This window comes from Gobio gobio, assembly GCF_949357685.1.
Source record: "Gobio gobio genome assembly, chromosome: 13".
Classification (NCBI taxonomy): Eukaryota; Metazoa; Chordata; class Actinopteri; order Cypriniformes; family Gobionidae; genus Gobio; species Gobio gobio.
Window position 1 is genome coordinate 43546442 of NC_137106.1, and position 288358 is coordinate 43834799.

Consider the following 288358-nt stretch of genomic DNA (forward strand, 5'->3'; position numbering starts at 1 on the left):
CACAAAGAGCCAGCTGTTTAGCGCTGGAGTTTTGTTTTGTTATTTCGCCTCCTTCCCCTATCCTGACTCCCTAAACGCACAAATGTAATTTTTTTTATTAAAATATCCAAAACCCACTAGAACAATGTTATATATTTTGTTGACTTTTGTACTTACATTATCCCAAATGTTTCCAAGAATGTTTAAATCCAGAGAAATAAGCTATTTTAACCAGGACACGGGCAGTGTCCGTGGGTCGCCTATCAATGACATCACACACGCGTTACCCTCGATTTCCGGTGTTATTTTGTAGAAACAATGGAAACACCAAAGACCCTTTATTATGTGTTTTATTAGACAGGTGAGCATCTGTTTGGATACATTCATCGACAGAATCCCGGACCTCCCATAAGCATTAAGGGACCCCCCATAAGACCCCAAAAATGACCATGGAGGCAACATGAAATACATTATACATTAAAACTAGAATACTAGAAACTTAATATATAAGAATAAAAGTTTTTTTAAACAAATTCTTCCACAGGTCCGGATATCTGTATTTTTCCGGTGTACATAATAAAACTTGTGAAAGTCCATGCTGCACTTTATCTTCTCATCAGATTTTCTGTTCAATCAAATACTCTCTAGAATCACTATATAGGGGATAGGGGACAATTCAGACATGTGTAAATATGCTTTCCTTTAGGGTGAATGAAGTCTGGTTTCACGACAGTGTCAAGCGAACCGCTGCAATGTGCACACAGGCCCTGTCCCAAATGGCACACTTCATATGCACTTACGGCCTTGTGGACTTACAATGGCTGCCGCGACGCGCGTGTGTCCGTATTTTAGGTGTCAGAAGGGTGCTCGCCCCCTTTGCGGTCAGTATGCACACTTTTGCAGAGCCCGCACTGAAGTGAGCGCTGCAGCAGACTTCTTCCTGACAGCCGGGTTACATCACGAAAGCGCAGACTAGATAGACCACGAGTGTTTATGGTGCCATTTAGGACAGGGCCAGGTCTGTTCCGATCCAGAAACATGATAGCACAGAGTGGATCATATGCGTGAGTCAGCGCAGACCAGAAAACATATCGGACCCAACGGCTTCTGCACATAATGATATATTTTAAAGCGATATGTTATGGAGGAGATCAGGAGGAAACTGCTGCTTTACCGAGCTCAACGGTTCTGGCTGAGCTGCTATATTAACAAAACGCTATTGGCTGGTTTAAAATAGGGGAGGAGCTGTTCGATACGCCCCACCCTTTCTTCCTGTTTCAGTGGAAATTACATCAACACATATGTGTTTCAAGGCACTTCAGTGAGCCTTGAAACAATTGATATAATGTTTTCTTTGTACTAATGGGTTCCATTAATATTCAAAATAAAAATAAAGAATTACAAAGATAAGGCTATAAACTGGTTCAATATCTGGATTAAAGTGCCAAATAATTCAAACGTAATTTTTTTTTTTTTAGTGAATGGTATATTATTTTATAAGCAATACTATTTACAAAACTCTATCACACAGTTTGAGACATCTTTTGAGTGATCTTGTGACATGGCTGCCCATTTGGCAGGCGATTTTCACCCATAATCGCTGTAACACTAACTGTACAGTTCGCCTGAAGCAAAACATAGCGATAAAAGGGCAATTGTTATTTCAAAGCATGCAGCTTTACAGAAAATCATGAGGTTAATGTTTATAATATTTTAAAGGGGACCTATGTTTTGATTTTATTAAGCAACAATAACAAATAGGCTACAAAAACAATATAAGCCAATAATGAACAATAATAGATACTAATGAGGGTTACAAAAATAAAACCACAACAAATATTAAACTAGCTTAAATATTCTACACCATAACAGTATTGTATGCAGTGGAGTTTTTAGAAGTTTCTTAAACTTTCTTAAAAATAAAACAAAATATATTTTTTGAAGATTTACATTAGTGAATATAAAGTTTAGCAAGAAAATGTATAGCCTAAGTTAAGAACAAATTTACTATGAGAAGGATCTAATTTCAGAGTCACCAAAAAAAAATATATCTTTTTGTTTGTAGATAGATACCTTTTAACAAAGTTTGAAAATTCAACCCAGAATACTTTGCAATACACACAGTCCCAAAACAAATGATTAATTGTCTCTTCAAACAGATTTTTTTTTATTTTTAGCCAGAGAAACTTAGTAGTAGCTATACAGTATATACAACAAAAAGATATATTCATACACACAAAAACCCCAAAACAAACCAAATGAACAAAAAGCAATACAAATATTAATCAAAACAATTTATCAAAAAAAATTATATGACAAGTCTTTCTTGCTTTTTTATTGACAATGTTCTCCAAACTGGTGCAATACTCCTTAGTCTCCTGAAGAAAATGAAGAAAATTTGGCTTGTATCCTGACCATTTCTTCTTGTGTATATGAAATTTCCCCCAAATACTTCAAACTGAAATGCATTGGAGAGCGTCATGGATTTGTTGTAATCACGTAGTACGTGCGCGCAACACGTGGTCGCACACGCGTGGAAACCCGGAAGTCCTGTGCAGTGTCAGTGTGATTATTTCTTGTTCTGTTTGTGGTAGCCTTTAGACCTTATACTCATAATTGCTCGTTATAATTACTGCTTCATAATAATAATAATTTTATATCAAGGTGATTGTTCGTGATGGATGATACAATTTTAAGTTTGAAGACACAGCTCTTGGAAAGAGAGAGAGAGATTGCAGATTTAAAGAAGAAACTTCATCAAAAGGAAAAGGTGCAATCGTTATTCTGTTCGTATTCAGATTTATAAATATTCCGATAACAAAGCCTTTGTGTGATTCTTAACCGTTATGTTTATCTAAGGATTTTTACAACGAATATTTGATGCCAACTTACAACTTCCAGTACCGGCCAAAAGTTTGGAAAGAGGTCTCTTATGGTCTTCAATCCTGCATTTATTTGATCAAAAATACAGAAATACTGTGAAATATTATTACAATTTAAAAATAATGGTTGTCTATTTTAATACACCATCAAATATTATTAATTTCTGTGATCAAAACTGAATTTTCAGCCTCATTGCTCCAGTCTTCAGTGTCACATGATCCTTCAGAAATCATCCTAATATGCTGATTTATTGTCAATGTTGGAAACCGTTATGTTGCCTGATTTTTTTTTTTTAACATGTGATACGTTTTCAGGATTCATTGATGAATAAAAAGTTAATGCAAATGTCAGACACCTATTACCGTTATCTTGCTGAAGGCATACCATTGGTACATTACCAACACATAGTAACATTTAAGGGAACAGCTCAAATTATTTATTATTTTTCAGACAGAAACATCTTATTTTAAAATGGAAAGTTACCCGTGTCATAGAATGACATGGATAATTATGGTCAAGTATATACCCTTCTCAGAGCATTTTCTTGTCTTGAAAACCGAAAAAGTGCCCTGCTTCTCTTTTCAGGGAAACTCAATATTAACAGAGTTACAGGAGAAAGTTACCAATCTTTCACCACTAAAATCAAATGCAACGCTGAGCAATGATGACATCATGAGATACAGCAGACAGCTTCTCCTACCAGAACTGGGCGTTAAAGGTTAAACAATATTTTGGCTTTAACCTTTATTACGTTTCTTTTCTTTTTTTTCCCTCTTTGCATTATACAAACAATCTTCTTTTCTCCACAGGCCAGGTTGCCATAAGTAATGTATCTGTTCTGGTTGTGGGATGTGGAGGTTTAGGCTGTCCTCTTGCACAGTATCTGGCTGCAGCTGGAATAGGTAAATTGGCCATGTGTGTTTAATAAGTAGTGCTGTTAAGTATAGGAGTTTATGTGCAAGTGAGACCCTGTTTACACCTGGTATTAAAGGAACACTCCACTTTCCACACTCCACGCTCATTTTACAAGTCCCCTAGAGTTAAATAGTTGAGTTTTGCCGTTTTTGAATCCATTCAGCCGATCTTTGTATCTGGTGGTAGCACTTTTAGCATAGCTTAGCATACATCAGTTCCTAGCCATATAGGTGTAGAAAATCACAACTTTTAAACTACTCCATTACAGTAAATGTAATTCATTCATTTCCACCTCTGGAATCTACCACCAAAAAATAAGCAACACATCTGTTTTTGACAAATTACCTTTTTCACTGTATTTTGATGAAATAAATGCATCCTTAGTGAGGTGAGTCCGCTATTCATAATGGATACCATGAAAACCTTTATATTTCTTTTTAGTGTATGTCCCTAAGCCACCACTTGCATGAAGACACATGCCACAGCTGTTATTGTTGTACTATGGCACTAGTTGGTAGTTGTTAATGTAGTTTGTGTTTTCAGGACGTTTGGGCCTATTGGACTATGATGTGGTGGAACTGAGTAACCTGCACCGACAGGTGCTTCATTCAGAACTGACTCAAGGTCAGCCGAAAGCCCTGTCTGCCGCCCAGGCCATCAGCAGGTACCATCTTACCTCACAAAAAAAGGAGAGGTGAACGACTGAGAGTTGACTACATGTGATGTCTTCCAGGTTGAACTCCACAGTTCAGTGTGTTCCATATCACCTCCAGCTCTCCAGAGAGAATGCTATACAACTCATTCAACAGTATCCACTCATGATTTACTATTGAGAAGTTAATCTTGACTTTTTACACAGTTCTGTACAGTGCAAAAACCCATTTATTTGGCTCCTTGACTTTGTATCTTCATGTATGACATTGTGGCAGACTGTTCAGACAACGTCCCTACACGGTACCTGGTGAATGATGCCTGTGTTCTGACCGGCAAGCCTTTAGTGTCAGCGAGTGCTTTACGAATGGAAGGACAGGTGAGCTCTCTTTTAAATATCTGAATCAAACCTACAGCCAGTGAGCTGTACATAGATATTTGAAGTGTAACAGTTGTCCCAAGTATTTGGATATTCTTACACATTCTTTTAAAGGGACAGTCCAGCCAAAAATTAAAATTATGTAATAACTTATTCACCCTCGTGTTGTTCAAAAAAGACTTGTAGAACATTATATTTTGAGAAAACATAAGTTAATGGTTAATGGGCTGCAATGTTTATTTGTGTTGCTCAGAAGAAAGTCAAGAAAGAAAGAAAGTACAAGAACAAAGAATGTACATAATGATGTTTAGTGTATGTTTAAAATCATTAAGGACTACTTTTTATGTCCAATACAGAAACCGATACTGCAGCCTTGATTATCTCCCAATACGATAAATAAAAATAAAATTTGTAATATATAAATTAATTTGTAATGTAAATAACAAGATACAGGCTCAAGTTACCATTTTTACTCTGAGATGGAAACCGGTTTCTATACTATTGTGGTTTTTAACACCGTTGAAATAAACCCTAAAGCTGTATCGGATTTGCTTATATTAAATTATTTCACTTTCATGTCAGAAAGTTAGTAACTTTAGTAAATTATGGATCAGCGCTGACTGGAGACGCGAACCGTTTAGAACGATTCAGTCCGATTTGGTGAACTGATTCGGTTCACTAAAAAGAACTGGTTCAAAAGAAAGATCGTTCGCGAACCGGACATCACTAATGTACCAGAGACGGAGCTCAGCGATTGCTAACAAAGTTATTTATAGTAACTACTGAGTTATGAGAGCGCTGTCAGTCAGCGCAAGTTTATTGTGTTTGTATCTGAGAGTTGAATAAACACGAGTCCCAGTCACACAGAGTCCGTCTTCATCATTATTACCAACTTTGTAACATATGCAAAGTACCATTACAGTTGTCGAGATGAACGAGTTAAAAGTAAGTGTTGATAATAGCATTATTTTTAAAATAAAATAAAAGCGTCAGTGACACGCGTTGAGTACACAGCGCAAACAAAGACACAACAGCAGTAATCGAATGTAATCCAGTTTATTGTGGGGATAGCTGGCTAGCCCGGATATGCTCACGATTACCCCCCTTCTGCTTAATCTCACGCCGCGTTTGGTGCCTCCGCTGTGGGCCAGATGCAGTACTGGGGGTCGGTGATGTTGAAGACCACCGGCCAGTGCAGCCCAAGCTTCGGCGTGTGTGAGGTTTATCTCTAAAGATGTTACTCTGCCGATGTTGAGCAGAAACTCATGACTGTATGCACATTCTAGAACCGATAGACGCGACGAGGACGTACAAAAACACTGACTCACAAGATAGAAAACATGAAAACACCGTTCTGTCTGGAGAGAGAGAAGCCGCTGAGTGTGCACGAATAATAAATAATTAGCTACACATCAGAAATCACGGATCACAGATCAGAAGGAACCGAAAAAAGACTTCTGTTTTCATTTGTACATCCAAACACTGAGAAACTGCCAGCGTTCACTCGTTCACAAGCAATGATCTCTCGAGCGCTTGCATGGGCGCGCCAGATGCTCTGGGTGGAGGAAAGGGAGGTAACCGTTCCTGCTTGGACGTCAAACCAGGAGACTTCAGGATTGGCTCGTCTGGCCTGTCATTTTCTCAAAGGCAGAGAAAGACAGCCAGAACTCGGGTTTACACCGATCAACATTTCTATCCACTTGGGGACAATATTCAGGCTAGGGGAACTCATATTAATGTTGAAAAACCTCATGAAATGAAAATTTCATGCCATGGGACCTTTAAAGCAACCTCACCTTTTTGAGTCATTCATGCGTAAGTTTCATTCATTCTCCAGTGGCTCATCTAATAGACACCAAATAGCGAGACAATGGTCTGGTGATTGGGTGTCTAACAGTTTAACAGTAACAACCATATTGCACAATATAGAATTTGGATTGGTCCTGTTTGACCGATACCAGATTCAATAAAAAAAGATCCGTATCGGACAATGCCAAGTATCGGATTGGTGCATCCCTTTCCTCCAAGTTTACGGGTATTTTTGTAGAGTAGAAGACTTTTTTGTGTGCAAAATTTTGTAATCTAATTTTATTGTGAATTATTTTGAATACACTTTGTGCTTGTGCCATCTTTTTTAAACAATAAATGCCAGTTCTTTTGATATTTTATTATATTATGCAATTACATTGATTTTAATTGTGGCTTAAGTATTTGGGGACATGCATGCATGCATACATACATACATACATACATACATACATACATACATACACTGCTGTTCAAAGGTTGGGGTCTGTAAGATTTTTTAATGTTGCATAAATAAGTCTTTTCTGCTTACCAAGGCTGCATATAATTGATGAAAAATGTAGTAAAATCAGTAATATTGTTAATTATTTAAAAATTTGAAATCTCTTTTCTTTTTTAAATATATTTTAAAATGTAATTTACTCCTGTGATCAAAGCTGAATTTTCAACATCACTACTCCAGTCTTCAGTGTCACATGATCCTTCAGAAATCATTCTAAGCTGATTTTCTGAAGAAAAAAAAAGAACAATTTCTGATTATTATCATCATCAATGTTGAAAACAGTTGTGCTGCTTAATATGCTTAATATTTTTCTGGAAAACTATACATTTTTCAGTATTCTTTGATGAACAGAAAGTTTAAAAAAAACTGGATTTATTTTGTAGGAATGCAAATGTCTTTACTGTCACTTTTGATTAGTTTAAAAAAGGAAAAACATCTTACGGACCCCAAACTTTTGAACGATAAGCAGTTTGATGTAATATGTCTTTTGAGTTAATGGGGAGATTCTGATGATTTAAATGTTTTCTCTTGTAGCTCACAGTGTACAACTATAGAGGAGGGCCATGTTACAGGTGTCTGTATCCCTCACCGCCGCCTCCTGAGACTGTCACCAACTGCTCTGATGGAGGGGTTCTGGGAGTGGGTGAGTCTGCCTCTACTTGACAAGATTATACTCAGAGATTCAGAGATTGCTGCTTCTTCCTCTTCATGATCTTCTTCTTCACAATGTTATTTCAGCCAGTACTACTTGCTCATTGTACAGAGTCCATTCAAACTTTTTGTAGATAGTTTCAGTCTTCTGTAGTGTGCCATCTGCTGTTGGATTTCATAATTGTTTAATTTAAAGAGGACCTTTTATGCCCTTTTACAAAGTTTAGATTTTTGCTTTTGGGCTGTACTAGAATAGGTTTTCATGTGTGAATGTTAAAAAATCCCTTATTTTTCCACATATTTCACATTATTACATTACCTCTCGTCCCAGTCTGTCAGTAATGCTTTTAGTTCCTGCATGTCTGAAGCCTCTCCTTCTGAAAAGTGCACTGTGCTCTGTTTGGTTGGCTGTATCAATGTGTTCTGATTGTTCAATCGCTTCGAGCGTGTTTGGGAAATGTCCCGCCCTATTACTATTACCGTGACTTTCAACACACTACTAATGCAACTCAACTAGGCCACATCCCAGGTATTTCTTGGACGGGAATGATTTAAATGAGGAATATTGTGATGTGTTCGTTGGATGGAAGTCAATGGGCTGCAGTGGGGTTTTTTTCCTTTATACCAACGTTCTTCAAAATATCATCTTTTGAGTTGCACATAAGAAAGTTAAGAAAGAAGAAAGTACAGATTCTTTTTAGTGTATGTATAAAATCATTAAAGGGTTAGTTCACCCAAAAATGAAAAATTAGCCCATGATTTACTCATCCTAGGTGCATATGACTTTCTTCTTTCAGGAGAAATACCATCTGAGTTGTATTAAAAATGTCCTGGCTCTTTCAAGCTTTATAATGGCAGTGACTTGTTGCTCTGTTTTTGAAGTCCGTAAAAGTGCATCTGTCCGTCATATAACTGCTCCACACAGCTCCGGGGGGTTAATGAAGACCTTCTGAAGCGATGCGTTTGTGTAAGAAACATATTTAAAACTTTATAAAGTAAATTATCCAGCTTCCACCAGATCGCCTTCCGTTTTCAACTTACGGAAAAAGTGTAACTCCTCTCACAGTTCAAAATGCTTACGCTACATCTGACGACATTGCACACCGGTTAAGTTTTTTTCCGATCTGGCAGAAGCTAGATATTTTACTTTATAAAGTTTTTAATATGGATAGTTTTCTTGCATAAACGCATTGCATCGCTTCAGAAGGCCTTTATTAACCCCCCGGAGCCGTGTGGAGCAGTTATATGATGGATAGATGCATTTTCATGAACTTCAAAAACAAAGCAACAATTCACTGCCATTATGAAACTTGGAAGAGCCAGGACATTTTTAATATAACTCTGATTTTATTTGTCTGAAAGAAGAATGTCATATACACCTAGGATGACTTGAGGGTGATCATGGGCTAGTTTTTATTTTTGGGTGATCCCTTTAAGGGCCGGTTTTTCATGTCCAATACAGATATGGAGGCATTTCAAGTAGTACAGAATCCGTGAGGACTGATATAGAGAACAACTCCTGCTGGAGGGAATTTGTGCTTTGGAACTTTGCAGGAAAAAGCATAATAGGTCATCTTTAAGGTAATTTAAGAATGAAGTTTGAAATTGACCAACTTAGTTCGCTAGACAATGGAAAGTAATGATACAAAACTACAAAATTGCAGTTGGTCTTTCTTGGATTTAATTCCATACTTAATTTTGAGTGTACTGACAAAGGTGAAGCGTCTCTTTCATTCAAGAAGCCTAAATTCTTTGCTTGCCTAAAACTACTGTTCATATTTACTGTTTATATTTTGCAAACACTGGTATGTCAGATCATACCTTAAAGCTACACTGTGTGATATTTTCTCCCATCTAGCGGTGAAAAGGTATATGACCATCCAGTGAATATTAGTTTCTGTTCCTCTCAATTCCGATTTAATTTTAACTCCTACGGTGGCCGATTTAGTCCAAGATTAACATGGCTTCCAGTTCAACCTCGTCCACATTCGACACGGTGCCATTGAGTGTTAAAACGCGAAAGGCGAAGCTTGAATTTACAGGTATGTCCCTCTTTGGCTAATGTACTTTCAAGATGGAGGGGCAACATGGCGACCGGCATTCGAACCCCTCACCCGTATGTATTTTCAATGGCATATTATAAACTTACAAGAATACTTTATTACTTGAAAGAAGTAAATATACATTAATGAGCACATATATTTTTGAAAGAACTAAGTGTTTTTAGCTAAGAATAAACTAAAAAAGTTACACAGTGTAGCTTTAAGGAACTGTTTTTAAGTTATTTCTGACTGAAAAAGGATGATGAATTCTTCTGTAACGATCCTATAATCCCATAATTATAAGTTCACGTTGTAGTGTTCCGTATTGAGGATATGACTTTGAAGTGACTTGTTTTGATACTTTGCAGTGCCTGGTATAATGGGCTGCCTTCAAGCATTGGAAGTTCTGAAAATTGCGTCCGGTCAAGGATGTATCCTTTCTACCCTTAATGACATCCTAAACTGAAACAATTATGGCTTTAAGGACACTTGTTACCATACTGTAGGCATAATATAATGAACTAACTCCTTAACTGGTCGGTTCAGCCTCATTTGAGCAGCAGCTGTTGATGTTTGATGGCCAGGAGGGGCGTTTCCGGTCTATACGACTGCGGCCCAGGCAGGCTGAGTGTGCGGTGTGTGGAGAGACGCCCACGGTGACAGAGCTCCAGGACTATGAGCAGTTCTGTGGCTCCGCTGCTACGGATAAGGTCTGAGGATGAGGAAATCTCCCACTTTCCTTCCTACAATCATCCATGTGTGTGTCAATGAACCGCAAAATGATCAGCTGTGGTTAAACGTCCACAAGGAAAACCAGTGCTGATTTATTCTCTGTTATTTCATTTACAGTGTCAGAGACTGAATCTTCTAACCAAAGAACAGAGAGTCTCTGTGCAGGTACAGTTATTTGTCATAATTCTGGGCATTCAGAGGAATGTAATAAGGAGTGTTTAAATTTCCATTTGCTAGTTTAGATTATATCTTTAGCAGAACCGCTCTATGTTAGCCAGTTCATTACTGACCTTTGTGGAAGTGTTCAGCTGGTCATTATATAAAGCAGATCTGGTCTGTCACCTTGCATTTCTGTGTAGCTTCCCTCCTCAAATATTGCATGTATATTTGCCTTTCATTACAGGAGTATAGAGCAATTTTGGACAGCTCAACCCCTCATCTCCTCCTTGACGTTCGACCCAAAGTAGAGGTGGACATTTGCCATCTGTCAACCTCAATCAGTATCCTTTCCCCATGATCTCCTTTAACAGTTTAGGATTAGACATTTGCTTCATTAAAATATACATAACATAAACCCCTGGTGACAAGTGGGTGTTCATTTTTCGTACTTGTCTCACTGCTGCTGACGTTACTTTATTCTTCATATTTAGTTGGGTGGTGTTAGAATGTGAGACTGAGTCACATTGACTTCGGAAAATGTAAAAATCAACTTAATTCCTTCAGTTTAATTTTCTTATCTTGCATGACAGACATTCCACTTGCTAGTTTAGAGGATAAAAAGGCTGAGCACATCACACTTTTAAAAGATACAATTAGTAACCTCAAACAACAGATGAACATCGAATCTCAAATCCCAGGTAAGTACCAACATCATTTTTGTGATTGTTTAACACTCCCTTCTCCCCATCTCAGTTCTTTCTGCTCGAACATATGTGGTGCAGAAAAATAAGTGCATACTAAACGTCACTATGCGCAGGCATGACGGTGTTGAGCTGTACATAGTGGTCCTATCTTTATCCACAAGAAGCGCTCGTCTGTATGCCAAATGCCACCCCTCATTAGACGTGTTGAGTATTCTGAGCACCGAGGAGGCGTAATCTGGGTTTTCTCAAGCTAATTAAGCGTTTGGAGCAGAGTATTGACAGATAACTCACTTGAAGGTGGTAAGGATGAGTTTGCTAAGTGATTATTTTCCAACACAGAAATGGTTTCAGGGAGTCAGCCCCATTGACTTATGTCCTGATCAGTGCCCTGACTACTGAACTAGGGAGCTGATTGAGACGCACGCCTTGTCATCAGAAACACCTGGCCTTGTGTTGATTAATCAAGTAGTCTTTTCATTTTGTCTTATATATTTAGATTGTTTTTTTTTATGAGATGTGAATCTATTTAAACTAATTGGATAAGCATTGATTTCACTTGAGATGGATGCTGAGTAACTGCCACTACATTACTGGAATATTCCACAACAGCATCTCAAGGAAAAGGTATAAAGCGAAATAGAAGAATAGAATAGAAGAAATAACACTTATCCAGCAAGTACACATTAAAGTGATCATAAGTGATAGTAAAGACACCTTTATAATGTTACTAAAGTAAAAATTCTGTTAATAAATTCTGTTTTTTATCAAAGAATACTGACAAAATTATCATGTGACATTTTTCAGAAAAATATGTACAGTATATGTACAGTGTGTGTGTGTGTGTGTGTGTGTGTGTGTGTGTGTGTGTGTGTGTGTGTGTGTGTGTGTGTGTGTGTGTGTGTGTGTGTGTGTATATAAGCTTACTTTGTAAAGAATTTAATTTTATAAAAAAATAAAAAAAGATACTTTTAGTCAGAAAGAATGCATTCAATTGATAAAAATGGCAATAAAGCCATTTAAAAAGTAATTATTTTATTTTAAATTGTAATAATATTTCACAATAATTATATTTTGACGTTATTTTTGATCAAATAAATGCAGACTTGTCGAACATAACTCAACTCAACTCAACTCAGCTTTATTTATATAGCACCATTAAAAACAACAATTGTTGACCAAGGTGCTGTACATTATATCAAATATTAGTAAAATATAGCACCATGTAGGCTAAAACATACATTAGGACACAAAACAGACCAGACACAGCACAAATCATCTACAATTAAAAGCCAGAGAACAAAAATAAGTTTTGAGTTTTGCTTTAAAAGCTTCTTTCACAACTGAACTGGTGCTATATACAGTGCTGCTTGAAAGTTTGTGAACCCCTTGCAGAATCTGTGAAAATATGAATAATTCTAACAAAATGCATGTTATTTTTTTTATTTAGTACTGTCCTAAATAAGATATTTTACATAACATATGTTTACATATAGTCCACAAGAAAGAAAAAAAAAGAATTTATTCAAATGATCCGTTCAAAAGGTTATGAACCCTTTCTTCTTAATACTGTGTGTTGTTAAATTTGGTAAAAGAAGCTTCTTTGTATGCCGTATGATTGAATACGCTTGAATGCAGTGAATAAGCTAACATTGTCTGTATGTTTACCTTTATTGTCTTATAGTGTTTGTGCTGTGCAAACTTGGCAATGACTCCCAGAAGGCAGTTCAGCTCCTGGAGAAAATGTCTGGCCTAGAAATTGAGCAGATCACTGTGAAGGACATCAGTGGAGGATTGATGGCCTGGGCTAAGAACATAGATCACTCTTTCCCACAATACTGACTGTCATTATTCGTCTGTATGGATTTAATGAATGAAAGCAATAAAGTTCAAATGATTTTCACTTTGTCTATTTACATTTTATTTCATTTATGCTATCACACCCCGCCTTTGTTTTTCAGTGCATCTTTTAATGTGTGTAATATAATCAGACCGATTTCTCCATTTATAATGGTTCTAGTAATAGTTATTTTTACTCAACACCTTTAATTTCATACTCTGTTCTCAAATAAATATTATTATAGTTATCATTATCCCATGGTAAATTTTATACAGTACATCTGTAGTGATATTTTATAATATAATTGTGATGATCAGGAGCTTACATACACCTTTTAACATACAAACTGTTATATATTAACTAACAAACTGTTATACATTGGGGAGAACAAGTATTTGATACATTGCCGATTTTGCAGGTTTTCCTACTTACAAAGCATGTAGAGGTCTGTAATGTTTATCATAGGTACACTTCAACTGTGAGAGACGGAATCTAAAACAACAATCCAGAAAATCACATTGTAAGATTTTTAAATAATTCATTTGCATTTTATTGCATGACATAAGTATTTGATCACCTACCAACCGGTAAGAATTCCGGCTCTCACAGACCTGTTAGTTTTTATTTAAGAAGCCCTGTTCTCCACTCATTACCTGTTTTAACTGCACTTGTTGGAACTCGTTACCTGTATAAAGACACCTGTCCACACACTCAATCCAACACTCCAACCTCTCCACAATGGCCAAGACCAGAGAGCTGTGTAAGGACATCAGGGATAAAATTGTAGACCTGCACAAGGCTGGGATGGGCTACAGGACAATAGGCAAGCAGTTTGGTGAGAAGGCAACAACTGTTGGAGCAATTATTAGAAAATGGCAGAAGTTCAAGATCACGGTCAATCTCCCTCGTTCTGGGGCCCCATGCAAGATCTCACCTCGTGGGGCATCAATGATCATGAGGAAGGTGAGGGATCAGCCCAGAACTACACGGCAGGACCTGGTCAATGACCTGAAGAGAGCTGGGACCACAGTCTCAAAGAAAACCATTAGTAACACACTACGCCGTCATGGATTCAAATCCTGCAGCGCACGCAAGGTCCCCCTGCTCAAGCCAGCGCATGTCCAGGCCCGTCTGAAGTTTGCCAATGACCATCTGGATGATCCAGAGGAGGAATGGGAGAAGGTCATGTGGTCTGATGAGACAAAATTAGAGCTTTTTGGTCTAAACTCACATTTGCCATATTTGGAGGAAGAAGAAGGATGAGTACAACCCCAAGAACACCATCCCAAATGTGAAGCATGGAGGTGAAAACATCATTCTTTGGGGATGCTTTTCTGCAAAGGGGACAGTACGACTGCACCGTATTGAGGGGAGGATGGATGGGGCCATGTATCGCCAGATCTTGGCCAACAACCTCCTTCCCTCAGTAAGAGCATTAAAGATGGGTCGTGGCTGGGTCTTCCAGCATGACAACGACCCGAAACACACAGCCAGGGCAACTAAGGAGTGACTCCGTAAGAAGCATCTCAAGGTCCTGGAGTGGCCTAGCCAGTCTCCAGACCTGAACCCAATAGAAAATCTTTGGAGGGAGCTGAAAGTCCGTATTGCCCAGCGACAGCCCCGAAACCTGAAGGATCTGGAGAAGGTCTGTATGGAGGAGTGGGCCAAAATCCCAGCTGCAGTGTGTGCAAACCTGGTCAAGAACTACAAGAAACATGATCTCTGTAATTGCAAACAAAGGTTTCTGTACCAAATGTTAAGTTCTGCTTTACTGATGTATCAAATACTTATGTCATGCAATAAAATGCTAATTAATTACTTGAAAATCATACAATGTGATTTTCTGGATTTTAGATTCCGTTAGATACAAATTACAGACTTCTACATGCTTTGTAAGTGGGCAAACCTGCACAATCGGCAGTGTATCAAATACTTGTTCTCCCCACTGCTGAAGCCCTCCTAAAATGGGCCTAGTGACGCCCATGGTTAGAAGCAGGAAAAATGGGCAAGCGTAAGGATTTGAGTGAGTTTCACAAGGGACAAATTGTGATGGCTAGACAACTGGGTCAGAGCATCTCCAAAACTGCTGCTATTGTGGGGTGTTCCTGGTCTGCAGTGGTCAGTATCTATCAAAAGTGCTCCAGGGAAGGAACAGTGGTGAACCGGCGACAGGGTCATGGGCGGCCAAGGCTCATTGATGCACGCGGGGAGCGAAGGCTGGCCCGAGTGGTCCAATCAAACAGACGAACTACTGTGGCTCAAATTGCTCAAGAAGTTTATGCTGGTTCTGATAGAAAGGTGAATACACAGTGCATCGCAGTTTGTTGTGCGTAGTTATCTATGCATAGTTATTTATTATATATTAATATTAAGTCTATGTGAATTTACATAATTTTACAACTTAATTGTAGCTATAATTAGTTCATTAACAAACATTTTACAGTGCAGTCATAAAGGTATATGACAGTATACAGGTCATTAGTTAATGTGTATTGGAATATGTTGCATTTTTTCATTTTTATATTTCAATGAACTACTGAACCGTACCATTTACATAATAGTAATACATTTGTAATCAATGCTATAATTATGATGAGCATGAACAGTTTGAGCTTTGTGGACAATCACAGATCGCTGCAATGTAACATTCAGGACGATATCAAGCGTCATTGCGTCATAGTGGCCGTGGAATGACGCCGCTAGAGGGCGCGAACACTCGCCCCGCGCTCACATAACGGAAACTGCGCGTGAGAGACATGCGCGTACAGCAGTGAGAGAAAGAGAAAAACATTTCTGCACTTATGAAGCTCAACTTCACTTCTTCAGCTCGACAGACCTGCCATTTCCTCCAGGCTCGACAGACCTGCCATTTCATCCAGGCTTTACCTTCTCTGTCTATGCGGCGTTCGTTATTTGCCCGCGGAGATGGAGAGCACATATTGAGACGCGTGTAATGTGACATGAAAAGAGGTTAGAAAGTTTTCAAATCGAGCTCATGTAACGGAGTTTATAACCGAGCGATGATTAACTGCCTAAATTAAACCCCAGAAGCTTTCAAAAAGAATCCCCGAAGCTTTCAAGTCCTCGTTTTCCATTGATAGTAAGCTTTTCTCATCTCTTCACTTGTTAGGGAAACGCCTTTGCAGCATTAAAGGTATGTGTTGCTCTCTTTTCCTCTTCTGTTCTGTGTATCTGTTAGACTTATTTCGCCTTGAGACTCATTTGTTCATGATGGACTGTGATAAAGCTCGAACAAAGACATTGTATAACTTGTTTTGCTGGTATTTGTGGTCTTGTGCCAGTTATGTGATCTAGAGTGGGAGGGTCTCCAGATGTGCTTCCAGATGTGAGCTGGAGTTATTCATGGCAAAAGACAAAAATGTCCAAAACTCTTCCAGAATGCAAGGAGTTTGAATTAACGCTCTGATTTGGATATTCAACAGCTCGCTTAATGAATGAGTACTGTAGCTCCCAGTCAGGGAATTGTGGAATAAAGTCTTGAATCTGGTTTTTTTTTGTTTCAAACAGATATGAGGAGCTGGATTACAATGGAAACCACTTTGTCAAGCATCACGCTGGCATCCTGATTGCTCAGCCGTGCAGTGACACTCTATCAATTCAACATGTGCTGCACATGCTGGATAATGCACAGACACAGCCATGCATATGCTGTCCAGAATGCATGTTTTTAGAGGGTAGCAGAAAGAAGGCGCCTTATTCCTTGCTCCTCATACACCACGGATTGCACATGACTGTGGCAATTCTGTTCACCTGCCTTAGGACAGAATAATATTGTGTTTAATTAAAAACACAACCTGGATATCGGCCACGGTTTCCAAGCTTGTCCGTTTTACACAGCTTACTTTCAACCCGTGGAGGTAACTAATGTCTGCCAGTAGTAGCACCTCTCCTCTGACCTTACCTAAACCCTTCGTCCACTCTCAGCATCAGACTGCTCCCCCAACCCCCTCTCCATCACCCAGCCCTCCGGTGCCACTCTATGTCCGCCTCTCCAATGGGAATCACAGTGTCCCGAGCCCCACGAGCTCCCTTCACGGAGTGTCCTTCCTCCTTCAGATCGGACTTACCAGGGAGATGGTCACCCTGGAGCCACACGATCTGTCAATCAATTCTGTGAAGGATTTGGTCTGCTCCATAGTCGATCAAAAGGTAACACGGTTTTATCTGCATGATCTGCTCACTTTCATCAAGAGTCTTATTGAATCTAGGTGCTTGGTCACACATCATTTGAAAGAGTGTACCTATCAAATCCCTACACATACTGGCCCTCATTTATCAAAAGTGCGTACACCAAATTTCCAGCGTACACCTGGCGTACACCCAAAACCACGGTGACTTTGAGATTTATCAATATGGACGTTGGCGTACGGCACGCTCAAATCCTACGCCAGCTCAGGAGGGGGTGTACGCACGTTTTGAGTTAGTGCGAAAATGCGCAGAAAAACAATTCCTAACACCACAAAACGCACTGACAAAGATATGCTATATTATGACCCACTGTAAAAAAACAACAACAACAACAACTAAAGCCCTATTAGCACGGGATAAGTAGCCTACGCTATTATCTGGTGACCTCGTGTGATTTAGAAATTACTCCCCACATCTGAGTTTTGCGTGTCGCATTCGCACGGGATAAGCTGTGATTTTACTCGAATTTACTGACTTATCTCCCGGATATGATGTAGCCTAAAGACTTGAACGTGTTTTTTCGTTAGGCTATAGATATAGCTGTATGAAATTATAAACAGTCGTATCGATATCATTTTAATTGTTTTATAGTAATAAAAATAATTTCGTTCAGTTAGAGAACAGACGCAATTAAAAACGTAACTGAGCAATATAACAATACGACGGAAGATTCAGTTTCGAAGCTAAATGTAAAAGTGCCCATTTAAGCGAGTTGTCATTGTACTGTTCTGTTTTTGTGTTTTTCACTAAGAATAATATCAAACGCACCATTCAAGCAATTACTCCCAAATTGGTGATCATTCTAAAGTGAAAATAGGCTATAATCCGCGCGGCCGCACGGGAATTCATAACGGTGCGCATTATATGCAGCCTAGCTCCATTCTTCATGAAAGATAAAGAAATGCGCACACAGGACACAAAAACCTTGCAAAAATTATATACGATTCGCCTAATCCCGGCCAAATCACAGAGATGCCGATTCGCACGGGACTAATGTTATCACAGGACCTGTGTTTGGCGAAATATGGTAGGTAATTTGCGGGGGAATATTTACATTACATATTACTAGGCATGTGCCGGTATCAAATTTTCATGTTGCGATTAATTGCTGAAGCTTTTATCACGGTATACGGTATTATCACGATATTGAAATAAGTTGCAAAAAAAGTGTTGTCATACTATAACAGGTTAAATCACTTTCTTATAACAAAAGAACCAAACATTTAAATACAATAAAGCAATACACAAAAATGTATAAAGTAAACAAATATTTAAAACAGATTAAAGTGCAAAAGAATTATAAAGAACAATAGGTATGCTGAAATGTACATTTAACTAAGATTAATACATGCTTTAGAAGTATTTTTCATTGTCAGTTTGTTAATGAATGAACTAATGTTAAATACTGGAGCCTTGTAAAGTGTATGATTGAACAACAGTCAGAACATATTCAAACAATATCTAGGGCATGTAATTTAGTCCAGATTAAAATATAAAATGCAAGTTTGAAAATGAATAGCCTTAAGTCTTTAAGTATAATGTATTAGGTTATGTGATTACTGGAGAAACGGCTGCATTTCTGCTGTTCCGTCAGCGCCCTCTGCTGTCAAAGAATGAATGTGCACTTAAGCGCGTCTCCTCATTCCGCCATGTGCTCGGCTCATGCACGGTCTATTTACCACGTTCCTCTTTGACGTGTTTTTCATTTTAAACGGTTGATGGGTAAAGTATTCTTAAAATTCATTCTAAAAATAATTCGTAATAAATAATTATTCACGGTATTTTGAAGTGCCCACGATAACAATATTGTGCATGTTCATTATTGCGGTATATCGTATTACCGTTTACCGGCACATGTCTACATATTACAGACATGGTCGATTCGCACGGGATTAAGATCACAGACATTCTCTGCGATTATTACAAATCACCAGAGGTCCCCAGATAATAGGCTACTAATCCCATGCGAATAGGGATATAGGCTAGTAATTATAAACTTCAGTGTTTATTTTTGTGCAACATGGACTTCAATGTTTAATTTGTGTGACTTTACCAAAGCATTTGATTTGTAGGCATATGTATTCCTCCAGTTGTGAGCCTGACTGTGCGCTTTACCTGATGTTGGTTAGGCCCGGCAGCTGCGCACGGACTGGGACTGAAAATAATTCAGACTGACAAAATAATAAAAATGACATTCTTCTTCTTTTAAATAATAATAAAATAAATAATAATAATAACGGAATTCTTCTTCTAAATAACAATAAGCGTCATTAATAATACAAATCATAATAATAATAATAAGAATCTTACAAATTGTCATGCAATTATTAATGTGAATGAATGGTACTCCACATCACATCATCATCACTATTGTACACCCCAATACATGTGATGTGATACGAAATTAAATGCTAATTATTTCAAAACACCTGCTGTAAAATAATGAATTGTGATAGGTAATTTCTCATCCAAAAAGCTATTTAAACTGGATTTCCACCATACACCTTTTTGTGGGCGCCTTTAATCCCACTCTTTAAACTCCCAAATAAAACAATTTTGTTTGTTTTTCCACTTCCCTGTTGATGGTCTCGATCTCCACGTCAGAGAAGTTTCGCTTCTTTGCTGTCTTCCGTATGTCCATGGCGTAAAATGAGGGCGTGGGGGAGGCGGAGACTTGAATATATTGGGGCGTGTTATTCTAATGACGATCGTTTTCAGTCGCGGCATTTATCAAGGGCAGGTTTTGCGTACGCCTGGATTTCAGAGGTGCGCACAGCTTCATAAATCAGGCGGTGAGAGGAGTGTAAGCATAATCTTACGCCAACATATACGCCCGTTTCTGCGCAAGATTGATAAATGAGGGCCACTGTGTTCTTGCTTAATATTCAGAGCACATGATTATTTTTGAAATTGAATTCTGTTAATTTTTCTAAAAGGGTGAGACTAATTGTCTGATGCGAGTTCATTCCTGTAATCTTCAGGAAGTTGATTTAGGTGGATGAGCATTAGTGAATGATTAAAGAACACATTTTCATTCAATCTCATCTAAATCTGCTTTGATCCACTTGCATTTCCACGAAAGCGGCAGATGAGGTGGGATGCATGTTGCTAGCAGCACATTTCCGCTGGTCAGATGGTGAAGGCAATGGCTGTGAATTTTTGACCTCAGTCGTAATTTAGTATTACAGTAAATCTCAATGAGATGAAATTGATAGTTTAGTAGTAGTTTGAAGAGAGACTGGAATGTTGAAGACTGTGGTTGCTAGGGTGTTGCTAGGCCATTTCCATGGTGTTTTAGTGGTTTCTAGAACAAGTTTAGGTCATTTAGACACAGTAGTGAGACAGATACTGATGTGACGTGTTGATAGTTTAAATGATAGATACCCAGAGAGGAAGTTGGAGTTAGAAATCACAAAGATTTTGAGATCTCAGGTTCACTAAGTGAAAATCTTTACTTTATTTATTTTTTTGATTGTTCACTACAGGAAGTCCAATTAGTTAAAAAAATACTAAATCAGAATAGCCTGAAGCACTTTGCTGAAATAAATTCTTGGTTGACATCCTGAGATTTATTTTGGCCACATTGGGCTTTTTTTTAATTTAGCCTTGGTTTAGAATAACTAATTCGATTTTTCTAAAGATCATAAAAAATTTAAAAAAAAAAAAACTTTTAACCCTAACCCTCAAGAAATATATTTAAAATCTTTTTGGAAAATGATTAAGATGCATACTCTCAAAATGTATTCAAGGTGTTAAGAAAACATAGGCTATTACTTTTGACTTTATGGTTACGCTGCATGGCTTAAAAAAATCTAGGGCTGCATATTGCATAGAAAAACATACATTGCGATATTTAGTTTTTCTGCTCTATAGTGAATCTGCATAGAAAATAATAAACAAATTAGAAGCATAGATAAACACAATAGAAGAAAGCTTGAAATAAGCAGTGCTTTATGTTAATTTGAAAGTATTCAGGTGCAATCACATGCATTGTGAACCGGCGAGCAGCTGGTCCGTACGGATTACGGATCAACTACGATCCCTAAACTTGACATCGTACATCCTGTGATTATCGTGGATGCGCACATCGCGATATCGATGGTAAAACGATATATCGTGCAGCCCTATTAAATTAACTTTACAAGAAAAAAGTAAAGCCGTAATACCATTTTGAATACAAAAAATAAATAAATAAATTTCTTAACTTGGCATGTGTGAGTTAAATTAGATTTTTAAAGGTCTTATTCGTCATTGACCCATAATATGTTTTAGTGTTGTTTGCATTAAATTTCTTCAATTGGTTTGACTTTATAGTTACATATAGGCATGTTATTTGAGGTGGTTTTTCTGGCAATTCGAAAAAGAAATATTTCGCCAAACTGCAATGGAAACAGTTTTTCCGCATTTACAGGTCACCTGGCGAGAGAGTCAGAGTTCTTTATTAAACTCATAAAAGACAAAAGAATTATGGGAAGACTGGATTCTAAACAACAAAGAAATGCCACAATATTATCAAGACCTCAGATAGGCAGATAGGAGGGAGAAAGACCCAGAAACACCTCATTCATGGCCGCTCCCAAGAATAAGCAGCTTTCCTTGCCATTAATGCTTGGATAGTCTCAGCCTCAGACGTCATGTCCACGACCCATTGGCTGAACGTCTGATGCATATGGTACACTTTTCTGGAAGCACTTCAGGAGTTTCAAAGTCCTCATCTGATTGGTTGGATTGTACAGAATGTCTGCAAGACGTGTGTTGTGTTTAACAGTCCGCCTGGAAACAAATGCCGTGACCCCAAACTCCCTCGTGGAAGAAGTCCCTCTCGGAACTTGCATGATGCGGTAAACAAAATGAACTGTGATTGGTTGTATTACATGTCAGTCAAACGTCCTCTTGGGCGGTCCTCGACCAATGAAAGGTGAACCTACCAACATCCATCGGCATTATTTTTGGAATTACTTATCTCGAGAGGAAAAAATTCTGTTTTAGTCGCATAACATCAATTAATGGAAACGCCGTCATTTTGCAATAGTTTTTGATCGACATTTAGAAAATATCGCAAAAGTTTAGCGCAAATCTGTAATGGAAACCATTAGAGCTGCACGATTCTGGATAAATTGAGAATCAGGATTTTTAGTTTCCTATAACAAAATAATTTTAAAAAAGTAAATAAAAAAAATATTTGAATGTCCCATCATTCATAAAGACTTGTTTCATTATTGGATGAACCAGCGTTTGTGACTGAATCTCTTGAATGAATGATTCAATGACCAACACTTTCTCTTGTCACTAGTGGTTGAACGTTTTTTCCACTTTTATGTGATGAAATTCGAGTGGACGTTGACTAGTCGCTGATGACGTCATTAATGAACAAATAACCCTGGACCCTGAGAATGAACGCAGGTTTTCTGGCATATGAACACGCTGCCCACAAGGCTATTGCTCATACATAACATCTTATATTTATCAGTTCTTTTGTCTTTGAGTCGTTATATTTCTCACAGATTTCTGCTTGTTCTAAATCAGATACAGATGAAGTATCACAGAAAAGATTACATTTATATGAATGCATTAGTGAGAGAGCGATTGCGTGTGAATTAATTCTACCTGGCAGTCTTTCTACTAATAGTGAAGCTGTGGGTTTTGGTTACTAAGAAATATATGCTAGAACTTTTCAGTTTCTAAGATGTTCTGTGATTAATCGATAAAAGTATTGAGCTGTTGACGATACATTTCTGTGCGTGTGATCCGTGTGTGATGTACACGCTACTATCCTTGTGTGTTTGTTACAATTCAGCACCGCATTAGTTTAGAATGGCGATTAACTTACGTGGACAATAAGCTGTTTAAATTGTGCATTCACCCAATCAATTTTGAGCATCCAGATGATATAATCAAACATATCTTGTGAAGCGCTCTCAGAGTATGCATCTATTTGTCATGTAAAAGTGGACTTCAAAGATTTATTATCCTGTTGCGCCCTTTATAGTCCATGACCAGCGACTAGTCGACTACAAAAGTTTATCCCAGTACACATTTGTCCCGTTATTTAAATGTTTGTAATATAAGTAATGATAATGTGTGGTTGAAAACTGTTTGTGAAGCTGCTTCATACTGTACATTTACATGGCATTTGCTCTATCCGGATCAGCGGCAGCGCAAACGTAGATTTTAATGCTGCAGTGCAATAATCTTACTTTAAAAAGTTCCTAAAGTCTTTGGTTTAAAGCCTGTTTTACTGCTGGTTTTCGCGGCCATATCAATAAACGAGAGCGTTCACATCGGAATGGAAGCGGGACGACCGACCCTCTCATTCATTAACATGGGCAGCGACAAAATACGACATGAAACAGAGATGGTAATAGAAAGAGCGGACTTATTGTCACTTTAGAAATAAGATTGCGTGAGTGTTTGAATTGCGATCTTTTAACGATTATTCGTGCAGCTCTAGAAACCAGGCTAATGTTGATCAATGTAATATTGATATTTCAAACAGAGGTCTGGTGTTTTGGGCACATTATTATGATGTGGACAAATAGAACACAGTGACTCTCAAAGCACATCTACCGACAATGTATTTCATGAGATTGTGTGTCTCTCACTGTCTGTGTGATGCATGAGGCAGGTAAGTGCATGCGTTTCTGTTAGAGAACGGAAACACTCTTTTTTTCAAACAGACACTAACCAAGAGGTGTATTTGTAAGCTTTTCTATTATGTCACACTTTGTGTATACTGTAAACACGTTCTCTTTCTATCTAGCCTTCTTCAATCTGCTACTTCTCTTATTTCAAAGTTTCAGTTATCTGTTAAAAGCCCTATTCACACCGGATTAGTTTTACCTGGTGACCTCTAGTCGTTTGTAATTTTGCGGAGGTTGTCTGTGATCTTAATCCCATGCGAATCGGCCCTGTCTGTAATTTGTAAAGTAAAAATCCCCACGCAAATGACCTACCATATTTCGCTGAACACAGAGGTCCTGTGAAAATATTTGTCCCGTGCGAATCGGCATCTCTGTGATTTGGCAGGGTCGTTCATAATTTTTTTTCAAGGTCTTTGTTTCCTGTTCACCTTTTTATCCATCTTTCGCGACGAATGGAGTGGATTTGGAGTGTTTTGAGTGTATTTTGGGTGCTGAGTCATACACCATACAACTATACAATTTGCAGAAAGAGAAAGCTGAAAACCACCAAAAGAGCAAAAACGACATCCGTGAAATGAGTCAGGAAATTTGAGTAAAATCACAGGCTTCGCTTATCCTGTGCGAATGTGCAACATGAAATTCAGATGTGGGGGGTATTTTCGAAATCACACAAGGTCCCCAGATAATACTAATCCTGTGCAAATAGGGCTAAAGTTAAGGTTATATTAGGGCTTGATGATATGACCTAAAATCAAAATCTTGATTAATTGAACATTTTACCTCGATTACGATTAATGAATGATTATTTTGTTTTTTTTGCCCCCATAGTTTACTGACTATACTTACTGATATTAAAGTTGGGATATTTTTTCCTAATGAAAGAGTGCATTTCTTATCTTTTGTAATTTTAAAATAATTGAAGCTTTAAAGCCCAACCCTTGAACCAGGACTCAAACGCAGGCCACCTTGTGCAGAGCTTTGGCAAATGTTATATTGCTCTGACATAACAGATCACATTTTTTCTATGGGTCAAAACACTTCTTACAGATTTCTGCTTGTTGTAAATTAGATACCGATAAATTAGCAAGTAAGGCAATTTTTTTATGCAATAATGAGAGTGCAATTGCGTCTGGGATTAGTTGTGAAGCTGTGTGTTGTAGTTACTTCAAAAGTAGAAAAATCTATGCTATAACTGAGTTTCAAAGCCATTTTAGTGATAAATCATAGAACAGCATTGACAATTAGTTTCTGCGCTCCTGAATGTTTCTCAGTGCGCGCAATCTTCACATGATGTGCGAGCTACTGTCTGTATGAGTGTTTGTGGCATTAGTTCAATATAATAATTCCCATCCGATGGTCTAAAATCGCTTGCATGTCCAAACTGACAAGCCTTAAAACGCATACAATTGACAAAGTTTGTGAAGTGATCTGGCATCAGGGCTTACACATTGTCAGAGACATGACAGGGCTCGACATTAACGCTTGTCCACTTGTCTGGGACAAGTGGATTTTTTGAAGGGGCAAGTGAAAGAGAATTTTACTTGCCTGACGGACAAGTATCCTGATAAAACGTCATTAACAAAAATAACTAGGGAATCACCCAAATGCAAGAATGATTCTGCATTCATTACTGTAAGTGGCGATTGACAGTGAATGATGATAATTTAAAATGAACTGACGGGAACTAATGTTGCACTGTTGACGCTCGCGCAGCCCTTCGAGAAATCGAAACAAATGTGCACCGCTCACACAGAGAAACTCAGTTAACACACTGCCGTAGAAATGTAGAGTTATTTATATTTATAACATGATACAGTTGCAACGTCACATTACCAAGAGTGCTGTTTTCCTGAATAACATCACGACTGAAAATGACACTGATTTCATATGACAGTTCCATAAACAATTATTAACATTAAGTCACTTACATTTTAGATGCAATATTAAGTGTTTTTGTTCCATTTCAGCAGCGAAAATAGTTCTAAAAGATCACAGCAGAACGAGTGTCACAGCAACAGCGTGTTAGTGAATGATTCAGCGTTTTGAATGAATCGATAGAATCAAAGATTCAATGAACTATTCGTAAACGACTGCCTCATTCTTGAATGAATCAGCGTTTGAACGAATCGACTCAATGACTTCAGACGGTCACCTGCTGCCATCTACTGGTGGTTTAGTTTCATCTTTCCAACATTTCTTATTTGTATATTCAAAAAATATTTAAAACAATCTCATAACATTATTTAATGCAGTTGTAATTTTTCAGTGTAAATTATTTAATTTGACTGGTAACAGCCAGTGTCGTCTTCTAATTTAATTTATTGATCCAATTTAAGAATATAAAAGGAAATCTGAATCATAGCCTATATTTAATAAAATTAGGGGAAAAATGCCCTTTATAAAAGGTAAAAATATCACAAATATGCACATGTCAAAGCTGTTTGAACACTGGTGTGAATATTGCTTCAGAATTAATTTTATTTACAACACACACAAAAAAATAATATATTTTTTCCGGACAAGCACATTTTTTACTTGGACAAGTGGATGACAGATTTACTTGTCCGAAGGACAAGCACATGAACATGCTTAATGTCGAGCCCTGCATGACTCGTTTCGGCTCACTGTCACAGAAAAGCTGCGAGCACAAGTGCAATGTTTTCCATGTTCTTGTTCTTGAATGGTGTAAAATCGCTTGAATGTTCAAACTGGCAAGCCTTTAAACACGTACAACTGACTCACTTTCATGAGGACACAAGTGAAAGCAAGACTATTTAGGGGCTCGCATGCTATCTGTATGTGTATTGACTAGGGTTGGGTATCGTTTGGGTTTTTTACGATACCGGTGCCTGAACCGATACTTTAAAAAAAGAGCCACAAAACGAGGTGGATGACATTAAATAATGGCTTTTTATTTAAAAAAAAATTTTTATTGAACAATTTATTAAAAGTTTAAAGTATAATTAAATATATAAATATAAATAAATACAAAACACAATTTACTTAACAAATTCACAGTAAAACCTAAACCACTTAACCCAACTACAATAGGCCTAATTTAACACTAAATAACAGTTACACTACAGTACTAATAACAGCAGTAGTTGGTATTCTTGGTATGCTACAAACCAGCTTCAATGTTCAGTTTATTTTGCAGAAATATGACCATATTCTCTGGCTAAATATTTTAGAACGCATAACCTTATTGTTTCCATGGTCGACGCGTCATGCTTCTCACATGACACACAGCAGCTGCAATAGTGCTTGCTGTATGACAGCTCAGCTGTATTGGATTTATTTAATATTTTATTTTTTATTCAAAATATTCACGAACTTGTTAACTATGTCACGAACTATCTGATATTCTGATTTTCAAATATGTGGAAGTGAATGTGTGTTAGTTGATCTATAATGCGGCAGTGGCTCAGTGGTTCATGTAGGTTGTCTACAAACCGGAAGGTTGGTGGTTCAATCCCCGGTTCCACCTGACCAAGTGTTGAGGTGTCCATGAGCAAGACACCTAACCCCAGCTGCTCCCGACGAGCTGGATGGCGCCTTGCATGGCTGACACCGCCGTCGGTGTATGCATGGGTGAATGTGAGGCAATATGTAAAGCACTTTGGATGGCCATGGGTCTGTTGAAAATGCTATATAAATCCAGTCCATTTACCATTTAATGCGCAATAGGTGCCGCCATGTTAGTTTGCACCTCAGAGAATCGGATCTGTCGGATTTACAAAACATATCCATACTATATAATGTGTATCTGATATGAATAAAACACGTAGTCAAATTATAACTGTCTGAAAGGATTGTAGGATTGACCGCTATAGACATCAGTTTGTGTTTTTGCTAGTACTTATGAGCATTTAAATGTCTGAAACCTAAAATAAGCAGTAAAATAGTTGTGATATGTGACGAGCGCTGAGCATCTGTCTCTGGCTCGGCGCCAGCCAAAATGAAATGAAAATCTGCGTTCTGATTCGGTCCGGTTACATACTGGTTATATAGGCACCGGGTTTCGGTACCCAACCCTAGTGTTGACTGGCGTTTGAGGTCGCCTATATGTTGCATGTTGCATGCCGAAATATCCAACACGGGAAAATGTTTTCTTTCTTTCTTTCTTTTTTCTTTATTTTTTTAGTGATATGTAGCATCCTCCCCAGTAGGGCTGCAAAAATGGATGGCTGAACATTATAAATCGATGATGGAAATAAACAACAATTTGACAATTTGCATAGAGATTATTGCATAGAGAACCGTCATTGACACCTCTTTAAAGCGTTTTTTTTAAGCGATAAAATACATGCAAGTGACAAAACGCTTTCAAAAAGGTGAATTGAAAACCTTGACACCTCTTTAAAGTGTTTTTTCTATTCTCCTGCTTTCAACCTATAAATGTATTTTATTTATATATTTTGCTGTTAACCTTCACATTTCACATTTAAAATGTAAAATTAATGTAACATTTTAATTTTCAAAAATGCACACTAGTATATCACACGCATTCAGAAGATGTCTATTTTTGGGGTAATTTTAATTTAGTCAGATATGGAAAAAATAAACCATTAGATTGATCAATACGTTGTGTTGAAGGACTGTGTTGAAGAACAGGCTGAAGGACTGTGCCAAATTGAAAGATGTAGGTTAAAGCTGGCATGAAACAGAAGTTGCAATAGTCTTTTCTTCTCTATTGTGACATATATCATAGCAAAACGGCTACTCGAACAAGAAAAAATGTAGGGCGGGACTTGATTTTGTGCATGGGGAATTGATTGGTTGGTTGTGGTTTTACTATTTGTCGATCTCTTGTGAGTGGTTGAGGTTGTCCTGCCCTCGCACAAGTAAACACGTCATCTGCAAGATGTCACTGCAAGAGTTAATTTGATTAAAGATTATGAGTGCACAAGAATATAAAAAAAGGGTGAATGGATAAATCATATATAAAGACTGCAATATTCCATTACAAAATATAAGAATTGGGCAATTTTGATTTTGGTGACTTTAAACTCTTTACAGTCTAAAGGATTTTTTTTTTATGCTTTTAGTCGCACTGGCTTGTTTGGACGGGTTTAAACCTAAATCTCAGGCTTTGGCTTTTCTACCGATGCATAGAAACTGTGTAAATAAAAGGTAGCCTTTTGAATCCTGAAAGCAGTGGCATTAAATCATGCCTTGTTCTGAGAGCAGATTTGCGGTCAGTTGACCTGTGAATGACAGTAGCTGTGCCATTACACTCTGGTAAAAGCGAGTGAATATCAGGTCAATATGCCACATAAGAGCAGCACAGTGTGTTAATGACCTGATTCATCTGGCTCTGTACAGTCTGTCCAGTGAAGTACAGGTCAAGTTCACATTCCTTCAGGCCAGGGTGCTGCTGCTGCTGCTGCCGCTGCTGTTGTTGTTGTTGTTGTTTATGAAGTTCATGGGTGCTGCAAAGTAATTATTCAAAGCGGAAAATACTCCATTGATATTTTATGGATTCTTATAAGATGTTGGCGTAAAGGCAAGAATGTTGGACAAAGTCCTAGTACAGGCATTCTGAGCAAACATCTGACCGGAAAACAGCCTCGGTCACTTGTGGAGGTGCGGTTGTGCTGCCTTCAAGTCCATGAAGGAGTTGTAAGTTGTAATTTATGAAGGGATGTGTAAAATAAACAACAATTTTATATTTATTTCACTACTTCTAAACAAAGGCACACTGTAAACCCGAATAAGTTGGCAAAACTAAAAAAGATTAAGGCAATCAGTTGCCTCATTTTTTTAAAGTTACGAAATGTAAAGTTTAAGTAAGCAGAACTTGCTGATTTTTATTTTGTAATCATACATTTTAATTGCTCTGAACTAGGGATGGGACGGTATGACATTTTTTTAATACGATTATAGTGAACAAAATTATCTCAATATTATCACGGTTTTGTTAAAAATTTATAATTTTGTTTTGAATTATTTTCAACAAAAAATTGAAAACGATTTTGGTTTTGGTGAAAAGTGTTCAAAAAGAACAGATGCACATGCTGAAAACATTTCAACGAATTTTATACTTGAAAATCAACAAACAAAATAAAACAAGCAGCTCTATGCACTTTTTTTAAGCAAGATTCTTTTCTGTGGGATTTCCTTCCTTATAATGACCATCGTCAACAGCAACGCATTATAACAGCGCACATCCACGCATAACAACGTACATGCCATTTTGTTTCATTCAAATGTAACTTGCCATCTTGCGTCTCTATTTTTGATTGTATTGAAAATTAAATCAGAGGACTTTACTATTAATACTACTATATAAAATTAGTTGTGATCATCTTGTCTGGATGATTGTTTTGTACACTGTACAAAATGGATTTATAAGACTTAAAACATTAATCTTAATTCAATATGTGTCCGTAAATATTTGTGGCAAAAAAAATCTGTGTAATAAGTATACAATGAATATTAGGGATGCTCCGATCAGGATTTTTGCTGCCGATACCGAGTACCGATTTATTGTCATGGTGATCGGCCGATACCGATCCCGATTCCAGTGCTTCACTGATTTGTAAGCTCTCTGATCACTGTTAGCCTTTTTTTCAGATAAAAAAAACTACAGATGTTGCCTTTATTATTTTTGTTACATTTTTATGGTAATTATGTAATGTAACTATTGTTTTAACTGGGTACTAAATAAATCACAAAAATTATTCATTATACAGTGAACATTTTAATATGCCTTTTAAATGGGTTTTCTGCATAACACTATGCATATCAGGATACTTAATAGGGCCGTATTTTCCGTATTTATTTGAATAATAATTTTATTTCACATCCTTCCCAATGATGTCCTAAAAACAATGTTGATATTGAAGGCTATAAACAAATACAGTGAATGTAATGTAGGCATGTATTAATAATTTAGTTTTTTAATTCACTGAACTAAAAATGAAAATAAAAACAAAAGCATTTTAGCCTATATTTGATTACCCAATTATAATGGTCACTTTCATAAATATATATATAGGATACTTGTAGGTTTAAAATTCTACATATGGCACATTTATTGTCCAACAACATATATTTTAGAAATATGTATATTTAGTCAGAATTATTGCGTTCTATTGCGCTCCATTGGTTTGGCGTGGATGCGCGCGGCGGCGCTCACGGAAGTCTGAATTTTAGCATAGAATCACATGCAGAAGGCTCGTCGTCTCCTGACAGCAAAATGGACATATTTGCATGACTTTCTAATAGGGGTGCACCGATCCGACTTTTTCAGTCCCGATACCGATGCCGATGCCTGGGCTTTGTGTATCTGTCGATACCCGATACCGATCCGATATATTGTTGAATTAATAATAAACTGTATATCTTCCACCTTATACCTTCCTTGAAGAGACTAAAGGCACCAGACTTTACTAACTAAACATAACTAAGACAAAATAACAGATGTATGTAAGGTGTTGAATTCTTATTTATTTAAAAAACAATTGTGCATTCAAATCTAAAATAGAATGTAATCTAACTTCTTTAAATAAATAAAATGTAGCAGTGGAAACAAAAAACAGTGTATTGGTCAAACATACAATAGTAATCTGACAGTTACCAAACATTTTTTACACTACAGATAATTGTTTTGGTATATAATCATATCAATATTAAAAAGTAGCATTACAAATTAACAAATAGTCTAATTTTCTGCCATATGCAATTTAATAAAAATTTTCAGCTAGCTAATAACAACTTTGTTCTGGTTTCACCTCACTCCAGATTAAATGATTGTAGGCTAGGCCTTTTTATTTTACTACACATTGTCAACAGAAATAAGATGAAATACTGTTGATAATTAAAAATAATTCTTACTACCCACTCTTGCTAAATTGGGTAAGCACACTTGTGTTCTCATTTCAGTTGCGTTCTGAGTAAATTAATAAACTGAGTTCATGAGTTCAGTGTTGGACAGATCAGTTGTTCTGGCCAGTCGTTAAAATGATTCGGTTCAAAGGAGTCATTAGGTCACAAATCGGACATTAGCAGACGCGTTGTGTGCGAATCCCGTCTGTTAGAACATCGCGAAAGATGTCAACACACAGAAAACACTTCATAACTGGATATAATTTGTCTCCCGCTTATTGAAAGTATGCTTTATGTCAGCTGGTCAGAGAAGATTCAATGTTTTTTGAGCGCAATTCACACCCAGTGATAATTCAAGGACAAAATTGTCCGAATGTGTCACGTGCAACATGGTTTCGGTCTTCCGAGCTTTTGATTTGGATTAATATGTGAAATATGAGAGAGCTAACGCTGATTATTTTGAAGACCCAGAGAGCGCGCGCGGGGGAGGAGCTCTCAGATCGGTCTCTCTGTCACTCAGTCACAAGCGCAGCATCTGTTCTACATCACTCGTAAATCACAATAACTCATCAAATTAGGCTTTGGCCGTCAAAAAAATGTCAATGCAGGAAAGACCCTGACTTTGCAGTAATACCCTCGAAACAGCGACGAACTAGTTGGCGTGGCAAGCGTGAAATATCTCCTCCACACAGCCGACTCTCTGGCTCCCTCCCTTCTAGCATGCGACACACGTGAAGCTGACGAATGACGTAGGTTCTGCTGCGACGGAAAAAAACACCTGGATCGGCTTGTGGATCTGTTCATTTTTCCGATCCCCGATCCAGCTATTTTGTCAGTATCGCGGCCGATATCCGATCCTAATATCGGATCGGTGCACCCCTACTTTCTAACATTTGCAGATGGAGAATATCCCTGTGAAATGTAAGTTAATGCACTGAGGAAAGCACTGCATTTCAAACGCATTAAACAGCGCAGGTATTGATCTGTCTGTCAGCACAAGTATCTCTCAGAGCATCTGACAGGGCAAGCTGCTTTAAACTATAGGCTACGTGTTAACAATATCTTAGCAGTTATTTTAAAGCCCTCAATATAAAGCATGTGTCATGTTTAGGACAAATTGTATCATGCACTTTTCCTGCGTCAGCTCACTCTGCGTAACGTACTCCACTATTTTTCAGATGCGTTCGTATCAATCTACTGTATATTGATACTTCCGAACGGCGTTCGCCCATCCCTTAGGACCGACTCACCCGTGTTCAACTGCTGTTCACATGGAACCCTTCTCCACTTCTGCCTTCAAAGCTCTAGTTTGAATATTTGCTACTACCCCACGCGTCATGTATGTATTCACGCGATGACGTCATCAAATTGCGATCGGTTCGTGAGATCACCCTAGTCGCACCCTTACAAATTTTGGGTGCAATGTACGACCAAATTGGTCACACTTTAGAGCCCTGGTGAGTGATTTTTTTTTTTTTTATCTGATATTTTTCAGCTTTCCGTGTCACTGTTATACGGTAAGGGGTGCTATTACACATCTTCTGAAAGAGTGTTGAATCTCCTGATCAAAACACAGGCGAAGAGCAGAAACGACCAATATCATATGTAAGGAGATGTATATGTAAAATAACGCGGTCATCAACATTAAACAACATATAAATCAAAACTGCCTAATGTTCCTGAATGAAATGTTGACCCAGGACGAGCTATAGTATAGACTCCATCTACTTCATCTGTGTTTCATCATTGTTCAGAATCCCATCCTGACGTAACGTTAGTCTTTTACAAAAACTCGATTTTCTCAGTTTTATGCTCAATTTTGCTTTTTCATAAAACTTGGAACATTCAAGTGTTGATTAAAAAAAATAATTCATGAAGCTAGAATAAAACAGTGGGTCTGTTCTTTCTTTTGATATATTGCAGGTTCAGATATTCATACAAGATATTCTGTGGGCCATGTTTTTGCGGGGTGGCCAGCTCATCCCCCCAAAACAATAGTAGGGGAAACACTGCTCATGTGGTCGAAAGCATTCGAATAGCCACAAAAGACCGCATACTCTCCACTTACTGACATAACGCGTAAAAACACGTGCTTTCCAGACGGGATTTAAACTTGCCATTTAAACTGGCTGGTGACCCAAGTTTGGTTTGAAGACGAAAAACGTACAAAGCACAATGTTTTCTCACTATTCCTGATTTCTAACACACACTCAATGCGTTCGGAGTGGTCTTGCGGCTGTCTGAGCTGAAACGAAAGCTGATGTTCTCTGCATGTTTTTCCATTGTCTCCGGTCGCGTTCATATGTAAATTGTGTGAGCTTTTGTCCATTAGATCAAAGTTAGGGTTGTCAAGCGATTACATTTTTATCTAATTAATTACACGATGTGAAGATTAATTAATCTAATTAATCGCACATCAAATTTGGCTGAGGAATTACTCCCAAAAGATAATTTAAAGTCACTATTGTGTAAAAAATCAAATAGACAAGACATAAAGTAGCTACAGAGAGAAATATTTTGGGGTGAACTATACCTTTAATGTTTGTTTTTATTAATATGGAAATATTAAATTATTGTTTGATGAATTCTACTCTAAATAAGAAACTAAAACTGCCAGTAAATGTTTAATGGAGTAAGTAGGCCTAATTGAGTCATTCATTAATTTGATTGGTTAAAATGGCTGGTTCATTCAGGAGTGAAGTAAATGGTTCTCTTTATGAAAATAATACATGTAAATGGTACTCTTTATGAATTGAATCATTGGTTCACCCTATTCGTCCAAAACACGGATTCAGAAAGGAAACGCCACTGTGTATTGCATTGCACCCTACCGAAAGCCCGAAACGTTAGTTCGTCTGTCCATGTAGTTTTCAACCGATTTATGAATAAGAACAGAAAATTACCGCTCCACTTCACATGCCCAATGGAATTTGAACTTGCTTTGCCTGATTGGTTGGTGTATATACATGAAAAACGGGCATTGGTGAATTGTGTAATACTTTAAAATATATAATATATAGATTTGTAATTAAATCAACACATTAGCTCTGATTATGGATGAAAAAAAATATTGGTTTACATTTTTCCCGTAAGGCCACATACTCTCTGAAAGGACCATATTTGGCTCGAGAGCCGCTTCCGAACAGAGGAAAATCAGCAATCAATCAAAACGCACGCAACCCATAGCAACGCGTTATGGCAACGCCTCAACAGAAATTGTCCGACTTTGGAGCCGTTCGTTACTATTGTATACATTGTCATCAATGTCATGTTATAATAATCACATTTATTTAGTTTTATTGACCACGATATTATCATTGATATTTGTCTGAGAGGGGCACTTTTGATTCATTTTGAAAAAGGGCAGGGGCTCGAGCACCCAAAGCCCCCCCCTCTGCACGTGCCTGTTGTCTTTATATTTTAGTTGGCAAAACTGAGCAAAATAGACAATATTGTGTCTAAAACAACACAATATTAACTAACTGATCTATTTTATCAATAGTATAAGATCACATTTGAACTCGTCTCATGCTATTCTGGAAAAAAAAAAACTTGTGATATTGATTATACTGTATATTAGAGCTGCAACTAACGATTATTTTTTCTGTCGACTAATCTAACGATTATTTTTTCGATTAGTCGACTAATCTAACGATTATTTTTCCGGATTTATCTTATGATTCTTTTTTACTGATTATTGTATTTCAAAGAGGGTAGTGAATTTGTACATTATTTTAAAATGAAATCAATGAATGATGACAATATTAATTGTATTTCAGGTAGTGTACATAGTATGCCATTTTATAATGAAATATATGAACACAAGAAGCTTTTTAAACATAATATATAATGATACTATTCATCATAAAATGTATACAGAGTAGGCCTAATTAGGAAAAGTTGTTTACTATAGTAGTTGAGTATGAGCTAGAGGCATATCTTAACTTTAATGTTACTTTAATCATGCAAACTACCTATATACAACATGTTTTTATGCATATGTGTTTGGGACAGAGGGGAACCGGGTCGCATTAACAGGAGATATATGCAGCCCATAATAAATAAAAGCACTAGACGTACTGGGGTCGGAGAAGAACCCCGGAAAATGTGACCGTCTGTTGCAATACACGCGCCACGGTTCAGCTGCGCGAGAGAACACTGGCAGCAGGGTTGCCAGGTTTACACAACAAAACCCACCCATTCGTTACTCAAAACAAGCCCAAAACAAGCCCAATCGCGTTTCGGGGAGGTTCTCTGGTAAACATCGCGTTCGGGGGGTTAAATATGTGTGTTTTTTTGCTTCAACCCACGGACATGAGACACAGCCTGCGGCAACAGTGTAGAAGTAGCCCAATTCCGCGGAAAAAAAGCAGACTTGGCAACACTGACTGGCAGTGTGAAAGCTCCCGCTCTCCACGCGCACAGCTTCTGCTCTGCCACCGCGCGCAGTGTGAAACCGGCGTTACAGAGCGAACAAAGCACAGTTTTATTCGGCTTCGTCGACGCGTCGTTGCAGCCCTACTGTATATCATGATGTAAATGTGAGGGCATTTTCACACTGGCAGTATAGTTTGAAACAGGGCACGGTTCACATAAGAAATTGGTAATGTGAAAGCTGTCAGGCGGACCTGGGTGAGCTGAGCTCAGGGGTACTGAAACATTTTTGCCTCATATCTTGAATTTTAGGGACATTCTAACTTTATATTATAGGCTTCATCACACTGAGTTGTTGCCCTGCATCATATTCTTCATCAATCAACTGTATGAAATGGGGCGGGGCAAGTGCGTTAAATGCGTTAATAATTTAACGTGTTATTTTTTTACCGTAGCTAATTCATCTAATTAACGCCTTAAATCAACAGCCCTAATCAAAAGATCTGTAAAAACTCATACATTTACCCTCCCTTATGGTGCGTTCACACCGGACGCGATTCGCGCGAGTGATTTACATGTTAAGTCAATGCAGAGACGCGAAATGGCATTCTGCGGCGCGATTCGCGCGATTGAGGCGGCGCGAAGGGCGCGAATTGAGCATTTTGAACGCGCGATTTGCTCAAGTTGAAAAATCTGAACTTTGGCGGATATTTCGCGCCGCGTAAACCAATCAGGAGCTTGCTCAGGAACTGTCCCTAGGTGTATGGAGACTGAATAGTGATGGATATTGTGTCTTAGGTCTATGCGTATCTGTTTTAGTAATTATGGGAGTATAAAGCACTTTGGTCAACTTGTGTTGTTTTTAAATGTGCTATAGAAATAAATGTGGATTGATTGATTGAATATAGCTATTGTGCATGTAAAGATTTGCAGAATTACAAAGCACAAAGTCATTCCAAAAGCCAGAAGTTAATGTCTCCAACAGAAAAGACCTGCCTTAACGCCTTGTTTGTAGTTCTGCCATTAAGCCCGAAGTATTCTTAATTTGACATGTCAACCACAATCTTTTTAAACATCCCCCCTCCCCCATCACTGCTCCTTCCCATTAGCGTCTTTGTAGCCTTGACATATCTGACGCAAAGATATTTCCAACATTGTCGACAGAATGTTTCGTCCTTGCCCAGTGTCTGAGCAATCTCTCACTACGAGTTATAACCCACATCTTTATAATCTTTTTAGGCTTGACAGGACTCCAGACTAACATTTGAGAGCCAGTGCCGCTAAGTTCTACAGATGGTGGCACCAGCACCTGATTTGGTGGTGCTGGAGGAAAATGTATCATTAAGTTAATTTAATAATAAAATGACTATTGTTTTGCATTGTTTTGTTAATAAGTGCAGTTACTAATAATATTACATGTTTGTTTATTGAAAATTGAACAGTGAAGCACTGAGCTTGAATTGAATGCAAATAAAATGAACTTTTAGTAACAACAGTAATGTGCAAAAATCTAATATTTATAATGAAAATGTAAATATCTAATCTACTCTTATTAAAAATACTGTTGCTCTTCTATAGTATCATACTAAAAGGAGCACTTCGTACTTGTTTTTCTGTGTAATTCAGTCACAATTTGAACAAACATTTTTCATGAGACGATGTGACTTCCTATTTTTTTCCATATATTAAGGAGAGGATGTCTAAGAAGTCAAATAAGTGCTCCTCTGCCGCTAATATTTAGAGCTTTTAAGTGGTGAAAAATGTGTGAAGCACTTGAATTTCACTCTCAAAAGGATGTTCAAACCCTGAATAATGAAAAAGAAAAAAAAACAACAACATTTTGACTATTTCTTCCACAATACCATGGGGTGTTACTACATCCATGGTGAATGTGTATGATTTGTGAACTGAAACCCCTGAATGTTTCAATGTTTCTCCTGGTTTCCACGTCAACGCTGTTTGATCTGATATCCATGGTTTATAACCGAGAGTTCTGCGCCGAACGCTTCCACTAGATTTCGCAGTAGCGATGTTATTAATTCTGTGGTGAATTCACTTTCTCACTGGATCTCTCAGCAGTGTGTAGTAACAGTGACACGAGATCGGGCTGTGTATGAGCTTGCACTGTCTATTATTGCTCCGAGCTGATAAACGGTCGGCACCGCTCCGATAAAATGAGCAGCGCGGTACCGTTCTGCTTTTGAAACATTTGCTGTTTTATGTTTATCTTATGTGAGAGAAACGGCAGTTGGGCACAGTTGTGGTCGCACCAGTACAACCTCTAACAAAAGCTAGTCGCACCGGCAGGAAAAAAGGTCACAAAATGTGATCATTTGGTCGCAGTCTGGGGCTCTGCTTGAGTTGTACAAATGTGGGTACTTTATAACCTCCTTGCATCTCTCATCCAGGTAGCATCCATTGATATTGTGGCTTGTACACGTTTGTGTCACTTCATTTATTCATTTTTTTTCTTTGACTTCCTTTTGAATGAATGGCCTTGGACGCTGTTGGCACCTTGTAGACAAACAAAAAAAAAAGTTCAATGCGCAGTTAGAAAAATCAGGCTTCCCCAAATATGTTTCCCAAATATCCATACGATTGCAAATGTGACACTGATTTTATACAACAGCTCAAAAAAAAAAGGGTTATATTAAGTGATGTACATTTTTAAATACAGTATCGTTTGCTCTTTTGTTGCAACAAAATAATAGGTCCAACAAAAGCCACAGCAGAACTGCAACACACAGTGGTGTTTCGTGAATGAATCTGTGGCTTTGAATGAATCGTGAGAGTCAATGATTCAGTGACCCATTCATAAATACCACCACCTGCATCGTTACTGGATGATTGGAGTGGAGTTGCGTTTTAGACCAAACATAATAATGGTTGACCGAGTGCAACCTGGACGCATCAGTGAATGGTGAGATATTTTGCTAAATAAAATGATCCTGCCAGAAGAATTGTGTAATAACTTTGTGATGTCTGTATCATCTCAGTGAGCTTTTATGAGCTTTTACGCAGGCGCAAGTTGTGTACTGACGTTTCGGTGTGGATGAGAAACTTATGGAAAACGCTTGTGTGGACAGAGAGTGTTTTGAAACGAAAACTCTGTTTTCAAATCTATCGGATTAAAGATTCGATGGCTCACTCATTGAGACTTACCGCTACCTACTGACGGTTTTAGTTCAATATTTAAAAATATCATTTAGTTTTTATCATCATTATGTATGTATTTCTCTATTGATTTTTTTTTAAATTTAAAACATTTTATAAAGGTGTTTTTATAGGTAAAAATACAGCTTAAAATCACGACTAAGGGGGCTAATATTGTCCCTTAATGGTAAAGGTGTGACTGCAGTCTAATGCTGCGTTCACACCAAAGGTGAATAGAGTGTCTGGAGCGAGTGATTTCAATGTTAAGTCAATGTAAAGACGCGTTGACGCGCGTCTGGAGGTCCTACGGCGTGATAGACGTGTTTCGCACAGCGCGATGGATGCGATTCTGCCTCATTCACGTGAATGACTCGAATCAACCGTCTTGCGCGATACGCGCAAGTGATTTTATTTGGTGCTTTTTGTGCATTCGCACGCTTGTAGCTAATTCACGTCTGAATTAGTTGAAAAATCTGAACTTTGGCGTCTATTCGCGCTGTGTTAACCAATCAGGAGCATGCTGCTGTCACGTGGTGAAGTGACGTGAAGAGAAACCCTGCATAATTTAAAAATACTTCTAATCCTTTAAATGAATGGCCTGGAATCAGAAAAATACATTTAGAGCATGTGACAGGCCATTGTTTTTAGACCAAAACATGTCATGTCAACTCTTAAAAAAACTGTGCTGGTATTAGGGCTGTCAAATAAAAATTCAAATTTCGAATACTCGTTGAATTTACAAAAAAAATGCACATTCGAATGCAAAAACCGTGCATTTTATTTAATAACAATTGTTTGAAAAGTTAATGCACTGTAAAAAGTGAATGTCATTTCATGTCAATAAAACATGCTTGATTTGGTTTACATTTGCTTGTTGTGCTCGCTTGCGCCCTTTTGTGGGCATAGGAGATAATACAGTACTTTTCCCCTCTAAAATTAAGTATTGCCTTTAGAATTCGAATTTTGATAATATTTAAGAAAGAATTTCGAATTTAGCTTTTGAGCCATTTTAACAGCCCTACTGGGTATTCATTTTTAGATCTGTAGTTTTAAATGAGAAGGGCACTTGAGACCACATGAGATTCTTCTCCTGAATGCAAAAACCACACCACTTGGCTCTCTATGGAGAGGGATGAGCAATAGGATCACTTATAAATTATGTAGGAATACGGTGATCTGCGCTCTGCTTCACTGTCACCCTATACTCTCATTACCAATCAGTGGACTCATTTTGACTTTGACTTATTCACAAAAGTCACTGTTCATGTTTCTGCACTGCTGTGGCACTTTTGTTCCTGGGGTCTGACGGACGTGTTGCTCAGAATGACTTGTGCAATAAACATCTGATAGCAAGGCACTTCCTGTTTTGGTGTCACCCAGGTTCTTGTCTGCAGCCACGGAGGGAGGCATCGTAAAACAAGAGTTCATCGCACTAACACCGGCATGCAATCAGCGTTCTTCACATTCCTGAGTGCTGATGTCAAATCAAACATCTCAAACTGACCTAATGTGAATTAGATCATTTCTTTCAACTGCTTTCTTGTTTCAAGGACAGTCTATTGATTTGAACTGTATTTCAAATGTTGGTCTGCTGGACAGCTGATGGGTTGCAGTTCTCTGCTCTGCTTCACAGTGTTAAATAGTGAGTTTACAGTGTTCTTTGGCACAGAACTTAACAGCCCCTCTTCTCCTATCAGAGAATGATAAAGCAAGTTCAGTGGAAAAAAATGTGCAGGCTTTTTGGCAAATTCTTTGGAAAAATTTGGAAAGTTCTCTCAATATCTCTCAAAAGACAATGAAACCTGTCCTTGATGGCATGATCTTGTTTGATGTTGATCAGTAATATTCATGAACTTGTTCACTAGTAAATGAGTAAAACCATACAGTTGATTAGGGGTGAGTAATATGACCAAAATCTTATATAATCAGGGCTTGAATTTTGGCGAGGGTATTGCGCATAATTTTAATAATTCCCACAACTCTCTTGCTCTCTCTCAATGCGCTTCACATCACCACATTGCATCTACACAAGGCAAGCGTCAATCGCGCTGCAGGCGGTGATACTTACTAATTTAAACATTCAATTTAAAACTACTGTGCTAGCGTGCCCTCTGAGAGAGTTTTGTCTGCGCGCATACACATAGGCCTACAGTAAAGCCTCACAGTCTGCTTTTTTTTTCTTTTCTTTTTTTGTAAACACCTGGCATCCCCCTTGAAACGGTTCTCATTCGCGCTTGCATACATTTACACTATAAAATCTGGCGAAATACAATACTCTTTTTTTGTTGTTGTTGCAATTATTTTATAGCCTAGCCGTTTTTAATGGGATGAACAGTTTTATTATAAGGGACTTTTATTATGACACGGTCGCCGGCGCCACTTCCTCTTTTCCAGTCATGAGTATGAGGTAATGCAACTCTGTTTAATATATTAGATATATCTGAGTGTGTTAAAAAGGAAGTTATGACGCTCGCTCGGCGGCTGCTATGACACTTGTTCACACTGTATTAAGAGTACAGTGTTTCTGCCAGGGCTCTGAACCGGTTCAAGGAACGAAAACCGGAAACAAACGAAATTTTAAGAGGAACAAAAACGGAAACAAAATCAAAATCAATTTGAATCGTTCTGAACAGAAACGTTAATTTGAAATGACCATTAACCGGTTAATAACGTTATTTTATCGTTCTCTTTAATATTTTAATTTGGCAGTGACCAATCATGAACAGCATGTGACGTTGACGGATCAAGCGTGAGTGAAATGCCCGCGCACCATCATCTATGAATCTACCGCAAGTCAGTGTAGAGCGCGCGCATTTTCATGCCTCAAGCACATTTCTTTCCCCGCTGAGGTCTACAATGAATGTGCAGGTATTGGAGGACATTCTTTTCGAACGTTTAAATAAGCAGTTAAACTCAAATAGTCTGATTTAGGCTGATTTAGTTTATGGATTTTGTTTAAGCCTGTCCAAGTAGGTTACTAGCATCTATCAAACATTTTTCCTATAGTCTTTCAGATTGCCAATACAGGACAGGTCAATGTTTTCTATATAGACGGTTGATGCTTCGTATTAAATGGTATGTTATATTGCATTAAATGATCAAGCTTTATTAGCTGACTGAATTTGATTATGTGATGCAAGGACGTGTTGCGCAGTGTTTGCTTTGAAATTACCAGTTGACGGTGCATTAAAAGAGCAATGGTTATCCAGTTTATTTATTCTTTATTCATGCATTTTTTTTAAACAAGTCGTGTTGAAAAAAAGTTATGTACAAAGAATGTTATCACTCTTCTGAAAATAATTCGGCATTTGAGGCCACTTTAGATTGTCTAACGCTCCATTAAAACAGGTCCGCTGTTTATGCTTTGTAATTAATGCATGGATTTCTGGTTTTAAAAATGTTATTAAATAAATATTCAAGTTTAATTACCATGTGTTATATTATTATTGAGTGAAAAATAAGTATATTTATACATATTTGTTTAAAGTATAGGCTTAATTAAAATAACGTTATTAACCGGTATTTTTTCAAATCAAACCGTTTTCGGAACAGTAATGTTTATTGAGGAACGCAAAAACGGAAACGCTATAATATCGATTCTGCTCGGAGTGAACCGATTTATATTTTTTTCCGTTTTTAAGCCCTGGTTTCTGCTAAATAAAACTGGAAACTACTTTCAATGGAGGGACAGAAAACTGTCAGGTTTCATTAAAAAAATATCTTCATTTGTGTTTCGAAGATTAACTAAATCCTAACCAATCCTTTGGGGTTGGAACGACATAAGGGTGAACTATCCCTATAGCCCAGTCAATGATAACCCAATCATTCAAATAATGATAGCTTATGAAGACACTTATTTTAAACACATCTGGTCATTTTAATTTCCATGGAAAATTCTTGCAGATATATCGCATCAGCTGACAGAAAAAGGTGGAAATCTGTCTTGTGTTTTTTGAGTAACTTAATCATTACTCTCACAAGTTCATTGGAGGTTAGTTAACAATATCATGGCATTACCATGGTGACCGAGACCTGGACATGGACTGCAAAATAACTCGAATAGGGAGTCAGAGAAAAGGAGAAAAATTGTTAAATAGAGGGTGCACTTGGAAATTGGAGTGTGCAGTGTTCCCACTGGCCAAAACTAACTGCAAAATGGGCAGGAAATAAATTTCCCCCAGCCCAACCTCAGTGGCCCATATAGCAAGCACACATCTGCTCCCTCCTATGGAAGAAATCATATTTAATCTACTGGCCAGACTGTTATACAGTTCCTGGAAATATCCACATTTAAAATGGTTAATGAATTTCAGTATTTCTTTGTATTCGGTAAGTCCCCTTTTTGCTTTGATGTCAGCATGCAGTCAAGCTGGCATGGACTCCACAAGTTACAAAAGCTGATGATTCATGTTATGCCAGCGTGATGTGATAATGTTCCAAAGGGCGTCTTGTGCACTTCAGAAGAATTAAGGAAATGTGATCTTTTGACTTTCCTTTGTAATCATGGAGTTAAAAATGTCTCCTTCTACTTGCACACACCCGTAGTCTGATTATTCATAGTTTTCACGTGATGTCACATGCTTATAGGATCGCAGTCCGTGTACGGTTTGATGGTTTGTTTTCCAATTTGAAATGAAATGAGCAGAAACGAGAAAATGGCGCCTTTTTATACATTTTTTGTTTAAAAACAAAAAACGAGATTTTGCTTAATTGTTTCATGGGTAAAAACCCCACGGATAAATTACTTCAAAATTTGTTTTCCATATGTGGGTGGTCAGAAGACGCCCCTTTCTGCCGATTGGTCAAGTAAATCTGAGCATGTGAAGTCATCAGCCCTTCCCCAGGTCTGTTCAACAAAATAATAGTCTTCTTAAACTGTACAGAGCAGGTCCTAGATTGGGCATTTTATCAGAAATATTAAATAGTAATCTGCACCCAGTCTGATTTATTTAGCTGTGCGGAGTTAGCCTAAATATGTGTGGTGAAGCTGCGCTAGACAGCGAAGAGCGGGTGTGAAGCACAGACCAAAACACGACCTGGAGAACACACGTGTAAATCAAAGCTATCTGATTTATCAAAACAATTTAATTTGCACTTGGGCACATAAATGTGTCTCCGCAAAACGGATATAAATCCGATCTTCATTTCCTGCAGTATATGCAGATTTAATGGAGTTCACGTCACCTGGCTATAACATGTCATATAGCCCATAACGCTCACTCGTTTATTCTTTAGCATTGTTGGGAGGTGTAAAATTTACATATGTGGTTTCAACAACCAGATTTTGTGTATTTGTTCTAAATGCTCCTTTTGTCTTCTGTGCCCAGACTTGAGTTTTGTTTGTTGTTTGATACATTCAAGAAGCGTGTCTTCTTTGAGCAGGTAAAATGAAAGGTTCAGTTCATATAACTGACTGACAAAATTGTAGACATGAGGATGCAGTGCATCGTCAATGCATTGTGATGCATCGTGATATCGGATTGAGCTGAATCGATGGCATGATAATCGTAATCGAACCGAACCGAACCGAACCGTGAGACCAGTGTAGGTTCACGCCCTTATTAAACAGTGCTCTTTATTTTCTGGAAAAGTCTGTGTGAAAGCGCCTATTGAAGGAATCTTCTCTGAATCAGAGAATTCTCTGGAGAATAATCACTCATCTGTCCTTGAACTGAAGCACAGGTGGGTCATGCATAGACATGTGCCGGTAAACGGTAATACGATATACCGCAATAATGAACATGCACAATATTGTTATCGTGGGCACTTCAAAATACCGTGAATAATTATTTATTACGAATTATTCAGATTTTTAGAATGTATTTTAAGAATACTTTACCCGTCAACCGTTTAATATGAACAACGCGTCAAAGAGGAACGCGCTCTGATGTAAACAGACCGTTCATGAGCCGAGCACATGGCGGAAGGCGTGAAGACGCACTGAAGTGCACATTCACTTTCAGACAGCAGAGGGCGCTGATGGAACAGCAGAAATACAGCCGTTTCCCCAGTAATCACAATCCGGTGCTCGTCATCACATAACCTAATACTTAAAGACTTAAAGTCATTTTCAAACTTATTTTTTTTTTTTAAGTTTTAAATTACATGCCCTAAGATATTGTTTGAATATGTTCTGACTGTTGTTCAATCACATACTTTACAATATGGCTCCATTATTTAACATTAGTTCATTCATTAACAAACTGACAATGAAAAATACTTCTAAAGCATGTATTAATCTTAGTTAAATGTACATTTCAGCATTTAATAACACATTATTAAAATCAATAGTTGTAACTATTATTTAATGGACCTGAGCTTACACTAACAGTTGCTTTTTTAAACTAACATTATCAAAGAAGAGTAACTTCTGTAAAAATGTAGCTATTCATTCTTTGTTAATGTTAATGCATTAACTGGCGAGACATTATTGTAAAGTGTTACCTATTGTTCTTTATAATTCTTTAGCACTTTAATATGTTTCAAATATTTGTTTACTTTATACATTTTTGTGTATTGCTTTATTGTATTTAAATGTTTGGTTCTTTTGTTATAATAAAGTTTTTAAACCTGTTATAGTATGACAACACTTTTTTTGCAACTTTTTTTAAATATCGTGATAATACCGTATACCGTGATAAAAGCTTCAGCAATTAATCGCAACATGAAAATTTGATACCGGCACATGCCTAGTCATGCAGCAAAATAATGATCCAAAACATGCAAGCAAATCTCAGAATGGTAGAACAACAGCAAAAAGTAACATTTTAGAAAGGCCATGCTTGACCTGAAACATGGAGTTCATGCTTGAAAGCCTACAGATGTCACATGAGCTGAAGCAGTTCTGCAAGGAGGAGGGAGCCAACATTACAGGAAGTGTTTGGTTGCAGTTTTTGCTTCTGAAAGTGGTGCAGCCAGTTATTGACTTCACGTGTGGGTGTTTTATAGCTTTTTTAACAAATGTATGAAAGATGAAGGGTTACTTGTGCATTCAGTGGTTCTGGTTGAATATCTGGCATTTAGCATAAAAATGCAAAAAATACAGAAAATCTGGGTTGTGTTTGTAATTTGTATTTGCTACCACTCAATCTCCTCTCTCTGTACTTTCACTTTCAGTTGTTCTCCCCTATGTTGAGGTAGAAGAGTTAGAGGTGATGGATCATCCCAGTGTGTGTGTGTGTATATGAGCAGGTTGCAGCGGGACATTGGAGTCACATTGAGTCATTGGAATCAACTTTATATGCTTGTGTTTCTTACTAGCCAGTAAATCCTAGGCATAACTAGATTTCATGAGGGATTTTTTTTAAATGGATCGTTCACCAAAAATGAAAATTCTGTCATTATTTGCAACACGCATGCAGTATGTATTTTAAGAATAATTTTTTTAGTAAGCAGTGGTCGACCGCTATTCATTTTTGATATATATGATATCACACAATTTAACATAGTTATTTATGAAAAGATATTAAGCCTAATGAATTATAATGTACATTATGAATACCTTTTATAATACTATATATATATATATATATATATATATATATATATACTGCTCCAACACTTAAACTCTTAAATCACACATGGATCTCAATGAATGAAATATTTAATTTGAAAATCTTTGTTTATATACATTCTATAATTTGTTAAGAACCAAAAATTATGTGACCACAGTCAATGGAAACTAAAATCATCAGCACACTGAGGGCAGGATTCAAAATCATACCAAAAATCTCAATGTAAAAAACTTAAAGGTCCCATGGCATGGCATTTTTCTATTATTTTATAATGTTTTCTGAGGTGTACTTATATTGTTAGTATGATTTTTACATCATAAAATTTAGAAATAAAAGGCATTTTTTCAATACTGATGTTTGCCCTGTGGCTGAATGCCCTGTTTCAAGAGGCGTGTCTACTGTGAGACTTCAGTAAAAACGCCCACTGTTGTGATTGGCTGACATCTTTGCATTTGAAATGAGCGGAGGGGGCGTGGCTTAACGAGGTCTACGAGGCACGAGCTGCTGCCAGAGAGACGGATGGACCTGAGTTCACTTCACATCAGTTCTGTCAGTCTCCGTTCAGTGAACTGTTATAGTTACAGCATATACTTCAGGTTATTAGTCTATTTCTAGTCAGAGTGACTGTCACTCATGTCAGAAAGTTAGTAACTTTAGTAAATGATGGATCAGCGCTGACTGGAGACGCAAACCGTTTAGAACGATTCAGTCCGATTTGGTGAACTGATTCGGTTCACTAAAAAGAACCGGTTCAAAAGAAAGATCGTTCGCGAACCGGACATCACTAATGTACCAGAGACGGAGCCTAGCGATCGCTAACAAAGTTATTTATAGTAACTACTGAGTTATGAGAGCGCTGTCAGTCAGCGCAAGTTTATTGTGTTTGTATCTGAGAGTTCTGAATAAACACGAGTCCCAGTCACACCGAGTCCGTCTTCATCATTATTACCAACTTTGTAACACATGCAAAGTACCATTACAGCTGTCGAGATGAACGAGTTCCGAGTATGTGTTGATAATAGCATTATTTTTAGATATGTTCCTATCATATGAAAGGCGTCAGTGACGCGCATTGAGTACACAGCGCAAACAAAGACACAACAGCAGTAATCGAATGTAATCCAGTTTATTGTGGGGAAAGCTGGCTTGCCCGGATATGCTCACGCTTACCCCCCTTCTGCTTAATCTCACGCCGCGTAAGGCGCCTCCGCTGTGGGCCAGATGCAGTACTGGGGGTCGGTGATGTTGAAGGCCAACCGGTCAGTGCAGCCCGAGCCTCGGCGTGCGTGAGGTTTATCTCTAAAGATGTGAGTCTGCTGATGTTGAGCAGAAACGACTGTATGCACATTGTAGAACAGATAGACGCGACGAGGACGTACAAAAACACTGACTCACAAGATAGAAAACATGAAAACACCGTTCTGTCTGGAGAAAGAGAAGCCGCTGAGTGTGCACGAATAATAAATAATTAGCTACACATCAGAAATCACTGATCACAGATCAGAAGGAACTGAAAAAAGACTTCTGTTTTCATTTGTACATCCAAACACTGAGAAACTGCCAGCATTCACTCGTTCACAAGCAATGATCTCTCGAGCGTTTGCATGGGCGTGCCAGATTCTCTGGGTGGAGGAAAGGGAGGTAACCGTTCCTGCTTGGACGTCAAACCAGGAGACTTCAGGATTGGCTCGTCTGGCCTGTCATTTTCTCAAAGGCAGAGAAAGACAGCCAGAACTCGGGTTTACACTGATCAACATTTCTATCCACTTGGGGACAATATTCAGGCTATGGGAACTCATATTAATGTTGAACAACCTCATAAAATGAAAATTTCATGCCATGGGACCTTTAAGTTACAGGCTGATCCAACTTGCATGAATTTCATCACAGCAAATCATAATTTAAGTCAGTAGTGTGTTACAAATGAAAAGTGTGTGTATAGAACATTTTGTTTATATATGAATATGACTAATAATAATAATAATTATGATTATTATTATTGCTAAATAAAAATATTTAACAAAATAAGAGATATTAGTATTACAATAACATTAATATTACCATTACAATAACAAAATAGAGTATTTAAGAATAAATATAACAATATAATAATAATAATAATAATAATAATAATAATAATAATAATAATAATAATATTTATATTTTACAGAAAACTTTTTACAAAAAAAATGCTGGGTTACCTGTTAATATGCAGACAGCCTATGACTAAAAATCATTAGAAAGGTCTAAGGATTTATTGTAAAAAAAAAAAAAAAAAAAAAGTATTATTATTATTATAAAAATCTGTGCTTTTTATACGTGATATCAATGTCTTAAAGTCTATGTCTTTAATATGAAATATGAGCCTCTTATGCATCCACTGTGGGGATAAAATCTCCTGTACATTGAAGAAAAACATGGATTGTCATTAGAGGGAAGATCGGGCCTAAAAAATCCAGCCCGACCCCACCCGGGCCCGCGGGCATTAAAGCCCGACCCAGCCCGAGTCCGACCAATTAACTTGATTTGCAGGCCCGAGCCCGAAGCAAACACGAAATTTCAATTTATCCCATAGTATTTTTGGCAGAAAAAAAATGCAAGATTTCTTAAGGTTAAAATAATCTACATATTTTTATGATCATGATAAATGCATTTTGCACAACGAAATAACGCTGGAACACGCACTCGCTTAATTATGCGGAGAAATACTGCAACCCACTAGGCTTTAAATAGAATAATGCAAATCTAATAAATGGGAAAAGATATATTAAATTGTTATTTCTATAGTTTTGTTTAAACGAAATTTAAAATAAAAGCTTTAATTTTCTCTATCTTTAATTTGGTCTGAAAATGGAAAAGCTAACGAAATGATCTAAGAGCAAGAACACAGAAATACAATAAATCTACATAAATAAACTAGATAAATTAATAAAGAATAACATTCTTTATTTTAATGATTTGCATTGGAACACACAAAAAACAACCTGCTTTAAGAAGCATTGAAACAAAATAAATAGGAACATTTTCAGGAACACGCTTTTAGAATAAAAAAATCACACTATAGGTCCCTAATGTAAGAACAGACCTGCTGTAAAGAGTAATTTAACATAATATATAAATAGGCAAGCTAGATAAAATACAACATTACTAATTTTAATAAATAAGAACAAAAATAATGTGTTAAGACCATTATTAAAAAAAATAAAGAACCAATCAAAGTGCGTAAATGCGTAAAAATAAGCCTTCTAATAATTACAAATAACTCAAACAAGAAAGAAAACAAGAAAAACTATCATGTTTGAATAAAAAGCAAAAGCTTAGTGAATGTATAATACAAAAAATGTCAAACAGCGTCGAGGTGCCAGTCTTTTTGCTCTCAAATGAAAGCAAAGCGCCACACTGACTACATTCAGCGAAGCCAAAACAAGTTTCTGTATCATTTTCCACTATCAATTTGAAGCTTTTCCACACTTCACTCTTACCGGCGGTGCGTGTTTGCCTTTTCAATTCCCCTGTCTTAAGTTTATCCTTGACTTCTTGCTGCTCCATATCGGGGATACCTGGTCAAAATAGAATAGATGCGGAGGGACATGCGGAGGGTAGATTACATTCACGACACGTGTCGTGCACAAAGCGTGCTCTGGCTCTGCTCTTCCTGTTTAGTAGTAGTTATATAGCAATTACCATCGCCTTCTCTGTTTTATCCAAATTATTTATTTATAACAAGTATTCCTTAGTTTAGTATACATTTTTATAAAAATATATTTATTAAAAAAGTCAGCGAGAAAGAAGCCCGGCCCGACCCGACCCGAACGTAATGATTGACATTTTAGTCCCGACCCGACCCTAATTTCGGGCCGGGTCAGGCTCTGACTCGGGCTCGGGCTTAAGGTCTTACCTCTAATTGTCATATAAATTTATTTAGAGAGAAGTATTATTTTCATAATGCCAGAGGGCGCCCTCGAGCAGAAACTCCACATTTCCCTCTGAGAAGTAATAGCTTTCAGGAAATGTGAAGCTAGCGCTGTGTAAGTTAGCAGAGCTGAATAAAAAGAAGATAGAAACACTTTGATTAAATATGACGACAATAAACACGACTGCATCAAGATATGGTGTATTTGAGTTCTTCAAGTCTTTTCGGGTATTTTCATAATAATAAAGTATGCAGTGCTGATTGACATAGACTTTATTACTGTATAGACATCAGCCTCATTCTGTGAAGAGAAGCCACATCAGCTCACAAACACTCGACTGACTATATGAAGTAGGGCTGAAACAACTAATCGATTTAATCGATTAAAATCGATTATTAAAATAGTTGTCAACTAATTTAGTCATCGATTAGTTGGTAAATAACTTTCATTTGCCGTAAGCGGCTCATTTCATGCATATTTTTAATCTGCGGTGACCAAAGTGTGGCAGTAATGAGCCACCGGAGGTTTTACTCAGCCAGTACAACAGAAGTAGCGAATAGCTGGCCTCGTTTTATGTCACGTGCTTCTTGCACAGCGTCTCTGCAGCATTCAGCGAGATGGCGGAGGCAGGCGGCAGTGGAGTAGTGAATAACACATTTTTATGGAAAAAATGTGCATCTAGAAATAGTGGAGTGGAAACAGAGTGAGCTGATGCAGGAAAGAGACGTGATCCAAGTGCCCAAAACCTCAAAATTGTTTATTTTAAGCTTCAAGCGAATGCATTAGCGTTTAACATACCCTGTCATAAAAGATGTGCATCTGCAGCCTCAGCGCAAAACATTCATTTTACAGGTTAGATCCACTGATCTATATAGAGAACTGCAGTTATATCCTCATCTGTAAATATTACTAATTCACACAAGTATTTCCATTTTGCATGAAAGAGCGTCCTGGTCCTGACTGTAACTTCACTGAACGAGCGCCGGCGCGGTGGGCGCTGCACATGCGCGCCAAACAGACAGAACGCTTTAGAGAGGGAGACAATTAATATTCAGTGTAAAAACGTTCAAACGTATTGCTGCAATATCTGCTTTACCAGGGTTTTTCCTACATTGAAAATTTTTTGGCGGCCGCCAAAACAAATTTTTGTCCCGCCAAAGCTTTATTTGATGAGTTATTGTTATTTATGAAGGATGTAGAATAGATGCTGCGCTTGTAACTGAGTGACAGAGAGACGATCAGAGCTCCTCCCCCGCTCGCACTCTCTCTGTCTTCAAAATAAGCATTCTTAGCTTTCTAATATTTCACATATTACGTTAATCAAAATCAAAAGGTCGGAAGACCGAATCCAAGTTGCACGTGGCGCTATCAAACAATGTTTTCCTTTAATTACCGCTGGGTGTGAAATGCGCTCAAAAACATTGACGGATTCTCTGACCAGCTGACATAAACCATACTTTCAATAAACGGGAAACAAATCCTATCCGGTTATGAAGTGTTTTCTGTGTGTTGACAAATCTTTTGCGATGTTCTAACAGACGGGATTCGCACACAAAGCGTCTGCTAATGTCCGATTCGCCACCTAATGACTCCTTTGAACCGAATCATTTTAACGTCTGGTTAGAACAACTGAACTGTCCAACACTGAACTCACGAATCAGTTGAATCGTTTACTCAGAACACATCTGAAGAGAACAAGTGTGCTTACCCAATTTAGCAAGAGTGGGTGTAAGAGTTAATTGTAATTATTCACAGTCTTTCAGCTTATTTATGTTCATAATGTGTAGTAAAATAAATAGCCTATAAATCACTTAGTTTAGACTGGAGTGAGGTGAACCCAGAACAAAGTTGTTGTTAGCTAGCTGATAATTTTATGAAATTGTATATGGCAGAAAATTAGGCTATTTGTTCATTTTTTTATTACTACTTTTTAATATTGATATGATTATATACCAAAACAATTATCAGTAAATAGTGTAAAAATGAGGAACAAAAACAAACATCAAGTTATCCCACATGAAAAAATACTATAGTTTATTATAGTATTTACTACACTTTGTTAATTTACTGTAGTATATTTACTATAGTACGGTTCAAAAACACTATAGTATTTACTAGAGTAATTTTACTATAATATACTACAGTATTTTTTCATGTGGGATCAAAATAAGATAAGCAAAAGTTACAAACTTTCTTTGAATTTATTTAAAATGTTTTGTCAGTATTGCGCTTGCAGATCACGTGGGTAGGGTACTTTTTTACCGTGCGTGCGTGTGTGTGTATGGATGACCATGTCTGTCAGCCACCACCGAAGACCATTTTTGACCCAGGAAAAACCCTGTTTACTCTCTAAATTTAGTTTTAAAAGTCAACATGTAATTCAAGTATTTTATGAGAGTAGTAACTGTAAAGGGATAACGGCGTGTAATTGAATATAAATGTAAGAAGTTTCTACAGGGTAAAGAAATGACAGTAACACAGGTACTGTGTCCATAGAGAGTGTGTGTGTGTGTGTGTGTTCCTGCAGAACATTCATCTTATGCGGTAACACTGAGTTTGTATTTTTTTTCTTTCTTTAATATCATTTTAATGTAGGGATTTGCTTAGTAACTTTTTTTGTACATAATGTATTGCAGAAACATACCATTACTAAAATTATGCAGTATTGATAACCATTTGTATAACCACACAAATACTATGGATTTGAAGCAAAACAATGGTTCATTTGTGGTTACCATTGAATAACTAGAATAACCCTGTTATTTATTTATTTATTTATTATTATTATTATTGTTTGTTGTGTTCATTGTAAAACCAAGGGTAATTTATGTAAAAGTAGATATATTCACTGTGTGTGTTTTCAAAGCACATTTGTTTGAAGTACAGCATTGGACAGTATGTGGAACAGTGTGTTTTACCAATAAAATAAAATAAAAACAGGCTTTTAATCCGATTAATCGATCAATCGGAAAATAATCTATCAACTAATCGATTATCAAAATAATCGTTAGTTGCAGCCCTGATATGAAGTGAGTTAAAACGTGTTATTAAACGTTGTATTTTGTTGGACAACATGTTACTAGTTTGTGAAGATGTTTGACACTTTCAAGCGCACATTATAAGCGACTCAAACTTGCAGTCTTTCAGACGGAGCAGCATTTACAACTGATCACAGAGCCGCTCTTCACTAACACGCTGGGCATTTATTTATTTAATTAAAATCGCAACCTTTGCGCTTTCATAATCGCACATAAGCCAAATTGTGATTCCGGTTCGATTTCGATTAATCGTGCAGCCCTAGTATCAGTGCCTTCGGCATCTAAAAACTGCCTACACACTCTAGCCACTCGAGGCCGGGCATTATCATGCACCCGGAGGAACCCAGGGCCCACTGCATCAGCATAAGATCTGACAATGGCTCTGAGGATTTGATTCCGGTACCTAACACCAGTAAGGGAACCATTGGCTAGCACGTAGAGGTCTGTGCGTCCCTCCAAGGATATTCCTCCCCAGACCATTACTGACCCACTGCCAAACCGGTCATGCTGGGTGATAACGTTCCCCCCGGCATCTCCAGACTCTTTCACATGTGTGTCTGTCACATGTGCTTATTGTGAACCTGCTCTCATCTGTGAAGAGAACAGAGCGCCAATGGCGGACTTTAATTCTGGTGTTCTCTGGCAAATGCCAGTCGAGCTGCACAGTGCTGATATGTGAGCACCGATCTCACAACAGTGGACAACAGCCCTCATGCCACCCTCATTAAGTCTATTTCTGAAAGTTTGGTAAAAAACATGCCCACCAGTAGCCTGCTGGAGGTCATTTTGTAGGGCTCTGGCAGTGCTCCTCCTGTTCCTCCTTGCACAAAGGAGCAGATACCGGTCCTGCTGCTGGGTTGTTACCCTTCTACGTCCCTGTCCAGCTCTCCTCATGTAACGACCTGTCTTCCGGTATCTCCTTTATGCTCTTAAAGGGGTCATGAACTGGCTTTTTTTTTTTTTTATTATACTGTTATCTGAGGCCAACTTATGATATTTGTGTGGTTTTTACATTCAAAAACATAATGATGAATAAGTAATAGGCTATTTTCTACCCTGGGTTTGAGCCTAGATCCTGGAACACTCACTGAAAACAGGAAACACCCACTGCTATGATTGGATAAGAGTTTTGCATATAATAATGAGCTTCTGCTCCCCCATCAGTACAGGTGGGGAATTGTTTTAAAAAACGTGTGGAAAAACGACAGCCAAAATGATTCGCCCACAGGGCTCGCAAAATGTCTTTATCAAACAAACACAATGATTTATCTCTTCCACCTGCAATTTATTGCAATGTAATTTTTTTTATTACTTGGCCTGCCCGATCAGTGAATATAACCGTGGACCGTGCATCACTAACACACACGCATACACACGCGCACACACACACACAAGCCAAGTACGTGCATCAGCAAAACTTCACTGCAGACAAATTAGCACGTTCAAAACTTATGCGATTGTATTTTTCCTTCAAATAACAAGTCAAGAGAGAGAACAACGCACATAAAGAAAGGAATGTTATTTGACCATTTAAGAATGCCCGTTGTGCAGGCCGGTGATACATTTTGGTGTTCCGACTACAAAACACATTAGCCCTGGGACGTCGGGCTTTGCCAGCCCTGGCCCATACATGTTTGAGTCTGATCCCGAATCACAGGACAATGAAAAAAAACCCACCCCACCTCAAATACAAAGGATATTTCAACCTGTGACAGCGCGGTAAGTTATCGTTAATTATGTTTAGTTAGACACATGCACATAATCAGACAAGCACACCCCTAATATATATATTAGGGGTGTAACGGTACACGTATTCGTATTGAACCGTTTCGGTACAGGGCCTTCAGTACAGTGCGCACGTGTACCGAACGGTTATGAATGCAATCTTTAACAGTTAACAGTCGGCTTGTTTAAAGCGTGGAACACACTTCAATCTGAGTTCCCACACGAACATATTGAGTATTCAGTCTATTTTATCACGAAATTCAAACGATTAATGCCGTTTTAACGCTCTATAATGTGACGTGACTGATAGACGCGTATCAGTTCAACTTCAAGCGGCAGTGCGCGAGTGAACGCGATCATCTCTTCCTAAATAATAAACAGAAATTAATATCTTAAGGTATGTTGAGGATACATTACAACTTACACTGAAACGTATCATATGTTGTGTAATCGCTCCATCGGTGTTTCAACCGCCGAAAGACAATAAAACATCTTGTAAACAATGTCATGTAGAATCATGTTTACCTCAGAAGTCATTCAGTGTCCACAGCTGTGAGTTCACTAGAGAGATTAACTCTTTCACTGAATACATGCACTATATTAGCCTATATATTCGTTATATTAGCCTATATATATATATTCATTATATACTACTTAGCCTGTTAGTGATGTCTTGTTTATTTAATGTATGTTTAATAAAACCTGTCATGAAAATTACAGCCACTAAATGATTATATTTCAACAACGAATTGGAGAAAAAATAATAATAATTAGATTTAGATGTTAATGCAAAAACTGCCTTATGTGAAGCTTATGAGTGTTGATTATTATATCTAAAAATAAATAGCAAATGAATTTAGGCTAATAGTTTGGGCTCTGTTAATCTTTAATAGCAATATGTAAGTAAGGGCTCCCTATATAGTTTACAGCATTATCTTTAAGAAACTTTAGTTATAACTGAATTCATTTAAGGACAGACACAATTTTTTTTCATTAAACCACTGTTGAATAAAAATTAATAAAAAGCAATTTTGTAAAACTACTGTACCGAATCCGTACCGAACCGTGACTTCAAAACCGAGGTAAGTACCGAACCGTCAGTTTTGTGCACCGTTACACCCCTAATATATATACATTACTTTTACAAAACAACATCGATTCTTAAATCCCAAGAATCGATTAGTCATCCTGTTTTCAGTTGATGAATGAAATAAACATTGTAGCGCACCTCCCATCCAATAAATCGCAATAATATTTGTGCTTTATTACTACTGATATGAAACTAAGTCTCAGATTTCAGATTACGTCTATTTTTTACGAAATTCAAAAGCATAAATACCGCTTTGGCACTGTGGCGTGAGATCGCTCTGCCGCAGCTCAGCTCAAGAGAACCGGCAGCGCAGAGTGCACATGAACGGATCTTCTCTTCCGCCTTAATACCAGTTACAGCGCAAAATAAACATGAATAAGCATCTGAAAGTTTGTTAAAAGATACAGGACAACTTACTGAAATCCGTATCATGTCACATGGAATAGCTCAAGTTTTAACCGTAGAAAGACGTAAGTAAAATGGCTAGTAAACAATGGCATGTAACATAATTAACCTCAGAAAAACCATATCCAGTGTCCATAAACTCGTTAGTCAGCTTTAGTCAGCTAGAAAAAAACTCTAGAGAGGAGCATTTTGCTAAATATATGCACCACATTACATAGGCTATTGATTGTCATTTTTAATGTTCTTCAATATTTAATGCATGTAGCCTATGAATAAATCTGGCAAGTTTTTATGACAGCCAAATGTTTAGAGTAGAAATGAGTAGAAATTATTTAATTTGTAATTTAATTGTAAAGTTAATATTATAACTTTATTATTATAAAAAACAAAAATGTAGTGTAATTTAAGTGTTTGTTTACAAATCAGTAAATTTTTATGTTCAATATTAGTAGGCTAACGTAGTACCACCAACTGACTCCCATAGTTTACAACATTAGTTCAGAGATTTGTTTTCCTTGAGAAAATTGGCCATGTATTATACCTGATATATATCTAAAATAATCGATATGAATCGAAAGCTTGTGAATCGAAATCGAATTGAATTGTGAAATTTGTGTCAATACCCAGCCCAAATAAATATATATATATATATATATATATATATATATATATATATATATATATATATATATATATATATATATATAGAGGAAAAATAAGTATTTGAACAACCTGCTATTTTGCAAGTTCTCCCACTTAGAAATCATGGAGGGGTCTGAAATTGTCATCGTAGGTGCATGTCCACTGTGAGAGACATAATCTAAAAAAAAAATTCCACAAATCACAATGTATGATTTTCTTTAACTATTTATTTGTATGATACAGCTACAAATAAGTATTTGAACACCTGTCTATCAGCTAGAATTCTGACCCTCAAAGACCTGTTAGTCTGCCTTTAAAATGTCCACCTCCACTCCATTTATTATCCTAAATTAGATGCACCTGTTTGAGGTTGTTAGCTGCATAAAGACACCTGTCCACCCCATACAATCAGTAAGAATCCAACTACTAACATGGCCAAGACCAAAGAGCTATCCAAAGAGATAAGACTAAAAGACTAGAGACAAAACTGTACACCTCCACAAGGCTGGAAAGGGCTACGGGGAAATTGCCAAGCAGCTTGGTGAAAAAAGGTCCACTGTTGGAGCAATCATTAGAAAATGGAAGAAGCACACGATATTCTTATATTACGATGACCTTTTATATATAAAAATTCATGAACCCTTGCAGCCTGATTGGGTTGCAGGTACTGCCTTATGCTACAGACAGTGATAAGGACCCTAACAAAGCACAAAACTAAAGACATATCAGTCAGGAAGAATAAGGAGGGGACAATTGTCTATGGCCACTAGGGATGGGTCGCGATTTTCGAATATTCGATTAGTTATTTAATTATAGAATATCGAATAGTATGTGCGATTATCGTCCAAAAAAAAATCCCCATGTTGTCGGTGCTGATGTGGTGCTGACGCGTTCATGTAACCAGAGGCGCTGCCAATAAAGCTCCTAAAAGCTGCCAGTCAGCTCTCAGGGTGTTTTATACTGGACACGTTTGCTGCGGTCCGAGTCTGATTGTTCCCTCCGCCTCCACAGTGTTGGTCTGGTTTCACACTCAACTTGAACCCTGGTGCGTTTGCGTTCATCTTACGTCATCACAAATGTGCACGGGCGTGATAGAAAACAGAACGCGGGTCAATATATTGGGCTTTTTTCAGTTAATTTGGTGCTATTATGTGCAGCTGAGTAAACGACACTTGGGTTTACCGAATGTGTGTCGCTTGAAGGCGGCTTTGCTGCTTGCAAACAGACTCTTTTGAGGAGACGGTGAATTGCCATTAATTTGCTGCCCTGATTGCACTCTATGCGCGAATACACTGCAGGCTCGCTCTCGCGATCGTATCTCAGGTAAATCATCAACACTATCATCTCTTACGTGTATGTTATTGAACTAATGACATTGTAATCAGCTAAAACGCATGCGCTGGTTACTTTCTTCCACAACAAGTGCGCACCCGAGTGCTGTTTGCACATTCACGTGAATCACGGCTCAGCTCCGAGAGCAACCGAACTCCGGTTGTGTGTTCTCGGGTTCGGTACCTCAGTGCACACCAAGCTCTGTAGGTAAGCTTTCACATTAGCAATTTTTAATGCTAACCGTGCCCCATTCCGAACTAAAATGCCAGAGTAAAAACGCCCTGAGACAACAGAAGAATAACGTCTCACGCGCACGCTGTAGACTTGTGGCATTTATCAGGTAACTTGGGGCGATGTCACATTACAGTCATATGTTTCAGCATGTTACAATAATATGGCTTGAGTTGATATAGCCAGAGTGTGAATGGTCTCTCTCTCTCTCTCTCTCTCTCTCTCTCTCTCTCTGTTTGTGTGTAGCCTATACATGCGTGCATGCGGGGGAGGAGTTGCGATTTTCGAATAAAAATCGAATAATTCCCAGCGATCTTCGAATATCATTTTTGCTTGAAATGCCCATCCCTAATGGCCACCACCTGCAAAATCATTGCCTTTTTGGGGGTTGTCTTGCTGTTGTCACTTTCATTTGCACCAAAGCCAGTGAAACTGATTCACAATAGTATAGGCTTCCTAATTGGACAAATTTATATCCCTGAAGTTTAATTGACTTGGTGTTATACTGTGATGATTAAGTGTTCCCTAATGTGCGGTACACATTGAAGCTTTATTTTAAAGTTTTTTTTATTTTTTCCAACCAATTCGGAACCCTGTGCGGGCAATACGGCCCTCAAAAATGTATCAAATTAAGACATCTAAGTAGACAGGATGTTACATGAGCATTAGATACCTACCTCCAGATACCAACAAAGCAGCACACTTTAAAATTGTTGCCATGGTTTGCATATGCAGTAATCTTTTCTGTGGGCTGTCTTTGGTAGATAAATGTTTTGTACATGTCAAATTTACACCATGCTATAGTTTGAAATCACACACAGATGGTGTGGCACTATCAAGTTTGAACTCTTACTGCCCAAAAAGAAAGACAGCGGTCAAGATTTTTGTTCCATTATGTTTTCTTTGCAGCTCAGAACCAAAGACAACAACAACTCCTAACAGAAAAATCCCCACATATCACAGAGACACAACAATGGAGCCACTGTTAGTGCACAAAAATGAAGGTTTCCTCCTATTATGTTAATAGTGGCAGGTTCATACAATAAAAACCATATGGAGGCCTCACTTTTCTCACAGTCCTGAAACACGCTGCTAACTTTATCAATGAGAATAGTTTGTACAGATTGACAAAACTCTGTTATGAGGTGTTTGCATTTCCTGTCTGTTAGGCATTGTTAGAGTGATTTGCACAGCTGATAATCACACCACAAGGAAGTTTAAAAGGCCTTCAGAAGCTCAGACATAATCTGGTCCTCTCTGAAAGAGCGTTCACAATGACAGTGCTTTGCAGCAACTGGAAGACAACATGCTTGTCAACGAGATGAGGGCATGTTCAGTGACGCAACAAAATGCATAACTTTATGCCAGTGATGGACGAAGTACACAAGTCAAGTACTTGAGCAAAAGTACACATATCCTATTAAAATAGATACTCACTTTCAGGTTTACTTAAAGGGTTAGTTCATCCCAAAATGAAAATTTTGTCAATAATTACTTCCCTCATGTCGTTCAACACCCGTAAGACTAGGGATGAAACGGTATGGAAATTTAACATCACGATTATAGTGACCCAAATTATCACGGTTATCAATATTATCACGGTTTTGTTCAAACGAGATGAAAGTGTTCAAAAAGAACAGATGCTCACACTTAAAACATTTCAACAAGTGTTATATTTAAAATTCAACAAACAACAAATAACTAAAGCAGCTCTAAGCACTTTTTTAAGCTAGATTCTGTGGGATTTCCTTCCTTAATGGCCGTCATCAATAGCAACGCATAACACATAAATAATAATAATTTGTCGTAAATATAATCTCTAATATTATCACTGTAAATATATTCCCAAGCAATATTCTCATCAGTGTTCTATCAGACACATTTAAATCTAGCATATTTTGTGTTAGAGACCAAACAGTATCCTAGTGAAATAATGCATATCCATATTTCCATATGATTTGACAGTTTATTTTATTAAATATCAAAATGTGTGCATCATACCTGACACCTAGATGAACACTTTACAGTCTTTTTATGACTGTCATTCTCTTCAAATGCTACTGAAGTTTGAAACGTGTATAACGTTACCAATGTTGTATGTAACTTTACAGACGGTCCCTAAATTCGCCTGCGTTATGCCAGTCATATCAGATGCTCTGTGGTTCTGCTGTGTTTTTTTAAACCATTGTCGCTGCTGAAATAGAACAAAAACAGTCATCCACTGTATGATGAATGAATCTCCTGCATACATCGCTCGTTTATCTCTGATCTGAGTGCAGATTTCAGCGAGTAAGCGCGCGGCGCGCGCGCTCTGAACAAAACTCCGCTAATCTGAACGCCTCTGATTTTGAGACATTGCATTCATAAACTCAATAGAAACACGTGTAAGTGCTTATAATGCGCAACGCGATTATAACAGATGGCTTTTGAGAAGACTATTATTAGTTCAACAGCCAGAGTGACTAGTGTGCAGCCGAAATAACGTTACACTCGCAAATGGTGGTTGTTAATGTCAAGCCCTGATTATTATCCCTTAAATGTCACCCTAGTCTTGTCTGAATTTGTTCGTTCGCTACACGTTATTATTTGCCAGACGTAGGTTTGGTATTGAGGTCAAAGTCCACTTGCCTTGCGTTCGTAGTTTTGAAGTGTTTTCCCCATTACAGTGACTTTCTTCTGGCATGTTCTGCAGACAAGGTGACCATCTTAGATTAAGTTTCCCTCAGGACTTTTGTAAAAGCCAAAATATGACCACGCCTCAGATTTGGTCCTTTTAGAGGGCTGAACAATCCCCCAAGTGCTGTCACTGCTTTCTGCCATTTATTCTCATTCAGAAACAGCGGTGCGCCAGACTGACGCTGACTGGACAAGATTTACCGCGAGTTTTCACAACCGTGATAATCACACGCGGTTTTAATGATAATAAAATGTTATACGATATTACTAACCGTCACTAAATTTTATTGTGGTTTATCGTGAAACCGGTAATTGTTTCATCCCTACGTAAGACCTTTGTTCATCTTCGGAAATTAAGAGATTTTTGTCGAAATCTGATGGCTTAGAAAGGCCTCCATTGGCAGCAATGACATTTCCTCTCTCAAGACCCATAAAAGTTACTAAAGACGTCGTAAAAAAGTTCATCTCACTACAGTGGTTCTACAATGATTTTATGAAGCGACGAGAATAGTTTTTGTGCGAATAAGACTTTATTCATCAAGTTCTTGTCTTCCGTCTGGGCCTCTGACGTGAACTCACAAAGTACCAAGACGCATGATTACAGCAGATTCTCACGATTAAAAAGAGACCAAGGTCGCCATAATCCGTCACTTGGAGCAGAAGTTATTACTCATGGAATTATAACACATTATAACCTGACAGGAGAATATAAGCTAATAAACAATAGCTTTAAAGTCGCGTTTACGCTTGTAACTTCATGAAAAATGCTCAAATCGTTGAAAATGGCACATCAATACTTACAGTTGATGCTCCCGATTGAAATGAGTCCAAAATCAACATCATCCATTGCGTCGATCACGAGATATTTCTCACGATGTTGTGTTGATAAATGCAGTTTTGAAAAATATGGCAAATTCATTTCATAGCAGCTAGGTGGTGCCCGTGAGCGGTACATTCCGGTTTAGATTAATAACTCTGCGCTCGTTATGAGTCTATCAAAATGGATAGATGCATTGGAAAGCTGAAATTCTAATCTTTAAAATGTTTTAATATATATATATATATATATATATATATATATAATATAATATAATATATATAATATAATATAAAATAATATTGTAATAATATAATATCTTTTATCAGCAGTTTCTCAGCATTAGATTGTCCAAATGTAATAATTTATATTTTCTAAAAAATATTAAGTATTTTAACAAATGATACATACTTTTTGACTCTCCTTGCAATAGTTTGAGTTATGAGTCTTTAAATTTGTGTATGTCACTCAGAAAACAACAGTTTTGTAAATGTCAGGGACTGAGCAAATAGGCTACCTTTGTTCTAAATACTTTTGAGTACTTAGATATCGCCACAATGCATTGGAAAGCTGAGATTCTAAGCTTTAAAATGATTTAATATATATAAATAATGTTGTAATAATATAATGTCTTTTATCAGCAGTTTCTCAGCATTAGATTGTCCAAATATAATAAAATTGATATTTTCTAAAACAAATGATACCTACTATTTGACTCTCCTTGCTGTAGTTTTGGAGTTATGAGTCTTTAAAAAATTGTAAAAATACTTTCAGGGCTTAAGGGGTTAAGTAAAAGTACAAAAGTGCTTGTTTTTTAAATTTACTTAAGTATTAAAAGAAAAAAGTACTCTTTGAAGAACCATATATTTATTCTAGCCAGCACTAGTCAGACTTGTCTTGTAAGACTTGTAATTATAAAATACTATAATATAAATGTACTGATACTTCAAGTGTGCAAACAAGTGAAATAATAAACCAACAAAGTGCCGCGAGAGTGTTTCGAGAGCAGCCGGTTGGTGCATTTTGCGCAGCTTCTACAGCGCTACTGCACGAGCGCTGATGACTCTAGCAATTGGGCGGGGTTTTTTTTTGTGAAAACCTGGCAACCCTGAACGTAATGTTAGAGGGATAAATTACTGCATTTGCGCTGGGATCCTGATAACGTAGTTGAAATGCTTAAAAATAAATTATCTAATTTACCATAATCTGTGTCTAGAGAACTTTAATGAGCTATTTTTCTGACCAGTGACAAACTTTAAAACTACACAAGGCAACACAGCATTTTTTTTGTTCATTTAGCCTACACAAAACATTTCTGTTGATGGCAAAGGTGCTTCAATTATATGAATTTTAATGTATACGTATAATTACGCCAACATGAGTATCTGCGGTTTAACAATTAGCATTTTTAACCTCACACAACAAGTATTATGTCTAATAACACACTGTCAGCTTGGGAGTATAAAATTCATTGCACGCATAAAAGTAAAAGTAATATTATTACTTACCTACAGGCGTATGGCAATATTAGATCCTCAAAGGATGAGCAAACTTCCACATGGCACAGAGAAAATGAGGCGCAACCGCAAAAAAATGGAGAAGGAAACCCTGTGCATCGGTGCAATTTTCTGCCTCATCACGCATGCGCAAAATATAGATCTTGTGGTTGCTGCTCAACATAAAATGTTTGTCCAGAAAATTTTGTTTAACATGTAGTAGTGACATTTTGGCGAATTTTGTTGGACCAACATGTATTTTTATGTAGATTCACAGTTATTCACAATTCCTAATATATGTGACTCAAAAACCACAGTATGCTGGTAATTTAATTTTTTACAGTGTATGCTTAAACTTTTATGTAGCCACGCAACAATAATTTCAGCATGCGTTCACTGTATACACTGGGACGTGATGTTGTGACGCGATTTCTCGAACGGATGCTTCACCTAAAATGCACCGCAATGCAAGTGATGCAAGCCAAATGCAGCGTTCTATTGAAAATTAATGTATGTATTTCTGCTGTACCAAACTGCAATGAAGCAACTGGTCTGACTGGGGCGTCACTCTTCCTCACGCACACACACACACACACATGTCTGGTTCACGATCTTTGTGGGGATTTTCCATAGACTTAATGGTTTTTATATCGTACATAGGCCTACTGTACATTCTATCCCCCTACACTGCCCCTGCCCCTAAACCTACCCATCACAGGAGACATTCTGCATTTTTACATTTTCAAAAAAATATAATTTAGGATGTTTATGAATCCATTTACATTGTGTAGGTGATCTCAGGTTTGGTCCCCACAATGTAATACAAACAAACAAACACACACACACACACACACAAACACACAAACACACAAACACACACACACACACACACACACACACACACACACACACACACACACACACACACACACACACACACACACACACACACACACACACACACACACACACACACACACACACACACACACACACACACACACACACACGTAGTGTTTTCATCTTTTATGGGGACTTTCCATAGGCGTAATGGTTTTTATACCGTACATACCGTATATTCTATCCCCCTACACTGCCCCTGCCCCTAAACCTAACCCTCACAGGAGACATTCTGCAATTTTACATTTTCAAAAAACATCACTTAGTCTGATTTATAAGATGTTTTCCTCATGGGGACCTAAAAATGTCCCCACAAGGATGAGGATTTCGGATATTGCTATCTTTGTGGGGACATTTTGTCCCCATAACGTGATGATTACCAGTCCACACACACACACACACACACACACACACACACACACACACACACACACACACACACACACACACACACACACACACACACACACACACACACACACACACACACACACACACACACACACACACACACACACACACACACAAGGTTACCATAGCAAATAGGCTCACCCCAGAAATGATATATTATTTGTTAGTAGCCTAATGGTAAATGCTGCAGGTGTAGAAATCTACATAAAACAGATATGTACTTTGATGTACAGCATGAAACCTGTTGTGCATATTAATAAATTAAATAGCTTTTCCTCTTCATCTTCTGTTGTTGAAATTAGGCAAAAAAAGGATGGGAGGGAAACTGTCTTCCATCATGAAGTATAAATCTCACCCCCTACATGGTACAGTGTGTGCTATGAGTAGTTCATTTAGTAACAGACTTATTTACCCACATTGCTCAAAAGAGCGATACAGAAGGTCCTTTTTTCCAACTGCCATGAGATTGTTCAATCAAATGTGATCATGTCTTCTGTTATTTTGTGTCTGATATGTTGTGTTTTTTGGGTGCTTTTGGGGTAGGTTTTTTAAAACTTTATTTAATGTATTTAATTTATTGTATTTTATTGAAAGTTATCAATTAAATTCATTAAAAAAATATGGTGTAGTCTGAACTTTCATTTATTTTGTATTGCAATAGTATCATATCGTGAATCATACTGAATGGTGACATGGGTGTATCATTACACCCCTAGCGACAAAGTTACTATTATTTTGAAAAGCAGTCATGATTAGCTAGGGAAAAGCTAGTTAATTTCTCCAACGATGTATCGTACTATGCTAGTTAGATTATTTTGCTTGTTTTTAAGCTTTTGTACTCATGATGGCGATTGCATAGAAAACAGCACAGAAAAAAAGTAAAGTGGAAGAAAATGTTTTATTTGGGTTTGGAACAACATAAGGGTCAATCAATTATTGTATTTAATTTTTTTGCATGAACTGTTTCTTTAGCCACATTTTTTGGAAGTTGAAAGCGAGTCATACAGTCAGGCTAGATTCTGTGTACTAGTAACACTGTTTTCACCAACTTGTTTTCGTCAACTAGCAAAACCGGAGTACAGAACTGTAGTAACCAACTAAATAAATGACTTGTTTTTTGTTCTATGGCATGTATGTGCATTATCTGGCCCAGCCTGAAAAATACAGTCAGCATCCTGATTTGAGTTAGAGAAGCAAAATTATACCATGTTTGTCAGATGTTATTGCTGATCAGGTACTGTATGCCTTCCAGGAGACATTGCCAAGATAGCCAAGAGTAGGGCTGGACTGGGGCTAAAATTTGTCCCTGGCAAACCCAGCCCATCCGGCCCATGAGTTCCCCATGAAGGTTTTTTCTGGGGTTAGGGCCTTAAATTGGAGTAAATAAATAAAACTAGGATAGGGACAAATAATGATGGATATTATTGAATACTTAATATTGCACTTTTGTCACACAGTAAAGCACTGATTTTGAGCTAGGATGCAGTAAAGTAAATTTACTGCTTTTAAATTCTGTCATTATTTTCTCACTCTCATGTCATTCCAAACCTGTATGAGTTACTCTCTTCCGTGAAACACAAAAGAATATGACTAATGACTAATGAATGTTGGCAACCAAACCATAGGCTACCATTGAATAGAGCCCGACCGATATTATCGGCCGATATTATGCTTTTTCCAAACTATCGGTATCAGCATTTATGATGGCCGATAAATTAATATTTAAAAAAAAAAAAAAAAACGGACGAAACACCGCTCAAACACATTGAGTGTTGGCGTTTCATAGTTTGTCCACCAGAGGGCACTCAACAACATGCCGTACAGCAACATCAGCTGATCCAGCTGAGCGCTGCATTCACAACACAACGGTGATCATCCGTAAAGTGCATGTAAGTTGGCAACGAGACATACATTGCTTGAATAACAATTAAATAAACATCCCCATCAGTTCTCGTAACTCAGATAACATGACAAAATTTGTAACTGCTAAAATTTGTAACTGCCAAGTCCAGTTTTGCTGTTACATGTAAGCCAAGAGAGCTGGTAATTACGCTAGGTTGTTACAGTTGACTGAAGTTTAACTTGGACAATGTGACTGAATAAGATGTATTTCTTTAATAGTCTGACAGTTTGACAGCATGAGACGTATCATCTCTCCCCTGCCTGTTATTTTGAAAAAGTATACATATTTCTAAATTATGACTTATCATAGACGCTAACCACAAAGCTAGCTAATGCCACGGCTATCAGTGGGAGACCGCTAACATTAATGCGCCTTGAAAAACACAACAAACTTATTCTGCCTAAATAAAGTAATGATTACTGTATTTATAACTAGTATATTTGAAGTTCCAGTCCCTGCATTGTAAATCGTAAGTTAAGCATGTGAGGAGTGAACGAAAGTGCGTGACTTCGTTCAGACGCTGCATTAACAAATAATGGATTTACTGCATCATCAGTAGTAGATTTTAGAAGGCAGGCAGCAAATGATGATTGAAAATGGTTTGTTGTAGCTTGATGGATAGAATTAAAAGAGTGCAGGTAAAGGGATAAGCAAGTTGACATTGCAATTATAAGGTAGCTCATATTTATACTGTATATATTTTATATTTTGCTGTTGTTGTTATTTATCAGAACTTCTAGAACTTAACTGAATATTTTTTTTTCCAGTCTTGCTCAAAGTTATATTTATAAAGCTTACCACATCTATTAATACTGGTAACTTTGATTTTTAGGGCCCAAGCCCTGAAAGGGCGCAGAGCCCTATTGTTCTTCCTCTGTTTCTTATTATTATTATTATTAGGGCCCAAGCCCTGAAAGGGCGCAGAGCCCTATTGTTCTTCCTCAGATTATTCTTTTTTTTTTTTTTTTTTTTTTTTTTTTTTTTTTTCGACTTCTCGGGTACTTTTGGGGCACTTAACATGCTCGAAAACTCTTGAAACTTCGCACAGGCGTCGGAATGCGCGGCCATCAGAGCCGGGCTGAAGCTGGTACCCGGGCGTGGCAGGGGGGCTCGACAGCGCCCCCTAAAGTGGGGTCTGAAAACTTGGTCCATATATCAAACACACTTGCACGTACATGTATGAAACTCGGTACACATATAGACCTCATCGGGCCGAACAACTTTCGTGCTCATAGTTATGTGTCAGCCCAACAGGAAGTGAGCTATTATGGGTTGTTCGGAAAACGCATGCTCTGGAATTTAATATACTCCTCCGAGGCCATTGTTTCGATCATTGCCAAACTCGGTCAGCATGAAGAGAACATATCCAGGATGCTAAATTGCGAGCGGATTTTTGATATCTCGAAAAGTCTGGCCGTGGCGATGCAACGAATTTATGGCGAGAAAAGGGAAACAGGAAGTGTGTTATAACTTGTGCAAACATTGACTGGTTTGGATGAAACTTCAGCTGTGTGTTTGTTATAAGAAGCCGATCACATGGATATGACTTTTGTGAGTCAAAGTTATAGCGCCACCAACTGGCAGCAGGAAGTGTGTCACTTTCAAAAATGCTTTGAATCACCATCTTATTTTCACCAGATTTATTTCAAACTTCATCAGTATAATGTGAAAACATGACAGATAGAGACGTATGAAATGGATTCCTGAAATTTCAAATACTGTTGCCATGGCAACGTGTCAAAGTTTAATAATCTTTTGGCTGTTCTGAGGCTCTTAGCATGCTTGAAATTGCTTGAAACTGCTTGAAACTCAACACACACATCAGAGATGTCAGTCAGTACACATTGGCAAAGCCTCAGAAACGGGCGGGGATGAGGGGCTCTCTAGCGCCACCTTTTGACAAAAGTGAAGGGCTTCGTTTCATCTACAATCACCAAACTCAGTATATATATTGACCTCATCGAGCCGGACAACTTTCTAATTTACAGTCATTAGCTCCGACCAACAGGAAGTCAGATATTTTGGTTTGAAGGTAAATTTTTGGTTAAATCGGGGTCTGAGTTTTTACGTTCTCCTCGTAGGCGTTTTATTCAATCTCCACCAAACTCGGTCAACATGAAACAAAGATACTGAAGATGCTAAAATGTGAACGGATATTGGATATCTCAAACGGTGTTTCCATGGCAAGGGATTAAATAAGGACAAAAAAGGGGAACAGAAATTCTCTGTGTCTGCTGCTCTCCCCTCAATGAACACAAGATGGCAGCATTGTATTAGTTTTGAAGCAGGATAAAAAAAAAACTTGTTTCTCTCTCTCTCTCTCTCTCTCTCTCTCTCTCTCTCTTGTTTGTGATTTATGAGGACACAAATTTGTATAATGACATGGGTATTACACTGGTATTACAACGTGTATGTGTGTGTGTTTAAAAACATACTAAAACAATGTTTTATTAAAATGTAACCAAATAGCTTTAAAATAATCATACTATTTTTCAGATCAATATATTTATTTTATTTAATATATTTCTTCTGAATATTTCTTCTCTGTCTGCCCTCCCCTCACTAAAAGGTAGCAGTGTTGTTCTGAGGCTCTTAGCATGCTTGAAATTGCTTGAAACTGCTTGAAACTCAACACACACATCAGAGATGTCAGTCAGTACACATGGACAAAGCCTCAGAAACGGGCGGGGATGAGGGGCTCTCTAGCGCCACCTTTTGACAAAAGTGGGGGGGTTAGTTTTATCTTGAGTCACCAAACTCGGTACATATATTGTTCTCTTCGAGCCGGACAACTTTCTAATTTACAGTCATTAGCTCCGACCAACAGGAAGTCAGATATTTTGGTTTTAAGGTGAATTTTTGGTTAAATCGGGGTCTGAGTTTTTACGTTCTCCTCGTAGGCGATTTATTCAATCTCCACCAAACTCGGTCAACATGAAACAAAGATACGGAAGATGCTAAAATGTGAACGGATTTTGGATATCTCAAACGGTGTTGCCATGGCGAGGGATTAAATAAGGACAAAAAAGAGGAACAGAAATTGTCTCATATCTTGTAAAATCATATTTTGATTTCAATTAAATTAAGATTGTATGTTTGGCAATTGAACTTAGATTAATTTAAAATGACTATACTATTTTTCAGATGAATATATTTATTTATTTAAAATATTTCTGTGAATAATATTTTCTGTGTCTGCTGCTCTCCCCTCAATGAACACAAGATGGCAGCATTGTATTAGTTTTGAAGCAGGACAAAAAAAAACTTGTTTCTCTCTCTCTCTCTTGTTTGTGATTTATGAGGACACAAATTTGTATAATGACATGGGTATTACACTGGTATTACAACGTGTATGTGTGTGTGTTTAAAAACATACTAAAACAATGTTTTATTAAAATGTAACCAAATAGCTTTAAAATAATCATACTATTTTTCAGATCAATATATTTATTTTATTTAATATATTTCTTCTGAATATTTATTCTCTGTCTGCCCTCCCCTCACTAAAAGGTAGCAGTGTTGTGTTATTTTTTAAACTCTCTTTGTGTGTGTGTGTGTGTGTGTGTGTGTGTGTGTGTGTGTGTGTGTGTGTGTGTGTGTGTGTGTGTGTGTGTGTGTGTGTGTGTGTGTGTGTGTGTGTGTGTGTGTGTGTGTGTGTGTGTGTGTGTGTGTGTGTGTGTGTGTGTGTGCAGGCCCGTCGCGACAAGGCAGGCAAACCAAGCAATTGCTTGGGGCCTCGAGCTGGCCTGGGGCCCCAAGACAGCGACAGGTTAAGAATAAAATGAAACGACAAACTGTGTGAGCGCCCCATTGATAGTCAATGCAGTAAAGTGCAATGACACTGTTATCGGGATCCCCCTTAAGGGCCCCCTCTCAGAAGTCGCTGACAGCAGCCAGCCACAACCACGCGATCTCTGCTGTCGGCAAAATACAAAATCTTCGGATTTTAAGCGGAATTTTATGCTTCAGGAAGCCAGAAAAGAAAATAGAGAAAGGAAGAGGAGGATAAGAAAAAACAAGATAGTGGTATGTGATAAATTACACTGGATAAAATAGCTCTACTTGTCTTGTACAAAAAAAGTGTAAGTTTGCAGCAGGTAGGCTAGCAAAAATATGTTTATGTTAGCTATCGTTACCTGCCTGACGGCAAATGCTGCTTGTAACGAACAGTTAGTGCAACTTTTTTTTCGAAAAGACGGAATGACATGAGATTGCTATAGCTTTGTAATAGGTTTTGATGAAAGTGGCATAGCATGCTATACTAACTATTATTTATGCTATGCATAAATAACCTGGAATAGTTAATATAGCATGCTATATTAACAATTATTATAAACATTATTTAACCAGAAAGAGGCAGAGGAACATGATTTTTTTCATAGCTTATCTTAATGTGCTAGTGTCGGGATATACGGTAGTGACAGTTTATGCAAATATGACATTATTTTTATGAGTTACCAATAGATCTTGAACAATTACTTTATTCTGTGGCAATTTTTACACTGTTACATTTTGAAGTACAGTATCAGGACAACCCACATGTTTGACTGGTACTGTTTACATGTTTTACTGGTACTGCCCACGTTTTACTGGTACTGTTTATTAAACTATTTAACAAGGTATTATAGTCATCGGTTGCAACTTTATAATAACCATCCAGATAATGTTTATAGACAGTTTACAAAACAACTAGTAACCCTTAAGTATTCCCAAAGTGTTAGGAATATCTGGTCCGTCTATCTATGTAAAAGTAATGTTTATAGATGTTTAAAAAATGGTTACTTAAAGGTTTAAAAAAAATTTAATGATACAGTGGTGTTTTTTGCAAATGTTTTCAAATTTTATGCACAGTATATGCAACAACAGTATTTGCACTGTAAACCTTTTTATTAATATAAAGTGTAGGTGAACTTAAACTGTATGGCTATGCTGCGGTATGCTGTCTGTGTGTGTGTGTGTGTGTGTGTGTGTGTGTGTGTGTGTGTGTGTGTGTGTGTGTGTGTGTGTGTGTGTGTCAGTGTCCTATCTGTGTGGATGCGTCTCATGTCAGCTAATCAAGGGACACTGACACACACACACACACACACACACACACTCGACGCATAGATAGACTCGCGTCAGTTTCCTGCTCACATCGAGTTCTCTTTTGCTCTTGAACAAACAATAACACAGAGGATTGTGAGTATTTTCATATTCGAGTCTTAAATTAGTTAAATAACGTCTTAAATGAACTTAAAGAGTTGTGAGGAAATGAGATGCGCGGGACAGCGCGTGAGACCCGCGGCTGTTCTTAAAGTGACAGGAGCACTGATGATGCCTGTCATTAATGTTCACCAAAGAACAACGGGAACAGAGAAAATTGTAGCTTTAATGATGATTCATCTATATTTGATTTATTATTTATGCAGTTAAGGAAGGTTTGATAACTATTACATTTCTGTATAACAGGGAAGGCCATGGGTAAATATAACATTTATTATTTTGGTGATTTAGGTAAAATGGTTTAAAAAAACACAGCAGAACCACAGCGCATCTGATATGACTGGCATAACGCTGGCGAAGTTAGGGACCGTCTGCAAAGTTACATACAACATTGAAACGTGTATAACGTTACCAAACTTCACTAGCATTTAAAGAGAATGACAGTCATAAAACTGACTGTAAAGTGTTCATCTAGGTGTCAGGTATGATGCACACATTTTGATATTTAATAAAATAAACTGTCAAATCATATGGAAATATGGATATGCATTATTTCACTTGGATACTGTTTGGGCTCTAACACAAAATATGCTTGATTTAAATGCATCATAGCTGAACACTGATGAGAATATTTATTGAGAATATATTTACAGAGATAATATTAGAGATTATATTTACGACAAATTATTATTATTTATGCGTTATGCGTTGCTATTGACGACGGCCATTAAGTAAAGAAATCCCACAGAATCTAGCTTAAAAAAGTGCTTAGAGCTGCTTTAGTTATTTGTTGTTTGTTTAATTTCAAATATAAAACTTGTTGAAATGTTTTAAGTGTGTGCATCTGTTCTTTTTGAACACTTTCATCTTGTTTGAACAAAACCGTGATAATATTGATAACCGTGATAATTTGGGTCACTATAATCGTGATGTTAAATTTCCATACCGTTTCATCCCTACTTTAGTGTGAATAAGTAAAAAAGAACTACAAACACCTTGAATTAAATACTGGCCTTCTGGACTTACAAAATTTTGAGCAGGAAAATATAACTTTTATATATTTTATCCTATGATATTAAAATTAATCTAGATTTAAATTACATCATGGGTGTGGCTTGTGGTGATAGTGGCACCAGTTGCTGCGGTAAATGTGGCATATTCGAGCGATTCTAAAATATTCTCCTGTTTAAATGCATATTGCCTGCCGTGCACAGTTAAGCTGATGCCACCGGCGTGGCGGTGCCACCGGCTTGGGCCCGTCATCGCTGCTCGCAGCTTTAATTAGGGCCCAAGCCCAAAGGGCGCAGAGCCCTATTGTTCCCCTAAGGATTATTCTTTGTTTTTTTTTTTTTTTTTTTTTTTCGACTTCTCGGGTACTTTTGGGGCACTTAACATGCTCGAAAACTCTTGAAACTTTGCACACACGTCGGAATCCGCGGCCATCAGAGCCGGGCTGAAGCTGGTACCCGGGCGTGGCAGGGGGGCTCGACAGCGCCACCTAAAGTGGGGTCTGAAAACTTGGTCTATATATCAAACACACTTGCACGTACATGTATGAAACTCGGTACACATATAGACCTCATCGGGCCAAACAACTTTCGTGCTCATAGTTATGCGTCAGCCCAACAGGAAGTGAGCTATTATGGGTTGTTCGGAAAACGCATGCTCTGGAATTTAATATACTCCTCCGAGGCCATTGTTTCAATCATTGCCAAACTCGGTCAGCATGAAGAGAACATATCCAGGGTGCTAAATTGCGAACGGATTTTTGATATCTCAAATGGTTTGGCCGTGGCGAAGCAACGAATTTATGGCGAGAAAAGGGAAACAGGAAGTGTGTAATAACTTGTGCAAACATTGACTGATTTGGATGAAACTTCAGCTGTGTGTTCGTTGTAAGAAGCCGATCGCATGGATATGACTTTTGTGAGTCAAAGTTATAGCGCCACCAACTGGCAGCAGGAAGTGTGTCACTTTCAAAAATGCTTTGAATCACCATCTTATTTTCACACAATTGACTTCAAACTTCATCAGTATAATGTGAAAACATGACAGATAGAGACATATGAATGAATTCCTGATATTTCAAATAATGTTGCCATGGCCACATGTCAAAGTTTAATAATGTTTTTGGCTGTGTGTGTGCCCTCCCCTCTATCACCAAAAGGGGGCAGTGTTGTATTATTTTTGAAACTCCCTTTCTCTGTATGTGTGCTTGTTAATGTGATTCATGAGGACACAAATGTGTATGATGACATGGGTATTACACTGGTATTACAACGTAGTGGTTAATGTGGACATGAACTATGACACTATATCACTACTCATACAGGACTAATTTTCTAAATGACATTTGAGTTACAATTCTTTTCACCTGACAGCCGTGATTTCATATACACATTCAGACAGAACTCTTTTTTTAAAACAGAGGAGAGAGAGTGTGTTTTCTATACATGTGCTTTACAGAAGGTCATGTGCTGTGTTTGCAAAGATCACTTTTGACACATTTGTCTTTAAATTCATTATTTACTGACATAGTTCAAATTTATATAAAAAAAAAATTCACATTATTTTCTACAAGTGTCTGTTTATAAGTGTCTTTTTTCACAGAAAGTTTGTTTGAACGTGAATATTTGTATAATTCAGGGTCTGAGTTTTTACGTTCTCCTCGTAGGCGATTTATTCAATCTCCACCAAACTCGGTCAACGTGAAACGGAAGCTTAACGCATTAAAAATATTTAACGCAAATAACGCAGCGTCCGTTTTTATATCCATTTTTGCTTAGCGTTACATGATCACGCTCCTATTCATGTAAATGCTTCCAAGCGCGACAAGACACAAGAGAACACGCTGTATGCCAATGTCCTATGTGTGTGTGTGTGTGTGTGTGTGTGTGTGTGTGTCAGTGTCCTGTCTGTGTGTGTGTGTGTGTGTGTGTGTGTGTGTGTGTGTGTGTGTGTGTGTGTGTGTGTGTGTGTGTGTGTGTGTGTGTGTGTGTGTGTGTGTGTGTGTGTGTGTGTGTGTGTGTGTGTGTGTGTGCGGGCCCGTCGCGACAAGGCAGGCAAACCAAGCAATTGCTTGGGGCCTCGAGCTGGCCTGGGGCCCCAAGACAGCGACAGGTTAAGAATAAAATGAAACGACAAACTGTGTGAGCGCCCCATTGATAGTCAATGCAGTAAAGTGCAATGACACTGTTATCGGGATCCCCCTTAAGGGGCCCCTCTCAGAAGTCGCTGACAGCAGCCAGCCAACCACGCGATCTCTGCTGTCGGCAAAATACAAAATCTTCGGATTTGAAGCGGAATTTTATGCTTCAGGAAGCCAGAAAAGAAAAAAGAGAAAGGAAGAGGAGGATAAGAAAAAACAAGATAGTGGTATGTGATAAATTACACTGGATAAAATAGGTCTACTTGTCTTGTACGAAAAAAGTGTAAGTTTGCAGCAGGTAGGCTAGCAAAAATATGTTTATGTTAGCTATCGTTACCTGCCTGACGGCAAATGCTGCTTGTAACGAACAGTTAGTGCAACTTTTTTTCCGAACAGACGGAATGACATGAGATTGCTATAGCTTTGTAATATGTTTTGATGAAAGTGGCATAGCATGCTATACTAACTATTATTTATGCTATGCATAAATAACCTGGAATAGTTAATATAGCATGCTATATTAACAATTATTATAAACATTATTTAACCAGAAAGAGGCAGAGGAACATTATTTTTTTCATAGCTTATCTTAATGTGCTAGTGTCGGGATATATACGGTAGTGACAGTTTATGCAAATATGACATTATTTTTATGAGTTACCAATAGATCTTGAACAATTACTTTATTCTGTGGCAATTTTTACACTATTACATTTTGAAGTACAGTATCAGGACAACCCACATGTTTGACTGGTACTGTTTACATGTTTTACTGGTACTGCCCACGTTTTACTGGTACTGTTTATTAAACTATTTAACAAGGTATTATAGTCATCGGTTGCAACTTTACAATAACCATCCAGATAATGTTTATAGACAGTTTACAAAACAACTAGTAACCCTTAAGTATTCCCAAAGTGTTAGGAATATCTGGTCCGTCTATCTATGTAAATGTAATGTTTATAGATGTTTAAAAAATGGTTACTTAAAGGTTTAAAAAAAAAAATTATGATACAGTGGTGTTTTTTGCAAATGTTTTCAAATTTTATGCACAGTATATGCAACAACAGTATTTGCACTGTAAACCTTTTTATTAATATAAAGTGTGGGTGAACTTAAACTGTATGGCTATGCTGCGGTATGCTGTGTGTGTGTGTGTGTGTGTGTGTGTGTGTGTGTGTGTGTGTGTGTGTGTGTGTGTGTGTGTGTGTGTGTGTGTGTGTGTGTGTGTGTGTGTGTGTGTGTGTGTGTGGGCATGTTTTCGTGAAATATCAGGACACAAATGTGTATAATGACATGGGTATGACACAGGTATTACAAAAAGAGGGTGAAATATGAGGACGTTCCCCATGTCCTCACTTTTCAAAATGCTTATAAATCACACAGAATGAGTTTTTTTTCACAGAAAGTGAACTGCACAGTCTCCTGTGAGGGCTAGGTTTAGGGGCAGGGGCAGTGTAAGGGGATAGAAAATACGGTTTGTACGGTATAAAAACCATTACGCCTATGGAATGTCCTCACATTTCACAAAAACAAACATGTGTGTGTGTGTGTGTGTGTCTGTCAGTGTCCTATCTGTGTGGATGCGTCTCATGTCAGCTAATCAAGGGACACTGACACACACACACACACACACACACACACACACACACACACACTCGACGCATAGATAGACTCGCGTCAGTTTCCTGCTCACATCGAGTTCTCTTTTGCTCTTGAACAAACAATAACACAGAGGATTTTGAGTATTCTCATATTAGAGTCTTAAATTAGTTAAATAACGTCTTAAATGAACTTTAAAGAGTTGTGAGGAAATGAGATGCGCGGGACCGCGCGTGAGATCCGCGGTTGTTCTTAAAGTGACAGGAGCACTGATGATGCCTGTCATTAATGTTCATCAAAGAACAACGGGAACAGAGAAAATTGTAGCTTTAATGATGATTCATCTATATTTCATTTATTATTTATGCAGTTAAGGAAGGTTTGATAACTATTACATTTCTGTATAACAGGGAAGGCCATGGGTAAATATAACATTTATTATTTTGGGTTTATGTAAAGATTTTTTTAAAGCTACACTGTGTAACTTTTTTAGTCTATTCTTAGCTAAAAACACTTAGTTCTTTCAAAAATATATGTGCTCATTAATGTATATTTACTTCTTTCAAGTAATAAAGTATTCTCGTAAGTTTATAATATGCCATTGAAAATACATAAGGTAATGGGATCTAACAATGGTCGCCATGTTGCCCCTCCATCTCGAAAGTACATTAGCCAAAGAGGGACATACCCGTAAATTCAAGCTTCGCCTTTCGCGTTTTAACCGGTTTTAACACTGTGCGCGTCAACTTGTTCAGACTTGTCTGGTGCATGCGCAGAGAGTTTTCATCTCAGCAGCTCCAGTAACAGAGTTATACGGAGTTTTCCTGGCTTGTTTATTCCTCAAAAGTCTGTTTTTCCTTGTGTGGTATTTCTGTGCGTTAATAACTCCGTAAGTAATAATAGTTATTGTCATTGTGGATGTGTTTCAGAGTGTCATCGCGTAATTCAGTTGATGTCACCTCAGAAGTATTTTTGTGTCAACATACAATAGCGTAATGCTCACCTATTTGAATAATCATTCAGTTATTAACAATGTTTATTCGTTTATAGAAAATATTTGCTTGTAATGTATGTTGATGGAAAAATGTATCATGTCTGATCGGCATATTAACAATTGTTATATAGAGCTAAACCTGGGCACACACTTTTGTAACCGGACACCGCTTGTTAGCAGCGGCAGCTCCGCTCCTTTTAATGCAGCTGCATTTAGCGCCTATATATGGTACAATAAGCTCTGGTTTACGGTTACATTATACAAATGTAACTTATAAGTATAGTTATACAGTTCTTAACTGTGTATATTCCGTCATGTCATTATCATGTATATTTAGTGTAGTGTAGGGGGATAGCATGTACAGTTTGTACAGTATAAAAACCATTAAGTCTATGCAATGTCCTCTGCCTTCCCCCCCCCCCCCCCCCCCCCCCTCACTCTCACTTTCTCACTGTGTGTGTGTGTGTGTGTGTGTGTGTGTGTGTGTGTGGCCACCAACTGGCAGCAGGAAGTGTGTAACTTTCAAAAATGTTAAATCACTGTCTTGTTTTCCCCCGATTTACTTCAAACTTCATCAGTATAATGACAAAACATGGCAGATATAGACATACGAATGGATTCCTGATATTTTAAATACTTTCTACTTTACAGTCATTAGCTCTGACCAACAGGAAGTCAGATATTTTGGTTTGAACGTGAATATTTGTATAATTCCTCTTAGCATGCTTGAAATTGCTTGAAACTCAACACACACATCAGAGATGTCCGTCAGTGGAAATGGGCAAAGCCTCAGAAATGGGTGTGTTGGAGGGGTGTTTATTACAACATAATCATGGTTTATGAAGACATTTCATGTGTCCCCGTAAATCAAAATAGCTTTAACAGCATACTAAACAATTTTTTAATAAAAATGTAAAAATGCAGAATGTTTTCTGTGATGGTAGGTTTAGGGGTAGTGTGTGTGTGTGTGCGATATGTAGGCTTAGGGGTAGTGTAGGGGGATAGAATGTACAGTTTGTACAGTATACAAACCATTAAGTCTATGGAATGCCATCTGCCTGTCTTTCCCCTTCCCCCTCTCTATCTGTGTGTGTGTGTGGGGGGGTCTCTCTCTCACCCTGTGAGTTTGTGTGTGTGTGTCTTTATCTCAGTCCTTCCCCTCCCCCTCACTCTCACTCTATCATTGTGTGTGTGTGTGTGTGTGTGTGTGTGTGTGTGTGTGTGTGTGTGTGTGTGTGTGTGTGTGTGTGTGTGTGTGACTTTCTCTCTTGATGATCATAATTTAACCCTTTCATATAGGCTATCACAAATAACTATCACTTGAAATAAAAACGTCATGTGATGTGTTTGCCAAGATCACGTATGATGCACATGTCTTTAAATTAATTATTTACTGATATAATATAAATGTATTAAAACATAAATTTCACATGATTTTATAAAAGTGGCTATTTATAATAAACTTCCATAAAATGTAGACACGCATCTTACTCTTACCTGACACTGATATTAAAATCATCTTTGCAGTTTCTGTGATTTGGCTCCATTTATACATTTTTTATTAAAAAAAAATTTATTGGACCACCCATATTGAAATGAAAGCATGTTTTATGGTGCATAAGATTGGTGCACAAACAGTAGCTAAGGTAGCTCAAAAACACATGAAGAGAAGTGTTAGAATAAAACAACATCAGCATTCGAATGGTATTCTGAACTCATTCCAATTTGACCTTTGACATAATCTGACATGAAATTCATATAAATTTAATTGATCTCATAGATGTGGCTGTTGTGGTTTGTGGTCATAGCAGCACCAACAGCTGCAGTTAATGTGGTGAATTCAGATGACTTTGACATAGACCTTTAATGTTTTCCCATTTTAAATGCCTATTGCCTGCCGTGCACAGTTAAACTGATGCCACCGGCGTGGCGGTGCCACCGGCTTGGGCCCGTCATCGCTGCTCGCAGCTTTAATTATTATTATTATTATTATTTTATCGACTTCTCGGGCACTTTTGGGGCCCTTACCATGCTCAAAAACTCTTGAAACTTTGCACACACATCGGAATGCGCGGCCATCAGAGCCGGGCTGAAGCTGGTACCCGGGCGTGGCAGGGGGGCTCGACAGCGCCCCCTAAAGTGGGGTCTGAAAACTTGGTCTATATATCAAACACACTTGCACGTACATGTATGAAACTCGGTACACATATAGACCTCATCGGGCCAAACAACTTTCGTGCTCTAAGTTACGTGTCAGCCCAACAGGAAGTGAGCTAATATGGGTTGTTCTGAAAACACATGCTCTGGAATTTAATATACTCCTCCGAGGCCATTGTTTCAATCAGTGCCAAACTCGGTCAGCATGAAGTCAAGACACAGAGGATGCTAAATTGCGAACGGATTTTTGATATCTTAAACGGTTTGGCCGTGGCGAAGCAACGAATTTATGGCGAGAAAAGGTAAACAGGAAGTGTGTAATAACTTGTGCAAACATTGACTGATTTGGATGAAACTTCAGCTGTGTGTTCGTTGTAAGAGGCCGATCACATGGATATGACTTTTGTGAGTCAAAGTTATAGCGCCACCAACTGGCAGCAGGAAGTGTGTCACTTTCAAAAATGCTTTGAATCACCATCTTATTTTCACACGATTGACTTCAAACTTCATCAGTATAATGTGAAAACATGACAGATAGAGACATATGAATGAATTCCTGATATTTCAAATAATGCTGCCATGGCAACATGTCAAAGTTTAATAATGTTTTTGACTGTTTGTGTGCCCTCCCCTCTATCACCAAAAGGGGGCAGTGTTGTATTATTTTTGAAACTCCCTTTCTCTCTCTCTCTCTCTCTGTGCTTGCTTATGTGATTTATGAGGACACAAATGTGTATGATGACATGGCTATTGGTATTACAACGTAGTGGTTAATGTGGACATGAACTATGACACTATATCACTACAGAACTCATTTTCTAAATCACATTTGAGTTACAATTCTTATCATCTGACAGCCGTGATTTCATGTACTCATTCAGACAGAACTCTTTTTTTAAAACAGAGGAGTGTGAGTGTGTTTTCTATACATGTGCTTTACAGAAGGTCATGTGCTGTGTTTGCAAAGATCACTTTTGACACATTTGTCTTTAAATTCATTATTTACTGACATAGTTCAAATTTATTTTTAAAAAAAATTCACATTATTTTCTACAAGTGTCTATTTATAAGTGTCTTTTTTTCACAGAAAGTTTTTGTTTGAACGTGAATATTTGTATAATTCAGGGTCTGAGTTTTTACGTTCTCCTCGTAGGTGATTTATTCAATCTCCACCAAACTCGGTCAACGTGAAACGGAAGCTTAACGCATTAAAAATATTTAACGCAAATAACACAGCGTCCGTTTTTATATCCATTTTTGCTTAGCGTTACATGATCACGCTCCTATTCATGTACATGCTTCCAAGCGCGACAAGACACAAGAGAGCGCGCTGTATGCCAGTGTCCTGTCTGTGTGTGTGTTAGTGTCCTGTCTGTGTGTGTGTGTGTGTGTGTGTGTGTGTGTCCTGTCTGTGTGTGTGTGTGTGTGTATGTGTATGTGTGTGTGTCAGTGTCCTGTCTGTGTGGATGCGTCTCATGTCAGCTATTCAAGGGACACTGACACACACACACACACACACACACACACACACACACACACACACACACACACACACACACACACACTCGATGCATAGATAGACTCGCGTCAGTTTCCTGCTCACATCGAGTTCTCTTTTGCCTAGGGTTGCCAACTCTCACGCATTTGGCGTGACACTCACGCTTTCAGGCTCTGTCTCACGCTCTCACGCTGCCCAACTTAATCTCACGCCAAATTGCCAAACCTGCTTTTGATATTAAACAATGTCTAAGCTTTTACATTTTTTAAAGTTTTAATGCGAAATTCAAACAATAAATAGCGTTTTGGCGCTAATATGGCATAACAGTTAAAGCCAGAGTGTTGAAAAACCATACGGAGTTGCGACATGCTCTATCATCTCCCGGCGGCGCGCGCAGTCGTGCTTCACAGAAATCTCAATACTTCTAGCGCTGTGTCAATACATTTGAATGGCTTGATACACAACAGCTCCACTTTACAGGGGTTTGCAGCAAGTTTTGGTAAACAGTACAGCATAGTGTGCATTGATTATTACATCAACCATACAGGATCGTTTTATAATGGAGAGTAATGCAACAATGTTAACATTAATGTTAATGTTTTTTATTGTACTTAGCCTTCAGGTATTCCATACTAATTGGTCATACTCATACTAATTGATGGTCAAATGTGACCATACACCTTAACTATTTTTCAATTAAATAAATGTTCTATATTTTAGTTCAATAATATTTATTGAATATTTTGAGGAGATCTTTTGGTACTAAATACTAGTTGTGCAATATTTATTGTCAATAATGACCACTTAAAATATTTTTCTTCTAATATTTGTATTATTTATATTACAATTAGTATAGTAATAAGGTTAAATTAGAGAATTATTTTTCAAAGAGGCAAATTAGAGTCATTTTGTGGAGTCAGCCTGTCATTAATGTTCATCAAAGATCAACGGGAACAGAGAAAATTGTAGCTTTAATGATGATTCATCTATATTTCATTTATTATTTATACAGTTAAGGAAGGTTTGATAACTATTACATTTCTGTATAACAGGGAAGGCCATGGGTAAATATAACATTTATTATTTTCATTTATTATTTATTTATTCCATTTATTATCATTTATTATTACTATACTCTCCTTGAAGTTTACTTCCCGCTACTTTTTCCCTCTTCCTCCCAACCGCGGCTGCAACTGTCTTCTTCTTCTTCGATAGTAGCCTAAGCCAGTGTTTCCCAACCTTTTTTCAGTCATTTTATCATACGTTACGCTAGGGGTGTAACGGTACAGATTGCTCACGGTTCGGTTTGTATCACGGTTTAAGGTTCACCGTTTCGGTACGGTTCAGTATTTGCTATGTTCAGGGAAAAAAGGACTACTGTCAAATAAAACAAAAGAAAATAATAAGAACAAATCATTTAAATACAAGCAGCAGCACAAATAAATACTATTGAGCAAAGATACTAATAAAATAAACTATGCTTTTCAGGTTTTTCAGGTACGTCTAACATTAGTTTTCAGGTACAGAAATTGATCAAATGTAAAATAACATTGCATATATGACTGTATAAATTAAAGATTAATCCTATTAAACTTACAAACGTTATTCAATCAAGAGCAGTGAGTGATGCCCTTGTCTTTTGTTTGACATTAAACAGACAGCAGTAAAGGCTACTGCCCCTTTAAGACCTCGGATATGCGTCGTCTTTTCTGGACTGTATAAAGCTTACTTAAGCCATATACAGACTATGTCTGCTAGAATACTCATCAATATGTTGACATACTTTTTGCGTGAGTTTGTCCATTCAAGAGCAAGACTTGAAAGAGAACTCAATATTTGCGCGCTGAGAGACGTGTGCGCGCTCTCGGATGAGTGCACGGAAAATTTTCTCACAGTGCGCGCGACTTCTCATTCGCGTCTTCTGGCACTAAACCAGATAGTTGCGTGTTCTGAGTTAACACAATCAGAACGTAAAAATACGGGATATTTTACGGGAAAATACTAAAACGGGAAGACAGCGGGAAAAGAGCTAAAATACGTGAGAAACCCGGAAAAAACGGGAGGGTTGACAGCTATGGTGTGTGTGTGTGTGTGTGTGTGTGTGTGTGCGATATGTAGGCTTAGGGGTAGTGTAGGGGGATAGAATGTACAGTTTGTACAGTATACAAACCATTAAGTCTATGGAATGCCATCTGCCTGTCTTTCCCCTTCCCCCTCTCTATCTGTGTGTGTGTGTGTGTGTGTGTGTGTGTGTGTGTGTGTGTGGGGGGGGTCTCTCTCTCACCCTGTGAGTTTGTGTGTGTGCCTTTCTCTCAGTCCTTCCCCTCCCCCTCACTCTCACTCTATCATTGTGTGTGTGTGTGTGTGTGTGTGACTTTCTCTCTTGATCATAATTTAACCCTTTCATATAGGCTATCACAAATAACTATCACTTGAAATAAAAACGTCATGTGATGTGTTTGCCAAGATCACGTATGATGCACATGTCTTTAAATTAATTATTTACTGATATAATATAAATGTATTAAAACATAAATTTCACATGATTTTATAAAAGTGGCTATTTATAATAAACTTCCATAAAATGTAGACACGCATCTTACTCTTACCTGACACTGATATTAAAATCATCTTTGCAGTTTCTGTGATTTGGCTCCATTTATACATTTTTTATTAAAAAAAATTTATTGGACCACCCATATTGAAATTAAAGCATGTTTTATGGTGCATAAGATTGGTGCACAAATGGTAGCTAAGGTAGCTCAAAAACACATGAAGAGAAGTGTTAGAATAAAACAACATCAGCATTCGAATGGTATTCTGAACTCATTCCAATTTGACCTTTGACATAATCTGACATGAAATTCATATAAATTTAATTGATCTCATAGATGTGGCTGTTGTGGTTTGTGGTCATAGCAGCACCAACTGCTGCAGTTAATGTGGTGAATTCAGATGACTTTGACATAGTCCTTTTATGTTTTCCCATTTTAAATGCCTATTGCCTGCCGTGCACAGTTAAACTGATGCCACCGGGGTGGCGGTGCCACCGGCTTGGGCCCGTCATCGCTGCTCGCAGCTTTAATTTGTTTTGTTTTTGTTATTGTGTTTTCGTCCAAACGACTTTAAGTTTCATATCTTAAGTTTGTATTTTTATACATTTTATTAATCAGAACTTTAATATATTTTTATGTTCCTCTGTTCTGTTGTGACAATAAAACAAACAAGTTTATTTTTAAACTGCATTTTCATATTATTTTAGAGAGGCTGAGTTATCATGAATAACTACAAATAACTAATGTAAGGGAAATCTGTTTAAGTGTTTTTTACGCGTTTCTGTTATTTTATTTATTTATTTATTTATTAATATATATCGGCTGATATATCGGAATATCGAATTTTTAAATGACCAAATATTTGTATCGGTATCGGCCTTAAAAATCCTTTATCGGTCGGGCTCTACCATTGAATATTGTATGGTATTTTCTTATGTTATACAGAAAAAAAATCACATTTTTGGTTTGAACTACCCCTTTAAAAACAAAAATTCAAGAGTTAACACCTAATTTATGCATGACACTGATACCTAGCCTATCTTTCATGAGGATCTCATTGAAATAACATTTAATTCAATTTCATTAGATCTATTAAGAAAGTTCATAACACATTTAAAGAGAAAAAGCTTTGTCCTTAATTCATGGGATCCAGGCTTTAAAGCTGTTTTGTTGAATTATCCTTTTTATTACCCTAATGACGTTTTAACTGAGTTTAACTGTAGGCCAGTTTCATTTAACAGTAAGATCATGGTAGTCACAGGTAAAACCATGCTCCTCATTAGCATGGGTATATGGTTTCTAAAACAAATAAATAATAATAAACTATTGAATTTGTAATTAAAAAAAATTGTAAACCTGTAAAAAATAGCCTCTATAAAAGTGATTTATATTCCGCAATATTTTATGTAAGAAATAATAGCAACATTTTTAATAAATACATTTCTTCCAAAACACCATATTTCTTTACTGTTAGTAGCTGCAAGATAAATTGTGGTTGTGCTAAAGTGGCACGTTTGTAGTTGTGTGTATTGCCGTTTTCCAATTTACCTCGTCATGTATGTAGGCAACATGCTCGCGGCTGTTTTCAGCTGATTCACCACAGAACCTGTAATGTTCCCATATCACACGATTGTATAAAACAAAATTTGGAGTCAAAGTGTCGTTCATCACTTCATAGAGCAGCAGAAACACAGCGTAGGTTCGTCAGCGGCAGCGCTGTGCCTTTTGCAGTTTCCCATGCGCTCAAATAATATATATTTTTTAAAATAGCGCCTAATATGGACACAGTCTATGAATATGGAAGAGCTCGGGAGGTCTCTCTTGCTTTGGCCTGTCAATTCAGAAAACAAACCAGGGCCACTGGCATGATGGGCCAGTCCGTGGCAAAAAATAAATAAATAACCTTATATCGGCCCCAAAGTGTGTCGGCCCACCGGGAAAATTACAGATTACCAGTCCAGCCCTGGACAAGAGTGAATGGATTTGCCTTAAAGGGACTTTAGTCCTGCCCCAAACTCCTGCTATTGGTCAAATGTCCAGAAGTTGACATGTCAGGCTGCTCAAACATATTGTTTTGAAAGCACTACAGTGTTTACAGTGGCTGGGACAATAAACCAACAAATGGATTGAGACTTAAATGATTAAATCCCATGATTTGCACAGTGCTTATGAGTGGGTCTGCATCTATAAATCAGCTTTATAAACAACACAGACGATTTTTTTCCCCTTCATGCTAGTCAATAAACGGAGTATATTTATTCAGTTGTTACGTGTTTTTGGTCTTATGTGGGCAATATTTACAGCTGCTTTGTATCTCCCTGGCAGTGGGCAGGCTCGCTGCGCTCTCTCCCAACCATTAGCCTTGCCACCAGCTGCTGATGAGAGGGAATTGGAAATGCTGGGTGGAAAGTGTGCGGGCCTTGCCAGCAGGAGGAAGTTGAAGGGTCCAGGTCCAGACTTGGGCACAGAGCAGAGAGGAAAGCTCTCAATGACCCACTCAGGAAGGATGCATGTCAGGAGCAGCCTGTAAAACTTCAGGGGTATGACATAAGTTAAAAGCAGCATATGGAAGCAGGTCCATGACATGGATTTTTTTATTGTTTAGTGTTCTATATATGCATCTGGCCGACACCTTCAAGATATACATTTTGTCAGTTCATGCATTCCCTGGGAATTGAACCCATGACTGCCGTTGCTAGCATCCAGCGGAGAGTTAACAACTGATCTTCTGTTGGTGTCCGTATGCATCTTCAGCGTCTTCGACACAACTCAAACTTGAAAAGGGTCATTCAGATAGCCGAAGGATGCCCATATATCTACTGTGGATGAAATGGGATGCAGATTAGGTCCAGTGTCCAGCTGTGTCAAATGAGCTTATATAACTTAACAGAAAGACTAAGGCTTTCATGTTTCTTGTACATTAAGGGATAAAGCAAGCCTAGCTGCATGGAATTATGCTGGTTTCAACATGACCAAGCCATTTTATGGATTTTAGCTGCATTTTGCAGATTATTTTAATGTCATTTAAGGAGTGAAAAGACGTTATGAAACTAATGGCTATGTTCGGAATATCGCCATTGATTTGACTCTTTTACTATTTCTGCTGGATCTAGTATCTATTATGCAATGCAATGCACTCAGTGTTCTGCCTTTATGGGTTTTTCAGTGGTTAATGCGTTAGTTCAGGCAGGCCATGTAATCAGCTGATTGGAAAAAATCCAACCCCACCCATATTAGCTGATCCAATTCCTATGCACTGAATTGGCAACTCTCAAACATGGCGCCTTACTTAAAGGTCCCATGGCATGGCATTTTTCTATTATTTTATAATGTTTCCTGAGGTGTACTTCTATTGTTAGCATGACTTTTACATCATAAAATGTCATAATTTAGAAATAAAAGGCATTTTTTCTATACTGATGTTTGCCCTGTGGCTGAATGCCCTGCTTCAAGAGGCGTGTCTGCTGTGAGACTTCAGTAAAAACGCCCACTGTTGTGATTGGCTGACATCTTTGCATTTTAAATGAGCGGAGGGGGCGTGGTTTAACGAGGTCTACGAGGCACGAGCAGGCACGAGCTGCTGCCAGAGAGACGGATGGACCTGAGTTCACTTCACATCAGTTCTCAGCATGTCTGAACTGTTGTAGTTACAGCATATACTTCAGGTTATTAGTCTATTTCTAGTCGGAGGGACTGTCACTCATGTCAGAAAGTTAGTAACTTTAGTAAATTATGGATCAGCGCTGACTGGAGACGCGAACCGTTTAGAACGATTCAGTCCGATTTGGTGAACTGATTCGGTTCACTAAAAAGAACTGGTTCAAAAGAAAGATCGTTCGCGAACTGGACATCACTAATGTACCAGAGACGGAGCCTAGCGATCGCTAACAAAGTTATTTATAGTAACTACTGAGTTATGAGAGCGCTGTCAGTCAGCGCGAGTTTATTGTGTTTGTATCTGAGAGTTCTGAATAAACACGAGTCCCAGTCACACCGAGTCCGTCTTCATCATTATTACCAACTTTGTAACATATGCAAAGTACCATTACAGCTGTCGAGATGAACGAGTTAAAAGTAAGTGTTGATAATAGCATTATTTTTAAAATAAAATAAAAGCGTCAGTGACGCGCATTGAGTACACAGCGCAAACAAAGACACAACAGCAGTAATCGAATGTAATCCAGTTTATTGTGGGGAAAGCTGGCTAGCCCAGATATGCTCACGCTTACCCCCCTTCTGCTTAATCTCACGCCGCGTTTGGTGCCTCCGCTGTGGGCCAGATGCAGTACTGGGGGTCGGGGATGTTGAAGGCCACCGGCCAGTGCAGCCCGAGCTTCGGCGTGTGTGAGGTTTATCTCTAAAGATGTTGAGCGGAAACTCATGACTGTATGCACATTTTAGAACCGATAGACGCGACGAGGACGTACAAAAACACTGACTCACAAGATAGAAAACACCGTTCTGTCGGGAGAGAGAGAAGCCGCTGAGTGTGCACGAATAATAAATAATTAGCTACACATCAGAAATCACTGATCACAGATCAGAAGGAACTGAAAAAAGACTTCTGTTTTCATTTGTACATCCAAACACTGAGAAACTGCCAGCGTTCACTCGTTCACAAGCAATGATCTCTCGAGCGTTTGCATGGACGTGCCAGATTCTCTGGGCGGAGGAAAGGGAGGTAACCGTTCCTGCTTGGACGTCAAACCAGGAGACTTCAGGATTGGCTCGTCTGGCCTGTCATTTTCTCAAAGGCAGAGAAAGACAGCCAGAACTCGGGTTTACACCGATCAACATTTCTATCCACTTGGGGACAATATTCAGGCTAGGGGAACTCATATTAATGTTGAAAAACCTCATAAAATGAAAATTTCATGCCATGGGACCTTTAAGTGTAGCTTCTAGGGATGCTCCGATTGATCGGCCGGAGATGGGTATCGGCTGATAATCATATTTTATGACTCGATCCGTACTTACTAAACTTGGCGGATCTCACGAACTGATCGCAATTTGATACTTGATGCTCTGAGAGAGAGATAAGCTACTTGTGCTGACTGACAGATAAATACTCGCGCTGTTTAATGCTTTGGAAATGTGGTGATCCTCAGTGCATTACTTACATTTCACAGGGATATTCTCCATCTGTAAATGTTAGAAAGTCATGCAAAAATGTCCATTTTGCTGTCAGGAGACGACGAGCCTTCTGCAAGGCTTCCGTGAGTGAGCAACGCCGCATGAACGCGCGCCAAATAGACGGAGCGCAATATAATAGAACGCAATAATTCTGACTATTATTTCTAAAATATTTGTTGTTGGACAATATATGTGCCATATATGTGGAATTTTAAACCTACAAGTAGGCCTAAGTATATTTTTATGAAAGTGATCATTATATTGGGGTAATCAAATATAATATGCTTTTGTTTTTATTTTCATTTTTAGTTTAGTGAATTAAAAAACAAAATGATAAATGCATGCTTACATTACATTCACTGTATTTGTTTATAGCCTTCAATATCAACATTGTTTTTAGGACATCATTGGGCAGGATGTGAAATAAAATTATTATTAAAATAAATACTGATTTTTTTTTTTTATCCAAATAGAAAAACGTAGAAAATTCCGGGATATATATACCGTGTATGATTTGGCCATATCGCCCAGCCCTATTAAGTATCCTGATATGCATAGTGTTATGTAGAAACCCCATTTAAAGGTAGCCTGGATGCCAGCTGAACTTAGCCCCGTCTACAGCATTTGAGGTCGGGCAGTTCGGTCTGGACTCGATCCGTTGGGGAGCAACTATGCCTGAACTGAAGCTGTTCGGACCAGTCAAATTGTCAGGGCGGGCTTTAGACGATGATGGACAGATGATAAACAGTAACGTAAGCATCCACGTCACCAAAGAGCACTTGGGTTTAATTTGTTCTAATCCTAAACGGAAAACTTGTTCGTATATGCATTCACCTTCACTATTTCTCTCAGAAATGATGATTGTGTTGGTAAGTAAGTACTCTGTGTATCCATAAATTCTTTTTTACACCACTGGCAAACATTGTTTACACTTATTTCTTCCAGCGTTTTCACAACAAAACCCGCCCAATTGCTACTCAAAACTAGCCCAAAACAAGGCCAATAGCGCACTGGGGGGTCCTCCGGAAAAAAAGGCATTTGGGGGGTAAAATATGTGTGTTTTTTTGGCTGGGTTGCCTGGGTTCCTGGGTCTAAATATCACATAATTAAGGTCGCTTCAACATGTGGACATGGAAAAACAGCCCGCGGCAAAACCGCGGACTTGGCAACACTGTGTGTGCAGTTGAGTACTGTTGACATTTGACAACTAAAGTAATGCATCACTCCGTTGCTCTGATTGGTTGTAGGTCTATCCAATTGAGGTATTTCCTGGTTCGGTTGAGACACGCCCCATAATCACAGCCCAACAGAGCAGTATCAGACTCATTTTCTGACTAGAATTGAGTATGACAACGTCAGGCTAATTTAAAGGCATATTAAAATGTTCACTGTATAATGAATAATTTTTTTGATTATTTAATACCCTGTTAAAACAATAGTTACATTACATAATTAATTACCATAAAAATGTAACAAAAATATAATAAAGGCTTTAATGCTTGGGAGTTTGTTCGAATAATGAGTCAGAAAATGATATATACATGTTACATTTGAATATTATTTATCACATTGGAAATATGGAAGGACAGGTCGAGCACATTGTATTATGGCCAAGGTGTACTTTTTTTCCCTCAGTCCGCTCAATTTTTACAGACAGTGGCTTTGTGTTGAGTTTGAACCCTGACCGCTAGATGGCGGTGTTGTTATCTCTGAATGTAAACTGTGACACTGAAGTGCAAGGGTGTGCTGTTATCATTAGCATTAGCAAACCCGGCTCACTAGTTACCACCCATGGAAGACTATAGAATTATACCAGCTCGACTATTTTAACAATGTCTTTCCTACCTTTCTGGGCCTTTTAAAAGTGGTAATTACATTGCTGTCTATGGAGGGGTCAGAGAGCTCTCGGATTTCATGAAAAAAAAATCTTCATTTGTGTTCCGAAGACGAACGAAGGTCTTGCGGGTTTGGAACGACTTGAGGGTGAATATATTTTTTCCTAATTTGTTTTCATTTTTGGGTGAACTAACCCTTTAAGGGATAACCCCGATATGCTTTCTTTTTCGTTTGGGGTAAAAGAGAAATTGGAAATACCTTTGCAATGATATACTGTTAGCGATATCCTGGCGCATTCATCCAAAAGCCTCTCATATCTGTGTTTGCTATGTAAATATGTGCTGCACGCTTTCCTCTCGATAATGAAATAAACACACAACAAAAATGACAGTGGTGGGAAACAGCAGTTAAGAAAGCATCTGATCATAGCGATGTGGATTTGCTTGCACAAGCTCTGTGCATGGTATAAACAGTATTGACACAATACAGAACATGTTGTATGATGTATTGTACAGAGAAGTTGTATGATGTATTGCTAATTAGAACATAGATTGGCTCACAATGTGGCTGGTTTACCAGAACATTGATGACTGTTCGCAATTCCATTTTATGTGTACATTACCCTCTTCATGATACAGTGCATCCGGAAAGTATTCACTGCGCTTCACTTTTTCCACATTTTATGTTACAGCCCTATTCCAAAATGGATTAAATAAATTTTTTCCCTCAAAATTCTACAAACAATGCCCCATCATGTCAACTTGAAAGAAGTTTGTCTGAAATCTTTGCAAATTTATTTAAAGGTCCCATGGCATGAAATTTTCATTTTATGAGGTTGTTCAACATTAATATGAGTTCCCCTAGCCTGAATATTGTCCCCAAGTGGATAGAAATGTTGATCGGTGTAAACCCGAGTTCTGGCTGTCTTTCTCTGCCTTTGAGAAAATGACAGGCCAGACGAGCCAATCCTGAAGTCTCCTGGTTTGACGTCCAAGCAGGAACGGTTACCTCCCTTTCCTCCGCCCAGAGAATCTGGCACACCCATGCAAACGCTCGAGAGATCATTGCTTGTGAACGAGTGAACGCTGGCAGTTTCTCAGTGTTTGGATGTACAAATGAAAACAGAAGTCTTTTTTCAGTTCCTTCTGATCTGTGATCAGTGATTTCTGATGTGTAGCTAATTATTTATTATTCGTGCACACTCAGCGGCTTCTCTCTCTCCCGACAGAACGGTGTTTTCATGTTTTCTATCTTGTGAGTCAGTGTTTTTGTACGTCCTCGTCGCGTCTATCGGTTCTAAAATGTGCATACAGTCGTTTCTGCTCAACATCAGCAGACTCACATCTTTAGAGATAAACCTCACGTACGCCGAGGCTCGGGCTGCACTGACCGGTCGGCCTTCAACATCACCGACCCCCAGTACTGCATCTGGCCCACAGCAGAGGCGCCTTACGCGGCGCGAGATTAAGCAGAAGGGGGGTAAGCGTGAGCATATCCGGGCTAGGCTAGCCAGCTATCCCCACAATAAACTGGATTACATTCGATTACTGCTGTTGTGTCTTTGTTTGCGCTGTGTACTCAATGCACACTGACGCTTTTCATATGATAGGAACATATCTAAAAATAATGCTATTATCAACACATACTCGGAACTCGTTCATCTCGACAGCTGTAATGGTACTTTGCATATGTTACAAAGTTGGTCATAATGATGACGACGGACTCGGTGTGACTGGGACTCGTGTTTATTCAGAACTCTCAGATACAAACACAATAAACTCGCGCTGACTGACAGCGCTCTCATAACTCAGTAGTTACTATAAATAACTTTGTTAGCAATCGCTGAGCTCCGTCTCTGGTACATTAGTGATGTCCGGTTCGCGAACTAATCATTCTTTTGAACCGGTTCTTTTTAGTGAACTGAATCAGTTCACCAAATCGGACTGAATCGTTCTAAACGGTTCGCGTCTCCAGTCAGCGCTGATCCATAATTTACTAAAGTTACTAACTTTCTGACATGAGTGACAGTCCCTCCGACTAGAAATAGACTAATAACCTGAAGTATATGCTGTAACTACGACTGTTCACTGAACTGAGACTGACAGAACTGATGTGAAGTGAACTCAGGTCCATCCGTCTCTCTGGCAGCAGCTCGTGCCTGCTCGTGCCTCATAGACCTCGTTAAACCACGCCCCCTCCGCTCATTTCATATGCAAAGATGTAGGCCAATTACAACAGTGGGCGTTTTTACTGAAGTCTCACAGCAGACACGCCTCTTGAAACAGGGCAATCAGCCAGAGGGCAAACATCAGTATTGAAAAAATGCCTTTTATTTCTAAATTATGACATTTTATGATGTAAAAATCATACTAACAATACAAGTACACCTCAGGAAACATTATAAAATAATAGAAAAATGCCATGCCATGGGACCTGTAAAAAAAAAAATGAAAAAAAAAAATCACATGTAAATAATGCCGAGTTTTTCAAACTCATTGGATCACTGCTCTTTTCACACTGCATGACTATATGGGCCAGCATTCAGTTGCTGCTGTGTTCACTCTGCATGATGGATCGGCGACAGGGGGTTTCACATTGCATGACTTTACAAGAGGAAGAATAGCCGACAACTCTGTTTGTCCTGTCCGCAAACTACGTTTCACAAGCACACGCGAGAAGTGACAAGGAAGCAACGCGAGACCACACGTGCGTCAGACTGGAGTTCTCGTGCAAGACTGGAATTATTAAAAATATAGGCCACAGAAAGCTTGCGATCCAAATTGTCTGTGCGCTGATTTGCGGCAAAAGGAGAAAAAAAAAAAAGATTATGACATAGGGAGCAAGGATTGTGTTCTGCAAAGTGAGTTGGAGGTAAATAAATAATTTTGCAATGTGCGGCTGTTGCGGCTGGTCAAGCAAATGTTTGTGCTTTGTTTCTGTTTGATATAATTGTAAATATATCTATTAAAATACTGATATTCTGGTCCATAACTCCTCCCCGAACTTCCCGCTACCCTGTATCTTGCTCTCTCATTGGCTGTAGGTCATCGCCGATACCATTTTCAATCAAAACACATTTCACACAGCAGGATTTTGAATCGCTGACAGGTCCAGTATTCAGCATGCCAAATATCTCACAGGCGTCGCCGGCTCGTCTTTGATCATTCACACTGTGTGATTGTCACTCGCGTGAACGAGCAACGATTAGCCTATGATTTCGGCATTTGTCAGCGATTTCGCAAAACCCGTCTTCGACTCAAAATCAGGGCTAAAATCGGGCAGTGTAAACTCAGCATTAGTATTCACAGCCTATGCCATGGCACTCAAAATTGAGCTCAGGTGCATCCTGTTTCCACTGATCATCCTTGATGTTTCTACAACTTGATTGGAGTCCACCTGTGGTAAATTCAGTTGATTGGACATGATTTAGAAAGGCACACACCTGTCTATATAATGTCCCACAGTTAACAGTGCACGTCAGAGCACAAACCAAGAGTGTGTCTCAATCAGCTCCCTAGTTCAGTAGTCAGGGCACTGATCAGGGAATCAGTTACTGATTGAAACGCACCCAAAGTCATGAAGTCCCAGGAATTGTCTGTAGACCTCAGAGACAGGATTCTTTTGAGGCACTGGTAAGGGGAAGGGTACAGACAAATTTCTGCAGCATTGAAGGTCCCAATGAGCACAGTGGCCTCCATCATCCGTAAATGGAAGAAGTTTGGAACCACCAGAACTCTTCCTAGAGCTGGCCACCTGGCCAAACTGAGCGATTGGGGGAGAAGGGAGGTGTAGGTGACCAAGAACCCGATGGTCACTCTGAAAGAGCTCCAGCGTTTCTATGTGGAGAGTGGAAAACCTTCCAGAAGAACAACCATCTCTGCAGCATTCCACCAATCAGGCCTGTATGGTAAAGTGGCCAGATGGCACATGACAGCCCGCCTGGATGTTGCCAAAAGTTTTTCAGCGGCAGGAACTGGGAGACTAGTCAGGATCGAGGGATAGATGAATGCAGCGATGTACAGAGACATCCTTGATGAAAACCAGCTCCAGAGCGCTCTGGACCTCAGACTGGGGCGACGGTTCGTCTTCCAACAGGACAACTACCCTAAGCACACAGTCAAGATAACAAAGGAGTGGCTATGGGACAACTCTGTGAATGTCCTTGAGTGGCCCAGCCAGAGCCCAGACTTGAACCCAATTGAACATCTCTGGAGAGATCTGAAAATGGCACCGATGCTCCCCGTCCAACCTGATGGAGCTTGAGAGGTCCTGCAAAGCAGAAGAAACTGCCCAAAAATAGGTGTGCCAAGCTTGTAGCATCATACTCAAAGAGACTTGAGGCTGTAATTGGTGCCAAAGACTTCAACAAAGAATTGAGCAAAGGTTGCGAATACTTATGTACATGTGATTTTTTTATTGTATTTAAAAAAAAAAATTGCAAAGATTTTTTAAGAAAATAATGAATTGAATCAATTTTGAATAAACCTGTTACATAACAAAATGTGGAAAAAGTGAAGCGTTGTGAATACTTTCCGGATGCACTGTATGTTGTGGACTAACAATGAATCAACAGGTCACTCATATTTTTATTTTTGCCTTTCTTTCACAATTTCAGCTGATATTCTTTTTGATGGGGAATGTGTTGAGTGATTGTGGGACCCTGGTCTGGAGTCAGTACACAGCTGTTCCAAAGCCAGACATTGCCAGGTGACATTGGGGCAATGCCAAAAACAGTGGCCGTGAGTTTCATTGGCCCTGGCATTATGGGCAGTATTGTTTTAGGTGCATTGTGTGTCGGGACCCAGCCGGGAAGCAGCTGTGTCTGATGGATTTTTTCAGACCTGTTAGTTGGCAGAGAGGCGTAACCCCATCCAGACCCTTCACCAAGGGGCATCTTTGATCCTCACCCATATATTCCCATCTCCCCCTCTCTTCCTCTCCACCATCTTTCATCCCCTCATTTCTGATATCCAATATTTCCATTTGGCCTGTTGTTAAAGACTTCAGAAACATTTCCTCAAAGCTAGCACACTCCAAAAAATCCTCCAGAGAAAAGATATAGAAGTTTCCTGCTAGACAGAGAGACAATATCCATGGAAATGTGTGAGACACAGAATACTGGTATTTAATAAACTGTACAGATATTCTTCTCTTTTGATATTTAAAAGTGTTAAAGATGCCATATTATGCCCTTTTCTTGATTTTGTCTTGATTTTGTTTTTGGGGTTTACTACTATATATTTTCATGCTTACATGTAAAAAAAACCTCCTTATCGTTCACATATTTTACATTGTTACAGCACCTATCTTCCCAGTCAAACGCAGTGACTGCATTTCTCCACTGCATTGTAAGCCTAAGTAGATAATAGAGCCATTGGCACTAGAGCTCTGCAAGGGCCAAAAACTCCAGCCCTAACCCGGCCCCAGCCCGACTACGTCTGCAATTTTTCAGCCCTTTTTACCTTGCAGTAATCATCAGTCCACATACCTTTGGTCATTCCAACATTAACTGAACACATCACCTCTTTTATTTCTGCAACAATCTCTTCTTTTTTTATTGTTGCCTTTTCCTGGCATCTGCGAGGGATAGTCGTGGGATCAGGCAGCATCTTTTCAGCAGACAGGCGACCATAGGCTGCTTTGATGTTTATTAGTTCCTGGGTTTACTTTATAAATCCTCCTCCAGCCACAGGGTTTGAAATGAACTTTTTTACTTGGTAGCACTGGCACTCCCAAATTCAAAAAATTTGGAGCACCAGCAAAAATTTAGGAGCACCACAACTAAAATGTTTATATATTATTAGGGGTGTAACGATACACCTATGGTTCGGTTCATGTCCCGGTTTTGGCGCCACGGTTCGGTTCGGTTCTGTTTAGTGTGGAGCCATGGCTCATGGCGGGCACCAGCAATAAAACTAGATTCACTTTTCAATCAACTTCAATCAATCAAACTTTTAACTTAATATTAACAACAGCAATAATTGAACTTTATACATTGGCTTCACGTTTCCTTTAGAGCAGTTAGCATACCTGAGTAAACTCAAATGAAATAAATGTCTGCACTATAGACTAGTCAGAAATAATCTACTAATTTTACCATTTACCATGTAAAAAAAAAAAAAGCATTTATAAAAAACAAAAAATGTATATCATAAAAATTGATGACACAAGATAAGGGTGTGAACCTACACTGGTCTCACGGTTCGATTACGATTATCATGCCACTGATTCTGTTCAATTTGATATCACGATGCATCACAATGCACTGACGATGCACTGCATCCTCATGTATACAACTTTGTCAGTCCGTTAAATGAACTGAACCTTTAATTTGACCTGCTCAAAGAAGACACGCTTCTTGAATGTATCAAACAAAACTCAAGTCTGGGCACAGAAGACAACAGGAACATTTAGAACAAATACACAAAAGCCCGATATGACAGCGCTACTGAAGCACGCATCTCTTCATCAAGCCAGCGCACAAACTAACGCAAATAAAACCGAAAGCAAGTCGCAGGTGTTCAACACGATCGTCTTCATTAAAAGTAAAGAAACTAAATGATCTTACTAGTGCTGTTTGCTGCGCTCTCTCCTATTGCAGTCTTTGATTTCGAAATGAGCTGATGATCAATAAAATGCTGCTCATATCTGTTGTTTTCGGTGACGTGAAATCCAATAAATCTGCTTATAGTGCAGGAATTAAAGATGGGATTTATATCCGTTTTGCGGAGATACATTTATGTGCCCAAGTGTAAATAAAATCGTTTTGATAAATCAGATAGCTTTGTGGGTGTTTTCCAGGTCGTGCTTACCAGGTTGTTCATAAAAGCCGAAATGTGCCCAGATGTCGGCTTTTAAAGTAGTTGGAGCATTTTAATTACTTGCACTTGCGTCTCGCCTCCCTCTGCCATTGTATGCTACCGCGACAAAGCACGAATGTGACAAATGGCGTCAGAAAAGAATCAGTACATTATTATCGGTTATGGTCTATTACTGAACCGATACCGAATCGTCCTCGTCTGTATCGCGATACATCGGAAAAACGATTAATTTCGACACCCCATGACACACACATGTAATGTCCCACTTTGGTCTACTTAAAGGGGCACTGCGCAAGCCTCAACAGCGCAACCGTGTTACAGGCAGTAACATTATACATCAATCGCCACTTACACTAAATGAAATAAAATCAGAATCATTCTTGCGTTTTGGTGATTCCCTAGTTTTTTTTTTTAAAATCAGGATACTTGTCCGGTCGGCCAAGTAAAATTCTCTTTCCCTCGCCCCTTCAAAAATCCTCCTCTTCAGCTCTTTACATGTTGCGTGCTTGTTAGCTCCCTGTCACATGACAATGGAGCTCTGTGAAAGGGAGTGATTAACGGCTAATATAACCAACCTATAGTCTGCTTTAAAGTTTAGAGCGTAAAGATTAAGTTTAACTTGTTATTTATAGAACGGTGGACCGGTCACTGTATCAGCTTACAGCAGGCACATACTGTGCAGTACTAACTAGCGAACGTTTTGTAGAGAAATTAAATCAAGTCGCACCACAACAATTATTTGCACTCGCACAAATGCTCCCAAATATTTTTTATTCTGATTAAATATGCAACCAAAATGGTCGTAATCTCGAGCCTTGAGCCACCGTTTGTAATGGCCGTATGTCTTCGCAGCGGAAATCCACACACTTCTTGGTGACTTGGGATCTGGCATTAGGTGGCACTGGCTTTGAGAAGAACTCAGACATTGATAACTGTCTGCTTGTACTAGCAGAGTTAACTGTAGTGCAGCTGCGCTCGACATGCCGTTGTAGATGATACATTCCTGTTTTTATGCTGTCATGTGCAAGGACACATTTGCAGATTCTGCACATGACCAATTGGCTCATTGTTTGCCGTGGTAATCAAATCAAAACTCTTCCAAAATGCACTGAACGAACACCTCACAACAAATGACACACTACAAAGCTGAAAATCGGCCTAACCCAAAAAAGAGTCGCACGAGTCAGAATTCGGCGCGAAAATCGCACAGTGTATGTGTATGCCCAGCTTAAAGAAAGGTTTGACACAAACCGAAGAGCTTTTTTCTGTGTAGACTTCACTTCTGTGGAGGTTCACTATGGCTAAATGCGTACCAGAGAAATAGGCTATTAGCCTATAGGTGTTTATTTCAGAAATATGAATGTACCATCTGTCATGAAGATGAAGGAGATGAAGATGAGACAGGTTCAAATACAAAAAGTGGACATTTATTTTGACACCACTGAGAATGCCAGAGCCTGAGCACACAACGCTTACATTCTCTGTCTTTATCAGCTCACGTTCTGTTTAACAGTCCTAATATGTTATTAGTTATAACTATTATACAAAGAAAGAAGACAGTATATGAAAAGTATTAATGTTAGCGTTTGCCGTGTGGTTGATGTCCAATGTAACTAGCTGAGCAGAAATAGCTCCTTAGCATAAAGTAATATTTAAATAGTATTTTGCAGTTTAATATTGTCAGACACTAGTATATATTCGGCCAAAATATAAATTGTATTATTAGCTGTATACACTGTATAAAGTAAGCTATTGTAACGTAATGCTCTGAGACAGAAGGGTTGAGAATCCAAATGCAGCTTTAATGGAGGGTAATCCACAATCGTAAGTCAAAATACAGGCAAAAGGTCATACACAAGAAAGCAGTCCAAACAGGCAAACGAGGCAGGAGAGACAGGCAAATGGGTAATCCACGGAACAGGCAAGTAATCCAAAACCACGGACAAGAAACCAGGGAAAACGCTCAGAAATGCAGTATATACAGGGAGTGCAGAATTATTAGGCACTTGATTTTCTGATCATATTTTTTTTCCAGGCACATTTGACCAATTCCAAACCACAGTAATCCTAATAACTACTATTGATTTAGTATTTAATAATGTATAAGTGATATATAATTGTTCATGAAGGCTGGAAATGAAAAACACCTTATATTCAGGTGTGCAGAATTATTAGGCATGTTTTCTTTTACAGATAAATTGAGCCAAAAAAGAGATTTAACTCAGACTGAAAAGTCAAAAAGTATTAAATGCCCATGAGAAGGATGCAATACTAATGCAATACTAGACATTGCAGTTAAGGCATGACCATTGGACAGTGAAATGCTCGTTGGGTCAGCAGGATCTGACAAAAACAGGTGGTGAAGAAAAGACACCTGTTAACTGCAAAATAATTAAGAATTAAGGTGAAGAATTAAGGGTGAAACCATCAGGAACCCTTTAGTCTCCAGCGCCACCATTTTCCAAAGCTGCAACCTACCTGGAGTCTCCAGAAGTGCAAGGTGTCAGGATCTCAGAGACTTCAGTTAGGTAAAGAATCCTAAAAAATGACCCCCACTAGATAAGAATCACAAGCTGAAGTGTTGTAAAATACATGAAGAAGGTTTTTTTATAGGCTGGGGTAATGTGACACAAGTGCAAACAATGAGTGAAGATGAGTCCGGGCAAAGGATTATGGGTAATGTAGTTTATGATGTAGTGACAAGTCCGGGGTGGAGTGCCCTCGGGTGGTAATCAGGGGCACTCTCACTGGTGATTGTGACAGCTATATATGTGACCCTGGACCACAAAACTGGTCATGAGGGTACATTTTTTGAAATTGAAATGTAAACATAATCTGAAAGCTGAATAAATAAGCTTTCCTTTGATGTATGGTTAGTTAGGATAGGACAATATTTTGGCCAACATACAACTATTTGGAATCTGAGGGTGCAACAAAAATCTAAATATTGAGAAATTTGCCTTTAAAGTTGTCCAAAGGAAGTCCTTAGCTACACATATTACTAATAAAAATACATTGATATATTTATGGTAGGAAATGTATAAAATATCTTCATGGAACATGATCTTTATTTAATATCGTAATGATTTTTGGCATAAAAGAAAAATGGGCAATTTTGACCCTTACAATGTATTGTTGGCTATTGCCACAAATATACCCATGCAACTTATGACTAGTTTTGTGGTCCAGGGTCACATATGATATCCAACTTTATTTCCTACATACAGTTAATTCAAAGCAATATATATTTCAATATTTCAGTTGCAAAATGTAACTGTTTTATCACCCAGCTCTTTATATAAAGTTTGATATATAACTCTGTGCAACTTTATCCTCATACATACAGAATATGTTGTGTATAGCAAGGTATACTATATGGAAAATATATAGAAAATCGCCCAGCTGAGGCCAACTCTAATCTGCTAAATGCCACTATAAAGCATAAAGATATTTTGATTTTATAAACATTAACTTCATGATGATTTTTATGTAAAGCTGCTTTGAAAAGTTATTGTGAAGAGCACTACACAAGTACATTTAGACACAAACACAAAATGACTTGATTTGATGTATTCAATGATTCTTTCTCTAAATACTCCCAAAACCCTTTAGGTTTAAAGAAGACCTGATGTAGATCCCAGAGATTCCAGAGTACACCAGAGACGTATCAGAGTGAAATATTCTGAATGGGAGGGTGTTTGGTGATTCTTGATAAGAGGAAATACCTCAGAATTGGCTGTGATCACCATTTCCTGACAGGACTTTTCACCTCTGTCTGTGTGACTATTCCACTTTGGAATGTTTATGCGTTCCCCTAAACTTCACTAGTGTCATCTAATATACCAGGTTAATTGCTCAAATTCCTGACCATAATGGTGGCCAAAAAAGGGTGTAGAATTTAACAATCCTACTCCCGCTCCGAGGCAGGGGAGTGCGGTTTACCTGCACAGATCTTTACTAGCTGGTAGGGATGGGCGATATGGCCTAAAATCCATATTGCGATATACACTCACCTAAAGGATTATTAGGAACACCTGTTCAATTTCTCATTAATGCAATTATCTAATCAACCAATCACATGGCAGTTGCTTCAATGCATTTAGGGGTGTGGTCCTGGTCAAGACAATCTCCTGAACTCCAAACTGAATGTCAGAATGGGAAAGAAAGGTGATTTAAGCAATTTTGAGCGTGGCATGGTTGTTGGTGCCCGACGGGCCGGTCTGAGTATTTCACAATCTGCTCAGTTACTGGGATTTTCACGCACAACCATTTCTAGGGTTTACAAAAAATGGTGTGAAAAGGGAAAAACATCCAGTATGCGGCAGTCCTGTGGGCGAAAATGCCTTGTTGAAGCTAGAGGTCAGAGGAGAATGGGCCGACTGATTCAAGCTGATAGAAGAGCAACTTTGACTGAAATAACCACTCGTTACAACCGTGCAGGCAGGTAAATTCATTTAGATGGATAATAACGGGCTTGCTGCGATAGTCTGTGCTAACAGTGTTCAGGCATAACACCGGTTACATCACTTGCCTACCGTGGTACCACCCCACCATTATTTTTATATTTTATAGTAGTAAAAATCATTTTGTTCATTTAGAGAACAGATTAACTACAATTAAAAACTGAAAGTGCCGCATGAGCCTAACGAGAGTCGCAGCACAAACTGCAGCAGGAGTCAGATTTCATTCATCATGAGAGTGAGGAGGTGGAAGATTTGGTTTCAAAGCGAAATATAAAAGCGCCTATTTAAGGGAGTTTGTCATTGTACTGTTTTCTTGTTGTGTTTTTCATTAAAGGGATACTTCACAGCTGGAAAGATAAATGTGTATTTAAATTGGGTCATTTATGTAATAGAAATGTGAAATTATTTTAGAAGTTGGTGCCTTCTAGACTGAGAGAAGCCGGAAAATGTATTTTTGGCTCATGTGAATGAAAGACAACAACTCCCAGAATGCACTTGCTTCGCTGTCCTACGGGGCCACTCCCAGGCCAAGCCTACATCACTTGCCCAGCGCGGCACCGCCCCCATCGTCGTTTTCATTTTTATAGTAATAAAATAATTTAGTTCAGTTAGAGAACAGACACTACAATTAAAAACTGAACGTGTCTGCTCAATACAGCACGAGCCGAATGAGAGCAGCACAAACGCAGCAGGAGTCAGATTTCATTCATCAGAGAGTGAGGAGCTGACAGACCAGATGATCGCGGTTGATTTGATTTCGTTGCGAAATGCGCCTATTTAAGTGAGTTTGTCATTGTACCATTTTGTTGTTGTGTTTTTCATTAAGAATAATAGGCTAATGAAGCCACAATTCAAGCAACCCTCCCCCAAATTGGTGCTAATTCTAAATGGTAAATGGACTGCATTTATATAGCGTTTTCAACAGACCCATGGCCACCAAAGCGCTTTACATATTGCCTCACATTCATTCACCCATTCATTCACTCATTCATACACTGACGGTGGTGTGCGCCAAGCAAGGTTCCATCCAGCTAGTCAGGAGCAGCTGGGGTTAGCAGCTCCATGTCTTGCTCATGGACACCTCGACACTTGGTCAGGTGGAACCGGGGATAGAACCACCAACCTTCCGGTTAGTAGACAACCTACATGAACCACTGAGCCACTGCCGCCCCAAAACTAAAATGAGCATGGCCGCACGGGCAATCATTTACGGTCGCACTGTCATTCACGGTGCGTGTCCAGTCTGGCATGTTTTCAATTCATGCTTATGGAAGCTTAACTTTAATAGGAATTCATTGAAAACACTCGCTTTGCTCCGCACCACTCCATTATGAATGCCAGAGCAGCCGTGCGCATTTTACATTCTGTAAGTGAGATCCCAACCCCTAAGGGCGGGTTGAAAACATGCAGAACTAGCTCCTACTACTGACTGTAGTCTCTAGCTTCTGGCCAAAAAAAGCCTCTGATGATGCTAAATGACAATTTTTAAAAATATATTATATAAAAATACAGAAATCTCTCGTCTCAGGGGGACATAAGGGAGGGAAGAATAAACTACAGGGTTTCTACTGATACAAAGCTTAATGCTAATCGGTGAAGTAACCCTTTAAGAATAATAGGCTAATGAACCCACCATTCAAGCAACCCACAGCCGAATTGCCGCTAATTCAAAACCGGAAGTAAAATGCGCATGGCTGCACGGACATTCGTTCACGGCCGCTCAGTGCACAAGCACTGAAATGTGACGGTGAGGGAAAAGATTCTCACCGTCACATCCCTAACATTTTTATTCTATTATTCTATTTTCCACAATGTCAAACCAACGCAGCTTAACCCAAAATGCAAGCTCAGACATGCGCTTCTTCCATATAAGCTTGTGCAGTTATGCGCTCTAGACCGTGCCTTGCAGGGAACACTTAGGCTAAGAAGAAGCAAATATATTTATTAAGTTCAAGTACGAATTCAAGTTTCGAGGGGGATGCCAGCCAGGTGTGCGAGAAAGAGAAAAAAAAAAAAAAAAAAAAAAACTAAACCAAAATGTTTAATCGGATACTAACGCACTGAACGAATATTTGAATATTCTGGTCCAGCCCTAGTCATTTTCTTTTAGTATTTGGCATTTCTTCCACGTGGAGAAGAACTGTGGTGGAGGAAGTGGAGAACAGTAGTGTGACTCATCACTGTGGGCTTGATTTCAACAGATGTTTTACAGACCTTCCCCTTGCAGGGCTAATATTCCAGGCGCTCTGCTCTGCATGCCTCCCAGCTTTAGTAATCTCCTTAGAGGGGAGCCATTGCTGAAAAACAGGGCCTGGATGTTTCTTTCTCGCGCTCTCTCTCTCTCTCTCTCTCTCTCTCTTGCCATATTGTCTTTTGGCTCTAGCACAGGAATTTGGAATCATCACACTTCATTATATGGATCTCTGGAATACCTGATTGTGATTGGTTGTGTGTGGCATTGAGTGCTCAGTTATTGTGTAACCATTACAGATTATTGTGTAATGATTGCTCATCTTCGATAATTTTCCATAGCAGCATACCGATGCTACTTTCATATGCTACTCTTTTCATATCAACACTCATAAAAATAGATCTTCTTTTTATAATATAAAATGCAAAGTTCTGATCTCCTTTGATGTTTGATTTGATTATTAATAACATATCCCATCCTCCCCTCCTCAGTTCCCAGAATGTGGATTCTTTGGCCTGTACGATAAGATCTTGCTCTTCCGCCATGATCTGAACTCAGACAACATCCTCCAGCGGCTAACGTCGGCAGAGGATATCCATGAGGGAGATCTGATTGAGGTCGTCCTGTCTGGTGAGTTGTGCTTGCTGTGCCTTTAATAACATGCATTGTATAAGAAAAAATATTACTTTAAAATAACACCTACTCTATTACCATTCTAATAAATTGAATGTATAACATTCTTGTGCATTTAATTTACCATACACCTCCGTTCAAAAGTTTGGGGTCAGCACAATGTTGTTGTTTTTCTTTAAAGAAATTAATACTTGTATTCAGCAAGAACATATTCAATTTATCAAAATAAACAGTAAAGACATTTATAATGCTACAATAGATTTCAATTTCAGATAAACACTGTTCTTTTGAACTTTCTATTCATCAAATAATCCTAAATAAAATTATCATGATCTCCACAAAGATATTAAGCAACACAACTCTTTTCAATAATGATAATAAAAAGACATGTTTCTTGAGCATCAAATGAGCATATAAGGATGATTTCTGAAGGATCATGTGACACTAAAGACTGAAGTAATTACATTATTTCTTACAATTGTGAGTTTATATCTCACAATTCAGACTTTTCTCTAGGGCTGCAACTAACGATTTTGATAATCGATTAGTTGCCCAATATTTTTTTTTTTTTTTTTTTCGATTAATTGATTAATATGATAAAAAAAAAAGCATAATTTTTATTGACAAAACACACTATTCCACATCCTTCCCAATGCTGTCCTTCAAACATGTCAGCTGAGTGCTATGAAAACATACATAGTGAATATACCTTACAAATATTAACCATGGTTTTACAACGAATAAAAATAATAAATAAATAAAACAGGGTTATTGTAGTTATTCAATGGTAACCACAAATTAACCTTAGTTTTGCTTCAATCCATAGTTAACTATCATGGTTTTACTATCTAATAGAACCATGGTACATTTTCGTAAGGCTATATCTGTGCTATACATTATGTGCATAATACATAATAAGTTACTATGCAAAAGTGTGCCGGAACACACACACACACACACACACACACACACACACACACACACACACACACACACACACACACACACACACACACACTCGCTATGGACAAAGTAACCTGTTACTGTCATTTCTTTATCCTGTAGAAACATCTTACATTTATATTAAATTACACGCTGTGTTATCCCTTTACAGTTACTACTCTTATAAAATACGTGAATTACATGTTGACTTTTAAAACTAAATTTAGCGACAAACAGCAGATATTTCAGCTAAATTAATGTTTTTGCGCTGAATATTACATTTACATTTACATTTAGTCATTTAGCAGACGCTTTTATCCAAAGCGACTTACAAATGAGAGCAATAGAAGCAACTACAACAGTCAGAGGCTACAGTATGCAAGTGCTGTAACAAGTCTCAGTTAATCTAACACAGAACACACAGGATTTTTTTTTTTTTTTTTTTTTTTTTTTTAAATAAATTAGACAGACAGAAAAATGAATAGAATGTTAAGTGCTATTCTTGATTGGTCAGGTGCTGCTGGAAGAGATGCGTCTTTAGATGTTTTTTGAAAATGGCTACAGACTCGGCTGCTCGAATTGAGATAGGCAGGTCATTCCACCAGGTGGGGGCAGTCCAGGAAAAGGTCCGTGACAGTGATTTCATGCCTCTCTGGTATGGCACCACAAGGCGTCGTTCACTGGTAGAACGCAAACTCCTGGAGGGTGTGTATGTCTGAACAAGCGAGTTAAGGTAAATTGGTGCAGAGCCAGTGGTTGCTTTGAAGGCGAGTACCAGTGCCTTGAATTTGATGCGAGCGGCTATTGGTAGCCAGTGGAGTCTGATGAAGAGAGGCGTGACGTGCGCTCTCTTCGGCTCGTTAAAGATCACCCTCGCCGCTGCATTCTGGATCAGTTGCAAGGGTTTGATAGTGCATGCCGGAAGGCCTGCTAGAAGAGCATTACAGTAGTCCAGTCTGGAGAGAACAAGAGCTTGGACCAAGAGTTGTGTGGTCTGCTCAGATAGGAAGGCTCTAATCTTCCTAATGTTGTATAATGCAAATCTGCAGGACCGGGTTGTTGCAGTAATGTGGTCAGTGAATTTTAGCTGATCATCGATCACAACTCCAAGATTCCTGGCTGTCCTGGACGGAGTTATGGTTGATGATCCTAGCTGAATGGAGAGATTGTGATGAAGTGCTGGGTTGGCTGAGACCACAAGCAGTTCAGTCTTTGCAAGGTTGAGTTGCAGGTGATGCTCCTTCATCCAGGCAGAAATGTCTGTTAGGCAGGCAGCAATACGAACACCAACCGATGGATCATCTGGTTGAAATGAGAAGTAGAGTTGAGTGTCGTCTGCATAGCAGTGATAGGAAAAGCCATGTTTCTGAATGACCGATCCCAGCGATGACATGTAGATGGAGAAGAGAAGTGGTCCAAGCACTGAGCCCTGTGGAACTCCAGTGGCTAGATGATGTGACTTAGACACTTCACCTCTCCATGACACCCTGAAGGACCTACCTGAGAGGTAAGACTTGAGCCACTGGAGAGCAGTTCCTGAGATGCCCATCTTCATGAGAGTTGACAGGAGGATCTGGTGGTTAACTGTGTCAAAAGCAGCAGACAAATCCAGTAAGATAAGTACTGTGGATCTGGAAGCCGCTCTTGCCTGCCTCAGTGCCTCCGTAACTGAGAGCAGGGCAGTCTCAGTTGAGTGGCCGCTTTTGAAGCCTGATTGGTTGATATCCAGGAGGTTGTTCTGTTCAAGAAACGTAGAGAGCTGGTTAAAAACAACTCGCTCAAGTGTCTTTGCAATGAAAGGCAGAAGGGATACCGGTCTGTAGTTTTCTAAAAGTGCTGGGTTCATAGAGTGTTTCTTAAGCAGTGGGGTTACCCGAGCCTGCTTGAATGCTGTGGGGAAGGTCCCGGTGTGAAGAGAGGTGTTGACAATGTGAGTGAGTGCAGGAGTAACAGAAGAAGAAATGGCCTGAAGGAGGTGAGTGGGGATAGGGTCAAGCGGACAGGTAGTGGGGTGGTTGGAAAGGATGAGTTTGGAGACTTCAGCTTCAGAGAGCAGAGAAAAAGAGGGGAGTGTATGTGTTATGGTTGTTGAGATGTGCGTGTCGGTTTGTGGTGCGGAGAATTGGCTGCTGATGGAGGAGGTTTTTTGTGTGAAAAATGATGCAAAGTCATCAGCTGTAAGAGTTGATGAAGGAGGAGGGAGGGGGGGACAGAGGAGCGAAGAGAACGTTCTGAAGAGTGCACGAGAGTCAGAGCAGTTGTGTATTTTGTTGTGATAGTATGTAGTTTTAGCAGTGGAGACGTTACTAGAGAAAGAAGCGAGAAGAGACTGATACAGGGTCAGGTCAGTAGTGTTTTTAGTTTTGCGCCACTTCCTCTCTGCCGCCCGGAGCCCAGAGCGATGTTCGCGGAGAACATCAGACAGCCAGGGGGCAGAGGGAGTGGTGCGGGCTGGCCTGGATGTAAGGGGACAGAGGTTGTCTAAGCAAGATGTTAGAGTGGAGCAAAGAGTGTCAGTAGCACTGTTAGTGTCCAGTGCTGAGAACTGAGCAGGTGGAGGGAGTGAGGATGAAACCATAGTGGATAGACGGGAGGGAGAGAGTGAGCGTAGATTACGCCGAAAGGTAATCAGCGGAGGAGTGTGTGTTGTGTTAGGAGTTAGTAGGAGGTTAAGAGTGATGAGAAAGTGATCAGAGGTGTGTAAAGGAGTAACTAAAGTGACGTCTGTGGAGCAGTAGCGTGTGTAGATAAGATCAAGATGGTTACCTGATTTATGAGTAGCTGTAGTAGATACTCGCTTAAGATCAAATGAGGTCAGAAGAGTGGTGAAGTCTGCAGCCTGGGGTTTATCAAGGTGAATGTTGAAGTCACCGAGCAGTACCAAAGGAGTGCCATCCTCAGGGAAGTGAGAGAGTAACATATCCAATTCCTCCAGGAAGTTACCCAGTTGACCTGGAGGGCGATAAATAACTACAACATGGATTTTAGCAGGGTGAGTGACAGTGATTGAGTGCGATTCAAATGAGCAGTTGCCAGATAGAGAAGGAATGGGCTCAAATTTCCAATCCTTTGAGATGAGCAGACCAGTACCTCCGCCCCTCCCAATTTGGCGAGAGGTGTGTGAAAAAGAGAAATTATTTGAGAGGGCCGCAGGAGTGGCAGTGTCTTCTGGTTTGATCCAGGTTTCAGTTAGAGCCATGAGACTGAGATGTGAATGAGTGGAAATAGATGAAATAAAGTCTGCTTTGTTTACAGCAGACTGGCAATTCCAGAGACCAATTGGAATGGACATTAATGTAGCAGAGGAAATAGGTACACTACGCAGATTAGTAGGATTACGGCGTCTAAAATGTACAGAGCGTGATTTACGGGTGTGTGTGATAATAGTAGCGATTTGGAAGCACATAGTGAATACGGGTCAGAGAAACAAACAGATAACAACAAGCAAGACAAGCAAAACACAAAAGTGGACAAATTAGAAGGAAAGCTATACTCAAGTGCCTTGTCGGTGTCCTTGCTCGAGTGGAGTCGCGCAGAGTAGAGTCGATGGTCTTTACACTCTTTGGTCTTCACACGAGGAGGGCTTCACACGAGTACTACTCAATTTATACTCGTATTAAATGTCGTTATTGAATACAGCTGGCTACTCCCAGTGAAACGCGTTAGTTCGCACGAGGTCAAACAATAACAAACCAGACTACAACAAACAGCCAACTACAGCAAACAGACAGCGTTCTAAAGAACAGCTGAACTACAGATCAAATGAGGAAAATGTAAACAGAACTCACACACTAGCTGTTTTCCCTGATGTTCGATGCTTCTCTCTGACTCAAAGTAAACAATGAACGCTCTATATAGCACGCTGGCTTATGGCCACGCCCAGTGAAACGCGTTAGTTCGCACGAGGTCAAACAATAACAAACCAGACTACAACAAACAGCCAACTACAGCAAACAGACAGCGTTCTAAAGAACAGCTGAACTACAGATCAAATGAGGAAAATGTAAACAGAACTCACACACTAGCTGTTTTCCCTGATGTTCGATGCTTCTCTCTGACTCAAAGTAAACAATGAACGCTCTATATAGCACGCTGGCTTATGGCCACGCCCAGTGAAACGCGTTAGTTCGCACGAGGTCAAACAATAACAAACCAGACTACAACAAACAGCCAACTACAGCAAACAGACAGCGTTCTAAAGAACAGCTGAACTACAGATCAAATGAGGAAAATGTAAACAGAACTCACACACTAGCTGTTTTCCCTGATGTTCGATGCTTCTCTCTGACTCAAAGTAAACAATGAACGCTCTATATAGCACGCTGGCTTATGGCCACGCCCAGTGAAACGCGTTAGTTCGCACGAGGTCAAACAATAACAAACCAGACTACAACAAACAGCCAACTACAGCAAACAGACAGCGTTCTAAAGAACAGCTGAACTACAGATCAAATGAGGAAAATGTAAACAGAACTCACACACTAGCTGTTTTCCCTGATGTTCGATGCTTCTCTCTGACTCAAAGTAAACAATGAACGCTCTATATAGCACGCTGGCTTATGGCCACGCCCAGTGAAACGCGTTAGTTCGCACGAGGTCAAACAATAACAAACCAGACTACAACAAACAGCCAACTACAGCAAACAGACAGCGTTCTAAAGAACAGCTGAACTACAGATCAAATGAGGAAAATGTAAACAGAACTCACACACTAGCTGTTTTCCCTGATGTTCGATGCTTCTCTCTGACTCAAAGTAAACAATGAACGCTCTATATAGCACGCTGGCTTATGGCCACGCCCAGTGAAACGCGTTAGTTCGCACGAGGTCAAACAATAACAAACCAGACTACAACAAACAGCCAACTACAGCAAACAGACAGCGTTCTAAAGAACAGCTGAACTACAGATCAAATGAGGAAAATGTAAACAGAACTCACACACTAGCTGTTTTCCCTGATGTTCGATGCTTCTCTCTGACTCAAAGTAAACAATGAACGCTCTATATAGCACGCTGGCTTATGGCCACGCCCAGTGAAACGCGTTAGTTCGCACGAGGTCAAACAATAACAAACCAGACTACAACAAACAGCCAACTACAGCAAACAGACAGCGTTCTAAAGAACAGCTGAACTACAGATCAAATGAGGAAAATGTAAACAGAACTCACACACTAGCTGTTTTCCCTGATGTTCGATGCTTCTCTCTGACTCAAAGTAAACAATGAACGCTCTATATAGCACGCTGGCTTATGGCCACGCCCAGTGAAACGCGTTAGTTCGCACGAGGTCAAACAATAACAAACCAGACTACAACAAACAGCCAACTACAGCAAACAGACAGCGTTCTAAAGAACAGCTGAACTACAGATCAAATGAGGAAAATGTAAACAGAACTCACACACTAGCTGTTTTCCCTGATGTTCGATGCTTCTCTCTGACTCAAAGTAAACAATGAACGCTCTATATAGCACGCTGGCTTATGGCCACGCCCAGTGAAACGCGTTAGTTCGCACGAGGTCAAACAATAACAAACCAGACTACAACAAACAGCCAACTACAGCAAACAGACAGCGTTCTAAAGAACAGCTGAACTACAGATCAAATGAGGAAAATGTAAACAGAACTCACACACTAGCTGTTTTCCCTGATGTTCGATGCTTCTCTCTGACTCAAAGTAAACAATGAACGCTCTATATAGCACGCTGGCTTATGGCCACGCCCAGTGAAACGCGTTAGTTTGCACGAGGTCAAACAATAACAAACCAGACTACAACAAACAGCCAACTACAGCAAACAGACAGCGTTCTAAAGAACAGCTGAACTACAGATCAAATGAGGAAAATGTAAACAGAACTCACACACTAGCTGTTTTCCCTGATGTTCGATGCTTCTCTCTGACTCAAAGTAAACAATGAACGCTCTATATAGCACGCTGGCTTATGGCCACGCCCAGTGAAACGCGTTAGTTCGCACGAGGTCAAACAATAACAAACCAGACTACAACAAACAGCCAACTACAGCAAACAGACAGCGTTCTAAAGAACAGCTGAACTACAGATCAAATGAGGAAAATGTAAACAGAACTCACACACTAGCTGTTTTCCCTGATGTTCGATGCTTCTCTCTGACTCAAAGTAAACAATGAACGCTCTATATAGCACGCTGGCTTATGGCCACGCCCAGTGAAACGCGTTAGTTCGCACGAGGTCAAACAATAACAAACCAGACTACAACAAACAGCCAACTACAGCAAACAGACAGCGTTCTAAAGAACAGCTGAACTACAGATCAAATGAGGAAAATGTAAACAGAACTCACACACTAGCTGTTTTCCCTGATGTTCGATGCTTCTCTCTGACTCAAAGTAAACAATGAACGCTCTATATAGCACGCTGGCTTATGGCCACGCCCAGTGAAACGCGTTAGTTCGCACGAGGTCAAACAATAACAAACCAGACTACAACAAACAGCCAACTACAGCAAACAGACAGCGTTCTAAAGAACAGCTGAACTACAGATCAAATGAGGAAAATGTAAACAGAACTCACACACTAGCTGTTTTCCCTGATGTTCGATGCTTCTCTCTGACTCAAAGTAAACAATGAACGCTCTATATAGCACGCTGGCTTATGGCCACGCCCAGTGAAACGCGTTAGTTCGCATGAGGTCAAACAATAACAAACCAGACTACAACAAACAGCCAACTACAGCAAACAGACAGCGTTCTAAAGAACAGCTGAACTACAGATCAAATGAGGAAAATGTAAACAGAACTCACACACTAGCTGTTTTCCCTGATGTTCGATGCTTCTCTCTGACTCAAAGTAAACAATGAACGCTCTATATAGCACGCTGGCTTATGGCCACGCCCAGTGAAACGCGTTAGTTCGCACGAGGTCAAACAATAACAAACCAGACTACAACAAACAGCCAACTACAGCAAACAGACAGCGTTCTAAAGAACAGCTGAACTACAGATCAAATGAGGAAAATGTAAACAGAACTCACACACTAGCTGTTTTCCCTGATGTTCGATGCTTCTCTCTGACTCAAAGTAAACAATGAACGCTCTATATAGCACGCTGGCTTATGGCCACGCCCAGTGAAACGCGTTAGTTCGCACGAGGTCAAACAATAACAAACCAGACTACAACAAACAGCCAACTACAGCAAACAGACAGCGTTCTAAAGAACAGCTGAACTACAGATCAAATGAGGAAAATGTAAACAGAACTCACACACTAGCTGTTTTCCCTGATGTTCGATGCTTCTCTCTCTATTTTTTTACAATATTAATTGTCTCCCTCTCTACTGCGTTCTGTCTGTATGACCGACGCTCGTTCAGTGAAGTTTGAAGCTTAATGTCAGACTGACGCGCTTTCATGCAAAATGGAAAAACTGAATTACGTGAATTAGTAACATTTGCAGATAAAGATATAACCACTATTTTCTCTCTCTCTCTCTCTCTCTCTCTCTCTCTCTCTCTCTCTCTCTCTCTCTCTCTCTCTATCTATCTCTCTATCTATCTATCTATCTATCTATCTATCTATCTATCTATCTATCTATCTATCTATCTATCTATCTATCTATCTATCTATCTATCTATCTATCTATCTATCTATCTATCTATCTATCTATCTATCTATCTATCTATCTATCTATCTATCTATCTATCTATCTATAGTCAAGACAATATATGTCAATATGTCAAGACAATCTCCTGAACTCCAAACTGAATGTCAGAATGGGAAAGAAAGGTGATTTAAGCAATTTTGAGCGTGGCATGGTTGTTGGTGCCAGACAGACCGGTCTGAGTATTTCACAATCTGCTCAGTTACTGGGATTTTCACACACAACCATTTCTAGGGTTTACAAAGAATGGTGTGAAAAGGGAAAAACATCCAGTATGCGGCAGTCCTGTGGGCGAAAATGCTAGAGGTCAGAGGAGAATGGGCCGACTGATTCAAGCTGATAGAAGAGCAACTTTGCCTGAAATAACCACTTGTTACAACCGAGGTATGCAGCAAAGCATTTGTGAAGCCACAACACGCACAACGTTGAGGCGGATGGGCTACAACAGCAGAAGACCCCACCGGGTACCACTCATCTCCACTACAAATAGGAAAAAGAGGCTACAATTTGCACGAGCTCACCAAAATTGGACAGTTGAAGACTGGAAAAATGTTGCCTGGTCTGATGAGTCTCGATTTCTGTTGAGACATTCAGATGGTAGAGTCAAAATTTGGCGTAAACAGAATGAGAACATGGATCCATCATGCCTTGTTACCACTGTGCAGGCTGGTGGTGGTGGTGTAATGGTGTGGGGGATGTTTCTTGGCACACTTTAGACCCCTTAGTGCCAATTGGGCATCGTTTAAATGCCACGGCCTACCTGAGCATTGTTTCTGACCATGTCCATCCCTTTATGACCACCATGTACCTATCCTCTGATGGCTACTTCCAGCAGGATAATGCACCATGTCACAAAGCTCGAATCATTTCAAATTGGTTTCTTGAACATGACAATGAGTTCACTGTACTAAAATGGCCCCCACAGTCACCAGATCTCAACCCAATAGAGCATCTTTGGGATGTGGTGGAACAGGAGCTTCGTGCCCTGGATGTGCATCCCACAAATCTCCATCAACTGCAAGATGCTATCCTATCAATATGGGCCAACATTTCTAAAGAATGCTTTCAGCACCTTGTTGAATCAATGCCACGTAGAATTAAGGCAGTTCTGAAGGCGAAAGGGGGTCAAACACAGTGTTAGTATGGTGTTCCTAATAATCCTTTAGGTGAGTGTGTATATATATATATATATATATATATATATATATATATATATATATATATATATATATATATATATATATATATATATATATATATATATATATATATATATATATGTTTTGCGCTAGGACACACACACATCTGTTAAAGTGCATGACTATGGTATGTTAAATGCTAATGCATTAGCTTGAAGCTTAAAATAAAGAATTCTCATGTTTTTGGACAGCTTGGATAATTGTCCTTTCCTGCATAAGCTCACTCTGTTTCCGCTCCACTATTTTTAAATGCATTTTGTCCATAGAAATGTGTTATTCAGTGCTGTAATTTGGCACGACTGGTGGGAGTTGGTGGCAGACCCGACTAATCGATAATGAGAATCGTTGTCGATGATTTATGATTATTAGATTATTATTTTATCGACTAGTTGTTGCGGCCCTACTTTTCTCGCAATATCACGTTTATAAACTCAATAAAAACTCTGAATGAATTGTGAGTGAACTTATTTGTGATATATAAACTTGGAATTGGAATAAAATCTGAATTATGAGACAACTTGCATTAGCTTTTTAATTTTTTTTATTCTGTTGTAAAAACAAGCTTCCATATTCTTAAGAGATTTCTTTTAAAAGCATTAATTCTGCCAACCACAAACTTTTGAACTGTAGTGCATGGGCTTCAGAACCATTGTATGTGGGTGGGACAAGACCCACCAACTTTTTAAGACCAATGATATTGGACCCACTCACTTTTACCATCTAAAATTCTGTTCACCTACCTCTAACCAATAAACACTTTATTATTAAACACACGTTAGATGCTTTATTTCCACTTTTCAAATGTTGTCTTAATTTTTATTGAAAATAAATGCCTTTCCAATCTAAAATGTGAAGGGAAAAGGGAGTAGAGCAAGTCAGCAAAAGACGGATTCGAACCTCGGGTCGATTTGCGTCAAAACTTTCTGCCATGCGTCTTGCCCCTACACTATTGTCCCTGTAAATTATTTGGTGACTTTTGTAATTTTGTCTGTCCCAACCAGACGTTTAGTAAATGATGCAGGCTATTTGCACTTAATGTAAATTGCATCTACTCCAGTAAAAGTTTTGGGGGGACCCACCCACGTTTTTTTAGCTTCCGACGCCCATGCTGTAGTATATATATGTACAGTGCTGGGGAGCTATTTCATCAGAAGCAGTAGAATGGTGGAAAAAAAACTTCATTTTGGGCTTTGTATAGAGATAAACAAACCGGCTCTGGGAATAGAAATATAATTTAATTTCCATAGCAAAAGTAACAATCACACACAAAGAAGCAGATACTCACAGTAGCTTCCTTAGTTTGTTTTGTAGTGTAGCCAGAAATCCTACAGGTTATTTTCACTCGTTTTAATTTCTTTAAATTATGCAATGACTTATAGCTTTGCAGGCTGCAGCTGGTTACACTGATGGCCGTATATCGCTTGCATCTCTGCAAAACAGAACAGATGAGTTTCACTCTGTGATTAGATTGTCGGTTGTGGCACATGTGTGCCAGATGGAGGGGCCCATGTTAATCTAGTCAATGTGAACGTCAGGTGGTTTTCCTTCAAACGCCTGTTAACACAGGCAGGCCAATTCCCCTAAGACTACCTATCACAATCAGTTTTCTAATTTTACCACATGCTCAATGTACAGAGCCATGTGTTAAAAGATTTATGGTCAATCATGTTGGCTCAAGGGTTTTGTTTACTTGACAAGAACAAGTGACTTTGTCAGATACATTTATGTAATAAGTATGTTGCAGCCAGGACTATCCAGTTCTGCTGACTCTTAGTACAGTAGGTCTTCACCACTGAGGGTTTGAGCTCATCTCTGTTCCTGTGCAGAATGCTTTGCACATCCTGTGTAGGCCTGCTGTATGGAACTGATCTTCCTGTTGGCGGTGTGTTCACAGGGGAGTTGTAGAGCACACCTGCTCATCACATCCTCCTCACTCAGTGGCCAGTATTCCAAGCCAGTATGATAGACTATTCTGTGTAAAATTCCAAGCGGTCTCCCAGAACTCAGATTTTTATTCATGAAAGTTTTTCTGACGCAATGAGAATTACGGGCCGAGAATGATTTATAATCGTGCCGCATTGAACCAAGCTCAAGGGGAAATATAACAGGAACTCTTCCTATTACAACTTTGGAAAAGCAGCTCATGACTGCTGCTTTGTGTAGTATAAAGCCACATCGCTCTCTCTTTCTTTAGCGTTTATCCCGTATAGTAGTGGGGTCTGCTTCTCTGGATTGATGGCACCATTTGATGGGATCATCAGCTTGATCGGGGTGCAAACCGGTAAGCTTGAGGTCGTTGTGCAGCGTGTTGAGCCACTGCTGCTTCAGTCCTCCCTTTGGTCACTTTACGATGACTTCCAGCTGGAAGCCCATTTTGGCAAGTGAGGTATGGTCAGCGTGCAGGCCATGGCCGTACCCCCGAAGCCGGGCTTCATGTAGCTTGTCAAATATTAAGACAACACCATACTGTTGCCGAATGTCATCATTACAGACGTGGTGATGGTATGTGATGCCAGAGATCCATCGCAGTATTTTGGTTTCCATGACACAGAGGCGGCGTTCTACATCTTTCGTCACAGGCCAACACTCAGTGCCATAAAGAGCAACAGGACTAATGACAGTACGGTAGATCTTCGACTTGAGACGGTCACTGGTCTTCCTATCGCAAGCTGGTCGTCGTGCGCCACTTCAGTCAGGCAGCATTGACTCGCGCAGTGACTTCAAGGTTCAGACTTCTGTCAACTGCGATCATTGAGCCAAGATACTTGAATGTCTTGGTTCTTGGTAGGTCAGTGCAATAGATTGTACCCTGCTCGTTCGGGTCTGTCGTCATGTACTCTATCTTTTTAACATTGAGGTGTAGGCCTAAAGTTACCAGCCGATTGCTCCATGCCTGGTCATTCTGCTTGAGGCTGGCTAAACTTCAGCAACAAATATAACCATGTCCGCTTAAAGTGTTCATGGCACTGGCTGCACATATTTAAAAAAATAAAACATATGTTTTTGATAAAACGATTCAAACTCCTGATGTGTGAAATGTGTTCTGACTGAAAAATACATCGGCGATGACCTACAGCCAATGAGAGAGCAAGATACAGGGCAGCTGAAGGTTCAGGGATTTAGTTATAGAATATCAGTATTTTAATAGATATATTTACAATTATATCAAACAGAAACAAAGCACAAACATTTGCTTGACCAGCTGCAGAAGTAGCACATTGCAAAATTATTTATTTACCTCAAACTCTCTTTTCAGAACACAATCCTTGCTCCCTCTGTTTCCCCAACCATTTCCTCAGCCATAATCTTTTTTCTTTTCCTCCTTTTCGCTGCAAATCAACGCACAGACAATTTGGATCGCAAACTTTCTGCAGTTTTATAATTTTTAATAACAATTCCAGTCTTGCGCGAGAATCTCTCGTTGTTTACTTGTCACATCTCGTGTGTTTGGTATTAAAGCATAGTTTGCGCACCGGCATCAGTTGTCTGTGATTCTTCCTGTTTAAAGTCATGCTGTGTGAAACCTCCTGTCGCCGATCCATCATGCAGTGTGAAACCTCCTGTCGCCGATCCATTGTGCAGCGTGAACACAGTAGTGACTGAATGCTACCCCACATGCAGTCATGCAGTGTGAAAAGAGCAGTGATCCGACGAGTTTTTAGAATCATGCAGTCTGAACTCGACATAAGACGCATAAGCATGGGAAGCGAACCGACACGCTAGTCAAGCTCAGACAGTGCCTAGTATCCATCTGGCAAATCTTTGCTCTCTACCCAACCAAATGGACTTTCCTGAACAAATAAGGGCTTTTCAAGCTGCTCTGTGTTTCACGGAAACTTGGCTGAGTGGAGCCATTCCAGATACTGTGTTACATCTGCTGGTTCAGCTATTCAGAGTGGGTCAGGACATCGAATCAGCGGGGAAATCGCGTGGCGGTTGGACATGTTTCTAAATCAATGAAAAGTGGTGTACAGATGTAACCGCTTTTAAGAATATGTACCGTATTGTTCCGAATATAAGACGACCCTGAATTTAAGAGGACCTCCCCTTTTCAAGATGTATCTTTTAGAAAAAAGCTTTTTGAAGGCCAGCTTTTTGAAGGCTTTTAAAGAAAACGCTTTATTTGAAAAAAAAAATTCATATTGCATACATTTCATATAGAAATTTTTATTTCTTGGCTGCTTAATGAGAGTTGTTTGATCACTCCGCTGTGTTTATCAGTCCTGGGGAAAGCACTTGTTTTACACACGTATTTGGCGCTCTGTATTGTTGCGGGTATATTATTGACATGTAAAAGTCTAGACCCCGAATATAAGATGACCCCAAAAAAACATTGTCTTGTATTCGAAACAATAACTGTAAACCCTTCTACTTGCCACAGGAGTTTGCTTAGTTCACTGACGTAAGTGTGTTCATTCCACCGCAAACATGAGTGAGTGCAGCGCTGCAACGGGCTGATCTGGGGCCTCATTTATAAAACTTTGCGTAGGATTTGCGTCAGAAGTGGCGTACGGATGAAACATAGGACGTGCGTACGCACAGAAATATTCGGATTTATAAAACGTGAATAAAACGTTAATAAAAATGTGCGCACGCACATCCTACGCAGTTTTCCTGGGAAATAGGAAATAGTTCAGTGCAAATGTAATTTCTTGCAGCTTTCTGAATGGTTGAGACATACGTCATATGTTATTTTATCGAAAATAAAACAAACTAAAGGCATTTGCATGAATACCATGATTCCGTAGCTGATGAAGAAATTTTTACTATGAAAACAACTTTCCCCAGTGGACAATTAATACATCTATCTATCTATTTATCTATATATCTCCCTAATTATCTATCTATCTGTCTATCTAATTGCATCTATATCTGCTCCGCCAGACGGACACATTGACGAGAATATCAGTTTTGTACATTATTTCGTTCTGTTTACCATATTATTTATGAGGATGAATTGCATAACATGCCAATATTGTTGCAGAACATATTTCACTTTTCTTTTTCTTTTTTTGCATTTCTGTTGTAATTTTCGTTTGATTTTGTTTGTTTTACACTGCAGATCGATCAAACGGGTGTTCGTGTAGGCTGTTAATTGTAATACTTGCTTTGTGAAGTCTTCAAGTTATTTATGAGAGGCAGTATTGCCATTTCTTTTACACAACGGTCTACAGTTTCACACAGTTTCACACACTTTCACGTGTTTCTTCCATCTGCCGGCGGTGTCGCCATTTCTCATTTCACCCGTTTTTGTGCGTACGCCTGGGTCAGAGCTTGCGTGAAGGACCGCACATTTTCCCGTCAAGTTTGCTTTTTATAAATACCAATTATTGCGTAGAGAGTGGCGTAGAGTTCTTTTGTGCGTACGCAACATTTATAAATGAGGCCCCAGATCACAGACACAGAGCAGCAACACCCGGACTCTCTTATTATTATTCTTGGTGACTTTAATCAAGCAAACCTCACCCTCAAACTGCCAGAATACGGACAATAGATTACATGCCCTACCAGAGGTGTGCTACACCACAGTAAAGGATGCATATCGCTCCGTTCCTAGAGCAGCTTTCGGACTGTCTGATCACTGTCTGATTCATCTTATGACCTGCAAGCAGAAACTGAAATCAGCTAAACCTGTAATAAGTACTGGTAAAAGATGGACTAATGAAACCGAGCGGGATTTACAATCCTGCTTCGCGTGCACTGATTGTAGTGTTTTGGACTCCAGATTCTGTCACATTATACATCAGTTTATGTGAGGATATGTGCATTTGTACCAGGACTTATTTACATACAACAACAACAAACCATGGTTCTCAGCGAAACTCTTTTCCAGGCCAAAGAAGATGCCTAAAGGAATGAGGACTAAATCTTGTACAATCAGGCCAAAAACACTAAAAAGATTAAAGTGGCTAAGGCTACTCTAAAAAGCTGGAAAACAGGTTTTCAGCCAATGACCCTCTGCCAGTGTAAACAAGAAGACACCATCCCCCAATTCTTTAGGGAATCAACAACTGGACGACGACCTGAATGATTTCTTGAAATCAGTTGAATATCCCAGTCTCACACCCCACACCCACTCTGACGGTCTCTCTGCAGAACCATCAACATCTCCAGCAACCCCCCCTGCACTTCAGATCAGTGAAGAGGATGTCTGTCTAAAAACATGTGCTGTCCATCTGACCTTCATCTTCTCGCAGATCTTCATCAGATCACTGTAGCTGTGCATTACTCCCACTCACCACCATGAACAGCACTGTGGCAGCAGTGGAGTCATTCAGGTACCTGGGCACCACCATCTCTCAGGACCTGAAGTGGGACAATGGTATTTGCTCTATTGCAAAAAAAGGCCCAGCAGAGGTTGTACTTCCTTTGCCAATTGAAGAAGTTCTACCTGCCACAGGTTTTGCTGATGCAGTTCTACTCTGTAGTCATAGATACTCCCTTTTCCACCAGCATGAACCAGGTGCTAGTTCAGAGCTGCTAGTGCCGGTTCAGAGTTGGTTCAACTGACGAGCCTTCTAAGAACCGGTTTGCCTTTCCACATGCTAGAGAGCCACCACAGAGCCAGTCTTATGTCACTGTATACGTCTCATCTTTCTCAGCAGCGCTAGCGAGGCAGCAGGAAACACAAACACACCAGGCTTGTTCGAGATGCATCAGCGCTGCACAGACCGATTGGCGCATGATATCAAAGTACCGCAAGAGTGATTCAAAAGCATAAGGAGTCGTGTGCTCTCGCTGTACTTTGATGTCATACGGCGATCGGTCTGCACAGCGCCGATGCATCTCGAACAAGCCTTCCATCAACAATCGAACGTTGAGTTACTATTGATGCACATGGCTTCGCGATCCTACATCGGCATTAAAACAGTGAATCCAATGCTTTTGTGCAGCTCACCGTAATTTGTATAGACTGAGATTACAATCGTGCAGCTATTAGCTCGATTAGCTGCTATTTAAAAAATGGTGGTCAAAAGTTTGTGTTCGTCTTGTTGGTCACAGTAACCCCAGCCCCTGCAAGCAGTTCTTACTTCTAGACCAGCAATGTTTTGGTGCTACTTAAGAACCACTTTTCCTGGTTCAGAGCTGGTGCTTTGGGTGTCGAAAGACAAAGAACCGATTTGAAACTAGGCTCTGGCTCCAACCAGCACTCAAACTGCCTTGGTGAAAAAGGGGTACGAGTCTGTCCTCTTCACTTCCAAAACTGTCTGGCTTGGCTCAGCAAGTAAATCAGACATCAGAAAACTACAGAGATGATGGTTTGGACTGCTTGGAGGATTGTTGGTGCGCCCCTGCCCACCCTCCAAGAACTGTATACATCCAGAGTGAGGAAAAGGAAATCACATCCAAGTCACTTTCTCTTTGAACTGTTGCCTGGCCAGCACTACAGAGCACTGAGAACCAGAAAAGCCAGGCACGAGAAAAGTTTCTTCCTCCAAGCAATCTACCTCATGAACAGATAAATGTTTTCCCCACTGTGCACTGATAAATATGTGCCCTACTTCTTTTTATTCTATTCCCTGTTAATTATATTCTACTCTGCTGTATATAGCACACCTGTACATACAAATTTGTATGTATTTATTTTTGTTTATATCTTATTCACATAAGTTTACACACACTGATCAGGCATAACATTATGACCACTGACAGGTGAAGTGAATAACACTGATTATCTCAGTCAGAATACACAGTGCATCGCAGTTTGTTGTGTATGAAGCTGCATAGCCGCAGACCAGTCAGGGTGCCCATGCTGACCCCTGTCCACTGCTGAAAGCACCAACAGTGGGCACGTAAGCATATCAACTGGACCACGGAGCAATGGAAGAAGGTGACCTGGTCTGATGAATCATGCTTTCTTTTACATCACGTGGATGACCGGGTGCGTGTGCGTCGCTTATCCGGTAAACACATGGCACCAAGATGCACATGGGAAGAAGGCAAGCCCCGGCGGAGGCAGTGTGATGCTTTGGGCAATGTTCTGCTGGGAAACCTTGGGTCCTGCCATCCATTTGGATGTTACTTTGACATGTACCTCCAACCTAAGCATTGATGCAGACATTATGGAAACGGTATTCCCTGGTGGCTGTGGCCTCTTTCAGCAGAATAATGTGCCCTGCTTCAGGAATGGTTTGAGGAGCACAACGAGGTGTTGACTTGGCCTCCAAATTGCCCAGTAATCATTACACCTATGGAGAGTCTCTGTGAACTGCATATTCAAGAATGTGTGTGTGCGTGTGTGTGTCAACGTGTGAGTTGAAAAATACAGTACAACATAACCTTGATGTTGGGTTTTGTGATGGAAAAAAAAGAAAAAAGAAAGATAAAAAACGTTTGCACCTTTTAAACTAGTACTACTACTACTACTAGTAGTAGTAGTAGCAGTAGCAGTAATCTGGTGGATTTTGTAGGCAGGTTATGACAGGATTTAGATTTTTTAAATGTACTATAAAGGGATAATTTTAATAATAATAAAGAAAATAATATTTGCTTGAATATTTAAATCTGTTGCATTTTGCAGGTAGTTTAAGACTTAAATATTGACTGCAAGGGAATACTAATATTTTTAATGTATTAAAAGCTATTACAATAAAGAAAAATGACATGTTTTTGGTGAGTTTAATGTAAAATGTGTTATTACATTATGAGCTCAAGATTTTTTATGAATATTTTATTTTTTATATTTTACATCATGAATATTTTATTACAATAATAATGTAATACTTATTACATTATGTGCAGTTATTACATTATGAGTTGCTGCAGGGACCAACACAATATTAAGGAGGTGATCATAATGTTACGCTTGATCAGTGTATATCTTATTCACATATCTTTATTCCTAATTTTTTACTATCTGTGTACTGTTGGTGTATCTGTGTACTGGAAGCTTCTTCTGTCACTAAAACAACACGTTGTGTGTGCAAACATACTCTTTCTGATTCTGATGTATTGAAATATGAAATATTAAAATATTGTTTAATATTATGAAACTTATGAGAAATGATTTGGATGGAACCAGTCTTCGGTCCAGATCTGGTTTAGACAAAACAGTGTGCCTTCACACACTGCCCCTCAATATTGTCTTGTCTTTCTCATCCCTGCTTCCATCGGCTGTGCTAATAAAACGCTCTGCATTTTTTTGTTGGCGGTCAGCTCAAAGGCAAAAGCTTGTTTTTGTTGCAGTAGGTGATGGTCGTGCTTCTGCTGAGAAGAAACAGGGTTTGTGGAGAGCAGCTCTGGTTTAGTGAACAGCAGGATGCCTATCACTGTGAGCTTTTGTCTGCGATAGTGTGTCGACAGGATCTGCTGTATTAGACATTGTTGTCCTACTTTGTGCTGTGTATTCAAGTGGAGTTTCAAACTGTTAGCTGTGTGTCTTGGTTCGATTTCAAGGTCAGCAGCAGAACAGATCACACTTTATTTGAGGAACTCCTGAAACCATTTCTAAGTAGGACTTTGAAAGAATTCTAAAAGACTGTGTGTATTGTTATTGAGTAAGAATTTAGAGTTTATTAACCGTGTTTGGATTTTTTGCCTGAAGACTAATAGATGAGTTTTGAGATGCCGGGTTGCTCATTTGTCATAATGTATGTAGTGTCTTCATGAATGCCTCATTATGAGCCTGTGTTCCAGTGCTCTGGACTGCTGCCTGCCATGTGATTCACTGCAAGCTCAAATGTTCTACTTTGTCTCTTTGATGTTCAAAAAGGAATGCACTCCTTTTTTTCACTACCCGGTTTGATTTGATCAAGTTTTAGATTCTTTGTTCCTTTTGTTTGTATCCTAACATCAGAGAAGGCCATAGTCAAAAAACACATTTGAAAATGTGGCCTTCTAATGGAGACAAACAGTGAATTGAAGAATTGTCATTGTACAAAGAAGAGTGACAAGAAAAAAATATCAGATCTGAATGATTTTCAAGATCTTTAGTTCCATTAACACTTTTGGAACATCTGCATTCTTCCGCCAATTTAAACAGTACGGCAAAATAAAATTTGCATAAAATATATTCATCAAATCTCATTTCGTCACCTTTTCGCGTGGAGTGCCTCAAGGATCTGACCTTGGTCCACTTTTATTTTTAGTCTACACACTTCGTCTGGGTCAGATCATCCGGCGCCATGGTTTTAATTTCCACAGTTACACTGACGATACACAAATCTATTTTACTGTACAGCCTAATTATGTTTTTCCTCCCTCTTTAACATTTTGCTTACACAATCTCAAAATATGGATGGCTCAAAATTACTTAAAGTTGAATACGAAAAAAAAATTCTGCTAGTTAGCCCTCAATCTCTTGATTCCTCTCAACTTGACTTCTCCATTAACTTTGTCGGTTCTGGTTCATCCGTCTTCCACTATACGCAACCTTGGTGTATTTGATTCTAGGTTATGTTTTGAACCCTATACACTGTAAAAAAATTTCAGGTCTTCAATTGAAAATTTTCTAGTGACTGATCACATCTAAATTGTTCAGTTGGCCAAATTGAATTTCTGTGAATTGATGCAATTTAATTAACAGAAATTCAATTTGGCCAACTAAAAAAATTTGATGTGATCAGTCAGTAGAAAATTTTCAATTGGAGACCTGATTTTTTTTTTTTTTACAGTGTATCAATACGCTTGTCAAGTCCTGTTTCTTCCATCTTCGCAATATTGTCCAGTTGAGACCCTCACTAAATTGCGAAGATGCTGAAACCGTTGTCCATTCTTTTATAACTTCACGTCTTGATTATTGCAACTCCTTGTTTTAAGGTTTACTCAAAAAAGTCCTAAATTGCTTGCAGCTAATTCAGAATTCAGCTGCTCGGGCCCTCACTTTTACCAAAAAATCAGCTCACATCACTTCTGTCTTACAGCAACTTGGCTCCCTGTTAGTAACCGCATTCAGTATAAGATTATTGTTCTAGTTTTAAAGGCTCGTATCTCTCTGAATTGATTCTCCCCTATGTCCCTGTCCGTACTCTGAGATCGAGCTCTGAAAATTTGCTTGCAGTTCCCAAATTCCATCTAGTGTGGGTGGTAGGGCTTTCACCACTTCAGCTTCTAAGCTCTGGAACAAACTACCACAAAACCTGTGTGTTGTCTCTTCACTCCAGACCTTTAAAACATCTCTCAAAACTCACTTATTCACATTATGTTTTGTTAATTCATTGTCTCAATTTTTCAGATCTATGCTTGCTTTTGTAACTTCTCTTGTATATTAACTATCTTTGTCTGTTCCAACAGGTTGATCATGTGTTGTATACTGACTGTATACTTGTATATGTGTTCATGTTTTCTATGAACTTAATGTAAAGCGTCCTTGGGTTCTTGAAAGGCACTATATAAATAAAAATTATTATTATTATTATTATCATTATTATATCCATCTTTTCAGGACTGCTTAAAGACACGAGTGATAAAAAAATTAATGGATACGAAAATAATGAAAGAGGCCGACGCCAACTACAATCTAATGGCACTGTGTTCAGGGGTATTTAATTATCATGCCATCGATTCGGTTCAATTCGATATCACAATGCATCAAGTCAACTTTATTTATATAGCGCTTTTTACAATGCAGATTTTTTCAAAGCAGCTTCACAGTGTTAAACATCACAATGCATCACAATGCAATTAAAGGCATCACAATGCATTGACGATGCACTGCATCCTCATGTATACAATTTTGTCAATAAATACAAGCAGTCAGATTAGGGATGAAACGGTATGGAAATTTAACATCACGATTATAGTGACCCAAATTATCACGGTTATTAATATTATCACGGTTTTGTTCAAACGAGATGAAAGTGTTCAAAAAGAACAGATACACACTTAAAACATTTCAACAAGTTTTATATTTGAAAATCAACAAACAGCAAATAACTAAAGCAGCTCTATGCACTTTTTTAAGCTAGATTCTATTCTGTGGGATTTCCTTCCTTATAATGGCCGTCGTCAATAGCAACGCATAAATAATAATAATTTGTCGTAAATATAATCTCTAATATTATCTCTGTAAATATATTCTCAAGCAATATTCTCATTAGTGTTCAGCAATGATGCATTTAAATCTAGCATATTTTGTGTAAGATACCCAAACAGTATCCTAGTGAAATAATGCATATCCATATTTCCATATGATTTGACAGTTTATTTTATTAAATATCAAAATGTGTGCATCTTACCTGACACCTAAATGATCACTTTACAGTCAGTTTTATGACTGTCATTCTCTTCAAATGCTAGTGAAGTTTGAAACGCGTATAACGTTACCAATGTTGTATGTAACTTTAGAGACGGTCCCTAAATTCGCCAGCGTTATGCCAGTCATATCAGATGCGCTGTGGTTCTGCTGTGTTTTTTTTAACCATTTCCGCTGCTGAAATAGAACAAAAACAGTCGACCTATGATGAGTGAATTTCTTGCGAACATCGCACGTTTATCTCTGCTTTCAGTGTAGATTTCAGTGAGAGCGGCGCGCGCTCTGAACCAAACTCCGGCTAATCTGAACGCCTCTGATTATGAGACATTGCATTCATAAACTCAATAGAAAAACGTGTAAGTGGTTATATTGCGCAACACGTTTATACAGATGGCTTTTGAGAAGACTATAATAAGTTTAACAGCCAGAGCGGCTAACGTTAGTGTGCAGCCGAAATAACGTTACACCCGCAAATGGCGGTTGTTAATGTCAAGCCCTGATTATTATCCCTTAAATGTCACCCTAGTCTTGTCTGAATTTGTTTGTTCGCTTCACGTTATTATTTCCCAGACGTAGTTTTGGTATTGAGGTCAAAGTCCACTTGCCTTGCGTTCGTAGTTTATTACAGCGACTTTCTGGCATGTTCTGCAGACAGGGTGACCATCTTCGATTAAGTTTCCCTCAGGACTTTTGTAAAAGCCAAAATATGACAACGCCTCAGATTTGGTCCTTTTAGAAATCTGAAAAAAGCTGTCACTGGCTTCTGCCATTTCTTCTCATTCAAAAAACAGCGGTGCGCCTGCGTCAGACTGACGCTGACTGGACAAGATTTACAGCGAGTTTTCACAATCGTGATAATCACACGCGGTTTTAATGATAATTACGATATTACTAACCGTCACTAAATGTTATCGTGGTTTATCATAAAATCGGTAATCGTTTCATCCCTAAGTCAGATATATGAACTGAACCTTTAATTTTACCTGCTTAAAGAAAACACGCTTCTTGAATGTATCAAACACAACTCAAGTCTGGGCACAGAAGACAACAGGAGCATTTAGAACAAATACACAAAAGTAAAAACTAAAAGCCACTTCAGGAGGTGGTCTGGGCTGCATTACAGTCAAAACTAAAGTCTAAATGCATCTGGTTGTTGAAACCACATATGTAAATTTAACACATCCCAACAATTCTAAAAAAAATTAACGTGTGAGAGCGTGTTATAGGCTATGTCATGTTATAGCCCGATATGACAGCGCTACTGCAGCACGCATCGCCGCAGCACGCATCAGGCCACGTCGATTCTCAGCACACAATCATCTTCATTAAAAGTAAAAAGTAAAAAAACGAAATGATCTTACTAGTGCTGTTTGCTGCGCTCTCTCCTATTGCAGTCTTTGATTTTGAAATTAGCTTGTGATCAGTAAAATGCAGCTCATATCTGTTGTTTTCGGTGACATGAACTCCATTAAATCTGCATATAGTGCAGGAATTAAAGATGGGATTTAGATGCTTTTTGCGGAGATACATTTATGTGCCCAAGTGTAAATTAAATCGTTTTGATAAATCAGATAGCTTTGATTTACACACAGCGTGTGTGTTCTCCAGGTCGTGCTTACCAGGTTGTTCATAAAAGCATAAATGTGCCCAGATGTCTGCTTTTAAAGTAGTTGGAGCATTTTTATTACTCATACTCGTGTCTTGCCTCCCTCTGCCATTGTATGCTACCGCGACACAGCACGTACCAGAGCATGTGAGCGAAGCGGAGCGGTGTGACGCTCAGCTCAATATTCCGCTCTATGCCAGCACGCTCCGCTCAATCGCTCAAGGCCCAAGTGAACACTCCGCTCATGAACCGCTCAGCTCACCAGTAAAAGAAATCCCGCTCAGATCCCGCTCCGACATGAAATGTATCTGTTGTAGGTTTAGGCCGGCTACACACTGGCTTCAGGCTTTCTGTTTGTAATTAATTTCTTGAATAAATGTATCAAATACAGAAGTATGATTATAAATAGGCAAGGAGTTCTTTTGGGGTGACAGTCTGTACTTTTTATTAATTTAAATGCATTAAATTAACTTTATCAATTAAAAAAATAGGTCTAGCCCTTTGGCAAACTAGCCTATAAAGTGCAATAGTAAGCCTACTCAATTATTAAGGTCCGTTTTTTTATTAATAATTTAACAAGTGGTTTAATAACCTGTCTTAACTTCAACAACAACAAAAAAATACATAAGCTACAATTTTAGGCTAATTCATATTGTGTGTTGGCTATAGCTTATTTTTAGTTTCACTAATATGATGATTACATAACGAATTAACAATTAGTTACCACCCATCAGCAGTTTTTTATAATTTTTTCCCTCATCTTAATTATAGATCTTGGCCACATTGTAATATCCGTTCCCTAGTTTTAATAAAATGAGAGAACGAATTAGTTCAACGTGGCCACGATTTACTTAACCAGGGAGAACGAATTAAGAAGTTGTGGGAACGAAAAGAGAAAACGAATTCTTAATTCATGGGAACTAAATTTTAATTTGCGGCCAATGGCCATGGTATATTTTTGTCTGCATGTCATGAGAGCAGGGCTATATGATAGACCTATCGTGCCTTACCTATTTATCTATTAATTTATTATCGAATGGTATATATAGCTCACCTTTTGCTGCACTGCCATGTTTGCCTAGCATATCTTCGTGCTTTCTGGCAATGTCCCGCTTTAGATTCCAATATCTTTGCTAACTCTCACAATCTCTCCACACGCCCTTTCAATTTCTTCTCCCTGCTCATTCTTAACTTAGATTTTTTTACTGTACATTTATGTATAAGGCTCGCAACTTCATTAAAACAATAGTTGAACTCCATAACCTATTGCTCCACTATTGCTTGGCTATTTCACAGATTCTAGATCTAGCAAATCACCAAAGGGCATTCTTTGTTGAGCGGGTTGAGCGAGCGGCACTGAGCGGACTGAGCGAGTTGAGCGGAATCTTCAGAAAGGCGCTCACCGCTCTAGAGAAAATATTCCCGCTCCGCTCTGCTCACATGCTCTGGCACGTACGCGACAAATGACGTCAGAAAATAATCAGTACATTATAATCGGTTATGGTCTATTACTAAACCGATACCAAATCGTCCTCATCTGCATCGCGATCAGAAGTTGATCAAAATGTATTTTAGACATATAAGACATGAGGAAAATAAAACTATTGGTTACCATCAGATAATTATGTGATAACCATGAGAAACACGATTATGAAACCAATGAATGCATGAACTCGCAATTCTGCAAAATGCCTTTTAAACTTTATAAAGCAGGTCCTAAAGCAAAACTTTGTAGAATAATTTCAGTTCAGGGTTCCCACTCATCCTGGAAATCCTGGAAAAATAAGGAACATTTTTCCAGCCCTGGAAAACACATGGAAAATGAGAGAAAACATAAAATGTCCTGGAATAATCTGAATGTCCTGGAAAATTATTTCTTTGTTAAAAATAAATGCTCTTGTTCATTTAAGAACAAACGGTTTAAAATTAGTCCGAACCAATTAACGCAATTAGCAGAAAGCACTATGTTCTGAACTACAAAAGTTCAGTAAACAAATGTATAAATATAATATGAATGCACTATAACATAATTTAAGATGATTATAGAAAGTGTGCTTTCCAAAAAAGAGAAGACAGTGAAGTACAATGACCGAATACAGTCAATAATATATAGTAAATTAAAACAAAATGAAAACATAAACTATAGGTTTAAAGACTTCTGTAATATATTACTTTAGGCCGTGAATCTGTGATCCTTGTCTTTTATTACCAATTAGAAATTTCCTGAAATAGTCCTGGAAAATGATCTCTGAAAAAGAGTGGGAAGTAGGAAGCCTGCATTTCTCAAAACTCATCAAAACGTCTTGAAACTTGTGACGATGAATGTCTGTATTCTCTTGGGAATGTTAGTTTTGGTATTCAGAACCGGCTGGTTTGGTTCCTCTCACTCTCCCGCCCTTCCACATTTGAATACTCCATACCAACGTTTTTTCTCAGGTGCATTTTGCACATGCATATACAGTTTTTTGGGGGTTTTTTTATGTAGGATTTGTTCAGCCAACACAGATTTTTCACTTCAACGTGATTGACTGGCTGAGCACAATTAAAAATATTCGGTGAATACAATTTTTATTTTTATTTTTTTTATTTTAATAAGCTATGATTAGTAGAATGCATCTTTTTGCATGAGGATAATTAATTGGAAGTAATTTATTGAGCCGATATGTAATTGTCAGTTTCCACAATTTTTCTAAATATTTTCTTGCTCATTTAAAAATAAAATATTTGGAAGATACATTTTGTAAATAAATGCTGTCATGTTATCCTGCATTTGGAGGCGGATGCCTAGTGCTTGGTGAGACAGTTCTCAGAGATAATTATACCTAACCATTTTGATGACAGACTTTTGCTCAGGCATTTCAGAATGACCAAACCAATTTAACATTGAAATTGCTCCCTGGATAGTCCAGTTATTCCGTCCTATCATGCCTCAGTTCCTACAGAAAAATGCATTATCATTGCTCTGTATAGGTTGGCCACAGTTGTGGGGGAAACTTTTGCTGTTTTCGATGGATTTATGCTGGAAACGTGTTTTGATCATAGTTTATGCGCATGTCTTCTTATTAGATACAAATGATATCCCCAGTTCACAGAAAAATAGGTGGATGGAAAAATAGCTTACATCTCACTTTCTATTGACTATGAAGATGAACGAACAATCAACTTTCCAGCATGTGATGCACTGTTTCATGCAATTAAAGGTTTGCTTAAAGGCAGCTTTGTGGTTTCTATGCCACTTCTGTGTGTTTGCAGTAGAAATTCACCTTTAGACCAAACAGTAAATAATGATAGAAATTATATTTATTTTTATTTTTTGTGGTAGCCATTCTTTTAAAATCCCATCCCTAACAAAATTACAAGCCACAAAAAAATTCAGCACACTTTCAAAAAACAACACTGGTCCAATATCATGACTCTAGAGTACTCTTCTGTACTCCAGAATAGATGTCAGATCACTCCCCTCCCATTCCATCAACATAACTACCAAATTAATTTGGATTGATGTCACATTAAAGTTTGTGGATTGCTGTGTGTCACGCTGACCTTACTGAATGTTTCACTCTTATGCCACAAAATGTAGGAACTCTGTCAAGTAAATAAATACACTGGGTGTGTATTTATAGTTTTCAACAATGGAAGAACAAGTTGCTTTTTTTTAGTTGCTCATAATTAGTGGTGCTTGCGTAGCAAGGCATCACTATTACTATCTCACCCAGGAACGGTTTATTAGTGGTGCTTGCCTGTAAAGGCGAAGCACACTATTACTATTCTGTGGGCTTATTATAGATTTATATAGTAACTTATTCTTCCGCGTGAATTTCGGCACGCTACTCCTCCCGCACCGTTTGTCACAGACCCATGAATGAGGTGTCAAATCGACCGGCTTATTCGGGAATGGTGTGCTATGACTTTTCTAAGGGATCGGGGGTACGGTGTTCGCCCCAGGGGTCAAAAAGTAGCCGAAAAAAATCCCATGCGCTTTGCATTGCGACCAACTTTGACCCCTCGTAGCTCCGAGCGAGGATTTCGTAGAAACTCGTGGGTCACCACATTTGAAGAGGCTGGCAGGCCCTGTCAGAACATACATCGCAATGGGGTGTGAGTTGTACCCCTGGGGTGCAGGAGCTGCCCAAATTTGCCCCATTGACTTATAATGGAGAAGGACGTCCCATTAAACTCGTGTTTCTCTTACTATGGGATTTTGTATTGACCATAGCTCTGGCTCACAGTGTCTCAGAGACAAGGGGGTGGCCTCAATTTACTCAGACAACCAATCACTATCTCAGGATGATTGTCAACCTATGAAGCCACACCCTAGCAACCATTTAGAGCTCCCTAGCAACTGATCCCATAGACTTCCATTGAAAGAGATCAAAGGGATATCTTTTGATAGAAGTGTCATAGAAACAGGTTTGTTTGACTCGGGGCATCAACAGCCAATCACAAATCACCTTCAAAACTTCCTAGCCATGCCCTAGCAACCATTATCAAGCAGCCTAGCAACCGTTTACCAAAACCTATATCTCTGCCTCAGAACATCATAGAGGCATGGGGGTTGGTTTATATCATTCATACTGACAAGCAGCCTTTGGAGTATTGTCATTGGATGCTGCCAAGCCACTCCATAGCAACCAAACAGAGTACCCTAGCAACCGTTTACCAAGACCTATATCTCTGCATCAGAACATCATAGAGGCACGGGGGTTGGTTTATATCATTCATACTGACAAGCAGCCTTTGTAGGATCATCATTGGGAGGTGCTAAATTTCGGGTGGCAAATTTTGCCACGGCAAGCACCACTCACATTTTCTTCAGGAAATGTACATTCTAGTTTTAAGGAATACCATCCACCTGTGACAGAAATCTTGGACACGGTTTCTTTCTGTCCATTAGATATACTGTGTGGTTTTATCAGAAACAAGAGATTGCACATTGTTTGCTAAACACCAAATATTTCCAGACCTTATACTTTAATTTTAGGAGTGCATTTTATGTCCTTGGCAGATGCCTTCTTACCGAACGACTGACAAGAAAATGCTCATGTTTTGTGTCTATCAGACTAAACCTCAGGCTCTGCCAAGTACAGTCACAGTGTGCGATTCACACTTAGAGCAGATGCATATTAATATAAAACCTCAAACTATTAAACAGCAACTGTAGAAACACATTTGTAGCAGAGTGTTGTTCCACAGGCTTACTTGTTGACTTTCTCATTGCACACATGAAGTGATATTCAATTTGTTCAGCCTCTGAATCATACCTCATGAATTATCTAAATGGATTCATTCCTGTCTGAGTCACATCAGTTAATCACGGACCTTGAATCAAACTAAAAGACAGCCTTGAGTAGTTTTGTCTATGGTTTTGCCTTCAGGAGATCAAACTGTTCATCTCCCATTGGGCTGTAGACTGCTGACTAAAAAAGAGTTGGACCAGTTGTTAAAAAGCACATAAAAGTAGTTTCTTTGTTCTTTGGATTATGAAACATGAGAACTGCTAGACTCTTAATTATGTGCTACTAATGCTGACAATTGCTTTTGTATGTTGTTCTTTTGTTTCTTTATTTTTTTAAATTTGTATTATTTTGTCCAGTGTTTTGTTGCATCATCCATTTTTTGCCTGAGTTGTCCTTTTAAGTTGCATTTTGATTCCAGCTCAAGCTACAGTGGAAGATTTCCAGATCCGACCTCATGCGCTTTACGTCCACTCCTACAAAGCGCCCACCTTCTGTGACTACTGCGGAGAGATGCTGTGGGGACTCGTCCGGCAGGGCCTCAAATGTGAAGGTAGCAGTCAGATAAGAAAATGTTCTGAAATATTTGCCTGAAAAAGTTACATTTTTGTTGAAGCATGTGAATGAAAAAAGAAAAAAAGTAATGATTGTGGTATTATTGTGTGTAGAATGTTGCAGTTATGATTCAGTTTGATCCTAGTATATTTTTATAGTATTTATTTCGCCACCATGGGTTACACAACAGTTAAAAGACACATGCAAATTGTAAATTAACCAAATCACATTTATTCATATTAAACATTGCAACAGTCATTTACTATAAGTTTGAAGTTTGACCAATTATACTGCTTTCATTCATTTACATATATATTATAAACTACGGATGCAAAATATTTATCGGACAGATACATTTTCGGGCGATATGGGTGAAAATTACGTAATTTTTATTGCTCCGATAAATAAATGAAATCTGATAACTAGATCTGATAAAGTACGCTTGCTGGTCAATCAGTCTGTTTTATACCCGAGATTCATCCGCTTTCCAAGTGCAAGTGACTGTGGCTCATTACGTCATCATCTGTGAACATGTCTTCGCTGGTCTGGAAGTTTTTCTCGGTAGCAGTGGAGGACAATGCTTGTTCAGCAAGGCTTCCGAGAGGAGGAAAAAGGCGTCAAGTTTTAACACAACAAATCTTATATCTCATTTGAAAGGTCATCATCGCAGCGAAGCGGTATTAAAGGAAAATAAAGCAGCCTCATCTACTGTGCCACGGAGTGTCAATGTCCCCATTTAGCAGGCATTTGAACATTTTACAAAAGTTTTCCAGAGACAGCAAAAAGGCTAAAGCCATTAATGACAAAGTAATAGAATTTATAGTTTTGTTGAGGATGCACTTTTTGTTGTTAATTTTTCCCCCAGAGGTTGACAAATGTCAATGCAAATGTCTTAAAGTCTCTATACCTTCCTCGTCCTCATGCACTAAAGGTTGAATAGATGCATTTCTTTATGAATGAAATACTTGAATATAAATTTGTTGTTAGTGAGTTAAGTGCAAAGAAACCATAGTTCTGTTAAACCCTTTCTGTTACTAAGTATTGAGGTGCCTTACACAAAAATAAAAACATTTGAAGAGTCAGGACTGATATTTGCCATTATAATTAGGCCAGAGCTACTAAAATATCAGTTTCATAAGTACATCTTATTACATCATATTAGTCAGAGTTCTCAAGTTAAGGCCCCCATATACTCACAGCAAAGTTTTTTTCTTTCTTCGTTTGGGGGTAAAAAAAACGTATACCTCAGCAGTGGTATACTGTTAGCGAACATCCCAACAGCAGTGTTTAAATGAATATGTAAATATGTACTGCACACTTTCCACTCAATAACAAAAAGTAAGCGCAATAAATATGAGAAAACAGCAGTTAAGAGAGCATCTGATCATAGTGATGTGGATGTTTGCACAAACTTTACAATTTAGCACTCCAGTCAAGTCGCGTCACATTGATTTATATAGCACTTTATATACAACTAATTGCTTTAATGCAAGCAACTTTACAGTATTAAACATAGAAGAACTAGTCTGGCTATCACCAGACCAAGCTCAATTTAAGATTGAACATTGGTCTGGGGAGTCTGCTCTGTATTTTCTACTGCACAAGAGGCGTGATCAACAAGCATAATTCAAATGACTCTGTACGCAATTGGATAGTCCTTCAACCAATCAGACCACAAGAGGCGTGATAAAAAAAGCATAATTCAAATGACTGTATGCAATTGGATAGTCCTTCAACCAATCAGACCACAAGAGACGTGATCAACAGGCATCGGTCCATCCCTTCTCTATCTGTCATCGTGTTAAACCCGCCAATAGCGTGCCAGGTGTATAGCCAGTCTGTGATTGGTTCCCGCATAAGTGTAACAGAAGCAGAAGAAATGAATGTACAGGTTTCACCTGACCTCAGGGGACTGAACAAAAGAAATGACCATGATTAAAAAGTTCCACATCTACATATTATCACCACGGACGAATCGTAGTTTGAAGGTGTTTACTAGCCGGAGCGAACCTTTCCGGAAATTTCGCTATGCCAAGCTGTTAAGAACTCCCGAAACTAACTTTGTTTTGGCCTGGTTTTGTTCTTTGATTTAGCTTGAACTATATCTGGGTTTTTAGGTGAAACATCTTGTTTTCGGTCCATGTTCGTATGAATTGAAGTGCAAAGTCTAGTGTGACTGCAGCTTTATTAATAATAATCACTTTACAGAACATAACTCAATAAAACCAGGTGTTCAGGAAAAACCAACTAGGTAATAAGCACAATGGAGACTTTGCCCTCTGCCACATAGATTTTTGCCTCCATCTCCCAGATCATTACTACCTACCATTGTTGTGAAAAGAAGAAACATTTAGAAAGGATTTAGTAATCCAGTCTTTGTTTGTTGAGGGTTGCCCCGCATAAGCTGAACGAGTGATCTGGGTGTCTGATCTCCCTGATACTCTTGTGTCTGAATGGGAGTGAATCCCTGCATCCATATTCCAACTCATGGAAAAACAAAGAAGAGTAAATGCTATTTTAGCAGCAATTGGATGATTGGTGCTTTTTGCCTGTTTAAGTGTGACACATGTTTGTCATTTTGCATTTTGTTATTAACATCAACAAAAATGATATTCTTTTCAATTAACATTATTTTGAGTTGAGGATATTTACATAACGAAATATTGACAGTTCAAAAGACAGCAACAAAAGAACAAGTGATCTGAATCAAAGGATTCTTCTGGTTCAGAGTGTTCTTATTGAGTCTGGCACAAATGCTGGAATCTGCGTTAAAGATCTCTGATCGAGTCTGACTGGAGGCGATGGATTCAGGCGTGTGCTGCTGTGATGTGTCAGTGGTGCCATCAGTCTGGCTTTGAAGTTGAAATCAGGGGCTGTTTGAATGGAACCCAGTGTTTCTGCCAAGCGCTGGATGTGACATTCAAAAGCTGCATGAAGATTATGGGCTCCAGTTGTTAGAAGCCACACTGATGGATACAAGCTGTTCAAATGTAGAGGCATGCTAAAACACTTTACGCTTCAGACTGTTGTGAAAAAAAAAAAAAAAACTCATGAAGTTTAGATCTAAAATCCCCACCCAGTCCTCAGGAGATTCATTTGGTTTCTCAGGAGGATCTAAACATGCTTAAGTGCCCATAGGTCGGTAAGATTAAAAAGAGAAGGGGAGCCCTCTGCTGGAGTTTAAGAGTAAAGGTCTGTCCTTAAACCTTATAGTCGCTTTTTATCTACTTTACCTTATATCTGAACCCTAACCATATTCCTGATCTTGTTTTAATAAACCAGATCTCAGGCTTACTTCTGACTCTAATCCTGAACACTAAAGCTTTCCTTGTGGATTTTTAGGATGTGGCCTGAACTATCACAAGCGATGCGCTTTTAAGATCCCTAACAACTGTAGCGGCGTAAGGAAGAGACGTCTTTCCAATCAGTCTCTGCCCGGCCCTTCGCTGTCTGTTCCTCGTCCTGCACCAGCTGAGCATGCTGTCGTGGGTCTAGAGGAGGTGAGGAAAGAATTTTTCGACATCTGACTGACTTTATTAATTAATTTGATGGTTTACATCAACCTGATTTACCAAATGTTAACCAAAAATGTATTTAGTTAAGAATATTGAGTTTGTTCTGAGAAAATGTCTAGTGTATTTTTTTTTACACTAGACATACATACTACTTGGTTTGATATTTTGTGTAGTGGAATGCGTACATATAAATTTGACGCAAGTATCCAAATACCTTTTATGCTTTTACCTGTGATTTTTATATTGCTAGTTCAATTTAACACCGTTTTGTGACAAAATGGGATGCAAGATATGCATTGTCATAGAGCAATGGCCTTGCATCAACCCAAACCCAAACATGGCTAGGACATTATGTCCCTTTTAGTTGTCTCAAAATATCCCCCTTAGACACTTTATTTTCCCTTTTAATGTTATGCTTATTTTATTTAAAATAAACACCTCTTGAGGCCTGACACTGTATTTTGTATTATTTTATTTAAAACATGGGTACAGTGTGAAATATAACAAAATCAGTCTGACAGCAGTTCAGACCTAATGAAAAATTTTCCACGCAAGTGCATGAATGCATAGAAAGCAAAAGAAAAATTGTACCTTGTTTATTTTACCTTGTTTTTAAATAGAATTAAGGGGAATCAGATCAAGAATTTTCTGCTTTCTCCCTGTTTTGTGGAGATCAGTCTCAAAAATCATCTATGCCTGCAAAATCGTCTATGGTTGAACAGGTTTTATTTTAACTAAGTGGTCAGTTTCGAAACAGTCTTGAGAAGAACGCAATAAAGTTCTCAGTTCCCTATTTATTTACAGTAATGAACCTGAGCTGTAATTCCAAAATGCTGTCACTGTATTGTGTGCTGTGAAAAACAAATAGTAAAGATAATTTCCACTGTGTTAACGTGCATATACTGTAGACGAAAGGCTGCTGAACTATGTATTCTTGAATGTAAATCTACAATGACTGCTCTGCCGTTATGATGTTTGAGTTTTTTAAATGTTTTCAAAAGAAGTCTCTATGCTCACCAAGGCTGCATCAAAATACAGTGAAATAGTAATATTGTGACATTTTATTAGTTTAAAATAATGACTAGGGCTGGGTGAAAAATACTGATTCCTTGATTTTAATCGGTTCTTATTTTTACGAACAGGTATCGATTCTTAAATCCATAGAATCGATTAGTCATCCTGTTTTCAGTCCATGAATGAACGGAACATAGTAGAGTGCCTCCCATCCAATAAATCGCAATAATCTTTGTTCTTTTTTTATTTGATATGAAACAAAGTGTCATTTCAAATTACGTCCATTTTATTATGAAATTCAAAAAATAAATACAGTTTTGGCACTATTTAATGTGGCGTGACAGATCGCTGCAGCGCAGCTCAGGAGCCCACGCATGAACTGATCATCTCCTCCCCTTTAATACCAGTTGCAACGCAAAATAAACATGAAAGAACATCTGATGGTATGTTTAAAGATACAGTACAACTTAACGAAATCTGTATCACGTCACATGTAATCACTCAATCAGTGTTTCAACCGCGGAAAGACGTCAGTAAAACAACTTGTAAACAATGTCACCTCAGAAAAAATATATCCAGTGTATAATATTTAATGCATGTTTGAATAAATCAGTAAAGTTTTTTTTAAATCCACCATTTAATTGTTTATATTTAAATATGAATATATATATATACTCCTCCATGGACTGCCACTTTAACGTGGTGGAGGGGTTTGAGTACCCGAATGACCCTAGGAGCTGTGTTGTCCGGGGCTATATGCCCCTGGTAGGGTCTCCCAAGGCAAACAGGTCCTAGGTGACGGGTCAGACTAAGAGCAGTTCAAAAACCCCTTATGATGACAAAAAGAAGGAGGACCGTGACGTCGCCCGGTATGGCGCAGCCGGGGCCCCACCCTGGAGCCAGGCCTGGGGTTGGGGCTCGTATGCGAGCGCCTGGTGGCCGGGCCTTCCCCCACGGGGTCCGGCCGAGCTCAGCCCGAAGGAGCGACGTGGGGACACCTTCCCGTGGGCCCACCACTCACGGGAGGGACCGTAAGGGGCCGGTGCAAAGCGAATCGGGCGGCAGTCGAAGGCGGGGGCCTAGACGACCCGATCCCTGGACACGGAAACTGGCTCTTGGGACATGGAATGTCACCTCGCTGGCGGGGAAAGAGCCTGAGCTTGTGCGTGAGGTTGAGAGGTTCCGACTAGAGATAGTCGGAATCACCTCCACGCATGGCTTGGGCTCTGGAACCACACTCCTCGAGAGGGGATGGACTCTTTACCACTCTGGAGTTGCCCATGGTGAGAGGCGGCGGGCTGGTGTGGGTTTGCTTATAGCCCCCCAGCTCTGCTGCCATGTGTTGGAGTTTACCCCGGTGAACGAGAGGGTCGTTTCCCTGCGGCTTCGGCTCGGGGATAGGTCTCTCACTGTTGTGTGTGCCTACGGGCCGAACGGCAGTGCAGAGTACCCGACCTTCTTGGGGTCTCTGGGAGGGGTGCTGGAGAGTGCTCCGACTGGGGACTCCGTCGTTCTACTGGGGGACTTCAACGCCCACGTGGGCAATGACAGTGAAACCTGGAGGGGCGTGATTGGGAGGAACGGCCCCCCTGATCTGAACCCGAGTGGTGTTCAGTTATTGGACTTCTGTGCTAGTTACAGTTTGTCCATAACGAACACCATGTTCAAGCATAAGGGTGTCCATCAGTGCACATGGCACCAGGACACCCTAGGTCGTAGGTCAATGATCGACTTTGTGGTCGTTTCATCTGATCTGCGGCCGTATGTCTTGGACACTCGGGTGAAGAGAGGGGCGGAGCTGTCAACTGATCACCACCTGGTGGTGAGTTGGATCCGATGGCGGGGGAGGAAGCTGGATAGACTCGGTAGACCCAAACGTACTGTGAGGGTCTGCTGGGAACGTTTGGCCGAGTCTCCTGTCAGAGAGATCTTCAACTCCTGCCTCCGGCAGAGCTTCGACCGGATCCCGAGGGAGGCTGGAGATATTGAGTCCGAGTGGACCATGTTCTCCACCTCCATTGTCAAAGCGGCTGCTCGGAGCTGTGGACGCAAGGTCTCCGGTGCCTGTCGAGGCGGCAATCCCCGAACCCGGTGGTGGACACCGGAAGTAAGGGATGCCGTCAAGCTGAAGAAGGAGTCCTATCGGGCCTGGCTGGCTTGTGGGACTCCTGAGGCAGCTGACAGGTACCGACAGGCTAAACGGACTGCAGCCCGGGTGGTCGTGGAGGCAAAAACTCTGGCCTGGGAGGAGTTCGGTGAGGCCATGGAAAAAGACTATCGGCTGGCCTCGAAGAGATTCTGGCAAACCGTCCGGCGCCTCAGGAGGGGGAAGCAGTGCCCTACCAACGCTGTTTACAGTGGCGATGGGCGGCTGTTGACCTCGACTGGGGATGTTGTCGGACGGTGGAAGGAATACTTCGAGGATCTCCTCAATCCCGCCGTCACGTCTTCCATTGAGGAAGCAGAGGCTGGGGGCTCAGAGGAGGACTTGTCCATCACCCGGGCTGAAGTCACCGAGGTGGTCAAGAAACTCCTCGGTGGCAAGGCACCGGGGGTGGATGAGATCCGCCCTGAGTACCTCAAGTCTCTGGATGTTGTGGGGCTGTCTTGGCTGACACGCCTCTGCAGCATCGCGTGGCGGTCGGGGACAGTGCCTCTGGGATGGCAGACCGGGGTGGTGGTCCCTCTTTTTAAGAAGGGGGACCGGAGGGTGTGTTCCAACTATAGGGGGATCACACTTCTCAGCCTCCCCGGGAAAGTCTATGCCAGGGTACTGGAGAGGAGAATCCGGCCGATAGTGGAACCTCGGATTCAGGAGGAACAGTGTGGTTTTCGTCCTGGTCGCGGAACACTGGACCAGCTCTATACCCTCTACAGGGTGCTGGAGGGTTCATGGGAGTTTGCCCAACCAGTCCACATTTGTTTTGTGGATTTGGAGAAGGCATTCGACTGTGTCCCTCGCGGCGTCCTGTGGAGGGTGCTGGGGGAATATGGGGTCCGGGGTCCTTTACTGAGGGCTGTCCGGTCCCTGTATGACCGAAGCAGGAGTTTGGTCCGCATTGCCGGCAGTAAGTCAGACTTGTTCCCGGTGCATGTTGGACTCCGGCAGGGCTGCCCTTTGTCGCCGGTTCTGTTCATAATTTTTATGGACAGAATTTCTAGGCGCAGCCAAGGGCCGGAGGGTGTCAGGTTTGGGGACCACACGGTTTCGTCTCTGCTCTTTGCGGATGACGTTGTCGTGTTGGCCCCTTCTAACCAGGACCTTCAGCATGCATTGGGACGGTTTGCAGCCGAGTGTGAAGCGGCTGGGATGGGGATCAGCACCTCCAAATCCGAGGCCATGGTCCTCAGTCGGAAAAGGGTGGCTTGCCCACTCCAGGTTGGTGGAGAGTTCCTGCCCCAAGTGGAGGAGTTTAAGTATCTAGGGGTCTTGTTCACGAGTGAGGGGAGGATGGAACGGGAGATTGACAGACGGATCGGTGCAGCTTCTGCAGTAATGCGGTCGATGTACCGGTCTGTCGTGGTGAAGAAAGAGCTAAGCCGTAAGGCGAAGCTCTCGATTTACCGGTCAATCTACGTTCCTACTCTCACCTATGGTCATGAGCTTTGGGTCATGACCGAAAGGACAAGATCCCGGATACAGGCGGCCGAAATGAGCTTTCTCCGTAGGGTGGCTGGGCGCTCCCTTAGAGATAGGGTGAGAAGCTCAGTCACTCGGGAGGAACTCGGAGTAGAGCCGCTGCTCCTCCACATCGAGAGGGGACAGCTGAGGTGGCTCGGGCATCTGTTCCGGATGCCTCCTGAACGCCTTCCCGGGAAGGTGTTTCGGGCATGTCCAACCGGGAGGAGGCCCCGGGGAAGACCAAGGACACGCTGGAGGGACTATGTCTCCCGGCTGGCCTTGGAACGCCTCGGTGTCCCCCCGGAAGAGCTAGAGGAAGTGTCTAGGGAGAGGGAAGTCTGGGCATCTCTGCTTAGACTGCTGCCCCCGCGACCCGGCCCCGGATAAGCGGAAGAAGATGGATGGATGGATATATATATATATATGAAATATAGAAATATGATTATGTAATTGTAAAGTTATTACTTTATATTATTATTAAAAAAACAATTTAAGTGTTTTTATACAAATCAGTTCATTTTAACCTTCAATATTACAGTAATGAGGTACCAACTGACATCCATGTATAGTTTACAGCAGTGGTTCCCAACCTTTTGTCCATGAAGCCCCCCTCCTTACGTATAAGAAACCCTGAGGACCCCCCCAAAAAACCCAAACAAACAAAAAACACTCTCTACCAGAAGGTGGCGCTTATGGAACAGCAGCAATATACTGTAAAAAAATCTTAAATCAAGATGCATTTACTAGATAAGTAAAATTAATAAAATATGTTTCCTTGTTTTCTTAAAACAAGCGCTGCGCTGCAAGGATGCGCTAATGAGGAGAACACGCTATTGTGTAAGGGAAAAAGTTCAGAAGAGAGTGGAAGATTTCTGGATTTTTTTAATAAAGTAGTTTGAACCATACACACCTTTTCACTGCGTTATTATTGTACTCTAGCTGGTGTGAGCATGTGAGCAAAGCTTGCGTCTTTTGCGTCATAAAAATGTTATTAGTTTATGTGATCGGCAAGCTGAGAGACCATGTATAGAATCAAAGGAAGTAATTGTCAACATTTTCAGATAAGTAGCCGATCATTTGGAGCATTCCTAGAAAATATACGAAAAGGTTTTCCGTATCCATGTTTGAACTCAAAGCATATAAACTCTGGCGCCCCCCTGCAAACTCTGGTTGGAACCACTGGTTTACAGCATTAGTTGAGAGATTTTTTTTCTTCGAGAATATTTGCCATGTACTGTAACCGATATATATCCAAAATAATCGATATTGAATGGAATTGAATCGAATAGAATTTAATCTAATCTAATCTAATCTAATCTAATCTAATCTAATCTAATCTAATCTAATCTAATCTAATCAAATCGAAAGCTTGTGAATAGAAATTAAATCGAATCGTAAAATTTGTGTCAACACCCAGCCCTAATAATAACATAATAAAGTTTTCTGTTTTAATATAAATTTTCAAATGTAATTTTCAGCATGATTACTTCAGTCTTCAGTGTCACATGATCCTTCAGAAATCATTCTTATATGCTGAGTTTCTGCTCAAGAAAAAATCTTATTATCATTGTTGAAAACAGTTTTGATGCTTCATATTTTTGTGTAAACCGTGATACTTTTTAGCATCCTTTGAATTGCAGCTAGTATTCTTTTCTGAGCCTGTTTTTTATTACATTGCTCTCAACTGCAGCAGCGCCTCCATCAGGAGCCAGGTAAGCGGATTCCGTCATGGAGCGGTCGGCCTATCTGGATGGAGAAGATGGTGCTGGGACGGGTCAAGGTTCCTCACACATTTGTGATTCACACCTACACCCGTCCAACCATCTGTCAGTTCTGCAAACGGCTGCTAAAGGGGCTTTTCCGCCAGGGCATGCAGTGCAAAGGTGTGTATCGCCGTCTCCCTTCCCTCTTTCCAATAAATAAATATTTCTAGTCAAATGTAGGGGGGGAAAACTATCACAAAGTGTTTTCTTCACCAGACTGTAAATTCAATTGCCACAAGCGATGTGCTTCTAAGGTACCGAAAGACTGTCTAGGAGTCTTCAATGGAGGTATGGCCATTTCAGCCACATCCAATTCAAATGAAAAAAATGTGCTAACATTAAAATCATCCCATAAGTGTACTGTATGTTCTTTCAGAGCCAGCCAGCCCTGGTCCTGACTCTGATACCACGATGGAAGTAGACAGCAGTGATGTGAACAGCGATAGCAGTCGGGGTCTGGATGATTCAGAGGAACCTACCACTCCGGACGACAAGATGTTCTTTATGGACTCCCCCTTCATGGACCGTGAGAAAGATGAAGAACCTGTGAAGACCATCAGGTATATGTTTTGGATAATAAATGTCTCGTGACATGATTCATTTTAGTCTGAACTATTCATTTAACAGCTGTCTGCTGCCAGAATAGGGAACTCAACTTTCAAGGGAACTCATCTCTGCGTCAGTTGCTGACACCATTCTGAGTTGTGGTGAAAGGATGTGACCCATTTTTTTCTGTCGTTTGCCCTCTCTGCAGTACTACTGGAGTTGGAAATAAATCAAACTATAGACAATGTTAATGCACTCCTGTGAGGCTGGGTGAATTTTTTATTTTTTTTTGAAGGGTGAGTTATATTCTCCTCTAGAGTTAGCCATGGAATGGGGCAATCTGTATTAACCCAGGTTTTTGAAGGTCTTATTTGAAATGCATGATAGTAGGATTTAAAATCAGGAAATTGCAACCCACTGATCACGCTCTTATGTAAATGCTTCTAAGCGCGACAAGACACAAGAGAATGCGCTGTATGTCAATGTCCTGTCTGTGTGGCTGCGTGCCATGTCAGCTAATCGAGGTACACTCTGACACACACTCGACGCACAGACAGACTCGCGTCAGTCTCCTGCTCACATCGATTTCTCTTTTGCTCATGAACAAACAATAACAACAACACAGAGAATTTTGAGTATTCTCATATTAGGAGTCTTAAATTAGTTAAATAACGTCTTAAAAGAACTTAAAGAGTTGTGAGGAAATGAGATGCGCGGGACAGCGCGTCAGATCCGCGTCATGTTAGGCAGCGGCTGTTCTTAAAGTGACAGGAGCACTGATGATGCCTGTCATTAATGTTCATCAAAGAACAACGGGAACAGAGAAAATTGTAGCTTTAATGATGTTTAATCTATATTACATTTATTATTTATGCAGTTAAGAAAGGTGTTTGATAACTATTACATTTCTGTATATGTCTAACAGGGAAGGTACAGGTAAAAATAACATTTATTATAATGGGGTTATGTAAAGATTGTTTTAAGTTCACTTAAATTAAAAGTTGTTTTTTTTAAAGCCTAATAAATGTTGAAATTGGTAGCTTTCAGTTATACTGTAATGTAACGTCATTAATGTTTCATAGAGACATCAGTGACACTGGCCTTCATTCATAAAAACAATACAACACATATTTAAAATATGCTGTCAATAAATTGTTTCTACATTAATTTGGAGAGTAACTGAAATTATTACAATATCAAAACATTAAAAACGTATTAATAGTGATTAATTACAGAAAAAAATGCAATTAATTAGTAAAAATTTTTAATCGATTCCCAGCACTACCTAAACACAATCATCCGTTGCAGTTTTCCCAGCTGTTTATTCAAGTGCATTTTTTGTTAACAGACTGAAGTCCATTGCTTTTTTTTGTTTTGGTTGTTTTGTTAATTTATTATGGATATTTAAAATGCTTTCCATTTTCAGTGTTAAATAGTCTTTAGAAATAAAAGTTTATTGATCTTTGAAAAGGTGTACCTGCATTATTATGCCATTATCATTATTTTAGATGAAAATGGTCTCAGAACAACAATATTATTTTTTATCGCAATAATTTCTTGGCCAATTTATCGTCCAGCAAAATTTGTTATCGTGACAGGCCCACGTGCACATCACCAAAGAGCACTTAGGTTGAATTTGTTATAATCCTAAACGGAGAACTTGTTCGTATATGCATTTACCTTTACTATTTCTCTCAAAAATTATGATCGTGTTGGTAAGTACTCCGTGTATCCTTAAATTATTTTTTACAACACTGGCAAAGATCGTTTACACTCATCATCTTCTACTTCATCCAGTGTGCATGCAGTTGAGTTCATAGTTTTCTGAGTTGACAACTATGTGTCGCTCTGTTGCTCTGATTGGTTTTAGGTCTATCCAATTGAGTGCAGAGGCATTTTCTTTCCTGGTTAGGTTGAAACACGCCTCATAATCACAGCCCAATGGAGCAGTATCAGACTCATATTCTGATTAGAATCTGATTGTGTCTACGTCAGGCTAGATAGCCATATTAAGCTCCTTTAAAAAAAATTCAGATGGTTCATTTTGCAAATGCTGGACAAAATGGATCAAAGATGTGTTGAGAAAATTAGTTCCATTTATTGAAACTGTGTGCAAACTGTACCTTACAAGCCTTTAAAAGTAAATAAAGTGCAGTATTGCAATTAACAATGGAGTTTTAAAAAGTGCAGCAAGTGGCCTGTTCTGAACAGTTTCTTTGAACATATGAGGTAGCCAGTCTAGCCACCAGGTAAGTAAACATAGTACCATGGCTTCTCCAAACCATCCAGTAATTCAAGTCACTAAGATGGTCACTAAGATGGTGACATATGCTTCAGTTGCGCGCGAGGTCCAGCCGTCGCACGTCAGGGCAAACCTTGGTGAGGATAGCGGGGCTCCATCGCGTTCACCATGCGCCTAAACCCAGCGTTTTCCATCACAGAATACGGTCTCAAATCCTGACAAATAAAGTAGGCAATGGACTCTGTAAAGTGAAGCAGATGGAAACTTGTGGGAACAACCGCCATTGATGTCCAGCATGGTTTGTTTTGGGTCACGCGGCCGCAGCTTCTTGGGGTCCTCCGTTAGCATTACCTTGTTCGGGTGGTGACGTTTTAGGTGGGCTCGTAGGTTGGTGGTATTTCCAGAGTATTTCACGCTTGTGTCACACAGCTTGCAAACCGCAATGCTTTTGTCTAAGTCGTCGCTTTCCTTCTCCTTTTTAAACCCAAAATGCTCCCACACATCTGCTTTTAAGCATGAAGGTGCTGGATTTATATTCGCCGCCATTTTCTTGAATCTCCTCGCTCTGACTCCGTAAACAGGAAGAGGTAGACGTCGGCGTCTGTGTAAAGTTAGTAGTACAGGTAACTTGGGGTGCGTCTCAATCAGCTCCCTAGTTCAGTAGTCAGGGCACTGATCAGGGCATAAGTCAATGGGCTGGCTCCCTGATCAGTGCCCTGACTACTGAACTAGGGAGCTGATTGAGACGCATCCTTGCTCTACAGCGGCATTAGCGGCTGGGTGACCAAATCGCTCTTCCTGCAACGCGAACGGGGGTAAACACAGGGATTTGAATGGGACTTATGTATCGATACCCACGGCTTAAAAATCTATACTTTCTTGGGGAAAAAAATATTGATTTATATTGCAGAATCGATAAAATTGCTCAGCCTTAGCTATTAGTGGCCGGTATGATGATATGTGGAGTTGCTGCGAGTAACTCCATACTTCATCTTTCACCTGGTTTGGCAGCTGGACTTAGTACTGTGGACTTAACTGAGGTGTGATTTTAAGATGGATGTGATTTTACACATGCCTCAGACGCATGGTACGTATCAGTGGTACGCATTCCCATAGCATCAGCAACTGACGCAGCGTCTCGTTCCCTTCTCAGGGAACCAGGATTACATACATAATCCTAAAATGTTTTCCAAGATATCTATATCAAAGTTCTTCTTCCTCAACATTAAATTGAGACTACGCAATTTTAATTTCTGTTTTTCTTGATCACTGATCCACAACTCTATTGATCTGATGTTTATTGTGACTTTTTGAAGCCCCTCTACCAGCACCAATATCCCACTGATGCGTGTGGTTCAGTCCATCAAACACACCAAACGGCGGAGCTCCACTCTGGTCAAAGAAGGATGGATGGTGCACTACACCAGTCGAGACAATCTTGTAAGATTTGATTCCATATTTACATATTAAGCTGCTGTTTTTATTTATTTATGTGATGTGTGCACTTTGATAAGAAAGCATCTGCTAAGGACATAACTGTAATACAATGTGGATGAATAATTTGGCTAACATAGCTCAGCGGTTTCACCAGTTGTGTAACTTTGTTTTTAAAAGTGGGTTGTACAGGATTCTGTGTATGGGGTTGGTAATACAATGCTATATTAGATATGTACAGTAACAATTGCATTACGAATAACATTACGATGGCCAGAAATCAATTTCAATAGTACATTGAGTTTACATTATCGACATGGAAGTCATCTTTACATCTACTATGATACAATATATTGTTAGTTCCGGGATTCTTCATGTCAGTGAATAAATGCATAGATTCACAATTAATATTAGAGTGGTGGTAGAATTTTTGTTAAGCGTGTCAGTGGTTCTGGGTCTAATCTGCCCTAGTATATATTTTTTTTCCTCATTAAAACCAAAGATGTTCATCAGTGATTGTATATCTAGAGCAGGGACACATTTTTGGGCATTTTGTTTTATGATTTCATCAGAAAAAATTGAGAGTTTACGCAACAGCGTTAAGCAATAAATTGAAGCGCTCGTCTATGTGAAGACTGAACACAGTTGGCTTCCGCCACTGAACGCACAACGAACGTTCAGAATGATTTAAAAAACAACCCATTCCAGCACCAGACCACCTCTCATTCAACGCTGCTAGTCGACTGCAGAGGTTTCATTTGTATTGGATACATTGGTGCCGCGAGATGTCATGTTTCAAAAAGTGGTGGGAACAATATCTAGCCTGGCTCCGCCCTCCTACATACTCCTGCTCAATTTTTATTTTCCCTCAGTACTCCGTATATTCTCTGGTTTTCTCCGGTCAAATTTTAACCGGTCCAATCAGGGAACAGAGGGAGTGGCTGAGAACGATGACGTTGATGTCGTGTGCTAGTTTGAGATGACATGCGTCACGACCAAAGCCATTGGTTATGGGAGATCCAATAGTTTTAAACTTCAACAGAGTACCCGCCTTTAAGGAAGTTAACGCTTGTCAATGGAGAGTGGCCAGATTCTCTGTACAAATGAAATGTACGAGAGTCTGGTAGGACCAGGCTAGACAATATCGACTCTGGCAAAAAGTAGTGGGGCCATGTCCCACCAGCAAATTACGCCTATGGTTTTCACAATAGTATATAGTAGATTTTCCAAGCTTTCTTTTCTAATAAGTAATGTAGTGTTTCAAAATATTTAATTGTTATTTTTATATCACATTTTGGATGATTCGTTTTAGTGAATTGGTTTGTTTGGACAGTTTGTTTCACAAACTGGTTCAAAAGATTCACAGACAAATTTGAGTCATCATTCAGTAATCAGAAATGTTCCATCATTCTTAGAAAGGATTTGTAAACTGACTAAAAATGGTGTTAAATTATTACACATCAATGGGTGAGCTTTGGGACAACTGTTTTTGTGTTAATTTTGACATTCACTGTGTTAATGATTTTACAAAGTGAATGTGTCAGGAAGGTTAACACAAAGATTTGCAAATGTATAATATTAACACATTATGGCTGCATAGTGTTGGATGCTGTGAATAAATTCACAGGTTGTGTTAATTTTAAAACATGATTATGTGTAAAACAACGGAAATCTTCCAAAACAGTTTTTTAAAAATATTGACTGAGTGATCAACATCATTTGTGTTATTTTTCGACATATTTCTTTTAAGAGTCCAGATGTTTCCCTGACATTTTAAGTCCTTTTTATCTTAAATTTATTTAGTCCAAAATAAATATGTAGTTGAATACCAATTTTAGCACTGTTTCAATGCAGTTCTTTTTTTAGTTTACTTTAGTTTTATTTCATTTTTTTTGCCAGATCAAAAACTGCTATGATTTATTAAATAATATAATCTGATGTAAAGCAGAAATTCTGCATAGTACTTCACCCAAAAATTACAATTCTGTTATCATTTACTCAACCTCATGTTGTTTTAAACCTTTTCGATTTTTTATAAGTAGCATAAACCTTATACCGTCGTCTTATACAAGTAAATGGACGGTATATCTATGTTATCTGTTAAATCTGTTTTGTCTTTAGAGAAAGAGACACTACTGGAGACTGGACAGCAAGAGTCTAACTCTGTTTCAGAATGACTCGGGAGCCAAATTTTACAAGGTAAGAGTTTTACTCATATTTAACTAAAACACTTTAATTAAAAAAAAAATGTAGTGTTATAATGGTTGGGGTTCATGTATAAATTATATTCTCTGTTGGTTGAAAAATTTGACATCCATGTATATATTTTAATGTTATTGAGAACAACCTTTAGAATGACACTGGAAATTATAATGTTGCTCATATGCTTCCTACGAAAGTGATTATGCTGCAGTCCATCTTTGATCTTTGTAATGTCAAGACATTATAATTAATTGCTCATCTAGAGAGCATTGCAGACAGCTAAAGGCAGTAGTATTTTCCCCTCTCATAAATACCGCTGAGGTCTCTGGTAAGTACCACAGAATACCCCCTCCTCCTCCTCTGCTTCAGCTCGGCCAAAAGCCATTTAGAAAGAGAAAGGAAATGCATTAGAAACACTTTGTAGTAATATGGTTATTGCAATTTTATTGCTGTATTGAACAAACCAATATAGTAACTTTTATTCTGAGATGCCTCTCTGCATTTCTGTATTGCATTATATGATATGTTTTTGCACATGCTTACTTATAGTAGTACTTATCTTTTAAAGAATGTTCACTTTTAATTAAATTGGAATGCCGATTTGAACTTATGTGATTATTAAAACTTATAATTAAAACTTGCAATTTATTTAGATAAATATTCTGATAAATCTAATGTAGGATTTACTTATTTCTTTACTTATTGTACAAATTTCACTCCGAAATTGATAGTACATTTCACAAAAATGAAACGTCAAGTAAAACTTGCTAAAATAGGCTAAAATAATATTTTCTTGTTGAACATAATCCAAATTTTTTTTTATTTATAATTGTTACTGTATAGCATATATGCAAGTTGTATTACAATCAAATTATATTTATAATATTTATAACATGTTTCCGATGCATTTTAATATAAGTGGACAACTTAAAATATTTTAAACATGCGCTACTAGGCAGAAGGTTTTTTTTAAACAATACTTTTATTCAGTAAGGATACATTCAATTTATCAAAAGTGACAGTACAAACGCTGTTATTCTAAACTTTCAGTCCAATTTTATATTCCTTAACGGTTATCTCATTTGTTTGGAAATTGAAAAATATTTTGGTACAATTAACTTATTGTGTTGATGTTGTATTGCAAAACCCTTGCTGGTATTGAGGTGTGATACTGGTCAGAGACCGGTTTGGTGGTATGGATAGGTTTAAGGGTGGGTTAAGGGGAAGGGAAGGGTCAACAGTGTAATTACAGAAATTAATTACTGATGTAATTACATTTAGATATTTTTTTAAATACAAGTACAATGTAAAAAAAACATGTATGTACAGAATAAGTGCATTGTATCAAATTATACGTTTTTAAATGTTAGTACATATAGTTAAAGACGCTTAATAAAAAAAGTGGGGGACCAAACTTTCTGCTCATCAAAGAATGCTGACAAAAAGAAAAATCGAATTTATCTAGCAGCACAACAGCAACCATCATATTAGAATGATTACTGAAGGATCATGTGACACTAAAGACTAAAATAAATGCAGATTTCTTTCAAAAACATTTAAAAAATTGCAACGACTTCAAACTTTAGAACAGTAATGTAATGACTACCACTGGGAATTAGGCTTTGGTTACGTCTTCTTTAATGTGCGCACATCTGTGGATGTGAAGGTCATATTGCCATAGATTTTTTTTTAAATGCCCTTTTGTTTTTTTAAGAACTTGTGTGTTTCTGTGAATGTTCCTTTATTCCCAGCTGTAAAACTAAAGTCAGGAAACCTCACCGCCCTGGGTGAGACTTCAGGGTGTGTTTAAGACTGTTTTACACACCACTTTATTATCATCTTGGCGCTCTGCTAGGGTCTTAAAAAGTTTTGACATGAATCCATATTCTTGGCAAAATAAGAGAGATTCACCATTATTCTAAAGAGTAACTCAATCAATTTGATAACAAAGACAGGCTTTATTGTAAAGTTTTTCTTAACTGAATTGATTATGAGGTTAAAAAACAAAACAAATTTCTCAGCTCGAGAAGAGTATATAATCCCCAAAACCTTATACTTTATTCTTAATGTACAGCATGAGACATGATCATGCATTTGATTTCCATCTCTAACTTAACAGAACCAGTCAGATTTGCACATTTGGAAATCATAGTGTTCCCCTTTGAAGATTGAAGCCCTCTACTTTTGGTTTTTGGGTAAGGGGGTTTCAGGCCTTTCTTAGGATAACCGCAGCCCACCCCCTTAAGTGTGACCACCTCCTACATTATGTATCGGTGGCTAGAGTGAGATTTGCCTACACACTCATACACGTATGCACACGAGCGCTTCTCCTGCGCTGCCCTGTAATCATGGAGCTCTTCATAGGGTTGGGTCACATGATTCACCCACCAAACCACAAGCACTTCATCTCATATTCAGAGAAGACCGCAGGCGCAGCATTCACTCTGATTGGCCACAGCTACTGTTTTTCCTGAGAGCAAGTTTGGGGGCTGAGCAAAAGGTGGACTCTTAAGAGACTTCATTATCAGACTTGGCACATTAGGCTTTGCATCATCATTGAAGATTGATGCTTAACTCTGGATAGCAACCTTGGGCTGCATTTGTAGATGGTGTATTTCTGACATGTGATAAGGAACATTTGATAAGGAAAATCTTTTTGAACTTGGAGGAACCACATGGACTTGGAAAGGACTTGGAGCGACCGCTCTTTACTTCTCATCAGCGAGACACCATAGAGTTGATCAACTCTTCAAGCCAAACTTCAAACTAGACTGGAGATTGTATTTCAACATCACATAGATTAATTTCATGACTCATAGAGCAAATGCGAGGTTGTTTAATTGTTTAAACGGTCTTATCTAACTGTCTCTAGTGAGTCAGCGTCTGAATTTCTGACTCATTGTCTGACCTGCAGGAGATTCCCCTGTCAGAGATCTTGCAGGTCGAGGTTGCGCGTGACTTTGGTAGTTTAGCCCTGGGGGGCAATCCACACTGCTTTGAGGTCATCACAGCCACCATGGTGTACTACGTTGGGGAGAACACCGGTGGCCCCCACCTCCACATACACAACCCTGCGCTGGCCGCTGGAGGCGTGGGGCTGGAGGTGGCCCAGGGCTGGGAGAGGGCCATCCGCCAGGCCCTGATGCCCGTTCCAGTAACACCACAGCCCAGCGTGGGCGCCACTGCAGGACAGAATAAAGATCACAGTGAGTAGTAAAGTCTTCAAACGTCTTTAAAAACATGTGAAGTGTTCATACTGCTCTTTTCCATGCAGTTTAAGTGGTTGCCATTTTCTGCATGAAGCTGCAAAAAGGACAAAAAAGAAGTACAAATGACTAGTGCACTACACTGACAAAAATTTGGTGCAGGATTTATTTTGAAACTATTTTCACTCAAATTTTCACAGAAATTGCTAGTAAATTTTGCAAGTTATTACAAAGATACTGCAAGTAACACAATGGATTAACATGAAAGAATGAAATAGTATTTTCTTGTAAAACTTGTTCTTTACAACTATAATTTTTTTTAAGTCGAATGAAAGCTTTCTGTGAGGAAGAGACCATAAGCTGACAATGTAGATTTTGTGCATCTGGCACTTCATGACACATGAAATTTATTTTTCTTGACAAACTGTCTTCTTAAGAATTAACATGTTATTAGGCAGTTCTACAAACATGTTAGAAGGCATAGTTCACCCAAAAATGAAAATTATCCCATAATTTACCCAGTCTCAAATTAGTGTTGTCACGATACCAAAATTTTGACTTTGATATGATACCTGACTAAAATACCTCGATACCACAGCAAAAAAATAAAATAAAATCAGTAAAGGTAATTGAATAATATGACAGAACTTGCAAAGTTGCAATTCTTTGTTTTATAAATAAAAAAATAACAAAACTAAAAACTCAGTTGCCCAGCATGTTCCTGTCCTGCTTTTTGACCATTCCTTACTCTTTATTTAAAAAATAAATAAAAAATACTAATTACATTCCAGTGTGAACATCCTTACACAGATGTTTGCAACAATCCCATTATTATCAATCATGTTAACATCCGCTAAACTTTCGCAATTTTGAACAGGTTGATGACCAAAATCTTATTTCATGATATGAAAATGTAATATTTTTTAAATGTGTAGTTTTATTATCTTTATTAAAAATGCTAATTACAATATGACAAATGCTTTAAGAAAGGGACAAATGAAATAAACTGCTTTATTTTTTCAGCTACAGTAGGTCTATTTAACAAAAGATTTCAAGAAAGAAATGAAATGGGGGGAAAAAAACACTGCATAGTCTTCCCTATAAATTAACTATACACTAATTCTTAATAAATGTATTAAAGTTATTCAGTCACGCATTGGGTGATTTTTTATTTATTTTTATTTTCTTTTGTTGTTTGATTAACATTAATCAAACATAATATAAGGCTGCCGTCTGGCCATTTAAGACTTGCACGAATCAACAAAATAAATCAAATAAATGCAGCATTGCTGAGCATAAGATCAACGGCAACATTTTTTACGGTAGTATAATAATGTTACCTTTATTGCTACATATTGATGATTAAAATGCTGTACACTCGCAAGAGATGAAGGCCTACAGTTGGAAATCTAAAACGTTCAAACAAGCAGTCATTGATGAAGCAATGGTACAAACTGAGACAAGTGTGGCTCCCACACCACAGACTGTGATTCAAAAAGATTCTAGAATGAAATTTTTCATTCATGTTTGGTATGAAATTGATTTAAAAAATGTGGCAGCAGTTAATAGTCAAAACTCATGCATCTACATTGATAGGTGTCAGTACAAAGTCCAAGACCACAGAAAAGAAGAAGAGCAAGTGAAACAAAAACAAAAATGTACCTTTAATCTGATGATTGAATTGTGACAGATTTGTTGCTTTTTTGCAGAGTAAATGGCTGAGCTTTAGTTTTTAATATCCTGATGCACCTCCATTTAATTGTGTTGAGAGACAGAAGATTAAATAGGTCTGACAGGTCTGGATTAATGAAAGCCGTTATGTGAAACAAACACATTTTTAATTCAGTATTCAGTGGAGATTTCAGACCAGAGATGAATGACATACTTAATTAAGAGTTTGTCTGAAGACAAGTGAAGCCAGGGCAAATCCAACCGAACAAATAATCAGAAAAAAACACCTTTTAGAGAATTACTACGTCTAGCTCACCCTTCTTGTCATTCTAGTGATGTGCAATTTATTCTATATTTCAGATAGAATTTGCTTAAATTATTCTCACATTTTGCACAGGCAAAAGGAAAAGGATGGTGGAAAATGTCTCCGCAATCAAATTGATGAATGGACACATCATTTTTTGTTGCATGTGTTGGATGTTATACTAATTCAAATTAAATATTTCGTTGCCTCATATTTTCGCACATATAAATTTGAACTCATATTAGCTATAATGAAATGCCAAGGATAATCCAAATGTCTGTATTTTGTTTTGTGTGTGTGCATGTGTATTGCAGAGGAACTGTCCATCAGCATTTCTGTATCTAACAGTCAAATCCAGGAAAATGTGGTGAGTTTTTGACTGTGTTTACCGACAATATTTCACAACTACAACTCTTATTATTCACACTTCTGCTTGTTTGGTTATGGCCACGGTCAAGTCACACCACAAGAAAACTATGAAAAGCTGAGAGAGGAAATTTTAGAGTAATTTGGGTAACAAATAGGGTTTTTAACTGCATATAACCGTAGACTGAAAATGTTATTGGGTTGAATGTACTGGTGAAATTATAGTTTTTTATATTATTTTTTAACATTTGTCAATTTTATGACTTTGTTTGGTTTGTCTTTAGGATATCAGCTCAATCTATCAGATCTTTGCTGATGAAGTGTTGGGCTCTGGACAGTTTGGCATTGTTTATGGAGGTACAGAGAAAACTGTATATATATTTGACATTGTTACCATGGTGAAAACTGCCGTATAGATATTTTTAATATTATATTAGGCTGCTGTCACTTTAAGACCTGACGCACGGATCCATTATACTGTTACACATGCGTTTTCTTTCTCAACTGTTTACGTTCACTTATAACGTAACTGACTGTGTTTACCTGGATACTCACCAAAACCAGCATTTTTACATTTTATTGTGTGTATTTAACTAAGTGCAATAAGCTGCTGGAAAAAAAAACAAAATGTAGTACTGTACTGCACACACTTTGGAATATACCTTACAATATAAACTCTTATAGAATCATTCCATGCCAATCAATTTATCTATTTGATAAGGTAATGAGTCTCCTTTCAGGAAGTAACACATTTGCTCTATCTGGGCTTCTTTTGTAGGGAATATATATAGTGTCCCCTACATGCACTATTTGTAATATACACTATACACACCAAATACATTTTGTCTTAATTTTGTCTTAAGATTCGTTGTTTTATCACTTGAAAGCCTTTTTTGTTAAATATTTTCCTTAAAATTTATTTGTGCTGTGTTTCAAATGATTTTCTATTCTGTTTCAAGGGAAACATAGAAAAACAGGCAGAGATGTGGCCATCAAAGTTATAGACAAAATGAGATTCCCCACCAAACAGGAGAGCCAGCTGAGAAATGAGGTTGCTATTTTACAGGTGATCAGTCTTTTTAATGTGATTATGCTGAGATAAGAGTTGCAAAAATGTTAAGGACGTCCTTAATGCATAAGGATGGAGAGAGCTGTTCTCTTTAATATATTTTATGTGGTTGTTCTTTTTCTTGTAGAATTTGCACCATCCTGGCATTGTAAACCTGGAGTGTATGTTTGAGACTCCTGAACGAGTCTTTGTTGTCATGGAGAAACTCCATGGTGACATGCTGGAGATGATCCTGTCCAGTGAGAAGAGCAAACTTCCAGAACGCATCACCAAGTTTCTGGTCACGCAGGTTTGCAGATACTTTCCTTTCATCCTATTCCTTTAAATCAAATTTCTCCCTGTTTTTCTATTCTGAAGTGCATTTTGTTTAGATGAGGCCGTAATCTGGATCTCATCTAGAGCTAAATTAGAGCGGCGAGTCTGTGGGTTGATTAGAGCAGTGGGGCCCCTGGGGGCCGCGGGAGCTCATCCATTAGCCATGGATCTAAAGCCACAGAGCTGCTGCGATGTGGTTAAGATGCTTCTGTCTGCGGTGTCAGGAGCCAGTGCTTCTATGAAAGTAAATGGAAACATTGAATGATTGTGATTTCACCCTCATAGTCAGTGACTTTGCTTTGGTTTAAACATTGAAAGGAACAGTTATTGGTGTTGCAATTGTTGTCTATGTTATACCCTGTACAACCCAACTTTCATCCTATTAAATAAAGCACTCATACACTACCTTTCAAAAGTTTGGGGTCGGTAAGATTTTTTTAGCGTTTTTAAAAAATGCCTCTTCTGCATTTACTTCCTTAAAAATACAGTATATTATAACAATTTCAAATAACAGTTTTCATTTTAATATATTTTCAAATGTAATTTATTCCTGAATTTTCAGCATCATTACTCCTTCAGTCACATGATCCTTCAGAAATCATTATAATATGCTGATTTGCTCCTCAACAGTTTAATATTTTTGTGGAAACTGTGAAAGGTTTTTTTTTTTTTTTTTCAGGATTTTTGATGAATAGAAAGAATTACTTGAAATAGTTGTTTTTTATTATTATTATTTGTAAAAAGAGTCTTTACTGTCACTTTTGATCAACCTAATGCTAAATAAAGGTATTCATTTCTTTCTAAAAAACCCCAAACCTTTGAGTGTAATGTAATTTGAGATCCTAATGGACACAAGCTTTGTTTTAGGTACTTAATCTTGAGCAAGCGTCCTCTTGCCTTTTTTACCTTTTACCGTGTTATACTAACCTTTTTCTGACACAGCAGGAATCCTAAATAAGTCTAACCATCTGTCTAACCACCCATAAACCAGTCATGTTGTTACCTGTCACCGTTTCTCTGCTTCTAATGTGTTGAAAAATGTAAAATCTTTAAATCTGGAACAGTACTATGATTAAGTCTAATATCCATGGGATGTGATGTTGAGAATTGTCACTGTGTGTTACTGGCATTACCCTACGATGTCAGCCCAGAAAGCTAGAAAGCTTGTCATATGTCACACTTTTAGCTGCACATCTAGAATGATTTCATTTTTTGGAGAAATCTTATTTTCTGGTTTATTTAATCAGCCAGAGCAACATGACAGTGTTACAAAGTTTCTGTTGACAATTATCAGAAACAAATCAAAGGTTTTTCTTGAATAATTTGAAGTGGATATTACATTGATGGCCAGTTAAAGCTTTACAAAGACCATCTAGCTGATAAATGCATGGAATTAAGTGACTGCTTTACTGTCATAGATCCTTGTGGCTTTGCGACATCTCCATTTCAAGAACATTGTTCACTGTGACCTGAAGCCAGAAAATGTGCTGTTGGCATCTGCGGAGCCGTTTCCTCAGGTAAATAAACCATGCTATCCTTAAGGACTTACTATATAAAACATTAAAGTGGGGTTGGTGAACCTCTGGGGGTTTTAAAGTGAAGCCAAAATACACATTCACAATACACATTGTTTTAAACCTGCTTTATAGAAAATCATGATGTTAATGTTTATGATATCTTCATGCCTTATCCAGTCACATTTAGCAGATTGGAGCTGGACGATAATATGGTTTCATTTTGCAACTATACAAACAATCAAGCAGTTGAGATTTGCTATTTAGTATATATTGCTTTATTTTCGCTTCTTTTTGATGATATCTGAGAGCTTTCTGTCCCTCAATTGACAGCTACGCAACTGACACTTTCAAGCCCCAGAAAGGTAGTAAAGTAGTGAATGCGTGCATTGGAGAGTAATATTTTGTAAATAAATGGTAAATTATCTTTTTGTTTTGTTTTGCACCCGCTTCATAAAATTGAGTTTAAACCACTGGAGTCACATGGATTACTTTCCTTTCTGGGGATTGAAAGTGTCAGTTGCATAGATGTGAATGGAGGGACAGAACATTTTTATCAAAAAGATCTTCATTTTTGTTCTGAGGATGAATGAAAGTCTTACAGGTTTGGAACGACATGAGGGCGAGAAATTTTCATTTTGGGGTGAACTATCCCTTTAAATTATTGAAATATCTTTTCAGAGGGTAATTCAAGTAAATGCTTTGGGTCACATCTGGAAATCCAATTTGGAATTTCCTGTAACAACACATGACCAAACTAGACCACTTGCTCTCATGTTCCAGGTAAAACTGTGCGACTTTGGGTTTGCTCGGATCATCGGGGAGAAATCTTTCCGACGCTCAGTGGTGGGAACACCAGCGTACTTGGCCCCAGAGGTGCTGCGTAGCAAAGGCTACAACCGTTCCCTAGATATGTGGTCAGTGGGAGTCATTATCTATGTCAGTTTGAGTGGCACCTTCCCCTTTAATGAAGACGAGGATATTAATGACCAAATCCAGAATGCAGCGTTCATGTACCCTCCAACACCCTGGAAAGATATATCTGCAGAAGGTAAGTAGCCTGCTTTAATGATTTATACCTGAACTCATAAATAGCTACTTTCTATGACATAATTTTCATTTTTGGGTGAACTACAACAATAATGCATGACTTTTTACAAAAGAATAAGGTGTTTTTCACTTGTATACGTCTGTACTATACTGCATGATTTCTATATTTTGCTGCAGAAGAAAGAGGGAGATGTCTAGATGTGTGTCAGACAGCGAGCAGACTGTCCACCCCCATGTGTGTTTAGAATAGTTCTTTCCACCCGAGACCTGAAAGATTATAGCAGCCTCTCCAAATTTCAGTCTGTCCTACTCCTCTACAACACTATAAATGTCATTTCTGTCTCTACATTTCATATCATTACAATTTTAGCTTTATAGCTTGGTTTATTTTTGTGGGAGCAATTATCCTTAAATTCATCATTACATTAGTTTAATTTATTGTTGAACTGTGTGAAGAAACCCTTTGTACTGCTCTAGTTTTGTTTACATTTATATTACTGCAGTTCCGTTCCAAATTTTAGGGGTCAGTAATTGACTTTGAATCTGCAAGGATGAACACCGATCAGGCATAACAGTATGACAACCTTCCTAATATTGTGTTGGTCCCCCTTTTGCTGCCAAAACAGCCCTGACCCATAGAGGCATGGACTCCACTAGACCCCTGAAGGTGTGCTGTGGTATCTGGCACCAAGATGTTAGCAGCAGATACTTTAAGTCCTGTAAGTTGCGAGGTGGGGCCATACTTGTTTGTTCAGCACATCCCACAGACGGTCCTTTGAATTGAGATCTGGTGAATTTGGAGGTCAAGTCAACACCTCTAACTCGTTGTTGTGCTCCTCAAACCATTTCTGAACCATTTTTGCTTTGTAGCAGGGCGCATTATCCTGCTGAAAGAGCCACAGCCACCAGGGAATACTGTTTCCATGAAAGGGTGTACATGGTCTGCAACAATGCTTAGGTAGGTGGTACGTGTCAAAATAACATCCACATGGATGACAGGACCCAAGGTTTCCCAGCGGAACATTGCCCAAAGCATCACACTGCCTCCGCCGGCTTGCCTTTATCCCATAGTGCATCCTGGTGCCATGTGTTCCCCAGGTAAGCGACACACACGCACCCGGCCATCTACGGATCTAAAAGAAAACATGATTCATCAGACCAGGCCACCTTCTTCCATTGCTCCGTGGTCCAGTTCTGATGGTCATCTGCCCACTGTTGGCACTTTCGGCGGTGGACAGGGGTCAGCATGGGCACCCTGACTGGTCTGCGGCTATGCAGCTCCATACACAACAAACTGTGATGCACTGTGTATTCTGACACCTTTCTATCAGAACCAGCATTAACTTCTTGAGCAATTTGAGCTACAGTAGCTCGCCTGTTTGATCGGATCACATGGGCCAGCCTTCGCTCCCCACGTGCATCAATGAGCCTTGGCCACCCATGACCCTGTCGCCCGTTCACCACTGTTCCTTCCTTGGAGCACTTTTGATAGACACTGACCACTGCAGACCAGGAACACCCCACAAGAGCTGCAATTTTGGAGATGCTCTGATCCAGTCGTCTAGCCATCACAAATCCCTTGACAAACTCGCTCAAATCCTTACGCTTGCCCATTGTTCCTGCTTCTAACACATCAGCTTTGAGGAAAATGTTCACTTTCTGCCTAATATATCCCACCCACTAACAGGTGCCGTGACAAAGAGATTATTAGTGTTATTTACTTCACCTCATAATGTTATGCCTGATCAGTGTATTCATTTGATAAAAGTGACATTAAGACACTTATAATGTTGCAAGACTTTTATATCCAATAAATGCTTTTCTGAATGTTTTATTCATCAAAGAATCCCCCCAAAACAATTATTATGGTTTCCAAACCAATTTTAAGCAGCACAGCTTTTCAACATTGATAATCATCACATGAGTAAATTGCATTTAATACATTTTATATTTTAAATATATTAAAATAGGAAACGGTTAATTTAAATTTAAAAATAAATTTTATACTTTTTTTTAAATATTGTAAGTATTACACAATACTGTTTTTACTGTATTTGTCAAATAAATGCAGCCTTGGTGAGCAGAAGAAAAAACCTGCTGCACACAATCTACTACATGCCTTCTGTCTTCTTATTGATAGTTTATACCTTTTTAGCAAGTAAAAGGTATTTTAGTATTATTGTAAAAACATCCCCCTTCAGTCTGTCTTTTTGCTGTGAAATCTTTACTCATTTTTATAAAGTAAACGTAAGAATAACCTTTATATTGTTAGTAATATTTCGAGAACACTTACTGGACTGGAGCAACTTATAATTATCCATACTTCTTTTTTCTTTTTTTTATGTATCAAATATGATCCATCAGGCTTTTGAGGAACATTTATTTGTTCATCTCTCAATAAAAATTACAGAGCTTTGATCATAAAACTAAGCATTTAAATATCATCTTCCTTAGATGTTATTAGCAGATATAGAATGACAGCTGATATTTACGTTGCAGGCAGCATTTCATCTTTTTGGCCATATAAATATCAGCAAATGCACCAGATTTTTCTCAGTTTGGGCCTCTTAATAAAATTGAGTTTATTTCCTTGAATGTGAGCTCCATATTCTTTCTGAGCCATAAAAGTTTCATTTAAAAATATATATTAATTTGTCCTACTATTTTTCCATATGTCAGGCTTTACTAGGGTTAATTAAACAATTTAGTGTAATTATTGTCCAATTATATACTTTCTGTATATTTGTCAGTATATGCCAAGTATTCTTGTCTTATTTTTCTATAATTTTCCTATAATTATAATTGTCTTATATGTATATCTCTGATATATACATAAACATATACTGAAAGTATACTCTCTTATTTGTAATTACATTTTTGCTCTTTTGATAAATGTGGCTCAGATCTGTACTTTTGTAACATCCAAATCATGTTTTTGAACTTGTAGCTACAGATCTGATCAACAATCTTCTCCAAGTGAAGATGAGGAAGCGTTACAGTGTGGATAAGACCCTCAGTCATCCATGGCTACAGGTAAGGAGCCTAGAGACCTGTGAAATTACTTCTTTGAGTGTTTTATTATAGCTTTATGCCTCAACCTGTCCATGTCTGCGCTGTCCCAGGACTACCAGACGTGGCTTGATCTGCGAGAGTTTGAGACGCGCAGAGGGGAACGCTACATTACTCACGAGAGCGATGACGCACGCTGGGAAAAGTACGCTTACGAGCACAGTCTGTTGTACCCTAAGCACTTCATCATGGCTCCAAACCTGGATGATATGGACGAGGACCCCTAGTGGCCATATGAGCTGAACTAAGAACGAGGTCATTTGAAGGCAGCAACCTGTTAATGGTCTGTCGCTACGGAGACTGAAACTCATAAGCAATCTGAAGCGGACGATAAGGAGAGCAAACTGTCACACGGCCAGCGAGGTTGAGCGCTCTCTGGATGTCAGCGAGAGTCATGGAAACGGTGGATCCACACTTTGAGAGCGTGGAAGTTTTCTTTGGGAGTGCATTCAGAAGTCTTAATGACTGTTCTTTTCCAAAAGGTGCTGTTTCTTATGGAGGTGTGTGTTCACTATGTCAAAAACTCACATTACAATCATATAATGGATAGTAATAGATGTGAATGAACTAAATAAAACACATTGGGGAGAGCAATGTGGTCGTTTGTAATAGTCTTCACAGCCTTTCGATTAGAAAGCATCAAACTGGAACATGCATTTTTTAAATTCCTATTCTTCTAGTATTTTCTAATTCATTTTACCGCAGATTGAATGATTTCAAAAGGGTCGTTTTTTTGCACTAAACCATACAACCACTGCAGCTGGTACAATTAAATGAATTATGAGATGACCGCACACTATTCTTCAAACCAGAAGGTCGGCTCTTGTGTCGTCGGATAAAACGAGAACGATGCTTAAGCTACAGTATGTTTGAACTCTGAATAAATGTGTGAATTGAATCTGCCAGATGGAATGGGGGATATTATCTTCCGGGGACCAATGACATGTGCGTCTGTTGTGACTCTTGTTCTTGCATCGTTTTAGAGCCGTTGTCCTCACCAGCACTCTTTACAGAGCCTTTTTTTAATTTATTCCTCATACTGCAGTCTTAAAATATAATAGTGCAGAAAGAGTGTTGGTCAAAAGCCTACTGTGAGAAAGCTTTATGACCTATTAGCAAAGCTCTTTTTAATACAACAAATTGTATGTATTGAAAATAACTGCTAACAACTTTTATTAGAGAAAGAAGATGGATGAACAGTGTTATGTTATAATCTTGTATTCTTTTTTTTTTCTTTTTTTTTTTGTGTGGTATGTACTGTACCAAAGAATGAACCTTTCTAACTATGAATCCCAGAACTGGAAAATCTGAAAAATATTTTCGGTAATGGACTTTTTGTTGTAAATACTACCTACAATATTGAAATAAAGCTGGATAAATTTGGTTTCTGAATGTAGGCAATACATTGTACCCACATCCCTCTATACACACACACACACACACACACACACAAACTTGATCATTTTGTTGGAAACACACACACCCTAGTGAGAATGAACAAATATCAGGGTAAAAAGAAGCCATTTCTATGCTGTTTCTTTTCACTGTCCATGAAATGGAAGCTGTTCCGTGCATTGAGGATTTCTCTAAATCATTGCATCACTGTGTTGCCGCTGGATTGGCAAGTGTCAGTGTTCTGTATATTTTAGTACATAGTGATTCAATAAAAAATATACATGAGTGTGGGGTGATTTTTCAGTTTTAAGGTTTTGGATTTGCCCCTTGTTAAGGAGAGATTTGACAATACTTTTCTAAAAAAAAACTCAGGTAATAAATTGTTGTGAAAATACTACAGATGAATAGCCTAGAAATCTAGACGCACCCTAGCGGCAGCAAATCTAATTTGCCACGAGTGTAGTCTAGCAACTCTCGGTAGACCTGCGAAACTCTGGTCAGCTGGTCAGCTACGTCATATTCTCGCGCATGCGTCGTGGAGGCACACACGGAAGTCGCGAACAAGTTGGATAAAGGTGTTATTTTGATTTTTTTTGCGCACAAAAACTATTGTCGTCGCATCGTAAAATTATTGTAGAGCCACTGTGGTGAGATGGACTTTGTAACAATGTTTTAAGTGCCTTTTATGGATCTTGGAAGTGTCAATGTACTGAATGCCAATGGAGGCCTGTGTGAAGCCTTTCTCAGCCATCAGCTTTCAACTAAAATATCTTCATTTGTGTTCCGAATATGAACGGAGGTCTGACGGGTGTCCAACGACATGAGGGTGAGTAATTAATGACAGAATTTTCATTTTTGGGTGAACTAACCCTTGAAATTGCTTCACAGACACGGCATCCTCAATAAACCCATCTCCGGCGTGATGACTACGATCTTTCGAATATTGCAATTTAATAATTGTTAAATCGATACGTCATCCTCAATAAACCCATCTCCGGCTTGATGACTACGATCTTTCGAATATTACAATTTAATAATTGTTTAATCGATACGTCATCCTCAATAAACCCGTCTCTGGCTTGATGACTCCGATCTTTTGAATATTCTGATCTAATATGACCCCTGACCTGCACAGTTGCCAGAATAATAATCATACACGGTTTGTTAATTGGCCAGAGGAGAACTGGCACCCTGACTGAGCCTGGTTTATCCCAATTTTTTTTTCTCCATTATGTCACCTGATGGAGTTTTGGTTCCTTGACATCACGGCACTCCACAAACGAGAGGAACGAAACTAAAATATATGATTTGAAAATCTGATAAGATTTTTTAAAATCTTTTAATGTAGGCCAGCCTTTATCCTCCAGAGCAGTTAGTCACAGTATAACAGTGGCACCACAAATCAGCTCCAATCAACAGCAGCTGGATGTAATTATGTAACCGCTGAGATCAAGCGCTGTGGCCTTCCTCACAACACTCACATTTATGAAACGGAAGAGGACTGGCTTTGTTTACTTCCATATCTAAATGTGCTAGTATGTCTTCATGTTACTCAGAGATTAGCTTATAAACTCAGCAAAAAAGAAACGTCCTCTCACTTTCAACTGCTTTTATTTCCAGCAAATGTCTTAACCAGTAAATATTTGTATAAGCATAATAAGATTCAACAAATGAGACATAAACTGAACAAGTTTCACAGACATTTGATGAACAGAAATGGAAATATGAGTCCCTGATAGGAGTGGGGTCAATATCAGAACTAGCAGTCAGTATCTGGTTATTTAAGCACTACCGTTCATCTCATCTTCATGGACGGAGCCAGATTTGCCAGTTCTTGCTGTGAGATACTACTCCACTCTTCTATGAGTACATGTGGTTTGACACTGCAAGGACAATCAGCTGTGCTTCCTGTCTTCCTGAAGCACTGTCTTTGGCGTCTTACATTACAGACATTGCATTTTATTGCTCTGTTCACATCTGTAGTCCTCATGCCTCTCTGCAGCAGGTCTATGGCATGTTCACACAGGTGATCAGAGACCTTGAGCATCTTTCTTGGTGTTTTTCAGAGTCAGTAGAAAGGTCTCTTTTGTGTCCTAAGTTAACATATGCAATGATTGTTTATGGTTCCTTAAACAAGCATTTTTGTTGAAAATCTTCCAATAAAGATCTGTAAAGCATATTTGGATTTTACAAAATTATCAATGAAATACAGTATCCTGAAAAGGGATTTGATTTGTTTTTTATTGTTGAGTTTATATTGTGTGAAAGCCATAATGGCATGCTGATAAAACTATGAGAAATTACGTTTGGTGTAAACTTAATGTAAAAACAAATATTGAACATATACTACCAATCAAAAGCTTGTGGTCAGTTAAAAAAATAAATAAGTAAAGATATTCATAATGTTGCAAAATATTTTCTATTGATCAAATAATATTGAAAAGATGTGTCATGGTTTCCACAAAATAAATATTAAGCATCACTGATAATAATAAAGTGTGGTGTTTCCTGAGCAGCAAATTAGCATATTACAATGATTTCTGAAGGATCATGTGACACTGAAGAGTAATGATGCTGAAAATTCACCTTTGCCATCACAGGAAAAAATTACATTTTACAATATATTCAAATAGAAGACAGCTATTTAAAATTGTAACAATATTTCACAATATTACTGTTTCTAAATGCAGCATTGCTCAGCATAAGAGCCTCCAAACTTCTGAGCAGTAGTGTAATATGCCGAGATGTTTTACAAAAATGTAAAATAAAAATACAATTTACACCATGTGATTCCAAACTTCTCAAGTCCAAGCAACACTGAACCCTGACTATTATTGAATTACCTTTTTCTTTTCTTTTTTGGAATTACATAAACTACATTCATTAATTTTCGGGTCAACTGTCTCTTGTCTCTCAATCTTTAATGGTTCTGCAGCTATATGCAGGTATTTACTATGGAATAGTCTTTCAAAACACATTAAAATAGTCAGAACTACAGGGTACTGAAGCCAGCGGTCTGCTGTCAGTCAGTCTCTTAAGAGTGAGTCTCATCCACTTCCCCTGAGATGAAGGGACCCCTGAATGAGCTTCTTTATCTGCTCTCTCCACAAATGGCTTAAAGATGTGCGCCGTGCCGCATGGCTGACTGATAAGTGTTCATCTTCGAGAGACGGGAAAACTGGGCAGATAAATTTTATTTCATGACCAGACCTTGCAAACCAAGGATACATTTGGTTTTATCATAAACTGGTTTAGATAAGGGACCTACAGGCCTGAGATCGGAAATAAGACAATCTTTCTCAGAATAGTATGAGCTAACATAAAACTAGACATTTTTGATTTATTGATAAAGATTCAACAAAAGTATGCTTGTGTTGACATTGCATTTTTTTCCTTCTTCCATGGAACATAAAGATATTTCAGGAAATGTCTCATTGTTTTTTCTGGTTACAAACATTCTTCAAAATATCTTATTTTGTGGATATAGAAAGAAAGTAAATCCGGATTGGAATGACATGAGGGTGACACTGTTTATGAAAATCAGTAGGTCCAGTACCTGCCTGTTCTCCAAGGGTGTTTCTAGCCTTTCATAAGCACCGGCCCACAAGCCCCCATCAAAAATGTCTTCATATCTTGATACTCCTTTTTTAGATGCCGTTTTGAAAATGTGGATATAAACTGACATTACCTGCAGTACAGAGCAAAGATGTGTAAACGTACAGAATATATTTCCTTCACAAGTTGCATGCACAATAAAGAGCTGCTTCATCATGGTCAAATGAAAGATAAGTTTTGTTTCATATGATTGTAATTAAATATCGCCTAATCCAGCGCTATTTTTGTTTTCTGGCTCATAAAATGTCCTGTTACGGTGTGAGAAACCACTGCAAATGATTAAATGTGTGAGTGAACTGAATGAATAAAAGGAATCACAAACGTCTTTTTAAACCTGTTTGACCGATTATATCAATTAATTCACAAATCACTAGTTCTGATTCTAAAACCGCTGATAAATCAAATTTGTAACCATGGTTCCCTGAGAAGGGGAACGAGACACTGAATCCTCTAGAGGACACTATGATTTGCATTGGCTGGCGACATTACCGGTGCGACCGTGAGTATAAAAGCACACCTGAGGAACACATCATCCACGTCTTTGTCTGAGGGAGATGTAGCAGGCATCCCAGAAACATGGCAATGAGATGCAGTGTCTCGTTCCCCTTCTCAGGGAACCATGGTAACATGCATAACTTCAGACGTTCCCTTTTGAATGGGAACTCGCACTGTGTACTCTAGAGGACACTATGGGGAATAAAGATCCAATCCGCCATGTTTAGAGAAATGCATGCCTTTGTGACATAAGCACTCAACATTGACTCTACCAACCTGAGGGAGTCAAAATTCCCCAAAGGATGCATCAGCTAACTGTCAGTGACACTATACCCTATTGCCACTAAACGAAAGATGCAGTTCCTTGCTCCCGCCCTTCCAAGGCCAAATAGGCTTAGCCCAAGGGTAATTTTCAAAGGCTTGGTTTTACGGTCGGTGTGTTGGTCTGTGTCCGTGTCTTCTTTGTTTGGTCCCTCCCTTGTTTTCTTACCATTTCTACTCTGGAGTGCGTGTGCGCTATCTCTTAGGTGGATGCACCTGTTCGTGATTTGAGATTGATTGACGGAGCTGACTGATAAAGATGCCAACGAGGAGAAAGAGTTACAACAGATTTTGTGGGCTAGCAAGGAAACAAGTATCTTTATTTATTTTCCGTATTTGTTCTCTTTTTGTTACATGTTGTCCGTTTTGTTAAATTTTACTTGGTTGATATGTTCCTTCTTATTGTAATGTCTGTTATGAGTGAGTGAATAAATCGATTTGTATTATTTCACAGCCTACGCGTTCTTGTTTATGTTATGTAACCTCTCCTCTCTTTTGAGCCGATATTTTAAACCACCAGTGAGGCTAGTTCAAATATCTTGGCAGAAAAAGCCTCTCTAGATTTAGCACTCTCACAAAGGCCCCCAATGAGAAGGGATTGCATTTCTAGAGACAATACCACTTCACACCGGAATCCAGAGACTCTACTCATTTTCTGTTTCCCCAAGAGGATTCTCCAGGATCTATACATCAAGGAGGCTCGCTCAACTTGATATAACCTTTAAACAGAGCTCTAGGGAGCGAAGTACTCTGCATAATAACCCTCAAGAGCGAAGGGAGTACTACTGCACCCAACCATACACACTAAACAGAGCTCAAAGAGTGGAAACCTCAGCAAAAACGACTCTCTAAACTGAGAGGTCTAACTACACTCTATGTCAGAAACCGTCTTCTCAAAGAGGCTCATCTTTCTTTTCCCAAAAGAGCACTATACCTTGACAATACTGTCTGTGCAGAGCCCTGGGGCAGAGGCCTCAGCAAACTACTCTCTAAAACAAGAGGAGGCCTAACAACACTCTACACCAGAGACAAAGAGCCAACATACTGATAGCACTGTTCATGTGGAGTTCTGAAGAGCGAAGGCCTCAGCAGAACAGCTCTCTATTACGAGAGGAGGACTAACTATACTCAACCCTAAAGACAGTTAACCGAGGAGGCTCCCAAAGGGCCTACAATTCCTGTACTACTGTCTGTGTGGTTTACTGAATGTGGATCTGATAATGGAGGCCTCAGCATTATGACTCTCTAATACTAGCGGAGGCCAAACTACGTTCCACGCTCAGGACAGCTTCCAAGGAGGTTTAAGCCTAACAACTTGGAATTGCTATTCAGCTCTGGGGAGCAGAGGCCTCAAAAGGACCACTCTCTATAGCAGGGTTATTCAAATCTTGCCCTGGAGGGCCAATGCACTGCAGAGTTTAGCTCCAACCCTGATCAAACTCACCTACCTGGGATTTTCTAATGAACCTGAAGACATTGATTAGCATGTTCAGGTGTGTCTCACTAGACACAACGGTTCAATATTATATTGAGAATTGTGGCATCCCTGCTAGACATTCTTGCTTTGTTATCACTAGTCGCTAGATCTCTACATCACAACAAACGGCCCCTGAAGACAAAGAAGAGAAAGACTTGTTCTTCAGGTCAAACGGTAACGATGTCATAGGCTGTCGCCGGCCAATGCAATTGTCGCGTTATACGTTTATGTCGCATTTATGCTTCAGACACCAGTCATGCTGGGGGCATTACCTCATAGTGTCCTCTAAAGGACGCAGTGTAATTTCCCATTTGAAAGGCAACAAATGTTATCTATAAAGCAACAGTAGTTGACCTACAGCCATACTAAAAATTAGACATCAAAACATAGGAAAGGGCATTTAAACCAGGAGTGTAGCCACAAGGGGGCCTGGGTGGGTCATTTACATGACCCAGATTTCTGATTGCTTAAAAAAGCTTGTCAAGTGCATCCCTTTTTCACAGATATTGCTGGAAGATATAGCAATAGCAAAGAAAGTAAAATGAGCATATTGCTAACGTTAACTGATTAAATCGTATGTGGCTACACCACGGATTTAAACTAGAACGCAATTCAATAGAAAGAGGAAAAATCTAAACACCCTTATGAGAGGTTCTACCTTAGACTCTAGAAGCAAATATTAGCCTGTCCAAAAAATAAGTTTTGAGCTTATTCAAATTACTCTGAGGGAAACAGGAAGACCATTACACAGTTTTAGCTCAGCAATGGAAAAAGCACTGTCACCCCTCAACTTTAGCCTAGATCTCGAGTCAGTCAATAATCTCTGCTCAGATTACCTCTGACATCTAAAGGATGTATTTGCTCTCAGAAGGTCAGAGAGATAGTTTGGTGTTGATTCGTTAAAAAAAAAAAAAAGGTACAAAGCTGTCACTGGGGCCATACCCTTTCAAAAGGTAGCCTACTGATATACCATCTGGTACTAATATGTGGGTTACCTTTAAGGTACTAATATGTACACCTAGGGGGGTAAATAAGGTATAAATGTGTACCTTTTGAAAGGTTACTGCCACAAGGACAGCTTTTGTACCATTTTTTCTGAGAGTGAATATAGAAACACACTCATATTATCAAGGAAAAGATTATCAAGTGGATATATGCTAATCTCCATTGTCAGACAGTAATATTTTACTGGGGTCTATCGCACAGCAGTTTCACCATTTAAAAAGGTCCATCGATGCCCCTGGTTCATCCCAACCTGCTCACAGTCATCATGAATGACTGAATACTCGATTCATTGTATTGTTGCAGGAACACACACATGTGGTCTCACTTTCCATAAAGCCTGGAATATACCATCTTTACCATGCTGGCTGCAACCACAGGGCTTGGCTCAGCCTCAGACAGCGCTGCTTTGACCTGTCGTTCAGGAAAAGTACACCCATCCAATGCCACACAAACCATGAAGCACTGAGAAGCAGAGCCCTGTGCTTGCGGTCGTGAGGCAAGATTTATTGCTGTAGATTCAGCCTCATTCTAGATGTAAGGCTTGGCAGTCCATTAAATGCTGGAAAGATTGAGGGAAAACGTAGAGATCAAAACGGGCTTAAATGCACATATTGTGTAAATATGGGTAATGAAGTCCAGATGCTGCTCCAGAAGGGGAAGCAGAGGGTAAGTGGAGCCCTGAGGTCTTATTCATTTCATCTGCATTACCTATGATCTTTCTAGACACATTTGTTATAGATACCATTGAGGGATTAAATGCTCATTCAGTCAATTATGAGACAACATGATAACACATTTGCATATGTGTGTTTAAATCACAGCCCATTAATCTTGATATTATTCTTATGGAAATTTAGACCTAAGATCATAAGTAATCTTACAAAACAATTACATATATATTATAATAATAATAATATATTTATGATATTTATGATCATGTGTGCATGAACTTTTTAAAAAAACGTTCTAATTTGATCGATTGAAAGTGATGTGGTGCACCATATACAACCTATCTATAGTTTATATGTTTGAGAAAGCTAATAATTACCAAATAGGCGGAAATAGTTCAACCTAATTGGAATACAAACGAGCTCGTTTTTTTTCTGCAACCATATTTTTTGCATTTTTTCTTATTGGAAGGGTCGGACTGGCGTAACTTTATTTTCACGCCACTAGAGGGCATTCTGCTCATAGAATTCAGAGCAAACCTTATGTGGGCAAGGCGTCTTTGTGGTGTAAATTCATATCATTACAATGTTCATTTCACCAGAGCCGTTGTGCGCAGGTTCGAATCTGGACTGTGTAACGTTGCAATCCTGTACCTTCTCCCTCTCTCTGATTTTTGGTACCGGTTTAATTCCAGACTATTATTGCAGATGCTCATTAAAACAAATAATACACATAATAAACGATACAATGAATAATAATAATAATAAATAAACAATAAAAATAGGCATGTAAGTGTTATAAATAATAAAAAAAAATTTATTTACAAAAAGATAATTAGATTTTTATTGTTTTTAATATTTGGTTGGTGTTTTATTTGTGGGCTGTTCCTGGTCTGCAGTGGTCAGTATCTAGTAAAAGTGGTCCAAGGAAGGAACAGTGGTGAACTGGTGAACTTGTGAGATTTTGCTACCTCCCATTAAAAAAGTAGGCACGATTCGACAGCTAAAAATGCTGCCTATCAGATTGTCCTATCAGCATCATATTCATCTGATTTGAGGCTTTATTAATATCCATACCTACTCCTACCCTACACCTACCCTTAAAACTATGTAAATATTTTAAATAAATAAATATTAAATATGGATGTAAAATGCTACCTATCAGATTGTGCTACCAGAATCATATTAATGTGATTTGCTTTATTAATATCCATTAATATCCATACATACCCCTATCCCTACCCTAAACCTACCCTTAAAATGTAAATATAAAAAATAAAAATAAAAAATATTGATGTGGGCATGCGCAGTAAGCCTTGGTAGGACAATCTGACGGGTAGGATGAAATGTCAGGACACCGGCGACAGGGTCATGGGCGGCCAAGGCTCATTGATGCACGTGGGGAGCGAAGGCTGGCCCGTGTGGTCCGATCAAACAGACGAGCTACTGTGGCTCAAATTGCTCAATAAGTTTATTCTGGTTCTGATAGAAAGGTGTCAGAATACACAGTGCATCACAGATTGTTGCGTATGCCACCGCTGAAAGCGCCAACAGTGGGCACGTGGGCATCAGAACTGGACCACTTTAGACAATGTACACCCTTTCATGGAAACGGTATTCCCTGGTGGCTGTGGCTCTTTCAGCAGGATAATGCGCTCTAATACAAAGCAAAAATGGTTCAGGAATGGTTTGAGGAGCACAACAACGAGTTTGAGCTGTTGACTTGGCCTCCAAATTCACTAGGGACCTGTACCATGAAGTCAGTTTTGCTTGCGCCAATTCTAGGTTTTGGATACCATGAAAGTGGCTTGGCTTTTAGCTGTGTTCATCATCATAGTACCTTAAGCAGCTCCACAGCTAACCTGCTCCGTAGCAGGTTATGTTCTGGATAAGAGATCTCAAACTGAATTTGAACCAATCAGCTGTGAGCAAAGTGAAATGTCTGATGCAATAAAATCACTCCCCCAGTTTCTCTTGCTCTAAATTAAAGGTCACTGTATGATTAAATAAAATAACAAAAATAATACATATATTATATATATAGACATATATTGTCTGGCTTTAATGATGATTACTTAATATAGCTAATAATTGTATATGTATTATAATGATATATCCATAATCAATTACACACAAGCAATTTTAGTTTTTTAAATTATTAAGCAGTTAGTTTAAATTAATATTAATATATACATATAATATGTAATAAACTGTATAATAAATAAATAAAGCTTTAATACAAAATACAGCAAAAACAGTAATATTGTGAAATATTTTACAATTTAAAATAACTGTTTTCTATTTGAATATATTTTAAAATGCAATGTATTCCTGTGATCAAAGCTGAATTTTCAGCATCATTACTCCAGTCTTTAGAGTCCCATGATCCTTCAGAAATCATTCTGATATGATGATTTGCTGCTCATGAAACATTTATTATTATTATCAATGTTGAAAACAGTTGTGTACAATTTTTTTGAGGATTTTTTAATGAATAGAAAGTTCAAAAGAACAGCATTTATTTGAAATATAAAGCTTTTGCAACATTATAATGTCTTTACTGTCACTTGATCAATTTAATGCATCCTTGCTGAATACATTTATTCATTTCTTTAGGTTCTCCCCCCACCAACAAATTCTTACCGACCCAAAACTTTGAACTGTTGTACAATGTTGCAAAAGCTTTCTATTTCAGATTCAGAGAATGAATGCTAAAAAAAATGTTTACACAACTGTTTTCAACAATGATAATAATCATAAATGTTTCTTGAGCAGCAAATCATCATATCAGAATGATTTCTGAAGGATCATGTGACACTGAAGACTCGAGTAATGAGCTTTGCATCACAGGAATAAATGACATTTTAAAATATATTAAAATAGAAAACAATTATTTTACATTTTAATAATATTTCACAATATTACAGCTTTTTAATTTTATTTTTAATAACATAAATGCAGCCTTGGTGAGCAGAAGAGACTTCTTTAAAAACGTTCTTACCGTTCTAAAACATTTGACCAGTGTATATATAATCTACTATATAAACTGATTTCACTTGCACTAATAGCAAGATATTTTCTTCATTTATCCTCTTTCGTGGAAAAGCATTTTCTTCTGTGTAAATGTATTTCAATTCTTTATATACTTCAATATCTTAATCTTCAGCAAAAGTGTTTTGAATCACATAGGCTCTCTCATGAGAAATGAATCACACTTTCACTGTGTTGAAGGCATGTGATTGGCTGTTCACTGCTGATGCCACACTTTCATGTGCACGCTCCACAAACTCAGGATCAAAGCCTGAGTTTACAGAGAAAGATGATGATCAGCATCATGGTACCAACAAAGCGGAATTGGATTGGTTTGGTTTTGTCAACTCAACCTAAAGTTTGTACAGCTACCATCATGGTACAGGCCCCAGATCTCAATCCAATCGAGCGTCTGTGGGATGTGCTGAACAAACAAGTCCGATCCATGGAGGCCGAACCTCGCAACCAACAGGACTTAAAGCACACCTTCAGGGGTCTAGTGGAGTCCATGCCTCGACGGGTCGGGGCTGTTTTTACCAGCAAAAGGGGGACCAACACAATATTATAATATCATAATATGTTATGCCTGATCGGTGTATGCCGTCATGTAGCCACCCACAACTTAACCTAACACGCTCTACTCTTCAGCACAATGGTAAACTTCAGTATAACAGAAACTCTTTTATATGTCAAACATAACAGCATTAAACACTAACAGCTTTAAATACAAACGGACACATAATTTCAACATTTATTGTAATTATCCAGTCCTGAGCAAAGCATGCTGGGAACTAGAAATGCACATCACAATTTTCAAAGTTATCAAGACAATTTCATTAAGTAACTCCTTTTTTTAACGCAGGCATTTCAGTTAAAATTAAACACAATATTAAGTCGATGTAATGATCAAAGTTATGTCAACAGGACTCATCAAAATAATGTTGGCAACATAAAACATATTGAATTATGTATTTAATCATAATGTTGAATTATCAAAAAAGGTGCTTTGAATCAGAATTTTTTAACTTGCAACCATACATGTACAGTATTTAATAGGTCCCTTTATAGGTTTTCTTTTTAGAGTGTGCTAAACAATGCTCAGAAATGGTTTTGTCCTGTAAGTCCTCTGTTGTCCTTTCAGGATGGAGGTTGTCATGTTAGAGGTATGACTCATGTACAGAATGACAGTTCTTTCACCCTGTAGCTCCTTTCTCATAAGCTAAACTGATGGTGTTACAACTAACCCATGTTAAAAAATATTCTGTTAATCCTGAAGTGTGCATACGAAAGACACTTGTGAATGGCGGTGAAGTGGCGCAACTGACGCTGGTAAATCACATGAAAATGACAACATGGCAAAAGTATGTCCAGATTACATAGCCTACCACACAAATTCATACTATATAGAACATACATTCTTAGCTGTCACAAAGTAGGTACTTATTCAAAATAAGTATCTACTCAAGAGAATACGTGATTTCGGCGCAGCCATATGGTATTTTTTATGTCACTTAATTATTCATTAACAATTCATATTAATTGATTGCTTAATCATTATTTATTGCTTAATTTCCAATAAACGTGTCTATCAGTCTGTTTTAAATTACTGGCATTTTCATTGTATTCTGTTTAATAAACTTCACCTTTATGACATCCCTATGGCCCAAATATCAGTGAAATATAACCTGCTCTATAACAATCAAAAAAATATGTCTGTCAGATTATCTTGAAGTGTGGGATTAAAGTGTGACACTTTACAATAAGGTTCATTAGTTAACATGAACTAATAATGAACTGCACTTATAAAGCAATTATTTATCTTTGTTAATGTTAATTTCAACATTTACTAATGCATTATTAAAATCTTGTTAACATTAGTCAATGCACTGTGAACTAACATGAACAAACCATGAACAGCTGCATTTTCTATCAACTAACGTTAACAGAGATTAACTAATGCTGAACAGAGGTGTTGCTCACAGTTTGTTCATGTTAACTAATGCATTAACTAATGTTAACTAATACAACCTTATTGTAAAGTGTTACCGGTGGGATTTGTGAGTTACACTGCGCATGCTATCAATATTATCTGCTGATAAACATCACCTTCTTTCCAGTTCAGAGCTTTGCTTCTGATCAAACATGAATGCTTATTAAACCACCATGATCTAAGTATAATTCGGCCTAGCATCAGCATTCCTCAGCCAACTCCAAGGGTGGTCCATGTGGAGCGTCGTCTAGCTGCTGTCTGCCTTCACAATGCAAGGCATCGACAGGCATTATAGCAAACAAACAAACCAACAAACAAGCAAACACACAAAGAGTAAACAGGATCAGGGAGCAGATTCATTTGAGGTGTGAGAGAGCTGATTGCAGTCGAGGAGGGTCTTTTTCATGGACACCCCCTCTAGAGTAGCCTATCTGGAGCTTTGATTGACCACAGAGGAATAGCCCTCTCCAGCTGTGTGTCTTTGACGTTACGTCTTGTTGGAGAGCATTGTCTGAGCGCTGCCGTTCTGTGCTGGCTGTCCTCACGTGACATGCTGCTGCTTTTGTTGACAGGTCGACATTTGTCTGTGAATGTCTGTAGATGCATCTAATGTGAACAAATATTCTGATTTTGTTAATTGATTGATTCGTACTTGCTATAATCTTGATATTCCAGAAATCCTATGGAAAAATATGCATTTTTGGAAATAAAGGCTCCAACAACCATTTTAGGTTTCCCAAAGAACCATTCTAGAACATTTTAATAGTCGAAATAACCTTTTTCCACCGTAAAGAACCTTTGTGCAATGGAAAGACATTCCTCATGGAACCATCAATGCCAATAAATAGCCTTTAAGAGTGTAGAGGGCGCTGAATATAAAGCCAACTGACTGATGTTTCTCCGACTATGGGTACTTTTACATCCCAGGACTTAATTTAACAAATGTAATCTTTTAACAGATTCTTGTCTTGTAAATATTTTATTATATGTTCCTTTGCTACTTTTAAGTGCCTTGTGTGAATAAAAATAAATACTTTCATAGTGCCTTGTGTGTACAAGTTCTGTCATGAAACTCTAGGTGGCACTGGCAATCACATCACATCACATCACCCTGCTGTATCAGTAGCCAATGAGCTCGCTGCTCAACCTTCAAATACTTGGTCAGCATTTGCTGTAGCAGTTGCAGCGCTTTCAGAAACCCTCCACCTTCCCCAGCTCCACCTGTATAGATCTGCTACGGGTAATTCATTTTGCAGTCGTTATTACACACTTCTTTAATTTTTTTCCCCTGACACAAAGCCTTAAATTCCCCTTTATTTGAACAAAACACTTTTAGTGTGATTAGTCCAATTTTGTGATGACATTACTTTGAAATGATGAATAGCTATCAAAGTTGTTTAGCTAGTTGTTGCCAATAGCTAATTTTACAGAAGGAAATGTCATGAGAAATGTCACGAGAAAGAAGGCATTTTTTAATGAATTCATCTCATTATAATGGTTGTGATTAAAAACAAGTGTTTATTGTCTTAAAAAGCTGCTTGAACAGGAGAGTTAAATATATTAAAAATGAATACATATAAAAACATAAACACAATAATATACACTTATTGATGTGTTTATTCTTGATATGAGGTTTTATGATACGATTTGTGGTTAGTTTAATGAAATAAACACTTAATCATAGAAAACCAAATGTAATAGGCGTATATATTTATTGCATTAACATAAATTAAACTACAAAGCTGGCACGGAGGTATGTATAATTGCAAATTAAAGTCACTATGACTTATTTATTTCTAAAGTAAGCTACATTTTAGGATAAAAGTATGTGCCAAAGTTGTTTCTACGACGGCTCCAGCTCTCAGACCCGCACGGTGTAATATGTCAGTTTCCGAATTCCTCGTTCACTCCTTGCTGATTTAGTGCACTTAACTGCCATGCATATATAGGGATTTAGATAATCAGTGAACAAGTGAGTGATTTTGGACACAGCAACAGAGTCGACATAGAGAGTCGGTACCTGTGCTGGAGTCGACCCAGATTCTAGGGCAATTCAGAGTTGAGGTATTGACTCTTTTGTATTTCACTCCCCATCACTACAAGCGATATAAACATTTCTTATGTGCACGTAATCTAACGCGATCATCAGTCAAAAAAACAGCATATATGTGGGTAATACTGCACGTTCAGATATTCATGCAACGATATATTCTGGTGGCAATGAAAATTTTGTGAAAATGATCAAAAATGGCAGGGAAAGAGTTAAAGTACAGTTAAAGGTATTTCAAGTATAAAAATTAATACCTAAATAGGAACATAGTAGTATAGGCCTACTTAAAGTGCAAAAGTAATATATAAATTGTAAGTTAACCTACAGTATAAGTACGATTTAAAGCAATTAAAGAAAACTTATACACAAATATACTTATATATAGTTTAGTTTAAAACTACTAAACAAGTAGTTTACTGAGAAAATATTTCAAAGTGTTCTTTCAGTATTTAACATAGTATTTAACAAGTAAATTATCAGTATAACTATAAGTTCACTTGTAGTATAGTTGCAGTACAAATGAAAAACATAGTTGTAAACTAGTTATGTACTCAAAATGTACTACTGTTACACTTAAAAGTATACTTTTATACGCTAAAAGTGTGTCAATTTAGTCCTAAGTAGTATTGAAATAGTACACTTACAAGTATACTACTATTGATATAGTATACTTACAACATAAAGTATACTTAAAAATATACTTTACTTAAATAAATAAAACTTGAAGTACAGGCCTACTTATTTTTTGTAAGGAACCCAGTTGACAAGCTGCTGTACCCCTAAAGATAAAGGCAAAAAGCATTTTATTACTACCGATATGCTCCTATTTAGGTAAAATGCTTAAATTCACAACTTCGGATGGAAACATAGCGAATGTTATAATATCATAATATGGTGTAGTATTAATATATCAAGAGTAGTACAGCGCTAATGTGAAGTATAAGCGTAAATGTATTTCTTCATTCATTTATTAGTTGTTTTTTTTTGTGTGCTAGCATGCTAGAGTTTATAAAGTTCTCACAGGAGGGTTGGGATCAAAGACTGCAATGGATACCACTATTCAGATGTAGGTTGGGAGTGTGTTTCACCACCGAAGAACTGTGAGTGTGAAGGTTTTTGAAAAAGACATGAGCTTGAGGCTACAACCAGACTTTCTAATATGAAAAAACAACAACAAAAATTTCACATTATAATGAACTTGATGACTGTTAACTAAAGAGAACTAACGCATTCTGTTTTAGCTTCTTTCTGAAAGTGTCTGTTCTGTATTTGTATTTAGCTTGTGTGTATATACTGTGCACATTTCCCTGTCTGTAAAATTGTGTAGATTGGTGAAACTTGTGATTTGGTTTGAAGAGAGAGCTAAAGTAAGTTATTTTCTGATCACTGAAAACTCACATGATCAAGCTCCTTATTTAGTGCCAATTCAGCTCAGTCACTTCAAATGTCTTTGCATTAGGGTAGGAGCTAAATATCCAGTTAGTACTTTTGTCAACGCTTATCGAGTACAACGGTGTCTCAAAAACAGCAGGTGCTTGATTAGGTCAGTCCTGTGAGCTATGGAACCAACCATCCAAAGAGTGTCCGTTTCAGAGAAATTACACTTTCCCTTTCTAGCGGTCCATACATCAGAGATGAATGAGACTTACAGAATCCACAAAGAGGCTGAAATCTAAGGGCCAATCCAAGAATGGACTGATTGGATGACTCCAGCTGTGCTGAGAGGAATTCCCATAGCTTCACACCTACTTCCTGCAAGTGAGTGACTGCAATACGCAACCTCTGAAGGGGGCAACCATTGAACTCTCAAGCAAGTGGCAATATTTGCTCACCTGAAATACACACAACTCTCCAATTGGGCCACAGGGCTGGAGCAGGGCTTGGTGGCTCAGGCAGCTGTGAGCCAGAGAGAAGGGGAAGGTCAGGAAGTTTAGTGAGGGGGAATCGGACCCCCGCTGGGGTGTTGTTTATCGCCGGCAGTCCCATTGTATTTTATGGGAGGGAAGGCTATATTTGTCCTTAGCCACGGGAGGCTGATGAGGTGCTAATCTGTTGAGGGGCTCGCCATTGGAGTCTCCTTGTTAGCGGGCTAGCTTGTTAGCTATCCGGGCCTGTAAAAAAGAGCTTGAATTTATGGGCTCCCCTCCCTGAATTCTGCCACTGTTCATGGGTAAGCAAACACAGATTGAGCACTGATGTTGGGGCGGTGGTGTCTGGGGGACCTTTGAATGAATGGCTGGGATGACAAAAAGATTGAGTTTCCCTGGTTCCCCCATGCTGTTTTTCAGTAAACATTACAAATTAGCCATCTGCATATGGATGGATCTTCAGGTGAGGCAGGAAGGAATTGCAGGGCAGAATTCTAATAACATTCCCTCCTGAGTCTGACAGGTGAGAGGAAGAGTAGATATCAGCACATATCAGTGTTTATTAGATACATTTATAGCCCATCATCTAAGCATTCATACTTACCTTTAGAGAAAATATAAAAGAAAATCAAAAAAAGTCTGTCTTTTATGTTTTGTATCATATTTGGGTAACACTTTACAATAAGGTCCATTGATTAGCATTAGTTAACTACATGTTAACATAAAAATAAAAGTAATAAAAGTAATAAAAAGACATTAACTAATGTTAACTAATGAAACCTTATTGTAAAGTGTTTCCCACATTTAGTACATTTGGCCGATATATATGAGAATATGGAGCTCACACTCTATGAGGAATTTATTTAAATGCATTTAAATGTCATCTTACTAAGACATATTATAGGGATATATAGATTGACAACTGATATTTAAATGCATTTTATGTAGTCTTCTATACTGTTATAAAGGTCGCTGATTTACATGATCAGAATTTCATCTTACTTTTTGGTCATATAAATATCAGCAACTGCACCAAATTGCATATATTTGCTTCATTTGGGCCTCTGAATAAATAAACGTTCCTCAAAAGCCTGACAGATCATGTTCGTAAATGGTCATATTAAATTAACAAAAGCAATATAAAAGTTATTCTTATGTTTACTTTATAAAAATCGGATTTTACAGCAAAAAATATTGAAGGGGGACGTTTGTACAAATATACTAAAAGGCCTTTTACTTGCTAAAAAGTATGATCTATCAATCAAACGATAGAAGGCATGTAGTAGATTGTGTACAATAGGTTTTTCAGCAAAGTTTTGCTCATGTTTAAGAAATGTATGTATCAAATATGACAGCGTAGACTTTATAGGGTTAAAAACTACATAAGGCTTAAATGAATTCTGCAACAATTATTATATTCATTAGGCGTGTTGAAGAAGTTAATATATGAATACGTGGAGCTGAAGAGTGAAGCTCTTGGTGATGGTTTTCTTGGGTCAGCCTTCATTCCAGCTACTTTAATCCCAAACTCACTATCACCTATCAGTCCGGAATACAGATAAGACTCCGGCAGACACGGGAATAATGGAAAATGGGAACAGTCAAATGCCTTCTGACTGATGTAAAACGGAAACGTGACTGTTTTCTTAAAGGGGCCTGAATGCCTGCATCAGTCAGTTCAAGCAATGGAAACACTGGTAATGACTGGCATTGATTTACTGAATCTACCAATTAAGGTATTTTCTGGGCTTTCTAGAAAAATCTAAAAAGAAGCACTGCTGGTCTTAAACTCCTGTATTACCATTTCTAACCTAACTAATGAAACGAGAGAAAGAGATGGCAAGGAAACACAGGAAACTCTAATCTCTAACTAACTTCACATTACACATGCTGTCACCTCTTTAATAACTTTCACTAATGAATTGATTTCAGTCAAGCCCGTGTTTGCTCTACCGCAGCTCAGAGGTGAAAATGTGTCAGGTGAGTGTGAACGATGGCAGCTCGTAGTGCTCAATCTGGACTGATAGCAGTGATATTTAAGAGCTTCTCTTCCCACGGGAGCCTGCCATTTAATTAGCATACTGACGCTTGTCCTCACGTTTAATTGCTTTTGGCTTGTAATTAAAATGAGTGTTGACTTTGCAGTTCCCTCACTGATGAATAGCAATGGAGGGTTATGTGATATTACATTTTTGCTGTGGCATACATTAAAATGGAAGGATTAAAATAACGGATTTAATCCGAACCTTTTTGTCCTCAGAGGGGTAATAGTTTGTCAGACATGCCAAAGCATTATAATGCATTAATCTGATCAATTAAGAGATTTACCATCTCAAGCCTTCGATGGGCTTTGTTTTGTTCCCTCTGTCACCCCGTTTAACTTCTGCCCGGCTCGGCCATTTAGCTGAAATGAAGAGATGTTTGATTTTGTGCATTCAGACCCTCCAGTACGCTGGGCTTGCAGGACGTGGATTGGCACCTTGTTTGAGGTATGCATGGTTGTGCTGTGGTCTTTTTTGCATTACAAGAGAAGTGTATTGCAGTGGGCCTTGGATACAGACCAAACAGAAGTGCACTACGGGGCAGCCCTCGGCGAATGCTCCTCAATATCAAAATGTGCGTATTTGAGGAAGTCCTTTAGCCCATTTACGCCACTGTTTGCGCCCAGGCCCCTGTGCAATATCTTCCGTACCACCCCTTTGGCTTTGAATGGCATTTCAATGGCGGGCCTGCGTTCCCCCCCTCTGCATCCAACCAGCGTTGTGTGCATTCCCCGTCGCACTACTTTTGAGATTCATTTCCAGGTAAACATGCTTTGGTTGGCCGCAAACCTGCAGCCAACAGGGGTTGTCACAGCTGTGCCAGATAATAGCCAGAACAAACTCCTGTCTCGCTCTGGAATGTTTACTGTCGCCACAGACACTGTGCGGCAAACATTTTTGCATCTTTTATTTGGAAAGAAAGAGATCCAGTTATCAGTTTCACACAGATGAATCATAAGCTTAACCTGTTGGCCCTTTTGTATTCCAGCAGATAAATGAAGGGGTAAAAGTGCAAATGCCAAAAAAAAGAGAGAAGAAATTAGAACAAACATACTTCTGTTTAAAGACCTCTTTTGTGGTTTAAAAGCTTTGAAAGAGAAGCTCCAAGTAACACATTCCTGCAAACAGCAGCATGGAATTTACTGAAATCCTGCTTCCTCATTTATTGACAACCGAGTATCTATCTATCTATCTAGACAGGTTCTAGAAACTTAAAAATATCCTGACCTCTCTACGATCTCAAACACGAATTCCTAGCGACGAAAAGGAGAATGGAGGTCCGTGTTTGGAGATTCCATGGCAATATTTACTGAGAATACAGGCCCTAATGTATGAGATTGAGGAGGATCACCAAGGCGCCACCCACAGTGACAGTACATTGCAACACATAGAACGCTCTGAACCGCATGATGAATGATCGAGCTCTGGGCCATGCAGAGAAGCAGAGAAAATCCTGAAGCATTAGAGAAAGAAAGTGCTTCTCAATAAAGTAAAAATTTTGCCATCTATTGTTTTAGAGCTCGATTATTTCGAAAACCGGAACATATACCAACGCAAGTTCAGAGGTATCAAAGTATAGACCAATGCTCCAGCGTGGTGTGTTTACTCAAAGACATGGTCCTTTTCCATTTCCACCAAATACAAGATAGTGACCTTCTACACAGAATGATTTCACAGTCTGTACCTTGTCTATTAATAATTAACTTCAAAATAATCCAGGAGGACACTGTTTCATGTAATTATAAAAGTAGTTAAATCGTTTTCTCAAAATTAGGTAAGACTAGTTACTTAGTTTAGTCTAGCTTGGTAAAAGTGGATACAAATGTCAATGCATGTTCATTTAAATGATGTGATTAAGATTTGGACAGTTGGACAATGCTGTAGTGATGCGATATTCTGATAAGAATATGTAGTATTATCTAGTCATATGAGGATTCTGTGTATTAAGACAACTTTATCTGTCTATGTGTCTCAAGTTGTGGGATGGTCCATGCCAGAGACTGATAATGAAAATGTGCCATCAATGATTACTGAATGTAAGTAATGATGCTATTAATTCCCATTATATAGTACACCCCCCCCCCCCCCACACACACACACACACATTATGTTTTCATGTTTTATGGGGACTTTTCATAGACATAATGATTTGTATACTCTACAAATGGTATATTCTATTCCCTAAGCCCATCACACAAAACTTTCTGCATTTTTACATGAAAAAACTAAATAAAAAAAACACAATTTAGTCTTATTTATAAGATGTTTTCCTCATGGGGACCACAAAAAAATCATTTTGTCCTTATAATGTAGGGTTTACCTGAATCACACACACACACACACACACACACACACACACACACACACACACACACACACACACACACACACACACACACACACACACACACTTCAATCTCCTCATTTGAAGATGTATCAGCTTGCAAACAGAAACAATAGTGCTCTTTTTATAGTTTAATTTTAAGTCATATATTAAATTGCTAATAGGATGAACCTACTTAATGAATATGATAAATAACATGGACCAGTTTTAAGACGACAACAATTGGCAACAATGTCAACATTTTCAGCCTCTAGTTTAACTGCCATGTATAAAGAAATGATTGAAAAATCAGATCAACGTGTAAACATGCTAAACACGGCAACTAAAGACAAACATTTTCACGACAGGCCATTTTCAAACTGAAGGAATATTGTTTCTTAATATTCAACGAGTTATCCAAACAAAATCAGCAAATATAAAGCCTACATTTCTGGTGATGACCCAGTTTTAATTGGGTTCGAGTTGCTGTTACAATATTTCAGTCAACGTTGCGAAAGGGTTGCCTTCATAACAGTACCATCTTTTATGATTCCTAAAGGCATACGTCATGGCAAACCAAGAAACAGCGACGAATTTGCTGAACGTTGTTTCTTCGAAGATGTTCCACGCGTTTAGCGGTGTCTGTGAGCACGTCAAACTTACACCGTTTACACAATACACACAGGTCCAAATAAACTCCGTGATTATATTTGCAAATTGTATCCCTGTAATACGCAAATACACACTACATCTGATTCTACACCATTAAAATGCAGGTGAGGCACGTGTCAAATCGAATAATAAGAGTTGATGTACCTATAGCTGATTATTTAAAGAAATAGTATTCGATTAAAATGACAAGGAATGTTCAGCTTGCAAATTTAGCTAACATGTGAATATCAAATAAATTGAAACCGAACTGTAACTTCATAGGGTTGATCATTTTATATATTAAATTATGAATTATATTGGCTAATGCATAAAAGATCAGTACTAGGTCATATATTTCATGTAGCCTACACTTGAGCTTGAATGTATAGGCTACATGAAATATAGGCCAATATTTTGTGACATTTTCGACTATTTGAATGGCACTAACTGATCTGTTAAAAATTAAATTATTGAATAAGATTTAAAAAATAACTGATGATGAACGTGGTGATAACAACTGAGTGTATCCACGTACTTCTGTGGAAAAATCAATTTACCAAGAGAGGGCGCAAATCAAGAGATGCATACCATCAAAGGCCAAAAGAATGATCTGAAATATAGGCTTAAATAGTATAAGTTAAGTAAATAGTAAATAGTTAAGTTGTAGCTATAAATGGAAGGGGACATGTTTTTTTCGTTGTATTCAGTGTGTGCACCGAGCCACCACCAGCTAAATATCGTGGACAGTCAAACAAAGTGTATAAATGTTAGGCTACTTTGTTTAATGAAGGCAATCAAATCTTGCCACTGAGCTCTGCAGAATCAACACCGATGACCTGCTCTTACATCAGCAAACTGTGTACCGCTATTAGTTACATAAACTAGAGCGCAGGTAAACAAATGAATTCAAAACAGCCGAAAACATTTACACGTTTTGATCTGGCCCATATTATTTTCGTTCTTGTTCCTCTCATATTTTATCTTATTTCAGAATTATAGTCTATATAGGCTATATCTTTTTTTTTCTTTTTTTCTTTTTTTTTAATACAGCCAGCTGTCCTTTTATAAGATCTAAAGATCAGTTAAACATTTTGTTTAGCATACTGGAAATGATTGGGCTCTAAAAGAAAAAGAACTAAATGAAAAAAAAAAAAACGTAGCTATATATTAAAAGAATAAAACAAAGTTAGATTGATTTGCTTAAATATGTCATGCCTTTAAAATCGATTTCCATTGACTGTGCATAATAAATGCGGCTTGTGAATTATGAAAAACAAAACAAGACACTTGGACTGTTGATTAATCTGAATAAAGACTATATACTTGAACCCAGAGCTGTTGGCATTCTTAAATCCGTTCTCCTCAATTTTATCTGGATTTCAAACCACTCCTCTCGCAGCAGTCCAAACTTCTATCTCCCCCTTTCTCCCGCTGGAATACAATAAGATTAGGATATAATGAATCTTTTCAAATGGGGCTGCTCTTTTCAAGCTGCGCAGGTGTACAATAGGGGGGCAAATGGAGAAGTCTCACGCCTAGGTGTGAGCAGATTATTCAAATAGGGGCCGAGTGAAGCAGTAGGGATTGGAGGCTCGCCCGGGCGCACAGAGCTATATCACAGCGTTAAGAGCCAGCAGCAGGCGTCATTTCAACTGGAGTCATCTCAGAAACACACACACACACACACACACATGCGCAAGCTCTTGACAGGAGGAGAGCACAACGACGACACGAGTGTATCCCGTGGTCCCCAACAACCACATTTGGCTGCCAAAGGACACACAATACCAGCATTTCTCGTGTGGGGAAGCATTTTGAAAAGTAGAAGATTGTTTTTCCAGGATGCTCGGTGCTGTCAAAATGGAGGGACACGAACACGCAGCAGACTGGAGCGCTTACTACGGAGAGCCCGAGGTGGGTAACTCACCTAAATAAATATATATGTATTTTTTTCTCCTCGTCGAAATCCGATCCGGTTTTATACAACTCAATATTAGCCCTGAGATAATATTAACTTTGAGATCAAATATTGACTTGAGGCGCCTCCAAATCCTCCCCCATCATCTCGACGCCCTGCACTATCCTAACAAAGTTGTGCTTGACATGCAATGCAAACTTTTCATTTCCAATTATGGATACCGACGAATACATGGGTTTAATTTTTCAACAACATCGGGCATCCGGAAGCGAAAATAACCGGGCATTTGAACTTTTGAACAATCTACTAGCCTATTTCTTGGTTTTATAGCCTTTTTGTGAGCGGCGGTAATATAGACTCAACAGCGTTTTGCTGCAATATTGTTGGAAACCTTAACTGACAAAAAAACAAAACCAAAAAGCCGTAAACAAACGTTCACTTTATTAGCCTTGTTAACACTCTTATGACTTAGGCTATGGTTCTAAATATCTCAAGAAAAGAAAAAACTGTTTATTAAAGACAGTTCCGAATTGATTAATAAAATAACCTTTAGGAACCCTGTTTTGTAAAAATAGTTACTTTAATATTTCTCTTTTTATGTAGCCAAACCAATTTATTCTAAATGTATAAGACTTGGAGTTGCATTAATTGATCGTATTGTCTGATTTTTTTTCGCAGTGTTACACCTCGGTCAGCAACATGAACACCGGACTGGGAATGAACTCCATGAACACTTACATGACTATGTCCGGAATGAGTTCGACTGCAAACATGACTGCAGCAAACACCATGAACATGTCCTATGTCAACACGGGTATGAGTCCTTCAATGACAGGCATGTCCCCCGGTGCGGGAGCGATGGCCGGCATGGGTGCGGGTATGACGGGCATGAGCGCAGCCCTGAGCCCGACCATGAGCCCAATGGCAGCGCAAGCACCCTCTATGAACGCCTTAACCTCGTACAGCAATATGAACGCTATGAGCCCCATGTATGGCCAGTCGAACATCAACAGATCGAGGGACCCGAAGACCTACCGGAGGAGCTACACGCACGCCAAGCCACCCTACTCGTACATTTCCCTAATAACCATGGCCATCCAGCAGTCCCCCAGTAAGATGCTGACCCTCAGTGAGATCTATCAGTGGATAATGGACCTTTTCCCTTTTTACCGACAGAACCAACAACGCTGGCAGAACTCTATCCGCCACTCGCTGTCCTTCAACGACTGTTTCCTGAAAGTTCCGCGCTCCCCGGATAAGCCAGGCAAAGGTTCGTTTTGGACCCTTCACCCCGATTCCGGGAACATGTTTGAAAACGGCTGCTATCTGCGAAGGCAAAAGCGCTTCAAGTGCGACAAGAAATCGAGCAAGGAGCCGGGTCGGAAAACATCGGAGGGCGGATCGAACAGCAGCTCCGAGAGCTGCAACGGGAACGAATCTCCTCATTCCAACTCGTCCAGCAACGAGCACAAAAGATCCCTGTCTGACATGAAGTCGGGTCAGGGTCTGAGCCCGGAGCACGCAGCCTCGCCGAGCTCCCAAGCGCAGCATCTCCTAGCTCAACATCACTCCGTTTTGGCGCATGAAGGACACCTGAAGCCAGAACATCACTATTCATTCAATCACCCCTTCTCCATCAACAACCTCATGTCATCGGAGCAACAGCATCACAAAATGGACCTAAAGACATATGAGCAAGTGATGCATTACGGTTACGGCTCTCCGATGGCCGGCGCGTTATCCATGGGCTCCATGGCCAGCAAAGCGGGCCTGGATTCGCCGGACACATCCTATTACCAAGGTGTGTACTCCAGGCCCATCCTGAACTCTTCCTAAACCCTCACGGACGTTGTGACAATTTGTACATTTGTAAAATGGTTGTGTATATGTATTCTGCTTTTTGACGTTTCCCGTTAATTTAGATGTTCATTAGTAATTATTTTGTAAAAGATATGTTGACAATGTGACGAACTCTTCGAGGCGGCTTTTGAAAATGGACCAAAATCACACCGAAGGACTGCGGACGGATTGAACTTCTTCAATCACTTGTGTAAACTTATTTATGGCTTGTAAATGTGTATTCTTGTAGTTGATGACAAGAACAGAATCTATATTAAAGTGTTATTTGAATTTTTTTCTCAATTCTGATTTTCTCTCATTTGTGTTATTGTGTTGTGAACAACGACAATACTACTAATAATAATAATGTGTCATTTTGCTCAACCAGTTATCAGTGCATTTACACATATGAACCACTTGTAAGCTACACATTTATATCGAATTTTCCACATTATTCTGATTTAATTAATCTGATGAATTTCTTTGCATTTCAACCCTGACCAAAATTAATATCAACAATAAAAACAGAAAAATAGACCATGAAATTAGTTTTTTTTTTTTGATAAATGAAATAAGCTAAAATGCGTTTAGCCAATATAGAAACATTAATCAATGCCCTACATTTTCAGCATTGAACTAGGCTACTTAAAAATGGTGTATTTTTAATTTCTTGAATGATGTGTTGCATTTTACGCAGGCCCATAAAAGTGGTAACTAGCCTTTGAAATCTAATTTTTCTCCATCACAATACAATGTAGCCTGTGTTGTGTTCAGAAACCCATATTAATGACCACATATGCATCGCGATTTATTTGCATATAAGAGGCCTATATAATATATAACAATAGGCTATATAAAATGCACATTGCTTATTTAAACATACACATATACATAATATATACATATACATAAGCACACACACACACACACACACACACACACACACACACACACACACACATTAAATGATGGTGATAATTGCAACAAATATAAGCATCATTTAACAGAATGAGGCATGACAGACATAAAGCTCGAACCCATTTCTGAATTGAGAATCATCTTTATGAATTCTCTCGTTTCTTTCCAACATATGAATAGACGTGAAACCCATTTGATGTAAAATACATAAATACATAGGCCTAGGCTACATAAATAAATAACATGTCAAAATACGCCATAATAACTAAAAACAGAAAAATAAATATTTGAGTGGGGGCATATATTTGACAGACACCGCATTGCTGTTCTGTCACCAATAAGGAAGCTGTTTTACCGGCTTTCCCCATTTAATAGTAAACTTGCAGATCAAGAAGAGAAGTCATCTGTGTCCCCTGGGGTAGGCTACACGGGCAGATTCTCCTTAAACTTGAATAATGGCAAATAAGGCCATGTAATAAATGGTTTTGTTACCTCAGTGTTTTTAGTTCTCAGTCCATTCCATTGTATTTCAAACCCCCATGATCTGCGAATAAACAAAAACTGGTAAACAATGAAAAAGGCGGTATTAATACATATAGGATGTGTACATGAGCAATCAAATCACACGAGTGTAAACTTTGAATAAGAGCACGTCACTTCTAGGTAAATTTACACAGAAATTAAATTTCGGTGGCCCTCGTTTTAGACATAATGCTAGGCTGAATTTTTATAGCGCACTGATCGATATCTTGGTAAAATAATCATTTTTTTAAACTAGCGGGGCAGTGAAATCTTTGCTTTGTTGCTAAAGTCAACAGTGACAGAGTTTGAGCTCAAATAAATGCCGTGAGGCTTCCAGCCCTGTGCAGAAGGCAGCGGGAGAGGCTAGGATTCTCGTGCTGCAGACTCCAGGTACGAACACTTTCATGATTAAATCCAGCTCTCTGCTGTTGCTGCTGAGGCTTTCGATGCATGCTGTGTTTAATGGGGATTTCATATAGGAGGTTTCTGCGTGCAACTTCGATTTCACGGCTGTAGAGTTGGACGCTTGAACAGACACAACTCAAGTGCTGATGTTAAGGGGCTCTTTCAGCCGACTGTCAGGTGGCTATTCCAGCTGATTGATGCCAATGATACTGGAGAAGAAATGCATTGCTTTCGCCGTGCCAATAACTGATGCCCATCAAATGGAATTCAGGTACATAGCAATGATGTTTTTCTTCGGGCGAACTTGCTGTCGAGATAAACGCGTAGGCTAAGCGACACAATTATCAGTGCAGATAAAGGATTGTACGCTTGTACTCGTTTAAAGAAAGCGAAAACTTCGACATATTTAATTATTTTAGCCAACCAAGAAGCAAATGTTGCCGTCGAATTTCTGGTGCTTTTACATCTTTCCAGAGACACAAATGACAACAGCCACCAACGTGAGCATTCTATTTAGCAAGGACTTTATGTTTGACAGCAGACAAAATAAGTATTAACATGACAATCTACAGACAAGATCAGGTTTACCCTCACAACGAAAGAGAAAAAGGAATGGCAGCTACTCCGATTGTCTCTCTTATTATTCTGGATTCTGCACAATGCTATCAAAATAATCCTCAGTATCAACAACAACGATAATAATAATTATTACTATTATTATATTACCATAAGTTTCTTGTGGCTATGTGAGACAGGAGGCCTGGAATGAAAAAAAAAAAAACCTCCCAGATGCTTAAAAAGTGAGATCTAAAAATATTTATTCGATAGCTAATACCTACAAATAAATTCGTGATTCTTGCAAACACCGTGGGCTATAAATGAAAAATAATGAAAACCTGAAATCAAACTATTTTTGCTGTTTTAGCAACGAAATCAGCTTTTCTCATATGCGTGTTTTTCCTTCTCATTTAGGTATCCCTGTTTAATTCGCGTCGTTCAATTTGCATATACTGCAAATGAAAGCCAGAACGTAAACAACTGATCCTCAAAATTCTCATTAAGCGAATTAAGTTTCTCAAGGAGAGCAATGGGCATCATCACCTAAAATTTGAAGTGCGACCCATACAAACACTCTACATAATGCAGGCCTAACGGTTAACAAATTGTACACTTATATATCAATAGAAATAAAACTGCATTATTGTTTACTTATTTTCTTTATATTTCCTCATTTGAATACACATTAACTCCTGATATTGTTAGCTTACTGAACATAAACTACAAATTAAGTGCTAGCTAATTTTGGGATGGGAACAAAAATTAAAATAGCCTAAGAACGCGTATATGGTGGCATCTACATCGGGTCATCTAAATGGCTTTAGCCCGTATTTTGCTCTACACAGTGCTGGAACACCCAAGTGGAGCTGGTCTCCTGGGAGATCTGCGGGACACCCATCTTACAAGCTGTAATGCCGCTTTAACCCATTGCTGGGGAGGGACCGTTCACACTACCCCGATTTAAGACCAAATACTCTTAATCCTGCTGCTGTCCCACACTATATTAATGCACAACACAGACGCCTAATCTACGCCCTAAAGTTAGAAAGGCAGTTTCACTGCAATATGCCGAATAGGATTAGGTTAGTCTTTGTAATAGTCTTTAAGGCATTTTAAACGCTGCGCAATGCGATTACATGTAAAACTAGAAGAAGAAAAAAATCCCCCCAAAAGAGATTATGAAAAAATAAATACATATAAACAACATTAATAGTAACAATAATAATAAATCCAATAGGCGAATATTTCCATGAATATTTCTATGTAGCCTGCTGGGTGAAATTATTATAAGTTATTCTCCAATTTTAAGTGTAACAAAATTTAGAATGTATATCTCGTGATTTTCTCTTTTTGTTGTTGGTTGCTATTCCATATTTATGTATATTGTTCTACATATATGACGCAGAACACATGAGAGCACACGCTTTATTTCCTAAAATGACCTTGAACTGTTTGTGAACTTTTTTTAAATCGCTATTTCTCCCCAAAATACCACCATAAAACCGATTTTTTTTTAAAGTTTTCTTTTTTTATATCATAAAATGTGGAGTATGCATTATACTTTTGCACTTTACACTAGGCCTACTTATTCTTAGTTACCCTGGTAAATAAAATGATATATTCTAATATAAAATATTATTTTATAATACACACCTCTATTTCTGTGAGTCAATAACCTGATCAATGTACATTTGTTCAAATACATTCCACACAGTAAAATATAAAATTAATCTAGCACTCTAATTCACCATATATGTATACATTTCTTTGGATGGAGTAATGCATGTGTCCTGACATTTGATGCAGTGCATAAATACATTGTTGGAGAGTTTCAAGATGAAGTTTGTAATTGTATCAGTATGAGCTGATTTGTCTAAATAAAACACTCATGAGCATTTATTCAGCAGTTTACTATCATTCAGAATAGGTAATCGATGGGATGAGTAGGTGGCATTGTGTTGATATGAATCATCACCAAATGTTTTTCCTTTCGTCTCACATTGCTTTTAAAGTCATGTACATGCCCAACCCTTCAAACACTGAATAGGAACATTGTGCATTATTTGTTAGCTTTAAAAGGCTGTATGATTGTATGGAAGCTGTTGTTAAATGGCCTGCATGCTGTCAGGGTGTTATGGTCGGAGATTCTGGCCGAATGCAGCGGAAATGGTGTAAGAGTGTGATGGGTCAGGCCTGTGTTCACACTCATCCAACAGCTTGGTGTGAAATTCTTGCTGAGACGTACAGGCCAAACCACATGTCCATTCAACAAACCCATTCCCCCGATTCGCTGCTTAAACATAAGCATCTTTTAGGGATAACATTGCCTGGATAAATGCCAGAATCCGTTTTATGGCTGAAATAAGTAGGATATTAAATAAGAAATGACAGCGAGAGGCTCTTAGTTGTCTCACGTACATTAACATACATATGTACATGGATGGCAAAAGTTCACAGACTTGCCCAACGTTTCTTGCGGTCAAATGCTGTGGGTAAAATCTAAGTCACTGGGAAGGACACTTGACTCATTAAATCTTAATGAAAGCAATAAACACAGACGCCAGCAATTCATTCAGACCTCCAAACCAATCTCCATTTCTTACCAAAGGCAAACAAGCCCAGATGCCCCGGCTTGATTCCCTGCATAACAAAGGCGAATCAGATTGTGTCCTGCATGTGTTCCCAGTGCCGAAATGGTAAAGGCGATAGGTTATTCCAAGATAGAGCTTGTCCAATTTATTGTACGTGAGAGGAGTATGTCACAAAGGTGATTTCTGCATTTTTTTTCAACATTGAGGAGCTTGTAGTTTAGAGGGTGATGGACATACTCATTCAACATTCATGAGAATCTTTTGCCTTAAGCATTCATGGAAAATACACACACACACAAATAATCTGGATTTATGAGTTTTGTGGTTATGCCTCCTTATGTTTTTTACGACGTCTGCAATGTGATACTTGATGAAGATGACAGTTTATAAAGCTCCTTTATGTCACATCTGCATTCAAATCATTTGTCTGGTAAACCACTTAACAAAAGCAGACATGAGCAAACGTGATGGGAGAGCAAATTCCAGTTGATGTTCTTTCATTTGATCAAATATCTCTTGATGTTGTTCTCGGCCATGGGCAAATTTAACCTGCTAGTAAATACATACCCAACAACTCCACAGTGTCCCCAGAGACTCCATAGCAAGAGCCCTTAAAGTAAATCCCAGACCTAAATAATTCACCAACCCTTTCTCAAACTAAAGGCAATCTTCAATTTAATCCATATAAATGCATTTATCACAAAGAGATTAATGTCTGGGTGTTGCCTGTTAAAGAGCCCCGAGGAGCCTCTGGTACGTTAGAACAGATTACTCTCAGATGCTACACAGTAGTGGTCCCCTGACACACAATGTTTAACCCCTCTTCTCACGCTGACAGCGACATAGCAGACAGTTTAATTCAATTTCCTGTCAGATCAAGAGCTTCCTCCTTTGTAGTGGCTGATTTATTATCGGCGAGCATGTCTTTGTTTTCCAATTTACAGAAAAGATGACAATAGCATCAATTAGTGAGAACCTTAACAAGACCCCTCGGCCACATTTAACGCTATAATAACCATCTGAAGTGTATGTTTAACAGCAATACAAAACAATTGTGAATTGCTGATTCCCATGAATGGCATATAAGTAGATGTGAAGTGCGTACCTTGAATAAGACCATTTAAAGCTACACTGTGTAACTTTTTTAGTTTATTCTTAGCTAAAAACACTTAGTTCTTTCAAAAATATATGTGCTCATTAATGTATATTTACTTCTTTCAAGTAATAAAGGATTCTTGTTAGTTTATAATATGCCATTGAAAATACATACGGGTGAGGGGTTCAAATGCCGGTCGCCATGTTGCCCCTCCATCTTGAAAGTACATTAGCCAAAGAGGGACATATCCGTAAATTCAAGCTTCGCCTTTCGTGTTTTAACACTCGATGGCACCGTGTCGAATGTGGACGAGGTCGAACTGGAAGCCATGTTAATCTTGGACTAAATCGGCCACCGTAGGAGTTAAAACGAAATCGGAATTGAGAGGAACAGAAACTAATATTCACTGGATGGTCATATACCTTTTCACCGCTAGATGGGAGAAAATATCACACAGTGTAGCTTTAAACAAACAATTATTTTTCCATGACATAGAATTCATTAGTGCTCCTCCACTTTTTCAGCGGAGTTGGTATCAATTCATTTTTCCCACAGAGATTGAAAAAAAAAACTTCTTTAAAGTGTATTAACAAAGCCACAACATTTTTATTTGAATCACAACATACTTTTATTTGAAGCAAAAAAGTATTTGAAAATCAAATGTACAAGACTGTGTCTTTAGTGAAGGAAAGAACTACAATCCCATGATGCATTGTGAATGACAATCAAATTTATATAACTATTCATTTAAATTTGTTTATGATACCTTTAAAAACAATGTATATTAAGTTTAAACTATTTGCAAAATTTGCATAGGGAGGCGATTATTATGGGAAAGCGTTTCCTGCAGAGCTCTTTTGCTCACCATAACTCTCTGATTGGTGGAATTTTCTGTACAGCATCATGGGTAATGTAGTTTTTCACCACAAATTCAGCTATTGAACATGATTATTTAAAAAATTTGCCTTCAACATGAGCATATAACACTGATTAACAACCTCTGAGCTCACAAAAAGTTTATAATTAGTTATCGTTCAATGAATGTTTACTTCTGAAACCTGACTGTTGTGCTTTAGTGTTGAAAAAAAAAGGAAATAAAAGAGAAAGGAGTCAGAAAATGGTAACATTTTGCAGGGCTTTGTTTGGTAGGCTATCACTAGCAACAACCGTTACCATAACTGTGTATTAGGAAGTTTAAAAGGCTCAACCCATCGTTGAGGTCACTTTTCCCATAGACCGTTCTACAACCAATGCAAACCTATACCGATGCAAATCATCCACAAAGCCATTTTTACATGCAAAACAAAGCATTGTTGGAGGATGCCTTGTAATGATGCCACTTTTAAAGCAAATGAGATGATGGATATGAACAGGGAGGCATATACGAGAGGCCGTTCATAATCTAAACAAATGCATGCGCCTTTTATGTGATAGGCTAAGACTCATATTGCCTTTACAATGCAAATGCTCTCTCTGTCGAAGCTATAGGGAAAGATGGGGATAGGGAAGATGAATTATTTAGCATTTGCTGTGCCCTTTGATGGTAACGGACAAGAACAACAATAGGGTTTACAATTAATTTCAGATGTTAAATGGTGCTTGACGTAACAGCTACATACTTTGTGACATTTAGGAATTGTTGTATGGCTTGCAAAAATGTTGCACGCTACTCAAAATAGACACAAACATTTCACTTGGAAAGTGTTTGAAGAAAAAATGTAAATTGAACAGTTCTGTAATTTGGTTTCTGCCAAGTGTAATATCCAACAGAATATGAATATGCTCTTTTTTGACTTGAAAATCACATCAGACAACATTAACCGCACACGCAAGTTTATTTAGTCTAGATCCTGAGGCATCTGCGGCATGTTTCTAAAATATAATAGCCGACAATTGAGGAGCTCACGGCCGAAGTCGAGGGCATAATTGCTAGGAAACATCTTACTGAACAGTTGGCGATAAACGTAGTCAGCCCCCTCCTCGGCTTAAAGCAATTAATTCAGGCACCCTGACATCAACTCTCCAATCCTCTGACAGCTTGGAGCCCAAATCAAAATGCTAGTTCTCCTGGGAACAGCAGAAGATAGCCGGCTCTTTTCTGGACTGTTTGCTCACTGGGCCTGAGAGCAATCTTCCTTGCCGAATGAAATGCAAGGACACAAACAATGTGCCGGCGAGAGAATGGAAGACGGGGAATGAACAGTTTGGACTATTTGCTCAGCAGAAGGGCAGCCACAATAGCTGGCCCATAGCTTTCCCATGCATCAAGCCTCTTAGTCTTAGGGCTCCTTTGTTGCTTGGTTTCGTTCAGATAAGAGTCCAGCTGCCCCATGTGTTTAACTCTCATTGTATGTTGTACTGTATGGTCATTTAGATACTTTAGCGTGGCTTTTCACAATTTCGGGAACAAACACGCTCATGCTACATGTTGTGGATATATCTCTGTGGCCGGGCTTCACCTCTGCATGTGCAGGGGACAGCTGAGGCTAAAAGGGGGTCAAGATTGAGGTTTGAGGACAATGCCTTATCTTGTCAAGTATAAGGGTTCTTATATGGGGTTTTTGCTAATGATACAGTAGCTCTCTGATCTAGAATGTGTTTCACAAATGAGTGGTATCAAAAGAAAGCAATACGAAATTCACATGACTGCTTTGATCAGAAATTATAAAAGGAGGAGGGATGACAATGCGATGGCTGCACGCAAAGAGAAAGCCCTCATGTGCTTCTTTGTTGTGATTGCACGCTGTAAAAAATATATAATTTGTTAACATAAGTTAAAGCATTAATTAACATGAACTAATGAGCATTACACATTTTTCATAGCATTTATTAGCCTAACCTTTGATATTTGTTAACAGTTCATTGTTTGCTTATATTAGTTCAGAGTGCATTATCTAATGTTATCAGATACACCTTTATAATCTGTTGAAATTAAGATGAACAAATTATGTCACACTTTAAAATAAATTAACAAACATTAGTAAATGATCAAGGCTTCTACAGCATTTATTAATCTTAGTTAAAGTTAATTTCAATGTTTACTAATGCATTATTTCAGTTTTTCTCAGTCGCTTTGGTACATTTCTCAGATCAGAATCGAAATTCTTAAAGCTACCTGTTCAATCTTCACATCAATGTGTCACTTGTGCACATCAAAAAAGCAGTTCCTCATTTCTTTGAACAAGTTGCAAATGCTTTGGTACATCCATGCAAATTATTATGTACAATTCTCTGCTGTTTCCTACATTATCAGTTGCTTATGTCATGTTGATCAAAATGAATTAAAATGGGTCTCTGTTGAATAGTCTCACCTCTCACAACATTTAGGCTTTAGTTCATAGCATACGTCTTTACATGCAAAATGGTTGAACAAGTTGTCATAATATGTCAAGCATATTTCTATACATTTCCACTAGACTTTTTTTCTAAAGATATTCGTTGTGATGTGGATGAGAATGTGTGGCCCAACAGACAGGAACGTCAGGAGTTCCTACAGCACTGCACGTACAGTTTTCCCTAAGGAGATTGTCCTATGTTCACATTTCTACATTTCTTTTTTTTTCTTTGTGCTATGCAGTGCTGTCTTTTCCTTTCTGTATCTCAATGACATGGTCTGTCAACAAATTACAGTCCAAACAGTAAAAGCATAAATGTGAATCTTGTCCAGTCTCTTGCAATCAAACTCCCACATACATTAAGGTGTAACCTACAATTTACAATAATTGTCATCAAAATTTGAACCATATTTTACATCAGAACATCCCTCCAGATATACTGACAACAGTTATATTGACAACATGACTAAGCGATTTGACTGTCTTATCCGTACACAATGACACAAGGACTTGTCATTCTGATGGCACTGACATGTTCCTTTACTTTTAAGAGATGAACTAAGGATTTTGAGCAAGAGACTGGCTTTTGCAGGTAATCCATAGTGTTTTGCTATTTGTACCAATTGTTTTGAGAAATGCACTTACTGTTTTGCAAATGTCGAGGATGATTCGAGAAATGACCCAAAGCGACTGAGAAAAACTGTAAAACCAAAAGTTGTATTTCACTCAAAAAATGATTGTATGATGCTGTTCACTTTATTTAAGCAATTCATTTTGATTTAACACAATTGTATCAGGTTTCTGGTTCAATTGTGATTGCTTCATGTTATATTTAGTTTGCTGTTGTACATTAATTGTAGGATTATTTGAATAATTCCATTTGAATGAAAATCATTTAAGTTAAACTAAAAACATTAATTCAAGTTAAATGAACACCATTGATTCTAGTTAGTTGTACATGGTTTATTCTTTTAGGTGTTACCAGTCACGTGGAACCACTGTCAGTGATTGAATCATGTTCAGTCAAAGGGCTATTTTTAAAGTGTTGTTAACATGAATGCACTGTGAAATATCATGAACAAACAATGAATGGCAGTATTTTTTATTAATTAACATTAACAAAGATTAATAAATGCAACAAAATTATAGCTTATTTCATGTTAGTTAATACATTAACTAAAGTTATCAAATGAGACCTTATAAAGTGTTACCATAAATGCTCTAGAAGAATTGTTCATTGTTAGTTCATGTTAACCTTATTGTGTTACACAAATAACTGTTACAATTAAGCTAAATTTCTCTCTGATTTACCCCTTAAAAAGTAACACAATGTAGTCCATTTTTTCAGTCCTAAATTTAAGCATAATTTTTTGGCCACATATGTTTTACACTGCAGTGTAAGTCAGAATTCTGAGATAAAAAGTCGCAATTACCTTTTTGACTATATGGGTTTGGGTTTTCTCTTAAAAGTCCTCTGTACCTCACAGAGCCTTTAGTCAGTTTAAATTAAATTCAGATTTTTTGTTCATAAACACATGAGAAAAAGAACTTGGACATCTTAGGCAGCAAGATAACTGAATATAAGAAGAGTCAGTTTTATTATGTTTTGAAGACTCTCTAATACATTTACGCATTAACGCATAATGCATTTTAAGAGATCTCATGAAAGATGACAGATTTCACTGCTGGGTCAGAAAGATGTTGGATTTTAATGAAACCGAAAACAGTTAGTGACTTAAAATAAGAAAGAGGACAAAGATTTGTTTGTGTTTTGTGTGTTTTTTTTCATATGCAAGCATGTGAGTGCAAGTATGTACGCATGCTCGAGTGTGTGAACAGGTCGTGTGTGGGATGGTGCAGTCTTAGGCTTCACTGATAGTAAAGTAAAGCTCTGTTCATGGCTTTTCAGCACTTCTTTAACTTGCCACCACTGTGTAATTTATGGGTGCTGAGAAACGCTGTGTTGAAACATGACGCAGATCTCTACTGCACAGAAATAGCTGAGAACGACTGACTCATATAAGATGAAACACACACAATCTGGGTGATTAGCAAGTACCGGAACATGCCAAGGATACGGCTATGGGAACACACACGATTAAAAACACACCCTGTTGAAGGGCTGTTGCATAGAGCCGAGTGAGACTTGCTAAAATAAGCGTAAAAGTGATACAGTATTTTGTTCATGCATTAAGTGAGAAATCATGAGCCATGAATGCGTTTATTTATGTATTATGCTATAAGAAACGGAAAAAAAAATAGGGCCAGGTGGTATGTCCCAAGAATATAAAATTACAGTAATAAAATGATTTCTGTTCAATTCTGCCAATTTTCCAGCCCTGAATTATTTGATATGATGATGGATTTATGTTTTAAATAGTTATTTACATGTAAAGAAAATATATATATTATAAATATATAGATATATAAATCTATATTTTTAATATATTTATACATATTTATATTATTTATAAATAATTACATCATAAAAGGAAGTGAAATGACACCCCACCCCCCAAAAAAACAATACTTAGTATATATATATCCTTATTACAAGCAAAATAGATGATAGATAGATAGATAGATAGATAGATAGATAGATAGATAGATAGATAGATAGATAGATAGATAGATAGATAGATAGATAGATAACTTAACTATATAAAAAGCCCAACAAAAAGCCCACCCATTATAATCTGCATCTCTTCAAACGTTCCTTTCGCTCTCACTCACAGGTCTGGTCTCAAAGGGAACACCAGAGATAAGACACGACTACACAATGTCCCCTCAGTAGGTCTCATTGACCGGCCCATGGCACCGGCCAGGTATGCCAGCAATGTTTAACCAGCTATCCATCTTCTACCTGCTGCTGGTAAACAGGCACCTTTGTTTAAAGCTCACTACGGTTAGGGCCTGCTCTGACTCAACAAATGAACTATTTATTTCCCCATTGGCCCAGGCTCAGGAAATATGCCTCTTTATAATCCGCTTTTTATTTCTCTGACAGGAGCAGTGTGGTAATGCATGTATGTGTGTGGGTGGGAGTTTCATCAGGGGAGAGAGGGAACATGGTCTGGTTAACTGGTGATTTTCGTGGTGAACTCCTGTTCCAGGTTCTTATCATTAGCGTCCAGGGTGAACAAACAAACAGTGCGTGGTGTAAATCTGGCTGGATGTCTCAACATTGTGGGTTCAGTCATGTTTCTGCGTATAACTGAAGTTAAAGCGGTATTGTGCATTTAACACAACCAGTATTTTTTCAGGTTTGCGATTTCATTAGATTGCCCGTATTGCGAAATAAAATGATGAATAAATTCTTTTTTTCACAAAAGCAATTCATTCCACTATAACTAGAATATGACAATGCAAAGGTAACACACAAATACAAAATTGAACAGACCTACATTTATTTGAACTGAGCTGACTTGCTTAGTTTTCAGCCTCTTCCTAACATTTTGGATCAATATATGACTTTGTTGTTAGGAATGATTAACTACAGACATACTACAACTGAAGCCTTACTGATAAAATACTCAAAAAAAATTGTTTTCTGGGACAAAATATTTCTGGATTAGCCGAAGCATCTATAAACCCCATTTCTACACTCCCAAAATAAAGGTGCTTTATTGCCATCATTGGTTCCATGAAGAACATTCAAAACCTACAAAATGTAAACTTTTCAATGCACAAAAAGTTTAGATTATTCAAATGTTCTTTCTGAGAAAAAAGTCAATTCAGAATTGCGAGATATACTGTAAACTTGCATTCTGTGGCGGAAACAAGATTCCATACAAATATATGGTGGGTAGTTGAGGTCTTTGGAACGACCAACAAGAAGTTCAGGTAGAAGAAAAATCTGAGAAATCTCAGTATCTTTTCAGTACAGGATTGTGACTATAATTCTTTAAAGATGAATGTGGTCCAAGTTAACACAAATTACTTTAACTTCTATCGTCACTCTCAGTCACCATGTCAAACAAGACTCCGATGGTTGCTGCTATTTTTTTAAGATTTTATTTCAATGTGTTTAGTGGAATACACATTTTTAGTCAACTAAAATGTATATTCCATAATATTATTCTACGAGTGAGTAAAGTTGCACATTCTCTCTTCAATTGCTTAACTTTAAATAATACTACAATACACTTTACAATCATTTTACGCTGTAATCATGTTGAGTATGTTCTTCTTTTTAGAACCAGTCAGCAGCCGTCTTCACCGTTGTGCCATGCCTCTTCATCATATGGCAACTGCTGGTTCAACCCGTTCCATCCACCACGTTCACCTGCAGCTTTACCCACAGTCACGTCTGACCTGAATGCATGAGCAAGATAACATTCACATCTGCAACGTCAAGAAAGAGGGGCACAAGGAAGCCTGACATTAATGATTAACAGCGCTAAAAGCCCCTGCTTTTGTATTCCCATGGTGCCGGGGCTATCTGCCGATCATGTGACCTGCACGATGAAGATTGGGGGAGTGAGCGCAAAAGCAAACACAGGTGTTTGGGCTGGAGTCGGTCGGTCGGTGCTGTTAGGGACAACTGCAAACACAGGCTGCCATGCCTGGAGACACGAGCGCCCGCCCACACCAACAGGACAGCCAACCGGAGTCACTGACTCAACTCTGACGGTCTCTGCCTGACATTTCACTTGACAATTAAGGCTCTTCATTGGCCTATTAAAGTCTGCTGGTTTATTACAGCTTGACCTAAGGAGCTATGGATTCTTAATTAAGCGTCATAAATAGGCATAGCCATAAATATAAATAAACAATGCTTTTCTTTAAAAAAGAATTAAAATAGTTGTTCAGCCATCTGAAGCCATACATTACTACAAATGTACAGGTCAAACTAGATGATGTTCTCCACTTATTACACCCCCACAAATAATTGGTTAATTTCATTTTGTCATTCACACAGATGAGCACATATACCAGTACCTATAAAAACCTAAATGAACAAAGCGACTCAATATCAAGTAGGCCTATGTGTGATTGTGATGTGCAACTGATAATGTCATCGTTTTGAAGTTTATACAGAATCCAGTGAAAAGTATTTTTTTTCTTTTTTCAAGAGATTAGTTCACATAAAAAGTCAATTAATTGTTGGCTAGTTTTGCATTTTTTGTGAACGGTGGTCGCTTGTTGATTTAAATGTTTACATATGTAAATTATTTTCATGTGCAACCATACATAAAATAAAATAAACACATTGTGCTGGTTTGCTCAGTTTGGGACACTCAATTTTCAACTAAATATCCAAATAAATCTAATTAGTAAACTACATTAACTGTATAAACTAAATTACTGATCTGCCCACATTGTCACTGTATGATAATTGAAATGAGCTAGATGACATCACCGTTTTCTCCAGAGCGGCTGTACAGCCGAATAAAATTCTGCTGCATTATTCTCCAGTTTGACACTGTGAAGCTGCTTTGAAACAATCTGCATTGTAAAAAGGGCTATATAAATAAAGTTGACTTGACTTGACATTGTAATCCTAAAATGATCATTTAGTTTATTTAAAAATTATTTTTTAAATATTCGCTGCAGGTGCAGTAAACGATGTAATGAAGTTGAAGCAGCAAACATAATTTCCTTTCTAAAACTGATCCGAGACCAACGTTATTCAGAGCAGATATCGGAATTCTTGTGGTCAAGGGATGACCACCTTTTTAAGAATAATATCTGCATTTATTTACAGCTGTAATTAAACCTACCCCACCAAACCTGTCATTAACCTTACCTGTTTCTCACCTCAATAGCAGCAAAATTGTTTTGCAATACAATATGAACACAATGGCCCTCATTTATCAATCTTGCGTAGAAACGGGCGTATATGTTGGCGTAAGATTATGCTTACACTCCTCTCACCGCCTGATTTATGAAGCTGTGCGCACCTCTGAAATCCAGGCGTACGCAAAACCTGCCCTTGATAAATGCTGCGGCTGAAAACGATCGTCATTAGAATAACACGCCCCTATATATTCAAGTCTCCGCCTCCCCCACGCCCTCATTTTACGCCATGGACACACGGAAGACGGCAAAGAAGCGAAACTTCTCTGACGTGGAGATCGAGACCATCACCAGGGAAGTGGGAAAAAAACAAAAAAACTATTATTTGGGAGTTTAAAGAGTGGGATTAAAGGCGCCCACAAAAAGGTGTACGGTGGAAATCCAGTTTAAATAGATGTTTGGATGAGAAATTACCTATCACAATTCATTATTTTACATTATTTTAGTGATGATGATGTGATGTGGAGTACCATTCATTCACATTAATAATTGCATGACAATTTGTAAGATTCTTATTATTATTATTATGATTTGTATTATTAATGACGCTTATTGGATTTAGAAGAAGAATGTCGTTATTATTATTATTTATTTTATTATTATTTAAAAGAAGAAGAATGTCATTTTTATTATTTTGGCAGTCTGAATTATTTTCAGTCTTAGTCCGTGCGCAGCTGCCGGGCCTAACCAACATCAGGTAAAGCGCACAGTTCGCAACTGGAGGAATACATATCAAATGCTTTTGTTAAGTCACACAAATTAAACATTGAAGTCCATGTTGCATAAAAATAAACACTGAAGTTTATAATTATACTTCCCTATTCGCACAGGATTAGTATATGTGGGGAGCTCTGGTGATTTGTAATAATTGCAGAGAATGTCTGTGATCTTAATCCCGTGCGAATCGGCCATGTCTGTAATAGGCTATGTAAAGTAAAAATTCCCCCGCAAATGACCTACCATATTTCGCCAAACACAGAGGTCCTGTGATAATATTAGTCCAGTGTGAATCGGCATCTATTTGGCCGGGATTAGGCGGATCGTATATCATTTTTGCAAGGTTTTTGTGTCCTGTACGCATTTCTATCTTTATCTTTCACGAAGAATGGAGCTAGGCTGCATATAATGCGCACCGTTATGAATTCCCGCAAGGATTCTACTTTCACTTTTTAGAATGAGCACCAATTTGGGAGTAAATTGCTTGAATGGTGTGTTTAATATTATTCTTAATGAAAAACACAAAAACAGAACAGTACAATGACAACTCGCTTAAATGGGCACTTTTACATTTAGCTTTGAAACTGAATCTTCCGTCGTATTGTTATTATTGCTCAGTTACGTTTTTAATTGCGTCTGTTCTCTAACTGAACGAAATTATGTGTATTACTATAAAACAATCAAAATGATATCGATACGACTGTTTATAATTTCACACAGCTATATAACGAAAAAACATTTTCAAGTAACATCATATCCGGAAGATAAGTCAGTAAATTCGAGTAAAATCACAGCTTATCCCGTGCGAATGCGCCACGCAAAATTCAAATGTGGGGGAGTCTTTTCTAAATCACACGAGGTCCCCAGATAATAGCCTACTTATCCCGTGCGAATAGGGCTTTAGTTGTTGTTGTTGTTTTACAGTGGGTCATAATATAGCATATCTTTGTCAGTGCGTTTTGTGGTGTTAGGAATTGTTTTTCTGCGCATTTTCGCACTAACTCAAAACGTGCGTACACCACCTCCTGAGCTGGTGTAGGATTTGAGCGTGCCGTACGCCAACGTCCATATTGATAAATCTCAAAGTCACCGTGGTTTTGGGTGTACGCCAGGTGTACGCTGGAAATTTGGTGTACGCACTTTTGATAAATGAGGGCCAATAAGTATGCCCAATATAAAAGTATGCCTGAGTAAACTTACTTAGCATAATGAGCGATTTCTTTGATTATTGTCGACAGCATCCATGAATGAACTACAACACGCTTGCATTCCAATCAACCAGAAGTGCACTGAGCAGTGAACTTCAGTGCCGTATCTTATTTGTGATTTATTTGTTACACAGGAGGAGGAGAGGGAAATTTACGCTGCTTATGTCATTATTCATGGCCACAATACTGCAAGTTTGACTAGAATAAAAGCGGAGAAAAACAAGGCTCTATAGGGTTCCTATTGAGTTAGTCAGGTGTGGTTTGTACAGTTGATTAAGGGTTACAGTTAATATAAGACACATCTAAAATTTCCAAATGACCTTTATTTTTATGTTAAAGGTCCCATGGCATGAAATTTTCATTTTATGAGGTTTTTCAACATTAATATGAGTTCCCCTTTTCATATGATAGGAAAATATCTAAAAATAAATGGTATAATCAACACTTACTCGTTCATCTCGACAGCTGTAATGGTACATTACATGTGTTACAAAGTTGGTAGAATAAGGAGGAAGGCGGGCTCGGCGTAGCTCGTGTTTATTCAGAACTCTAAGATACAAACAAAATAAAACTTGTGCTGACAGCGCACACATAACTCAGTACAATATCACTTTGTTCTCAATCTCTCCGTCTCTGGTCCATTGATGTCCGGTTCGCGAACGAATCGTTCTTTTGAACCTTTTTTTTTTTAAACCACGCCCCCTCCGCTCATTTCAAATGCAAAGATGTCAGCCAATCACAACAGTGGGCATTTTTACTGAAGTCTCACAGCAGAAACGCCCCTTGAAACAGGGCATTCAACCAGAGGGCAAACATCAGTATCGAAAAAATGCCTTTTATTTCAAAATTCTTACATTTTATGATGTAAAAATCATACTAACAATATAAGTACACCTCAGAATACATTATAAAATAAAATAAAAAATCCATGCCATGGGACCTTTAAACATCGTAACTTTATCACTCAGCTTAAGACTTTTAAATCTGGAGTCTGTAACTTTATTTGGTAAAAAATTATCCAAAATCAATTTTTGAGCGAGTACATAACCAGCCAGTGTTCAAAACGATCTCCTGACCTTAGCTAATATGTTATACTTTGAGTGGTACTGGTAGCTTTCCGCATGAAATTCAAGCATGGCGCCGTTCGTCTTTGCATCATTATGTCACGGTTATATACGTACATAAAGAAGGAGCTATCGCATGTGAGGATGCTGCAGGTGGCGGATCATTTATATCCTTTGCTCACAGCAGCTGGAATAATTAAATGTATCATTTTGATGGCAGCTTGTAATCCAGAAAGACCCAAATGACAATCATCAGTGACAACAGGATATTCACCAGTAGTCAAAAGTAAAAGATTAGACTGTACAGAAATTGAAATCTACAGATAATTCTAACACACACTAAATACATGTAGTCACGCAATGCTATTTGACAACAAAGTATAACAATAATAATGATTTGCACGGTTTGATGTGATATGAGCTAAGCGATTGTTATATATTTTTTTATCTCAGTTGGTCAGAACAAAAGTGGCAGACATGTTACTTACTGTACTTGTTCAGATGACATTTTCTGGTGAAAAATCTTATTTTAGTCATACTTCCAAGACGCCGAATCTGTGATTCTGAAGTACAGTATCCACACCGGCACGGTGAATAAATGGCAGCCACACAAACTCCTCAAAACATTAGATTAATTCGCACTGAGGAGCCATGCCGACGCGCAACCACTTTTTCGAACAGAGATGGCGACAAAGAGGCAAAATTTACGGACTGCAGCTTTAAATATGACAGATTATGTTGATGAAATTGATATTAAGTTTTAATGAATGCATTTTGCAATTTGTCAAGTGAAGTGCACTTAAACAGAAATGCTTAGTGAGAAGGGAGCAGTGAACTGTATGCCACCAACCACCAACCCCCCCACACCTGGTGCTTAGGATCGAGTGGCTGTAAGTGGCTGTATATGTGGCTCTTATTGAAAAACAAGGGCATAAAATGTCACTGTTGTGGTAACACTTCATTTCATTTTTAATTTTCTGCATGCTGCTTTAAATGGCAGACACTGGCAGACTGTTTCGAATAGATTAATACTATTAACATTTGTCAGTCAAGTAAACAATGTGAATAACAAAGAGGGTGGTTTTGATGGGCAAGTTGATGGGGTGCAGAAGACAAAAGCAGTATGAAAGAAGAGTCAATGGATTTTTGATATACTATAAATATAACTGGGTATTTAAATGAGATATCTATTAAACTGGCAAATTCTGAGACACTATACAGAAAGTAATGATTCAGTTTTGCTGATATTTTATCAGTGACTAAATCCTAAACAAATTATGTGAAGTTTTAAATTAGGATTTGAATCCCAGATCTTCAATGTAGACTTTTATATCCCATTGTATTTCTGGACTTCTTAAAAGTGGTGCTTTTTTCCCCAAACACCATATAAGTAAACTTTTAAGATATATTTGGATCTGCCAAATAGTACTCTATGGAGTAAAATAATGCTGGGTACAAATATTCAACTAATGGCCAATCTGTACTATGTTTTGAAGCAGATGAAGGCACATGCTAAACCACTGCTAAAGGATTTGGAGTATCAGCTTTGTAGGCATTGTCTCATTCCAACAAGATATGTGTCCATTGTGAGCTGAAAGTGAGCTAATCAAAGTGAGCCGGCAGCGATAAGCTGCAGATGAACAGTGCTTTGCTCAATTGAGCTTTTGATGTTGCAGACACAATGCAACATGTGAAAAGAGCAAGTGTCCTAAGAAGCTTTTTTTGTCTGCCTCCACACCTATAATGAGGTCACACAGCAGCCTGCGGTAAAGCTGTCTAGTGTATTCATTCCCACGTTAAAAGATGCCACTAATACACAAACTAGAAAAGGGGGGAATTTAAGTCTGTACAGTGAAATCTTATAAATCCCATAACTAAAGAGAGACCAGAAAGACCATTTTCCACTGTCTTTTTAGACATGATTTAGGCCACAAAGGTTCAGGGACGGTTCAAGCATGTGTGTGTGAGTGTGTTTGTGTTTTAATCAAGGGTGGTAAAAGCTTAATTGCACTTCTCTTCAGGTAGCAATGCAGAGGCCAGGTGCACGTTGCATGGGTCACCACAAGCCCACTATCCAGAGAAGCTCTTAAGGAAATGAACCACTGAACTTCTCATATTAACCTGCAGCCATCACTACAGAAGTGCAGAAATAAGAACAGCATTAGAATTTAAAAAAAAAATGTTTTAATACTTTTTTAATTATCCTGGAGGATGGAAATTACAAAACTGTTTGTGTTTGTGATGTGTCGTAATATTTGCTCCTCTTAAAGCTGACATCGTCGAGTTTCTTATTTTTGTAACTTCTGCTTTGATGCAGTTTTATTTTTTGATGTATATAATGCAACCCTTCATTTTTACAAAGGTTCACAGCATGGCAAGTTCCCTTACTGTATACAGTGAAAAACTGTAATATATCTAATAGGAGATTTTAAGTAAAGTATAATACCGTTAAACAACAACAACAAATCCCACAGATATTCTCACAGTTCCCTGAATGAGACTTGACAAATAATGGTATTTGTTTAAATAATTATGTTTTGTGTTAGATCTTGCTATCATTTATGTACATTTTGGTTTATGATATATCTGTTTAAGTAATGTTTATTGCATTGTTTTAGTGTCATGTGTGTAATGATGATGGTGTTTTGTGTTTCAGCTTGTGGAAAAGCTACTCTCTTTTACTTCCTGTATTATTATTGTTATCACAAGTACAAAACAGGGTAAGTCCTGTAAAATCTAAAATGTCACAACTGTATTTTTAAAAATCGGGCAACTGCAGCTGCCGCTTTTTAAACCTACATTTCCCAGATGTTTTTTTTCTTTCTACAATTTAGCTCCTCAAGATTTCACTCTCCCTTTTACATAGATTTATCACATCAATACAAATGATTAGGTACAGTTTTAGTCCAGGTGACTTAACTGTACTATGATGCAGAGCAAGTGCTTTGACAATGTGACCACCATTTGATCTCCTTTCTTCAACTGCAGAGGAAAGAGAGGGGGATGGGATGAGAGAGGAGAGGAGGCCGACTGGTGACAGGTGTATCTGAGCGGAGGTGTGGAGAGATGGAAGCTTTTGCCCTCTCACAGGCGTATGTAAGAGGAACAGACCGAGGCCATTAGAATACATTCATTGCCATCATAATACAGAGACAAAGAGTGTGTGATGCTGTCATGGAGGAAGAGGTCAAGGCTGGATGGGACTACAAAAACCTTTAAATGCTCAGTCAGCTTGTAAGTTCTATTGTAATTTTGCCCAGTTTGTTTTGAATTGATATACACTCTTACAGGATATTATAACCTTTAACACTTTTCCAATGCACAAAAGGAACAAAATGTTTTTCTTTTGGAACAAATTTTTTTCTTTTTTGGAAGTTCTGCAAACAATCCTCTATTTTTAGGAGAGTATAGTTTTGAATTCTGCATCTGGTTCATTTTTAATCATTCAATAAATTAGAACAACAGAAAATACTGATGAACATATTCATTTCAGAATCCTAATTAAAAATGCACGGAAAGTAAATACAAATTGTTATATATGTTTTGGTTGAGTCCCATGAAAAAAATTATAGCTCTAAAAATGTGTGTCAGAGCATGTTGCTCCTTTAGCCGGGCATCTGAGCAGAGCTGATTGTTTGGGGTGAATGGCTGTGTGGGAGTGTATGCATTTATGTTTTTGAATGAGTGTGACTAGATGCGTGACTGACTGTTTGTGAGCGAGTGTGTTTGAGCGAGGGAGAGACAGACAGCTGCTGTCTGACAGGGGCGGCTGCTACAGGTAGCAGCTGGGCCGACTCACCTGTCACGCAGATCCAATCCCGTCCATCAGCGCTGAACAGGAGGAAAAGCCTTGAGTTCATTCAGCGGGGATCGGAGAAAGAAACAGAAACAAAAGGTAGAAGACAGAAGAAGAGAAAAAAAACACATAGATTGTAATCCATTTTATCGACCACCACTCATGCTGTCCTATAAAATAATTGATTGAAAACAGAGAGATTCCAAAATGTTGTTCAGTTACATTGTTATTAATTTGTTATTAACATGTTATCAATCTAATATGAACTGCAGCTGAATGTGGCTTAATTTGAATTTTCAATTTAAATGTAAAGGTTATGCTTGTATAATATTATATTACACTTTATTTAAAGTGTCTTGTTATGGTGTAATTATACAAATAAGTACTCGGTAACATTAATTAACAACATGTACTGTGAAAAGAAATTGGTGTGGGAGTAATTATTTGTGAAATATACTTAGAGAGATGACAAGTGACGAGAAATGTGAATGTGAAAAATGTAGGGTTATACGTGTAGAGTATATATAGGATAAGGTTAGGTTTAGTTGTATCATAGTAATTACAAGTAACGTCTAACAAGGACATTTGAAAATTATATTATATTATATTATATTGCATTAAATCATATTATAAGGTTGTTCACATGAGCTTTTCCATTCTATTCTATATCCATTTTTTCAAACTGTATGTCCTAGGGTCATGTGATTTTATTAGCTATTTATGAGAAAAGCTCAAGTGAACAACCTAATATTAGGAACAACCTAATATAATATAATATAATATAATTAATATAATATAATATAATATAATATAATTAATATAATATAATATAATATAATATAATATAATATAATATAATATAATATAATATAATATAATATAATATAATATAATATAATATAATATAATATAATATAATATAATATAATAATATAATATAATATAATATAATATAATATAATATAATATAATATAACAATAATACTTGATCAACTTCAGCGCAGGAAACAATGCAAAGACCAAAAAAAACAACAACAACATAAACTGCTGCTTTTTATTTCTCCCCTTCTGAAGGGATTTGTCTGTCTCGATAGAGCAAATTGAAGAATACTGCAAGCGGATTATGTGTAAGCAGAGCTGCGCTCATGTGCGCGGTTCTGATGCAGTCTGCCTGATCGGCCGGGGGTCGGATAGGGCTGATAAAGAGATGACACTGCGGATAAGATAACACAGCCATATAGGAGACATTCAGATAGGGGGCAGGAGGAGTGCGATGCAGAATTGGCATCAGATAAAGCGAGAAGGGCCCCTAGAGGGCAGAGAACAATAGGGGGAGGCGGAGAGGCAACGAGCTGACTAAAGAATCGTTTCCGGAAACATGCATGGAGAGCAGGCTTGAAAGAGTGGGCTGGGCCGGCGAGATGAGCCGCCGAGATCCCTTCCATTAACCTCATTGAGTGCACGCACACTACAAATTCATTAACACACAAAGTGAGACGGCTGTGCCTGATAATGCCAACATACCAGTGCAGTGAATATGTCATTGTGGCTTAGCAGTGCTTTTACAATAAAATAAATAAGCAAGAAATCACAGTGATCAGATGAAATGCTGCTGAATACAATATCAATGTACCATTGTTTTTACATGCACTCTAATCACAAGTGGCAATTATTACCATGAAGAGCATTTCTACCTGATTTATCCTATGTTTGGTTCATAATAATATTTTGACTTGATGTTACCGTTTTATCTTCAATGTGGTACTCCAACATGCATGTCTAAAACACATGGTATTACCATTGTCTTTTTGAGTATTTGACTTCTTTACCAATGAAGAGGGATTTAAACTAAGGTCCAGATTTAAGAGCAGAAGTGACCAGAGCGGACAATAATTACTGCTTTATTTATGGATGCAAACACACAACAGAACAGGCTCTGAATCTAAGATGAACTCATTTTACTGCCACGACATTGACAGTGTGACAAAGCCACCAAACGCCCCGACACAATGGGAGAAACAAAGAGAAAACTAACTTTCACGTGCATGAAAAGGAGAGGGTATCAAGCCAAGCCCTTTTTAATGGCGGCAACATTGACAGGAGGCAGGCCGTATTTAACGGTGCACATCAGCCCATTCAGCGGAGCACAGAACAGCCTTTCACAGGCCTTTGTCAGTAACCTGTGGTGACCTGCATTCACAGCCACGTCAGGGTCCCCTGCACAAAAGGTGCCGGCGGATGGGGGTGTGCAGCTGACCGCTGCTCATGACCCCACAAACGCCACCCGGACTGAGCAGGGGACGATAAAAAATGGACTGGGAGTTTAAAATAAGACACATAGACAAACAAACGAAGGAAGAGCTAGGTACACACGTACAAAGAATGTACAAATAACATGGAAACAAAAGGGCTCTTGTAATGCAGACCAGGATCTTGATGAAAATTTCAAACAATATTATATGGAGAATGTCAACAGCCGCCACACTTCTGCTGAGGGCCTTACAAACAGACGGAGCAACTCTGCACACACATTACGCCGGCCCATCTCAAGCTCTCAGCGTAATGATGATGATGGCTCTGGGCTTGCTTTTAAAAAAACACAGCAAACAGCAGAAGGAGTCTGGACCTGTCCTGGATGTCTGCCACACACCCGTATACGCGGTGGTTACGGGTCAACTGTGTAACCTGCGATCACCTGACCGCTCAGCAGAGTGGCTGTTTCTCAAAGAGCCAGATTAAGGTATTGCCATTCTTGCATTCCACCTGTCCTGCTCCTGAACACCAGGCTTTAATTCCTCCTGACAGAACAGCTTAAGCACCCAATGATTCGACTGCATCCTTCAATCGCGTATCAGAGCCTACACAAACACACTCACTACACTTTTGAGCCTCTGCCCTCACTGATTTGTGAATGAGTAACAGATCCAAGACAGCTGGAGAGCTTTTTTTTCACCTAGTTTAAGCATTCGACCAATTTAAATTATTTTTTTAATTTTCTCATTCAGTTTATAGAAACACTACATTACAGGAAGTCAAGTCAAGTCAAGTCACCTTTATTCATATAGCGCTTTTTACAATGCAGATTGTTTCAAAGCAGCTTCACAGTGTTAAACAGGAAAATAATGCAAAAGAATTTGGTTTGGCTGTACAGCCGCTCTGGAGAAAACGGTGATGTCATCTAGCTCATTTCAATTATCATACAGTGACAATGTGGGCAGATCAGTAATTTAGTCGATGTATTTAATTTAGTTTAGTAATTCAATTTATTTGGATATTTAGTTTAAAATGTAGTGACCCCAACTGAGCAAGCCAAGTCAAAGGCGACAGTGCCAAAACCAAAACTCCATCAGGTGGCAAAATGGAGAAGAATAAACCTTGGGAGAAACCAGGGTCAGTCGGGGTGCCAGTTCTCCTCTGGCCAATTAACAAACAGTGTATGATTATTATTCTGGCAACTTTACAGGTCAGAGGTCATATTAGATCGAAATATTTGAAAGATCGGAGTCATCATGACGGAGATGGGTTTACTGAGGATGACGTGTCGATTAAACATTTATTAAATAAGAATATTCGAAAGATCAGAGTCATCACGCCGGAGTCAGGTTTATTGAGGATGACGTGTCGTTGAAACAATTATTAAATAGGAATATCCGAAAGATCGGAGTCATCACGCCGGAGACGGGTTTACTGAGGATGACGTGTCGATTAAACATTTATTAAATAGGAATATTCGAAAGATCAGAGTCATCACGCCGGAGACGGGTTTATTGAGCATGACGTGTCGATTAAACAATTATTAAATATAAATAGTCGAAAGATCGGAGTCATCATGCCGGACACGGGATTATTGAGGATGACGTGTCAATTAAACAATTATTAAATATGAATATTCGAAAGATCAGAGTCGTCACGCCGGAGATGGGTTTTTTGAGGATGACATGTCGATTAAACAATTATTAAATATGAATATTCGGAAGATCAGAGTCATCACGCCGGAGACGGGTTTATTGAGGATGCCGTGTCGATGAGGCAATTTCACGGGGAGTCTGGGAAGAGTGAGATGATAATAAACCAGAGCATTTTCTCCTTCAACATTTCCTCAGCAAGAATTTTTTAATTTCTAAAAATAAGGTCAATGCAGAAATTTAACCAAATCAGACCAAAAGTATACTGTGTTCCTGTAGCCTGATTTTATTTGATTTCTTTTCAAGTCACCTTTATTTATATGGCCCTTCATACAATAAGGATTGTTTCAAAGCAGCTTTACAGTGATAACAGGGAAATGATTCAATGATGCAAAAATAATTCTGCTCTGTTAAAAAGCAGCTCTAAAAAGACAATAGTAAACAGTCATTATTCAGTGTTGATTAATTCTGGTTCAATAACTGGAAATTAGTTCAATTCCGCAATAAAGCAGCCCTGCAGAAAACTAATTTCATCATCCAGCTTAGTTCAGTAGTGTCAGTGCAATCAGATCAATAATATTGTTGAATATTAAGTATTATAATGATTTGTGTTTTTAAACCATTTCTTCTGGTGATCGTTGAAGTGCCGATTTGAGATTACATTTGTATTTTACTTACAGGTAAGTCATTATTTTGGTTTGTTTTGATAAAAAAAGAAAGTATTTTGCTTTTTAATTATAATAAACCCTTGACGGTTGCTTTTTTGTTTCCCCAGTATAGGCACTGAATATTGACTACTTTAATTATTATTATTATTATTGCCTGCTTTACGGCATATTGTATGCACATGCATACATTCAACAATGTATAATTGTTGTATAATACTCAATATTGTATTGATATTGTATATTATAATATTGTATACTTAATGTTCAACAATATTATTGATCTGACTGCACTGGCGCTGTTGTATGAGAACTGAACTGGACGATGACACTATTTTTTGCAGAACTGCTTTATAGATGAAATTAACTAATTTAATAATTGATGATCTTTACAACAGAACTGAAACAACACTGAACTGACTTGAGCAGCCAAAATGAAAATATTGTATAAAGCGCTATATAAATGAAGGTGACTTGACTTGACATGACATGGTACAAAATATATCTGGTGTTGTATCAGAATAATAATAAAAAAATATATAATTTGGCTTTTTAAAATCTTTTGTTATCCAAGAAAGTGAAATATAAATGTATTATATGGGGCTGTGATTGGTATTTAACAACTATATACTAAATCTACAGTATGTAAAATTATAATTTCATGGTGCAATGCAAAAGTATGCTGTTAATTTCAACAACATTAACAGATGCAGGCAAGCAGTGTTTTTAATTTTTTTTAAACTTTATTTATTTACAAGATTTCTTTTTACAGTGTACCATGGCTTATTTTTTTAGTGGTTGATTCTTTATTATCTTAAATGTAAATGTGTTTATGGTCATTTTTCTTTCTTTTATTTACTGTCCCTAAACATAACCCTAAAGCTCTAGATTATTTCAAATCCATAACAAAAACAACTGAAATTCATATACTTATAATTTGAAGAGATTGATTTTAGAATATAGAATAGAAACAATTCAGGCAGTATCACTTGTAAAGAAATCGCACATTATAATTGAAAAGCAAAATAAGGTAGTAAAACCCATAATATTTCTCTTTTAAAACATGCTTTGTGCAAACCTGTACTTCAGTATGCTTCATTGTTGAAGATGGCTAATAACAGCCTTATAATAACTTGCAAATATTGTTTGCAACACAACACATTGTTTACATTAAAAAATAAACAAATTGGAGAATGAGATTTGATGCTGAGCTTATTGATACTCATTTTATAAAACACATTAGACAGTCAATACTATCTATAGATTGTTTTAATTCTATGTATACCATTAAAATGTAATTGTGTAAAAAAAAAAAAAGACTGGTCAAAAGCGCTTCTCAGTTACACAGTATGCAAAATGGACCGTAACAGGATCCTCATTTGTCCAGTCCGGTATAAAGAACTTTGGCTGTGCTGAAGCCTGTAGCAGGAGAAAATCGACAAACTTGCACACCTAATTGTTATTGCGGCAGTGTTTGGCCTGGAGCCAGTCGATAGGAATCAGGGATCAGCTCCTGGGCTGTTGCTCCCACTTCCAGTGTCTTAGTTGTAATGCATCCCTCTACTAACAGGGATCAAGGTATTAGGGATTCAGGTTATTTGTATTGATTTTATGTGCTGTCATGCCGCGTTTCAGCCAACTCATATTTGTGGAAATTGCAAATTTCACCTCGGAAATGTCACCTGCGTTTAATCTCGCGCAGTGTGGTCAATACAGAAATGTGAGGTTGATCGGACCAGCATTATTGCACAGGGGCTGGGAGCTTCCTTTGTTGCCATGGCATCGACCCAGCGGTAAAAGATGGGCGTGGCCCAAAGACCTGAACGTGAAAAGAACACATGACAATCTGAATGTTATAGAAGTTTATGATTACATCATGACTACAGAATATATATAGTTCCAGAAAAATCATTCATTGCTATACATTTGTGCTATTTTCACCAACAAGATTCTTGTTAGCAGTAAAAAATTATCCATTATACAATTATTAATGCCTGGTTTGACAGACAAGACTAAAGCTAGTTCCAGATTTAATGCATGTTTTAGCTGTTTTAACTGAAAGCAACTTGCACCGACAAATCTTAAAATATCTCATTGTCATTGTTTTGTCTCCAGATTCACATCAGTAATATTTTTTTGTAAGGCACATTTGTAAACGCTACTTAAATGTCCTAATTAAACTAAGGCCTATTCCTGGCTTAATCTAAGCCCCGTCTGTGAAACAAGGCTTGATTTATTGTATCAAAATACAGTAAAAACAGTAATATTGTGAAATATTATTACTATATAAAGAGTTTTCTATATATTTACATTTATTAAAACATATATTATATATTACATATGAAACTATATAACATATATTTTACCTTCATGTGATAAAAGCTGAATTTTCAGCATCATTACTCTAGTCTAGTCACATGATCCTTCAGAAATCATTCTAATATGATGATTTGCTGTTCAGTTATTATCAATTATTACTGGTGGTCAATTATTAATAATGATTATGATAACACTTTATTTTAAGTTGACGAACTTACTAACGTTACTACATATACTTATTACTATAGTAATAACTGTAAATTATGCATAATTAACCCTAAACCAAACCCTAACCACGTTCACACTTTTGATCAATGCATCCTTGCTGAATACAATTATTCATTTCCTAAAGAAAAAAAGACACATTTTGCTTACCCCAAACTTTTGAATCATAGTGCATCACAGTTTCCATCAAATCAGCATATTAGAATGATTTCTGAAGGATCATGTGACACTGAAGACTGGAGTAATGATGCAGAAAATTGTATTAATTACATTTTAAAATACTCAAATAGAAATTATTTTAAATTGTAACAATGTTTCAAAATATTACAGTTTTTACCGTATTTCTAATCAAATGAATAAAGCCTTGGTGAGCAGAAGATACTTCTTCCAAAAACATACAAACATATTTGGGGGTAAAAAAATGCATCCATTAATCAAATATCCACACAGTATGAAATAGTGGTTTACAAAATAAATTCTACAACAGCAGTAGAATTTATATTTTATCATCATTTCCATGCGGCAATCCATGCATAAAAAAAGCTATAACTTGCCAATGAGGCATCACCTGCTCATGGTCATTTTCTGCTAGGTTTACCTCTAATAGTTCTAATAGCTTTACCTGCGGGTAAAGGTTTATCAAAACAAAGCTGGAGCCATGTAAATATACAACGACACGCAGTGGCACAGTTTGTTGGCTCACACGCCGCAGGCAATGTTTTCTTTCATTCCAAATTTGCTCTGAAAACTAATCGTGTCCCAATAAAGCCCATGGCAAATATGGGCAAGAATGACACCCACATGTGGAAGTTTACATAGCTTGGTCAAATGTACATATAGGGCATGGAGTGGAGGGGTCTGCGTTGGCCATTTTTGAAGGGTGGAGGAGGGTCAGAGTCGCACTCTGGGATTGTGGGTATTGACAACAGGGTTGGGTGTAAAGGTTAGATAGACACTAGCTGGCTCGCACAATCATGAAAAAAATAAGAAGTACAGAATCAAAAGTTCACATGCAAACCATAATGGACAAAGGGTTTGAAAAACACTTGATGCAACCCTTGTTCTCACAGAACGCCAAGCAAATCAATCTACTTACCTTCAGACCCATTTTTTTATCAGGTAATACAAAAGCCATTTAATGTCTTTCTATACCCTTATTGTTAAACATATATGTTTGATTTTTAGGCAAGCGGGTACAAGCCGTTCCTTCTGTCCTTTCACAAACGGCTTGGCGAGGCAAAGAAAAGACTGAGCGATGAGTAGGCCAGATCATCCTCTAACTGATGAGTCTGATGCTAATCTATGGATCAATTAGGAAAAGCCACATGGGGTCAAACTGCAGATATTGCAGTGCCTATTAGTTCTTCTACCTGCCATTATTACAGAGTCACATGTTCAAACAAAGAGCAGGGGCTCAGCATGTAGGCAGCACTAGCCAAGGTAAACAGAACGGCAATGAGGCTTCAACAAAATATTGATCTGACACGAATCTGCCGACGGGCTTCAATTCTGTGATTAGGGTTATTGTGTGTGTTCAAAATAGACCATTTCAGATTATTTATCAAGCATTTTTGAAAAATTCTCCTAAAAAGAACCATATATATTAAGCACAGAGTGCAAATAATTTTTATGTTATCAGCATTAGATAACGTTAGATGACAAATGTTAGATTTGCGAACTTCCACCCAAGCTCTTCCTGAGAGACTGGAAACCATATTTGTAACAAAATACTAATTCTAGCATAAAATCACAAACTAAGATTAATGTGATCCTGATGGTAAACATCACCAAAGCAGAGGTAACCTGCAAATATGTTTTACCTGATTTAACTGTGTTAATAGATGAATAGGTTGATTCAGAGATGTTGAATAATATTTTTGACTTGAATAAAACCACCTATTTTAGATGTATTATCTAATTTTATTGTATTATTAATATTCAACAATATTATTGATCTGACTGCACTGACACTGGTGAATGAGAACTGAACTGAACTGGACAATAACATCTTTTTTTTATTATTGAAGATTTTTACAACAAAACTGAATCAACACTGATCTGACATCAGCTACAAAATGCATAATTCTCCTGTTATCACAGTAAAGCTGCTTTGAAACAATCTGTATTGTATAAAGCGCTATAGAAATATAGGCGACTATGACTTTGCTATCATTTTTTTTCCAGTCTAATCACCTTCAGGCATAAGACACATTCATATTTGCACTGGCAGTTCATGTGCTAATTTTCATAGCTATGCATTCATTTAAAATGACTCTGTGTCTAGATATGAAAATGAGCTCTTTGGGAAAGTGCATGTGCAAATAAGGAAGCTTTTGCACAATTACTGCCACATAATAACACACAAAAAAAACCTGAATAAACAAGCATTATGGAATGGAATAAGAATGAAATCTAACATTCCAGTGTCATTTGTGTTCCAGATACACCACAGAGATGAATGTGACCTGGGTGTTTGGTTTGGGTTGTGCACTCCAAAGCTGGCCACACTGTTGAGCCTCATGCTACCTTTCAAAATCCATGTGCACACATTAGTTATGAATAATTTCAGATTTGTCCTCTGTAGATTAGATTAAGGCAACCATGGGGGGTACGAATGCATGTGAAAAGTAGCAAAGCAATGCAACATTCCGTGATCCAAAAACCATTGAGAAACACAAAAAGTAACTGCAAGGGGCCATATTATTCAAATTGTTGAAGATTCCCCATTCACTCCTTCTGCATTCTCACTAGGGTTACAAGATGTCTTCAGACCAGTGACAATGAGAAAAAGAAGGCCTCAAAAGAAAAATATGCTATTGATGGGTTGCCAAATGGTAAAGCCCACTGATTGTCATCGCCATTTCTTTCATTCCACTTAGAGACTTGGCATTATTATAACCAAATTAGCAATTGTGACCTGAGCAAACATGCTGGGATTTGGACTTGTCACAATGCCCACACAGAGGGGTGCTGGTCCGAAGGGGACATCCCACACGGCAGGGTTCCCTCTCTCTGAGATGATCTTATGTGCCCTCCTGCTGGCTGCACCAGACCAACATGATAAAGTAGCTGGCTCTCATACAAAAGAACCACAAGGAGAATCCCTTGCTACCTTGCTCAAGCCATTCCTCACAGCATGAAGACACAAAAAGCATACACTATCAACACAATCACTTGATTATTTGAGTGTATTGAATGCTAATTGACATCGGAGATCAGAACAGAATCCCATTAGTTATCTTCTAGAGGGTGTCAACTTCCAAAAAAAAAAAAAAAAAAAGAGAGCCAGGATACTTGATAATGAACATTTCTTTTGTTTTCTGTTTGGTCTTATGTACTCATTAGAATTAATATTACAAACTGAGAAACAATTTTCACTCAGAAATTGTTGGTAATATTTACAACTAATAATAATGGCAAGTAAATAAAAACATTTATGATCAATAAGCTACAATAAGTTTAACTCATCAAAATAAGCAATTTTCAACCTTTTTATGTTATAAAAGATTCAAAAAATTTTTTTAAGTCAGTTTAGTGTAATTTAAGTTGAAATGACTTAAACATTCAAGATGATTTCACAAAACATACCCCAATAATAAATACATTTTTTATTTATTTTGTTACAGTGTAGGCTGCTATTAACAATAACATGACATTAGGACACATTTACAGAAAAGTCGATTTTAAAAGCGATTCAATAAATGATTTTAAGAGTTTACCATTTAATCCCATCGGTCACGGTAAAAAGCTCTAAAAGCTCTAAAAATGTTACTGGCTAGTGTTTTATTGCATTTTCTGCAAATATGTAAAAAATAAAGGGTCTCAATTAAATATGTACAGTGCAAAGTTTTGTTGAGTGTGGTCATAGAATGAGTAAACATGTTGATGGCAATAATAGTGACCGGTGGGATAATACAGTGCATTTAGTTATACATTTACAATGAGCTATTCAATTGTTAGAGAAGGTTGCACTAAAAGGTTGCAATGACAAAATAACAGTGAATAATCCACTAAATTAAAAATAAAATGTTCCAAATAAGTAACAATATTGATGTTTTAATACTAGTTGCACTGATATAACAATGTTATGATATATGTTACAATAAAGTAACAATTTTGAAATACTTTTAAGTCTTTTAACTCAGTATTCCTAATAGTGTTGTATAAGGGTTTTTATGTAGTAATCCTAGAATGCAATGAAACAGAAATGTTTTATTAACTGGACTGAGATATAAAATAATTTTGATGACTGCGGAAATATGTAAATTCAGTATATATACATTATCCCTCCGGTCACAATTGTGTCTGTCACAAAATTTCAAAAAATAATTATTGATTAATTCAATGGGTTACTAATGACACATTATTTGGAAAAATGTTAGATTAAATGGGTTAATATCTTGATGTTTTTGCCATCCATTGTGATTATTATTATTTTTATTTTTTTATCGTTATTGTAAAACATTCACATAAACTTAGTCTCTCGCCTTCTGATGTAGTTCTAGATCCCCTTTCCCAATGGGTGTGACTATTTCCCTTAGTTTGTGGCTCTGAAAACCTGGGTGGCCGTGGATCTCCCTTTAGAGTACAATACAAGCTAAGTTTAGCAACCTAAATCTGCAATAACACAGCTCCTAGCTACGGCTAATCCTATCAAAATGGACTCCCTCGCAGAGACAATGAGAACCAGTGCCTGCTAATGACTGAGAGATGTCACACATGGAATGTTCTGAGCAATGAGAGGGCATGTGCCAAACTCCTGAGAGCTGCTCCACCTAGGCCCAAAAACAACACGCCATGCAACCGAGGCCTGCGCAGATACATCTGAGCTACCTAAACAAACTGCAGATGTTCTGGCAGAGGCTTGAGTGGTGACATGCACCTATACAAAGTCACAGACATGAGAAGCATTGGCCTCACATCTTCTGTGAAGGGATGCGTACAGAAATGTTGAAGGTTTTCAATGGTTTTATTGCTTTGATAGTGCATTGAAAACGAGGTAGCAAAAGACTGAGAATAGCATGCACTGAGAGTTTGTACAATGATAAATGACAACATTAATAGAATGTTTGTTCAAAGATATCCGGTCTTTAATAATGTTCTCAAAACGTCATCCCAGAAATGTAATATTGTTCGTGTTTTTTCTTGAAGTTGGATTTCAGTTGGATGCTTAAATGTTTCTTCTTGTTCTTGTTCCAGAACGTTTAGAGAATATTCAACAATAAAAGTTCCCATAAAATTAGAAATACCGTTTAACTAACTTATTAGGGAAGTTAGCAAAACATTCTTAGAACATATTTTTGTTAGATAATAAAAACCATGCAGTGGCACATTCATCTTGTCTGCAATATTGGTTTGGCCCATCAAATTTGTCAGAAATAAATGCTTAAATAAAACGATTTTAGTTTGGCGCCATTGGCAGCTAGATTGAGTTCTGGACAAAGGCTTCATAAAATGGCATCACAATCGGAATGAGGCATCCAAACGAAGCATACACTCCCTGCGGTCTTATGTAATGCATATTAATCACCGGTAAATTAGAGGCACAGAACAGAATTACCGCACTGAAAGACCACCAGGTTTGTCAAACCTTTGAAGATAGTTTTCATCCTACTTTTTCTTTCTCCTCACACAAAACCCAAAACCTAATTTGCTATCATCAGGTCTCTTTGTTAACCCAGGACTGGTATTTGGGAATAATCCTCCACTCATACACAGAATATCGTCCCAACAGGCATGGACAAGATCACCTTCCAGGCTTTTTAAGAGACAAGCCTTTGTGAGTTATGCCACGTTCAAGACTGAATACGTTCTTTCTTGAGAAACCAAGAGATGAGTTGGACAGGACATAACTCGGGCGCTTTGTGTTTGTCATGTTACAGCAACAGATGGCTTCTCTAAATTCGTTCATTAATAGTCATATCATTGTCTCAGCTTGCCACTTTAAATGTCCACAGCGATATTTATGATAATTGCGTGAACTTGTCAAGTCCATGTATGTAAATCACAGTTTCAAAATAAACAACCGCTTGTGTAAATTTCCAGCTTGGATAGCTTGAATTAGACATGAATAATTCAGCTTAGATTTTATTGTAACCATTGAATGTTATTAATGCATTGTATTTTCTGGGACAGAGAGTGGCATGCATCATTTCATCCAAAAACCTTTTTCAGTTTTCAAAATCCAAGACCACTTTATTTAACATACAAATGTGCTGTGCGTTTTTAAATTAAGGCTCTGCTTTGTTATATGTCAATAGAAATATGCAATAGTGTTATTGTTCTAAAGAATTAGTAACCCATAAAATGACACATAAAACCTAACTATTTCTCTGTAAAGAATTATTATTTTAAATGTACTTGCATTATAGACTTGAAGTGTTTCCCCTTCATTTATTGTTGTAATATATCAGTAACGAATGCAGAAGAATGGCTTTTTAAAAATGCTTTCCAACATCATTTTTTTTTTAAACACTGTCCATCATTTTTTAAATGAACCATTTGGACACAGCTTTGAAATGTATTTCATGTTTCATGAATGATACGCCCTAGATCTATGTGATCACCCTTGTGTAATACCTCAACCCTGAGAGCCAGTCAAGGATACAAACAATATGGCAAATAGCAAGTTGCAAATAGCCATTGATTGTTTAGATGTTCTTGGTGACAGCATGCCATTGGAGGTCACATTTGTTTACTCCCCAAATTTTAGAAAATGTTGGAAATGCATTAAAGAGTGTTGACCCATTGATGAGTTGTTCCGTGATCAGACAGTGACATTGGAAAGGTCACTAATTTTGTGTTATTTAACATTCAATATATTGCAAAACAGTTTAAACTGGACCTTTTTTAACAAACATGGTTTGCTGCTTACATTAAATATGTGCATTCAAATCTTTCTCTTTAAAAAAAATAATAAAAAAAACTGGCACAAACTAAAATAGAGCAATACATTCTAAAATGACACCAAGAATGCCGTGTTTTTGTGTCCTAAACACATTAGGACAAAAACTTGTCACTTTCAACAAAGCAGCAGAATAGATGGAAATAATTACGGGTAAGAAGACAAAAAGGAGGAGCCTTCGGCCGTACACAGAATGCCACGCTGAAACTAAAAATGAATCCATTTACTTCGAGCTGTTTACTTTGTACTTTTGGCTGGCGAAGAAGAAAGAGAAAGAGGCAGTTCAGGGGCCACTCTTTTTCCCCTTTTTCCTTCAACAGGCCTAGCAAATGCCCTGGCAGCAGCGAGGAGAAGCAGAGAAAGAGAGTCTGCGATGAAGAGAAAGAAAGAAAAGCACAGTAACATCTGCAGACGCTTCCAGACAGACAGTTGGGATGTGAATAACTCGACTCTCAGTTGCCCTGACCCCTGGAGAACAAAGGAGAGATGCCTAGCAGAGGAGCGGGGAGCCCCCGGAGCGGGACCGGTGAGCGGGATTTATTGTCCCCGCTCTGGATGAAAGCGGTACCATCGGGGCACCCAGCGCCGCATACCACTACGACTGTCATAGTTGCCACACAGGAACGAATCATAAATTCCAAGAACATGCCATGTGCAATTTAGCTATGCAAATGCAAAGCAGCCGGACACGTACAGGAATACATGCGCTCACTGCCGTAAAACAAGCTGCAAACATTTAGAATCAATCTTTCTTTTAAGTAACACTCCTAATAGTCAATACGTATTTTTCCTCCCTAAATCAAAGCATAAAAGGACAATTCTCTCGACTAGATATCAAAGGGAGACATAACAAAGCAACTGTGTACTTCAAGACTTAAATCTTACAAGTCTCTAATCCTTCTGTAGTCCGTGCGGGACCTTTGGTCTCCATGGAAACCCTAGAGCATTCAAGCAAGTGATTGCCTCCAATGAATTTCAGATAAGAAGAAATGGAAGAGAATTGATGTGATTTTAATGCAGAAGAGAGCAGCAGAGGGGAGGTCCACTCGGTTCATATTTGAATAAAGCAAACAGAGAAGACAAAAGGCTGACAGCCGTAAATGACATTGTCAGTACAAAAATTATCAGCCAGTTTACAATCTGTTTGCTCATGTAGAACAAACAGAATGTGTGTGGCATCCCTGGCTTTGTGAATGGCAGGGACGTCGGCAGCCAGCGAGAGGGAGAGAGAGAAAAGCTGATCTCCTCTTCCCCAGCCAGAACTGCTACCATTAGATAGCAATTTGACAGACGCATGGAAAAAGACGCAATTTGGACCACAAACAAGACTTCGTCTTCTGCGAGCTTTCTGAATAATCATACATTTATCTGCGACAAACCAGGAGAAACAAGGCGATCCGGAGTCGAGCGACTTACAGAGGGGGAAACCGCAGATCTAAAGGGAGGTGCATTCCAAACAACTGACCCTCAGTTCCCTAGCAAAGGCCCACACCACAGTTCTTTTTATCCCCTCTGTCCGTCTAGGGAGCGGGTGATAGAGAACAGGGGGATGCTCCTTAAACAGAGACTTTGAAACCCACCCCCTCCCTTTTGTGCCATTTTGTCCCCACTTTTGTTTTGAACTTGTTAACTTCTCGGCGGCCACACCGGCCCCAGCAGCTGTCCAGCTCGCCGGGACCCTCGAGGCATCAGCATTCACCACGACGTGGTGCCGTGGAAATGAGCGTGGCTGCAGAGGAACTAACAGTGAAAATGGACAGACAACCTGGACAAATAATCAGAATCACCTTTATTGCCAAGTACCGTGGGTTTACATGTACAAGGAATTTATCTCGGTGGACTGGTGCATAGAAATAGTAAAAAACAAGGAATAAAAATGATATCAATAATATTTATAAGATAGACAATCTGTAAGGTAAGATAGAAAAGCGAAAGAGAAAGTTATGAAAGAGAAGCATAAATATAAAGAAACCATGGAATGAAAAACTGACTATAAATATAAACATATAAAAAGGAAGGATACAAATAGACACATTAACTGTACATTAGGGGAGGATGTGCAAAAGTTAACCAGTGCAAATGCTCAGATTGAAGAAGGTCCAGTATAGCAGTGTCAGTCATTTTCAAAAATGTAAACTGTATTATCACACATATGAAGTGTGATATTAGCAACTTTTTTTCTGCCCCGCATATATACAGTACATACACTTAAAGCGACATAAACTATATAGGAAATCTTTACTGACTATTTTTTTTTGTCTCAAAATGTAACTATATTATCGGCCAGCTCTTTATATAAAGTTGGATATATTTCCGCATACATACTATATACTCACTAATCGCGATATATAGGCCTACTATATAGCAAATTTAAACTGCCCAGTCTTAATGTGACTAAGGCATGAAGATATTAAGATAATATATCAATTAACATCATGATTCTCTGAATTAAAAAAAAGTGTGTATTGTGCTATACAAATAATTTTGACTTGGCTTACTTCAAATAAAATTTGGTTGAAAGCTTTATTTGCACGATTGGTGACATCACCCAAATGATGAGCTAACATAATTTGTATCAATAAATGTGTTGTGCTTATGTACAGATGGTGTTGATATATCTTTCCAAATGTGCACTCTGAATGTGTAGAAATTTGAATTTGATCACAGAGAGAGACATAATCAACTGCAAATCAATACAACAAAACCTTTCAAGATAACTGTGTGTGTGTGTGTGTGTGTGTGCATGCGTGAGAGTCTTCATTGATATTCATCCCTACATTCCCGGCGAGCGAGAGTGGCGAATCCCTGCACAGGCTGTGGAGCTGCCGTTCCCTCTTATTAAAAAGTTGTTTGATTAGAGGGGCCCAGAATGGCACCATGGAAAGGTCTGCTAGCAGTAGATAAAAGACGAATGATAAATAGGCAAAAAAGGCAGGCGATCACCAGTCTGCCACTAGAGCATCAAAACACAGCCAATTCTCTGCAAAGTTGATCCAATTATTGTCAGCTGGTGGGCGATAGCTCGGACGCTTCTCTCCATTCATTCCAATCTAAATTGCTCTACCCCTTTTCCTGATACAGAAATCGCTCGTAAAGGGGCGGCCATCATTAAAGTTGTTTGAATTGGAGCCCTATAGTGTTTGGTTAAGAGGGCAAATGCAAATTTGATGAAAGAATAAGGCTAAATTTACATATCTGCCTCAGCTCACACGGGAAGGGTAAACATTCTGTTTATCTCGAGTGTCATTTTATGATTTCAGTAGAATATAAAACTGACCTTGGCCTCGACCACAGCAAAAGACATCAGTGAAATATACTGTTGTCCAAATACAATTTGTTGAAGAGGAAATTGTCAACAGATCCTCAATAACTCAGCAAACACAAGACCAATTTGTTGGTATGGAAATACACCAGAACCAGACAGACCAATCTTACTCTTAAGGGTTTGTTGTATTTATACAACAACAACAACAACAACACATTATTATTATTATTATTATTAATAATTTTAAAAAATCTATTATATTTATATAGTGCTTTTCTCTAATTTTCAAAGTACTTTCCAAAGTGAGAGACCATACGATAGCCCATTAGACATGGATTTTAATAGACAAACTAATAATAATAATAATAATAATAATATGTAAATTATTAATGCACAGGGCAATAATATTAATATTTACAACAACACAAAAATCAACAACAATAATAATAATGTGATGTCTAGTTAGGTTGATTACAGCTAGTGCACGTCAATGCAGAAAAGGGAAAAGGGAGATGTGGTAAAAATAAAATTGTTCTACATAACAGGATAGCATTTCATAGAAAGAAAAGGAAATTTGAAGTGAAAACCAAAGCTAACAGCGACTACAAGCCACCTCTAATAAATTCATTTAAAAGCGGTAGTAATTACACTGTTATTATGGTCCCTTTCTAACCACTAAACTAACAAAGAATAACTTTGTAGATGACTTCCTGGGTAGAAAAGCATATCATTTTAAGAAGGCATGAAAAAAAGTTTTGTTTTGCTTTACAAAATTTAAGCAATCTAATATAATGTAGGCAATTCTATCCGAGTTAATCTGCACAGAATTGTTTCTTGTTTTCAACACATAACTGAAGACTGAAAATATAAATCGCTACAAATCAAGTTTGAAACATGTTTGCTGTTTGATCAGCATCTTCAAATCAACCTCAAGACACCTGAGACAAGCCTGAAGACAAATATCTTCCTAATAACTTGTACCAGTAAGCATACAGTTCTTAAAAAAATTATTCCAAATAGCGGGACGAGTGAATGACTTTCACATGACTAAACAGGTCTTGTTGTGTTTTCACTTTATGCTCCAGAGCGAACTTCAAAGTAATGTTGCTCCGGTTCTTCAACCTCAGAATAGACACAATGACTGCAGGTGCAGTTCCATTATGAATCATATTCATGCTGACAGGGCGGTATGAGGTAACAGGTAAAAAGGTTCTATCACATTTAACTTCATTTGTCTGGAGAAATCTGACAAAAGCGGTTTCCAACAAAGCAAGAAAACAGAAAAAACTAAACACTACAGCTGCTATTGTGCAGGTATGGACCGATTCGAATGAACCCATGCTACAAGTAAACAGGAGTCAAGTAAAATGCTGCTATCAGCATCCATGTTTAGTACAGAAGAGTCATGTCTACTCAAACTAAGGGCCTCCTAAGATTTCTGAGCCAAGCTGGTTTGTTAAAGCTCCACAAAACAATTATGTTTACAAGAATAAATCAATTCTGTCATCATCTACCCCTCATGTCACTAATGACTTTTCCCCCGTAGAAGTAAATGCCAAAGCTGCTTTTTTCCATATCATGAAAATGCATTGTGATCACTGGTGGTCAATTCTGGTTTCCAGTTTCAGTGACTTAACTTATATTAGGTGACCTTAACTACTATACTTACATAAAAAAAGAAGTACAATGTACTTTTTGTGTTCACATTGTATTGCAAAACACTTTTGCTGATATTGAGGTGGGATACTGGTAAAGTTAGAGACAGGTGAGGTGGTATGGGTAGGTTTAAGGGTAGGGTTAGGTGTAAGGGAAGTGTCAACAGTGAAATTATAAATGTAATTACAGATGTAATTACCTTCAGGTATTTTTTAAAATGTAAGTACAATGTATAAACATGTATGTGTAATGTCTAGTGTTTTGGTTTTGTTTCATGTGTTCCTGTTTGTCATGTGATCCTGCCATGTGCTGCCTTTGTCATTTGATTCCCTTGTCATCATGTGTTATGTTCTCATTGGTTGTTTTAGTCATGTGTTCTCAGTTCAGTTCTGTCATTGGTTAATTGTCTTGATTGTTCACAGGTGTGTCTTGTTTAGTCATTAGTCTTTAGGTGTGTTCGACATCGGCTGCGGCTGGATGCAACCGATCGGCGTGTTTAGGCGGGGAGGAGCTGCAAACGGAGATGTGAAGTCGGACACTTTCTGCGTCCCGTAGTGACGCTTGCGCTGTGTTTGCATACTTTATAACAGCTGAAGTGAAATAAATGCAATATTTGGCAATACACTGATGTTTTTAGAGACATTATTGTCATGTAATACCTTATGCACTGCTTAATACAGCATCTGTACAAGAATAAAGTTCAACATATACGCCTACGCTATCAATGAAGTGGGGTCTACATTTTTTATCAGTTTTATTTTGATAAACATGACAATATAACATCGCGACTACATGAAAGGAGGTTTTACTGTCCTCCTTTAACAGATTTGTGCGCATTAGTGGTACTGAAGGTTTTAGAATAAACACGAAACACACGTGATCACTGTCATGCGGTGAATCTGGCCAATCGTGGAACAGCCGTCATCAGAGTCCGTGCAGCCTCTCGAATCACTCTCGCTGCACTTTGATGCTATACGTCACTGTCACGTGGCATCTGCGCTGTCTCAAGTCGGACAAAATTTCTAACCAGCATGCACTGCTTCAAGTCAGCCACCGAACGGTCAGCTTTTGTCTATTTAAGCCCTCATGTTTGCCATGTGTCTTTGTTTAGTTTTGTTCATGTAACCGCTGCTTGGTGAGTTTTATGTTTCAAGTCAAGTCAAGTCAAGTCATTGCTTGTATTGTATTTTGTTCATGTTTAGATTAAATAAACTGCACTTGGGTTCTTCAACTTGCCTACAGGGGACTAAACGTTACAGTATGTACACAATACGTGCATTGTATCAAATTATTAATTTAAATGTTAGTACATAATAGTTAAAGACACCTCATATAAAGTGGGTCCAAAAACATATGCACTTGTTTCAGTTGGATAACTTTTTATCCGATAAGAAAACATGTGCATAAACTATGATGGAAAGTCAAGTCAAGTCAAGTCAACTTTATTTATATAGCGCTTTTAACAATGTAGATTGTTTCAAAGCAGCTTTACAGTGTTAAACAGGAAAATAATGCAGCATAATTTTATTCAGCTGTATAGCCATTCTGGAAAAATTTCAAGTATCATACAGTGACAGTGTGGGCTTTAGATCAATAATTTGATCAGTAATTTAGTTTAAATGGTTAATTTAGTTTATTATTTAGATGTATTTCGATGTTTAGTTGAAAAATTTAGTGTCCCCAACTGAGCACGCCAAGCCAGAGGCAACAGTGGCAAGGAAACCAAAACCCCATTAGGTGACCTAATGGAGAAAAATAAACCTTGGGAGAAACCAGGCTCAGTCGGGGTGCCAGTTCTCCTCTGGCCAATTAACAAACAGCGTATTATTATTATTATTCTGGCAGTTTTACAGCTCGGAGGTCATAATAGATCAGAATATTCGAGGGACCGGGGGCAACATGCTGGAGACGGGTTTATTGAGGATGATGTTGATTAAATAATTATTAAAGTGCAATATTCGAATGATCGGAGGCAACACGCAGGAGACGGGTTTATTGAGATGCCGTGTCGATGAGGCAGTTGCAGGGGGAGTCTAATCACGGTCTCCCAGACACTTCGGGGTCCTGTGTTGGTCTTCTCTGGGCGCAGGTCCACCATCTGATCTGGATACGGCCCGGATCCAGCTGACTGCAGTAAACCTCGGGATAAAACAGAGAGACTAACATTAGCGTAGATGCCATTCTTCTGATGATGTAACGAGTACATCAGGTGTTATGGGAAGTGTTCCCGGTTCCGGCTGACCTAGTTAATGCAGCCTAACAATCATTTCATTGAAAAAGTGTTTTATGTGTATGCCACAGTAAAGAGATGTGTTTTTAGTCTAGATTTAAACTGACAGAGTGTGTCTGCTTCCCGAACAATGTTAGGAAGACTGTTCCAGAGTTTAGGTGCTAAATAGGAAAACGATCGACCGCCTGCAGTTGATTTGGATATTCTCGGTATGATCAACTGGCCAGAATTTTGAGACCGCAGTAGACGTGATGGAGTATAATATGTTAAGAGCTCGCTCAAGTATTGGGGAGCTAAACCATTTAGTGCTTTGTAAGTAATAAGTAAGATTTTAAAATTCATGCGATGTTTAATAGGCAGCCAGTGCAGTGTTGACAGAACTGGGCTAATATGGTCATACTTCCTGGTTCTAGTAAGAACTCGAGCTGCTGCGTTTTGGACCAGCTGGAGTTTATTTATTAAGCGAGCAGGGCAACCACCCAGTAGAGCATTACAATAATCTAACCTTGAGGTCATGAACGCATGAACTAACTGTTCAGCATTTTGCATTGAGAGCATGTGCCGTAATTTAGATATATTTTTAAGATGGTAGAAAGCAGTTTTACAGATGCTAGAAACGTGGCTTTCAAACGAAAGATTGGTATCAAAGAGCACACCCAGGTTCCTCACTGACGACGAGGACTTGACAGAACAGCCATCAAGTGTTAGACAGTATTCTAGGTTACTACTTGTGGAGCTTTTTTGTCCAATAATTAAAAATTCAGTTTTTTCTGAATTGAGTTGCAGGAAATTACCAGTCATCCAATGTTTTATATCAGCTATGCATTCCGTTAATCTTGTGAATTGGTAAGTTTCTTTAGGGCGTGAAGAAATATAGAGCTGAGTATCGTCAGCATAACAATGAAAACTAACGCCATGCTTCCTAATGATATCTCCCAGTGGTAGCATGTACAGGGTGAAGAGTAGCGGTCCTAGCACTGAGCCTTGCGGTACTCCATACTGAACTTGCGATCGGTGTGACATATCTTCATTTACTACTACAAACTGATAACGGTCGCATAGGTATGATTTAAACCATGATAATGCAATTCCACTAATACCTACATAATTTTCGAGTCTATTCAAAAGAATGTTGTGGTCGATAGTATCAAATGCAGCGCTAAGATCGAGTAACACTAATAGAGAGATACAGCCACGATCGGATGATAAGAGCAAATCATTTGTAACTCTGACGAGAGCAGTCTCAGTGTTATGATACGGTCTAAATCCTGACTGGAAATCCTCACAGATACCATTTCTTTCTAAAAAGGAACATAATTGTGAAGACACTGCCTTTTCAAGTATTTTTGACAGAAAGGGTAGATTTGAGATTGGTCTATAATTGACTAAATCTGTAGGATCAAGTTGCGGTTTTTTAATAAGTGGTTTAATAATTGCCAACTTAAAAGTTTTCGGTACATATCCTATTGATAAAGATGAATTAATGATATTAAGAAGAGGATCTATGACCTCTGGTAGCATCTCTTTTAATAGCCTAGTTGGTATAGGGTCGAGCATACATGTTGTCGATTTTGATGATTTAACGAGTTTAGCCAATTCTTCTTCTCCTATAGCAGTGAATGAGTGTAATTTTTCCTCAGTGACACTACAATGCTCTGTCTGATGTGATGCTGTATTAGACGGCTGCATGGTTAAATTTTTTTTCCTAATATTATCAATCTTACATGTGAAGAAGTTCATAAAGTCATTACTGCTGTGCTGTTTACAATCATCAGAAGTTGAAGCTTTATTTTTGGTTAATTTAGCCACTGTATCGAATAAATACCTTGGGTTGTGTTTGTTTTCTTCCAAGAGAGTTGAGAAATAAGCAGATCAAGCAGTTTTTACAGCCTTTCTGTATGTGATCATGTGCTCTTTCCACGAATTACGAAATACCTCTAATTTTGTTTTCTTCCAGCTGCGCTCCATTTTTCTGGCTGCTGTTTTAAGGGCCCGGGTGTGCTCGTTGTACCACGGCGTTGGACTATTTTCTTTAATCTTCTTTAAGCGCAGAGGAGCAACTGTGTCTAAAGTACTGCAAAAGAGAGAGTCAATAGTTTCTGTTGCAACATCGAGTTCTTCTATACTATCTGGGATGCTGAGCAGATGATACTGATGAGGGAGATTATTTAAAAAGCAATCTTTAGTAGCGGCAGTGATTGTCCTGCCATTTTTAAAGCGAGGGGGCGGCTTTGCAACCTTAGCTAAATTAAGTATACATGATACTAAGTAATGATCTGAGATGTCATCGCTCTGCTGCAGAATTTCAACGGTATCAACATTTATTCCATGTGACAATATTAGGTCTAAAGTATGATTATGGCGATGAGTGGCTCCTGACACGTGTTGCCTAACTCCAATAGAGTTTAGTGTGTCTTTAAATGCTAATCCCAATACGTCTTTTCCGTTGTCAACATGGATATTAAAATCACCAACAATTAGTACTTTATCTACGGCCAGTACTAACTCTGATAGAAAATCAGCAAATTCTTTGATAAAGTCTGTATTATGCCCAGGTGGCCTGTATACAGTAGCTAACACAAATGTTGAACGGGTTTTATCATGTACACTACATAGCGTTACATAAAGCACCAAAACTTCGAAGGAATTATATTTGAAACTAGACTTCTGAGTAATACTGAAGATATTATTATAAATTACAGCAACCCCTCCCCCTTTACCTTTCAGACGCGGCTCATGTTTATAACAATAATCTTGGGGGGTGGACTCATTTAAGGTAATGTAGTCGTCAGGTTTTAGCCAGGTTTCTGTCAAACAGAGCACATCTAGATTATTATCTGTAATAATATCATTAACAATAAGCGCTTTTGGGGAAAGGGATCTAATATTCAGCAACCCAAGCTTTATCAATTGTTCATCTGTATTATATATTTTGTTTATTTGTTGGACGTCAATTACATTTTTACTGTTGAATGGTTTTGATGTTTTTTTGTATTGACTAATTCGGGGAACAGACACAGTCTCTATATGATAATATCTAGGTGAAAGAGTCTCTATGTGCTGGGATTTATCTGACTCCGGTAACGTGAGACAGCTAGCAGACGGTCGGTTTAGCCAGTTTGTCTGCTTCCTGACCTGGGCCCTAGTGAGTCAAGGTTTAGCTCTAAGACTATGTGCCAGATTACTAGAGAGAAGAGCGGCACCACCCCAAGAGGGATGGATGCCATCCTTCTTCAACAGGTCAGGTCTGCCCCAAAAACTTTTCCAATTGTCTATGAACCCTATGTTATTTTGCAGACACCACTTAGACAACCAGCCATTGAGTGATGATAGTCTGCTAACTATCTCATCACTCCTTTTTACCGGGAGCGGTCCAGAACAAAAAAAAAAAACACATTTACCAAATAAATTCCTCGATGTGCATCAATTTATTAAAAAATTTTTATCATGTAACTTTGCGTGATGGGCTGACATAATGACTACCCAGTGGACTGATCTTTTTGCACAGCATCTGAAATGCTATGTTGCCTCTGGCTTGGCGTGCTCAGTTGGGGACATTAAATTTTTCAACTAAACATCGAAATAAATCTAAATAATAAACTAAATTAACCATTTAAACTAAATTACTGATCGAATTATTGATCTAAACCCCACACTGTCACTGTATGATAATTGAAATGAACTGATGACATCAGCGTTTTTTCCAGAATGGCTACACAGCTGAATAAAATTATGCTGCATTATTTTCCTGTTTAACACTGTAAAGCTGCTTTGAAACAATCTACATTGTTAAAAGCGCTATATAAATAAAGTTGACTTGACTTGACTATTTTGGTTGTTCTGAAATGCTTGAGCAAAGTCGTCAAAGTGGTTCGGTATAATTCCCTCCCAGAACACGACTGTGCTCCCAAACAGCAGCATCTTCCTCCGAGAGCAAGATAACATGTTTATTGCGATTCGTCTGTGTGCTCTAAGATGCAAGTAATTTATTATATATGAAAAGTATCATATACAGTGTCTTCTCCTACTTTTCTTAGTGATTTTTAGCACCAGTTTATCAGGAAGTGAGGATTTTGCTCCCTTCGAGTCAAGAAAACATGATGGAAAAGTTGCTTTATACGCAAATGTTTTGTGCAATATTCCAATTTTGTGCATAAGTTAAATTCGCAACTTTGGATGGAAACAGATACTGTATTAAGGTGTATACTACTAAATATTCAGCTATATTACTGATTCGTCCTCATTGACACTTTATGATAATTGAACTGAGCTTGACGATGACACCACTGTTTTCACCAGAGCGGCTGTACAGCCGAATCAAATTCTGTTGCGTTATTATCCTGTTAACACCGTGAAGCTGCTTTGAAACAATAGGCATTGTAAAAATCGCTATATAAATAAAGGTGACTTGACTTGACTTGACTATAATCTCCCTTGTCAAGGATATTTGGGACTTCATCAGACACAAATAAGCTATAATCAAATATTATGCAAGTAGTGCAACACTGTCTGATGATAACCAGAATTGCATGTTCTTGACAATTAGCTATGTCTCCATCCACCTATTTTATGGCATTTTGGGATATGGGATAAAAATAAAATAAAAAACACTGGACAGAAACACCAAGTTGCACAAAAAGTCTAAAATGCGCACAAAAAACTTGTTAGCTCAATAGAGGTGGATAAATGTTTTATCTTATAAGAAGATGTGCATAAACTATGATGGAAACACATTTAACAAATAAATCCCTCAATGTGCAACAAAAAACAAAAATTTTTTTACTTTGCTTTAACAAGATGTGATTGGATAACCAATCGCATCGCACAGCATCTCGATTGATTCTCGAAGGGTCATCAAAATGATTTTGGTATAATGACTTCCGACAACTCTCACACGATTGTGTTTCCAAACAATAAGCATCCGAACACATTAATGATGTAGGAAAAAAAGAGCCCCAGTTTCTTCCCTGAGCGCAGCAACTTCCATTTTTATTACAGATTTTGTGCCAATTTCCCAGGAAGTGATTATCTTGTTCTCTTGAACACGGAATCGAAATAGTGCTTTATTCACAAATGTTTTATGCGATATGCCAATTTTGTTAGTTAAATTTGCAATATTGGATGGAAACGTAGCAATTGTTCCCTTAATTCAACAGTAATAATCTCTTGTATTTTTGCTGCAGTATGCAACCCAAACCACACACATAATGACATATGTAAGTGGATTGTCCCATGTCTGGTTAAAACAAAACAAAAACAAAACAAAACAAAACTACAACACAGAAGACTGAGGGTAAAAAGTTCATTGTGTGATTCAAAGCCATGGACCACCCCTGAAAGAGCATGAGCTCGCTGTCATTCTGCTCTAATCAATCATGAAAGTAAAGACATTTCATCAGTCTTGTTTTCATACTGTGTGAGTCATCTGCAGGTCATGACATTCTTTACAATATAAGTAATACCTTCCAATGATACTGACAGTGGAAAATGTCATTTTCTTTAGTCAGACAATTAAACTCTGACAACAATTAGCAATTTCAGCATCATCTTTCGGTCTGAAATCTCACGGTAGTCAGAAGGCTCTTCTCTGCCTGTGGAATCCATTTGAAATTTTAGAAAGATTAGAAACTTAACTTTCCTTCCAAATTACCATCTGGTCGCAATATCCTTTAAGTAACACAATTCAGCACACAATTGGGCACAGGGATTCTGGTGGGGCTTTCTAAGCCACCTGCTACACCCTATCACAGATTCACATCCCATAATTGAACCTAATGACATGACCAAATTCTCTATCCCAGCAGTCAAGCTCTAAAACAATCTTGTAAAACATCAACAAAGATGTCAATGCAACAAAAAAATCTGGGTGTTTTCAATCATGAGAAACACCAATTGTCTGAATTTAATTGGTGTTGCAAGATGTAAGATATATATGTCGGAGACATAGTACATGATATAGAAATTGCAGCAGCAATGTGACAATTTACATAAGAACGACTGTACCAAACTGTACCAAAAAAAGGCATTTATGGACAAAGTTTTTTCATATCAGTATAAATAATGAGATTAATGAGAGAGTAATTTAAGTTTCTCAGAACTGCATTATTCTAAGCTATAATTTATTGAAGCTAATTGACACAATCGATCCAATAACCTTGAAGTCTGTACGTCTGTCAAAATATCTCCCAGGGGTCCCAAGCTTTACTTCCAATGTGTTGCAGTCTGTTCCGTCTGTCATTGTGTCTGTTAGCTTTAGTCACTCATAACTTTCCTTGACACATGCAGTCACAAAGCCAGCAATGAGTCCATTTCTCCAGGGTTATGGCTGGCAGGATTCGGTGCCTGCTGCTCTCAGTAGCACACAATGCTTGGCCCACAGATGCATATAATAGCAAACTACAGCAACTAAATTTATATTATATACCAAACTATTTCTTATTTTAACCACCCTAACCTGTCAAAGATTTCAAAAAGTTTACTTGTGGTTTGTTTTGATTACATTTTTTTGCAGCTGGGTTGAGTGTGTCAAAATACCAAAAAGACATGTCAGTTATGCATAGTTGATAAAGAATTTGATTGGGCAAAACCAAGACGTGAAATTGATGCAACATTTTTCAAAGGTATATATTAACTGTGTATATTTTTCTTTATTGTGCTTACAAATAAAATACATAAAGAGTTTGTGTATTTAATTCATTTAAACATTGCCTAAGATATAAGCAAATACACAGTGTTTTGGTATTCTTTACTCTGCAAACATGTCTTTTAATAGATTAAGTCAGACAAAGTTATCAAAGCAAACCAGCTCAGTGACTGACAAGAGTGTGTGACGTTATTTTCTTTCCCTCTGCCCTGCACTCTGTGGATCTAGTTCATTGTGAGTCTGTCAATGGGCTGTCAAGGTGTTGTTATGAAGGAGCTCTACTATTTTCCCCTCTTAAAGAAACATCATTTTAACCTGAGAAAGTCAACCACCCCAACAGAGGGTCATTGCGAAAAATTTGACCCTTGGGGCTAGGCCTTGGAAATTCACTTAAAGATGCATTAATCAATTGTCAAGTGAGTCGCCATACATTTGAAGGTGGTCACTGAGTGGATGTACTTTTCATTTAGCCACCACTGAACTAAATAGAAATGAATCTCAAAGAAAAGCCCTATTTTAGTAAACATTTGCACATTTAATATACTCTAAAGGCCCGTTCATACCAAGAACGATAACTACAAAGATAACTATATTAGTGTCAAGACTAGAGGAAGATAACGTTCTGTTCTGCCGCCTTGAATGCTTGAGCTCTTTAAAGTCTGGTGGATTCTGATTGGCTATGATTGTTTTTAGCTGGAAAAGATTGTTATGAAAGTGATTCCAACGATACTGTTTCACTGTGCCTTTACTGTTATAGTGTGGACTGCTATTCTTTTATATTTAGAATGATTTTTTTTAACTACATCTTTACCATTAGCGGTATAGTTATTGTTGGATGGTTTCAGCTGATCCTATGCTCTTAATTGGCTTCTCTCAAACAGGGCGCCTTACTTAAGCACAGCTTCACTTCAATCTGCCTGCTTGGACGCTTCTGCTTCACGCTGCTTTGCAACCCACCTCCTCCCCAGCTCCTCCTTAAATTGCTAACTTAATCATGTCATTCTGTTGTCATTGATGCATGCTCTGTTCTAAATGGGGGATTTGCTTTGCCCTCCCAGTTAAATGGGAGGTCGTCCCCAGAATCTGCTGCTGTTCCCTGTCTTGGCTTTTCATGGAGCTCATGAAAGGATGTGGAATTTAGAACAGAGCCATACCGCCAAATCTAAATCTTTGCAAAATATGCAATTACATTTTTTTTTACTAAATGTTTGTCTATTGTGTTTTTTTTACTTTAGTGGACCTGACAGAACATAGTACTGGATGATAAACATCTCAACAGACAGCTTACAATGGGTTAGCGGTTATATGTGTTTGAATTAATTTACTAGGCCTAGACTTCACACCAGCCAAAAAAGTTCCTGAAAACACCACACATCTATATAGGTGTGTTAATGACTAATTAATCCAACTGCAAATCCCTGATATTGGAAGGTTGCAGGTGTTTGGCATTACTTAGTGATTCACAGAAGTCTAAATAGCGTCTTGGAAATCTGCCATTTGTATTGAACAAAAGCAACATCCTTTAAAAGTCCCGAACATCTGTTGGGTGAATCAAGGTAGTCATGCATCTCTTGTATTGCAGTAACATTAAGAGGCTAAACACTGGGCATCTGAATTACTAGAGACATTCCCGTTAGCAACTGCTCACACACATCCAAGGCAACAATAGAAAGAACAACAATGTCTGATTAAGGCAACCACATCTAAACCATGCCATGGCAATGCACCTGGCAAGCCACATTCCCATAAATCTCACAATGCAATTCAATGAGATGGTAAAGGTAAAAATTTCTTTTTTGTTTGGCTCCCTTTAAAGATGAAAGTCAAACTGGAAGCATATTCTAAACACTAATACTGCATCTCACTGCTGTTCATTCCTAGTAAAGTTCATCCTTCTCCATTGAACCTTATAGGATTATCATATAAAATACACCCTATCATTATATTAAGATCATATAAACAGTGTACACGATTTATTAAGGTTATAGAAGTTTTAAGATGTGTTAGAAGAGTTACCATGTGCCAATGCAGAATGATGTTGATCCACAATAGATTATGACTGTATCAGAGGTAGACAGATCATTTTGCGATTGGCCTCAAATATTGTAATATACAAACCGTATAGGAATGTGTATGTGCACGTCATAAGGAAAAAGAGGCTGAACGGAAAAAGAACGGTGTAACTGAAATTTTCCCATTCATCTCAATGGCAGCTGTTCAGCCGGTGCATGACCCCTTGGAGGTGCACAGCCTGCTTATTGCCATCTTTGGTCATGGATACACAGTTCAAAATTATAAATTTTTCAGTTAATCATCTGATCTGCAAAAACTAGAAACTGTCCTGAGCTGTGAAGTCGGAAGTCACTTTTATTATCCCTCCAAAAAAGGGTCTATTGCTAAAAATATGCTATAATAATACAATTTTGTTTCAACAGTATGAAGGGTTACTTTTGAAGGGCTGTCAATAGAGAAAGCTCCCAGAATGGTGTAGTTACGGCATTTACCAGCAGGGGTTTACTGGACCATAATAATCAGGCAAACCTTGACCCCTTGCATGCTTTTAGTTAAGCGTCCAAGGGCTTCAATAAGCAAAATTCAACAACAAGATTATTTGAATCACAAGTTCTAGTAAATGCTCTAAAATATCTTTTAAATGTCACAATGGAGTGGTGATTACACTGGTTCCAAACATGGGTAATATTTTGTTTATTCAAAAACAGCAAAAACTGTTCCTGAAATATTTTATACACCATGCTACCCTACAATTTGAACAATTCACTAATCGTTTAATCTTATGTGTTAGTTTAGTTCAGATTGATTGGACATTTATGGCTGTTGACAACAATGACAGAGCAAAGCGCCAGGCAAGTCTAGTGGGGTTTTTTACAGTGCGCCTTATGCAGATTTCATATTGTAATGTCAAATTGTCCATTTTTTTGATGAACCCTTATAAGAAAAGCACTACCAACGGCCTCTTCCTGTAGCACCATCTGCAAAGGCTTAAACTTGTATTATCAGAGGCACGCAATATGGAAATAGATATTGATTTCATGAATACTATTTTTCACTGGTTACAATGGTTACAATTATGACAGATCCTTTTAAAAAGAGAATACTGAATGGAATAAATTTACATCTCAGGCCAAGTCTTCACTTAATGGTTTTTTTGAAAACGTTTTACGTTAACGTATAATACAGACGTTACAGCTTATTTGACTGCTAATTTGTTTGGGCGATAGTTAAGAGATGTATGTAAACGACCGTTTATGTTCATTTATTAGCAACCTAGCGAGGCTCATCTAAGCAGTGTTCTCGCCACCTGATTGGCTGACCAGATACTTTAACGGCAACGCAAATAAAAACTACCCACACACACAATGGAATCAGTGGAACCTGTGTTAGTAGTTTCTGTGTTGTCAAATGTTCCTGTTTTTAAGTCCCCTGCGTCTACTTATTCAAATTTCATGGGCTTAGCTTTGTATGCAATATCTTAATGTATTCTTGTTGCTATGTATTTGTAATCAAACTATTGTAGGTAATCAGTTGTGTTTATATCTTACTGTGTAATCTGCTGTAATTGCATTTGATTTTCATATCCATTAACATCTTGCTTATAGACTTGTGATGAAATCTGAAATGACATGCTACAAATTTAGTGCATGAGTACAATGCAGAAGACAATCTGTTAAAATGTTTTTAATCTTCGTTGTGTAGCTCTCATTCAACCTAGACATGCATTTTGTAAGAAATAATACATCTGCATTAGCAGCATTTCAGTATTAGAACTCGATGAATAACTTGAGATTATTCTTGAGCTATTATTTATACTTGAGCTTTAATGGAGAGGCAGTGTGTTTTGTCTATGGCTTCTGTATTTTCTGTTCTGAACAAATCATAATATATGTCAAGATGTTTTTACTGATGTAAAGTCTTTCAATTGGTTTGCATCTTATTAGTGATGAAATAAGCTACAATAATTAAGGCAGAGACTCAAGACAACGGATACTGAGTTAACAAACTATACATTCTTAGATTAGATGGATCTCTTTAAGTAGCTCACCAGATGCCTACACTGATGATCTTGATAACTACATGGTTAGAAGAGCTTCAGAGTCAAAATAACTATTTAAATGCATGTCAGAATCAAACGTCAAATAATTGATGTATTGGTGACTCATTACTTTCAAGAGTATCAGCCTGCTGTCATAAAAAGTGCAGAACTTTCCTTTGTACCTGGCAGGTGGGAGCAGTAACTCCAGTTCGCTGAGAGCAGAGGCAGAGGAGCTTGTGCGGAAGGTGTTGAAAGGCACTAAAGCTTGGGTGTAAATCCTGGTACCTCCCTCTCTGTAAACACAGGACCATTGCTTAATGCTCAGAGTGTCATGAACTGAAAAGGGCTCGACCATTGATTAATGAGCACATTCTGGGAACATGAAGGAAAAAGGCATCACTAAAGCTTATTCACAGTTTCAACCCAAGGCCTTCAGTGTTCTCTGCCGTCTGAACTGCCAGCACTCTGCAGAAAAACTGAAAGTTATTTAGAAGACAATGAATCTGTACTAAATAATTTATGATTCCTGTACCAAAAAACCTAACCTAGTGATATTATATTTAAATATTACCACAGGCAATTCATTTACAGATGGCTGCATATATGAAAAAAAACCTAAAAAATTCGAACAAAAAATTCTCAGCTGTTTTTGTACCATTAGGTGTCCTTAATAAAATACTAAAAGTTTACCAAAGTTTGACCACTAGAAAGGTGTAATTTTCAAGATGGCGTCCAAGATGGGCAGGAAGCCCTTAAAATATCCTTACTACTTCATTATTTGACCTAGCCAAGTAATCTTGGGTGTCTAACCCCATGTTTTCCGGGTCTCTGAATCCATTGGACTTGTATAAATTGCACTGACATGATTACATACTTATGGAATACATCATTTTGTGAGATTACTATAAGGTTTTATCTTTGTTTGGGGTGAACCAGAGATGTAAACGATTTAGCCTATGTCATGAAACTCCTACTTTGTACGTGTTTTTGGACACACCCTTTTTTATGCTAAAACACAGACTTGGCATTCAATTTAAAAGTTATTGCAACCCAGTTATTGACAATTACACATCTTCAAATCAAAATGAAGGAATCTCTGACAAACCGATTCTGAACCATATGGAAATCAATACATCAAGAGAAAACTGAGAGAACAGTACTGAGACAATGTACATTTCACTGAAGGGGAAGGCCTCCAAAACATAGTGACAATGAGAGAGAAGACATCACAAATAGTATGCTCTTATCTCAACGAATAAGAAAAAGGATGAGTAATCCCAGAAACAAGCAATCATCAAAGTGATATCAAGTCCATTGTCCCATCCGTTACGGATCAGTATCTAAGCACAAAGTCAATTGAGCTTGACTCTGCCATTTCGTTTGTTTCTGAGACTCTCCGTACACTTTTGAATTGTCTTTTTCTGGGTAAGAGACAAGCCAAAAGGTTGCAGGAATTGGACAGGCAATTGTCCAGGCAGCAACACCTTGTGCTGTGGTAGCTCCATTACAACTTGGCCTTGCAGTGCAGGCACAACATATGTATCTGTCACAATTCCTGGTGAATACCCTTCATGGAATGGGATTTGCTTCATCATGCAAGGAAGTTTTGCATTTTGAAAAGAATGCAGCAGATTCAGTTGCCCCAGATATGTTACCAGATGACATAGATGTGCTGGACATGGCACTTCTTTTAGCTGGGGACAATGTTGTCCACAACATCCTTACTATTGATCGATACAGGCGGTCGATCCTTTTCCTATTTAGCACCTATATTCTGGAACAGTCTTCCTAGCATTGTTCGGGAAGCAGACATACTCTGTCAGTTTAAATCTAGACTAAAACACATCTCTTTACTATGGCATACCCATACAACTTTTTCAATTAAATGATTGTTAGGCTGCATTAACTAGGTCAGCCGGAACCGGGAACACTTCCCATAACACCTGATGTACTCGTTACATCATAAAAAGAATGGCATACGCTAATGTCAGTCTCTCTGTTTTATCCCGAGGTTTACTGCAGTCAGCCGGATTCGGGCCATATCCAGATCAGATGGTGGACCAGACATGACCAAAGCATGACCCTGATGTGTCTGCAGACACCGTGTCAATTAGACTCCCCCTGAAATTACCTCATCGACACGGCATCCTCAATAAACCCGTCTCCGACATGATGACTCCGATCATTCGAATATTCCTATTTAATCATTGTTAAATCGATATGTCATCCTCAATAAACCCGTCTCCGGCCTGACGGCTCCAATCTTTCGAATTTTGCAATTTAATAATTGTTTAATCAATACGTCATCCTCAATAAATCCATCTCCGGCGTGTTGCCTCCGATCTTTCAAATATTCCGATCTAATATGACCTCTGACCTGTAACGTTGCCAGAATAATAATCATACATTGTTTGTTAATTGGCCAGAGGAGAACTGGCACCCCGACTGAGCCTAGTTTCTCCCAAGGTTTATTTTTCTGCATTAGGCCACCTGATGGGGTTTTGGTTTCCTACGGAGCGGCTGTATGGCGGAATAAAATTCTGTTGCATTATTTTCCTGTTTGGCACTGCAAAGCTGCTTTGAAACTATCTGCATTGTAAAAAGCGCTATATAAATAAAGTTGACTATTGATGGTAAGGGAACCTTCCACAGAATGGGAATCATAGCAGCAATCCCTCCAGGGTGAAAAAAAAGGACTGTATCATTCCAAGGAGACACATTACCAACCTATATTTTGCAGTGCAAAGTAAAATCGAATATCGCTTTGCGAAACATGTGCGCCAAACCATCGTGTTCAACAACCTCCCAGCACTGATCAACTGTGACAGAACAGTTGATGTCCTGTGGGAGCTCTCCCTGAACTTCAAACAACAAATCCCAGGGTGGCAGGGAATGAGGCATATCATTCATCAAGGACTAGAACATCCAGGCCAATCATCAGTTGTGTTCTTGCCAATGACTGACCCACGACAAAACGTGTATTTTGTCCATCTTGGATTTTGTTTGTGACCTGGCTATCAAACACAATGCTCCACCCATTGTTACGTTTGATCAGCCACTGTACTGGAAAGCAGCAGAGATGATCATGGATGCACCACAGAGTAGTCCCCTGAAAAGCATAATCTTAATGCTTGGAGGTTTTCATACTTTTAAGAACCTACTTGGTGCAATAGGCACACTGTTGGAAGGCACAGGACTCAGAAACATGGAAGTTGTCTATGGATCAAATGCCATCCAGCACATGATGACGCGGAAGTCAGTGCAAAGAGCTTTCATGGACAGATGTCTAAATCATCTGGTTATGTCAGAGTTACAGGAGGATGACTCACAGTTTGAGTCATTGGGGAACCGAGCTGGAGAGATGTACTTATCCATGGTAACGAAAGAAACAACTTTGGAGAGTGCTGCAGCCTCAGATATGCTGAACCAAATCAAAAGGTGGACACAAAGAGGGCAGACCTCAGCACAAGGTCAAAAACCAGCCGGCTGTGGGTAAACTATCAGAAGATGCTGCAGACAACCCAAGCTCTGATCAAAGCAGATCGTACAGGATCTCGGAAGATGCACTTGTGTGTAATGACTCACCTCACCTACACGGCCAGCGAGCAGCACCAAGAATCCTCAGAAGCAAGGATGAAAAGAGATCACTCTGATCTAGAAAAGATCACAAAAGCATAGCGTTTGCACACTATTCCCTTCAGACCCATCTCTGAGAAACATTGTAACTGGATCATTGAAAATATGATTAGAAAACCCGTTTTTGGAATATCCTTCAAACAGAAAGACAAGGCAAAAACCCTTGCAGATGACTCCACCATCAAAGTTGCCCAAGACCGAACCATTGATCTTGCTTTGCTGTTCCAACGGTTCCTGATCATGCCGAAAACTGAACAGTTTTCACTGTAAGATGTAATGGGCTATGAGCTCTGCTCATTTCCTGCAGCCCTGTTCGAAGGCAAGGAAATCTTCCGTAAAGCCAACAAGCCCCAACTAGCGCAGGAGTCACTGAGCTCTCAAGCAAGAAATCTAACAAAACTGTCCTCCACCAACTGAGCATTATGTCCTTGACAGTAGCTCCCTGGTTCACCGCTTGGCATGAAAAAAGGGTGACAGTCACAGTGCGATTGCACAGTCATATGCAGACTTTACCATACGCCTTTATGGTAAAGCAACAGTCGTTTTTGATGGTTATAGTGAAGGTCAATGTCAATGTCAATTTTATTTCTATAGCACTACTAAACACAACACCAGTTGACCAGTGTGCTTTACATCAATACAAAAGACAAAGTAAAAACACAATATAAATACAATAAATTTCATCCAGCCATATGCCAAATAAAAAAAATTGGTTTTTAGCCTAGATTTAAAAACAGCCAAGGAAGGGGCTAATCTAATATTAAAAGTAGGGCTGTCAAAAGATTAATCGCGATTAATCGCATCCAAAATAAAAGTTTGTGTTTACATAATATATGTGTGTGTACTCTGTTAATTATTATACTGTATATACATTTATATAATCTATAATATATATAAATATAAATGTTTAGTATATAAAAATAATATATATTTTTAAATATATACATGCTTGTGTGTGTATTTATATATAAATAATAATTAACAGAGTACACACACATATATTATGTAAACAAAAACTTTTATTTTGGATGTGATTAATCGCTATTAATCTTTTGACAGCCCTAATTAAAAGGTAAGGCATTCCATAGTCTGGGCGCAGCTGATGAAAACGCCTGGTCCCCCTACTTTTCAACTTTGTTTTCGGTATACATAGTAGTCTCTGATTTGACGACCGGAGAGACTTAACGTTCTGTCAGTAGATCCGAAAGGTAAGGAGGGGCCAAACCATGATTTAAAAACCAGAAGAAGAATTTTAAAATCAACACGATATTGTACCGGTAGCCAGTGCAAATGACGTAGGATTGGAGTAATATGTTTCCGTTTTCTAGTGCCTGTTAGAAGTCTTGCCGCCACATTTTGTACTACCCTACCTGTAACCGGGATAAAGCGGATTGGCTAATCCCGAAATACAGTGAGTTACAGTAGTCTAGCCTTGATGTTAAAAAAGCATGACTTAGTCTTGCAAAGTTTTTAAAAGATAGAATTGGTTTTACTCTAGCTAAAAGACGCAGTTGGAAAAAGCATGATTTGACCACCGAGCTTTATCTGCTTGTCAAATTTCAGACTGTCATCAAAAACCACACCTATGTTTTTCACCCAAGACTTCACTGGAAGTGTTAGATTACCTAGGGTTATTTGACAATGAGAATTTGATGAGCCGAATACTATAATTTCAGTTTTATTTTCATTAAAATTAAGGAAATTTTGAGATAAACAAGCTTTCACATCAGATAGGCAGGCCTTAATTTTTTCCAGTCCATCACAATTTGGTTTTAGGGGTAAATAAACTTGAGTGTCATCCGCATAGCAGTGGAACGACAACCCATGTTTTCTGAAAATGGACCCCAATGGAAGCATATATAATGTGAAAAGAATTGGAGCCAAAATGGATCCCTGCGGAACACCACAAGACAAAGGAGCAGCCTTCGATGAATATTCCCCAATACCAACACTAAACTTCCTATTTGACAAGTAGGACGATTCTAAAGCAGGTCCTTTGATACCCACCCAATGCTCCAGACGATGAAGAAGAATAGAATGATCTACCGTATCAAAGGCCGCACTCAAGTCTAACAATATAAGTATGGTAGAAACCCCAGAGTCGGCAGATATTAACACATCGTTTAAAACTTCAAGGAGTGCAGTCTCTGTTGAATTGGATGATGGAATCCAAGAGGGGATGGAATCCAAGATGGCTGCCAAGGGCAGGAGTGGTTTGTTGGGCTCCACTCATGGCCTTTGTATTTTACAATTTTCATTATTGTTATTGAGTGCCTGGACCTATAACTTCTTCCCATACAACAAGGACAACTTGGTTAATATATTTGATCGTGAACAAACAAAGCCTTATATGTTTGGACAAGGACACCTCACTTTGCATTCCATCTGGGTATCAAAAGGCTTGTGTCAGAGCGATATAAAGAACGCAAACCGATTACCAACACGGCAGGGCAGAGCGTCTGCTTCTAAAGTTATGTTGGTGCTTATATTATTGGCTGGGGATGTTCATCTGAACCCTGGTCCAGCCATGTTTGAGCGCCATACGAGCCCTGTGGAGGTGATGTCTGGCTCAGGGGATACGGCGCAGATGACACCGCAGATAACCACGCCCCTTGCTATACCGGTGCCTCACGTGGCCGTCCTGGAGGGAATGCTGGCTCCAAATCAGGATCTATCAGAACTGTGCTACGCCGGGAAGCGGAGCGCATTGGAGCCACGTGTGAGGAATACGGGACGTGGCCACGCTGGTGAGTCATCTTGCCTGTCCGATCCCCATTCAAGGACTGTGCTGGCTAGTAACAGTGAAGCCTCGACAGTGGTGGGTAGCGGCCAGGGCTCTCACTCTCGATCGGGAGACGGAGCGGTGGTTAACGTCAACAAGGCGTCACAAATGCGCAGGGATGGCTCGGACAGTTGTGCCGCTCAAAAACAGAAGCAACATTTATTTTTTCAGACTGTGAATCATGCCCGTGTTCTTTGGGACGTTAAGAGCAAACCAAAGGGAATACTTGGGGGACATCTAAATATACGCAGCCTCATTCCCAAATGGGATCAGGTTTCTGCACTTCTTATGGACTCGAATTTAGATTATCTTTGTTTGACAGAATCCTGGCTTCACTGTACTATACCGACTACCATGTTAGATATTGCCGGATACCAGTGTTTTAGAAAGGATAGGAACATTGGCAAGGGAGGAGGAGTATTAATATATATTAAAGAGAAATTTAAGTGTAATGAAATTGCATTGAGTACTACTTTAGAATGTCTAGCCTTGAATGTAGTTTTATCACCTACTATGTATTTTAATATTGTTGTTCTTTACAATCCACCCTCTCATAATAGTATTTTTTATGATGAATTGAGCCATTCATCTGGCTGTATTGAAACAATTAGACTCGTATAGAGAGACAATATGGTATGGTGATTTTAATATTAATTGGTCTGATAAAAGCTGTAAACAAAAATTAAAAGCATCCTTTACAAAATTCAATTATCAACAAATGATTGTAGGACCTACAAGGATAACTCGACAGACTAGGACCCTTATTGATTTTACATTTACTAATAAGTCTGAACGTATAACACGGACTTATAATCTTATTACAGGACTTTGGGACCATAACATGATCCTAACTGTTAGGAAATTGACTAGAAAACGTTTGCAGTATTTTGGTAAACCTGACTGTGAAAAAATAAAAAACATTATCCCAAAATCTAAAATTGTACAATTTGAAAGGGAATTTTATAATATAAACTGGGAACAGATTACGGCTCTAGAGGACGTAGAGGAGTGCTGTAATGCCATGACAACAGCTATTACAGGAATAACACAAAAATTTACAAAGCAAATAAAATCTAGACAAAAAAAATTAACTATACCTTGGATTAATAATGAAATACATAAACTTATGAAAAAGAGAGATTTGGCTTTAAAAATATAATTTCGCACAAAACTTAATACTGATTTTTTGAATTACAAAAGTCTAAGAAATAAAGTTGTACTTGAGCTGCGTAAAGCAAAAGCTACATACTATACACAACTAATTGATAATGCTAAAGGTAACAGTAATTTATTATGGAAGCATTTAAATAATATGACTAACAAATCTAATAAAAATAAAAGGATTACAGAACTTAGCATTAATGGTAATATCATAACTAGTAGTGCCGCTATGGCAAATGAGTTTAATACATACTTTTTACAATCAGTTGAAGAATTGACACAAGGTTTTCAACCTGTAGAGAGCCAGATCTCTTCTGTGAGAGTTGTTTCAACAGATTGTTTTCGTATTAAAGAGACTCAAGAAATAAAAGTTATTGATATAATTAATAAACTTTCTAATTCAAAATCTAATGACATTTATATATGAATAGTTGTTTTCTTAAAAAATATAGAGATTTTCTTGTCAAACCATTGACACATCTTGTGAATTTATCTATAAGAACCTGTACATTCCCTAGTGCTTGGAAAAAAGCAGTAATCATCCCAGTATTCAAAACAGGAAGTCAAGATTCTATGTGCAATTATCGTCCTATATCAATTTTACCAGTTATATCTAAAGTTATCGAAAAAGTTGTAGCAGCTCAATTGATTGACTATCTAGAATCCAGACAGCTCCTCCACCCACAGCAGTTTGGATTCAGACCAGGGTACTCAACTGAAAGGGCAAACTGCTGTTTAATTGAAAATGTTAAAAAGTCACTAGATAAGGGTATGGTGGTGGGTGCTGTCTTCATTGACCTCAAAAAGGCCTTTGATACGGTCAATCATGGCTTACTTTTATCTAAAATGTTAGGTTTTAATTTTTCTACTGAGGCAGTTATGTGGTTTACTTCTTATCTTCAGTCTAGAGCACAGGGTGTTAGAATAGATCAAGATATATCAGCATTTTCAAATATCAAAATCGGTATTCCGCAAGGCTCTATACTTGGACCTTTGCTGTTCAGTCTCTTTATAAATGACTTGCCTATGCACTGCGCAGGGGCCAGCTGTCAACTTTATGCAGATGATGCAGTTTTTTACATCTCTACTAAGTCGCCTAAACAGGCTGCAGAGGCATTGTCTGTATGTATGTCTCCTATTCAACAGTGGCTTAGTCAAAATCAGTTAGTCTTAAATTTGTCAAAAACAGTTTCTATGTGCTTTTCTGTTAGGAAACATGATTTAAAAGAAATCCAATTAATTTTTATTATTAATTTACAAAATGGAAAAATTGACTCTGTTACAGATTTTAAATATCTTGGATTGGTTTTAGATTCTCAGCTTAAATTTGATAAACATATAAAGAAAATTTCAAGAACAATACAAAGTAACCTTAATTGTTTTAAATTAATTAGAAATTACATTCCAAACCAGGCAGCACTGTTGTACATGCACGCTATGGTATTTTCTCATATTTCATATTGCGTAACAGCATGGGCAAAGGCTGCTCCTACTGTAATTAAAAGTATAGGTTCATTATATAATCGTGCAATCAAAATCATGGACAAAAAACTAATTCGATATCATCACTGTGCTATTCTTAAGAAATATAATTTAATGAGTTTTGATAAGATTTATTAATTTTAGTTTTTTTAAATTATTGTATAAATGTATTAATCATCTAACGCCTGAACCGTTGAGTAAATTTGTGGAGAGACTGAACAGCAGTAGAGTTACGAGAAGTAATACATACCATGATTGTAAAATTCCATACTGCAGGACTAGTTTTGGTCAGACAGCTTTTTCTGTTAGAAGCTCTAAGCTCTGGAATTTATTGCCACCTGATATTAAAACTATTCCTGATTTTAAAATGTTTTCTTCCAGACTTAAGACTTGGTTAAAGATAAATCAGAATTGTACTCACTTATAATATTGTGAAGGTATTGTGTATGTTTGGAAGTTATAGAGTATTATTGTTTGAGTTTTATTAATGTATGAATCGGTTTTTAGATACTTTTTTGTATTTATTGTTTTTGATTGATAAAGGCCCTTCTAGGGACAAGTGTTGCAAATTAGCCTTTGGCTATATACACTGTGATACAGACATCAGATTGTTTAGTCAAAATGATCTATGTTGGTGGTATCGGTCCCTATCAAATAAATTATTAAATAAATAAATAGAATAATTATATTTTTTAAAACCTGATTGGAAAAGCTCAAATACCTTACTTTCATCCAGGAAACTAACTTGAAAACAGGTGTAAAATTCGGCATGACATTTAAGTCAAGGTTTGTTTTGTTTAACAGTGGCCGAACTATAGCATGCTTCAATGCTTCTGGTACCATGGAGGTTTCCAAACATCAATTTATAATGTTTAAAAGGTAGGGCCTTTGAGGTCCTTCCATCAAAGACAATATGCATCAGAGATGTGGTGATGCAGACGTGGACATTGTCATAGCTGCAGTCAAGGCCTCAGAACATCAGCCCACAAACTTGATAGGGGAGGATACAGACTTACTCATTCTTCTCCTCTACTATGCTGTGACGAACAATGGAGGACTCTATTTTCGTTCAGACAAGTCCAAAGCTACTAAAGTGTACAACATCAGTGAGTTGAAAAAAGTCCTGGGTATTGACTTGTGTTCCCAGTTGCTGTTTATTCACGCCTTCACAGGATGATACAACTTCACACATTTTTAGTGTTGGCAAACAGACAGCATTCCAGAAACTTGTGAATGGTGAATCAACCATCCAGGCAATGTCATAGAGGACCATGGAACCAAGGCAATGGCAGTGCTGTTTGGCGGAAAGAGTACCGATTCACTTGCCTCTTTGCGCTACAACCTTTTTAGCAAGAAAATCGTTACGCCAAATAATTTGTTACCCCAGAACGTCTGCCTCCAACTGAGTCCTCAAACAAATACCACTGCCAAAGAGTTTACTTCCAGATCATGGTGTGGATTGGAAAGGAAGGTGACATGAACACAGTGGATTGGGGATGGAAACTGGTGGACAACCGGTTCCTGCCAGTTATGATCAGTAAGAATGCTGCCCCAGAAAGCCTCCTGAAGATGATCCACTGTAATTGCACAACTGCCTGCTGAACACAACGGTGCAGTTGCAGGGCATATGGACTACCAGGCATGCCTGTTTGTGGACCATGTCAAGCAGGGAATTGTGAGAATCACTATCTTCAACCTCTATGGGAGGAAGAGTGACGAATAATGGTAAATCTAGTGAAGGTCAAAAAGGTATAAAAAAATAAACCAGAATAAGAGGAAACAACTGAAGAAAATAGAAAAAATATGTATAAATAAGAAAAGTATATTATATATACATATATATATATATATATACACACATATATATACATATATATATATATATATATATATATATATATATACATATATATATATATATATATATATATATATATATATATATATATATATATATATATATACACTATATATATATATATATATATATATATATATACACTAATATATATATATATATATACACTATATATATATATATATATATATATACACTAATATATATATATATATATACACTATATATATATATATATATATATATATATATATATATATATATATATATATATATATATATATATATATATATATATATATATATATATATATATATATATATATATATATATATATATATATATATATATATATATAAATAAACACAAAGGGCAAAAAAACTAAACGCATTATAAAAAATAAAACAAAAAAATGTTAGGGGTTAGCAGTACTGAGCCTTCACGTGGCAGCCATGTTTTGACCAATTTTACAGTACCGCACAGTTCTAATTAATTTATTCTTTATTAGAATAAAAAAAAAAAGAACCACAGAAACCACCAACTCTAGGCAAAGCGATATGAGAAAGGCAATTACTTAAGGGAAATTGTACTTATTTTTCGCATAAATATGCTTGTAACCAATTGCTTTAATATAATTGTACTTGGTCCGTGTTTATTTTGGCGATTTGATTTTCCTTATAGAAACGGGTATAAAAAACAGAATTTTTCATTTTTTAAACAAAACAAAAAACAAGAATTCAGCTTCATTTTTCGTTCAGAGGTAGAAAATGAATAAACAGCTTGAATATCCGATTTCTAGACATGGATGGAAATTATATGCCCCTTTCTGCTGATTAGTCAGTCTGTGTAGACCAGCAGTTTTAGACCAGCAATGTGCCAGGGAGTCCGCGAATTTGCTATATCATACCGTATTTTCCGTCACGTTTTTTTATTATCATGAAACATGCTGTGACTTAAATAATGCATAAAATAAACTCAAAAACAAAAGGTAGCTATAACTGCTGTGTATTTCCTGAACACTTCAATAGGCCTACTGGTCTGTGCTGGACTGTTGGCGCGTTTGTCTGTTTATTTAGTTTATTTAACCCATCGCAATTTAGGCTATTGGAACTGTCTGAACTGTTGTTCTCCGGTTGTCAGTTAGTCAGAATGACAGTCCTTGTGTGAACGTTATAGGCCCAAGATACCCAAGTCGATGCATTGTTTTTTCCTTTTTGTATTAGTGTTTAAAATTTTTAATTTACAACTAATTATATTAATTTATATCTTAATTATTATTATTTTTTAAACACTGGGCAACCGGGGTGGACAGCCGTCATATAGGCCTATCCTGCCATACCCAGCTGATGCGAAGTGTATGTGAATTTATATCACAAAAGAAAGCCCTGTCTAGGCTCTGCCCTGGTACGGGTTGTGTCGAGCCATTCGTTAGTCTGGTTGTTTGATGAAAAAAAAAGATTAAATGTATCTGCAATACACACGTTAAGAAGCCGTACAGCTGTGGCAGCGCAGGACTATTATTCTGCTGTGCGGAAATTAGAAAGAAGAGAAAAGAAATGATGAAAGAAAGAGAAAGAAATGATGAAGGAACAGTTTGATCTTCGACTGACCAATCAGAAGAAGGGGCGTGTAATTTATGCCCACGTCTAGAAATTGGATATTCAAATGGGGCCTTTCTTGGAGTCAAACTTTGGTCAACTTTTAGTATGTTTTTAAGTCCATCTGATACTACTGTAAACTACTGTGAAATATTTTGTTAGAATTTTTGGGGGGGTCAAGACATATTTGCAGCTGACTATGGATGGATATATTGTACTAGGCATGAAATACCCCTGACACTGAAGGGGTTCATCCATGGACACACAGCAGGGTTGAAAATGTCTCATATCTCAAGGTCTTCTGATAACCATGCACCTTTGTACAGATACAACAATGCCTCTACATTTAGCTGTTTTGTGGAAGCAAAAAAATCAATCACTGCTTGAGGGATTTCATCACTAAAGATGGTGGCAGAAAAAAAAATAGGAACATCATGTTGCATGTACACAATACTCTTTCTTAAGCAATCACAATTATCTGTAAAGATTATCTGTAATACTTTATAATAACGGCACACTATTACGCATTAGTTAAGCATTATTAAATAGTTAACTCATCATTTATAAAGCATTAACAGACATTAATAAACAGCTTATAACAACCCATTCTCACTCCCAAGGCATCAAAATCTGAAGCATGTTCAAGTGCCTTCCGCGTTACAATGAAGACGCTAAAGGTACTCTTAGGTGTCACTATATTGACGCACAGGGTACTCAATTGATTTCAGTTATTTGCTCAATGCGTCAGATCAAGAAGCAGACATGATTTTATCAATATTTATAGGCTAAATTTATATTTTGGATCAACTAACTCAACTCCTACCCTAAACCTACCCACTTCTAAACAATATAAAACATGTAACAGGCAAATAAAAGTAGTCACAGGTATTTATTGCAAAAACTGACCAAAAACAGTATAAACATATTAACTCATGTTGCATTCCAAGTCTTCTGAAGTCATACGATATCTTCATGCAAAGAATGTTTTAATCGCTGAAATGATGATCCCGCCACTCCGGCCAAAAGACACACGAGAGCCAATGACATTTTATAATCAAAGCTGATGTAATGACGCAATTGGTCATGAGACATAGGAGAGCCAATGCAATTTCACAATGAAATCTGACGTAACGTTTCTTCGGGTGGCAATTTCTGAAATTTGAATGTGTGCATGATCTTCAGCGGATGGAGACGCTGATCGCTTTTGGGGATTTTCTTCACACAAATCAATCATTTGGCCTCGGAACACTTGGAATATTTGTATTGCCTGTTATATCCTGTATTTTATATCATATTGTGACATTGTGCACTTTCCCAGAGAAGCAGACAGGAGGCTAGAATCCGGTATTCAAACAACCAACGGGCTGTGGTTTATTTCCTGATTGTGTACAACCTAAAACACGGGTATCAGGAGGTGACTCCTCACTGCTCACCGCCACTCAACTAAACTTTTCGACGCGTCCCGTGAGCTCATCTAAAGTGAGGACTATTTATGCCTCGTAAAGCTTTTACAGAGGAGATTTAAAGGCTCAGTTCTCTTCTGTACTGCTGTTCTCTAATGTTTTAAAGTTTGACACTGCAAAATATTTTATTATATTATTATTGTTTTATTCAACAATTATTGATATTTGTTGTATTTCGGCACTGTTGTAATCCACTGGTAAAGTTTTATTCAGCAATGTTTACACTTTGCAGAAATGCATTGTTATATCAGATTGCAGAGTTTAATTTTAGTTATGTTTCACAGTTATGTTTTCTGGGGTTGTAGAGGAATTGTATTTTTCTATGACATTGAAAAGGTTTATTTTAGATTTTATATCAAGTTACCAGTTGTACAGTTTCATTTTTTTTTTTTTTAAAGAGAAAAGTTCTGTATCACTTTTTCTGTTTAGAAGCTAACTGAGCCTTTAAATCTCCTTTGTGAAAGCTTTTATGATGCATAAATAGTCCTCACTTTAGATGAGCTCACAAATATAGTTAACTGACAACTACTATATGTTTTATAACTACCTGAATTAATCATGAATTACAGTAGGAATAAATGTTAATAAAGCATTTATTAACACACTAGTAACTATTACTATATGTCTATATAATAAGATCTATAAACATACATTTAGATTTATTTATTTATCCTTACACTTTCTAAATTATCTTATGAATCACTGACAACTTCTAATTCATTGGTTTGTAAATAATGTAATACTTAATTTAGAAATTAGAAATTGATCATTTATAAAGTATGAAAATGCAATTATTAAATACATTATAGATATGCTTATAAATGAAGACTAAAGCATTTATAGCTGTATTTATAAACTGCTTATTACTGTCTATTAATGCTTTATAAAGGATGAATTAACTATTTACTAATTCTTAACTATGTTTAACTAATGCTTTATAGTGTGCAGTTATTATAAAGTATTACCCAATTATCTTGCAACAATGTATCTCGCTTTACCATATGCAGGGTTTTTCCTGCATAGAGAATTACGAGGCGGCCGTCTCGGTCAAATTTCGTGCCGCCTCCGTCTGTCGACAAAACTCAAGACAGAAAGTTTACTTACTCAGATTAGGCATGTCGTGATAATTAAATAATCAGAAATATATATTTTGTCACATGATCCTTCATCAATCATTATTAGTATATTATGATTTTTTAGTACAAAGTCATCTAAAGCCATTCCATAGCTGAATGTCTTTCCTCCGCTGTAGCTGTCAATCATTCTCCGTTCAGCATTCAAACTGCGTGTCGTGTTCGGTTACAGTCAGCAGCAAGGTAAAGCTCACTCCAAGATTATATATTCCCGTTATAATACTTGATATGTAGATAAAATAATTGTTATTCTTCCTGGAGTTTATCTAGCGGTTTCTGAACGATGTTGTACTCACTACCGGGTGACAACACAAGGACTATTAATTAGCATCACGCACAATAACCGGAATTTAAAACTGTGAAGAAACAAATAATCAGTGAACTTTTGGACAGATATACATAGTAGACTAGGATTTGTGTGCTCAAAATCTCTTCTCTTTATGCCGTGAATTTTTCAATGCACACTCGCGCTGCACTGTGCACTCTGATTCCATTTTGCTTTAAGCGCATCATTTTGCACCCGAGATGCGCATAAGCGCTTTGTTGCCGCTCTGTTTTGAAGCGTTTCAAATATTTTCATAGTTTTGTGCACTGAAAGATTATTAAAAAATTATCTTGTTCTCATGTATCTATCATATCTTTGTTGCCCCTTTACAGAGCTGCACATATATGGTTTACAATAAACTATGAATCTTGTTGTCATGAGTTGGTTTTCTCTCTTCAGTCTACCACAGATGCAGAGGAACGTTCCAAGGTTGCCTTCGTTGTCTCTCTCCTCACGGGACGGGCTCGCGACTGGGGGACGGCTCTCTGGGAGGCTGGTTCTGTGTGCTGTCAGCAATTCGCTACCTTTAAGGAGGAAATGATAAGAGTGTTTGATCGCTCCGTCTTCGGAAAGGAAGCTTCTCGGCAGCTCGCCACCTTGCGCCAGGGTAAGCGTTCCGCTATTGACTTTGCCATTGAGTTTCAGACTTTGGCCGCTACCTGTGAATGGAACGAACCCGCTCTTTCTGCACTTTTCCTGGACGGGTTAAATGACGAGCTCAAGGACGAGATTTTTGCACGAGAGATCCCTTCTCAGTTCTCGCCTCGAGCAACCGAGGTATCCTTCCGCCACACCCTTTTCTGAATCAAGTTCTGATCCTGAACCAATGCAGCTGGGGAGAACACGGATTTCTTCCACCGAATGTCAACGGCGCATACAGGAGGGTCTCTGCCTGTACTGTGGCGGCTCTGGTCATTACGCGGCTACCTGTTAGGGGTGTAACGGATCGCAGTTGATCCGTGATCCGTACAGATCACGACCCACGGTTCGGCACGCACGTGACCCGCGGATTTATTGTGCATTTTTTTAAACTTGTGGATTAATCTGAATTGTTTAGCGATCGCAGACTAAAAGACAGTTTTTCTGCCAATATTGCTTTTTAAGTGATCTCGTTCCTTTAAACTCGATGCTGAGTTTCAGAGAAACACATGTGTTCACGTGAATAGGGCATGTTAATCAGTCAGCAGTGGCTAGCGGAGAAGTAGAAGAACTTGAAAAGCCTCCCGCATTATTCAAATCGCGTGTATGGGAGCATGTTGGCTTTCCCGTAAAATATAATGATGACGGAAGAAGGGTGTGGACAAAACTCTAACAGTATGTAGGCACTGTGGCACGAGAAAGCCGTATGAAAGTGGCGCATACATCGAGCATGGCACCTGCTGACGCCCGTTTCACAGATACTCCGTTTGCGGTGCGTATGCAGTGCGTTTTCAGTGCGTATGCGGTGCGTATTTTTTCCGTACCCTTGTTAACGGATACAGCTTTCACTGCACGCGGCTTCGGTCCATCAGTGCGTTCCAGGAGCGCGTGGCCATACAGCTGTGCTGCGATCGTTTCCGCACAGAGTCTATTGTTTGATGTGCTGGCGCTGAATTAAACTGACAGCGTATCCACATTAAAACAAACATGTATCGATGCGAAAATCTAGTAATTCCACCACAGATGCATATAATGTAACGTCTACTCGGTTTTAAAGTCAACACATGGCTTTTTTTCTCGAGTAAAGCAAGGAAAACAGCATTTAAGTAAACAAGGAGAAATAATGGAGAGCAGCTGTCCTTTCTTGGAGGTTGAAAAACAAAGTTCTTTATGACCTGCAGGATTTCTTGCAAAAAAAAATAAAAACGAAAGAAAAGCGTAAGTTAATTTAAAATTTTGTTATTTTAACATAGTCTATTGTCTGTTTTGCAATTTGCATGAGCAACGTAATATATACATCTAAAGTAGGTATTAGGCTATATAAATACAAAGTAATGAATTCAATAAAACGTTGTTTAAGTGTAGTGTGTTTAAACATTATATCTATAAAATAGTGTATAGGCCTACAAAGAGAATTGCAATGCTGACAAGTGTGAGAGGTCTACTCTCTCCCTGAGAATGTTGACATCATAATCTCTTAAAAAAAAAAAAAAGAAGCTCAGGCCCATTTTCACGTCTCAGGTTGTTTTTAGTAAAATTTGATTTATTCAGATGGTAATATATTTATTTTATTTTTGTTAACACCAAAAGTTTCTTGTTAACTTATAAACCATATAGGTTATGTTAACACCAAAAGTTTTCATGTAATAAATGGAAAGCAAATAAAAATAGTCTCCTCCCCCTTTTATTCTGATCCGAAAAATGATCCGATCCGTGACTCATGATCCGTAGTTCGATCCGAACCGTGAGTTTTGTGATCCGTTGCACCACTACTACCTGTCCAGTAAAAGCAAGAGCTCATAATTTCCCTGTTCTGCCCTTATTGACTCCGGTGCTGAGGGAAACTTCATGGATGAGAGCTGGGCTATTGAACATGGTATTCCCTTACGGGAACTGTCTGATCCCCCCACTGCCTTTGCATTAGATGGCCGTGTGCTGTCTAACATTCATCGAGCCACCGTAACAGTGAGTCTCACCATTTCTGGTAATCACCAAGAGACTATTTCTTTTTTTACTTTTCATTCCCCACTAGCCCCTATTGTTTTGGGTCACCCATGGTTACAACAGCATAATCCCCAGATTAATTGGATGGAGGGGTCTATTTTATCTCGGAGTTTACCATGTCATGTCAAGTGTCTTGTATCTGCTGTCCCCGCTGTCTCTTCTATCTCTGTTTTTCAGGAGGAGTCTATTGATCTTTCTAGGGTTCCTGAGGAGTACCACGATCTGCGGGCAGTGTTCAGTCGTTCATGGGCCACCTCTCTCCCTCCCCATCGACCATACGATTGTAGCATCGATCTTCGCCTACGACCCCACCTCGCGGGAGGTTATATTCTCTATCTGCACCCGAGCGTGAAGCGCTAGAGAAGTATTTGTCTGAGTCCTTGTCCGCCGGAACTATTGTCCAGTCCTCCTCTCCTGCCGGGGCGGGGTTCTTTTTCGTGAAGAACGACGGCTCGCTGCGTCCCTGCATTGATTATCGAGGGCTGAACGACATCACCATTAAGAACCGGTATCCGTTACTGTTGATGTCGTCAGCCTTTGAGATCTTGCAGGGAGCGAGAATCTTCACGAAACTTGACCTGCGTAATGCGTATCATTTAGTATGCATTAAGGAGGGAGACGAGTGGAAGACTGCGTTCAATACCCTTCTAGGCCACTTTGAATACCGCGTTCTTCCTTTCGGGCTGGTAAACGCTCCCGCAGTTTTTCAGGCGCTTGTAAATGACGTGTTGAGAGATATGCTAAATGTCTTCGTCTTTGTGTACTTAGACGATATACTCATTTTCTCGTCCTTGCTCCAGGAGCATGTCCAACACGTACGATGCGTGTTACAGCGCCTTTTAGAGAATCGTCTTTTCGTCAAGGCCGAGAAATGCGAATTTCATTCTGAGTCTATAACGTTTCTCGGTTCTGTCGTGTTGGCAGAGGGGGTTAGTATGGATTCCGCTAAGTCACAGGCTGTCATCGATTGGCCCGTTCCCGATTCCCGTACGGCTCTTCAGCGTTTTCTGGGATTTGCAAATTTTTATCGCCGGTTTATCCGTAATTTCAGTCAGAAAATTGCAGCTCCACTTACCGCCCTTACCTCTGTCAAATCGCGTTTTCTCTGGTCAGATTCCGCTCAGCTCTCCTTCGAAAGTCTGAAGAGATTATTCTCCTCTGCACCTATCTTAGTTACACCTGACCCCCAGAGACAGTTCATTGTGGAGGTTGACGCTTCAGATGTGGGTGTGGGAGCGGTTTTGTCACAACGCTCGTCTATTGATAACAAGATCCATCCGTGCGCTTTCTACTCTCACAGGCTTTCACCCGCGGAACGAAATTATGATGTGGGTGATCGCTTTTGGCCAATCGGCTGGCTCTCGGGGAGTGGCGTCATTGGCTAGAGGGGGCGGCCGTTCCGTTTATCGTCTTGACCGACCACAGAAACCTTGAATATATTCGTTCTGCTAAGAGGTTAAATTCGAGTCAAGCACGATGGTCGCTTATTTTTGGACGGTTTGACTTTACCATTTCTTTCAGACCAGGCTCTAAGAACCTTAAGCCTGACGTGCTTTCTCGTCAGTTCAGCTCCTCGGGGGAGGGTTCCACCACCGAGTCCATTTTGCCTAAGGGCTGTGTGGTTGATGCACTCGTCTGGGGGGGGGGTCGAATGGTCTGTTAAAAGAGCGCTCGCCCACGTTACGGTTCCTCAAGGTTGCCCAGAGGGTAGATTGTTTGTTCCTAAGACTGTTCGATCCGCCGTTCTCCGCTGGGGTCACGCTTCCAAGTTTGCCGCTCACACTGGGGTGAGGGGTACCTTGGCCACAGTTTGCCAGCGTTTTTGGTGGCCGTCTATGACTCGCGAGGTTCGTCAATTTGTGGCTGCCTGTCCTGTCTGCGCCCAGGCTAAGTCTGGTAATTCTCCTCCCGTGGGTCTGCTCCAACCCCTCGCGATTCCCTCTTGTCCTTGGTCCCATATTGCTCTGGATTTCGTTACAGGGCTTCCCCCGTCCTGTGGCAATACGGCGATCCTTACGGTTGTTGATTGTTTCTCGAAGGCGGTCCACTTTATTCCCTTTCCTAAGCTTCCCTCTGCTAAGGAGACTGCACGTCTGGTCTTTGACCATGTCTTTAAGATTCACGGGCTTCCTACCAATGTCGTTTCCGATAGGGGGCCTCAATTTGTCTCACATTTTTGGAGGGAGTTCTGCCGGCAGGTTGGCACTACAGTCAGCCTATCGTCAGGATTTCATCCACAGACGAATGGCCAGGCCGAACGGGCCAACCCAGTTCTCGGGCGATTACTGGCCAACCGCAATCCGTCGTCTTGGAGTGAGCAGCTTACATGGGCAGAATATGCTCACAATGCGTTACCATCGTCATCTACCGGGTTGTCTCCGTTTTTCTGTTGTCTGGGGTATCACCCGCCTCTGTTCTCTTCTCAGGAACCTGACGCGGCTGTCCCTTCAGTCCAGTCTTTTGTCTTGCGCCGTCGCCGTACCTGGAAGAGGGTGCGGAAAGCTCTTTGCCGTACCAGAGAATGCACCCGCCGTGCTGCCGACCGTCCCCGCTCGCGAGCTCCTAGGTACGTTTGCGGACAAAAGGTGTGGCTTTCCACACATAACCTGCATCTTCCCTAATCTTCTCTGAAATTGGCACCTCGTTTTATCGGACCCTTTCCCATTGTTAATTTTCTCAGTCCGGTGGCTGTGCGCCTTCGGTTATCTCACTCTTTGCGGCGTGTCCACCCCGTTTTTCACGTCTCGTGCATTAAACCCGTCATTCGGGCTCCTCCCAACTCCTCTTCCCCCCCCTGCCCTTGTCGAGTGTTCTCGAGTATATAGGGTCAAGAAGCTGCTGGACGTTCGACCCCGGGGGTGGGGGCATCAGTATTTGGTCGATTGGGAGGGTTACAGTCCAGAGGAGAGGTGCTGGGTGCCGGCCCGGGACGTTCTGGACCGCTCGCTCATCGAGGATTTCCTTCGCTCTCGTCAGTCCCCTTCCTTGGGAGCGCCTGGGGGTGCTCGTTAGGGAGGGGGTACTGTCATGAGTTGGGTTCGGCTCTCTTCTCCTTCCCACCTGTTTGCTATCGCAATTAGCACGCTCTCTGATTGAGACACACCTGTTCCTCTTTTCATTGATCTTTCTGGCTATTTAGTACCTCCTGTTTGTGGTTTCTTTGCCAGATTATTATTGTATGCTTTTGCTCTAGTTCACGTCTCTCGTTTGCCCTGTCTAATCTGTTCGGATCGACCTGTGTTGTCGTGTTGGTCTCGCCTGTTTTTCTGTCCAGTCTCCTGCTGTACGTGAGCAACCATCTGGACGCTGTCTGTGGTGCCGAGTGCTTTGACTGGGGCTGTTTCGCTCGCCACTGCCTTCCCGCTGCGAGCACAGACATCGGCCTGTTTCTAAGGACTGTCTCTATTGTTTGATGCCTGTGTTATGCTCCAGATCTGCATCACCATTTACTGTGATCGCAAAGTTCCTTTTTGTGACTGAATAAACATTTCTGTTCTGCACCTTTGCATTTGGGTCCTCTCTCCGTTCACTGACACTTGTAATTTTATATTATTTGTGTAGGTCCATATAATTATTTACATTCATATATAAATATAAATTAAATTAAATATAAATAGTTTTACATAAATGTATTTAATAAGAACACAAAGTAGTAATTTGTACCTTTTCATTAACATGTTTAGATTTTATAAAAAAAATTAAAGAATTACTTTTTGTAATTGCAATTTTTTTTAAACTATCCACTCACCTAATTTAATATATATTTTTGTCATTTTTGACAGCTTATGATTACATATTTTTATTAATTTATTGTTTTCTCTATAATGAAGTAGTGTGTACGTAGATGATTCTGGATTGTGTTTAACAAATAAAAGAGTGACTATTGGTTCCACATGTATAGATATTCTATAGTGATGTAGAAATATATGAATGATACATTTCTAATCCTTTTATTTTGCCTGTTTGTTGTGATTGTTTCAGTTATTTACTGAATTGAATATAAATTTAAATATTTAAAGGTGTTAGTGTAATATATTGATATATATAAGTTCTCAAATGTACTATAAATTTGTTTAATGTTATTTTTCTAATACAGTAAAACAGTATCTAATTCATTATTTGTGTTCATTAGAAGAAAAGTATGTTTTGTGCATTTAGTAATTTAATTATTCATTTGGAATACCTGCGTCATGACATCATCGCATGCTGGTTTAGTGCGCGCCCATGATGTGCTTCACTCGTAGTAAATGCAGAGACGAGAAGCCATCATCAGCGTTCCTCTCTTCATTTTTCTTCCTTATTTTCAGGTAACAGAAAAGTATAATGCACAAAGCACACTTTCAATTTAAATATAAACAGTTTAATATATAATATGAGTTGTTTGTGTTTAAAGTGGTTATTTTATATGTTAGTAAAATGTTATCATGAGTTCAGTGCGGTTGAGCACATGATTAGCATAAGTGATTAGCACGAAAGCCCGCCATATGAATGGTTAAAGTATAAATAATATTCAAATCTAAAGAGATACTATTGTTAAGCGTTATGAATAATCTTCAATTTACATATGAGGTCGTTTAATCTGCAGTGATGTCTGTTAACTGTGTGTTATGCTTTACAATTGAGTGAATTTATTATAAGAGTTAATTTCATGTCTCGTTATTCAATGTAATATCAGACAACGAACTAAGCAGTATGTTTCAGAATATGGATTGTATTCTAAATGTGTTTTTACATAATTATTTAGATAAAGGTTAAATACTAGTGAAAATATTATTTATATATATACAGTGTTGGGCAAGTTACTTTAAAAAAGTAATTAGTTATAGTTACTAGTTACTTCTTACAAATAGTAACTGAGTTAGTAACTGAGTTACATCATTATAAAAGTAACTAATTACCAGGGAAAGTAACTAATGTTTTACTTTTTTTTTTCTTCAAATGTTCAAATATGTCAAATAACTTGGATGCCCCCAATATTAAATATGTTAAATGAATGAATTGGACACTAAATAGAATAAATTATTATTATAAAACATTGTACATTAATGTACACTATTGTAATGTTGCTGTGGGACAATGTGAGAGACACCTATCAAATTCAATATATTATTGTAAATATTATCAGTAGACCTACTATAGTGTACATATTGTGTAAATATTATCAGTAGACCTACCATAGTGTAAATATTGTGTAAATAGTATCAGTACTGCTTTACTACTCTTCTGGTAGTGGAGCTCACGTTATCACCTGGGTTTTTAGCCACTAATGTTGTGGCTATGATGACGTGAGGCTTCATTAGATTAGAAATAGAATTACTTTCCACCGACGTGGAGAGATTCTTTCTTCCTGGGCATAAGCTGCACGTTACATAAACATTCTTACCTTTCACCTCAACGAGGGAAAAGTAGCGCTTATACTTTCAGTTTGCGAAAGCTACCTTTGAAGTCGTTGGACTTGCCATCGCTGACTGTGCATATGCGTGTGTGTCATAGGTGTGTGTGTGTGTGTGTGTGTGTGTGTGTGTGTGTGTGTGAACTCAGCCTATCAACCTCAACCTTGTCTCCCACCCACCAATCATCATCCGTTATGTGTATCACCCAACCCAACCCCCAACACGCATGGCTGGCGCGCGCGCACACACACACACGCGCGTTGCAGGTCCGACTGACAGAGAGCCTGTTCGGATGAAAACCGCTTCAATGAGCTCAATTATAGTAACGCCGCATTTTTTTCCCTCAGTAACGCTAACGGCGTTGTTGAAGAAACAGTAATTCGTTTGATTACTCGTTACAGAAAAAAGTAATTCCGTTAGTAACGCCGTTTATCTATAACGCCGTTATTCCCAACACTGTATATATATATATAATATGAAAAATGTAGAGGTTTTTTTGTTGTTAATGCTAATATTCAGTCATTACTATGCAAAAGTTCTACATGTTTTGACCATGTAATATGCTGCACAGTTGTAAGTAAATACTGAGACGAGAAGCCATCATCAGTTTTCCTCTCTTAATTTTTCTACATTTTTGGAGGCACCGCTGTGATAGATGTCAGACGGTTTATCCACCTTGATCGGCAGTGGACCGCCTAGCAACATTCATCCCTTAACTACCCAGATCTACAGCAGCTGAGGATAGTGACTGATTGAACGGAGCATGCATTCGAGGTACCGAGGCAGCTGAGTGACGTCAGATAAGTCAAAGTTCACGTGCAAAGCTGAAACACTGCAGTAACGATGAATGCCTTGCACAGCCTGCAGGAAGAAATCGGTGAGACACTGTGTACATTGCCAAGAGTAAAAGGAATTGAACTGAGCCAGTTTCTTGAAATCCATAAAGAAGATGTAGCAAATGTCACACGCCTTTCCCTAGTCAGACTTCTCAGTAGTTATTTGCTGCGAAGGGAGCTGGAGGAACTTGAGGATGGGGACATGGCTGAACTACTAAGCATAAATGCGAAATGATGCTAACTGTGAATGTGAATGAGAATGAACCAGTCCAGAGACAGTTAGGAGAAAGAGAAATACAAAGACAAACTGGAGAAATTAATAATATAACTGATTCACTTCCTGCTGTGCAAACAAACTCGACTGCTTCACAGAGCACAAGATTGGGGCCAGCATCAGCAGACAAATGTAGCAATTAACTCTTTGCTTCCCCCTCAGGGACAAATGATACCGGCTGTGTGGCACAGGGAGTTTAAGATTTCTGGTTTTATCGGAGAGCCTGGCCAAAGAGACAGACTAAACTTTTCGAGTCTGGCACGTCAAATTGAAAGCGGACTAAATAAGGGCTACCCAGAGCATGAGATTGTTGATTCAGTTATTCGGGCCATTACACCAGGCCTTCAATTACGTAGCTATTTGGAAGGAAAAACAAATTTGACCCTACCGTTGTTGAGATGAATCCACCGTTCACATTACCAAGAAATGAATGCCACTGAGATGTATAAACAGCTGACTGCAGAATCACAACGTGCAAAAGAAACACCCCAAAGTTTCCTCATCCGTGTGCTTGACTTGAGGCAGAAAATTCTCTTTGCGTCACAAGAAGACGAGTCAGGTTTGAAATATGACCCAGCACTTGTACAGAATATGTTTCTTTACACTGTGTTAACAGGTCTACAAAATGACCGTATCCAGAGTGATCTCCAACCGTACCTGACAGACACCACAGTCACAGATGAGACACTGTTGGAAAAGCTGAATGTAGCTTGTTCTCATGAGGCTGAGAGACAGAGTAAAAGAAAGAGTAAACGAAGTGCCACTGTGAATGTTACTCAGTTAAGTGAACCAACTCTGCAGTCAAAAAGCAAGAAGAAACAGCCGAAATTTGACTTAAGGTTACAGTTGAAAAGCTTAAGTAAAGAAGTCATGCAGATCAAGGAATCAATGCAGCAACCTTCACCTCTGCCGCAACAATGCTGTGCTGTCAACAATGATGTCTCGCCTCTAAGAGCAACCCATCAGTCCATCCCAGAAGAGAATCAGTTGCCACAAAACCAGGTCTGGAGGTCAAGTCAAAATGGAGGTGAACAACAGCAGTACCCATTGCAAGTTCCTCATTTCACACCACAACCATATCAACGGCGAATGAGTCCAATGCCAGTGCAGTATTTCCAACCAACTCATTCTTCTCAGTATGTAGCTCAAGGGTTCAATCCGCAACAGTTTCATGCAGAGTCACAGTCATACATCACAATGCCACAGTCAAAGTACGTCCAGCCACACCGACAGTCACGCCCCCCGAGGCCAAGAAAGTGTTTTCATTGTCAGCAAGCAAGATCGATGGAACTGTGCACCCATTGTTACCGCTGTGGCAGCAATGAACATTTCCTGGCGGGTTGCAAAGAGAGGTACCCGGGTACAGAGTAGAGTCCAGTTAAACGGGGACGGGGTGCTATCGCGGGACAGGGAGTGAGCCAGCAAGGAAAATTGTCCCCTCTGCATCCAAACCGGCATATTGGATCACAGCCAGAGGTCATCCCCTATGAGTGTAATTTAATTTCCAAGTGTCAAGTCAACAAACATTTGCCTGTGACTTCCCTGGTTAATAAACAATGCTTAGTGACTTGTTATCTGAATGGACACATAACAGTGGCATTGTGGGACACAGGGTCCCTAGTGTGCATTGTAGATCGACAATGAAAGGATCAGTACATACCTGGAGTAAAGGTGAGAGATGTCTCCGAAGTGACAGAGGCCACAGACAACTTGAATCTCATTGCAGCCAATGGTTCCAGCGTGCCCTATGAAGGATGTGTAGAGATCACGTTCAATTTGGCTCCTCCTGCAAACAAAATGAAAGAATTAGTCATTCCTGTACTCATTCTCAAAGGCCAGCAGTTGTCCAAGCCAATCATTGGTTACAACGTGATTGAACAGGTAATGAAACAAAGTGAAGAGAGTGGGCAGTGTGGTGTGAGCAAAGGACTGTTGAATAAGACTGTTAAATGTGCCTTTCCGAGTTTGAGGAGAAGTAAAGTCCAAACATTCATTAACCTTGTGACAGCTGAAAGGTCAAGTGAGTATTTAGTTAAGACGACAAGAGACCATGTGACTGTGCCAAATCATGCTATCATGCAGGTCAAGTGTCATGTAAAAGCGCCATGGATGAAGCAGGATAGTATCATGTTGTTTGAACCATCTGTCAATCCACAGTACCCTGAGGGACTGGAACCCATTGAAACTCTCTTGACTCAGAAAAAGGGGAGCCGACCTGTGATCCAAATCAGTGTCCAGAATGTGACCGAACACGATATCCTTCTGGTGGGAAAGACTGACCTTGGGATAGTACAAACAATAAAGTCAGTGTTACCGACAACAGCGTCATCCTGTGTAACAACAGCCTGTGTTAATGAAAGTGTGAAGCCAACAAGTGAGTGTGAGACTGACAGTGAAGCTGGGTGGGACCCACCTGTGGACGTGAGTCATTTGTCTCTGGAGCAGCAACAGAAAGTCAGACAAATGCTGCAAGAAGAATGTCATTCCTTTTCAAAATCAGATGACGACATTGGATGTGTCAAAAACTTACAGTTGAACATCAGTTTAACAGATCAAACACCTGTTGTGCGAATGTATACGTACATCTGTCCTGAAGCCGCTGTACCAAGAAATTAAATATTATCTTCATGATTTGATCGCACAGGGATGGATTGAAAAATCGCATTCGCCTTATTCGTCCCCAATTGTGTGTGTCAGAAAAAAAGATGGCAGTCTGAGATTATGTATCGATTACAGGGGCCTATATCAGAAAACAGTGCCTGACAGCCAACCGATTCCAAGAGTACAGGACATAATGGATGGCTTGGGAGGAAAGATATGGTTCTCTTTGCTAGATCAAGGAAAGGCGTAACATGAAGGTTTTATGGCATCAGAAAGCAGACCGTTGACAGCCTTTAGTACGCCGTGGGGGTTATATGAATGGATTCGTATCACCTTCGGGCTCATGAATGCGCCTGCTGCATTCCAGCAGTTCATGGAAGGATGCTTGAAAGGACTATGAGATGACATTTGTGTACCTTACCTGGATGACATCTTGGTGTTCACAAAATCCTTTGATGAGCATGTTGAGGCGGTGAGGAAAGTCTTACAGCGGTTGCGGTTGCATGGAGTGAAATTGAAGCAAAAGAAATGTTAGTTGTTCAAAGATGAGGTCCGCTATTTGGGAAGGATAGTTTCGAAGGAAGGGAGCAGGATGGATCCAGCAGATACCATGTGACAGCACTGAAGGACAAGAGGCCCACCACAGTTGGAAAATTGAGAAAGACCTTAGCCTTGTTGAGTTACTACCGTCCTTACATTAAAGACTTCTCGAGGATTGCTTGCCCCCTGTATGGCCTGCTGAAAAGTGACAATAACAAGGTACAAATAAAAGGTAAAGGGAAAAGAGGGACTTATCGCAAGAGTTATGTGGTTCCATCAGGTCAGTTTATTAAGTGGACGGAGCAACACCAGGAAACGCTCAAAAAACTGATAGATTGTCTAATCAAGCCACCTGTTCTGGGGTTCCCAGACTTCACTAAGCCCTTTGTACTGCACACAGACACATCGAACCTGGGACTGGGAGCTGTCCTGTATCAACACCAAGATGGAAAATTGAGAGTGATTGCTTATGGATCAAGGACATTGACAACAGCAGAACAGAATTACCATTTGCACAGTGGCAAATTGGAATTTCTGGCTTTCAAATGGGCTGTCACAGAGAAGTTCAGGGATTATTTTTACTATAACACCAAGATGGAAAATTGAGAGTGATTGCTTATGGATCAAGGACATTGACAACAGCAGAACAGAAGTACCATTTGCACAGTGGCAAATTGGAATTTCAGGCTCTCAAATGGGCTGTCACAGAGAAGTTCAGGGATTATTTTTACTATGCGCCAACATTTACAGCATACAGTGACAATAATCCCCTTACCTACGTTTTGACTTCCGCCAAGTTGAATGCCACAGGATGCCGATGGGTTGCAGAGCTTGCTGATTTCCACTTCACTATTCGGTATCGACCAGGAAAGGAAAACATCAGAGGACACAGAGGAGCTTTCATCGGATTCCATAGGAGCCATGATACAGGTGGTAGAAGTTCAGTCGGAATCAGGTATACCATGGTCATTCGCTGTAGCTTGCCAGAGTTCACCAACATGTGCAGAGACCAATACAGCATCAGCAGAACCTCTGTCAAAAGAAGAGATCAGAAGAGCTCAGAGTGAAGACAAAGACATAGAGTTGGTAATTCATCACTTACAGTCAGGAGTAAAGCCTTATTCTAAGCAGTGGAGGTCTGCGGATTCAGCAGCTAAAGGTTTGATGAGAGGATGGGATAAGTTGATGCTGGATGAGGATGGTGTTCTGCGAAGAAAATCAGCACAGAGAACTCAGCTTGTATTACCGGCAGAATTCAAAAAAATTGCACTTGAGGAATTGCATGACAAAATGGGACACCAAGGTGTCGATCGGACGACAAGTTTGATTAGAAACCGCTTCTTTTGTCCTCGCATGCAGCGAGACAATGAGCATTATATGTTGAGGACCTGCTCCTGTATTAAGCAAAAGAAACCGTGCCGAGAAACAACAGCACTTCTTAAGCCAATCACAACGACTTGTCCATTCGAACTCGTCTCAGTGGACTTCCTTCACTTGGAAAAATGCAGAGGGGGATATGAATATATCCTTGTCATAGTCGATCATTTCACAAGATTCGCACAGGCATATGCGACAACGTCAAAATCTGGCAAGACTGTGGCGGACAAACTCTTTAACGACTTTGCTTTCAAGTTTGGATTCCCTTTGAGAATACACCATGATCAGGGGGGAGAGTTCAAAAATCAGCTGTTTGGGCAACTGCAAAAGTACAGTGGGATCACTGGATCGAGAACTACTCCCTACCACCCCCAAGGAAATGGGCAAGTTGAGAGATTTAATCGGACATTGTTGCAAATGTTGAAAACGCTCACTGAAAAACAAAAATCTAATTGGAAGACAAGTTGATCTATGCTTACAATTGCACAAAAAGTGAAGTCACTGGTTTATCCCCATTTCACCTCGTTTGGTCGTTCCCCAAGACTCCCTATTGATGTGCCCTTTGGGCTTGACACAGGCAGCTCGCCTAAGAATAAAAGTGAGTACCTGTAGACTTGGAAACGAGGGATGCAAGAAGCACAAGAGATCGCTAGAGAAAATGTGAAAAAGGCAAGTGAGCGTAATAAGAGAAATTATGATAAAAAAGTGAGATATACTGACCTTGACTCAGGAAGTCGAGTCCTTGTAAGAAATTTGACCCCGAGGGGAGGACTGAGTAAACTTCGAAACTATTGGGAAGAACAAGTTCATGTTATTGTACACTGAGTTGCAGAGGATGTGCCGATTTATGAGATAAAACCTGAACGAGGAAAATGGAGCTCACAAGTATTACACAGAAACCTTCTGATGCCATGTGATTACTTACCTCTCAAAGTCGATCCAACGCTGAGATCTAAGAGGAGACAGCCACAGGAGAACTCCAGTGTACCTGTAAACAGAATGGAAGAAAGTGAATTGGAAAGTGAAAGTGACTGTGAGTATTATGTACCAGTTGATCCTTGCCAGTTGAGAAAACAGTCAAGTAGTTATGATCAGAGACAAGAGGAAGCACTAATATGACCTCCTTCCCCTGAGTTACCTGTTTCTTAGGACGCATCAAATAATTCTGAGGCAGAACAAGATGTTCCAACACCTGCTCATGTACCTGTGAAAGGGAACAAACCTGAACTGCTTGGAAGTCGAATAGAAAATGAGGCAGCGAGTGCACATGAGAACTTACCTGCGAAAGAACCAGAGGAAATTGAGTCAATTGACGGACCTGTTGAGGTGCAAAGAGAATACCAGTACTCAGAGAGGCAACGATGACAACCAAAGAAGTTCACGTATGATAGTTTAGGGACTCCTACCTGTTACAAAATGCAAGTAACTGGTCGTGGGTATGATCCACACTTTCCTAAAACTGAAATTGAGAACACACACTAATTGTTCTTACCAACTAGTACACACACTAATTGTTCTTATGGACTGTGAAAGAACTTGTGAAAAACAAAGAACTGTTGCACACATACAGTGAGGAAAATAAGTATTTGAACACCCTGCTATTTTGCAAGTTCTCCCACTTGGAAATCATGGAGGGGTCTGAAATTGTCATCGTAGGTGCATGTCCACTGTGAAAGACATAATCTAAAAAAAAAAATCCAGAAATCACAATGTATGATTTTTTAACTATTTATTTGTATGATACAGCTGCAAATAAGTATTTGAACACCTGTCTATCAGCTAGAATTCTGACCCTCAAAGACCTGTTAGTCTGCCTTTAAAATGTCCACTTCCACTCCATTTATTATCCTAAATTAGATGCTCCTGTTTGAGGTCGCACGCATGTAGGCCAAAGGGACATGGACTATTTTACAAGGCCTATAAAAACATTGAGTGTACACTTAGGAAAAAGTTTTTGAAAATTTTTTTCAGAGACTTTGAACCATTCTTTTTGCAATTTTCTACATGGCATTCTGCCTGGGACTTACATATTTTTGTGCACTGAAATTGACTTTTTTTCTCTTGGACTGGATGAAACCTCTGAACTTAAATCTTTTTAAGATAGGGTATGATCTATTACATTTGGGTCAAGAAAGACTAAATCAGTTTACAAGGACTGTTGGTAAAGTAAATATGAACTTAAAGTGTCATTATAGAGGAAATTTGACTGAGTATACAAATGTAAAAAAAGAAGAAAAAAAAGATGTGATATGTCACTGTGGTATGAGTATGTGTCTAAAAAAGAAAAAGAAAAGAAAAGTTACTGAACAGAAAGCAATAGACATCTATAAGGACTTCAATTTAATTATTGGTAGATGTCGGGAGGACATCTTATCCTGTTGGGGAGAGTGTGAGATATATATATATATATATATAAGTTCTCAAATTTACTATACATTTGTTTAATGTTATTTTTCTAATACAGTAAAACAGTATCTAATTCATTATTTGTGTTCATTAGAAGAAAAGTATGTTTTGTGCATTTAGTAATTTAATTATTATCATTTGGAATACCTGCAACATGACGTCATCGCATGCTATTTTGGTGCGTGCCCGTGATGTGCTTCATTCATAGTAAATTCAGAGACGAGAAGCCATCATCAGCGTTCCTCTCTTCATTTTTCTTCCTTATTTTCAGGTAACAAAAGTATAATGCACAAATCACACTTTCAATTTAAGTATAAACAGTTTAATATATAATATGAGTTGTATGTGTTTAAAGTGGTTATTTTATACGTTAGTAAAAGTTTATCATGAGTTCAGTGCGGTTGAGCATTATTAGCATTATTAGCATAAGTGATTAGTGCGAAAGCCCGCCATATGAATGGTTAAAGTATAAATAATATTTGAATCTAAAGAGATACTATTGTTTAGCATTATGAATAATCTTCGATTTACATATGTGGTCGTTTAATCTGCAGTGATGTCTGTTAACTGTGTGTTATGCTTTACAATTCAGTAGGGGTGTGCATTGGCACTGCCCTCACAATTCGATTCGATTACGATTCACCAGGTAACGATTCGATTCAATTCGATTCTACGATGCATTGCGATGCATCAAAATTCTACTGCACACAACAAGGCAAATTTTTAATCAGTCATGAGGCAATAAAAGCAGTCAGATATTGAACAACAGATTGTATTGGCTGCTATGTGTGTATTATCACTCTCCTGTATCTTTGACATAAATGTCATTAAATAAAATAAAATTGAATGGTACAGTAAAAAGCTTTGAGACAGGGCACTTCATGAACTCCTGTGCAAATATTAATCCGTAATTACAGTCACACTATTGTAACAACAACCACCACCCAGGCACCCAGCAATAAAAATATTCAGTGCAACACACACAGTAACGTTGACACTAGGGACTCGTCAATTCTCGTGCTTGATTTTAGTGTGGCAGGCGCGTTAGCAGGGCGTAAGCAGCGCATATTTTTTTCGGCGCCCATGTTAACAGATTAGAGCATTCACATCGCACGCAGAGGCGGCGCGGCAGCGCATCGCAGGAGGAGAAGCAGCAGTAGTGCCGCGATCGTTTCGGCGCCGAGTCTATTTTGCCGCGCTGCTCACGCTGATTTAAAGCCACAGTGGATTGTTCTTGATCAAAACTGACCAGATTAACATGGAAAATAACAAATTCCACCATGAAATCATGTAGTGAAGTGCCCCGTGTGTTTCACAATCACCATATGACATCCAGAGCTGTTAAAAAAATTAAAAACACAACACTGCCAGAAGTTTTTGCCCAAACTTCAAAAGCCTGTTTAAATTATTAAAACTAGAAGCATATATTCACTTTAATGTTAACTTACATTTATCATGTGAACTACTTATATACAACAAGTTATATGCATATGTGTTTGGGACAGAGGGGAACACGGTCGCATTTGCAGCATGCTGCCCATCATAAATCAAAGCACGAGACAGACGGGGCTCGGAGGAGAAGACCGTAAATGTGACATATAATGTACAATATTTGTCTGCATTTGCAATATCCGCGCGAGACAAACGCTGCCAGTGTGAATCCACAATGGGGGCGCGGGCTCCGGCTCTCCATACCCACCGCTCCGTGTGCGGTGTGAAGCCGGCGTCAGAATCCGAAATGTGCCCAGATGTCCGCTTTCCAATCTTTGGGTGCGTTTTTAATACCCGTCTATCGCGGTCATCTCCCTCCGTTTGACAAATCATTCACTAATACATACATACATGTATATAAATATATATATAATGTTGTTGTTGACTTTATTGTCCCCTTGGGGAAATTTTTGTTGCAATTGTTTCAACATGCGTATGCACAAAAAACAAACAAACAAACAAACAATATACATAAAACAGCACACAGTAAAAACTATAAAAACTACCACCCCTCCACACACACACAAAACACACTTCATCACCACTGAGACCCGCTCAGTAGACACTAAAACAACACTACCTTCCATTTAAGCATTTAACTAATGGCGGGATGGAAGATTTTTTCCCCCTACTTTTAAAAAATACTGGTATTATAAATCTACAGCCTGATGGTAATCTCTAAAACTCATGGCTGATGGTCCACGCTGGAGCCGAGGGAGGAAGGAGTGAAGGCACAGGAGCCAGGGTGACAGGTCGAGGTGTCTCTTTTCATTTTTATGCATTTTTATGCAGACGATACACAGATTTATTTGCCGATAAAAAGAAATTACCCCTCTGCATTTAAATCTTTAAGTCTCGATGAGGTAAAGCTTTGGCTGGCAAGTAACTTTTTTAACATTAAACGATTCAAAGATGGAGGTTATAGTTTTTGGCCCATCTGCAAATTTGAGTTTGACAAAAACACTTTAGGTAATTTGTCTGTTTTTAATACAAGCTGTGTACGGAACCTGGGAGTTTTCCTAGACAGTCGATTAACTTTAGAGAAACAAGTGTCCTCTGTTGTCGCTTCTAGCTTTTTTCAACTCCGCCTTCTAGCCAACATTAAACATTTAGTGCCTGAAAAATCCCTGGAGACAGTTATTCATGCTTTTATAACATCCCGCTTGGATTACTGTAACTCACTTTACTGTGGCATTTCAAAGTCCCAGCTCGTTTGTCTTCAATTGGTCAGAAATGCTGCGGACAAATTTCTTAAGAAAAGATGAAAATTCAATCATGTCACTCCCATCCTGCGAGCTCTCCATTGGCTACCAGTCCAATTTAGAATTGACTATAAAATTCTCCAATTTGTTTACAAATGTCTGCATCATCTTGCTCCAAGTTACCTGTATGAACTTCTACATCCCTATAATCCGTCCCGTAACTTAAGATCTAGTAATCTAAATATACTCACTGTTCCTTGTACTAGACTCAAACGTAGAGGAGACAGAGCCTTTTCCGTGGTGGGGCCTAGATTGTGGAACAGCTTGCCGGCACAACTTAGAGTAGCTCCTTCTTTATCAGTTTTAAATCTCTGCTGAAAACCCATTTGTTTTCCTTAGCTTTTGACACTTGTTAATCTCTCTACTCTGTATGTTTTAATTTGGATTTTATCTATTTGACTTCATTGTTTTCTTTTTAAATCTGTACATGTAGTTTCTTAGCTGTTGCCTTAGCTTATGCTTGTACAGCACTTTGGTCAGTCTTGTGACTGTTTTTAAATGTGCTTTATAAATAAATTAACTTAAACTTGAGGTGGAGCGGCGCACTCAGGGGCTGGAAGCGGAGCCACAGGCTTCAGACATCCAGGTGTCGATGGTTCCCAGAGGGTCAGAGGGGTAGCCGCGCCACAGAGAGGAGGCTGAGGTGAAGCTGAGGGACTGATGGGAGGTAGCGATGACTGGATGGTAGGAGTGGCTGAGGGCTGAAGAGAAGACTGACGAACAACACAGAGAATGATGACTAGGGATGGGCATTTTTGTCAATTTCTCATTTCGATCATCGATAGATCAAAAACGAGTACTCGGGTACTCGGGGGCGGGGCATGTGCAGGGGGCAGGGCATGTCCGTCATTGAGATAATGAAAACTGTTATGAAAATGGTTGTTGACAAATACAAACGTGACATGAAAACAGGTATATGAAAACATGAACATATAAAACAAAAAATAACTGCTAGATTATGATGCATAAATGTCTTTGAAAAAGAAACATCTTTATAAAATGACCGTCTCAAATAACCAAGTCAGTAATATCGAGCATTGCCTTTGAGCTGAAACTGTGAAATAACACCACCCTGCAGAGCTTGCTAGCTGGTTAATAAACTCAACCAAACGTACCCTAAATCAGATTAATATGAAGATTAATATGAACCTATTACGACATAAATCAACACAAAGGGACGTGAATGCGCACGTGAACTTCAGCGTGCTAGATTTTACAGGCGAAGGGTTTGAAACAGAACATTTTGAATGCGCTCTTCCCTTAACAACGCTGATACACGGACAACGAAAGCACACAGAAACAACATTTTATTAAAATTGTGTTCTCATTATAATTCTTTGACAGATTGACTCTGCACATCATGCACTTAATTTTATTATTCATGATCAAAGTGTTTACAGACATCACTGCGCGTTTTCGAACTCATAACGAAAAACAACTTTAAATAAACTAGGTCTACTGTTAAAAAATGAGAACAGTAGCCTATAGCACTATTGCATTACTAATTAGATTAGATTAGATTAGATTCAACTTTATTGTCATTACACAAGTACAAGTACAAGGCAACGAAATGCAGTTTAGGTCTAACCAGAAGTGCAATAGCAGCAAGTGCAGGATATACAATGGATGCGTAAGTGCAGGACATGGATATGTACTGAATATGTATAAATATGTATAAATAGAGAGACGTTATTACTATAAACAGAACTGAATTTACAGGTGAATATGTACAGTGAATAAATATACAGATGGCTATTACTATAAACAGAATTTACAGGTGAATATGTACTATGAATACAATATACAGATGGCTATTACTATAAACAGAATTTTACAGATAGAGGTATACAATAATATGTTAGGCTAATATGAGGAATATCAGTGGATTAGGGTAGTGCAATAAATTATGGACAGAGCTATCCGGAAAAAAAAGTGTAAAATGCAGTGGAAAGTGGTTGCATATTACATTTAGAAGTACAGTGCAAAAATGCAAATGTAAACATTGGTACTATAAATACAGTCGGCAGTGCAAATGAGCATAATCCAGTTAAGATATGGCAGTGCAAGATGCATATGTAAACAGTTGTTACTGTGATAAACAGTCGGTAGTGCAAATAACAAAGTGAAGGAAGATGTGAGGTAGGAGAGTTATCAGTTTATGAGGGAAGTGGATCAACGGGGGTTTGAGTTCAATAAAGAGACAGCTCTGGGGAAAAAACTGTTCTTTAGTCTGCTGGTCCTGGTCCGGTGGATCCTGAAACGCCTGCCGGAGGGCAGGAGAGAAAACAGTCTGTGGGCTGGGTGAGAGGAGTCCTTGAGGATGCTGCGAGCTCGATGCAGGCAGCGTTTCCTCTGGATGTGTTCGATGGCAGGTAGTGGAGTCCCTGTGATGCGCTGGGCAGTTTTCACCACCCGCTGCAGTGCCTTGCGCTCCGCAACAGAGCAGCTCCCATACCACACTGCCACACAGTTGGTCAGGATGCTTTCTATTGCGCAGCGATAGAAGTTCACCAGGATAGCCGAGGAGAGCTGATTCTTCCTCAGTGTCCTCAGGAAGAAGAGGCGCTGGTGAGCCTTCTTGACCAGGCTGGAGGTGTTGGTCGTCCACGACATGTCCGCCGAGATGTGGATCCCCAGGAACTTGAAACTGGAGACACGTTCAACAGCCATTCCATTGATGTGGATGGTGTCGTGTGTGCCTCTTGACTCTTTCCTGAAGTCCACGATGAGCTCCTTCGTTTTGGTGGTGTTGAGGAGCAGGTTATTATCAGCGCACCATGTGGCCAGGTGCTGGATCTCTTCCCTGTAGGCAGTCTCATCGTTGTTGCTGATGAGCCCGATCACCGTAGTGTCGTCCGCAAACTTGACGATAGAATTAGATCCATACACAGGCTTGCAGTCGGCGGTGAAGAGGGAGTAGAGAAACGGGCTTAGCACACAGCCCTGTGGTACACCAGTGTTGAGTGTGATGGATGTGGAGCAGGTGAATCCTGAACGAACATTCTGGGGTCTGTCAGTTAGGAAGTCCAAAATCCAGTTACACATTGAAGTGTTGATGCCCAGGTCTCCAAGTTTGGCTATTAACTTGGATGGGATGACAGTGTTGAATGCTGAGCTGAAGTCAACAAACAGCATGCGTGCATACGTGTTCTTATGGTCCAGATGGGTGAGCACAGAGTGCAGTGCCATGGAAACGGCATCCTCTGTGCTCCTATTGCTGCGGTAGGCAAACTGGTGTGAGTCCAATGTGGATGGTAGAGAGTCTTTTAGGTGTTCCAGGACCAGCCGCTCAAAGCACTTCATGACGATGGGTGTGAGTGCTACAGGGCGGTAGTCATTAGGGCACCTCGGGTTAGAGTGTTTTGGCACTGGCACAATGGAAGTGCGTTTAAAGCATGAAGGTACAGCTGCTTGGGCAAGAGACAGGTTGAAAATGTCTGTAAAAACCCCAGCGAGCTGCTCCGCACATGCCCTGAGCACACGTCCAGGGATGTTGTCTGGTCCAGCAGCCTTGTGTGCGCTGATCCGGCTCAGTGCCTTGCAGACATCTGTGGAGGAGAGTGTGACTGGTGGGTGGTCAGCTGAGGGTTTGAGCTTGGTGGCAGTTTCTCTGTTGTCTCTTTCAAAACGAGCATAAAAGTAATTTAGCTCGTTCAGGAAGTTGACATCAGTGGCTGCGGGGGTGGAGTGGGTGGGTTTGTAGTCACTGATAGCCTGAATGCCCTGCCACATGCGTCGAGGGTCAGAGTTGGAAAAGTGACCCTCTATCTTTAGCTTGTAGCAGTGCTTGGCCTTTTTGATGCCCCTCTTCAGGTTTGCCCTGGACGTACTGTAGGCTTGTGCATCACCTGATCTGAAGGCAGTATTGCGTGACTTCAGCAGGAGTCGAACTTCCCTGTTCATCCAAGGCTTCTGATTAGGGTATGTGGTGATCTGTTTCTGGGTTGTAACACTGTCGATGGTGGTATTGATATGATCCAATACAGAGGAAGTGAATGAGTCAATGTCCGTGTGAGCGCCACTGGTGGCTTGAGAAGCAAACATACTCCAGTCTGTGTTTAGAAACCTTTCCTGGAGTGTGGAGTCTGCCCCCGCAGGCCACACCTTGATGGTCTTTACTGATGGCTTCACACGGTTGATGAGGGGTGAATATTTGGGTGATAGAAACAAAGAGAGGTGGTCTGACTGTCCCAGGTGGGGGAGGGGTGTCGCAACGTAAGCGCCAGCCATGTTTGTATATACATGGTCTAAGGTTTTGTTTCCTCTGGTGTGGCAGGAAACATGCTGGTGAAACTTGGGTAGCACTGACTTTAGGTTTGAATGATTAAAGTCACCTGCAACAATAAACGCAGCTTCCGGGTGATCAGTCTGTTGTTTACTGATGGCTGCGTGAAGTTCTTTCATAGCAAGCTTGGCATCAGCATCCGGGGGAATATAGACTGCAGTGATAATAGTGGAGGTGAACTCCCGCGGTAGATAAAACGGTCTACATTTAACCATGAGAAACTCCAGGTTAGCTGAACAATGACTCCCAACAATAGCAGAGTTTGTGCACCAAGCTTTGTTAATATAAATGCACAATCCACCCCCTCTGCTCTTCCCGGAGCCATCTAGTGTTCTATCCGCCCGGAGTGTGTGGCGTCCCGCTAGCTCAATAGCGGTGTCCGGTATTCCGCTGTTTAACCAGGTTTCAGTGAAGATTAGGACGTTACAGTTCAAAAGTTTCTTACTGTGTGTAATGCTGAGTCGAATCTCCTCCATTTTGTTCACTAGCGATCGTACATTGGCAAGGAAAATGCTGGGTAAAGAGAGCCGGTAAGGAGTTAGCCTTAGCTTAGCTCTTAGACCTCCACGCTTACCCCGCCTTTGTTTACGATCACAGCGCCGCCTTCTAGCACTTCCGCCCGGCCGGGCAGAGCGCATCGCCTCGGGCGTCCTAGCGATCTCAGGAAGGAGTTGAAGATTGTCCATAAAACTGTCGGAAATTCGCAAACCAATATCAAAAAGCTCACAACGGGTGTACGATGTAAAAGCACAACTGTTCTGTATGAACAGACCCGAGATGAACAAGAAAAATACCGCAAAATTGCAGAATCTGGAGAGACGCTGAGCCTCGCGATCTACTCGCGCCGCCATCTTGGTCGATAATATCAATGATTCTGAGAAAGAAATAGACTCTTGAAGGACCAGCACCACATCCTCTAGTACCACTGTTTGAAGAATTCATCTTCCAGAATCTGGCAGTACATTTTGGGAGTTCATTTTAGTCCACCCTGAAGTCCGTTTTGCAGAGATGGACTAAAAATGAACTCCCAAAACGTACTGCCAGATTCTGGAAGATGAATTCTTCAAACAGTGGTACTAGAGGATGTGGTGCTGGTCCTTCAAGAGTCACTCTCAACCTATCTGTCCATAAAGCCTATAAAAAAACCTTCTTCATGTATTTTACAACACTTCAGCTTGTGATTCTTATCTAGTGGGGGTCATTTTTTAGGATTCTTTACCTAACTGAAGTCTCTGAGATCCTGACACCTTGCAGTTCTGGAGACTCCAGGTAGGTTGCAGCTTTGGAAAATGGTGGCGCTGGAGACTAAAGGGTTCCTGATGGTTCACCCTTAATTCTTCACCTTAATTCTTAATTCTTTTGCAGTTAACAGGTGTCTTTTCTTCACCACCTGTTTTTGTCAGATCCTGCTGACCCAACGAGCATTTCACTGTCCAATGGTCATGCCTTAACTGAAATGTCTAGTATTGCATTAGTATTGCATCCTTCTCATGGGCATTTAATACTTTTTGACTTTTCAGTCTGAGTTAAATCTCTTTTTTGGCTCAATTTATCTGTAAAAGAAAACATGCCTAATAATTCTGCACACCTGAATATAAGGTGATTTTCATTTCCAGCCTTCATGAACAATTATATATCACTTATACATTATTAAATACTAAATCCATAGTAGTTATTAGGATTACTGTGGTTTGGAATTGGTCAAATGTGCCTAGAAAAAAAATATGATCAGAAAATCAACGTGCCTAATAATTCTGCACTCCCTGTATAATGCTATGTAGGCTATGACCGATTGGCGCTGCACATCTTTCACTAACCATTTAATGATCACAGATTCCAGACATCACTGCAGTGCGCGCCTCAGTTTCACTTTATTTCGCCGCGGTCTGGAGGCGTGCTGTATAACGCTAACCAATCAGACCTCCAGTACCGCGCAAAACGAAGCAATAACCAATAAAAAAGAGACAAATATTTTTTTTTCAGGGCGATCATCATTCTCATGATCGATGATCGCTATCACGTTCGAGTACTCGATTACTCGACCAATGTTGCCCATCCCTACTGATGACAGGAATTTGGTCCATGATGGCAGTTTGGAAAGGTGGTGGGAGAGGGATGCTGGGTGGGGTTTACAAGACTGAAGAAAAAGATTCAGATTCTGACAAGATGAAGGGGTACAGGAAATTTGTCTCTCCACACATACACAAACTGTCCATAATGTCCAGGACGTACTCACTCTCAGTGGCAGGACTTTACCTAAAACTCCACGAAGACTCCTCGGTGATGGAAGGGTCAGCCAGCTCGCCCACCTGGTCAGACGGGTTCTCCTCAGGTTCGGGTGAGATGTCACGCTAGATCCCTCTTCCTGGCGTGGGCTTCAACATCGCGGCTGTTTGACCTGCAGGAAAGGTGGTCTGATGGATGAGATCCAAAAACACTTCTAAATGTTTCTCGATGGAGCTTTCTCCCTGCTCAAGGCACATGAGTCTGACAGCTGGAAAGTCCATGATGCACATAGGGGTGAAAACAGAAAACAAAATACTGAGCACGAAAACAGAAAAGAAAATCCTACAAATACAACACTATACGTGGTTTTGGTCCAATCTTCTGCCACAGGTGTGTGCAGGAAGAAAGACAGGCAGATATAATTCCAAACGTGATTTAATCTCAAATAAAAGACAAGACAAGCAGATTGGCAACAGCACAATACACTAAAATATAACTGAGATCAGACAAAGACAGAGTGAACAGGAAGAACTAAAATAGCAAATAGAAAGGAGGATAATTTACAGATCACAGCAGACACAAATGAAATGAAGCTCTAGCACAAGTTCTGCCAGGAAGATTCGATGTTACGTCACTTATCACATTCAGACCTAACCAATCATGTCCTAATTCTTAGAGTATAAAAGATCGGTCATTACACATGTCTGAGTTCGCAGATGCTGACGCCAACATTACCTCCATCCTCCCCACCACCACTAGGTTGGTCCCCGACTATACCTCCCAGGGGGTCGGCTGCTCCCCTGCCTTCATCTTCAGGCAGGATTACCCTTCAGAGTCCATTACCCTCGAGACTAGAGCTATGGAGGGGGCCTATGCCAAAGAACCTCTAATTATAATACTTGCTGGTCTGCTAAAAAAACTTGCTATTTTATTGTACTATCCGTTATCAGTTTGTAGCAGGAAATGAAGAAATGTCACACCGATCACAAGTTCAGTATGGAGTACTGCAGGGCTCAGTGCTAGGACCGTTGCTTTTCAACCTGTACATGCTACCACTGGGAGATATCATTAGGAAGCATGCCGTTAGTTTTCATTGTTATTCTGACGATACTCTGCTCTTTATTTCTTCACGCCCTGACGAAACTTACCAATTCACAAGATTAACGGAATGCATAGCTGATATAAAAAATTAGACTAGTAATTTCCTGCAACTTAATTCAGAAAAAAAACACACAAAAAAACTCCTGAATACACTCCTAGAATACTGTCTAACACTTGATGGCTGCTCTGTCAAGTCCTCATCGTCAGTTAGGAACCTGGGTGTACTCAATACCAATCTTTGATACCAATCTTTCATTTGAAAGTGGCTCCTGTCAGCCTGTCTCCATTGCCTGCAGCTGCAGTCAGTGTTTGTAGCTCTGTACAGCTTTGCTTTTGAATCTCTATTTGATATATTTTCTGTTTTACTGCTTAATATAACTTACTCATCACCATGTATTGTTTAATATTGCCTATCACGTTAAATTTAACATCGCTAGCTTTTAATCTAAATCACTATCACACGTTAGCATTTCGCTAGCCTGTTAGCTTGTCATCTGTTCACCCGGGTCTCCTATTTTCTGAGTTCATTAAACAACTGTGGTGAGTTGGATTAGTAAATAGTGTCCATCAAACAACTGTGGTAAATTGGATTAATCAACAAACATATTAGATTAGATTAGATTCAACTTTATTGTCATTACACAAGTACAAGTACAAGGCAACGAAATGCAGTTTAGGTCTAACCAGAAGTGCAATAGCAGCAAGTGCAGGATATACAATGGATGCGTAAGTGCAGGACATGGATATGTACTGAATATGTATAAATATGTATAAATAGAGAGACGTTATTACTATAAACAGAACTGAATTTACAGGTGAATATGTACAGTGAATAAATATACAGATGGCTATTACTATAAACAGAATTTACAGGTGAATATGAGCTATGAATACAATATACAGATGGCTATTACTATAAACAGAATTTTACAGATAGAGGTATACAATAATATGTTAGGCTAATATGAGCAATAGCAGTGGATTAGGGTAGTGCAATAAATTATGGACAGAGCTATCCGGAAAAAAAAGTGTAAAGTGCAGTGGAAAGTGGTTGCATATTACATTTAGAAGTACAGTGCAAAAATGCAAATGTAAACATTGGTACTATAAATACAGTCGGCAGTGCAAATGAGCATAATCCAGTTAAGATATGGCAGTGTAAGATGCATATGTAAACAGTTGTTACTGTGATAAACAGTCGGTAGTGCAAATAACAAAGTGAAGGAAGATGTGAGGTAGGAGAGTTATCAGTTTATGAGGGAAGTGGATCAACGGGGGTTTGAGTTCAATAAAGAGACAGCTCTGGGGAAAAAACTGTTCTTTAGTCTGCTGGTCCTGGTCCGGTGGATCCTGAAACGCCTGCCGGAGGGCAGGAGAGAAAACAGTCTGTGGCCTGGGTGAGAGGAGTCCTTGAGGATGCTGCGAGCTCGATGCAGACAGCGTTTCCTCTGGATGTGTTCGATGGCAGGCAGTGGAGTCCCTGTGATGCGCTGGGCAGTTTTCACCACCCGCTGCAGTGCCTTGCGCTCCGCAACAGAGCAGCTCCCATACCACACTGCGACACAGTTGGTCAGAATGCTTTCTATTGCGCAGCGGTAGAAGTTCACCAGGATAGCCGAGGAGAGCTGATTCTTCCTCAGTGTCCTCAGGAAGAAGAGGCGCTGGTGAGCCTTCTTGACCAGGCTGGAGGTGTTGGTCGTCCACGACATGTCCGCCGAGATGTGGATCCCCAGGAACTTGAAACTGGAGACACGTTCAACAGCCATTCCATTGATGTGGATGGTGTCGTGTGTGCCTCTTGACTCTTTCCTGAAGTCCACGATGAGCTCCTTCGTTTTGGTGGTGTTGAGGAGCAGGTTATTATCAGCGCACCATGTGGCCAGGTGCT

At 38.6% G+C, this 288358-nt stretch overlaps 3 protein-coding genes and 1 long non-coding RNA gene across 5 annotated transcripts; all 4 read left to right on the forward strand.

The window, feature by feature from the left end:
• The first annotated feature begins 2510 nt into the window (after positions 1–2510).
• mocs3 (molybdenum cofactor synthesis 3) lies at positions 2511–13302 on the forward strand. The gene is made up of 13 exons (XM_079832518.1): positions 2511–2749; positions 3448–3580; positions 3672–3764; positions 4321–4441; positions 4511–4585; positions 4690–4807; positions 7650–7758; positions 10177–10239; positions 10355–10518; positions 10658–10705; positions 10944–11040; positions 11290–11397; positions 13085–13302. Exons 1-13 carry the CDS (start codon positions 2657–2659, stop codon positions 13240–13242), a joined length of 1380 nt encoding a protein of 459 aa, XP_079688644.1. The 5' UTR covers positions 2511–2656; the 3' UTR covers positions 13243–13302.
• Positions 13303–15958: 2656 nt separating this feature from the next.
• On the forward strand, positions 15959–165716 carry prkd3 (protein kinase D3). 2 transcript variants are annotated; one of them, XM_079833387.1, is made up of 19 exons: positions 15959–16394; positions 16769–17410; positions 105633–105771; positions 135002–135133; positions 138478–138635; positions 144977–145169; positions 145266–145337; positions 145426–145609; positions 149154–149277; positions 151393–151470; positions 154388–154679; positions 156969–157021; positions 157305–157377; positions 157980–158086; positions 158217–158378; positions 159823–159921; positions 160702–160969; positions 163916–164001; positions 164091–165716. In XM_079833387.1, the coding sequence occupies exons 2-19, from the start codon at positions 17126–17128 to the stop codon at positions 164262–164264; spliced, it is 2679 nt and encodes an 892-aa protein (XP_079689513.1). In that variant the 5' UTR covers positions 15959–16394; positions 16769–17125; the 3' UTR covers positions 164265–165716. The 2 variants fall into 2 exon arrangements, with proteins under 2 accessions (XP_079689513.1, XP_079689514.1); XM_079833388.1 differs by having other exon boundaries at positions 15970–16394; positions 144980–145169.
• Positions 165717–188440: 22724 nt separating this feature from the next.
• foxa2 (forkhead box A2) lies at positions 188441–191238 on the forward strand. Its single transcript, XM_079833763.1, has 2 exons — positions 188441–188881; positions 189564–191238. The coding sequence occupies exons 1-2, from the start codon at positions 188810–188812 to the stop codon at positions 190719–190721; spliced, it is 1230 nt and encodes a 409-aa protein (XP_079689889.1). The 5' UTR covers positions 188441–188809; the 3' UTR covers positions 190722–191238.
• Positions 191239–192265: 1027 nt separating this feature from the next.
• On the forward strand, positions 192266–205641 carry LOC307136075. The gene is made up of 3 exons (XR_013817734.1): positions 192266–192554; positions 192644–192840; positions 204346–205641. It is a non-coding gene; the product is annotated as an uncharacterized lncRNA (long non-coding RNA).
• Positions 205642–288358: the final 82717 nt, after the last annotated feature.

Excerpts from the sequence above, each read along its gene's own strand:
- mocs3 (XM_079832518.1), top strand. The coding sequence starts at position 2,657 with ATGGATGATACAATTTTAAGTTTGAAGACACAGCTCTTGGAAAGAGAG. Across the intron at positions 4,442-4,510 it reads GCCGCCCAGGCCATCAGCAG|GTTGAACTCCACAGTTCAGT; the intron begins GTACCATCTTAC and ends GATGTCTTCCAG. Across the intron at positions 10,706-10,943 it reads AACAGAGAGTCTCTGTGCAG|GAGTATAGAGCAATTTTGGA; the intron begins GTACAGTTATTT and ends CTTTCATTACAG.
- prkd3 (XM_079833387.1), top strand. The coding sequence starts at position 17,126 with ATGTCTGCCAGTAGTAGCACCTCTCCTCTGACCTTACCTAAACCCTTC. Across the intron at positions 159,922-160,701 it reads CTGCGGAGCCGTTTCCTCAG|GTAAAACTGTGCGACTTTGG; the intron begins GTAAATAAACCA and ends CTCATGTTCCAG. Across the intron at positions 164,002-164,090 it reads TCAGTCATCCATGGCTACAG|GACTACCAGACGTGGCTTGA; the intron begins GTAAGGAGCCTA and ends GCGCTGTCCCAG.
- foxa2 (XM_079833763.1), top strand. The coding sequence starts at position 188,810 with ATGCTCGGTGCTGTCAAAATGGAGGGACACGAACACGCAGCAGACTGG. Across the intron at positions 188,882-189,563 it reads CTTACTACGGAGAGCCCGAG|TGTTACACCTCGGTCAGCAA; the intron begins GTGGGTAACTCA and ends TTTTTTTCGCAG.